At 44.1% G+C, this 288,358-nt stretch overlaps 16 protein-coding genes, 1 long non-coding RNA gene and 1 other non-coding gene across 24 annotated transcripts; 14 read left to right on the top strand and 4 right to left on the bottom strand.

Annotated features, from left to right (window-relative positions):
• Window positions 1-9,611: 9,611 nt before the first annotated feature.
• LOC142182858 (uncharacterized) lies at window positions 9,612-19,737 on the top strand. The gene is made up of 9 exons (XM_075257630.1): window positions 9,612-9,663; window positions 10,338-10,505; window positions 11,516-11,674; window positions 12,397-12,627; window positions 13,247-13,591; window positions 13,685-13,927; window positions 14,492-14,610; window positions 14,781-14,854; window positions 19,704-19,737. The coding sequence occupies exons 1-9, from the start codon at window positions 9,612-9,614 to the stop codon at window positions 19,735-19,737; spliced, it is 1,425 nt and encodes a 474-aa protein (XP_075113731.1).
• A 14,450-nt stretch (window positions 19,738-34,187) lies between these two features.
• LOC142219072 (uncharacterized) lies at window positions 34,188-35,094 on the bottom strand. Its single transcript, XR_012717540.1, has 3 exons — window positions 34,835-35,094; window positions 34,436-34,596; window positions 34,188-34,265 (listed from the first exon to the last, which is right to left on the bottom strand). It is a non-coding gene; the product is annotated as an uncharacterized LOC142219072 (long non-coding RNA).
• Window positions 35,095-38,211: 3,117 nt separating this feature from the next.
• GPR162 (G protein-coupled receptor 162) lies at window positions 38,212-56,504 on the top strand. The gene is made up of 4 exons (XM_075258396.1): window positions 38,212-39,639; window positions 53,141-53,327; window positions 53,916-54,100; window positions 55,720-56,504. Exons 1-4 carry the CDS (start codon window positions 38,800-38,802, stop codon window positions 56,242-56,244), a joined length of 1,737 nt encoding a protein of 578 aa, XP_075114497.1. The 5' UTR covers window positions 38,212-38,799; the 3' UTR covers window positions 56,245-56,504.
• A 5,304-nt stretch (window positions 56,505-61,808) lies between these two features.
• On the top strand, window positions 61,809-66,608 carry LOC142183503 (tumor protein p63-regulated gene 1-like protein). Its single transcript, XM_075258609.1, has 5 exons — window positions 61,809-62,236; window positions 63,268-63,359; window positions 63,782-63,958; window positions 64,319-64,475; window positions 64,775-66,608. The coding sequence occupies exons 1-5, from the start codon at window positions 62,066-62,068 to the stop codon at window positions 64,967-64,969; spliced, it is 792 nt and encodes a 263-aa protein (XP_075114710.1). The 5' UTR covers window positions 61,809-62,065; the 3' UTR covers window positions 64,970-66,608.
• Window positions 66,609-67,469: 861 nt separating this feature from the next.
• On the top strand, window positions 67,470-79,731 carry P3H3 (prolyl 3-hydroxylase 3). Its single transcript, XM_075258708.1, has 15 exons — window positions 67,470-67,859; window positions 69,396-69,548; window positions 70,103-70,280; window positions 70,493-70,624; window positions 70,759-70,892; window positions 71,115-71,204; window positions 72,703-72,755; window positions 72,856-72,887; window positions 73,138-73,262; window positions 73,949-74,044; window positions 74,253-74,400; window positions 74,492-74,609; window positions 76,039-76,114; window positions 76,863-77,003; window positions 77,533-79,731. The coding sequence occupies exons 1-15, from the start codon at window positions 67,494-67,496 to the stop codon at window positions 77,716-77,718; spliced, it is 2,028 nt and encodes a 675-aa protein (XP_075114809.1). The 5' UTR covers window positions 67,470-67,493; the 3' UTR covers window positions 77,719-79,731.
• A 15,429-nt stretch (window positions 79,732-95,160) lies between these two features.
• On the top strand, window positions 95,161-114,809 carry GNB3 (G protein subunit beta 3). The gene is made up of 10 exons (XM_075257610.1): window positions 95,161-95,216; window positions 106,246-106,312; window positions 107,034-107,072; window positions 107,152-107,258; window positions 107,428-107,491; window positions 107,704-107,866; window positions 107,958-108,024; window positions 111,362-111,563; window positions 111,648-111,864; window positions 114,113-114,809. The coding sequence occupies exons 2-10, from the start codon at window positions 106,256-106,258 to the stop codon at window positions 114,217-114,219; spliced, it is 1,023 nt and encodes a 340-aa protein (XP_075113711.1). The 5' UTR covers window positions 95,161-95,216; window positions 106,246-106,255; the 3' UTR covers window positions 114,220-114,809.
• A 2,511-nt stretch (window positions 114,810-117,320) lies between these two features.
• Window positions 117,321-119,587, bottom strand: CDCA3 (cell division cycle associated 3). The gene is made up of 5 exons (XM_075257611.1): window positions 119,468-119,587; window positions 119,257-119,386; window positions 118,788-119,054; window positions 118,565-118,683; window positions 117,321-117,478 (listed from the first exon to the last, which is right to left on the bottom strand). Exons 1-5 carry the CDS (start codon window positions 119,585-119,587, stop codon window positions 117,356-117,358), a joined length of 759 nt encoding a protein of 252 aa, XP_075113712.1. The 3' UTR covers window positions 117,321-117,355.
• Window positions 119,588-127,359: 7,772 nt separating this feature from the next.
• USP5 (ubiquitin specific peptidase 5) lies at window positions 127,360-138,132 on the top strand. 2 transcript variants are annotated; one of them, XM_075257609.1, is made up of 20 exons: window positions 127,360-127,563; window positions 128,294-128,419; window positions 129,297-129,363; window positions 129,566-129,699; window positions 129,850-129,995; window positions 130,143-130,327; window positions 130,444-130,538; window positions 130,618-130,811; window positions 130,938-131,009; window positions 131,201-131,276; window positions 132,185-132,310; window positions 132,398-132,551; window positions 132,632-132,806; window positions 133,107-133,195; window positions 133,815-133,937; window positions 134,604-134,747; window positions 134,918-135,063; window positions 135,144-135,300; window positions 136,674-136,758; window positions 137,645-138,132. In XM_075257609.1, exons 1-20 carry the CDS (start codon window positions 127,456-127,458, stop codon window positions 137,736-137,738), a joined length of 2,496 nt encoding a protein of 831 aa, XP_075113710.1. In that variant the 5' UTR covers window positions 127,360-127,455; the 3' UTR covers window positions 137,739-138,132. The 2 variants fall into 2 exon arrangements, with proteins under 2 accessions (XP_075113710.1, XP_075113708.1); XM_075257607.1 differs by having other exon boundaries at window positions 133,815-134,006.
• Window positions 138,133-140,850: 2,718 nt separating this feature from the next.
• Window positions 140,851-148,942, top strand: TPI1 (triosephosphate isomerase 1). The gene is made up of 7 exons (XM_075258325.1): window positions 140,851-141,026; window positions 144,377-144,500; window positions 144,580-144,664; window positions 144,934-145,066; window positions 145,820-145,905; window positions 146,623-146,710; window positions 148,665-148,942. The coding sequence occupies exons 1-7, from the start codon at window positions 140,915-140,917 to the stop codon at window positions 148,781-148,783; spliced, it is 747 nt and encodes a 248-aa protein (XP_075114426.1). The 5' UTR covers window positions 140,851-140,914; the 3' UTR covers window positions 148,784-148,942.
• A 3,107-nt stretch (window positions 148,943-152,049) lies between these two features.
• LOC142183261 (taste receptor type 2 member 119-like) lies at window positions 152,050-152,955 on the top strand. Its single transcript, XM_075258284.1, has one exon. It carries the CDS (start codon window positions 152,050-152,052, stop codon window positions 152,953-152,955), a length of 906 nt encoding a protein of 301 aa, XP_075114385.1.
• A 29,214-nt stretch (window positions 152,956-182,169) lies between these two features.
• LRRC23 (leucine rich repeat containing 23) lies at window positions 182,170-188,570 on the top strand. Of its 2 annotated transcripts, XM_075258705.1 has the most exons (8): window positions 182,170-182,247; window positions 184,574-184,723; window positions 184,977-185,089; window positions 185,181-185,437; window positions 185,833-185,963; window positions 186,757-186,893; window positions 187,193-187,412; window positions 187,572-188,570. In XM_075258705.1, the coding sequence occupies exons 2-8, from the start codon at window positions 184,577-184,579 to the stop codon at window positions 187,584-187,586; spliced, it is 1,020 nt and encodes a 339-aa protein (XP_075114806.1). In that variant the 5' UTR covers window positions 182,170-182,247; window positions 184,574-184,576; the 3' UTR covers window positions 187,587-188,570. The 2 variants fall into 2 exon arrangements, with proteins under 2 accessions (XP_075114806.1, XP_075114805.1); XM_075258704.1 differs by lacking the exon at window positions 187,572-188,570 and having other exon boundaries at window positions 187,193-187,439.
• Window positions 188,571-196,503: 7,933 nt separating this feature from the next.
• On the top strand, window positions 196,504-223,412 carry ATN1 (atrophin 1). Of its 4 annotated transcripts, none has more exons than XM_075257621.1 (10): window positions 196,504-196,773; window positions 212,213-212,360; window positions 212,519-212,656; window positions 213,157-213,267; window positions 214,447-216,191; window positions 216,365-216,557; window positions 216,744-217,560; window positions 217,651-217,794; window positions 217,978-218,158; window positions 218,660-223,412. In XM_075257621.1, exons 2-10 carry the CDS (start codon window positions 212,334-212,336, stop codon window positions 218,712-218,714), a joined length of 3,411 nt encoding a protein of 1,136 aa, XP_075113722.1. In that variant the 5' UTR covers window positions 196,504-196,773; window positions 212,213-212,333; the 3' UTR covers window positions 218,715-223,412. The 4 variants fall into 4 exon arrangements, with proteins under 4 accessions (XP_075113722.1, XP_075113723.1, XP_075113721.1 ...); XM_075257622.1 differs by having other exon boundaries at window positions 212,516-212,656; window positions 218,681-223,412; XM_075257620.1 differs by having other exon boundaries at window positions 212,516-212,656.
• Window positions 223,413-229,763: 6,351 nt separating this feature from the next.
• Window positions 229,764-229,819, top strand: LOC142183626 (U7 small nuclear RNA). Its single transcript, XR_012711787.1, has one exon. It is a non-coding gene; the product is annotated as a U7 small nuclear RNA (small nuclear RNA).
• A 159-nt stretch (window positions 229,820-229,978) lies between these two features.
• C10H12orf57 (chromosome 10 C12orf57 homolog) lies at window positions 229,979-232,804 on the top strand. The gene is made up of 3 exons (XM_075258605.1): window positions 229,979-230,137; window positions 232,200-232,376; window positions 232,582-232,804. Exons 1-3 carry the CDS (start codon window positions 230,071-230,073, stop codon window positions 232,716-232,718), a joined length of 381 nt encoding a protein of 126 aa, XP_075114706.1. The 5' UTR covers window positions 229,979-230,070; the 3' UTR covers window positions 232,719-232,804.
• A 5,369-nt stretch (window positions 232,805-238,173) lies between these two features.
• On the top strand, window positions 238,174-262,106 carry PTPN6 (protein tyrosine phosphatase non-receptor type 6). Of its 2 annotated transcripts, none has more exons than XM_075258598.1 (16): window positions 238,174-238,672; window positions 244,336-244,458; window positions 246,609-246,803; window positions 255,822-256,002; window positions 258,171-258,284; window positions 258,416-258,529; window positions 258,870-258,966; window positions 259,292-259,371; window positions 259,589-259,738; window positions 259,855-259,989; window positions 260,471-260,625; window positions 260,958-261,025; window positions 261,141-261,292; window positions 261,399-261,475; window positions 261,567-261,692; window positions 261,986-262,106. In XM_075258598.1, exons 1-15 carry the CDS (start codon window positions 238,665-238,667, stop codon window positions 261,685-261,687), a joined length of 1,770 nt encoding a protein of 589 aa, XP_075114699.1. In that variant the 5' UTR covers window positions 238,174-238,664; the 3' UTR covers window positions 261,688-261,692; window positions 261,986-262,106. The 2 variants fall into 2 exon arrangements, with proteins under 2 accessions (XP_075114699.1, XP_075114698.1); XM_075258597.1 differs by having other exon boundaries at window positions 261,567-261,705.
• Window positions 262,107-264,104: 1,998 nt separating this feature from the next.
• Window positions 264,105-269,664, bottom strand: PHB2 (prohibitin 2). Its single transcript, XM_075257633.1, has 9 exons — window positions 269,537-269,664; window positions 267,355-267,484; window positions 267,196-267,280; window positions 266,888-266,967; window positions 265,301-265,485; window positions 264,990-265,119; window positions 264,510-264,613; window positions 264,309-264,386; window positions 264,105-264,185 (listed from the first exon to the last, which is right to left on the bottom strand). The coding sequence occupies exons 2-9, from the start codon at window positions 267,479-267,481 to the stop codon at window positions 264,105-264,107; spliced, it is 870 nt and encodes a 289-aa protein (XP_075113734.1). The 5' UTR covers window positions 267,482-267,484; window positions 269,537-269,664.
• A 70-nt stretch (window positions 269,665-269,734) lies between these two features.
• EMG1 (EMG1 N1-specific pseudouridine methyltransferase) lies at window positions 269,735-273,031 on the top strand. The gene is made up of 6 exons (XM_075258614.1): window positions 269,735-269,869; window positions 270,293-270,394; window positions 271,673-271,814; window positions 271,890-271,948; window positions 272,126-272,275; window positions 272,848-273,031. Exons 1-6 carry the CDS (start codon window positions 269,747-269,749, stop codon window positions 272,959-272,961), a joined length of 690 nt encoding a protein of 229 aa, XP_075114715.1. The 5' UTR covers window positions 269,735-269,746; the 3' UTR covers window positions 272,962-273,031.
• Window positions 273,032-274,406: 1,375 nt separating this feature from the next.
• Window positions 274,407-283,065, bottom strand: RBP5 (retinol binding protein 5). Its single transcript, XM_075258125.1, has 4 exons — window positions 282,985-283,065; window positions 281,926-282,104; window positions 274,948-275,049; window positions 274,407-274,767 (listed from the first exon to the last, which is right to left on the bottom strand). Exons 1-4 carry the CDS (start codon window positions 283,055-283,057, stop codon window positions 274,717-274,719), a joined length of 405 nt encoding a protein of 134 aa, XP_075114226.1. The 5' UTR covers window positions 283,058-283,065; the 3' UTR covers window positions 274,407-274,716.
• Window positions 283,066-288,358: the final 5,293 nt, after the last annotated feature.

Genomic DNA, 288,358 nt, shown 5'->3' with positions numbered 1-288,358 from the left:
TTCTAGCAAAATCCATCCACACGCAGCGGCAAAATAAACGCAGGGGACATGCTGCGATTTACAAAACCTATGAAAGCGCTGGCTGTTCCCCTATAGGTATAACTGAAGCCTCTGCGAACTTTCTGTGAAAAGCGCTGTGGGAAAAACCGTGATGCGTTGCCTCCACGATTTTTCCCACAGCGCTCCTTTGCTGGGGCTTTGGGCTAAGGTCGGGGCCCCACAGGACGGGAAAAAGTGCGGCGTTTTACAGCAATGGCAAAGTGAATGGGACTGTAGCGAATCCTATACCCACTTTGCGGTAAAAACCGTAATGCAAACACGCCATGATCTCTAAAACCGGCGCAGTTTTGGAAATTGCAGCATGTCTACAGAAATGCTGGCGGTTTCCCCATAGGTGTAATTTTAAGAGAAAGTCTGCGGAGGAAAACTCCGCAAACTTTCTATCTAAAGCGCTGTGGGAAGAACCGCGATGCGTTGCCGCCAGAGTTTTTCCCACAGCGCTTTATTGCTGCGGGACGTCCCGTGGGGCCTTAGTCTCAAGGTGTGGATGGATTCATCAATAGACTCAAGACTTGAGGCTAAGGCCCCATGGGACATCCCACCGCCAAAAAGCGCTGTGGAAAAAACGTGGCGGCAACACATCGCGGTTCTTCCCGCAGACTTTCTGTTACTATTATATCTATGGGGAAACCAACGGCATTACCATAGATATAATTGACTTGCTACGCCGATTCTGGAAATCGCGGCTCCACCCATATACCCGTGTGGGGGCCAAGCCTTAAAACGCAGCACAGGTCCCATATCTATATGTTATACTGCTCGGTTTCACAGAACATGGATGCCATTTGTTGCCATTTTTCACAGGCCTTTACTTGCCAACAGTTTCAGATATTTGCCCTCATATTGGGGCAGATTTATTAAAAGGCCGAAAATCAGAAGGATCTTAGTTCCCCATAACAACCAATCACAGGCCATATCAACCAATCACGGAGCAGCTTTCATTTCTCAGGAGCAGAATACAAAATGAAAGCTGCGCTGTGATTGGCTGCTATGGGGAACTAAGACCTTTTTAGACAATTTTAATAAATTTACCCCATTAAGTTTATACAGAGGCTTTACGGTTACACATAGGCCTATAGACAGGACGTATAAGGTATATGGAGTCGTCCCGAAGGATAGACCATACAATCCAGTACCCTGGGGAAACCCCTTAAAGGGGCCCTAGCACTAGATTTTTGCGTATTTAGCTAAAGATATGCCTGAATAGAATTAAAAAAGGCCATTCAGGGGCTGCTAATCGTTTGTAGAAAGACCCCCCTCCCCCCCCCGTTTTTGTTAATTAGCGTGGAAATTGATATGCAAATCAGTTCCAGGGTGCACAGTGGGCGTTTCTTGCACCCCCTTGCGTCCTACCTTCTGGACGCCCACCGCTGCCTCTAAGCCCCTCTCCTCCTGCTTATTTACCGCCTCCATTGTCGGCGGTTTCTATTGAAGTCACGCGCATGTGCAGTAGCGCTCCCTGCGGCATGCTACTGCACACACTCCAGAGCCATTTTCCCGTAGAGAACATTGCGAGCTGGCGCTGGAGAATAATTTAAGGTGAGTATAAATATTTTTTTTATTTTTTTTACAACTCTCCTGAGCCTCTATTATATTCGGGGCCTGAAGTGACCCCAGAGTATAACAACTTACCATAATGCATATTGAAGCGACCACTGTATTTCATCCAACCCGTATCCCCAATTCCCCATCCAACCCGTATCCCCAATTCCCCATCCAACACATATCCCAAATTCCCCATCCAACCCATATCCCCAATTCCCCATCTAACCTGTATCCCCAATTCCCCATCCAACACGTATCCCCAATTCCCCATCCAACACGTATCCCCAATTCCCCATCCAACACGTATCCCCAATTCCCCATCCAACACGTATCCCCAATTCCCCATCCAACACGTACCCCCAATTCCCCATCCAACCCGTACCCCCAATTCCCCATCCAACACGTATCCCAAATTCCCCATCCAACCCATATCCCCAATTCCCCATCCAACACATACCCCCAATTCCCTATCCAACCCGTATCCCCAATTCCCGATCCAACACGTATCCCCAATTCCCCATCCAACACGTATCCCAAATTCCCCATCCAACCCGTATCCCCAATTCCCCATCCAACACGTATCCCCAATTCCCCATCTAACCTGTATCCCCAATTCCCCATCCAACACGTATCCCCAATTCCCCATCCAACCCGTATCCCCAATTCCCCAACCAACCCGTATCCCCAATTCCCCATCCAACACGTATCCCCAATTCCCCATCCAACACGTATCCCCAATTCCCCATCCAACCCGTATCCCCAATTCCCCATCCAACACGTATCCCCAATTCCCCATCCAACACGTATCCCCAATTCCCCATCCAACACGTATCCCCAATTCCCCATCCAACACGTACCCCCAATTCCTCATCCAACCCGTACCCCCAATTCCCGATCCAACACGTATCCCAAATTCCCCATCCAACCCGTATCCCCAATTCCCCATCCAACACGTATCCCCAATTCCCCATCCAACCCATATCCCCAATTCCCCATCCAACACGTATCCCAAATTCCCCATCCAACCCGTATCCCCAATTCCCCATCTAACCTGTATCCCCAATTCCCCATCCAACCCGTATCCCCAATTCCCCATCCAACCCATATCCCCAATTCCCCATCTAACCCGTATCCCCAATTCCCCATCCAACACGTATCCCCAATTCCCCATCCAACCCGTATCCCCAATTCCCCATCCAACACATACCCCCAATTCCCTATCCAACCCATATCCCCAATTCCCCATCTAACCTGTATCCCCAATTCCCCATCCAACACGTATCCCCAATTCCCCATCCAACTCGTATCCCCAATTCCCCATCCAACCCATATCCCCAATTCCCCATCTAACCTGTATCCCCAATTCCCTATCCAACACGTATCCCAAATTCCCCATCCAACCCGTATCCCCAATTCCCCATCTAACCTGTATCCCCAATTCCCCATCCAACACGTATCCCCAATTCCCCATCCAACACGTATCCCCAATTCCCTATCCAACACGTATCCCAAATTCCCCATCCAACCCGTATCCCCAATTCCCCATCTAACCTGTATCCCCAATTCCCCATCCAACCCATATCCCCAATTCCCCATCCAACCCATATCCCCAATTCCCCAATTGTTCGATTCAGTTAAACACCAAAAATTTAGAGATATTTGGGCTGAGCCTGGATCATGGTCAAGCGGTTCGCCCATCTCTAGAAGACCCCATTACATTATAGTCGGGGTCCCGTAACAGATTTTGCATTGGGGTCCAGGAGCTTCAAGCTGCTTCTCTGGACAGACCCTGTAATGGCGGCCATATTGCTTGTCTTGTCACCCAGCTTTTCCAGGAACACATAAGAATTGTATCAACTTGACAGAAGGGGATGATGATAGTGTGTAATACGTTGTGTCACTTCTTGTCACAGTGTGAACTCCCCTCCATCTGCCTATCAGGCCTGTACGTCAGCGCTGAGCGTAAATCTCAGATTTCTCAGTTATCTGGAAAGTGCTGATCTGCGATTCTGGGGAAGAGACGAGAAACATCGAGCGGTGCAGAGTCCGTCACCGTATAGGAAATAATAACCCGACATTCACAGAACAGGGCACAACCCCCCATGAGCATTTAAAGGTCCACACACCAGATTAGTCTCATGTTGCTTGATGACCCTCTTGGCTCGCCGTAGTTAACCCTTCTATGGATCCCTTTATTATCTCCAAAGTCTTTTTTTTTGGCATTTGCATCATCTTTTTAACCTTTTGGGCACTTTTATATAATAATACAAAGTAATAATCAGAGCGTATCAGATAATAGGTAGAGCGGGCACCTTGAGGTCCTAGTGCATCATGATGATTTGGGGGCTGCTACCTGTTAACCCCCGCAGTGCCACAAGCAATCCTGCAGACAGTCTGGGACCATCTATTGTTAATGCTGCTCTAGATGTCTCTGTATAGCCACAATATATGGAATAGGTTAAATACGATATGTCATATATATATTATATGATTCTCATAGGGTACATATAGAAATTTTTAAATAAAAACTGATATACTGTGCCAATGAAAAGATAAAAAAGGTTATAAAATCTAAAAACAAAAACATCAAATGCAAAAAATAGAATAAATATTAAAAAATTAAAAAATAAATAAAAACACTACATTTTGTGACATGTCCTATAGTCAGATCCCTGCTGTAATACAGAGGTTCACATTCATGCTCCTTATGTGGTTTTCATTCAACTTGTGTCTGGTGCCCTCTACTGCCAAGTCTCTGTATAGCAGCCCTGCCCTGTGAGGGCACCGACATCTGTATTTAATAAAGGGTAACTCTAAAAACACAGAATGTTATCAATATTTATAACTATAAAGGAAATGACAGGGTCAAATTGAAACTTATGACCTGATAGACTCCTCCCCTCGAACCAAAAGTAAATTTTAATGGGGTCAGTTGCTTTTCTATAGTCTAATTAGGGTACAGTACATTGATAGACTGTATTCTCATTTACGATCAAGCCAAATATATTCTGGAAGCCCCTAAAATCCATTGAAGTTTTTATCGGAAACAGTGCCACCTTTGTCTATAGGCTGCATCTGGTATTGCAGTTTAGCCTTATTGAATTAAATGGGTCAGGCTGCAATACCAGACATGACACGTGTCAAAAGAGGCGCTGTGTGTCCATTGAGTTTAATTTGGGCCTTACAATACTTTGGGAACCTACAAGGAGGTCAGCCAATGGTCTTCTAAAGGGGTTTGCTGGTCCCAAATTGAATGTTCATTGGACCCAGCCTTGTAGATAGATTGAGTCAGATGACGCTAAGCTAATAGTGTCTTCCCCTTGTAAGTTGCTGCTTCTATAGGTGACTGGAGATGAGTGAACCTCCCAAGATTTGTTTCTTTTCAGGTTCGGGTATCTCAGTTCCAAGACTTACTATGGGTCGCATTGCGGGGTTGATATTCTGCTTCTGCTGACAGACTCCCTTGGTGCTGAGCGCTGCGGTTGGATTGGATGTATAGAAGCCGTGTATATAGTGTCGCACGTAGGTGGATATATACCTCACCCTGCACTTCAGTCGGGGGGATGTGGTGGGCTCCTGGCAGGTTTGATCTTCACCATAGACGTGCTCTGATTTACCGGCGGCTTCCGAATGTCTTAGAAGACTCACAAAAATTTCCTTCCCCCCTTAAATCCTCTCCACGACCCTCAGCCGCATGTCGCAGCCGCAGCGCAGATTTACACCGTCTGTGCACACATCGGGCCGCGATATCTGAAACATTATCATTTTAAAAGTAAGAAAATTTGGTTTTATTTTTACGCCGCTGATGGCATTTTTCTCTGCCAGACACATTTTGGGATGGGGGCGTTTGGCAGATACGCGGTTGTTATAATGGTCGCCATGTTTGCCGTCACCCAGTCAATGTCTGATCTTGAGGGTCTTCTGCATTGGGGGGTGAGAATCTGTCTCGTACACTTCTCTCCCACTCCTTCCTGTTGACAGAAGATCTGAGAAGTCTTCTGCGTATCCAGGAATGAGAGAAGGATCCTTTGTACTGACGTCTTATCTTGTGAGGATCTGACCCACAGAAACCTCAAAAACACTGAGCTCAGGATGGCGGTGTTCAATGTCCTCCAGGTGTACGAACCGCAAGGGGAGGCTCTGTGCGGCTCACCTGCGACATAGTCCACAATCACAAAAAGTTTTGGGGTCAGGTTGGATTTGCCTTGAACATCAAATTTGCAGGTCCGAGTCATGTTATCTAGTCCATGTTATCTTGTTCACCTATGCGGGTAACCGATATGAGTGTGTTGGTGTTGTAGTAACAGTGTGCGGTGGTATTAGGTGAGCACTGTATGGCAATAGTATTTAGGCATGGCGTGGCAATATTACTGTGTACTATATTGTGGTATTATTTAGGCACTGTGTGGCAATATTGTTTAGTATGGTTATTGTGCACTGTATTGCAGTATTATGTGAGCACTGTATGGCAATATTGTTTAGTATAGTTATTGTGCACTGTATTGCAGTATTATGTGAGCACTGTATGGCAATATTGTTTAGTATGGTTATTGTGCACTGTATTGCAGTATTATGTGAGCACTGTATGGCAATATTGTTTAGTATGGTTATTGTGCACTGTATTGCAGTATTGTTTAGTATGGTTATTGTGCACTGTATTGCAGTATTATGTGAGCACTGTATGGCAATATTGTTTAGTATGGTTATTTTGCACTGTATTGCAGTATTATGTGAGCACTGTATGGCAATATTGTTTAGTATGGTTATTGTGCACTGTATGGATGTTATGGTGAAGAGATGATCCGCAATCACTCCAGGAGCCGATGATAAAATTCCAATGCTTTATTCCATTAAAGTTAAAATCGACAGCATACAAAAATAAGTAGGAAAACACACATAGTGGGTAAAAGAATCGCTTACGCGTTTCGGGGTTGCCCCCTTAATCATAGCATATATGTGTGGATGTATTATTTAGGCACTATGTGACAATATTGTTTAGTATAGTTATTTTGTACTATATTGTGGTATTATTTTGGCATTAGCTCATTTTTAGTGGTCTCCACAGACCCTTCCGCTCTTATGTATTATATCAGTCAGTATGTGTGAGGTTGTGGGTGTCACATGGAGGTTGTGTTATATTATTGGGCTTTGTATAGTGGTGCAGGGGTCTCAACAAAATGAAGAGCGTGAGATTCGGAGGTGAGAGGTAAATCAGAGCCTATAACTGGGGGAAGATCAAACCGACCAAGAGCCCACCACATCCCCCTGGAGAAACCTGCTCTGTAATACACAGACACCTACACACAAATAGGACTGCACTGATATATCCAAGGGAAGTGGTACTGTGCACTCATCTATACTTATAGAATACAAGTGATACTGAGAACTAAATCCATGAGAGGTGATACTGTGCACTCATCTATACTTATAGAATACAGAGATACAACAAACTATACCCAGGAGAAGTGGTACTGTGCACTCATCTATACTTATAGAATACAAGTGATACTGAGAACTAAATCCAGGAGAAGTGGTACTGTGCACTCATCTATGCCTAAAGAATATAGAGAGATACACTAAATACTATATCCATGAGAGGTGATACTGTGCACTCATCTATGCTTATAGAATATACAGAGAGTTACAACAAACTATACCCAGGAGAAGTGGTACTGTGCACTCATCTATGCCTACAGAAGACAAAGAGATACTAAATACTATACCCAGAAGAAGTAGTACTGTGCGCTCTGTGTTCTGTATACAGAGAGAAGTTGTACCTGCAGAATACAGAGCTATACTAAGGACTATATCCCGCAGAAGTTGTACTGTGCATTTATCTACTTGCAGAATTCAGCGCTATACTAAGGGCTATATCCCATAGAAGTTGTACTGTGCACTCACCTATACCTGTAGATTACAGAGCTATACTAAGGGCTACATCCCGTAGAAGTTGTACTGTGCATTTATCTATACCTGCAGAATACAGAGCTATACCAAGGACTATATCCCATAGAAGTTGTACTGTGCATTTATCTATATCTGCAGAATTCAGAGCTATATTAAGGACTATATCCTGTAGAAGTTGTACTGTGCATTTATCTATACCTGCAGAATACAGAGCTATATTAAGGACTATATCCTATAGAAGTTGTACTGTGCATTTATCTATATCTGCAGAATTCAGAGCTATATTAAGGACTATATCCTGTAGAAGTTGTACTGTGCATTTATCTATACCTGCAGAATACAGAGCTATATTAAGGACTATATCCTATAGAAGTTGTACTGTGCATTTATCTACTTGCAGAATTCAGAGCTATACTAAGGACTATATCCAGCAGAAGTTGTACTGTGCATTTATCTATACCTGCAGAATACAGAGCTATATTAAGGACTATATCCTGTAGAAGTTGTACTGTGCATTTATCTATACCTGCAGAATACAGAGCTATATTAAGGACTATATCCTATAGAAGTTGTACTGTGCATTTATCTATATCTGCAGAATACAGAGCTATATTAAGGACTATATCCTGTAGAAGTTGTACTGTGCATTTATCTATACTGCAGAATTCAGAGCTATACCAAGGACTATATCCCATAGAAGTTGTACTGTGCATTTATCTATATCTGCAGAATTCAGAGCTATATTAAGGACTATATCCTGTAGAAGTTGTACTGTGCATTTATCTATACCTGCAGAATACAGAGCTATATTAAGGACTATATCCTATAGAAGTTGTACTGTGCATTTATCTATATCTGCAGAATTCAGAGCTATATTAAGGACTATATCCTGTAGAAGTTGTACTGTGCATTTATCTATACCTGCAGAATACAGAGCTATATTAAGGACTATATCCTATAGAAGTTGTACTGTGCATTTATCTACTTGCAGAATTCAGAGCTATACTAAGGACTATATCCAGCAGAAGTTGTACTGTGCATTTATCTATACCTGCAGTATACAGAGTTATACTAAGGGCTACATCCCGTAGAAGTTGTACTGTGCATTTATCTACTTGCAGAATTCAGAGCTATACTAAGGACTATATCCAGCAGAAGTTGTAGTGTGCATTTATCTATACCTGCAGAATACAGAGTTATACTAAGGGCTACATCCCGTAGAAGTTGTACTGTGCATTATCTACCTGCTTCCAGTATATCTTTTCTCTTAGCTGATGTCACTTGTGTGTGTACTGCGCCTGTACCCCCTTCCCCCGTTTTCCTGTGGTCTCCCCGCAGCAGCAGGAAATATACAATGGTTTTCATCTCTGCATCCTGGGAAATAGGATAATACTAGGTACAGGTAGGGGCGTGTGGCGCCCACAAAACCACTTCAGACCCCTCATCTCCAGCTCAGACACATCAAATCACATCCTCTGTATGTGCTAGAACATAAATCATAGCGCCTGCGTCTTGCCACAGGTGACTGCGGGCAGTGCGCACGATACAGGCTCAGAATACACTTCATTTTTATATGATTTGCATGTCCTAGACATGCTCGTACCAGCATAGGTTTCATCATTTAACTTTTCATGGACCCTGAATGGCAGGATAGACAACTCCTGTGTTATCTTTTCTACTGCTCAGCATATGTGTCAGTCTTTACTGCAGCTCTGGGATTATATTCAATGACTTACAATAACAGCGCTAGTTTCCCACCCATACAGGGCTTATGTTTTAATGTAACTTCCATCCTAGCCTTCTTTAGAGAAACAAGAATACGATATAAACAGATCTGACACCAGCTTGCTGATGGCTTCCACATAGTCAGCTTTTTTCTTAATGTTGCAAGCAAATGGAAAAAAACAAAAAACAAATTGCAACATGTAATGAAGCAATATAAGATGCTGAGCTTGTGGTGTGTGCAGCCAGTTATAGGTGGGGTTACACTTTATATTGGAAGAATGTGATCCTTTTTAGGTTTGGACTGATCAGATTTCATGTTTACTTGCAGCAGTGAAAGCAACAAAAAATCTCAAGAAACAAGACTTCTCCTCGAAATGAAGGAGAAACTACGAAGATTCAGCCTTTGCCTCCTATTTTGTCAGGCCGGTAAGTCATCAATACACATTAAAGGAACACTCTGAGCAGAATGGACAAATGCTATGCTTGATGCAGGGCACTAGGGGGCGATGCATGACATAAAAAAATTAGCCTATGTGATGTTACAGAATTATTTATTGTACAGTTATGTGCTCTCCTCCTGAGCACTGGCCTCCTCTCTTGCGCTCAGTGTTACCTCTATGAACAAGACATCACCACACTCCAGTGAAAAAATTTAACCCTTGAAAATGAGCCTGTGTGCAGTGTAACGTGACCTAATACTTGACTAATAGCTTTATCGACAAGTTATGTGCTCCCCTCTAGAGCGCCGGCATCCTCTCTGATGCGCACAGGGCAAACCATGTTGTAGCAAACTCAAGATCCCATCAAATTGTAAATGGAAATTGGCAGCACACATACATAGGGGAGGTTGTCAATCAGTGATAGGACCGCCCACTGGACTCCTAAGCCCAGAATATGGTGGAAATGAATAAAACAGAAGTTCTACTCCTTCTTTTCCCACAAAGCTATACATCACTCTGCTCAGCTCCTGCTGCTCTATAACATGACGCCCACCAATGAGATGGTATTTTCGATACGTCAGGTCCCTTTAAGGCCTATCGTTGGATAAAGTCAATGCTCTATGTGTGTCATGTCAGTGACCCCTTCACTCTTATTTGCAGGTCTCGCCCTAGTACCCAGTGAAAAAATTTTCGGTGAGGTTGGGAAGAAAATCTCTCTGCCTTGCCGAGACTCGAGAAAGGAAGAACTTCAAAACATTCAGTGGAACAAAGATGGAGAAATGTTTGTGAAATACAACAAAATGGGAAAATCACATGGCAAGGCTGAAGGTAGGGGGCAGTGTGGGGAGGTTTTCAAAAACGCATGAAAATTTTCAGCATGTTCATTTTAATTGCGGCATTACAATTCGTTTTTGCTCCATTTTATTCCGCCGTAGTCGCGTTACGCTATGGGGGACTTAGGATAGATCGTTAATATCAGATTGATAGACAGCCCAGTGACATCACGTTCATCAGTCAGGTAGCACAGCTCAGTCCCAATCAAATGAATGCGACTGAGCTGCAATATCAAGCTCAGCCACTGTACCGTGTATGGCGCTGTGCTTGGGGACACAGTGGGGGAAGAAGCCTCAGTGCTTGGTAGTGTTGTTGGAGGTTAAACTCCTATCGATCTGATATTGATAACTTATTCTAAGGATAGCCCATCGATATTGGAGTCCTGGAAAATCCCTTTAAATTCAATAATGGAGCCCAACAAAGATGGCAGCAGGATGACACTGCAGCAATGACAGAAAGTGAATAACAGAATTATTAGAATTTATTGTCATTATTATATTAGTATTATAATTATTATATTATTGAGTCTGTGGGAATCCAAAGTGTGTAAATTAGTTGTGCAGATCCCATAACCCTGTGAGTTTAGTCATTATTATATTACTATTATTATGGCAAATTATCGTTATTTTCATTTTATTGTTATCAATATTATATTTTTTTTTATTCCATTTAATTTTATAATTTCATTAATTCCCATTATTATTTGCTGGAATATTTTGTTCTCATTTATTCTCTTTTTTTTTTTTACTCTGTTTTTCTATGATTTTTTTTTTTTACAATTTTATTTCCGTAACCCTCATCGCGATTAGAGATGAGCGAATACTGTTTGGATCAGCCGATCCGAACAGCACGCTCCATAGAAATGAATGGAAGCACCTGGCACTTCCGCTTTGATGGCGGCCGGCCGCTTAACCCCCCGCGTGCCGGCTACGTCCATTCATTTCTATGCGAGCGTGCTGTTTGGATCGGCTGATTCGAACAGTACTCGCTCATCTCTAATCGAGATCCCTCCTCTATAACATCTGCAGGCAAACGTTTCAATGTCCAACACCGCACCTCGTGTAACTTGGAAACAAATGAAGTAAAGCTCATAGATTCCGGAATCTTCACGTGTCTAATACAAGGGGTGCTAGAGAAAACTGTGGAGTTGATAGTCTTTGAAGGTAAGTAATGCTGCATGGATCTTCTTTCAATAGCTTTCCCTTCACTGACTCCAGCACAGTTGGAATTTTTTCTCTAGCCCCAACCATTCCTGAGCAATCAGTCCTGTTAGTGTTGGTGCGGGATAGGTTAACTAGACTCCCTAATCTCTAGTGGGTGCCACCACCCACTTGAGGTTAGGGAGTCTAGTTAACATATAAGACATCAAAACTGACTGTACTGCTTGCTCAAGAACGGTGAGGGCTAGAGAAAAAATTCTAACTCTGCCGGAATTAGCGGAAAGGAGCCTATATATTGGTGAAATGACCTTGAGTGGGTAGAACAGCTCTTTAAAGCTGAGGCCCCACGTTGCGGAAACGCAACTTTTTTTGTTGCAGATCTTGCTGCGGCTTTTTGAGCCAAATTCAGGAATATAATTAACAGAAGGAAAACGTCTAAGAGGTTCCTTTATATTTTCCATTCTGTTTCAAGCCACTCCTGACTTTGGCTCAAAAAAACTCTGCAAAAAAACCAAAAAACCTGCGTTTCTGCAATGTGGGGTTTTAGCCTAAAGGGGTTGTCCATGCAGGATAATCACTTCATGTTAGATGGGCCCCTGAAAAAAAATCGTCGGTGATTGGTTGGGGAACCTAAGAGCAAGTGTTCAGTTTCTCTGCAGCGCCTCCGCAGGCACAATGGTGCATTACAGTTTTGTTTTTTTTTTTTTACAATAGTTTTGTTTTAGTTTTGGCAGAACCTTCTGACACCCTCATCATGACCGAAAACCTGACGCTGAGCGTTAAATCTTCTATCAGGACTTTTGATGTATCGTGGCTGAAGGATGGAGTAAAGATCAGAGATGGCCCGAGCCTGGAGATGACGAACGTAATGATAGAGCAAAGCGGGATATACACCTGCCATATCAGGATGAAAGATGGAGCAGAAACTCGTTTATCAAAAACAATCAGTGTGAAAGGTCTCGCCATCTTATTATTCTCTAATGGGGTCAGAAGGGAAATGAATTTATAGGGAATCACATTTTGTCGTACCAGTGGGCGCCATGATATGAAGCAGGAGAAGACGAGCAGATTGATATATAGGTTCATGGGGGGGGGGGGGGGAACGAATCTGCAAAACTTTACATTAATAATTCAAATCTTTTCTGATTCCAGTGGGCGGTTCCACTCAGTGACAACTATCAGTCATCAGGTAGGACCGCCCCCAGGATCTCTAAGCCCAAAATAAGCACAGAGTTCTATGAATAATATACAAGTTATACTAAATCTTTTCCAATAAAGCTATATATCAAACTGCTCAGCTCCTCCTGCCCTATCACATGATGTGCACACATTTTCAATATGACAAGTCCCTTTAAGACTCCACCTCTGTATGATACTTACTTCCTACTTATTGTCAATTTTTTAAGGTCCGTTCTATTTGAAAATAAGTCAGTAAGTCAATGTAACGTCTGAAATCTTCCCACACAAGGATTCTGTTCTGTCCATCCTCCATGCTTTACACTGCAGTTGTGCTTGTTCTATGAAGTTGTTAAACTAGATCAAATTTGTGATTTTTTCCACTTCTTTCATCTACAGGATTTAAGCCAACCCCAACCATTGTGTACATGTCCGGGAAGCAGCCCATAACCCTCCCTTTTATCTTTAACTTCAAAGTTCGGGAATCTCCTCTGCTGGACGGGATCAGGGCGGTAGAAGGAGACATCAAGTATATATCAAGTACTAATAAAACTGAAGAAACCCTCAAAGTCACTTCAGGGGCCGCCTGCTGGCCCTCGAAATGTGAACCAAAGGCCGACCCAGAAGACTTAAGCTATCGCGTCCTCCGTCCCAAGAGTGGCCGTTATCACCTGGAAATTGTTCTACAGATCGCCAACAGAGACAGGAGGCTACAGAGGGACGTGTGCGTGACCAGTCTTACGGGTAAGGCCGTCAGGATCATTTTAGAGACCCCAGGGCAGAGGCCATGGATCTAGAGACTTTGATTCTCATGTCATGCTATATTTTTATCCCCAGTGTCCACATCCGACGACCACATTGTTAGTGAGTCCAATGTTACGCTGCTGTGTAATGTCAACTGCATTGGGAAAGATAGCAGGCTCTGCTGGCATCATGTGAACAAGAGCTACGAGATCTGTGGACTACCAGGAAAGGAGAAGCTGGCCAAAAACATCACTATTGTACCGGAGACGAGCGGAAACTGGACCTGTGGTGTATTTACGGGTGATAAAAGGCTCGCTAGCATCAACCTGACACTGGGTATGTGACCTTATAACTATTCTCTAAAGTAGTAGGTGATAAGAGTGCGTGGTTCTAAACAGGAGCATAACATGGAAACTCTGGGGCCCAAGGACAAACCTCATAACAGGGCCCCACCTACAATGTGCATTTGATAACACTAGAGTCTTCTTATTTGGCAAATGAGACTACAAGTAGCAACTTTCTCACCCTCCAGGTTTATGTAGTTCCCCTTCTACTGCTTGCAGTCTTAACATTTACATACGGTCAATAAGAGACAGGGAGGGGATGCAGCTGCAGTTTCTCACTCTCTCTCTCTTCCTGAGACTGTATGCTGTGAGAGGGGAGGGAGAGCTGAAGCAAAGGGATCATTGGCGGGATCAGATCACACAGCATATTTTTTTACGCCTATCCGACAGTCATAAGCATATTGCAAAGGAGAATCCCAACATTTTTGGCTAAACTACAATTAATGTAATTTCGCAATTTTCTTCCTAAAATACTCCTCATCCTTGTCCCCTCTCCAATCATTATCAGTCATGAATGTGGACAATAAATCCTGTGTCTGTTATCCTCTTCACTCAGAGATGCCACTAGGTTTCCTGTCCAGTCCCCTCTTCTGGGTGACCGTTGTGGTTGGAGTAATCGTGTTTCTCCTAATTGTGACCATCCTGACAATAATGATCGCCCGGCATCGTAGAGTGGTACGTAATCCGTAAACCCTCATATTAGAACATCCTTCCCATACAATACAAGAAGACAAACACTCATGATATGGTGAAGTCAACTGCACATATGGCCCACCGGGTAGTGCTGGAGGTATCCAAAGTTTGGTTCAGTCTCTTCATTGATTTTCTTCTTCCTCATCTTTCAGAGACGCGCACGGTACAGGGCATGGTTAATAGAAAACTTACATCACCACAGACGATGTGAATGTGACTATAAAGGGTAAGCGTCACGTATAATCATGTAAATAATAAAAAAAAAGGTTTTCTGGGCTGGGAGACATTTTGCTAGTGGGGCTGTGTATAATACTGTTCCTATGTACAAGAATATAACTACTATAATACTCCTCCTATGTACAAGAATATAACTACTATAATACTACTCCTATGTACAAGAATATAACTACTATAATACTACCTCCTATGTACAAGAATATAACTACTATAATACTGCCCCCTATGTACAAGAATATAACTACTATAATACTACTCCTATGTACAAGAATATAACTACTATAATACTGCTCCTATGTACAAGAATATAACTACTATAATACTGCTCCTATGTACAAGAATATAACTACTATAATACTGCTCCTATGTACAAGAATATAACAACTATAATACTGCTCCTATGTACAAGAATATAACTACTATAATACTGCTCCTATGTACAAGAATATAACAACTATAATACTACCTCCTATGTACAAGAATATAACTACTATAATACTACCTTTTATATATAAGAATATAACTATTATAATACTACTCCTATGTACAAGAATATAACTACTATAATACTGCTCCTATGTACAAGAATATAACTACTATAATACTACTCCTATGTACAAGAATATAACTGCTATAATACTACTCCTCCTATGTACAAGAATATAACTACTATAATACTGCTCCTATGTACAAGAATATAACTACTATAATACTACCTCCTATGTACAAGAATATAACTACTATAATTCTACTCCTATGTACAAGAATATAACTACTATAATACTACTCCTATGTACAAGAATATAACTACTATAATACTACTCCTATGTACAAGAATATAACTACTATAATACTACTCCTATGTACAAGAATATAACTACTATAATACTACTCCTATGTACAAGAATATAACTACTATAATACTACTCCTATGTACAAGAATATAACTACTATAATACTACCTCCTATGTACAAGAATATAACTACTATAATACTACTCCTCCTATGTACAAGAATATCCTACTAATATTATAAGTGTGAAAGTTTGTGTGTTTGGATGTTTGTGAGTTTGGATGTTTGTTCCTCAATCACGCTAAAACGCCTGGACGGATTTGTGTGCAATTTTCCACAAACATAGTTTTCCCTTAGGATTGAGTCACAGGCTACTTTTGGTGCCACTAAACAACATGGCTTCCTAGCAGGAGACTCACAAAAGCAGGACTCCTAGCCCCAGCTATAGACTCACACACACTGCCTGGCATTTCCTGCCTCAACCTGCCTGCACACTCCTTACTGTCACCTCAGGAGTAGCCCTCACTCTACTCACTCACATTTACATATAGCTTTCCACTATATAACACATCACATTGTCTGTATTACTACATACACAATATAACACATCACATTGTCTGTATCACTACATACACAATATAACACATCACATTGTCTGTATTACTACATACACAATATAACACATCACATTGTCTGTATCACGACATACACAATACAACACATCACATTGTCTGACACAATACAACACATCACATTGTCTGTATCACGACATACACAATTCAACACATCACATTGTCTGACACAATACAACACATCACATTGTATCACTACATACACAATATAACACATCACATTGTCTGTATCACTACATACACGATACAACACATCACATTGTCTGTATCACTACATACACGATACAACACATCACATTGTCTGTATCACTACATACACAGTATAACACATCACATTGTCTGTATCACTACATACACAATATAACACATCACATTGTCTGTATCACTACATACACGATACAACACATCACATTGTCTGTATCACTACATACACGATACAACACATCACATTGTCTGTATCACTACATACACGATACAACACATCACATTGTCTGTATCACTACATACACAATGGTAAAAGGAAAATGTTTGTTTTGGTACCGTGTTAGCCAGTGGTTATAAAATATAAAAAAAAACAAAAAAGACTTGCAAAGTTTTTTTGTTTTTTATATTACATCCTACTAATATTATAAGTGTGAAAGTTTGTGTGTTTGGATGTTTGGATGTTTGTGAGTTTGGATGTTTGTTCCTCAATCACGCTAAAACGCCTGGACGGATTTGCGTGCAATTTTCCACAAACATAGTTTTCCCTTAGGATTGAGTCACAGGCTACTTTTGGTGCCACTAAACAACATGGCTTCCTAGCAGGAGACTCACAAAAGCAGGACTCCTAGCCCCAGCTATAGACTCACACACACTGCCTGGCATTTCCTGCCTCAACCTGCCTGCACACTCCTTACTGTCACCTCAGGAGTAGCCCTCACTCTACTCACTCACATTTACATATAGATTTCCACTATATAACACATCACATTGTCTGTATCACTACATACACGATACAACGCATCACATTGTCTGTATCACTACATACACGATACAACGCATCACATTGTCTGTATCACTACATATACGATACAACGCATCACATTGTCTGTATCACTACATACACGATACAACGCATCACATTGTCTGTATCACTACATACACGATACAACGCATCACATTGTCTGTATCACTACATACACGATACAACGCATCACATTGTCTGTATCACTACATACACGATACAACGCATCACATTGTCTGTATCACTACATACACTATACAACGCATCACATTGTCTGTATCACTACATACACAATACAACGCATCACATTGTCTGTATCACTACATACACAATATAACGCATCACATTGTCTGTATCACTACATACACAATATAACGCATCACATTGTCTGTATCACTACATACACAATATAACGCATCACATTGTCTGTATCACTACATACACAATATAACGCATCACATTGTCTGTATCACTACATACACAATATAACGCATCACATTGTCTGTATTACTACATACACAATATAACACATCACATTGTCTGTATCACTACATACACAATATAACGCATCACATTGTCTGTATTAGCACATACACAATATAACACATCACATTGTCTGTATCACTACATACACAATATAACACATCACATTGTCTGTATCACTACATACACAATATAACACATCACATTTGCTATCCCACCAAACTTTTTAAAGCACTTTTACAGTTTCACACGTCTGTGTCCGCCCAATTCTCAAATCACCGCAGACGAAGTCGCGGGTAAAAGCTAGTACACAATATAACACATCACATTGTCTGTATCACTACATACACGATACAACACATCACATTGTCTGTATCACTACATACACAATATAACACATCACATTGTATCACTACATACACAATACAACACATCACATTGTCTGTATTACTACATACACAATATAACAGATCACATTTGCTAGCCCACCAAACTTTTTAAAGCACTTTTACAGTTTCACACGTCTGTGTCCGCCCAATTCTCAAATCACCGCAGACGAAGTCGCGGGTAAAAGCTAGTAACTTCTATAATACTACTCCTATGTACAAGAATATAACTGCTATAATACTACTCCTCCTATGTACAAGAATATAACTACTATAATACTGCCCCCTATGTACAAGAATATAACTACTATAATACTGCTCCTATGTACAAGAATATAACTACTATAATACTACTCCTCCTATGTACAAGAATATAACTACTATAATACTACTCCTATGTACAAGAATATAACTGCTATAATACTACTCCTCCTATGTACAAGAATATAACTACTATAATACTGCCCCCTATGTACAAGAATATAACTACTATAATACTACTCCTATGTACAAGAATATAACTACTATAATACTGCTCCTATGTACAAGAATATAACTACTATAATACTGCCCCTATGTACAAGAATATAACTACTATAATACTACTCCTATGTACAAGAATATAACTACTATAATACTACTCCTATGTACAAGAATATAACTACTATAATACTGCCCCTATGTACAAGAATATAACTACTATAATACTACTCCTATGTACAAGAGTATAACTACTATAATACTGCTCCTATGTACAAGAATATAACTACTATAATACTACTCCTATGTACAAGAATATAACTACTATAATACTACTCCTATGTACAAGAATATAACTACTATAATACTGCCCCCTAAGTACAAGAGTATAACTACTATAATACTGCTCCTACGTACAAGAATATAACTACTATAATACTGCTCCTATGTACAAGAATATAACTACTATAATACTACCTCCTATGTACAAGAATATAACTATTATAATACTGCTCCTATGTACAAGAATATAACTACTATAATACTGCTCCTATGTACAAGAATATAACTACTATAATACTACTCCTATGTATAAGAATATAACTACTATAATACTACCTCCTATGTACAAGAATATAACTACTATAATACTGCATCCTATGTACAAGAATATAACTACTATAATACTACTCCTATGTACAAGAATATAACTACTATAATACTACTCCTATGTATAAGAATATAACTACTATAATACTACTCCTATGTACAAGACTATAACTACTATAATACTACTCCTATGTACAAGAATATAACTACTATAATACTACTCCTATGAACAAGAATATAACTACTATAATACTACCTCCTATATACAAGAATATAACTACTATAATACTACTCCTATGTACAAGAATATAACTACTATAATACTGCTCATATGTACAAGAATATAACTACTATAATACCGTTTCCTAAGGACTAGTCTCTCTCTTTTCTTTATATTATCATGACTGACGGTTATATACATATTTACCGCTCACATCTTCTGTCTTACAGGTTTTCCCCTCAGCGGCTCAGACACAACGTATGATGAGATCTGCAGGATATTATCATGGACTCTTGCTGTACATTGCTGTATTTTTCTTGCTCTGCTGCACCATTTTGGCTGATAAACTGTATTACCACCACATTGTGAGAAGTATACCACCGCCATCCCTTTCGCTCTCACATTCATCGACCTTTGGATTTATTATTGTTTTTATTGTCTTATATGTAAATACAGAAATCTTACTTTATGGTGACTCCGCCTCCAGTTTCTATGACATCATTATACTATATGACTCAGTGAGGTAACTAGGACCGGTGGGGCCCCAAGGCGAACATTTGACATTGGAAATAACTGCTAGAAAATAAAGGTCTGTAATATTACAAACAATAATCACAGAACCTGGGCAGCCGGGCGTCATCGTCTCTAACCCTTGCCATATGGAGTAAGTGACTATTGTGCAGTGTAATACCTGCTGTCTCTGTGGAGGGTTCACTTACTTTATGCTCTGGGATAGAAGGTGTGATGACTCTTATTCTCACATCTCTTCATATTTTAACTTTTTATTTATATTGCGGTATATATTTTTATATTTTAGATTACTGTACATTTTCCTTTGTACACAGTGTTATAAGACGCAGGTTGAGGATTTATAAGTTGTATACAATCTAATCTCTTGAATATATTGTAAACAAAATTTCTATCTTTTATACCAATGCCCTGGAATGTAGTGTCAGGTTAAAGACCCAGGCTCAGGTAGAGTACCCCCATATCCAGAGTCAGGTAGAGTACTGTTATATCCAGTGTCAGATAGAATACCCCCATATCCAGAGTCAGGTAGAGTACCCCCATATCTGGTGTCCGGTAGAGTACCCCATATCTAGTGTCAGGTAGAGTACCCCTATATCCAGTGTCAGTTAGAGTACCCCCATATTCAATATCAGTTAGAGTACCTCTATTTACAGTGTCAGGTAGAGTACCCCCATATTTAGTGTCAGGTAGCGTATCCCCATATTCAGTGTCAAGTAGAGTACCCCCCTAAACAGTGACAGATAGAGTACCGCCATATACAGTGTCAGTTACAGTACCGCCATATCCAGTATCAGTTAAAGTACCCCCATATTCAGTGTCAGTTATAGTACCCCCATATTCAGTGTCAGGTAGAATACTCCTATATACAGTGTCAGTTAGAGTACCACCATATTAAGTGTCAGGTAGAGTACTCCTATATACAGTGTCAGTTAGAGTACCACCATATTCAGTGTCAGTTATAGTACCCCCATATTGAGTGCCAGGTAGAGCACCCCATATTCAGTGTTAGTTAGAATACCCCTATATACAGTGTAAGTTAGAGTACCACCATATTAAGTGTCAGGTAGAGTACCACCATATTCAGTGTCAGTTAGAGTACCACCATATTCAGTGTCAGTTAGAGTACCGCCATATTCAGTGTCAGGTAGAGTAACCCCATATACATTTCAGGTAGATTATGGGGGATATTCAGTGTCAGTTAGAGTACCCCTATATACTGTACAGTATCAGTTAGAGTAACCCTATATACAGTGTCAGTTAGAGTACCGGCATATTCAGTGTCAGTTAGAGTACCCCATATTCAGTGTCAGATAGAGTACCCCATATACAGTGTCACATACAGTTGTTGCATTGATGGCCCTGATGAGAAGTCCCAGAAAGCCCCTTAAATGCAATGAATCCTTTTTTTCAGTCATGGCCGATATTCCTCCATGTACCGAGCTGCCTGATCAGCAGATTTCATTGCAGGTCGGTATATTTCGGGCGCCCCTGTGGGTATTTAGACATCCTTATATTTGCTGCAGCTCAGCAATCTCTCAGAACCAATCTGAGCGACGCGTCTGTATGATATTAAACCGAAGTAACAGGGTAACGTCTGGAGAGAAGATCCGCTCATCTGGCCCCTTCCCGGGAGCGTCTCATGTTGGGTCGGCTCAGAGGAGCGTGCACTGATCTCATAGATTGCCTTCCAGCCGCCTCTCTCTTCACTGTTACAACACTTTGGGGGTTATTAATAGTTCGGGTTATTATCCCCATTAATTCATGATCAGGAGGACACAAACCTGGACCACAACTACACTCTTTGTATATACAGGAAAGCTCTTGTTCAGACCTTAAAAGGTGTCCCTTTAAGGCGCCATGTTACCTGTCTGCCTGTGCCAGTTGGGGGTAGGAAAGCTCTTTGATCCCAGTGCAGTCTTTCTGTAGCGCTTGCTTTATGTTTTATTAATTTTTATTCACGTCTTCCCTGTGAGGACGGCCTGACCTTGAGTTGATTTATGACGCTGTAAAGGGATCGGCTGTAACGTCCCCTGCATGAGACGGTGACAACCTCAAGGCACTGGGGGAGATTTACGCAGCCTTTATAGAGGAGCTATAGAATGGAGGAATAGACCAATCAGAACTCAGTGATCAATAATTAATATTAAAAACCGCCATACAATGCTGAATAATCCTCCTATACAATGCTCAACAAGTACAAATAATACCGCCATATAATGTCGAATAATACTCCTATACAATGGTCTGCAAGTCCAAATAGCACTGTCATACAATGCTGAATAATACTTCTATACAATGGTCAGCAAGTACAAATAATACCGCCATACAATGCCGAATAATACTCCTATACAACGGTCTGCAAGTACAAATAATACCGCCATATAATGTCGAATAATACTCCTATACAATGGTCTGCAAGTCCAAATAGCACTGTCATACAATGCTGAATAATACTTCTATAGTATGGTGTGCAAGTCTAAATAATACCACCATACAATGCAGAATAATCCTTCTATACAATGGTTAGTGAGTCCAAATAATACCGCCATACAATGCCAAATAATACTTCTATAGAATGGTCGGTGAGTCCAAATATTACCGACATACAGTGCTGAATAATACTTCTTATACAATGGTGAGCGAGTCTAAATAATAATACCGCCATACAGTGCCAAACCAAACTTCTGCTGTGTCTGATCTGTGTCCTAGTCTGTCTGCTATGTTTGGATGCAGCAGATGGTGGATCTGTGGTGTTACTAAAGCAGTTTGGCTTAGGGCCACCTCTAAGAGTGTCGTCTTATGAGCCCCCCTGGTCTTTCCCCACGTACAGGGATCAGGACTGTGTTGAGGTTGTCACAGCGAACCCTATAAATACAGCCCATCATATAGGAGAGGCTTTGGCTTCATTCACATTGTACAGCTCTGACATATGTAACCTACACGTGATGTACTTAGATACATGGTCTTAGGAGACACTATCACATGAGCTTAGATACACCCGGGGGCGGGCACTATCACACCACAGACTTGGTTACACTGGGGGGCAGATATGTTAAAACAGTCAAAATTACAACCAATCACAGCACAGCATTCATATTTCATAAGCACTATAAGAAAATGAAAGCTGCACTGTGATTGGTTGCTAACATACTGTTTTCATAGCCCACAGCAACCAATCACAGAGCAGCTTTCATTTCTTAAAGTGCTTATGAGAGATGCAAGCTGTGCTGTGATTGGTTGCTATGGGCAACTAAAACAGTTGGCATCAATCTACCCGAATGGCTCTACAGAAACTATCAGACATAATATACTCAGCAGACTGTATCATACACACCGGGCTTAGATACAGCACCGTCAGATATTATCACAGATGATAGGCTTTAATAAATTGAACAACCAGTATCAAACGTGATAAATTAGATACAGCAGCTCAGGAGAAAGTATCACATAATGGGCTTAGATACACCCGCTGAGCATCATACATAATGGCCTTTGATACACCAGATACAAGAGCTCAGCAGACAGTATCACATGGTCAAGGATTAGATACATCAATTCAACAGTCAGTATGACACATGATGCTCTTAGATACATCTGCCCTGCAGACAGTATCATACATAGCAGGCTTACGCCAGGTTCACTCTAGTGTTCGGATTTCTGTTCTTCGGGTTTGTCTGAGGACCTGAACAACAGAAACCCTATGCCCTTCAAAAGCAGTTATCCCCACATAGACTGTAATGGGGTCCACTGGGTTTCTGCCTTGTTTCTGCCTGAAATCAGCAGAGAGAGAAGAGTCCTGCTTGCAGAATTAAGAGGAATAGGGGACGGAGTCCCTGAACGGTAACGCAACGAAGGTGTGATCGCAGCCTTAGATGCATTTTCTCTGCTCAGTGTTACAGTGTATAGGCTTAGATACTACACAGTAGTTCAGAAGACTGTATCACATACCATAGACTTACATACTTTGATTTGTGGTGGCAAAATACCCAGAGGCATAGCTTGAAGCTCCAGGACCCCGATGTAAAACCTGTAATGGGGCCCCTAATCTGTGACTTTTAGAATAGTGGTATATTTTGTGTTATGGGGTCCCCTCATGATAGTATCAGGATGCAGCCCCCCTTTTTAGTTGCATCCTCTGCAGCTGTGTGACTCTGGGTTGTCCATGTAGATTTAGTTATCCTCAGCCTCTCCTCCAGCTTTCCTCTGTCTATCCCTTTGGCCTATCTTCCAGCCTTCCTCCATTTATCCCTTTGGCCACCCCTCCAGCCTTCCTGCATCTATCCCTTTGGCCTCCCCTCCAGCCTTCCTCTGTCCATCCCTTTGGCCTCCCCTCCAGCCTTCCTCCATCTATTCCTTTGGCCTTCCCTCCTGCCTTCCTCTGTCTATCCTTTTGACCTCCCCTCCTGCCTTCCTCCGTCTATCCTTTTGGCATCCCCTCCTGCCATCCTCCATCTATCCCTTTTGCCTCCCCTCCAGCCTTCCTTTGTCTATCACTTTGGCCTCCCCTCCAGCTTTCCTTTGTCTATCCTTTTGGCATCCCCTCCAGCCTTCCTTTGTCTATCACTTTGGCCTCCCCTCCAGCTTTCCTTTGTCTATCCCTTTGGCCTCCCCTCCAGCCTTCCTTTGTCTATCCCTTTGGCCTCCGCTCCAGCCTTCCTCTGTCCATCCCTTTGGCCTCCCCTCCAGCCTTCCTCCATCTATCCCTTGACTTTCCTTCCAGCCTTCCTCCATCTATCCCTTTGGCCTCCCCTCCAGCCTTCCTCCATCTATCCCTTTGGCCTCCCCTCCTGTCTTCCTCCATCTATCCCTTTGGCCTCCCCTCCTGCCATCCTCCATCTATCCCTTTGGCCTCCCCTCCAGCCTTCCTCTTTCTATCCCTTTGGCCTCCCCTCCAGCCTTCCCAAATCTATCCCTTTGGCCTCCCCTCCAGCCTTCCTCCGTCTATCCCTTTGGCCACCCCTCCAGCTTTCCTCCATCTATCCCTTTGGCCACCCCTCCAGCCTTCCTCCATCTATCCCTTTGGCCTCCCCTCCAGCCTTCCTCTTTCTATCCCTTTGGCCTCCCCTCCAGCCTTCCCAAATCTATCACTTTGGCCTCCCCTCCAGCCTTCCTTCATCTATCCCTTTGGCCTCCCCTCCAGCCTTCCTCCATCTATCCCTTTGGCCTCCCCTCCAGCATTCCTCCTTCTATCCCTTTGGCCTCCCCTTCATCTATCCCTTTGGCCTCCCTTCCAGCCTTCCTTTGTCTATCCCTCTGGCCTCCCTTCCCCTCTCCCTATCAGCTGATATTTCAGCTGATATTTCACTAGAACCCTCCACAATTCCCCATTATTTATATTTAAATATTGTTGGAATTACAACTCCCAGCATGCTCTGAGTCTCAGATATAGGCTGCTAACTCCTAACACTCTCTGCCATCCTTTCCTCAATAATAACAATGTATGGCTCTTGAAATGTTGCAGAGCTACAGGTTGCAGCAAATCTTGACATTCATTTGATGCTGTCCTGCAGAGCTGACAATCTATTGAGTAATAATATGAGACCAGGAGGTAATATTAACGGTACCCACAGCAGGATGATAGCAGGTGGGTGGTAGGGTATATGCCAGGGGGTGACATGAGAGCTATAGCAATAAACTGAATCATTGCCCAAGGTGAAGAACCTAGTTATGACCTACAAAACTCAGGTCTCCTTGCTGACATGGCAACTGTAGAACTACAACTCTCAGCAATCTCTGCAAGGCAAGCCTCTCTGTAGAACCACAGGTCCCAGCATCTTCTTAACAGGTTCTCATAACCTGCTTTGTGATTTCTTATACTTGGCAATCCATTACCTATTAAGGATATGAGAACCAGAGCTGTCATCTGCAATAAGCATCACCCACCACCCACCTCTAAAATAAGGTAACACCCCCAAATCCCTATCAATGGATAACTGGGCAGGAACATGAGTGTCATTGCATTGCATCACTGTGATTGTGACTGATGATGTCATCAGTGGTGTGTTCAGGAGAGCAGGGGTGGGCGGGATGAGCATTGGTGGTGGTGGTGGGGGGGGGACACGAGCATCCCTGCGTGCAATGGTTTTCAGCAGGGCTACCGCCACCGAAATCAGTCCAGAGCCAGATACGGCTTATGAAAAGCTCGTTCTCCTAAATCACAGAGTAATCCTGTGAGGGGAAATTAATTCACTGCACAATCCCCCCCCCCCCCCCAGCTTATCCCCCCACCACAATAACCTTCCCACCCCCCATATGGTCACCCCTCAGCCCTGGGCATCTGTATGTGATGAGATACTGGGGTACTAGGGTTAGGATTACGGTGACCCCCGGGTCATGTACAGTCCATATGTCCCCTGTGCTCTGTAATCTCATCTCTGTTCCCATCTGTCTCTTTCCATCATTGCTGTCGATTCCATAAATCTGTCATATCCTCTGAGTGATTGACAGCCCTCCCACCATCACTTCTCTGCCTCCCCCACAAAGGGAATGAAGGCAGCGGGTGGTAGGGGGCTGTCTCCTCTAGTACAGGTACGAACCCCCTCTGATACATTGTTGCAAATTCCAAATCTCTCAGAACTCTCAGATCTTCTGCTGCTACTTTGTATCCATATCATAATAATATTGTTCCTCCACCTGCTCCCCTCACTCTACAAGACCCCCAGTAAAACAGTAATCACTCCATGTAGGTAGAAGCCAGAATCCTGCTCACAAGAGCTGACACTCTAGGAGCTTTGGCGCGATACCTCATGCCTCACACCTCCTCTTTGCTTCCTTCCTCCCTCCATCCCCTTCATCTTTCCTTCTCCATCCTCTCTCCGCCCTGTTGCTGTCCCTCCTCCCTCTCTTCTCCTCTGTACCCTGTGTTCATATACAGCTGGCTGCTGCTTGCATCCCCCTCGGGGTGTGTATGTGTGTGCGTGTGTGTGTGTGTGTGCGTGTGTGTGTGCGAGCGTGCTATGTAATGACACACTCAGTGAGACACACAGAGATACTTCTGTCTCCATGGCAGCACTAACTAGAAGGTAAGCCTCTGTCGCTCTCCCCTTTAACCATTGCCTCCGTATCCCCTATCCTTCACCCCTCGTCCGCTCACCTCAGCACCCCTCCTCTTCTTCTCCATCCCCACGGGTCCCCCATAACCTTCACCCGCAGCCTCTCACCTCCATCTCATACATTAACATCTAAAAAGCGCCAATTTTTGGAGCCATATTATCCGGTAATACAGGAGTTATCCCTAATAATCTACACGATGTGACCCCCACTAATCCGCCTGTCATTCTGGCATCTGCCTGTCCATCCTGCCATCCCTCCTGTCGTCTCATTGTGTCTCCTCATTATTCCGTATCACTTGTCCTCGGCTCTCAGAGACTCCCAACATCTGCTTTCTTCCTCCGCGCTCCTTTCATCCCCGTTGTTTCATCTCTTTATTCAGCGCCGTGTTCCTGACTCTCCCTAATTTCAGGTTTCTCGGTTACTATATAATTCCACCTATAATGATATTCCGCCGTCATTCCCTCTCTTTTCTCCATCGCTCCCGCCTTTATCATTGCTTCTATTTCCATACACTCCCTACAATTGCACATTCCTCTTCAGCCCCCGACACCCCCTCCCCTTATATTCCTAAATCCTATAAAATCCTAATATATAATCCTAATCATCGCTCCCTACTTTACCTGCAATTTCATAGGATGACTATGGCAGCCATATACATTTTTTCCCTAAAATCCCTGCCTCCCCATCATCCCCTTCTCCTCCGATGTCTCTGCACTCCTTCCATAATCCTCACTTGCATCCATATTTCATGCCCTGTGTAATCCTGCATTTCCATATTTTTCCATCACTAGTCTTACATGCATGTCCATATACCTGTTGCATATGTGAATTTACCCTATACTGTCATATTACCATATATACCTGCTGTTACCTTCTATAGCCAGTTACCCTATATAACCTTAGGGCTAACCCAAGTATACGACCAGTGCTTATTCGTTTTTTAGACAATTCTTGTATTAAATATAACTTTCCTCTATTATTGCCCCATGACCATTACATTATGTAACCGCTATCCACTGCTTTCATCCTAAAGCATGCACCATCTATAACCCTACAGTATATCACATACAGTATACATCTGTAAGCCTTATACACCTATAGTACTTATAACCGTTAGCACATGTAACCTCTGCCATCCTATAATAACCCTATAACATATACCTGCTATATACGCCTCTGCCCTCCTATAATAACCTTATAAAATATACCTGCTATATACGCCTCTGCCATCCTATAATAGCCCTAGAATTCCCACCTGCTATATAAGCTCTGCTATCCTAAAATACCCTAAAATATACACCTGCTATATATAACATTATCCATCCTACAATACCCCTATAATATCCACCTGCTATATAATTTCTGCCACCCTACAATAGCCCTAGATTATCCACCTGGTATATAACCTCTGCTATCCTACAATAACCCTATAATATACGCCTATTATATAACCTCTGCCATCCTACAATACCCCTATAATATCTAACTGCTATATGACCTCTGCCATCTTACAATAACCCTATAATATCCAGCTGCTCTATAATCGCTGAGATCCTACAATAACCCTATAATATACGCCTACTATATAACCTCTGCTATCCTGGCTACAGTAACCCTATAATATACACCTGTCATATAACCTCTGCCATCCTACAATACCCCTATAATATCCAGCTGCTCTATAATCTCTGAGATCCTACAATAACCCTATAATATACACCTGCTATATAACCCATACTATAATCCTAAAGCATGTAGCCTTGGCTCATTTATTCTCACCCTACAGTATATAACCGCTATATACTCTCTGCCCCTTTTCTGTAACTCTAGTTTGTAACCACCTTCCCTCCCCCATTAATGCATTTAACCTCTGACCCCATACCATAATCCTACTATATATATCCGCCATATATCCTGGCTGTCATCTCACTGCAGCCCTAGAATGTGAAGCTGTCATTTCTCTACCGCAGGTCATGTGACCTCTGCCCTGCTACCATAACCCTATAAGCAGCATTATCCCATGTAATAAAGTTATGAGTCTAGAATTCTACGGTACAAAACTACTTACCGTCTATCATGTCATCGGGTAGATTCTAACCATGACTTTATTGTATGGAACCTACCTCACCCTATTATGACCACACAATACATAATTGTTGCAATCCTATATTACGAGATGACTATAATCTCCATCACCGAATAAACGCTTCCATACGGTGTAACCACCGTCGTCTATTACAACCCTGTACTGTATATATCCTGCCACCCTGCTATACCTATATACCGTTTTATACTTTACTGTATCCATGCCGCCATATAACCTACTGTAACCCTACTGTATGTAACCTCATCACCTGGTGAAAACCTGGAGAATATATAACTATAATCATCCTAAAGTATATAACTATCACCTATCATAAACCTACAGTATATAATTGCCAACACCCTAGTATACGCCTACAGTGTGTTACTACCAACTATCAGAGGATTACTCATCCTCTACTATAAACCTACAAACCTATAACCTCAGTCACCTAATATAACAGTATACCGTGTAACCTCCGTCACCTAATATAACAGTACACCGTGTAACCTCCGTCACCTAATATAACAGTACACCGTGTAACCTCCGTCACCTAATATAACAGTACACCGTGTAACCTCCGTCACCTAATATAACAGTACACCGTGTAACCTCAGTCACCTAATATAACAGTACACCGTGTAACCTCCGTCACCTAATATAACAGTACACCGTGTAACCTCAGTCACCTAATATAACAGTACACCGTGTAACCTCAGTCACCTAATATAACAGTACACCATGTAACCTCAGTCACCTAATATAACAGTACACCGTGTAACCTCAGTCACCTAATATAACAGTACACCGTGTAACCTCAGTCACCTAATATAACAGTACACCATGTAACCTCAGTCACCTAATATAACAGTACACCATGTAACCTCAGTCACCTAATATAACAGTACACCGTGTAACCTCAGTCACCTAATATAACAGTACACCGTGTAACCTCAGTCACCTAATATAACAGTATACCGTGCAACCTCAGTCACCTAATATAACAGTACACCGTGTAACCTCCGTCACGTAATATAACAGTACACCGTGTAACCTCCGTCACCTAATATAACAGTACACCGTGTAACCTCAGTCACCTAATATAACAGTACACCGTGTAACCTCAGTCACCTAATATAACATTACATCGTGTAACCTCCGTCACCTAATATAACAGTACACCGTGTTACCTCAGTCACCTAATATAACAGTACACCGTGTAACCTCAGTCACCTAATATAACATTACACCGTGTAACCTCAGTCACCTAATATAACAGTACACCGTGTAACCTCAGTCACCTAATATAACAGTACACCGTGTAACCTCAGTCACCTAATATAACAGTACACCATGTAACCTCAGTCACCTAATATAACAGTACACCGTGTAACCTCAGTCACCTAATATAACAGTACACCGTGTAACCTCAGTCACCTAATATAACAGTACACCGTGTAACCTCCGTCACCTAATATAACAGTACACCGTGTAACCTCAGTCACCTAATATAACATTACATCGTGTAACCTCCGTCACCTAATATAACAGTACACCGTGTTACCTCAGTCACCTAATATAACAGTACACCGTGTAACCTCAGTCACCTAATATAACATTACACCGTGTAACCTCAGTCACCTAATATAACAGTACACCGTGTAACCTCAGTCACCTAATATAACAGTACACCGTGTAACCTCAGTCACCTAATATAACAGTACACCGTGTAACCTCAGTCACCTAATATAACAGTACACCGTGTAACCTCAGTCACCTAATATAACAGTACACCGTGTAACCTCAGTCACCTAATATAACAGTACACCATGTAACCTCAGTCACCTAATATAACAGTACACCGTGTAACCTCAGTCACCTAATATAACAGTACACCATGTAACCTCAGTCACCTAATATAACAGTACACCGTGCAACCTCAGTCACCTAATATAACAGTACACCGTGTAACCTCCGTCACGTAATATAACAGTACACCGTGTAACCTCCGTCACCTAATATAACAGTACGCCATGTAACCTCAGTCATCTAATATAACAGTACACTGTGTAACCTCAGTCACCTAATATAACAGTACACCGTGTAACCTCAGTCACCTAATATAACAGTACACCGTGTAACCTCAGTCATCTAATATAACAGTACACCATGTAACCTCAGTCACCTAATATAACAGTACACCGTGTAACCTCAGTCACCTAATATAACAGTACACCGTGTAACCTCAGTCACCTAATATAACAGTACACCGTGTAACCTCAGTCACCTAATATAACAGTACACCGTGTAACCTCAGTCACCTAATATAACAGTACACTGTGTAACCTCAGTCATCTAATATAACAGTACACCGTGTAACCTCAGTCACCTAATATAACAGTACACCGTGTAACCTCAGTCACCTAATATAACAGTACACCGTGTAACCTCAGTCACCTAATATAACAGTACACCGTGTAACCTCAGTCACCTAATATAACAGTACATCGTGTAACCTCAGTCACCGTGTAACCTCAGTCACCGTGTAACCTCAGTCACCTAATATAACAGTACACTGTGTAACCTCAGTCACCTAATATAACAGTACACTGTGTAACCTCAGTCACCTAATATAACAGTACACCGTGTAACCTCCGTCACGTAATATAACAGTACACCGTGTAACCTCAGTCACCTAATATAACAGTACACCGTGTAACCTCAGTCACCTAATATAACAGTACACCGTGTAACCTCAGTCATCTAATATAACAGTACACCGTGTAACCTCAGTCACCTAATATAACAGTACACCGTGTAACCTCAGTCACCTAATATAACAGTACACCGTGTAACCTCAGTCATCTAATATAACAGTACACCGTGTAACCTCAGTCACCTAATATAACAGTACACCGTGTAACCTCAGTCATCTAATATAACAGTACACCGTGTAACCTCAGTCACCGTGTAACCTCAGTCACCGTGTAACCTCAGTCACCTAATATAACAGTACACTGTGTAACCTCAGTCACCTAATATAACAGTACACCGTGTAACCTCCGTCACATAATATAACAGTACACCGTGTAACCTCCGTCACGTAATATAACAGTACACCGTGTAACCTCAGTCACCTAATATAACAGTACACCGTGTAACCTCAGTCACCTAATATAACAGTACACCGTGTAACCTCAGTCATCTAATATAACAGTACACCGTGTAACCTCAGTCACCTAATATAACAGTACACCGTGTAACCTCAGTCATCTAATATAACAGTACACCGTGTAACCTCAGTCACCTAATATAACAGTACACCGTGTAACCTCAGTCACCTAATATAACAGTACACCGTGTAACCTCAGTCACCTAATATAACAGTACACGGTGTAACCTCAGTCACCTAATATAATAGTACACCGTGTAACCTCAGTCATCTAATATAACAGTACACCGTGTAACCTCAGTCACCTAATATAACAGTACACCGTGTAACCTCAGTCACCTAATATAACAGTACACCGTGTAACCTCAGTCACCTAATATAATAGTACACCGTGTAACCTCAGTCATCTAATATAACAGTACACCGTGTAACCTCAGTCACCTAATATAACAGTACACCGTGTAACCTCAGTCACCTAATATAACAGTACACCGTGTAACCTCAGTCACCTAATATAATAGTACACCGTGTAACCTCAGTCATCAAATATAACAGTACACCGTGTAACCTCAGTCACCGTGTAACCTCAGTCACCGTGTAACCTCAGTCACCTAATATAACAGTACACTGTGTAACCTCAGTCACCTAATATAACAGTACACCGTGTAACCTCAGTCACCTAATATAACAGTCACCTAATATAATAGTACACCGTGAAACCTCAGTAACCTAATATAACAGTACACTGTGTAATCTCACTCACCTAATATAACAGTACACTGTGTAACCTCAGTCACCTAATATAACAGTACACCGTGAAACCTCAGTCACCTAATATAACAGTACACCATGTAACCTCAGTCACCTAATATAACAGTACACCATGTAACCTCAGTCACCTAATATAACAGTACACCGTGTAACCTCAGTCACCTAATATAACAGTACACCGTGTAACCTCAGTCACCTAATATAACAGTACACTGTATAACCTCAGTCACCTAATATAACAGTACAACCTGTAACCTCAGTCACCTAATATAACAGTACACGGTGTAACCTCAGTCACCTAATATAACAGTACACCGTGTAACCTCAGTCACCTAATATAACAGTACAACCTGTAACCTCAGTCACCTAATATAACAGTACACGGTGTAACCTCAGTCACCTAATATAACAGTACACCGTGTAACCTCCGTCACCTAATATAACAGTACACCGTGTAACCTCAGTCACCTAATATAACAGTACACCGTGTAACCTCAGTCACCTAATATAACAGTACAACGTGTAACCTCAGTCACCTAATATAACAGTACACCGTGTAACCTCCGTCACCTAATATAACAGTACACAGTGTAACCTCCGTCACCTAATATAACAGTACACGGTGTAACCTCAGTCACCTAATATAACAGTATGCCATGTAACCTCAGTCACCTAATATAACAGTACGCCATGTAACCTCAGTCACCTAATATAACAGTACACCGTGTAACCTCAGTCACCTAATATAACAGTACACCGTGTAACCTCAGTCACCTAATATAACAGTACACCGTGTAACCTCAGTCACCTAATATAACAGTACACCGTGTAACCTCAGTCACCTAATATAACAGTACACCGTGTAACCTCAGTCATCTAATATAACAGTACACCGTGTAACCTCAGTCACCTAATATAACAGTACACCGTGTAACCTCAGTCACCTAATATAACAGTACACCGTGTAACCTCAGTCACCTAATATAACAGTACACCGTGTAACCTCAGTCACCTAATATAACAGTACACCGTGTAACCTCAGTCACCTAATATAACAGTACACCGTGTAACCTCAATCACCTAATATAACAGTACACCGTGTAACCTCAGTCACCTAATATAACAGTACACCGTGTAACCTCAGTCACCTAATATAACAGTACACCATGTAACCTCAGTCACCTAATATAACAGTACACCGTGTAACCTCAGTCACCTAATATAACAGTACACCGTGTAACCTCAGTCACCTAATATAACAGTACACCGTGTAACCTCAGTCACCTAATATAACAGTACGCCATGTAACCTCAGTCACCTAATATAACAGTACAACCTGTAACCTCAGTCACCTAATATAACAGTACAACCTGTAACCTCAGTCACCTAATATAACAGTACAACGTGTAACCTCAGTCACCTAATATAACAGTACACCGTGTAACCTCAGTCACCTAATATAACAGTACACCGTGTAACCTCAGTCACCTAATATAACAGTACACCATGTAACCTCCGTCACCTAATATAACAGTACACCGTGTAACCTCAGTCACCTAATATAACAGTACACCGTGTAACCTCAGTCACCTAATATAACATTACACCGTGTAACCTCAGTCACCTAATATAACAGTACACCGTGTAACCTCAGTCACCTAATATAACAGTACACGGTGTAACCTCAGTCACCTAATATAACAGTACGCCATGTAACCTCAGTCACCTAATATAACAGTACACCGTGTAACCTCAGTCACCTAATATAACAGTACAACCTGTAACCTCAGTCACCTAATATAACAGTACACCGTGTAACCTCAGTCACCTAATATAACAGTACAACGTGTAACCTCAGTCACCTAATATAACAGTACACGGTGTAACCTCAGTCACCTAATATAACAGTACACCGTGTAACCTCAGTCACCTAATATAACAGTACAACGTGTAACCTCAGTCACCTAATATAACAGTACACCATGTAACCTCAGTCACCTAATATAACAGTACACCGCGTTGCAGTCTCCCAGCCACCATCTTTCTCCGGTTGTCCTTCCTTCTGCCCTCTGATATTATGTCATCTCATTCCTATGAGCAATAATTCCCCATCTACAGGACTGAATGTGACCGGAATACTGAATTTGCTGAACTCTAAAATATAACATCACGTCATACTTTGTAGACGACTTAACTCATGAAACACCGTATATTGACTGTGCATATGACCACCAGGTTCAGGGTCTGGTCACACCGTGTTTTTTGCTTGCCGATTTCGCACCAACATTAGCCATCTCCTATTGTCTGCACCATAGTTATCCCAAGGTAGGAGCTACTGTTCCTACTATGGGGCAAATACCCCATCTCACACCCTCTATTGTAATTGTACACAAGGGTGGACATAGCGACCATCTGAACCCCAGAAGATGAGACAACCCATAAACTTCCAATCCTCCCCATACAAGATGAAGACTGACCCCATTAAGTGAGAACCCTAGTCCAAGCCTTGGGACACATGGAAGACCCTTAAAGCCTTCATTTTTATTGGGGGTTCATAGTCTATGGCATTCAGATTGAGGTCTCCATGTCTATACCAAAAAAGTTGTTTCTCGTGACCATAAAGTAAACTATGGGGAGCAGATATCAGATAAGTAGGGATTACATGAGACATAGACAGGGTATAGGCTGATCTGCATAGTATAGTTGATGGTAAAGGAATATTTTAGGCTGAAAGCAGCCTACTGGCATTGTGCACACAGATATCTGTATTATATATAGGATGATATATGAGCATTGCCTGGTAACATGCATTTGGCCACTTAAGCAGGCAGCCTGTCCTAACTTACAACCCCCATGGCTCGTCCCCTATTACGTTCCGGTTAGGTTAGGCTATTACATAAGTGGCGGCCGCCGGGACCATCAGCCGTTACCCTTATTACACAAGAACCCTTACAGATAATTTATAGTCATGGTTTGGGGATAAGTCAATATTTGCGATAGTAAATATCCAGGAAAGCCTTCGCTGGCATCTCTGGTCCTGCCAAGGAGAAGGAATGATTGACGTCGGAGCCCTGGATTCTCCTGCCAGACTCATTCACACAAATACAAAAACCACAAGGCCCCGATTTTTACCTTGTCAACAGGATTAAACGTCCGAGACGCAGGATTGGCTTTGACAGTCCATAAAAGAGGAATTATTTTATAGGCCGGAGAACTTATCAAATGTAATAGGAAGATCTCCGCACGTGCCAAAAGCCACTGAGTGATTTGTAGCCTTGGATAAGATGTAGATGAGCTCAGCACAGATGTGGAGGAGAACTAAAATTTTCTGCTTATTTTTACACTAATTTAATTTGTATTTTAATTTTTTCCCATCTCCATTTTGTAATAAACTTATTAACAGTAGTCAAATAGATAATTGATTATATAGGTGTCTGGTGGCCTCCACCTATAGGATCTCTTGGCGATAACAAACAGAACATCCTTGTAGAGACCCCATCTTTCCATGAGATCGGGGTCCCAGAGATGGACAGTATATACACTACGCATGCGCCCTGCGGGTATCGTGCAGGTCCTAGTAATTAGATTTGCCCTGTTTGCATAAGGTCAGTTCGTTTGCTCGGTCTCGGTGATGGATCACATTTCTTCCAGCTTTATTTCCTACTGTGCAAATTAGGTCAGACGTTTAAGGGGAAATTCAGCCGAAATTATCTTCTGTCATAGACACATAGGCAAAGGAGATCCGATTGGTGAAGTCTATACACGGGGACCACCTATAGTTCTATAAATGGATCATACCTGCCTAGGGATTCTTGTTACTAGAAGTCGGAGACAGAAGCCTCAGAGTATTGCCAGAGGGGTCTGATCTCTACGTAGAGACCTTGGAAACCAGAAATTACCTCCGTGCATGTATAGAGGACGGGAATTCTATAGAAATCCAGTCCCATAGACATCGAATGGATGCCCAGGGTACATGCTTGAGCACCGCTCTCTGCAAACTCATCCTCATTCTAGCAATTGTTGGGGATCCACATTACAGATCCTGTGAACAAGTGATAAATGTCCCACACTAGACAACCTCTCGTCTTGACAAAACAATCGTGCATCTTAAAGAGGTTTTATGGGACTAGAATATTGACCTACCCTTAGGATAAACCATCTGTTTCTGATCTCCGGGGACCGATTCTTAACACACCCAGCAAATTAGCTAAATTAAGAGGCCGTGTGGTCTTCATCGCTTACCAGAGTCATTGCTGTACAGATCATTACCTCTTTGGCAGGATCTAGTTGGTAGGGGCACGACTGGCTAACCTTCCATGGAACAAGTGCCAGGAGGGATACATTGTCTCATTGAAGAGACAGTCGTATCAGCATAGGGAGGCTTATTAGCTACATATACTCCCCTAGGAATTCTGGGAAAAGGTATGCATACCTTGGGTTAGTCGAAGAACCCAAGACATCCAATCTCTAGGATCAAGTGGTACAGTAACGTCTCTAGACATCAGTCCCTCCTAGAATTCATCTTATGGGTTCTTTATTCTCCTCTTTATGGTTTGTACTCTTAATCTTAAAGTACACCGTCTTTTGATTCCGTAGGAGATAGACAGACTGACGTGCACTGTCATGATATTTTTCTCTGTCTTCCCTCAGGAGACGTTCTTCGGGGATTCCACGTCAAGCATCAGAAGTGGTATGAGCTCTCTAACAGAGAGTGACTGCAATTATCACAAGACTGTGCGCAATTCCCAAGGCTCTGCCAGGGATCAGTGGAGAAAAAGGAGACGCTCAAATAGTGCAAGAGACAGCACATACGCCGCAAGAGATTGCAAGGGAAAGGAGTTGGCTTCTCAAAAGGAACGCATATCAAGAAGACTCCAAGCCAAGACTGACTGTTCTTACCAAACATGGAGAGTTCTTCCACCAAAGCATGGCAAATATAGGGTAGAGCATAGGGACATCCAGGTGCAAAGACAAAGCAGAAGTTAGAGGTGGATACATTGCTATATCGTGCACTTAAGTGGTGGACATGAGATACTATTAGAGTAGTAAAGGTATTTGGAGATCAAAGTGGGTGGCTGGGTGAATGGTGGAAGAGTGTTTCCAGGCCAGGGTAGAGACTAGCAGGGTTGAAGTGACAGTGTTAAGGAAGTAGAAACAAACAAGGAGTAGACTCTTGTTGGAAAAGTCTTGGAAGAACTGGCCAAGAAAAGTTTTCGAGAAGTTACAAGGGAGACGTCCACTTGGTCAAAGAGCAGTTTAGGAAGACCAACCACTGAATATGTTACTGCTATAAGGTGTGGGTAGAAGGAGAACTAAGCAAGAAGGTTGGCAGTGGGAGTGAAAAAGTGTCGGGGTATAGAGAAGGTCGTAAAGATTGGCCAAGTCATAGACGAGAGTAGATATCGAATAGTTCGGGGACATTAAGGGTTACCAGGTGTTTAAGGGAGAAATGTGGGTGACATTGTCAGAAGGTAGAAATAGAGTTGGCAGCTAAGAGTGTCATTTGGCCGGTCAACAATAGTTACGATTGCATTTGAGGCTGGTATTTTTGGAAAGTGGTAGAGGAGGTGCCAAGGAGAAGTAGGAGTAGATTTGGGTAATTGAGGAATTTACTCTAGAAAGAAGCAAAAAAGGGAAAAAAGAAAACCTCAAAGCAACAAAGAACAAAAACTCAAGAAGTAATTGACGACATAATATCAGATCCTTTGCTCAAAAAATGCCACGGACCCCCGATCAGGATGAGGCCGATGAGCTATATCAAAACAACTCTGTATCATGGCTGGCATGTGGTGCCCTCTCATTACTTGCAAACGCCTGGAGCATCCTGAGTTTAGCCAGCCGTGGCGGGAGCGGGCAGCGCCCTCGCCCCCTGGAACTGCTCCTCTGTTTGCTGGCAGGAACACATCTACTCATGGCTGCCGTGCCCCTCTCATTGTTTTCTGTGGTGCAGCTGAGAAGAAGACATTCTCCTGGTTATGAATGGAATGAGGGTCTGTGCAAGGTGTTTGTGTCCACGTATTACACACTCGCCCTGTCCACGTGCTTGACTGTGGCCTGCCTCTCATATCATCGAATGTGGATGGTGCGCTGGCCTGTTAGTTACAGATTGGGTGGTGCACGAAGACAGGCACTGCAGGGGGCTCTCGGAATTTGGGCAGCTTCTTTTGTGCTGTCCACGTTGCCATCCATTGGGTGGCATGACAATGCCCGCAGGTTCTACACACGCGGTTGCCACTTCTTGGCTAGTCGGATTGGATTGGGTTTTGGGCTGTGCTTCCAGCTTCTATTGTTAGGTGGGGTGGGCACTGGGCTTGGATGTCTAGGAGTGACTATATACCACGCTTGCTGCTGTCCAGCATCTGGGAACAGAGGAGGGACAGGGGAAAGTGGGGCAGAAGGGATGCTGGAAGTGCCAGCCATCGTAGTACAGGATGCTCAGGGAAAGAGACGCTCATCATTGGATGGGTCAGAGTCACCAAGGACGGCAGCGCAGGTCACCGGACTGGTTGGGGGCATTGTGCTGCTGTATGATGCACTGACTGGGCTACCCATATTGGTGAGATGGGGGAATGGGTTTCATGTTTTTACAGCCATGTATTTCTTCCATGCCATTGCATTGCTTTCCTAACCTTGTTTCCTAAGTGACTAGTTTAGGTCTTTAGGCCCTGTTCACATTACAGTTTAGCCTCTGTAGGCTTCTATTGCAACTTTTTGGCCCTTTTCAGTTGTGTGGAGCCTTATGGGTAGGTTTAGCAGGTAGTCTGGGGCGTTCCCTGGCATACATGCTAAACATAGACACATAACATGAGGTGAACAATGGCCAACACTGATACGTGCTAGGCTACAGCTTCTGTACATTACAGGGGGTTTCTGGAATTTTTTGTTCATGGCTTATACTTTGGATAGGCCATACATTTCTGATCAGTAGGGGGGCACAATTGATGTCAGTAACCATACAGGGAATGGAGCTATTTGCTGCCAGCTCTGTGCACTGTACAATACAGAGCCTGAACACAGCCCCAACATTGGATCTGTACAGTGGCCGACTGCCCCCCCCCCATCACATATTTATAGCCTATTCTAAGGACAGACCATTATCTGACAGCCGAATAATCCAATACCAGCTATGAGTGCTCAGAGTCAGCAGGCTGTAGGTCAGCCAAGTATTCACGTGTTGGTAACTACTGCTCAGAACTGGTTACGATTTGCAGAAATATTCTATACTAAGGACCGGCCATCAATATCTGTAACCTGGAAACCCGCGCTATGGACCATGCAGTATAAAAGGGCATTATGTAACGCTGGACCCTGCCATAGAGGGGACCTTTCCCACCTCCAAGTCTTTACATTCCCCAATAGACACCGCTCTACTCATTCTGGGGCAGTTGGAATTTTATCTCTAGCCCACACCGTTCCTGAGCAATCATTTCTATTAGTTTGAACATCCAATATGTTAATTACACACTCTACTGTCAAGTAGGCGGTGCCAGACTATTTGCTCCGGTCTAGTTACCACCCACCTGACGGAAAACCTGATCAGTATATAGGGTGCTGTAGCTAATAGCACCAATTACTCAGGAACGGTGGGGGCAAGAGAATGTATTCCAACTGTGTCAGCTTAGGTGAATAATGAAGACTTGGAGTTGGTGAAGGCCGCCTTTAAACGAGTTATCCATTATTCTAAACTTTCTTCAAAAGATAGCGCCACCTCTGTACGTGGATCGTGCCTGGTATTGCAGTTTTGTTCCTCTGAAGTCAGAATGATTTGCAATTCCACACACAACCTGTGGACAGAGTGGCGCTGTTCCCAGCCGCAGTGCAAAATCCGTAACAGCGCCCCCAGCTATCATGTGCTGTTTATAATGCTTCTAACGACGACCTGACTGCGACTACTCCCTCTGCCCCTTGCCCGGTGCGATCACCCCGCTACCATGTCACTTGTATTTTTCCTGGTAAACACCTCCTCACGTCTCCGGCATCTGCTTTTCTGTTCCTTATCTCTTATCTTCCCACTCACGGCTTCTCTCTCGGTTCCTCCGCTCGCTATTCCTCCACTAATAAGCTTCCAACTTGTACACGTTCCAAAAACTCACCCTCCAAATCTGTCCCTGGTAATTGACAACTCTTGTTTTCCTTCACTGGGATGTCAGTGCCAAGATTTGCGGTGAATTTACACCTAGAGAGTGGTGGGGGTGCTGGGCTTAAACAGGGGGTGCAGCAGTGGCAGTCGCTGCCAGACTTGGAGGGGGCCCCATAGGACATACAATATGCCACTATTCAGAAGGTAAGTGGGGGCTCATTACAGATTTTGGAGCTTCGAGCTGCGCCCCTGGGCTTAAACAAGGTACATGTGGCTGTCATGGGCATGAGTTAGCTGGCCATAAGGTGTCGGCTACAGGTTGCCTTGCAATTCCTTGACTCATGTCAGTGAATGGAGTCACATTGTGACCCTGAGGGTGCTGCGACGTTAAGGCGAGCATTGGTGACATATTTGGTGACTAGAAGTCGCGTCACACTAGGACCTGCAATGCAACTCCATTAACTAATATTAGCAAAGCAGTCGCTGGGCAGCTTGCCGATATTAAGTCACAGCCAAAATTGCTACGTAGCCTTAGGCTCATCCTTAAGTTAAGGACGTTTGCACATGACAGCACGTTTATCCCATCAACATTATAAGTCATAAGTCCTCCAGGCCGGCTGTCCCAATGTTGCTCCCAAAACAGCGCCACTCCTGTCTTCTGGTTGAGTCAAGTATTACAGCTCATAGAAAATCTGTCTGCAGTCATGTATGTTAGAAAGCTGTGTCAAAATGCAACATGCACCATTGTGATGAGAACAGGGACAACTTGCATGTATACTATGCCTTAGTACTAGATGGGTCAGAGGTGGCTTCTTTTTAGGGTGCAGCTTTAGGGAATGCAGTTGTGAACAAGCCCTGGGCCCCAAAGGTCCCTTACCAGGTAAATTATACCGCTATCCTAATGGAACAAACTATTTTACAGGTCATTTAATTTGTTAAAAATTGCACCAAACCCGAATCCAGGTTCCCCTGCAGTTTTATGAGCACTGTGTGAACGCATCCCAAGCCTTATGTTAGCAGCAGCCCCCTTGTCCCCCCATCTTCAGCCCTCGCACCTGACCCCCTGCGCCCTATCCTCCCTGGATACCTCCCTGGTTTAGGTCTCGGCTCTTCCTCGCAATCACGTTAATTATTTTAACAATGAGAGTAATAATCTGTTTCACTTAATTAGCAGTTTGGCGGCAGCTGCGGCTGCGAAGCGTTAACCCCCCGTGTGCCGCTCCCTTCTACCACTCCACTTATTAAGTGTCAGCGCTCAGATATTTGACCTGAAAGACCCTCCTGGGACTTGTAGTATAATTACAGCGGCATTGCTCTGGGACGCGCGGCCTTGAGCCTGACATGTGACAGCGCCAGATTATTATTTGCCGGATGGACAGCAGATTTACGTCTGGGGAAATGAAAGCCGCTGTATCATGTCCACAAAACTGCGCTACATCGTCCCCGCCATGATGAGAAGACTCAGAGGGATTTACGTCGGTAAAGCTTAATCGTGGTCTAATGAAACGTTCCGCAACTCTCTAATCTTCTTTCTGGATCTCGGCTTGCTGTCAGTGAATGGGAACATTTGCTCAGGCCCTAAAGACCCGCAGGATTTGTCTAGTTTGACAAATTTTACCTGCACTGACACATTGAAGCAAACCATACGCGAGATCTTGAACGTGTTCTCGAAATATCAAGAAATTTTTTTAATGTAGCGATTCAACTTTGTTTACAAAAATCCCTTTAAAGGAGCCCAATAGAAGGTCTCTTATGTATTATAGGTCTGGGGTACAGGGTGAGAACAGCAACCACAAAAAATACCCCCAAAGTGCTCCTCAGAGGTCTGAAATACAGCTCCTCCCCTCTGCCAGCCTCTCAGCCAATCAGAGAGGAGTCACATGACCTTCAAACCCGCCCACTAGGAAACAAGAAACATTGTCCTAGGTGGAAGTGACAACTTTTGATACCTATAGTGGCATTTTTTGGGGTCTATATTGGGCATACTTGTCAGCACAGGGGTCATGGGCAGGAAGGGGCGTGGTGAACCACAAAAAGGGCAGGTTTGGGTAAAATGAACCCCCAAAGTGGGCAGTTTGTGGACCTGGAAGTTTGTTGGCAGCTATGATGTGTGGGCACAAGTTTTCTATGAATATCCTAATACCCTGAAAATAATTGAGTTCTGCCTTTGTCAACCATGCCCCAAAAAATCCATAGTAACAGGGATTTAAAGGCGCTGTCCACTGTGGACTATCCCTTTAAGTAGGAGATTCCCACCCATTCCCAGCCATCTGCCTATCAGCAACGATAGAATTTCCCTACACTGCCTCCTCAGGCGAAATGAGGTATTACACAGCCCACATCAAACCCACTGAGCTGTCCATACAATGTACGGATGTGTCGGGTCCTCCAGATCATGAGATGATCTTTGTAGCCCCTCTGAGAGGGGATCGTCCTCTGTTATCCCCAAATTGCCTGGCAAGGTATTTGGAAATGCTTTTCCTAAACTAATTTAAACTAAATGTTCATTTTTCTTGCAGCAGAATTCTATTATTTTTCTTCTTTATATTTCGTGTTTTTTTGCGCCTCGTTGATTGTTTATCGATTTCTTGGTGTAATTGACTCTATAGTAATAGAATGAAGCGTTCCTAGAGGCGACGCCATCATTGATCTCCGATAAACAGGGCTACTCAGGATAGAGACCGAGCAGTGACAACATACAGCACATAGGATAGTGAGACCCCTAATATTGGGGGAGCCCCCTCATCAGGACAGCCCCATCTGATGTTATTCCTGGGGGAAGCTCTGCCCGGCCATTGAGTTATTATGTAGTATTAGTATACGGACGGAGCACAGTGGATTGACTAGGGGGCACCCTTTACGAAATCCGTACACCATACCTGATTATATGAATATATTGAGCCCTGGTGTCCTAGAGGAGGTGAGGGACGGTAGTCTAGATGGCTCCCTGGTGTCCATAGTAGATACGTATGGTGTTAGGGGGGCTACAAAACGATGGCCGCTACCTCATGTCAAAGAGTCACATGGCGGGTAAAGGCGACATAGGCAAGTCCTGGCTGTAATTCAGGGCACAAATATAGAAACTCTCCAGAAATATCTATTTTAGATTTTACCTGCGATACATTTCCCTCCATCATCCACCTGGCAAATGAGTTTATAATGTCAGTTACCATAGAAATCATTGATCACTATGGCAAACGCATCACGTGAACCCACTGATGTATCAGAAATAGACATCGATGTATCCAGGTGCAGCGGGCACTTAGCCGTACACATGATGGTAGTGCCAGTAATATAACCGCCATCCTGCTGTGTCCTCAGTGATGTGAAAGAGAGGAAACGCACTTCATGTAAATCCCCTGTGATCTACTGCCGCAACGTATCTGATCTACAGGGAACCTGACCACAAAATATAATAATAATCGAAACATTAACATCATGTACTGACACAAAGTAAGTGATCAGTACATAGGAGGTAGTATTACAGTAGTTATATTCTTCTACATAGGAGCAGTATTATAGTAGTTATATTCTTGTACATAGGAGCAGTATTATAGTAGTTATATTCTTGTACATAGGAGGTAGTATTATAGTAGTTATATTCTTGTACATAGGAGCAGTATTATAGTAGTTATATTCTTGTACATAGGAGTAGTATTATAGTAGTTACATTCTTCTACATAGGAGTAGTATTATAGTAGTTATATTCTTGTACGTAGGAGCAGTATTATAGTAGTTATATTCTTCTACATAGGAGCAGTATTATAGTAGTTATATTCTTGTACATAGGAGGTAGTATTATAGTAGTTATATTCTTGTACATAGGGGTAGTATTATAGTAGTTATATTCTTCTACATAGGAGTAGTATTATAGTAGTTATATTCTTGTACATAGGAGTAGTATTATAGTAGTTATATTCTTGTACATAGGAGGTAGTATTATAGTAGTTATATTCTTGTACATAGGAGGTAGTATTATAGTAGTTATATTCTTGTACATAGGAGGTAGTATTATAGTAGTTATATTCTTGTACATAGGAGGTAGTATTATAGTAGTTATATTCTTGTACATAGGAGGTAGTATTATAGTAGTTATATTCTTGTACATAGGAGCAGTATTATAGTAGTTATATTCTTGTACATAGGAGCAGTATTATAGTAGTTATATTCTTGTACATAGGAGCAGTATTATAGTAGTTATATTCTTGTACATAGGAGCAGTATTATAGTAGTTATATTCTTGTACATAGGAGGTAGTATTATAGTAGTTATATTCTTGTACATAGGAGCAGTATTATAGTAGTTACATTCTTCTACATAGGAGTAGTATTATAGTAGTTATATTCTTGTACGTAGGAGCAGTATTATAGTAGTTATATTCTTCTACATAGGAGCAGTATTATAGTAGTTATATTCTTGTACATAGGAGGTAGTATTATAGTAGTTATATTCTTGTACATAGGGGTAGTATTATAGTAGTTATATTCTTCTACATAGGAGTAGTATTATAGTAGTTATATTCTTGTACATAGGAGTAGTATTATAGTAGTTATATTCTTGTACATAGGAGGTAGTATTATAGTAGTTATATTCTTGTACATAGGAGGTAGTATTATAGTAGTTATATTCTTGTACATAGGAGGTAGTATTATAGTAGTTATATTCTTGTACATAGGAGGTAGTATTATAGTAGTTATATTCTTGTACATAGGAGGTAGTATTATAGTAGTTATATTCTTGTACATAGGAGCAGTATTATAGTAGTTATATTCTTGTACATAGGAGCAGTATTATAGTAGTTATATTCTTGTACATAGGAGCAGTATTATAGTAGTTATATTCTTGTACATAGGAGCAGTATTATAGTAGTTATATTCTTGTACATAGGAGTAGTATTATAGTAGTTATATTCTTGTACATAGGAGTAGTATTATAGTAGTTATATTCTTGTACATAGGAGCAGTATTATAGTAGTTATATTCTTGTACATAGGAGCAGTATTATAGTAGTTATATTCTTGTACATAGGAGAAGTATTATAGTAGTTATATTCTTGTACATAGGAGCAGTATTATAGTAGTTATATTCTTGTACATAGGAGCAGTATTATAGTAGTTATATTCTTGTACATAGGAGTAGTATTATAGTAGTTATATTCTTGTACATAGGAGTAGTATTATAGTAGTTATATTCTTGTACATAGGAGCAGTATTATAGTAGTTATATTCTTCTACATAGGAGCAGTATTATAGTAGTTATATTCTTCTACATAGGAGTAGTATTATAGTAGTTATATTGTTGTACATAGGAGTAGTATTATAGTAGTTATATTCTTCTACATAGGAGGTAGTATTATAGTAGTTATATTCTTGTACATAGGAGCAGTATTATAGTAGTTATATTCTTCTACATAGGAGCAGTATTATAGTAGTTATATTCTTCTACATAGGAGGTAGTATTATAGTAGTTATATTCTTCTACATAGGAGCAGTATTATAGTAGTTATATTCTTCTACATAGGAGCAGTATTATAGTAGTTATATTCTTGTACATAGGAGTAGTATTATAGTAGTTATATTCTTGTACATAGGAGTAGTATTATAGTAGTTATATTCTTCTACATAGGAGTAGTATTATAGTAGTTATATTCTTGTACATAGGAGCAGTATTATAGTAGTTATATTCTTCTACATAGGAGCAGTATTATAGTAGTTATATTCTTCTACATAGGAGTAGTATTATAGTAGTTATATTGTTGTACATAGGAGTAGTATTATAGTAGTTATATTCTTCTACATAGGAGGTAGTATTATAGTAGTTATATTCTTGTACATAGGAGTAGTATTATAGTAGTTATATTCTTGTACATAGGAGCAGTATTATAGTAGTTATATTCTTGTACATAGGAGCAGTATTATAGTAGTTATATTCTTGTACCTAAGAGCAGTATTATAGTAGTTATATTCTTGTACATAGGAGTAGTATTATAGTAGTTATATTCTTGTACATAGGAGCAGTATTATAGTAGTTATATTCTTCTACATAGGAGCAGTATTATAGTAGTTACATTCTTCTACATAGGAGTAGTATTATAGTAGTTATATTCTTGTACATAGGAGTAGTATTATAGTAGTTATATTCTTGTACATAGGAGGTAGTATTATAGTAGTTATATTCTTGTACATAGGAGGTAGTATTATAGTAGTTATATTCTTGTACATAGGAGGTAGTATTATAGTAGTTATATTCTTGTACATAGGAGGTAGTATTATAGTAGTTATATTCTTGTACATAGGAGGTAGTATTATAGTAGTTATATTCTTGTACATAGGAGTAGTATTATAGTAGTTATATTCTTGTACATAGGAGCAGTATTATAGTAGTTATATTCTTGTACATAGGAGCAGTATTATAGTAGTTATATTCTTGTACATAGGAGTAGTATTATAGTAGTTATATTCTTGTACATAGGAGTAGTATTATAGTAGTTATATTCTTGTACATAGGAGCAGTATTATAGTAGTTATATTCTTGTACATAGGAGCAGTATTATAGTAGTTATATTCTTGTACATAGGAGAAGTATTATAGTAGTTATATTCTTCTACATAGGAGCAGTATTATAGTAGTTATATTCTTGTACATAGGAGCAGTATTATAGTAGTTATATTCTTGTACATAGGAGTAGTATTATAGTAGTTATATTCTTGTACATAGGAGTAGTATTATAGTAGTTATATTCTTGTACATAGGAGCAGTATTATAGTAGTTATATTCTTCTACATAGGAGCAGTATTATAGTAGTTATATTCTTCTACATAGGAGTAGTATTATAGTAGTTATATTGTTGTACATAGGAGTAGTATTATAGTAGTTATATTCTTCTACATAGGAGGTAGTATTATAGTAGTTATATTCTTGTACATAGGAGCAGTATTATAGTAGTTATATTCTTCTACATAGGAGCAGTATTATAGTAGTTATATTCTTCTACATAGGAGGTAGTATTATAGTAGTTATATTCTTCTACATAGGAGCAGTATTATAGTAGTTATATTCTTCTACATAGGAGCAGTATTATAGTAGTTATATTCTTGTACATAGGAGTAGTATTATAGTAGTTATATTCTTGTACATAGGAGTAGTATTATAGTAGTTATATTCTTCTACATAGGAGTAGTATTATAGTAGTTATATTCTTGTACATAGGAGCAGTATTATAGTAGTTATATTCTTCTACATAGGAGCAGTATTATAGTAGTTATATTCTTCTACATAGGAGTAGTATTATAGTAGTTATATTGTTGTACATAGGAGTAGTATTATAGTAGTTATATTCTTCTACATAGGAGGTAGTATTATAGTAGTTATATTCTTGTACATAGGAGTAGTATTATAGTAGTTATATTCTTGTACATAGGAGCAGTATTATAGTAGTTATATTCTTGTACATAGGAGCAGTATTATAGTAGTTATATTCTTGTACCTAAGAGCAGTATTATAGTAGTTATATTCTTGTACATAGGAGTAGTATTATAGTAGTTATATTCTTGTACATAGGAGTAGTATTATATTAGTTATATTCTTGTACATAGGAGCAGTATTATAGTAGTTATATTCTTGTACATAGGAGTAGTATTATAGTAGTTATATTCTTGTACATAGGAGGTAGTATTATAGTAGTTATATTCTTGTACATAGGAGTAGTATTATAGTAGTTATATTCTTGTACATAGGAGGTAGTATTATAGTAGTTATATTCTTGTACATAGGAGTAGTATTATAGTAGTTATATTCTTGTACATAGGAGTAGTATTATAGTAGTTATATTCTTGTACATAGGAGTAGTATTATAGTAGTTATATTCTTGTACATAGGAGTAGTATTATAGTAGTTTTATTCTTGTACATAGGAGTAGTATTATAGTAGTTATATTCTTGTACATAGGAGGTAGTATTATAGTAGTTATATTCTTGTACATAGGAGGTAGTATTATAGTAGTTATATTCTTGTACATAGGAGTAGTATTATAGTAGTTATATTCTTGTACATAGGAGGTAGTATTATAGTAGTTATATTCTTGTACATAGGAGCAGTATTATAGTAGTTATATTCTTGTACATAGGAGTAGTATTATAGTAGTTATATTCTTGTACATAGGAGGTAGTATTATAGTAGTTATATTCTTGTACATAGGAGTAGTATTATACTAGTTATATTCTTGTACATAGGAGTAGTATTATAGTAGTTATATTCTTGTACATAGGAGTAGTATTATAGTAGTTATATTCTTGTACATAGGAGGTAGTATTATAGTAGTTATATTCTTGTACCTAGGAGCAGTATTATAGTAGTTATATTCTTGTACATAGGAGTAGTATTATAGTAGTTATATTCTTGTACATAGGAGGTAGTATTATAGTAGTTATATTCTTGTACATAGGAGTAGTATTATAGTAGTTATATTCTTGTACATAGGAGGTAGTATTATAGTAGTTATATTCTTGTACATAGGAGTAGTAGTATAGTAGTTATATTCTTGTACATAGGATTAGTATTATAGTAGTTATATTCTTGTACATAGGAGCAGTATTATAGTAGTTATATTCTTGTACATAGGAGGTAGTATTATAGTAGTTACATACCTCCCAACCGTCCCGATTTCCGCGGGACAGTCCCGATTTGGGTGACATGTCCCGCGGTCCCAGTTGGAGGGAGGTATGTCCCGATTTCAACTCAGATCTGCGTCCAGAGGACGCAGATCTGAGTTGAACACATATGCGGCTGAAGGAAGGAGCTGACACAGGTCAGCTCCTCGCTTCGCCGCTGCCCGCCTCTCTCCCTGACACACGCGGCTGAAGCTGCTCACGTGCTCGCTTCGCCGCTGCGTCTCTCTCTCTCGCTGACACATGCGGCTGAAGCGAGGAGCTGACCTGTGTCAGCTCCTCGCTTCGCTGCTGCCGCCGACTCCTGGCTTGTAGACGCGATGTACAAGCCAGGAGCCGGTGGCAGCAGCGAAGCGAGGAGCTGACACAGGTCAGCTCCTCGCTTCAGCCGCATGTGTCAGCGAGAGAGAGAGACGCAGCAGCGAAGCGAGCACGTGAGCAGCTTCAGCCGCGTGTGTCAGGGAGAGAGGCGGGCGGGGCAGAGAGCGGCGAGGGAGCGGAGGAGAAGGTAAGTTTAATGCGGAGGTGGAACGTGAATCTGGGGGCAGATGAAGGAGAGGACGGCATGGCACTGGGGGCAGAGATGGAGAGGACATGAATCTGGGGGCAGAGATGGGGGACATGAATCCGGGGGCAGAGATGGAGGGACAGGAATCTGGGGGCAGAGATGTGGGACATGAATCTGGGGGAAGAGATGGAGGGGACATGAATCTGGGGGCAGAGATGGAGGGACATGAATCTGTAGACAGAGATGGGGGGACATGAATCTGGGGGCAGAGATGGAGTGGACATGAAACTGGGGGCAGAGATGGAGGGACAGGAATCTGGGGGCAGAGATGGAGGGACAGGAATCTGGGGGCAGAGATGTGGGACATGAATCTGGGGGCAGAGATGTGGGACATGAATCTGGGGGCAGAGATGGAGGGGAAATGAATCTGGGGGCAGAGATGGAGGGGACATGAATCTGGGGGCAGAGATGGAGGGGACATGAATCTGGGGCAGATATGGAGGGACATGAATCTGTAGACAGAGATGTGGGGACATGAATCTGGGGGCAGAGATGTGGGGACATGAATCTGGGGGCAGCGATGGAGTGGACATGAAACTGGGGGCAGAGATGGGGGACATGAATCTGGGGGCAGAGATGGAGAGGACATGAATCTGAGGGCAGAGATGGGGGACATGAATCTGGGGGCAGAGATGGGAGACATGAATCTGGGGGCAGAGATGGAGAGGACATGAATCTGGGGGCAGAGATGGAGAGGACATGAATCTGGGGGCAGAGATGGAGGGACATAAATCTGGGGGCAGAGATGGAGGGACATGAATCTGGGGGCAGAGATGTGGGACATGAATCTGGGGGCAGAGATGGAGAGGACATGAATCTGGGGGCAGAGATGTGGGGACATGAATCTGGGGGCAGAGATGGAGAGGACATGAATCTGGGGGCAGAGATGTGGGGACATGAATCTGGGGGCAGAGATGTGGGGACATGAATCTGGGGGCAGAGATGGAGAGGACATGAATCTGGGGGCAGAGATGGAGGGACATGAATCTGGGGGCAGAGATGGAGTGGACATGAAACTGGGGGCAGAGATGGAGAGGACATGAATCTGAGGGCAGAGATGGAGGACATGAATCTTGGGGCAGAGATGGAGGGGACATGAATCTGGGGGCAAAGATGGAGGGGACATGAATCTGGGGGCAGAGATGGAGGGGACATGAATCTGGGGGCAGAGATGGAGGGACATGAATCTGGGGGCAGAGATGGAAGAGGGACATGAAACTGGGGGCAGATGAAGGGTGTATATGAAACTGGGGGAGAGATAGAGGGGGGACATATAATGTACGGATGACTGTAGGAGGATTATACTGTGTGCGGGCACATGAAAAATTATCGAGTGGGCGGGGTCAACACAAAAGTGGGCGGGACTAAATTTGCCGCGGCGCGCTATGCGCGCCGCACATTTTATCCCTCTTTCGGTTCTTCAAAAGTTGGGAGGTATGTAGTTATATTCTTGTACATAGGAGTAGTATTATAGTAGTTATATTCTTGTATATAGGAGTAGTATTATAGTAGTTATATTCTTGTACATAGGGGCAGTATTATAGTAGTTATATTCTTGTACATAGGAGGTAGTATTATAGTAGTTATATTCTTGTACATAGGAGTAGTATTATAGTAGTTATATTCTTGTACATAGGAGTAGTATTATAGTAGTTATATTCTTGTATATAGGAGTAGTATTATAGTAGTTATATTCTTGTACATAGGAGTAGTATTATAGTAGTTATATTCTTGTACATAGGGGCAGTATTATAGTAGTTATATTCTTGTACATAGGAGGTAGTATTATAGTAGTTATATTCTTGTACATAGGAGTAGTATTATAGTAGTTATATTCTTGTACATAGGAGTAGTATTATAGTAGTTATATTCTTGTATATAGGAGTAGTATTATAGTAGTTATATTCTTGTACATAGGAGCAGTATTATAGTAGTTATATTCTTGTACATAGGAGCAGTATTATAGTAGTTATATTCTTGTACATAGGAGTAGTATTATAGTAGTTATATTCTTCTACATAGGAGTAGTATTATAGTAGTTATATTCTTGTACATAGGAGTAGTATTATAGTAGTTATATTCTTGTATATAGGAGTAGTATTATAGTAGTTATATTCTTGTACATAGGAGTAGTATTATAGTAGTTATATTCTTGTACATAGGAGTAGTATTATAGTAGTTATATTCTTGTATATAGGAGTAGTATTATAGTAGTTATATTCTTCTACATAGGAGTAGTATTATAGTAGTTATATTCTTGTACACAGGTTACAGTATAGATTACGTACCGTGTCTATGACTATGTTACTACTGACAGTGGTTACAGTTGCATATAAAATATATAGTATAGATATCATTTGCTGATCTCTGCTATTAATTATACTGCCACATTACTATGATCACTTACTATGGTGCGTCTTTGTATATAGCTGATATCTGTTCTTGTGTTTTATTGTTTACTTATTTTCTTCAATAAATAATTTATGAGACTTTTTTCCATTACAACAAACATGAAGGTAAAGACTCCGGCAGTAATATGTAATTGTATTGAGTAATTTAGTTGCTGCCTCTTTTTTAGACTGTGTTACTGATATTATTGCCCCAGGGAATTCTCCCAATACAAACAATAGTGACACCTACAGGTCATAGGGTGGTATTGCTTATTACCAAGTAAAACGTTGTGTGCATATTATTTATTACTTATTAGAGATATTTTATCAGTTTTTTGCTCTCTCTGTGCTGTAGGTGGTGAGCTTTATCAGCCTTCGCTATGACAGCGCCCCACCATGGATGGTTCTGTGTGTTCTGTGGTGCTCAATGGCGCAGACTCTTCTCCTTCCATCATTTATCTGGTCCTGCGCCCGGTATCGGGCTGACCTGCGCACCGTCTGGGAGCACTGTGCCTCTATGTTGTCTGACAGCGGGGATGAAGGTGAGACTGACCACTTCTAGTTAGCTTTTGTCCTGAAATGTTATTTAATAAAAAAGTTTTGAGAGGTTTTTAAAATATTTCCATGTTACTGGTGACAAATTACCTTTAAGAAGTGGTTTCAGGGTTTAGAAAAAGGGTATTTCCCCCAAAACAGCGCCACTCTCTCCTACAGGTTGTGTCTGGTATTGCAGGTCATCTGCAATAAAGTCCCTGTGCGTGAGGTGCAATAGCAGATATATCTCATGAACAACAGTGGCGCTGTTTCTGGAAAGTGATTGCCTATATTCCTATATTATACTCCATATCATGTACTGGTTTACAGTCTGTATTATGCTCCAGAGCTGCATTCACAATGCTGCAGGCTTCAGAGCTAAAATCTCCCAGTATCCTCTTCCTATTCAGTGCCTACATAGAACTTATAGGAGCTCAGCTAAGATGTCAGGGACCTACCTGTCTGTTGACAAGCTTGCTATTTCCATTGGTAATCAGCAGAATTATGAATGCAGCTCTGGGGTATAATATAGACTGTATTTTAGGATTTCTCTCGAGTCAATTTTGATTAATTATTATTCATTATTTCGCTTACAGACAGCGGTCGGGACGACTTTGCAGATGGCCGTCTGTGTGAAGTTCGATTTGATTCCAATGGCGCCGCTATAAAGAGACCCCCACATTACCTGGGAGCGGACCTGCGAGATGGAAAATTCCTGCCAGTACGGCATGTACTTCTGCCCACAGACCGGAGCCAGTACCTACAGGTCCATCGACACCAGGTGACTTCTTCCTACCTAATGCCAATGGTTCCAACCTCTCACATACGCAGGGCTTTGCCTGTTTTTCAGACCCTAAATTCTAACTCCTGACGGTATTATTTATCTGTAATGTGACCCCAGTAGTAATCTATAGGCCCATACCGTACCTCCAAATGTATCCATTTGTATTCTGTAAGAAACCAATCGTAGAATGTTCCATCCTATGAGATATAGCAGTGCTTGCAGGGTAGACTACGGTGCCACACTGAACCACCATATGGCAGTATATACAGTGGATACGGCTCCATATTACACTTTTCTGTATACATAGCACTTAATAGGAACAGAAATGTTGCCTGGGGATGAATATAGATGACGTTAGTAAATCCAGATTTGGATAAGTCGTGAATTATTTATAGGAAGAATACATTTATAATACATAACATATATAGGGGCAGTTTTATAAGAAATGGGGCCCTAGGCTGTAAGTAAAATACCGCAGTACACATCATTTTTAGACAGTTTTCTTGTCTACATAATACCGCCATGTAGTGACAAGTATATACTGCATATATAGCCTACATCATAGTACATATTAGTGCTCAAGTGATGTGTTATATCCAGAACTCACATAATACCGCCATGTTGTGCCAAGAATATACTGTTGTATACGACCTACATAAAGCCACATAATAGTGCTCAAGAGATAGGCAATAGCTAAACTCCCTGAAACAGTTGACATAATGCCACCAATCTCCAAGTGATACCGTCATATAGTGCTGTGTGATGTTTGTTTTTGATGTTCCTATCATGGAGGGTTGCCTAATCTATGGGGGGTCTTGGAACCCTACAAATACATGGCAGTACATCAAGTGCTTGCAGCATTGTCCTGAACCATAGTGGTTTCATGCACACAATCGTGCGGTGAGGCCTAGGAGTACCCAGTGTTTTCATGGCTTTGCTCCAGAGCTGCTCTTCCTACTGAGACCCAAAAACAAAATTACAAGTTGCAACTAGTCAGCCATTTTGGAAGCTGTACGGTGTTACTTATAGTCACCCCATGGTCCATCTGCATCACAATATACCCTAATACCACTCGGCTCTCCCCTTAACTCTTCTTTACATGATGTTTTTTAAATATTTTTGTATGTTACCCCCATAGCCCTACTCCTGGGCTTTCCTAGAATGGTAGAAGTTCCAACACTGTCCACAAGAAATTCTGGCTTACTAACTACATCAGGGAAGACAGGCTTGCACATTCCAGTGAGCGCCCTCTATTGGTGTGCAACACTGAGGCAGCAGCTGACTTCCTAATTACATCATGGAAGACAGATTTGCATATTCTTCCCATGGTCCACAAGACATTATGGGAACCTTCATAAGAACCCCATTGATACCCAAACTAGGGTGTAGGACATTGACATATTGAGAAAGAAAAACAAAAACAAGGATCTTGGTGGCAAAACCCAGGACCATAAAGGGGACCAGAGTCTCCTCTACAGAGGAACAGTGAAAAGAAGGTGGAAGGGAATCGGCCTGAGGGTCGGTGAATTGTTTCCAGTGAACTCTTCACAAGTAGTAACTTGTCTGACATATTGGATGTGCTCAGAAGTTGACTACTTTTTCTCCACTCTCTTCAGGTCCCTCTCTCCCGAAGGATGTCCCATGATGAACTGGACCTGTTTCCTCCTCGTTCCTCACCACTTTTGCTCAGGTGGTCTTCCTCGGATGACATAAGAGGTGGGCCAGGATCTGTACGAGGAGGTAGCCCTTCTACCCCTCGACGAAGTCATGACATGCAACCTTGGAGTCGCCACCAGCTTCCGGCTCGAGAAGTAGATGATGGTCTCAGCAGCCTGCACCAGTTCTTGCAAGGAGGAATGGGAGGGCCTTCAGTCATGGGAGGCGGCATCCACAACTCCTTTTTTCGAGATGAAATCACAGCCTTCATTGACGATACTCCCTGTCCTTCTCCTCTTGGGACACCGCACAGAGTCCGCTCAACCCCAAGACCCTCTCCGTATCCAAGGAAGGGACTGGAGGGAGGAGTGTCTTTGGCAGGCTTGGGAGAGAGACGTTTATCCCTTTGTAGCCCCCCACTTGTTGTAACTGAAACCCGTAGGTCGTCTTTGTCTGAAAGGGGGTGCAAAGTTGGAGCTTCATAAAGAAGAGTATACAGGGTCTCTCACATTTACCTCCTTTGTATCGGTCACCCCTGAACTGAAGAAGGGGCTGCACATGGACCCTCCCTATGAATCTGTTGTTCTCAGGCAAATCTGCTGTTTGTGAGAGGGCAAAGGGCTTCAGGGGGGCACCAAGTTATCACTGCCTCTATCCCTCAGGCCTCCTATGATACCACTTTGCCCCCCCATAGACACACTACAAACACACTGGAAATATGAGCCAAAAGATGACAAACAATAAATTGTGATTTGATTATAAATTGTCTGTGTTAAAATACAACGGTATATACCGCCATATTGTCACATAGCAAATGGGTGACCTGGAAGTACTCAAAAAATAGGAAATGTCAATCATACAAAAAAAGTCAACTGACCTGTTTTTTCTTGTACATAGGAGGTAGTAATATAGTAGTTATAATCTTGTACATAGGAGGTAGTATTATAGTAGTTATATTCTTGTACATAGGAGTAGTATTATAGTAGTTATATTCTTGTACATAGGAGTAGTATTATAGTAGTTATATTCTTGTACATAGGAGGTAGTATTATAGTAGTTATATTCTTGTACATAGGAGTAGTATTATAGTAGTTATATTCTTGTACATAGCAGTATTATAGTAGTTATATTCTTGTACATAGGAGCAGTATTATAGTAGTTATATTCTTGTACATAGGAGTAGTATTATAGTAGTTATATTCTTGTACATAGGAGGTAGTATTATAGTAGTTATATTCTTGTACATAGGAGCAGAATTATAGTAGTTATATTCTTGTACACAGGAGTAGTATTATATGACTACTATAATACTGCTCCGTATGGACAAGAATATAACTACTATAATACTGCCCCCTAAGTACATGAATATAACTACTATAATACTACTCCTATGAACAAGAATATAACTACTATAATACTGCTCCTATGTACAAGAATATAACTACAATAATACTACCTCCTATGTACAAGACTATAACTACTATAATACTACCTCCTATGTACAAGAATATAACTACTATAATACTGCCTCCTATGTACAAGAATATAACTACTATAATACTACTCCTATGTACAAGAATATAACTACTATAATACTACTCTTATGTACAAGAATATAACTACAATAATACTACCTCCTATGTACAAGAATATAACTACTATAATACTGCCTCCTATGTACAAGAATATAACTACTATAATACTACTATGTACAAGAATATAACTACTATAATACTACCTCCTATGTACAAGAATATAACTACTATAATACTGCCTCCTATGTACAAGAATATAACTACTATAATACTACTCCTATGTACAAGAATATAACTACTATAATACTACCTCCTATGTACAAGAATATAACTACTATAGTACTACCTCTTATGTACAAGAATATAACTACTATAATACTGCTCCTATGTACAAGAATATGACTACTATAATTCTGCTCCCTATGTACAAGAATATAACTACTATAATACTACTCCTATGTACAAGAATTTAACTACTACAATACTGCTCCTATTTACAAGAATATAACTACTATAATACTGCTCCTATGTACAAGAATATAACTACTATAATACTGCTCCTACATACCAGAATATAACTACTATAATACTGCTCCTATTTACAAGAATATAACTACTATAATACTACTCCGATGTACAAAAATATAACTACCATAATACTGCTCCTATGTACAAGAATGTAACTACTATAATACTACTCCTATGTACAAGAATAGTAGTTATATTCTTGTACATAGGGGGCAGTATTATAGTAGTTATATTCTTGTACATAGGAGAAGTATTATAGTAGTTATATTCTTGTACATAGGAACAGTATTATAGTAGTTATATTCTTGTACATAGGAGCAGTATTATGGTAGTTATATTCTTGTACATACGAGTAGTATTATAGTAGTTATATTCTTGTACATAGAAGTATTATAGTAGTTATATTCTTGTACATAGGAGCAGTATTATAGTAGTTATATTCTTGTACATAGGAGGTAGTATTATAGTAGTTATATTCTTGTACATAGGAGTAGTATTATAGTAGTTATATTCTTGCACATAGGAGCAGTATTATAGTAGTTATATTCTTGTACATAGGAGTAGTATTATAGTAGTTATATTCTTGTACATAAGAGCAGTATTATAGTAGTTATATTCTTGTACATAGGAGTAGTATTATAGTAGTTATATTCTTGTACATAGGAGCAGTATTATAGTAGTTATATTCTTGTACATAGGAGTAGTATTATAGTAGTTATATTCTTGTACATAAGAGCAGTATTATAGTAGTTATATTCTTGTACATAGGAGTAGTATTATAGTAGTTATATTCTTGTACATAAGAGCAGTATTATAGTAGTTATATTCTTGTACATAGGAGTAGTATTATAGTAGTTATATTCTTGTACATAGGAGTAGTATTATAGTAGTTATATTCTTGTACATAGGAGCAGTATTATAGTAGTTATATTCTTGTACATAGGAGTAGTATTATAGTAGTTATATTCTTGTATATAGGAGTAGTATTATAGTAGTTATATTCTTGTACATAGGAGTAGTATTATAGTAGTTATATTCTTGTACATAGGAGGTAGTATTATAGTAGTTATATTCTTGTACATAGGAGCAGTATTATAGTAGTTATATTCTTGTACATAGGAGCAGTTTTATAGTAGTTATATTCTTGTACATAGGAGTAGTATTATAGTAGTTATATTCTTGTACATAGGAGTAGTATTATAGTAGTTATATTCTTGTACATAGGAGTAGTATTATAGTAGTTATATTCTTGTACATAGGAGTAGTATTATAGTAGTTATATTCTTGTACATAGGAGGTAGTATTATAGCAGTTATATTCTTGTACATAGGAGCAGTATTATAGTAGTTATATTCTTGTACATAGGAGCAGTATTATAGTAGTTATATTCTTGTACATAGGAGCAGTTTTATAGTAGTTATATTCTTGTACATAGGAGTAGTATTATAGTAGTTATATTCTTGTACATAGGAGCAGTATTATAGTAGTTATATTCTTGTACATAGGAGCAGTATTATAGTAGTTATATTCTTGTACATAGGAGGTAATATTATAGTAGTTATATTCTTGTACATAGGAGCAGTATTATAGTAGTTATATTCTTGTACATAGGAGGTAGTATTATAGTAGTTATATTCTTGTACATATGAGCAGTTTTATAGTAGTTATATTTTGTACATAGGAGCAGTATTATAGTAGTTATATTCTTGTACATAGTTGGTAGCATTATAGACACTTTTCCAATGGCTTCCTCTCTCTGCATAGTTTATAGTGCTTTTCACTCCAGCACCTTTCACAATCATGTTTTTGTAGTTTTTTTTTATCTGCTTTTGTGTTCTCATCTTTTCTTTGCCTCTTTTATCAGTGCAGTATAGAGATCAGTGTGTTGATGTAGCTTCATGTATATAGCAGTAGAATATCAGAAGGTATACAGTAGTGTACATATACAGTATATATATAGTTGCATGTGCTCACCTGGCGGTCACCTAGACATAGACACCTGACACTGCAGTAAAGCACTTGGGGTAATGCAGCAGCGAGGGCTCCGATTACTGTATTTGTAGTATTTCTGGTTGAGTTAGGCTTGCAGTTTTGATTTCGTTATGTAGGAGGATCATGTATAGGATATTATATAGAATTATGTCATATAGGGAGAGTTTCCATGTTCTATACGCTCGCCCTCGCACTGGCACACCTAGCCATCGCCATGATGCCGCAGTTGGACCGTTGTATCGCCATTGAACTTGCATTTCTTAAAATCTGCTGCACAAATATGTTGTGAATTGGCGTCCTCCACGTACCCATTGTCTGGATGCAGGTCCTGGCAGAAGTTTCCGGACATCAGACGGCGTCTGTCTGTTGAGTAATTGGGGCTCAATTAGCTAATTGGAAAATGAATAGTGTTTGGCGTCTTCTGCTCCTCTGTGCGTCCTCCGGGCCTCGATACCGCATCCAATATCATATATTTACAAAGAAAAAATGTTTCCATAAAGACGCATTGGATAGGTCGAGGGGGCGGCATTTGGAATAAGGTAACGTAGAGTTGGGCCTACTCCATTCACTTGTATTGGTTAAGGATTCCAGGGCGACACGCGAATTGGTCACATGACAAAATCATGGTGTATCCCAAGTCTTTAGACTCTTTTATTGGATAATTATTGTCATAGCCACTCCCACTTGTAAATTTGATGAATCTGTTGCCTATGAAGTATTACTCTCTTAAAGGGATTGTCTCATGCCTGTCCATGTGTATGTCATTGTTGGGAATCCACTCCATGGATGTTTTTTGGCCGATGACCCCCCAGGGTAGCAGGGCGCTCTAATGGACCCCTTTTGGGTGACTAGGAGCCTACGGATACTTTCTTGGTGTATATCCATTCATGTCAACTGTCCCAAATTTGCCAGAACAGTCCCTATTTTTTTAGGGACCCCCTTTTCAGACCCCCAAGTATAATGATCGGTGGCTGGGGTCATCTTACATCTGAAAAGACCCCAGAGTATAATAATTGTTTATGGGTGTCCACAGTGGGGCATAATACTGTGTGCAGGAGCCACTATAGGGGATAATACTGTGTGCAGGAGCCACTATGGGACATAATACTGTGCGCAGGGGCCACTATGGGGTATAATACTGTGTGCAGGGGCCACTATAGGGGATAATACTGTGTGCAGGGGACACTGAGGGACATAATACTGTGCGCAGGGGCCACTATGGGGTATAATACTGTGTGCAGGGGCCACTAAGGGACATAATACTGTGTGCAGGGGCCACTATGGGGTATAATACTGTGTGCAGGGGCCACTATGGGGGATAATACTGTATGCAAGGGCCACTATGGGACATAATACTGTGTGCAGGGGCCACTATGGGACATAATACTGTGTGCAGGGGCCACTATGGGACATAATACTGTGTGCAGGGGCCACTATGGGACATAATACTGTGTGCAGGGGCCACTATGGGGTATAATACTGTGTGCAGGGGCCACTATGGGGTATAATACTGTGTGCAGGGGCCACTATGGGGCATAGAGTGCACGGAAATGTGGAGGAGGGGGGTGGTCGAATTTTCGGTGTCGGTTGAGGGGGGGCATGTCAAAATTTCGCCACGGGGCCCCACCATTCCTAGTTACGCCACTGGGCTGAACAGAGACTTATTCTGGTGAACGGGTGTACATAGGATTATACACTGTAATATGGAGAGAGGAAGCAACAAATGCAAAGTGTGAACATACAGGAAGGAGGTAAATGGCACCAGAATACACCTCAATATTCTGTATCACCTTGTACTTTGTCATAGAGCAGGCTGAGGCTGTCTATCAGAGAGCAGCCACTGTATACAGCACCGTCCTCACTATATACAGTGCACTGAGGGACTGGGAAGGAAACCAGCAGCGAGCCCCACACACAGACCAGTACTGGGTGAACTGGTTTCGTTTCTTAGTGATATTTCCTGCTTCCACCGTCACAAACAAAGCAGCAGGCGAGGCCAAGAGACAGACAGACAGCAAGCAACGGACAGCCAGAGACTGACAGCAGAGAGTGCAACGGCAAAGAGACGGTCCGGTACACAAGAGACAGCAGTCAGTCAGTACAAACCGAGAACAAGTCAAAAAGAGAAGAAGAGATACAAAGTGACAGCAAAAAAAACCCCTAAGAAAGAGTGTAAGAAAAGAGAGCGCCTGTGAGCACGAAACCAAGAGAAGACCTCAGGGCGAATATTACATCACTGGATATTATAGGAATGAGCGCAGAGGTGCAGCCCAGCGAGACCTCATCACCTGCCGACAACATGGACCCCAAAATATCCAGTCACCCCATGTACACCCTGGAGCCCCGGGCGTCCTTCACCCCTGAGTACATTAATCCAGAAATGAGGGAGAAGCCCCCGACTGAGGACTACTTCATATTCAGGGTAACTGTGATGTCATCTGTATACCATTATATCACTATTACTACTCTTGTATTCGACGTCTGCCGATCTTATGACTGGTTTATCTCCAGAATCCTATCTTGGGTCTTCAGGCTTCTCTGTGACGTCTTCATGATCTTCTTGGCTGTCTCCATCCTGTCCTTCCACCATTACTGTCTATTCCGTTGGGCTGGGTCTTCTCTGTCCATCCATCACAGTGAGCCATGGGCAAGGAGCGGGGGTCCGTGAGGTCCACCAGTGGAGATAGGTCAGAGGTCCATCCTCCATCTATACAGAACATGGATATTTTGGGGTGTGCTAATACTTCCCCTTGCCAGGGTTAGCTAGGACCACTGGGGTAATGGGGTATACAGCAGGGGGCCTGTGTACTGACAAAGTTATGGGCCCCAGTGGTGCAGCAGACGATAACCCCATCTGGAGGCGGCTTCAGAGCAATCACTGCTTACCAGGAGCATCACATTTTTGAAAAATTTTGTGTTCAACTAAACATGGAATTTTTGAGGTATGCCCATTATTATACTCTGGGTTGTGTCTGTGTCTTTGGGCCCCATGTTGTAATAATCAGAGCCTACATGACATTGACTTCTCCCCATGTGACCACTGAGGCCCAATGGCAAACCTCATCAGCTTATCAGAACCGGAAAACACCGAGCAAGGCCTTGGGAAGACCAGACGTCTCTGCATAGCCGAGGAGAGATGGCTACAACTCCCTGGCCTTTAATTTTTTACCCTGGTGACCTGAAGAGACTCATCGGTGATGAACCCCAAAAATGCTGGGTTCAGCCAAGCCCAAAATTGTTGGGAAATTCATACAGAAGTTCTGAATGAACCAGTGTCCTCATTTCTAGTTATCTATGATCCTCCCATGATACAAGTGACAGTGATCGCATTCAAGTCGCCTCCAGGGCTGCCACCTCTTCTTTTACTTCTGGCTTTGGCTTATGTGTGTCTCCAGACTAATGACAATGTTTGTGGTCCAAGGACCAGTTGACCCTCTTTTTGTTATCCCGTAGCCTACAGTGGTGCAGCAAGCTGTGCAGGAAATTCAGTCCCGCTTATCTCCAGAAGAAGACGGGAACATGAGGAGCTCCTGGATCCTGGCACAGTAATGTCTCACTCCCATTCCTTTACTGTCATAATATCTACATTACATTGGCCATAGATACATACTGTCGGACTAAGGTTCCAGATATAACAAGGGGGTCCACCCTCTAACAACCCCAAGGAAATAGACTATTGTACCCTTTAAATGTGAGTGTCGTCTCGTGGACCATTGGAGGCTGAGCCCACTGGAGGATCCTCTGGTTCCCTAGTGGGCCAGTCCAACACGGTCTATAGATCCAAGATGCTACACCCATAATTAGGTCAAGTGTCTGCAACTAATGGACACCTCTTCCATAATCTTATATTGTAAAAGAAATTACTGTCATGGTGATCTCATAACGTCCCATAGTGGACAATATAGATCTTGTTCCTTCATCCTTGGCTCTTCTCGATCACATTTCTCATTGGCTTGGTCTCTCGCAGGATGAGTCACTGGGGCACCGAGCGGGAAGTCATCGCCTTCATCTGCGACAGATCCCTACTGGTCTGTTACTATGACTTTGTGGAGCTCGGTCGATCTCACGTGTTTCGTATCCCTCTGAATTACATTGACACGGTGACCTGGGGACCTCTGTCCTATCCCAAGATGGCTCTGAACAAGTAAGTGATCTGAAGAACCTAAGACATGGTGGAAACATTACAGGTGGAATTGGAGAGGAGGGTCTAAGTGCCTGGAAAGTCACTAACTACAAACCACATGGAATGTGGACACTAATTTTGTATATTTAGGTGACATTTTGCCTGAATCGGGGTTTCTTATGTAGGATATGTGGATCTCTGTATCATATAAAACAGCTCCGATACCCTACAACATCCCAAACCAACAGGAATATTAGAGGTTAGCCTAGGTTGCCCTTGATATCCATTTTTGCGCTCTCCCCTGGGCTGATAATATCTAATATGGCTTCAAGGTCTTCACAATTTCCTTTTTCCATTGTTCTGCTCCTTCACTTTCTCCAGACGAGAGGGAAATGCCATCCAGATAAAGTGGGACAAGCTCAGAGAACCTCCGTCTGTCCTCTCATGGTGGAATCCATGGACGGAAGATCTGTCCTACATGAACCTGATCCAACACCCAGGAAACCCAACAGAGAAAAACCTGAGAGACATGTGTCAGGTGAGAGAAGACAACAGGGAATGTGACCTATATCATGGCTTCTAATACCTCTCATATCTTCTCAATGCCCCCCACCAATATAGTGAAATAGGGGCAGGGGCCCGTCCGTTACATGGGGGACTCTGATGATATCAAGGTAGGAAGACAAACAAGTCGAGGTAAGAGCTGGATAATAGAAAGTCTCACAGCAGCACAGTCTTTAAAGTGATATAAGGAAGTCAATGGAGATATGGGGGAGGTGGTGAACATGGCCAGGACACAGAGTTGTCACTTATAACCATTAACCTCTTCTCTTCCAGCTGGAGAACTTCATGGAGCAGCTGGTGGAGATAGTGAAGGTGGCACATGAACAAAGCCCGCTGCCTGGGCGAGCCAATGGCCTGCTGTTCCTCGAGAGGCCAGTGACCTTAGATACGTCCCTCGGCCTTGTCTCTCTATTCAACCACAAGGTCCAGCTGGGTTACGCCAAGCCACGGTGGAGATTTGGATTCTGAGTCACGATCCTGGGGCAGTGACACTGAGGATAGACAAGGACTTGGACATCTGAACTACTCCGATCTTCTTTTTCCCACTTTGACCTGACAGATCCTACAGAATGTTCCTACTGATTGTATTTTGTATCTTGTATTTGTGTGTTACATAGAAGAGTTTAGAATAAATGTATCAGATGAGTGATACATTGTATCATGCAGAGGCACTCCACACCCCAGGGGTGACATCTAAGGGGGGGTTGTTGTTGTTTTTTTTTATCTTCCTTTGTTTCCGTTCCTCACCATTACCATGCCCAATGTTGGACTGGCCCACCAGAGGACCCTGCGGAGGGCCCAGGATCCAACACAATAATGGTCCAGCAGAGGACACACAACTTTAACGAGAATTATGGCTTATTTGCTGGGGTCTGTTGGATGGTGAGACCCCAAAATCATCAGCTGAAGGTTTGCTACACTAGATCAGATAGATTTTATATTACTTATCAGGAACTGTAAATTAAAGGGGTTTTCCGGGACTTGTATCTTTAGGATAGGTCATGAATATATGATTGATGAGGGTTTCACCTCCGGGACCCTCACAGATCAGCTGTTAAGGAAGTCACAGGGTTTAAGTGAGTGTAGCTTCCTCTTCCATGAATACCAAGCAAAGCGCCATACATAGTATTGTGGCCTTTCTTGGTATTGCAGATCAGCCCATTCACTTAAATGAGCTGCTGGTGTATCATGCAGCCAATGTTCGTGATGTCATCAACACAGGAAAGAGACCACGGCCCTTGTGAGCATCACCACCTCTTCAAACATCTACTTGGCAGGGGTCACATATTGATGATATTGATCACATATTGATGATAACCTGTCCTAAGTTCTTGAAAACTTCTTTAAGACAGTCAGAAAACGCTGTGGAAAAGACCATGGGGGACGAGGGGAGGTCGAGGTGGTCACATAGGACACTGTAGAGTGAGGGGGTCCATAGAACTCAGTATTGTAAATGCTATATGGTGAATACAGGAGAGCACGGTACAGATTTTGCACTGGGGCCAGGAGGCTTCAGGTGACCCCTCTACACCCAGCGCCCCCCACAGTCTTCAGTGGAGAATGACTGTAACCAATTATCTGCCAGGAGCCGGGGTCTAATTCATCATCTGTATGAAGAGCCTGAAATTAATCTGCACACAGAGCAGCGAGACTGTAAAGCCCAGGTTTTCTTACTGACCAACATGGAACATCTGGATTTTTTTCCAAAAAAAAAATTCCAGAAATTCTGTGAATCCTTCTGATGGTAGCGGGTGTCTGGGCAGTTTTGCTGTCATTAACCATCGCCCACCCGTCCTCTGTTTGCACTTATTTTATAATTTGCTACATTGTGTTTCTCTGGCTTGTTACATTGTATTCTGCATCCTCCATAGCTGTCCCTCTCATTTGTTACATTCAGGGGTGAAGCTATAGGGGGTGTAGTAATACTACTAGTTACCAGGCCCTGGAACCTGTGGGGGGCGCCAAAAGTCCTCCTGCCACATAAAACATAACACTATTCTAAATGGCTCAGGGTAGGCATACACCTTGTATTGTGGCCCAGCAGCCTCTGGTTACATTGTAGTCAGAACCTTCTGGTATTATCCTCTGATTTGTTACATCTATTAATTCTAAGCAAAATAAATAATTACTTTGTATTCTGCAGCCTCTGATTTGTCACATTGTACATTATTCTCTTTCCTCTGATTTTAGTCTTTATACTGCAGTATCTGATTATTACTATTATTATAGGCAGCCTCCTCTTAGTTATATTAATTTCTGCAGCCTCAGATTTGTTACTTTGTGTTTTGCTAGCTCTGATTATTAATAATTACTATTATTATTAATTATTATTATTATTATCTGCAGCCTTGTATTTGTTACTTTGTATTATTCTCTTTCCTCTCATTCATGACATTGATTTCTGCAGCCTCTGGTTTGTTACATTGTATTTGGCAGGCTCTGCTAGTAATAATAAAATAATAATAATAATAATAATAATAATAATAATCGTAAATTATGATGGTGGTGATTATTATTATTATTATTATTATTATTATTATTATCATCACTGTGGGGTTATAGGTTGGACTTGATGGACTTTTCTTCATCCGGCCTCATCTATTATATAACTATTATTACTATTATCATTATTCATACCTGCAGCCTCTTATTGCATTTAGTAGGCTTTGATTATTATTATTACTACTACTTTATTAAATATTATTATAATTTTCTGCCTCTTATTTGTTACATTGTATTATTCTTTCTCATGACATTGTTTTCTGCAGCCCCTGCTTTGTTACATTGTATATTATTGTCTTCCTCTGACTTGTTACTTTGTATCTTCCCTCTTATTTATTACACACAATTCTCTCTCTGTTTCCCAACCTTCGTCCACGTTGGCTGTGTTACCTGCCCCCTCCTCTCTCCTCCTCCTGCCCCCTCCCTTCTCCTCCCCTGCCCCCCTCCTCTGGTTGGGACTGTCAGATTTTGGCAGGGCCTCTCCTCCACCATGCAGGCCCCTGTGCTGCTCCTGAGCCTGAGTCTGGTCTGTTCTCTGACCCTGCAGCCCCCCGATGAGTTGCTCTGGCATGGGGTCTCTCTCTTCTCTAAGGGTGAGTGGTCGGAGGCTCGGGACAAACTCTGGGGGGCTCTGCGGACCCTACAGGAGGTGCGGGGGGCCCGGCTGAAATGTGGGGAGGAATGTGGGCTCCAAAGGGCCCCACTGGAGGAGGCAGTGATGGAGAGAGCTGAGTGCTTGCTGAGCTGTGAGCGCCTGAGGCTGGGGGAGCCCTCCATGTATCGCCTGACCCAGGACACAGAGAAGACCTTTCATAAAGGGGCGCTCTACAACTACCTACAAGTGGCCCATTACAGGGTAGGTCTGTGCAATCATCTGCAGCCCAGCCAGGGGCCTGCTGCCTTCTAGATGCCTATGATAGACCTGCTTGGTTTTAAGTGCAATGGTCTGCGGGCCATACTTGCATTCTACACGGTCTGGGTGCAATACTCTGTAGTGAATTCCAGATGTTCAAAGGTAGCATTGTTGGAGATGTCTGATAGTCTGCAGCGTAGGTTTGCTTGGGGTGAGTTATGAGGCTGTAGTTTGCTTACTTTTGGATGCAATAGTCTGCAGGTAGTACATCCCTTGGTTATGAGTAGATTGCTTTGGAGGTGATACTCTGCAGCTTGTTGTCACAGATGCAGCACTGATGCAATGCTCTGCAGACTATACTTGCACTCTACAGGGTACGGTTGTGTAGACTCGTGATCCAGGTGCAATACTCTGCAGAAAGAGGAGGGATATACAGAGGGGGAGGACGCAGTCACGTCTTGTTCTTTGATGGGGGTGATTTTTTGGAAAACTGTATAGGAAAATATCTAAGGGGTTAAGTGCCCAGAATGCATTGCTGTCATGTAGGGGCTTGCACACGTGGATGTGTGTACATGGAGTGCGGGGGATGGGCGCAGCGCTGTCACTTTATGACTTACCGTAAATATTTTGAATAAACAGGAAATAGAAAGTAACAGTAAAATGTAAAAGAAATGCAAAAGTGGGAAAATCGCCCTCATAGGCCGAAGAGTCTGAGAACTGTCCGAGTCTTCATTCATCCTCCTCTGTCCAGTCATTCCAAAGAGATATCTGTTTCCGGGAAAGCTGGGTTTATTAGCTCACTCCTGAATGTAGACAGGTTTGCTATTCAGGGGTGTGGGAGAGCAGGATGAAATCCTGTAGTTTGGTACCCAGCTTCACCAGATACAGATATTTTTCCAAAAATTAATTTTTGGAACCTCTTGACTGACCAGAACAACACGAGGAATCAAATTGACTTGTAAATTCTCAATTTTTAGGGGGGCAAAAGGGGCAGGAGTGTAATAGTTAATGCAATGGGCATTTTGGCTTCGGCTGGATTCAAATACACGTACCCCTTACCCCGGCATCAAGCTGCTTCCCATTACTCTAGGGTCTGGTGGGATGGAGGTATCATTGGCTCCAGGTTCTAGTGGGGTGGATGGGCTGGAGGTATCGGTGTCCTTATGTTCTGGTGAGATAGAGTTCTCATTAGCTCCAGGTTCTAGTGGGGTGGAGGTATCGTTGGTTTTAGGTTCTAGAGGTATGGTGGTATCATTGACTCCAGGTTATGGTGGTATGGAGGTTTCTTCGGTTTTAGGTTCTAGAGTTATGGAGATCTCATTAGCTCTGGGCTCTAGTGGGGTGGAAGTATAGTTGGTTTTAGGTTCTAGATGTATGGAGGTCTCATTAGCTTTGGGTTCTAGTGGTTTTAGGTTCTAGAGGTATGGAGGTCTCATTGGCTTCAGGTTCTGGTGGGCTGGCGGTATCACCAGCTATAGCCGCTCTATATAGGCGTTCTGGTATGATGGAGATAACTCAGTATTTTTCTCACTTTCCTAGCTGGAGGAGTTGGATGAAGCGGCCGCCGCTGCCTACACTTTCTATGTAAGGAACCCCCATCATGAGCAGATCCAGGGGGATGTGACCCGCTATCGCACCATGAAAGGGGTTCTAGAAGAGAGTTTCCGAGACCTGGAGGAGCCGCCCTACAAGGTATCTGTTATGTTTGTCTCCGAATAGAATAGTAACAAACTAACGTGTAAAATAATATAAGCAGAGAAAGTAAGACGACTAAGCCTGCCTAGGGCCTCCTCTGATAAGACGACACCTCACAGGAACCTAAATAGAGACCCTTGGAGTTCACCCTAACAGATACTCAGGATGGTACCCGCACACTGACTAAGACCACAACACGGACCCCCAACTGTAGGCCAGAGAGTAACAGACAAGGCTCAGATACAGAATCACACGGACAGTAGGACTACAGGTCACAGGAGTATAGCCAGCACTGGACTGGAGCAAGCCCCCAGCTAATACAGCACACTAGAGGAGGGGGGGGGGGCAGGACCCCTCCCAAACCACAGACTCCAGACATACAACGGTTAACCCTAACCACCCTGGATCAGCCTCCTAACAGCGACTCAGCTGAGACCCCCCCAATATTACAGCTTAGAGACCCTCATCCATAGTGACATGCATGGCTGATGGCTTTAACCCTTGCTGCTCCTACCTGACCACTATGGCGCCCTCTCTCTCCTCTTTCCCAGGTTCTGTTCGCCCAAGCGATGTCTCTGCTATCTCAGGAGAGAACGACGACCGCAGTCCTGAGGCTGGAGGAGTCGCTGAGCTCCTTTCTGTCTACGCTCCATGATTGCCGGACCCTCTGTGAGGGAACTCGAGAGCGCGAGAATGAAACGCACCGCGACTTCCCTGAGGTCATTGCAGGTACCTGCTGGTCCACAAACTCATTGCCTTATACTCCATGCACACCCAAAGCTCCACTCTGCTGGCATCTTGTGGCAGCTCTGGTGACAGTTACAAAGTTTCAGTCTATTCCCAAGGGCATTCTATAGAAGTTTGAAAGCTGCTTTGGATGTGAGTGGAGTAATCGCTACTTGCTGGATTATATTTTTGACCATTTCCCTCTCGTCCCCCAGAATATTACGCGCAGGTCCTGCAGTGTAAGCAGCGATGTATCCTGGACGTATCACTGACGCCAGGGCAGAAGCGATCTCAGCAGGATATCCTCGTATCTCATCTGCAGCTGCTTCAGCAGGGATACTCGCAACGTAAGTCATTGGCCCCTGTGCCAGATGCAGAAGGCCAAATGAATGGGACCACACTACCAAGTCCTAGTCATGTGATGCCGCAGCGGTGCAGGGTTCGGTACAGGACACTTATCTGAGCTCTCTTATCTTTACAGTCGGAGACTTGGAGTCGGCCGCGCAGATTGCGCGCTCATTACTGCTATTCCATCCGCATAATGAAACCGTGCAAGAGAGTCTACGCGGATATGAAGAGAAACTGGAAAGCACAAGTGAGATCAGACCCCGAGAGGTAAACCCCATGTACAAGCGATGTGCTGTAGAAATGTAGGCGCTATAGGTGGAGTCACCGACTCTAGTTCTGCCCATAACACCAGATCAGTAGATCCGTCCTCGCAGGGCTCGAGCCTGATGAAGCTGGAACGTTCCTTTAATTTTTCTAGTTTCTATTTATTGGACCTTCTATAGGAGCAGATTTGGGGATACAGATTAGGATTTATGTTTTATATTGCAGAATATCGCGTCGTACGTGCGGCAGGTGCTGTCAGAGAAGAAGTTGTTGTATTACGTCATGGAGAACCTGGGCATTGACTTTCAAGATCCGGTAAGCCAAAAATTCTTTGTTTCATCTACTCATGGGGTCAATGTCGGACTGGGGTGTCTAGGGACCACCATTGAAATTGTTTCTAGGGGCCCATCGCCAGGACCCCTGCTGTACCGAGACAGTGTGACGACAGGTAATAACAGGCCATGCTGCTCACCCACCGTACGATGAGCATTACCTAAACAAACCACTACACGTTACCTGGTCCGTGGGCTTTTATAAGCTCACCGCTTGTCAATGCGTTCAGTAGCCCATTCAGGGGGGTCCCCATCGGAACAAAATACCGAGCACAGATGTGAACCAAGCCCTACACATGTACCACATATGTACACACATACATTCATATATAAATAAATACAGGACTCACACAGTATATCAGACACTGATATAAATATACACATACCCAAAAATTCACTTACATTTGGCTGAATTGCTGGGTGCACAGGACATGGAGGAGGCTCATGTGCAGCTCTGTCTGGTAGTAGTGAAAGCAACTATATCGCAGCAGCAGCTGGCAGACGTCCCCCTGCACACTGCAATCTGTATGGAGGAGGGGGAGGGGCAGCACAGGCTCCTGCTAAATGCCAGGGATCAAAACACCCTGCATGTGCTAATGGTGATGATTGCTACAAACGGTAGGGAAAGTATGGGTCCCCTATTCATGTGGGGACACTGGACCCCATACTTTCCCTACTGCCTCCCCCCCAACGCTGGTCCTGCTCACAAGAAAGTAGGGACCATCTTCTGCCGCTGCACTACACCTGCAGCCAGTCATCACAGTGTTGACTGCAACCTGATCCGGCTTTGGTCAGGAGCCAGAACGGGATGCTCAGGGGCTTAGTCGGGCCCCTGACCAATGCATTGGTATTGGTAAAATGAGGATTAATAGTCAGGCCCCTGCCTGGGGTTGTTGTTTAATGAGTTTTCATATACAGAGATGAGAGCTGAGCTGCAGTACCCAGCATGACCACTACACAAGTATGGTGCTGTTTAATGTTCTATAGATGAGAGCTGAGCTGCAGTACCCAGCATGACCACTACATAAGTACGGCACTGTTTAATGTTCTATAGATGAGAGCTGAGCTGCAGTATACAGCATGACCACTACAGAAGTATGGCACTGTTTAATGTTATATAGATGTGAGCTGAGCTGCAGTACCCAGTATGACCACTATACAATGCATGGCGCTGTTTGCTTCCATCGTTCTGATGTGAGGCCATGGCAGCTGATTAGTCGGTGTTCTTGTTGTCGGATCCCCCATCGATCTGATATTGATGACCTAAATAATATAATGGAGTCCGGGCCGGTTATAGATATGACATACGTTTGTGGGCCACACGGTGGCTCAGTGGTTAGCACTGCAGCGCTGGAGTCCTTTTGTTCAAATCCCGCCAAGGGCAAAAAAAACATCTGCAAGGAGTTTACGTTGGCGCAATGTTCTTCTGCGGTCGGATTGTCTATGTCCGGTTTTATAAATGAGCCCCTCTGTGTTCTCAGGATCTATGGACCCCGGAGGAGATTATTCCGGAGAGTCTTAGAGAGAGAATCAGGTGAGTCCATCAGCAAATCAGATCACTGGAGTATACGGTATATACTTCTGTGCCTGTAAATAATGAGGTTTGGGTGTTTTTTTCACTTTTTCTGCACTAGGACGGAGCAAGCAGCTGCCGAGGAGTCTGGAGGTGAGTGAGGATTTGTTAGTGAGGTGCGAGGCTTTCTCGTGCCTCAGTCCAGACTTCTAGTGCTGGGACTATGTGATGTCTCTAAGCAATGGATTACATAGAAGTAGCTAAAAGGGGGCGATCAATGTCTGTAAGGACCTATATCATGTGACCATGGCTAAGTACCGATTCAGCACTAGTGACCAATACATATCACCGGATGACACATCAAGTCCTAATATGATGTTATCTCATCTGCCATATTCTGCAGGACAGCTTCCATACGAGGAGGTGAAGGTCACACTGACCCCAAGACAGATGAACGGGACGTCCCGAGTCACCCTGGATGGGGTCCTCACCGACGAGGAGTGTGAAGCTTTACTTGGTCTTGTGCAGGTAAGCCAAGGAGCAAAGAATTGGAAGAACAAAATATATTCTAAGTCTATTCTCTGAAGAAAGGAAGCTGCGCCTCTAGCACCACCCTCTGGAAAGTAGCAATCCTTTAGGTCAGTGTTTGACCCTTTAGCTAGGTCTTGGGTCAAACATTGACTTAGAGGACAACAACTTGGGTCTGGGGTAGTGAAATGTTATGGCTATAGCAAAGGGTTGTTGGGGGTTAATGTATCATGGGCTCTGGTGATGACTTTAGGCAGGATACAGACACCAGGGGAACTGGAAAGAGGCAGGGCAGGGATGGTGCAGGATTGGTAAGGTGAGTATTACATAGTTGTGGGGGGTCTATGGAAAAATCCTCTATGATTTAGAGCAGTGAAGAGGTCTGCATCCTTGGCTGTCTAAGACATTGAAAGGGTTATTGTGCTGGTCTAGGGCAATGATGGGGTAAATTTTTTTATGCCCATCTAGCTTCCTCTTCCTTTCCTGCAATCATCATGATGGAGCTATTGCACAGTTGTCTCTGTGATTGGGCAGAGCGCTTTGTGGGTTGCGCTCTGTCCAATCAGTTTGGGGATGGTTTTTATGTTGCTTGGACATCTGGTGGACATTACATTGTACTACAATGTGATTGACTGTATTTTTGGTTACACTGTGGTTATCTGCACATATACTTTTTCTGCACCCAGGAAGCTGAAGCCTCTGGTGAGGCGTTCAAGAGAAGACGATCGCCTCATACACCTCATGAGCGAACCCAAGGCCTGACCGTCCTGCAAGCGCTTCAGGTACCACCTAACGGACACACAAAGATCCACCAAAATGGGCTCTGGGGATGTAAAGCTAAGGCTGTGAGAAAGGAGACAATCCATCCCTCTTAACAATCAGGGCTACGCCAAAATGGCTGCCACATTGACCAGCTCAACCCATGATGGTCTCTGAGACTGTTTTTCACCCAGCTTTCCCGATTATAATGGTAGCTGTTTCTTTTCCCAGTTGTCCTTATCAGGATTGGTGGATCGCAACCGCGCACATTTTCTCTATCACGCCACGGAGCGCACTCGTCTCCTGACCCAGTCTTACTTCGAGAAGGAGAAGTTACATTTCTCATACTCTCAGCTAGTGTGCCGGTCGGCCATTGAAGGTACCCGGAGTATCCTAATAATAACTATGATATTGGGTGTCCCCCATGTTCCCCTATTAACTATGTCTCCTCTTTGCACCCTGGGTCTCAGGAGAACAGGAGGGGCGCTCCGATCTCAGTCACCCCGTACACGCAGACAATTGTATCCTGGACCCTGAGGAGAAGGCGTGCTGGCGAGAGCCCCCGGCATACATCCACAGAGACTATAGGTAAGTGAACATCACATAGTAACCGTACCCGCAGACTATGGGCGCGCCATATTGGCACATCGACCATTAAAAAAATGTGAAAAACTTTTTTCAATATCTTACTTCTATCCTGAGATATGAGAGATTGCATTTACAGGCCCCAAAGCCTGAGGCTGCACTACTGAGAGATTTGGCTGATAGCATTCCTATAAGCTGTAGGTCTTTATCGTCAAGCAGACGTAGCTCAGTATTGCTTTTACATGTTAATTGTATACCTAATGGCCAATTTCAAAGCCTGAGGCTGCACTACTGATACCTGTTCTGTTATCATGGAGATCTTGTGTGGGTTCATATCAATATATACCTATATTATACTGTATATATACCTACATCACTGCCACTATGAAGATGGTGATAGTCAGACAAGGCTACCATGACCACGTGGAGAGATATCAGAAGGGGATTTTACTGTTGATTTTTTTTTTCAATGGTGCAGCCTCAGGCCTTAAAGTGTCGTCCAGTATTAGAAAACATGGCTTCTCCCTTCTTCTCAGGAAGTGACATCATTTGTATGGGACTGAACTGTGCGGCCAGTGGACATGATGTCACTTTCTGAGACGAAGGAAGCAGCTATAATTTCTAATCATGGACAACCCCTTTAAGGTTTAAAGAGTTAGCACAGTCCTGGTGGTCAGGGACAGTAGAGTTTCTGCCCAATAAATTGGGCAACACGATGGGTTAAAGAGGTTTATTGATGACCCATCCTTAAGATAGGTGCGGTCCCAGGTGCCGATCGACCGTTTAAAGAGACCATAGTGTTCGGATGGCCGCTGTAGTCTCTTCACAGAAAACCAAGCACAGCGCCATGCATTGTACAGTGGCTGTGTTTGGTGTTGGGGTTCAGCCCTATTAACTTGGATGGGACTGAGCGTCCAAGCATGTCACCTTCCCTTTAAAGTGACTGCGCAGGATTAGAGTAACCTGTCTACCTTCTTTCAGAAACAGCGCCATGGGGGCCACACGGTGGCTCAGTGGTTAGCACTGCAGCTTTGCAGCGCTGGAGTCCTGGTGTTCAAATCCCGCCAAGGGCAAAAAACTATCTGCAAGGAGTTTGTATGTTCTCCCTGTGTTTGCATGGATTTCCATTCCATATTCCAAAAAGACATACTGATAGGGAAAAATGTACATTGTGAGCTCTATGTGGGGCTCACAATCTACATTAAAGAAAAAAAAGAAACAGCGCCACACCTGTCTAATGGCTGTGTCCGGTATTGCACCTCAGATCCACTAAAGTGATGAGGGCTGAGCTGTAACATCGCACGCCACCTGTGAACAAGACTGGTGTTGTTTTTGCAACAAAAAAGTCTTATACGACCCCCCTTAGTGATCATTTTTATATGGACTGGTCCTGTAAACATCACCTATAGATCTCTGCCTATGTATTCTATAGCGGGATGCTGTATCTGAATGACGACTTTCTGGGCGGTGATCTCTTCTTTACGGAGCTGGACGGGACAAGCGTGACGGTGAGTGTGAGATGTGCGGGTGCAGTACTGCTGATGGCCTGTACGTGATGCTGATGATTTGCTATAGTCAGACATGGGAGACAGCAATAGAACAAGGATCCAAAAATATCCAGATAAATAAATCCTTCATTTCTAATTCCGGAGATTTATTTCATTCATGTTTTATTTTATGGTGTAATACGCAATAACGCAACATGTTTGAGCCCAAATTCCCCAAATCCCCCTCCGAGAATGAATGGATCCGCTGCGCGAAGCCGATAATTATCATAAACCTCTGGTCAGCTGACTATGTGAAAGCATATGACATCAGCACAAGAGCAGTGACATCATCACCAGTCTAGAAGAGAGGCTGGGTCCTTCATGTATCCAAGAAGTGGGCAGAGCTCTGTTTCTCCAATAGGGGGCGCATCCTGTATACTGTTAGTATTAAAGTCAATGTATATAGTATAGGCACTGAGTCTCTCCTGTTATATTGGCCTATATAAAACAGCATAGACTGTAGACGTAGATGACGCCTCCTGCTTGTGATAGGTTTCTCCTTGCCAGCTTTTACAAGCAGGAGGCGGCAGAAAGCGCCTCTCATAGGATACACCGGAGGTTCTGCACTCAGCACTCAGATCACAGCGAAATCCAGGGGCAGTTTGGTAACATATCTTCACCAGCGCTCTCTGCATGAACAGGAGGGTCTTATATGTCATATTATTGTATACGAGAAATGTCACCTGACTCCTCTCCATCCTACGAGCAGGCGGAGGTCCGCCCCCAATGTGGCCGCTTGGTCCTGTTCGGCTCAGGGGGTGAGAATGCCCACGGGGTCCGTGCCGTGACAGAGGGCAGAAGATGCGAGATTGCGTTGTGGTTCACGGCGTCAGCGGAACACGCAGAACAGGTAACACCGGTACTATGTAAATATCAGCGCGGCGGTGTACCTGCAGTGTGTACACGCGCCTGTCTCTGTCTCCACGTATTCGAGGAAGTTATTTGTTCCCATCAGGACAGTCTAAACTTTTGCTTGTCTTGTTGTCTTTCTTAAATTTATGTAACACATACAAGTTTGCAATAGATTGTTTTGTTTATCTGTGCCGGGGAAAGCTGGATGTCTGCCAATAAGGCCGCCATTACAACGACTATCACCCAGCTTTTCTTACAGTCTGGTATATGACTATTTCACAAGTGTAGCCGCCATTGTGGATGGGGCAGAGTCTACACATCTCAGGGAGAAGGAATTGTAGCAAATTGGTGTTGTGTGACATCATAGTTTTTTGATGACATCACGACAATCTCTTTGTTCTGCTGCACCAGGACTTCAGATAGGACCTGTGCGGTCACAAAAGGGTTAATAGACTGCAGACTCTCCGCCGTATCGCACGTACGGCGTCTGGTACTGATGTTTGTTTTTTTTTTTCTGTCCTTTAAAGGAAAGAATTCAGGCAAAGACCATCGTGACGGGCGAGTCCGGTAAAACGGAGGAAACGGAAAGCAAACCCCCCAGAACCGGGAGAGAGGCTTCTAGGACGGGGACCTCCCAAAACGAAGACACCGAGAAACCATCCGGAAGACAACAGAGGCGGAGAGTCGCCAGGAAAATCAGAGATGAACTATAGAGACTGTGACGGGAGGGAAGGGGTTAACGGACAGAGCCCCCTCACCGCGGCGGATTACCCAGGTGTGGCCTAGAGGGCGTCTACAAGTCTCTGGAGCGGCAAGAGTTAACGGCGACCCGGTTGTTCATGGGTTGCTGAATGTGAACAGACGATATGTGGGGCGATATGGCGGCGCTGTGCAGGTCACATGACCCGGCTTAAAGGGGATTTTTAAGGTTTCTAACGAATTTTAACGAAAATTTCTGCAACTTTCTATTATACTTTGTGTTACAGATCTTCCCCGTTGTCATGATGTCTGCTTGCTGTCAGTGAATAAGAACATGCCAGTTTATAGACCTGATGCTTCTCACTAGGGTTGGGTGAAGCGGTTCGGAACGAGATGGGTCAGTTACAATTTTTTGGGGTTTGACCCTAAGGAATCATTATTATACCCAATGGTGTAACTAAAGTCTTGTGGGCCCCGGTGCAATCTTTTATCCAGGGGCCCCTACCTCAGCCCTACAGTGATGGTTACGGGTGCTAAGGAGTTCAATCCCCTTACTGTGGTTCGGGTAATCTGTGGGTGTCCTTGGTTTATGGGACAGGTGGAAGTTGCAATCTCAATACTGACGCCAGTGCTTATGGACCCCCTCAGGCTCCTGGGACCCGATGCAACTGCACCCCCTCAAGTTATACCCCAAGGAGAGGTGTAGAAGAATAATAGACCGTCATAGTCGTCTTGTGGCCTCCTGCATGACATCACAGGCTCCGGGGACCAATCACAGGCCTCAGATCACGTGACTCACCAATGTCATGATGTCACTGAGCCCCATGTGATCACAGGGGTCAGCAGTTTTCGGGGGCCTGTGACTTCACCCAGAATATTGCCAGGACTGTATAATAATAGGACATCAGGCCCAGACAGACCCTGTGAGCTTCATCCACTGATACAATTGTATCTACAGCCAGACAATGCTCTGTGAGCTCAGCAGTCCTGTCTGCAGACTGATACATGATCCCTGCACTGATACATTGTAACAAACTTTCAGGAGAGGGGAGCGATTGGTGCTGCCAATTAGAACAAACACCCAACATATCATATTATAGTTACTGGGGTGCATCAGGCACCGATTCTCTTACCCATAGCCATCCGTGTGTCCATTGTTCTGGTCCTCTGACAGATGAGAACAACGGACAGACAGATACAGATGTGAATGTAGCGTTAGATACAATTATAACAGTCTTACCTGTGAGAAGGATTCGGTCAGGGATGTTTCCTTTCACTGACAGCAAGCAGAGGTCTCGAACATGGGGAGCGATTGTAACACAGTGTATTAGAAAGCTGTGGGAGCTTCTTAAAGGGGTTTTCTGACGGGGTCCCACATCCGTGTCCTAGCCGTTCAGCTGTTTAAAGGGATCGCTGCGACCTCCTCTCCCTGTTGATGACATCACATTCATCAGTCACATGGTACAGCAGCAGTTCAGTCCCATTCAAGTGCATGGGGCTTAGCTGCACTACCAAGCACCACCATTATACAATGAATAGCGCTGTGCTTGGTATTCAGCGAAGAAACCATTTTCTGTGGCCTCTTCATAGAGCTGACCTGTGGGGGTCCTGGGTATTGACCCCTCTACGGTCACATAAATCCAAGTCATCAATAGTTAACGCTAAGGACCCCTTTAAGTTTTGCAGTTGTACTAAACCTACCGTCGGTTCATACTAGTGCCGGAGCGTTATAAGAGGAGCGGCGATGTCAGTAACACATAGGGTCGGAGTGTCGGCACTGGAATTGGGATTCCCTATTTAATATCCCAATGTTGCAGAATTTCCATCTAGACCTGGCTGATAACAGAGAGCAATCCGCTGCTGTATGGTGCACACAATGGAGAGCAGACGGCAGGTTCAGTGTCCCTGTAAGTGGGTTATGTGTGACCCCGGCATGTCCTGCCTAGACGGCCTGTATTGTCCTCGGTACGCGGGGGGTTAATGATGTGCGTTTTGTATTTTTCTAATAAAGCCTCCAGTTCGCTCCATGTCCTGGGGGATGAAGTGCATTACCGGCTCTGCCAAACTCGAAGATGTTTGCTACACAATAAGGTGTTTGTCAGCGCGGCCTGGGGGGAGACGGGAGATGACTTTATATGGGGACGAGCCGAGCGAGAGAGAGACGTGGACAGAGAGAGACTCTCCGAGAGAATAAGACCGCAGGATGACTTTATATGGGGAGGAGCGGCAGCAAAGAGATGGACAGAAAGAGAGAGAATAGACAGAGGCAGAAAGGATGAGACCTCCTAAGAGAACACGAGACTGACGGATAGAGAGACAAGTCACTGCTGTCACATGTCACAGTACAGGGATAATACACACAGTGATGTCACAGTACAGGGATAATACACACAGTGATGTCACAGTACAGAGATAATACACACAGTGATGTCACAGTACAGGGATAATACACACAGTGATGTCACAGTACAGGGATAATACACACAGTGATGTCACAGTACAGAGATAATACACACAGTGATGTCACAGTACAGAGATAATACACACAGTGATGTCACAGTACAGGGATAATACACACAGTGATGTCACAGTACAGAGATAATACACACAGTGATGTCACAGTACAGAGATAATACACACAGTGATGTCACAGTACAGGATAATACACACAGTGATGTCACAGTACAGGATAATACACACAGTGATGTCACAGTACAGGGATAATACACACAGTGATGTCACAGTACAGGATAATACACACAGTGATGTCACAGTACAGGATAATACACACAGTGATGTCACAGTACAGAGATAATACACACAGTGATGTCACAGTACAGAGATAATACACACAGTGATGTCACAGTACAGAGATAATACACACAGTGATGTCACAGTACAGAGATAATACACACAGTGATGTCACAGTACAGGATAATACACAGTGATGTCACAGTACAGAGATAATACACACAGTGATGTCACAGTACAGGATAATACACACAGTGATGTCACAGTACAGGATAATACACACAGTGATGTCACAGTACAGGATAATACACACAGTGATGTCACAGTACAGGGATAATACACACAGTGATGTCACAGTACAGAGATAATACACACAGTGATGTCACAGTACAGAGATAATACACACAGTGATGTCACAGTACAGGATAATACACACAGTGATGTCACAGTACAGAGATAATACACACAGTGATGTCACAGTACAGAGATAATACACACAGTGATGTCACAGTACAGAGATAATACACACAGTGATGTCACAGTACAGAGATAATACACACAGTGATGTCACAGTACAGGATAATACACAGTGATGTCACAGTACAGAGATAATACACACAGTGATGTCACAGTACAGGATAATACACACAGTGATGTCACAGTACAGGATAATACACACAGTGATGTCACAGTACAGGATAATACACACAGTGATGTCACAGTACAGGGATAATACACACAGTGATGTCACAGTACAGAGATAATACACACAGTGATGTCACAGTACAGAGATAATACACACAGTGATGTCACAGTACAGGATAATACACACAGTGATGTCACAGTACAGGGATAATACACACAGTGATGTCACAGTACAGGGATAATACACACAGTGATGTCACAGTACAGGATAATACACACAGTGATGTCACAGTACAGAGATAATACACACAGTGATGTCACAGTACAGGATAATACACACAGTGATGTCACAGTACAGGGATAATACACACAGTGATGTCACAGTACAGGGATAATACACACAGTGATGTCACAGTACAGAGATAATACACACAGTGATGTCACAGTACAGAGATAATACACACAGTGATGTCACAGTACAGGATAATACACACAGTGATGTCACAGTACAGGATAATACACACAGTGATGTCACAGTACAGGGATAATACACACAGTGATGTCACAGTACAGGATAATACACACAGTGATGTCACAGTACAGGATAATACACACAGTGATGTCACAGTACAGAGATAATACACACAGTGATGTCACAGTACAGAGATAATACACACAGTGATGTCACAGTACAGAGATAATACACACAGTGATGTCACAGTACAGAGATAATACACACAGTGATGTCACAGTACAGGATAATACACAGTGATGTCACAGTACAGAGATAATACACACAGTGATGTCACAGTACAGGATAATACACACAGTGATGTCACAGTACAGGATAATACACACAGTGATGTCACAGTACAGGATAATACACACAGTGATGTCACAGTACAGGGATAATACACACAGTGATGTCACAGTACAGAGATAATACACACAGTGATGTCACAGTACAGAGATAATACACACAGTGATGTCACAGTACAGAGATAATACACACAGTGATGTCACAGTACAGAGATAATACACACAGTGATGTCACAGTACAGGATAATACACACAGTGATGTCACAGTACAGAGATAATACACACAGTGATGTCACAGTACAGGATAATACACACAGTGATGTCACAGTACAGGGATAATACACACAGTGATGTCACAGTACAGGGATAATACACACAGTGATGTCACAGTACAGAGATAATACACACAGTGATGTCACAGTACAGAGATAATACACACAGTGATGTCACAGTACAGGATAATACACACAGTGATGTCACAGTACAGGGCTCATTCACATCTGCGCCCGGGGTCTCCGCTTTCAGGTTTCTGTTTCCTGCAGGCATGTTTCAAAGTGTCCAGCCACGAGTGCCGGTGAGTGTTTTACGCTCTCTGCGGCGACACTGTTTTTTTTGTTTTTTTTAACTGGACACAAAATCGGACATGCAGGACTCACGGCCGGACACAGAGACCGAGGCGCAGGTGTGAGCCCAGTGTCAGTGGTGTCAGTGACAAGTATGATGTATAGGATAGGTTATACAGATTTTTTGCAAGGAGGAAAATGGTGAGGAATTTCAGCGCCGAAAAAAAAGCCTCTCACTGACTTCAATGGGTTCCAGGATGGACATTGCTGTAGATCTGTCCTATATATGGAGTGCTGCACTACCTTCTATAGGTGATATCACGTATATGACCAGGAGACTGACCTGTGCTGCTGCTGCTATGTTTCTATGCTTCTATGTTTAGCTCTCAGGACTTTCTATACTGAATACAATCAGGGCCGCCATCAGGAATTTTGGGACCCCATACAGCCTGTGTCTCCCCCCCCCCCCCCGCCATTGTAAAACTACCTTATTTTGCGTCATACCAATTCTGTATTACATTTCCCTTTATTTAGCAGCATTACAAGGCTTCATCAGATTCTATTTGCAGGTATAATCTGCTACGTGTGACAGCACCTATAGAGAGCCAACACCATCTATAAGAGCCTCCTAATAAATCCTCAGGGCTTATTCACATTGCGTTTTTGGCCTCCCTGGCCGGGATACGTTGGTAACCAGTCAGAATCAGCTGTCAACTTATCCCTGCACGAAGAACTGGCCATTAAAAAAAAGGGGGGCCTGCAGTTCTCCGTGCAGGGATAAGTGGGGAGCTGATTGTGACTGGTTACCAACGTATCCCGGCAAGGGAGGCCAAAAACGCAATGTGAACACTCCTTTACAGTGAAAGTCCCACCCCAAACAGGCTGCTATGCTAGTAACATAGCCTACATCATTATTACTACACAGCACACATACCTTTGGAGGGATTGTGTGCTTTGTAGTTCTCCAGCTAAAAACTTATATATTATATATTAATGCCCCAGACGTTCCCTCTCCGCAGTGCCGCACACCCGATGTCCCAACAATCCCCCCGTCCACCTCCTAACATCTTTCCATTGCCCCCTGTACCCATACCTCCCAACTTTTGAAGAACCGAAAGAGGGACAAAATGTGCAGCGTGTAGCGCGCCGCAGCGAATTTAGCCCTGCCCACTTGTGTTGACTCCGCCCATTCTCATTAATTTTTCATGTGCCCACACACAGTATAATCCTCTGACAGTCACCCGTAAATTATATGTCCCCCCCTCTATCTCTCCCCCAGCTTCATATACACCCTTCATCTACCCCCCGTTTCATGTCTTCCATCTCTGTCCCCAGATTCATGTCCCCTCCATCTCTGCCCCCAGATTCATGTCCCTCCATCTCTGCCCCCAGATTCATGTCCTCTCCATCACTGCCCCCAGATTCATGTCTCCTCCATCTCTGCCCCCAGATTCATGTCCCCCCATCTCTGCCCCCAGATTCATGTCTCCTCCATCTCTGTCCCCAGATTCATGTCCCCTCCATCTCTGCCCCCAGATTCATGTCCTTCCATCTCTGTCCCCAGATTCATGTCTCCTCCATCTCTGCCCCCAGTGTCATGCCGTCCTCTCCTTCATCACATCGCGTCTACACAGCCAGTAGCAGCGGCGGCGGCGAAGCAAGGAGCTGACCTGTGTCAGCTCCGTGCTTCAGCTGCGTATGTGTTCAACTCAGATCTGCGTCCCTTCTCATTCAGACGCTGACACTGGATAGTACGGGGGTGACACTGTTGTACCCTCGGACTGCAGGGCAGCTTGGACTTGTTTGGATGTTAGTCGCGGTTCTTTATCTGCCATCTGCACAATCTTGCGCTGAAATCTCTCGTCAATGTTTCTTTTGCGTCCACATCTAGGGAGGTTAGCCACAGGGCCATGGGCTTTACACTTCTGGATGACACTGCGCACGGTAGACACAGGAACATTCAGGTCTTTGGAGATGGACTTGTAGCCTTGAGATTGCTCAGGCTTCCTCACAATTTTGCTTCTCCAGTCCTCAGACAGTTCTTTGGTCTTCTTTCTTTTCTCCATGCTCAATGTGGTCACACAAGGACACAGGACAGAGGTGGAGTCAACTTTAATCCATTTCAACTGGCTGCAAGTGTGATTTAGTTATTGCCACCACCTGTTAGGTGCCTCAGGTAAGTAACAGGTGCTGTTAATTACACAAATTAGAAAAGCATCACATGATTTTTCAAACAGTGTCAATACTTTTGTCCACCCCCTTTTTTATGTTTGTTGTGGAATTATATCCAATTTGGCTTTTTTAAAATTCTTTTTGTGGTTTTCCATTGAAGACAAATTAAATGAAGATAATAATACCAAAGAATTTGTGATTGCAATCATTTTCTGGAAGAAACTGAGTATTATCTGACAGAATTGCAGGGGTGCCAATACATTTGGCCAACACTGTATATATAGAGAGAGGGAAGAGATTTCTAAAATAGATAGAGAGAGAGAGACTGCTGACTATGAGAGTGCTAATCCTACTAATATTATTTGTGTGTTTGGATGTTTGTTAATCACGCAAAAATGGCAGAATGGATTTTGATTAAATTTGGCACATAGATAGATTGTAACCTGGAGTAACACATCGGCTACTTTTTATCCCGGTAAATGACATGGCTTCACGACTGTCATGAATTTATGGTCACATTCTATATTACACTGCTCTTACAGCCACTTCTCTCAGGTCCCAGGGCTGTTATCTCTCTGTGTAAACACTTGCTAACCCTCAACGGATTGTGTACATGCATCTGCATATTATATGATCTGCTTCAGGCAGTGCTGACACACTGACATGGGCAAACCCCTTTAATCCATATTGTCAGTTTGCTAATATTAAACATGCCTGGAAAAAGAAAATCGAATTTGTCGCAAAGAACGAGAGCTATGAAGGAGCCAGAAGTCACAGAGTTCTCCTCAAGCGGAGCTGAAGAGGATCACAGACGCCAACAACACGCTCATTATATGGTGTCCCAGCGAGCTGCTGAGATGCCAGAGCAATTACAGGCACGGTTCGAAGAACAACTTCAGTGCCAGGCCAACTTGAGAGCTGCCGAAACACCAGAGCAGGCGGATCATCAATGCCAACAACACGCTCATTATGTGGCTTCCCAGCGAGCTGCTGAGATGCCGGAACAATCACAGGCACGGTGCGAGGAACGAGTTCAGCAGCAGGACAGCTTAAGAGCTGCCAAAACGCTGCAGAAAGCAAATCAACGATGGCAGCAATTTGCTGATTATAGGCGGATCATCCACTCCAACAACCTGCAGACGAAGTCGCGGGAAGAGGCTAGTATATGTATATATAGAGAGAGAGAGAGAGAGAGAGAGCGCAAAGCTCACTGAGAGTATTGTTATAGAGCGCTGCTCACTGAGAATATTGATATAGAGCGATGTTCACACAGAGTATTGCTATAGAGCGCCGCTGACAATGAGAGTGCTGGTATTATATAGTGCTAATAGATGGAGACAGGATACAAGGAGTTAATTGGCCGCCACGGACTGATTTGCTAACTAAATGTTCCAGGTTTGAGTAACCAAATGAGCCGCCTCCCGTCTATCCTCGCGTCTCTCGCTGAAGTTTCACTTGTCCAGTCTCTCTCATCTTTTGTGGTCTCTTGGCCTCCATGGATTTACTCCATTGTTTTTCCTCAGGCCGGTTGTGACATCCCCTCTTCCCCCCCATACCATTACTGGATCTCCTCCGCTCCACCCCTGTTACATTTAAGCAGTGACTCCATCTTAACTGCGTTGTCTATTGGAATCTACGGTTGTCTGAAGTCTACCTCCTGTCTATACCAAGATGTGATATCCATTGGATAGTTCCAAGATGGAGGGTAGACCGTGTACAGATATTTATTAGGCTACAAGATGACGGATAGTCCCGACATAGGATTATGGGTACATCACGAAAAAAGTCCTGAGCATCAATCGTGGTGACAAGAACATACAGTGTATGATGTAGCTTTATATATCATAGATGTAATACTAATATACTTGGATCCCCCTAACACATCTGGCGTTAGTAGAGGCCTGAATATACCAATGACTGGACGGGGGTGCCTAAAACTCAACCCATATCCAAGTTTTTGAGTTTTCTTGTCCGTTTCGTTCCTTGTTCCACCTGCCCTCTGACTCTATGAGCCGTCCTTCTCCTTGAGCGTCTCTAGTTGATAATCTCTTTAGTGTAATCTGATGGCTTTTGCCGCTGTCACCCCCCCTGCCCCCCCGCCACACACTTATACATCCAGTATACACGCTAAGAGGCATGACACACATCACTCCACATGTAAAGATCTAAGTATCCAGCTAGTGAAAACGGATTAGTGACTGCAAACAAGCGCACCGAAAAGCAAACACGAAACCTCTGACATTTCCCTCTAAAAAAAATCTTCACTGAGGCCGCAGCTTTAGCTAGCGCTATCTGGTTTTTCTGGGGGACCTCGTAGGACCCCAAAACAGACCCCCGACCAGATCCACTCACGTCTCCATCCTGCCTCTCTGCCCTTGACTTTAGGAACTGCACACCTATGGCCATGTTACTTTATCTGTGCCTGGTTTTCAGGACCTGCACACTTATGGTCATGTGACCTTATATCTGCAGGTCCATCTTCTGGTGGAGGACAAAGATTGAAACATCTTATTTATCATAGAAAATGATTTTATTTTTTTTATTTTTTTTAAGAATTTGCACCACAATAGGGGAAAAGATAAGCCCCCGCCCCCATTGAGTAAACAGGTTTTGCTTCTTTTACCCCAGGTCTTGCTCCGTCTGAATAACCTGTTTGTAATTGACCTCCTCGGGCCTCGCAGACAAAAGACTTTGAGGAATTTTCTAATGGTAACTGAAGATGATTGTGTGTGGGAGTTGTGGTGCAGACGTGTGTATGATACCGAGCACCCTATAGGCGATCCTATAAGCGGCAGCACTGGGGTGTGAACAAGCAGCACGATGGGTTTGCACATTCTATGTTGTATAAGATGGGATTTAAAGAAAACAGCGCCACCCTTTGTACAGGATGTCTCAGCCCCGTTTATAGAGAACCTTTCACCAACTGGGCTCTTTTCATCCACTAATAGGCTCCTCTCCAATCACTTGGCTTCTCTAGCCCTCACCATTCCTGAGCAATCGGTACAGGTAGTTTTGTGGCCTGAGATACTATCTAGGCTAAAGTCAAGTGGGTGGTGTCTGGCAAGAACAGGCAAAGGGGCGTGGCTGTGAGCTCTGATACTGTCCGCCTCTGATTTTAAATTTAAGTCACACCCCCTTGCCTGCTCCTATATAAGAACTAGGTAGGGGAAAAGTAGGACAGGGCAGGGTTGGCATGGATATAGGGCAGTAGTTATAGGGGAGCGGTAGGACAGAGCAGGGTTGGCGTGGATATAGGGTAGTGGTTATAGGGGAGCGGTAGGACAGGGCAGGGTGGGCATGAATATAGGGTAGTAGTTATAAGGGAGCGGTAGGACAGGGCAGAGTTGGCATGGATATAGGGCAGAGGTAGGATGGGGCAGGGTTGGCATGGATATAGGGCAGTAGTTATAGGGGAGCGGTAGGACAGGGCAGGGTTGGCGTGGATATAGGGCAGTAGTTATAGGGGAGCGGTAGGGCAGGGTTGGCATGGATATAGGGCAGTAGTTATAGGGGAGCGATAGGACGGGGCAGGGTTGGCATGGATATAGGGCAGTAGTTATAGGGGAGAGGTAGGATGGAGCAGGGTTGGCATGGATATAGGACAGTGGTTATAGGGGAGCGGTAGGACGGGGTTGGCATGGATATAGGGCAGTAGTTATAGGGGAGCGGTAGGAAGGGGCAGGGTTGGCATGGATATAGGGTAGTAGTTATAGGGGAGCGGTAGGACGGGGCAGGGTTGGCATGGATATAGGGCAGTAGTTATAGGGGAGCGATAGGACGGGGCAGGGTTGGCATGGATATAGGGCAGTAGTTATAGGGGAGAGGTAGGACGGGGCAGGGTTGGCATGGATATAGGACAGTGGTTATAGGGGAGCGGTAGGACGGGGTTGGCATGGATATAGGGCAGTAGTTATAGGGGAGCGGTAGGAAGGGGCAGGGTTGGCATGGATATAGGGCAGTAGTTATAGGGGAGCGGTAGGAAGGGGCAGGGTTGGCATGGATATAGGGTAGTAGTTATAGGGGAGCGGTAGGACGGGGCAGGGTTGGCATGGATATAGGGCAGTGGTTATAGGGGAGCGGTAGGACGGGGCAGGGTTGGCATGGATATAGGGCAGTAGTTATAGGGGAGCGGTAGGGGCAGGGTTGGCATGGATATAGGGCAGTAGTTATAGGGGAGCGGTAGGGGCAGGGTTGGCATGGATATAGGGCAGTAGTTATAGGGGAGCGGTAGGGGCAGGGTTGGCATGGATATAGGGCAGTAGTTATAGGGGAGCGGTAGGAAGGGGCAGGGTTGGCATGGATATAGGGCAGTGGTTATAGGGGAGCGGTAGGACGGGGCAGGGTTGGCATGGATATAGGGCAGTAGTTATAGGGGAGCGGTAGGAAGGGGCAGGGTTGGCATGGATATAGGGCAGTGGTTATAGGGGAGCGGTAGGAAGGGGCAGGGTTGGCATGGATATAGGGCAGTGGTTATAGGGGAGCGGTAGGACGGGGCAGGGTTGGCATGGATATGGGGCAGTAGTTATAGGGGAGCGGTAGGACGGGGCAGGGTTGGCATGGATATAGGGCAGTGGTTATAGGGGAGCGGTAGGACGGGGCAGGGTTGGCATGGATATGGGGCAGTAGTTATAGGGGAGCGGTAGGACGGGGCAGGGTTGGCATGGATATGGGGCAGTAGTTATAGGGGAGCGGTAGGACGGGGCAGGGTTGGCATGGATATGGGGCAGTGGTTATAGGGGAGCGGTAGGACGGGGCAGGGTTGGCATGGATATAGGGCAGTGGTTATAGGGGAGCGGTAGGACGGGGCAGGGTTGGCATGGATATAGGGCAGTGGTTATAGGGGAGCGGTAGGACGGGGCAGGGTTGGCATGGATATAGGGCAGTGCTATTATTGGAGCTGTAGGGGCAGGCAGTGCTTGTAGAGGAGAGGTAGGACAGGGCAGGCAATCCTGGGGTTATGGAGTATTATCTGCTTTGCTCAGGATAACAGCAGGTTCAACAGATGCAGCTCAAGAGGATTTACCAGAAGCTAAAATCAGAAAGCAGAAATCGCCGCGGCGCAGACCTGGTCTACAACCCGTCCACTTGTAATAAGCGTATCCTCTATCACATCCTGGTTCAGACCCAGATCCCCGACCTCATCCCTATGACCTGATCATCAGATCGGGTCGATCCCTATCACTGGTCTTAGCGCCGGGATCTTTGCCTCCATTATCCCATCCCTGGTCTACCAGGCTGGCGGCCACTCCAGGGCACAGGGATATAATCCCGTGAAATTAATTTACTATTAATGGACATTTCATTGTCTGTTTCCTGCTGGGTTATTTCGGTATAAATCTGCTGACAGATTGCTGACCACCTACAGCCCCAGTGACGTCAGACATGGCCGAGTGTTTACAATCTATCTCAAGGCCCGCTGATGGGGTTTAGGAAGCTTTTGCTGCAGTTTTCCATTGTTCCTAGGGCAGGATACCTTGTAATGAGCTTTAGGGCCCAGGACCCCAGTGTATAATCTGTACCGGCCCGCCACGTGTCACTTATAACACTGCTGACTTCTTATGTGGCAGAGGGGACCGTCAGTAGCGGTGCTCGGCATTGTATCCTATAGGGGCATGAGGTTTATTGGGAGGCACCAAGACTGGGGACAGATGTGCCCATGATGAGTGGCTGCGACATGAGCGAGACTGTCAGAGGTGTCCAGCGACTACCAAGTGACGCCAGAGACCACAAGAGATTAAAGGGAGCCTATCACCCCATGATGGCCACCAAACCCCCAATACCATGTAAAAGATGCCTTACAAACATATCCGAATCATATGTAATATAGAGCCTGGACTGCCCCACACCTGAAAATGGCGTCACCAAACTTTTCCTCCGCTGTATGTGAATGACCCTAATGAAGTACATTGAGTGTTTTAGCAGCACTTAAGTCTGGCTCCCGGGGCGTCTTCCAGCAGAGGTCATTGCCGCATGTTGTGGCCGCTGAAAGGAAAGGACCCAAGATGTCACAAGGTAATGTATGTGAGTGATGTCCTGGTCACGGAGGAAGGTCACGTGAGGTGAGGACTTCCACCGAGAGAAGCCCCGGAAACAGCAGAACCGGACCATAGTGGGAGACACCAGAGCATTGGGGTAGCTATGTTTTTTTGGGGGTTTCGCCTTCCTGGCCTTCTTGTTGAAAATGTGGTCCATTCAGACCAAGGCCCACGTATTCTCAGATACCTGACCATGGCCGTCATCACCAGGAAAGACGTAAGGAAGAGGCCACAGGGCCTGAGAGATTTGGTGAAGGTGATCGGCAGCTCAGAGCCGTCCTCTAGGTCAGATTCTACTTTACTGCTATGGACGGCGATACATTAGACGCGCTCACTGTACAATGTGCTCCTTATAGTTACCAGGTTTTAGCCTTCCAGGAATCTTCCCCCTACAAGGACCCATCACCATCCTTGTGGAGGATTTTATGGTCATTGTGAATCAGTAAGCGGCGGCGCCACAAAGACTGGGGATACTGTGATGGCGCCGGCGTCCATGGCCTTAGATATCACACTGTGACATCACCAGGTCATATATATAGGAGTACTGTGTGATATATAGGGGTGAGGTCATATATATAGGAATACTGTGTGATATATAGGGGTGAGGTCATATATATAGGAATACTGTGTGATATATAGGGGTGAGGTCATATATATAGGAATACTGTGCGATATATAGGGGTGAGGTCATATATATAGGAATACTGTGCGATATATAGGGGTGAGGTCATATATATAGGAATACTGTGTGATATATAGGGGTGAGGTCATATATATAGGAATACTGTGCGATATATAGGGGTGAGGTCATATATATATATAGGAGTACTGTGTGATATATAGGGGTGAGGTCATAATATATAGGAATACTGTGTGATATATAGGGGTGAGGTCATAATATATAGGAATACTGTGTGATATATAGGGGTGAGGTCATACTATATAGGAATACTGTGTGATATATAGGGGTGAGGTCATATATATAGGAATACTGTGCGATATATAGGGGTGAGGTCATAATATATAGGAATACTGTGTGATATATAGGGGTGAGGTCATAATATATAGGAATACTGTGTGATATATAGGGGTGAGGTCATAATATATAGGAATACTGTGTGATATATAGGGGTGAGGTCATAATATATAGGAATACTGTGTGATATATAGGGGTGAGGTCATAATATATAGGAATACTGTGTGATATATAGGGGTGAGGTCATATATATAGGAATACTGGGTGATATATAGGGGTGAGGTCATAATATATAGGAATACTGTGTGATATATAGGGGTGAGGTCATATATATAGGAATACTGTGCGATATACAGGGGTGAGGTCATAATATATAGGAATACTGTGCGATATATAGGGGTGAGGTCATATATATAGGAATACTGTGTGATTTATAGGGGTGAGGTCATATATATAGGAATACTGTGTGATATATAGGGGTTAGGTCATACTACATAGGAATACTGTGTGATATATAGGGGTGAGGTCATATATATAGGAATACTGTGTGATATATAGGGGTGAGGTCATATATATAGGAATACTGTGCGATATATAGGGGTGAGGTCATATATATAGGAATACTGGGTGATATATAGGGGTGAGGTCATATATATAGGAATACTGTGCGATATATAGGGGTGACGTTATAATATATAGGAATACTGTGTGATATATAGGGGTGAGGTCATACTACATAGGAATACTGTGTGATATATAGGGGTGAGGTCATAATATATAGGAATACTGTGTGATATATAGGGGTGAGGTCATAATATATAGGAATACTGTGTGATATATAGGGGTGAGGTCATAATATATAGGAATACTGTGTGATATATAGGGGTGAGGTCATAATATATAGGAATACTGTGTGATATATAGGGGTGAGGTCATATATATAGGAATACTGTGTGATATATAGGGGTGAGGTCATATATATAGGAATACTGTGTGATATATAGGGGTGAGGTCATATATATAGGAATACTATGTGATATATAGGGGTGAGGTCATACTACATAGGAATACTGTGTGATATATAGGGGTGAGGTCATAATATATAGGAATACTGTGTGATATATAGGGGTGAGGTCATATATATAGGAATACTGTGTGATATATAGGGGTGAGGTCATATATATAGGAATACTGTGTGATATATAGGGGTGAGGTCATATATATAGGAATACTGTGTGATATATAGGGGTGAGGTCATATATATAGGAATACTGTGTGATATATAGGGGTGAGGTCATAATATATAGGAATACTGTGTGATATATAGGGGTGAGGTCATATATATAGGAATACTGTGTGATATATAGGGGTGAGGTCATACTACATAGGAATACTGTGTGATATATAGGGGTGAGGTCATATATATAGGAATACTGTGTGATATATAGGGGTGAGGTCATAATATATAGGAATACTGTGTGATATATAGGGGTGAGGTCATATATATAGGAATACTGTGTGATATATAGGGGTGAGGTCATATATATAGGAATACTGTGTGATATATAGGGGTGAGGTCATATATATATATAGGAATACTGTGTGATATATAGGGGTGAGGTCATATATATAGGTATACTGTGTGATATATAGGGGTGAGGTCATATATATAGGTATACTGTGTGATATATAGGGGTGAGGTCATATATATAGGAATACTGTGTGATATATAGGGGTGAGGTCATATATATAGGTATACTGTGTGATATATAGGGGTGAGGTCATATATATAGGAATACTGTGTGATATATAGGGGTGAGGTCATATATATAGGAATACTGTGTGATATATAGGGGTGAGGTCATATATATAGGTATACTGTGTGATATATAGGGGTGAGGTCATATATATAGGAATACTGTGTGATATATAGGGGTGAGGTCATATATATAGGAATACTGTGAGATATATAGGGGTGAGGTCATATATATAGGAATACTGTGTGATATATAGGGGTGAGGTCATATATATAGGAATACTGTGAGATATATAGGGGTGAGGTCATATATATATAGGAATACTGTGAGATATATAGGGGTGACATCATAATATATAGGTATACTGTGTGATATATAGGGGTAAGGTCATAATATATAGGAATACTGTGTGATATATGCCATAGGGGTGAACTTAGTGGATGTTATGTGCAGACCAGAAGACAACCCCTTATCCAGAACAGATTTCCACCATATCTTATACATCCTGGCCATTCCCTTTAAGACCACTTTTCAATGCAAGTTTGGATCGTTCTCTCTGAGAGGTTTCATTGTGTGTATTATCTCTTCCTGGAAACCAATATGGCATCTCGATCCACACAGATTCCTTGACTGGTTATTTGTACAGTCATGAACTCCATGTTCCCATATTGTCCCATTAGTAAGTAAATTTAGGAAAGGCGCAAAGCAAAATTGGGTCCCCTGTAATGATTTCTTGTTGCTCCAGTCTATTCTGTAGATCTGACATGTTAGCCGCTCTCTGGAGCAGGGTTTGCCAAGCAGGATTCCCAGGGGTTATCCCTGCTCCTGCCTACAGCCTTCCAGGGGACCCCTTGTGTCCTACATAATGGCGCACTTGACCTCCTGGAGGCTGAAGGGGAAGCAGAGGCCGCCGAGGGCAGGAGCAGGGAACGGTAAGTAAATAGCGGCCATTACCTGCTGGAATAAAAAAACAGCAAGAGTCTGTCCAGCCCCCATAGGATCGCAGGCCCTGTGGGGTGCACTTACTGCACGGGTGGCCTATAAAGGGAGCACATACGGCACGGGGCTAATAAAGGGATAGTAAAGGGGGTGCATTTACCGTGTAGAGGTCAATACCATGTGCGGGCCAGTAAAGGTTGTGTTATATAAATGTATACACACATACGGAAAAAAAAAAAAAAAATATATATATATATATATATATATATATATATATACACACACACACACATATATATATACACACATATATATATTTATACACGTACACACATATATATATATATATATATATATATATATATATATATATATATATATATATATATTTATACACACGTACATATATACACACAGCCTTTGATTTCCTGGCTCTTGTCCTCCCATTTGCAAACTGCTTTGCATTTAAGCATTTAACTCCAAATCGGCTTTTAGCCTCATTCCTTCTCCTCCTCCATCCCCCTCCCCTCCCTCCTTTCTCCCCCTCCCCGGAGTGCGCTCTCATACCTCTGCAGTGTACAGGCAGGACTCACAGGGCAGGTGGGAGCAAGTGACAGCAGTGACAGCCGAGGAGTAAGGAGGAGACAAGAGTCAGGGGCAAGACAGGGAACCAAAGAGGGGGTCAAGGCGAAATCACAAGAAGTGAGACAAGACCAGAAAGGACCTAGGAGAAGGTCCATAGGAGACACCTGAGGAGCAACCTGCGAGGAGGACCAGCCCAAAAGTTTCATGATAGAAGAGTAGTAGAGAGGAGCAGAGTCAGAGCCAGAGAGAAGAGGGATCCGTCAGCCTCAGGTAAGATGTCCGGCAGACATATGACGGGACACGACGGCTCTTCTATATGGACAGTCAATGGAGATATGATAGATATGGAGGACATCTACTAACCCGACCATAATACCGTCCTATAATACTCTATATATACAGCACAACGTCCAGCAATGGTCCTGACCCGAGAACAATTCTATTACATTCTATACATAAAACACTACAACTCCTATCATTGTCATATATGGTTCCATTATACTCTGTACACAGATCGCTGCCACGTCTAACATGAGCCCATCACTGGACACCATTATAATACAATTCTATAGGTTTTACATGCAATACCACAACCCCTACTAACCATTCAAAATCATTTAATTTTTTTAATTAATATTCTAATATTCTCTACTCACCATGACCCGACCACTGGAAATGACCGTAATACAGTTGTAGTATCCGCGATTCATAGAGCACTACAACCCCCACATGACCCAATTACTAGACATGACCACAATACTATTCTTCTATTGTCTGCCTATAGAGCACTACAACCCCCAACATCACCAGAATACAATTCTATTCAATTTTATACAGAACACTACACCTCCGTATATGAGCGGGACACTAGATAGGACTGTAATGCACTTCCAGTATCCTCTATACATAGAGCACTACAACCCCCAACATGACCTGATTATGAGACATGACTATATACACTTCTATAGTATTCTATACATAGAGCACTACAACCCCCAACATGACCATAATGCATTACTAGTATCCTATATATCTAGAACAACCTCAAACATCCCAATTATTACACGTGACCATAATACAATTTTTTTTACTCTATACATAGGAAACTACAACCCTCAACATAGTATAACTCTATTCTACACATAGATCACTACAACCCCCAACCTGTCCGACCACTGGGCGTGACCATAAAACAATTCTATTACACTCTATATAGAGAGAGAGTACTACAACTCCCAACATCACCCGACCCCCGGACAAGACAATAATATTATACCATGTACTACAACCTCCAACATGGCCAACCCCCGGACATGACAATAATATAATACTACTACACTCTGTACATAGATCACTACAACCCCCAACATGACCCTACCACTGAGCATGACCATAATACAATTATATTATACCCTGTACTACAACCCCCAACATGGACAACCCCCGGACATGACAATAATATAATACTACTATACTCTGTACATAGAGCTCTACAACCCCCAACATAGTACAATTCTATTCTATACATAGATCACTACAGCCCCCAACATGACCCGACCCTGGACATGACCATAATACAGTTATATTATACCCTGTACATAAGTCAATACAACCCCCAACATGGCCAACCCCTGGACATGACCATAATACAATACTACTATACTCTGTATATAGATCACTACAACCCCCAACATGGCCCAATTATTACACATGACCATAATACACTCATATGATATTCCATACATAGAGGACTACAACCCCCAACATGGCCTAACCACTGAAGATGACCATAATACAATTATATTATACACTACACATAGAACACTACAACTCCCAACGTGGCCAACCCCTGGACATGACCATAATACAATCCTACTATACTCCGTACATAGATCACTACAACCCCCAGCACGACCGGACCCCTGGACATGACAATAACCTTATGGTACTGCTGGATATGGCCTAATATAGCCATTTGGGCCGCAGCATTCTGTAACCTGATTGGCTGTTTCTTCTGACCCAGTATATACCTGTTGTACAGCGCTGTGGAGTATGTTAGCGCTATACGAGAACCTGTCTCTGTGTAGATGTATAACTGGTCTCATGCAAAGCCTCCATGTTGGGCTGAGCTCCTGTCATTTTCCTATGGCTCATGGCTAACGCCGGTGCCTGTGATTTGCATGTGCGCGGTGTCATGGCGGGCTGTTTACCTGCGCCATGTATTTGTATATTTTCTACTTGTCGTGTAGGTTATTAGCGCGCCTAGACAACGTCAGTGTACAGCATGTGTGACACAATGGCCGGACTTGTCCACCTGGACCGGTGATGTCAGCGACATATAGTCCAGGACAATATACGTAAATATTGCCAGCGCTTGTGTTGATCGAGCTCCATAGGCAAACACCAGCTGGAACGCAAATATTTGCCGGAGATCCCTGCCCTCCGGAGCTTACCGTCTAATGGAAAACAGCAACAGCCTTCAAGTGACTGCACTCACCTTTAAGAGTCACTTAACCCTTGTACATACACTATGGAAGCTCTTAAAGGATATCTCCACTCTTACCGAACCTTCACCGCCTCAGTCTATACTTTGTACCGAGTCACTTTGTAAATACTTTGCGTTACCGTTTTTGCACAGATTTTGTGTTATTTGGGGTCTTTTACCTGCTTTCAGTTTTCTGCTGGCAGCCATGACAGACGACTACCGGTGAAGCTCCACCCACTGGTCATGTGACCTAACTGTGTACCTGTCATTAGGACCCCCACAATGCACTACTCTATGGTAGCCGGGCAACAGGCAGACCTGAAAAACATATAATATATATAATATACGACTTGCAACGTATTCAGTGGACCTTCCCTTTAAATAAAAGTCTATAAGTTATATACATTTAACTCATGTTGTATGCCAATCAGTGGAATCCTGTCAGCTGATTGGCCAGTAGGGATCACCTGACTGGCTCCAGGTCACGCAAACAAAATTAAAGGGGTTGTCCATGATAAGAAAAAAATGGCTGCCTTCTTCCAAATCCAGCGCCACCCTCGTGCACAGATTGTGTCTGGTATTGCACCCTGGCCTCAGACACACCTTGTGCAAAGTAGCCGAGTTTTTCCAATCCTGGACAATCCCTTTAATTTTGTTTGCGTGACCTGGAGCCAGTCAGGTGATCCCTACTGGCCAATCAGCTGACAGGATTCCACTGATTTGCATACAACATGAGTTAAATGTATATCAATTCTGGAATAGGCAGGTACGTGGGTTGTTACCTAGCTTTCTCGGAGTCCTGAGTGGCATCCGTGGTATTGGCCGCCATTTTGGGACTTATTTACAATGGAAGACAAGGTTATGAAGGTGTCTAAAAGAGAAACCTCAGTGTTGCCTGTGGCAACCAATCACAGCGCAGCTTTCATTTCTTACAGGGCGTATAAAATATGAAAGCTGCGCTGTGATTGGTTGCTATGGGCTACAGGTTGTACTATCCTGATTCTAAGGGGCTTCATTATATAAACCCCGGCCTGATGTCACCGACCCTAAAAATCAATGAACCCCAGGGAGCTCCAAGAGCGCAGGAAGGCGAGATATGGGGCGCTGTATGCAAGGTCCGCACACTGTACTACATGTCATAGTCCGAATAGTGTGAAGGGAACGATGCAAACAGCGTCTCATAGCTCAGCTTCCGGCCATGACGGGGGTCTGACCGCTCAGATCACATAGAGAATAAGAAAAACATGGCTGTTTTCCAAAAACAGCGCCACACCTGTCCACAGGTTGTGTCTGGTATTGCAGTTCAGTCCCATTCAATTTATTGGAAATGCAGTACAAAAAAAAATTCGGCCATGTCCTATTTTTTTTTACCGTTTCCAATGGAGTCAAATCTATGAGTGACCATATAAACCCCTCACATGCAAAATGTCCATTTGTTGCTGCTGCTTTGTTCTCCGGTCATGTAAATGTAGGTTTAGGCTGGGTGGGGGTCCCAGTATTTGGTAGGAATAACTTCTAAACTTGGCACAACCCCTTTAAGTACCTGCACACCTGACGGGATGGCCGGTATTAGAACAACATGGCTGCTGCGGAGCTGTAATGCCAGACATAACCTGTGGACAGGTGGGGCGCTGTTTTAGTAATAACATGACCATGTTTTTCTAATCCCGGAAACCCGTTTAGGATCAAATGACAATTTTTTTTTTCCATTTCCAAACCAATGATTACCCCTCGAAATAGTCACGGACCTCTGAATTATGGCAATGAGGTGCCAATTCTGTCCAAAAACTACCCCGTTTCTACCCCCCTTGTATGGCAGTTACTACACTTTTGTGCCATCTTGCTCCATAACTCTAAAAGGTTTTCACAAAAAGTTAACTCTATACAGTCTCCTAAAGTGTTCCTATATTAAGAATGTATTACAGAGGCAGCAGAGCTGATATTGTGACGCATCAGAGCTGATATTGTGGCGCAGCAGGATAATATTGTGGCGCAGCAGAGCTGATATTGTGACGCAGCAGAGCTGATATTGTGACGCAGCAGAGCTGATATTGTGACGCAGCAGAGCTGATATTGTGACGCAGCAGAGCTGATATTGTGACGCAGCAGAGCTGATATTGTGACGCAGCAGAGCTGATATTGTGGCGCAGCAGAGGTGATATTGTGGCGCAGCAGAGGTGATATTGTGGCGCAGCAAAGGTGATATTGTAGCATAGTAGTGCCAATATTGTGATGCATCAGAGTTGATATTGTAGTGCAGCAGAGACGTTATTGTGACGTAGCAGAGCTGATATTGTGGCGCAGCAGAGGTGATATTGTGACGCAGAAGAGGTGATATTGTGACGTAGCAGAGGTGATATTGTAGCATAGTAGTGCCAATATTGTGATGCATCAGAGTTGATTTCTGACAGTGAGGGTAGTGAGAGAGTGGAATAGGCTGCCACGGGAGGTGGTGGGCGCTCCATCAATGGAAATCTTCAAGCGGAATCTGGATAAACATATAGCTGGGATGATTTAGGAAAACCTGCACTCGCAGGGGGTTGGACCCGATGGCCCTTGAGGTCCCTTCCAACTCTACCAAAAAAGAAAAAAAAAAAAAAAAAAAAAGAAAAAAAAAGATATTGTAGTGCAGCAGAGACGCTATTGTGACGCAGCAGAGCTGATATTGTAGCGCAGCAAAGTTTATATTGTGATGCAGCAAAGTTTACATTGTGATGCAGCAGAGCTTATATTGTGACGCAGCAGTGTTGATATTGTGGTGCAGCAGACTGATATTGTAGCGCAGCAAAGTTTATATTGTGATGCGGCAGAGGTGATATTGTAGTGCAGCGAATTTTATATTGTGACGGAGCAGAGATGATATTGTGACGTTTCTCACAGCGATCTCACAATGTTTTATCATTCGGCCGTGTTATATTTCCCCCAGCCATCCCCATACATATGTGACAAGTTGAGCTCTGCTACATCCCCTGCTGCCCCTGATCCTCCCGGTCCCCTCTTGCTGCGCTGCAGATTAGTCTTTGTCTCACTGTTACGTGACGTCTGGCATCGCATACACTTCTTCGTATCACACCAGTCCCTGCATTTGCAGCTTTAGGAAATTGCGAAATTCATTTATCTGCTTAAAGAGGCAGAGAGGCCGCCATCTGTCCGGTCTTGACAGCGTCATAGTGAAAGTTTAGCCGACATTGGAGAAAACTCAGATTTTTTTTTTTTCTTTAAATAAGCTGCAACCAAATGGCGAAAAGCGGCGTCAACAAGCGATGAAAGCAGCGGTGGCGGCGGCAACAGAAGCGATAGCTGAAAACACGGGTGATGGACAGGAGGGGGATTTGGTAATTAATGCTGGATTTATCCGGGAGCGACTGATGCCGTCCGGGCGCCACTTCCAGGAAAAATTGAGAAGAGAAAATTAAGAGGCTCAGAAACAAAAGACTAAAGAGGTCGCGTTTACTAGAGAGGCGGCGAGCGCAGCGCCGGGACCAGTGTCTGTACCGGGGGATGGAAGGCCAATGACCAACTGGAATGGAGAATAGATTTTTGTGGAATTTTTGGAATGAATTCTAAAGGGGGTGCAGACTTTTGCAAACAACTTTGTACGGCTGCAATGCATCTAATATAAAAGACAGAGCAATCATAACGCATTTCTTAAAGGGCGTGGAGAGTTTTGCAAACAGCAAAAAGTAAAACATCGAAAGTAAAACATAAAGTAACCAGGAGGTGTTTATTTATAAAAATAAAATAAAAAATTCCCTAGCATTTTGTGTATACAGGACAATCAAAATCCAGGATTTTGTAAAGGGTGTGTAGAAATTTTTTTTTTATTATTATTATGGCTGCAATGAAGCGAAAATAAAAGATGGAGATATTTTTGAATGAATCCTTTTAAAAAAGAAAAATAAAACTTTTGTATAGACCATGAGTTACATGGTAACAGACTACCAACGAGCCCTATGTGTAGTCAGATCCTGACCACGTGTTACTTGCTTGCACTACTTTTGAGCAGAATCCGCACGGACCTCATTATAGTCTATTTAGGGGGTCCCCAATCTGACTCCCCGAACACAAACCCCAATGCTGATGTGAACCGGGCCTTAGGCATGAAGACCCCCCCCCCCCCCGGACGGAATACAATCGCAACAGTTAAAGCACACTGACCCCATAGACTATTATGGGGGTCCGTGTGCTTGCTGCACACGAATTGCCGTGCGGGCACTGTGTGGCAAGCACATGGACCCCATTATAGCCTATGGGGTCAGTGTGCTTTAACTGTTGCGATTGTATTCCGTCCGGGAGGGGGGTCTTCATGCGGACTCCTTCCGGACGGAATACAAACGCTAGTGTGAACCGACCCTTATATTAGATGCAGTGCAGCAATAAAATATTTGGATGCAAAAGTATACACACCTTCTAGTTTTAGCCACAGCTCTGGTCAAATTTTATTTTTCTTACCCCCGTGTGGGCAGGAATTATTCTTACAGGAGACATTTTTGTCACTTTTTTAATTCTGCAGTTTCTGCACCGTCCTATACATGGGGGGAAAAAATTAGGAAATCGGCACCAAGTATAGAGGACATAGAAAGGGGTGTAAGTAGGAAGGACCGCCCCCAAAGCAAACTTTTGACTAGAACCCCACATAACACCCCCTTTGCTAGCCTCGACACTGTCAAATGCTTCATTCATTGGCCCCCACGCTGCACCCTTTATTGCCCCTACACACACACATCACAGGCACCCAAACCATATAGTGCCCCCGCAGATGCTGCCACGTCCTGGATTACTTGAAGAGTTAATGGACGATTTTCACAGACCCATCCCTGCTCCTGTCCGCGGCCACGTCTGCTTAGTCCTCCAGTCCTCCTGGCACCGGACAGCATCGCAACACGACGTTCCGACGGCCATTGACAGGGAAAATTGGTCATTACCTACTGGAGTAATCCAGCATGTAATGGCCTATTAAAAACTAAAAAGCATCGGGGAGCCAGGCCGGGCCCCCTAATGTCATGGGCCCCATAGCAGCTACCAGGGACTTACATTCAGAATCCATGCCTAGAAAGCGGAGTATAACACAATGTACGGAAATAATATCGCACCGCTCATCGCCCTCCGCCCCCCCCCCAGATAGAGCGGTCTCAGATCATTGTAACCAAAGGTGCCCAAATATTTTTACATTTCGGAGATTTTTCCTCGTTATATATAGTAATAGGGATATGGCGCCTGTACTAATGAGCTGGGGGAGGGTCCGTCAGGGGATTTCCAGGCCATATTAACAATCTTCCTTTCGCAAAACAGGGTAAACAGTTTACTAAAATAGCCCTCAATCGCGTCATTTATTACACCCAAGGGACACGACTGGGGTGTAAACACCCGGGGGAAATCAAAGTGTTCACGTAGGAAGGAGATTACGAGGAAACCTTAGGACAAGATCAAACACAGTGTAGATACGTGCCAACGAAACTGTTAGTAGAGGTGGTGGCTTCACCCCACATAGTCATAGCGGGGTATAGTATATACAATGGAGGAACCAGGACTGGGTGAGGAAGACTCTTGTGTCCACTAGAGTGACAAAAATGGAGGATTCAACCTCCCTCCAATCATGTCGGGGACCCAACCCCATCATATAGGCAGGGAATAGCAGAACTGAACTAGTTGTAGGATTGGGTTTGGGGAGATCCTCCAGTTTAGAGACGTTCAACTCTGGAACAAGACAAGCAATGGGGGGTAATGAAAGAAGGGACGCCATGCTCGGAGAATGGGGAAAGGGTCCGGATATCCATGGAGAGGAATTGGTTTAGTAATATCAGCCAGCCCTCATCCACAGCGCCTCCCAAAAGTGTGTCCATAAGGGGGTCCTCGGGAAGGTCAGGGTAACAGAATTCCCTTTTCATAGTAGCAAGAGCCCCCTGCCAAGATAGGGCAACAGTTATCGGAGCCAACTCCCTACATGGCGGTGTATATCTATATGAGAAGGTCATCTCGTATTGATGGGGTGCAGCTATAGGAGGTACAAAGACAGCAGTCGTTACTGGCCCTGGAGGCCGAGGGGGCGCAGTGACCTCTCTACAGCAGAAAATGGCCGCCCTGTTACCCATTTTGCACTGGGGCTGAGGAGCTTCATGTTACGTTTCTGCAGGACCTTGGAGGGCCCAACACAAGCGGTCAGGAATTGTACCCGGATTCGGATAAAGGATCCCACAGTTGCCCGGCTGTTGGTTCTCCAGTGTACGGCAACGGCTGCGTCGCAACTCACAAGAGCGCAGAACAGCAGCTGTAATATAAATGAGGACTCCATTCACTAAGCTGCCTGTGGGGCTATACTCCAAGGATCTGCACCCCAAAACCCATGGAACTCACTAACCCACCACTGCGGGTATATATGAATACATAGTGTACCCAAAATATACATTGCAGCACTGCTAAGCACCTGCACGGCAGAATGTATGTCTAACAGTGCAACATAAGAGAACGCACCAGGGAAGCCACTCCAGATATCTACGCTGGGAATGTCGCGGTCCATTACTGCCACTCTACACCTTGAAGGTCTTCAGGGGCATTTGACACCATTTGATTGTGGCCACTGCCCGACTCACCATCCCTCTCCCCTCATCCCCCAAGCTACACTTACTGCTTATCTTCTATTGTGCTTCAGAGCTGCACTTCACGTTCCACCTACTTATCTCTACAGAGTTTTCAGTCTAGTTTTGCACTTTCCAGAAAACGGCCTTAGGTGGGAGACTAATGGTGGGAGTCCAGAATTCGTCTGTGTCCCTGCTTTGTAAGTCTGCACTCCCAGTGTCGCGTCCATTGGCTGTGCAGTGGGGGGTCTCTTTGGTGCCACCTAATGGGGTCTTTGCATGCTACAACCTGACACCTGGTAGTCACACAGAGCAGGATGAGGTATTCCTGCACCTTAGAGCATTTCATCCATGAGTTGCAATCCCAGAGCGGAGCCAGGCTACTGCAACGTGCGCCTATGAAATGGTTCCTGTGAGTGTCGAGGGCGATGACTGTGTGCACCCTGGGACCGTCGCTCTCACGCTATAAGACGTCTTCTATTCCTGTCACGTCAACTACCGATGTTGCAGCCAAGAAATACAACATGACTACATGGATTAGGCCTCGTGCACCAGTTTTCTGGAATTTAAGGCATAAAATAAAGTTGAAAATTATATGCAAAATGGGCTGTTGAACAAAAATGTGTGATTTTTTTCACTTTGCCCCTTACATATTACTTTCACATAAGTATTGGGACATGTTGCAAAAATGGAGGTGGATTGTAGACAAATTAATAAAATATTAAAACATTCGCAGAAATATTGTCAAAGCAGCTCAACTATTTCCAGCCTTCCAGGGACTAGGGCACTAAACGTGCCGGTTTCTGATCACCCATGCAGAACAGCACAGGGACAAGCCATTCCTTGCGCCATCCGGCCCCAGTGCTCAAATTAAATGGTTAAACTAGGCAAATCCATGGAGTCTTAAAGTGCACAATTTGCATAGTATTAATGGAGCACCCTGCCGTTGCGTGCCGTCCACCTCGGCTTAGTTCACTTGTTTTGACTGAGATGAATGCAGGATAGACCTAGGCAGTCACTCCATTAGCATACGTGTCATAGACACAAACATGGTCCGGACCCCCACCCATCTCACATACACAACCTAGGATAGCTCATCGACATTATATTCCTGCCACATCTCTGTAGGACATGAGACGGAATCTATCCATCTTCTCAGCCAAACCGTCCAAAAATGTCCAATGTTAGGCATGGACCCCGCCAATGGTGGTCTGTCTTGTACTTCTAGGTACTGTTCTTTACATGGCATATTTTCCAACAAGATTGGTGACTCTCTAAGTCAAGAAAACATCCCCGCTCATCTGGGGAATATATTGGCACAGATCTAGATTTCCATGGACAGCTGTATTTGCCACCTTGTTTGGACATACCCGTAGTCCAATGGCATGACACTGGTTAGGCAAACAAATTACTGGTCACCAAGAATTAGGGCACTAACCCACTGAACAAAAGGGACTATTGTACCAAGCCAATAGCACAGGAACGAGCAGCAGAGACTACCACACTAAACCATTGGACGCCAGGGACTAGGGCTCTAAACCAATAAAGTAATAAGTAACTGGACATAGGGACTAATTCACTAAACCACTGGACACCAAAGACAAGGGCACTAAATCAATGGACACAAGGGTTGTAGACCATTGGACGCCGGGGATAAGGGCAATAAACCAAAAGAGTTAAACTATTGGACATCAGGGACTGAGAAACTAAGTTGGTGAGATAGTGAACATAAGAGGCACTAAACCAATCCACACCAGTAACAGGGCATTGGGGCAACAGAACCTTAGGAACATGGGACTAGGGCATAGAGATGAGAGAACACTGTTCGGATCAGCCGTTCCGAACAGCACGCTCCCATAGAAATGAATGGAAGCACCTGGCACGGCGACCAGCCGCCGACAAAGTGTACGTGCCAAGTGCTTCCATTCATTTCTATGGGAGTGTGCTGTTCGGAACGGCTGATCTGAACAGTGTTCGCTCATCTCTACTAGGGAACTAAACTACTGAACACCAGAGATAAGGGCTATAGACTAATGGACACCAAGGAAAAGAGCACTGAACCAGAATGAGCCGATTTCACAAACACTTAAAATGAGGGAATTAATTTTGCACAAATGATTCAGTCTTCTCTGCGGATAATGTAAATGTCTCTACCTGATCATAGATCGATATCTGTTCTTCAATCTCTTCCCCAATCTATGACTATCTTCACATTTTTCTTCCCTCTTTGTCTCCACAGAGTTGTCAAGATGGGGGAGCTTGAGGAGCTACGTCAAGAAGCAGAAGCTCTGAAGAAGCAGATTGCGGTAAATCTTGCCACCCTTGACTTTACATGAGGCTGTCCGTATACTTTATATAGCCATCAGCCAAATGCTCTCTTGGGCCAGCGGCTGTTCTTCCCGACAAACCCTTTGACTTGGCACTGCCAAGCTGAGGAAGAAGAGAGTAAGGGTTTTCCAGACTTCCCAGTGGACAAAGGATCAGACATGCTGATATCCAACATGTCTGATACTTTCTTCTCATTATACCTACTATTGTCGGAGGAGTCCAGATACCTCCAAACAAATTAGATAGTTGTCTGGAACCAAATTTATTTTACTTGTCTGCTGACACCTTACGCCCACTTTTCTCACAAGGGTGTTCCTTAGACTTCTTTTGGATCCACACAACCAAAAATAGGTTGTGCATGTCTGAAGATAAGGTTTGATTTTTTCCCCCCAAAGATACATCTGGTCCTGTGACAACCAAATTATTCTCCATCATGACTAGTCAATGACCCATCTCCAACAATCCCACGCCCTACATGGTCCCAGCCGAGTCTCCATGGCCATTTGTGGACAATTAAAATAGAACCTCCAGTAGATGGACATTTCCTCTCCAGATGGTCCTCCTCTACTAGTCTGCTGGAGAATATTGTTGATGGTCCTGGGCCTACTATGTTAGGCCATGGATCCTTGTCTATGGTATCACCCAGTAGATTGAATGCCGTCTCTGCGCTCCTCATAGATCTTAATTTTTCACTTTCAGGATGCCAGAAAACAATGCGCGGATGCGACCTTGGAACAGGTTGGTTGTCTTCTTATGAACATCCATATCCATAGTGTTCTAGTAGAAAGTAATGACCGCTGATAACGTCTATCCTCAGATCACATCTGGGATGGAGGTGGTTGGACGTATACAGTTACGTACTAGGAGAACACTGCGTGGTCACTTGGCTAAAATCTATGCAATGCACTGGTCAACTGACTCCAGGTAAGTAGAGAGTATAATAGGATTGTATTATGGTCATGAATGGATACATAGAGCTATACGTAAATTATGGTCTGGTCCGTTGGTCGATCATGTTGGGGGTTGTATTAGGATCTGATGTGTAGGGTGGGGTCATTACTAAAGTGACCACATGGTCTATTCTGTCACCCAGACTCCTGGTCAGCGCCTCTCAGGATGGAAAACTCATTGTTTGGGACACATACACAACAAACAAGGTGAGTCGGAGATAAGTCGCTTTCTACAATCCTCTAAAATAAATCTTGCTTTGTCTGAGATCCCACCGTACGTACACAGATCCCTTTGTAATCTCTATCAGCTTAGACAAAGTATCTAGAAGTGCCTTGTCCCATAAAACAGAGAGATGGCGCTGGTGGAGCTCACGGCCCTTGTGATAGAAGGTCATCATCATGGCTTCCTATTCTTCCAGGTTCACGCTATCCCCCTGCGATCTTCCTGGGTCATGACCTGCTCCTATGCACCCTCTGGTAACTTTGTCGCCTGTGGTGGATTAGACAACATGTGCTCGATCTACAACCTGAAGACACGCGAGGGAAACGTCCGGGTCAGCAGAGAGCTGGCGGCCCACACAGGTCGGTTACTTGAAGGATCTTCTTTCTTCACTCCATAATTGTAGATCTTTCGACTGCAGATCGCCTTCACTTCTTTCTCTATCATCCGCAGGTTATCTTTCCTGCTGTAGATTTCTCGATGATAACCAGATCGTAACCAGCTCAGGAGACACCACCTGGTAAGGGCGGCCATAACCGAGCCAAAAAAATGCCCCTATAAGAGGGAATGTCACGGTGCCTCTAATAAAAGAGGTAGATGACAGGGTCACGTCTGCATTGGTCTCCAGTCTTCTGATCTATCTATCGACGGACACTGGATCCCAAGGGCACCATTGGTTATAATGGGGTCTGTCAGGTGTCCTTTATTTTTAGCCATATGAAAGAGGTTGGGTTTGCCTTCTGAGGGACTCTGGACTGGTGCAGACTGTGTGTTTGGATGTTTGTTCCTCAATCACGCAAAAACGGCTGAACGGATGTGCATGAAATTTGTCACATACATAGATAGGAACCCTGATTAAAACATAGGCTACTTTTTATCCCGGTAAATGATGTCACTACACGACCGAAGTGAAGGAATTTAGGTTCACACAACACTAAAGGACCTGTGATGACGTCATCACAGGTCCTTGAGCCATTCTAGGATAGGATCATGCTAGGCAGTGGGCGGAGTTACACACTATTTGTGGGCGGAGCTATATAGGATGAAGCTGGACAGTGTGAAAACTGAAGAAAATGGAGTCTCATAGAAGATCAGGAGACTATAGAACATACAGGATGTGTGTGGGCAAGAGGAATATATCGGGTGTAGAGTTTCAGTGAGTACTACAGGGAATGTGTTGTTCTGCCTCTGATGGGGGAGGGGGAGAACTCTGGCACATTTCAGCAACATCCATTCAGCCCTTTGTAACACAGAAGCTGCTCAGACAGTCACATGACCAAACCTCTGTAATCACAATTGCCTGATGTAGCAGAGTTTAGGCAGCGCTGTAGCACCCCTCTATAGGCTCTCTATATGCAAACATGTACATACAGCTGGGTATCCTATACATATGCAGCGATGTAGCAGAGCTGAGACGCGGGAGCAGGCTGATCGAACTGTGGCAAATTTCTGCAACATCCCTTCAGCCGTTTCCAACACAGAAGCTGCTCAGACACTGAAATAAGAACACCCCTATAATCCAAATGGCCAGATGTAGCAGAGCTTAGGCAGCGCTGTAGCACAGCTGAGTACGCTTTCCATATGCAGAGATGTACATACAACTGCGCTGCGCATATGCTGCGATGTAGCAGAGCCAAGACGCGGGAGCAGGCTGATCATCCACAACAGAAATTGGCTAAATATACAGTCCTATGAAAAAGTTTGGGCACCCCTATTAATCTTAATCATTTTTAGTTCTAAATATTTTGGTGTTTGCAGCAGCCATTTCAGTTTGATATATCTAATAACTGATGGACACAGTAATATTTCAGGATTGAAATGAGGTTTATTGTACTAACAGAAAATGCGCAATATGCATTAAACCAAAATTTGACCGGTGCAAAAGTATGGGCACCCTTATCATTTTATTGATTTGAATTCCCCTAACTACTTTTTACTGACTTACTGAAGCACAAAATTGGTTTTGTAACCTCAGTGAGCTTTGAACTTCATAGCCAGATGTATCCAATCATAAGAAAAGGTATTTAAGGTGGCCAATTGCAAGTTGTTCTACTATTTGAATCTCCTCTGAAGAGTGGCATCATGGGCTACTCAAAACAACTCTCAAATGATCTGAAAACAAAGATTGTTCAACATAGTTGTTCAGGGGAAGGATACAAAACGTTGTCTCAGAGATTTAACCTGTCAGTTTCCACTGTGAGGAACATAGTAAGGAAATGGAAGACCACAGGGACAGTTCTTGGTATGAAAAAGCACATTTGGACAAGGCAGCTTCATTTTGGAAACAAAAATTGAGTTGTTTGGTTATAAAAAAAGGCGTTATGCATGGCGTCCAAAAAGAAACAGCATTCCAAGAAAAACACATGCTACCCACTGTAAAATTTGGTGGAGGTTCCATCATGCTTTGGGGCTGTGTGGCCAATGCCGGCATCGGGAATCTTGTTAAAGTTGAGGGTCGCATGGATTCCACTCAGTATCAGCAGATTCTTGAGAATAATGTTAAAGAATCAGTGACGAAGTTGAAGTTACGCCGGGGATGGATATTTCAGCAAGACAATGATCCAAAACACCGCTCCAAATCCTCAGGCATTCATGCAGAGGAACAATTACAATGTTCTGGAATGGCCATCCCAGTCCCCAGACCTGAATATCATTGAACATCTGTGGGATGATTTGAAGCGGGCTGTCCATGCTCGGCGACCATCTAACTTAACTGAACTTGAATTGTTTGTCCAAAATACCTTCATCCAGGATCTGATTAAAAGCTACAGGAAGCGACTAGAGGCTGTTATCTTTGCAAAAGGAGGATCTACTAAATATTAATGTCACTTTTCTGTTGAGGTGCCCATACTTTTGCACCAGTCAAATTTTGGTTTAATGCATATTGCACATTTTCTGTTAGTACAATAAACCTCATTTCAATCCTGAAATATTACTGTGTCCATCAGTTATTAGATATATCAAACTGAAATGGCTGCTGCAAACACCAAAATATTTAGAACTAAAAATGATTAAGATTAATAGGGGTGCCCAAACTTTTTCATAGGACTGTAAGCGGCTGAGCGCCAACACCAACCCGCAGACCAGCAACACTTACATAACAGTAACAACCACAACGTGTCCGACGACTGACAACCACAGCACCATCATGATGTGCCAACCCCAGGACCCTCATAACAAAAACTTCTACACAGGGCAGTCAGAATAGACATGGCCGCAGTGTTGCCATAACCATGACCACTACAAGGCGCGTACCTATAGGAGGTGCACAGATAACGTTCACTACCACGTCCCTATAGGTCCCCGCCACATAAAATATATCACTCTTCTAAACGGCACAAGGCAGGGGCCACATTATAGATTTTACAAGTACACCTCTATTCACATGGAAGAATTTGGAGCGGATTCTACCTCAAAATCAGCTCCAAAAACTCCTGAATCTGCCTCCTTTTGTTTTCAATGGGAGACAACGTTGGACTTATGACAGAATCGCTATGGAAACCGCGGCACGAGGCCTCACGCTCGATTAGCCCTTTGTATATGAGGCGAATCAATGAGCGAAACCGTGGCAGAAAGTCTAAGCTCGGGCTCCGTTTTCTTCTGCCGGGTGCACAAGGCCGTATTTGGAGATGGAAGACACAGCAAATGGCTCCCAATATTCTTTGGTGTGACGTTGCCTAATATCGTCTGTGCCAACTATAGTGGCCCCATAACAGTCAGTGGGCACCTCGTTGCCCCCATAACAGTAGCAGCCCGAGCCATAGGGACCCCATAACAGGAACCATCACAGTGCTTCTAGAACAAGCGCCAGTCAGACCTCCATGTTGTCGATCTCACCCATCTTGTTTCCCCTTCAGTGCTTTGTGGGACATTGAGACGGGCCAGCAGAAGACGGTGTTTGTGGGCCACACAGGAGACTGCATGAGCCTGGCCGTGTCTCCCGACTTTAACCTCTTCATTTCTGGCGCTTGCGACGCTTCCGCCAAACTGTGGGACATACGAGAGGGCGAATGCAGACAGACCTTTACCGGACACGAGTCAGACATCAACGCCATCTGTGTGAGTATGAAGGTTGATGGAAAAAAATAAAGAGGGGCGCGCAAATAAAACAAAACCGGGTGACTAACCTGATATCCCCCACAGTTCTTCCCCAGCGGCCAGGCCATATGCACGGGTTCGGATGACGCCACATGTCGCTTGTTTGACCTGCGGGCTGACCAGGAGCTCAGCGTCTACTCTCAGGATAGCATCATCTGCGGCATCACCTCGGTGGCGTTCTCACGCAGCGGCCGCCTCCTCCTGGCCGGTTACGACGACTTCAACTGCAACTTATGGGACTGTCTAAAGTGTGAAAGAGTCGGTAAGTCGGCCTTGATTTCGCCTTAGAATATGACTTTCATCCTCTGGGTTCCTAAGGGCCCGTTCACATCAAAAGTTGATCTTGAGACAGATTCTGCGCCAAATTTTGCCTGAAATTCGAATCCCATTGTTTCCAATGAAAAATAAAGCGGCCTGCTCAATCTTGCTGCAGTTTCGATGGCTGGATCACAATGGAAACCGCGGCACGGTCCTCAAACTCAATTAGACCCGTCAGATATGAGACTAATTAGCGAGACGGAAAGCCAAGGCACGGAACACATTATACAGGGACGGTTTTTGGAGAGGAATTTTAGGATCCTGGTCAGCCGTCCTCTCTGGAACAGCAGAGCTCCTCCATGTTAATCGACAGTCAGACATTTTTTTTTTTTTTAAATGTAGATTGTGAGCCCCACACAGAGCTCACAATGTACATTTTTCCCTATCAGTATGTCTTTTTTTTGGAATATGGGATGGAAATCCATGCAAACACGGGGAGAACATACAAACTCCTTGCAGATGTTTTTTTTTTGCCCTTGGCAGGATTTGAACACCAGGACTCCAGCGCTGCAAGGCTGCAGTGCTAACCACTGAGCCACCGTGTGGCCCCCGACAGTCAGACATCTTGTCAGTCACGTACGTTCCTGGCGACAGCTCTAAAGTTTCTGCTTATGGTAACACCATATCCTGCGGGATTTTTTTTTGCGTTCCACCAAGGATTATTATTTTAGCTTCTTGAATAATTTCGGATCCCTCATAACCACAAAAAAAAAAAAAAAAAATACCGGAACATTTTTTGGGTTGTCACATGCTCCGCTTGCGTTGCATTTATACCCGGCGTGGTCATCACAAGGAGAGTCAGTGAAACCTATCGATTTAGCGGACTCTACTTATTTCCTATTAAGTTATAATGTTGACAGTATCACAAATTTCGTGGCCTCGAATCACATGAACCAGCAACCGCTTCGCTGCACTGTCCCATGAGCACTAGTACAATGGGGGATGGGAATACTATGGCGTATCTGGCCAGCTTCCATAGGACTAACATGCCCAGCGGTGCCCCCAGTATATATGACATGATACGGGCTTCACACCACCACACGGGTCACCTCTGTTCACTCCCAGTCGGCGGCTAGTAAGTCTGATCTTGTGGTGGCCCGGGGGCTTTAGGCCTCATATCAAGACTAACAGAAGGAACGTCCTTGCTGCCCAAAGCAACCAGAGATTGCCATCCTGTCCGATATGATGAGCTTACATTTCCAAATCTGTACTAGGAGGTTGAACCCTGATTGTTTGCTATGGGTAACCAGGAGTCATTTTCGGTCAGACAGATTTGCTATGAAGTCCTTCCTATCAGCCCATTGTGGAGACCTGAGCCTCCAGCATCCTCATTGCATCACAATCCGGCTTCTGGACCATTTAATACCTCACGAGGCGGCCACTTTGTTCTTACACCACGTAGTCACAGTCGCTCTATTCAGCCATCATATGGACACCAGCGAATGTGGAAAAATTCTGTTCACTCCGCCATAATACGTTCCAATATAAAAGGCTTGCAGAGATATTGCCAGCCAAGAAGTCTACTAGATCTTTGGCAACGAGCGCAACCTGTAATTCTTTCTGATCTCTGGAAAAGCTGGGTGCTAATGACCAATATGGCAGCCTCATGCACACAACCAAGTATGGAGGCCAAGAACCTCCCAATAAGGTGGAGAGTCTGATGCTCCGTTCCGATCGTCATACAGCAGATCCTACTCCATTACTTCAGAATTAGGGGAGGGGGGGGGGACCCCCTCACTAAAATCAATGGGGGACGGGTGGCGTTTAGGAGTCATTCTGCTATAAAACCCTCCCCAGCCTGCACACTTGGTCATGGGCACGTAGCTTTAGGCCGGGTTCACACGATGTCTTTTGGCACGTAGACGCCGCGGAAGCTTTTGCGGGCCGTATACGCTCCCATTGTTTTCTGTCACTTTTGCGGCCGCCGCAAAATCACGACCGCAAAATAGCGCCACATATACGGTACCGGCTCCCATTGAAAACAATGGGAGCGTATACGGCCCGCAAAAGCTCCCGCGACGTCTACGTGCCAATAGACATCGTGTGAACCCGGCCTTTGGATGTATTACTGTGATGACTGATCCATTAACGGTGACCTTGATGTGCTCACCCAGCTTTCCCAGAACTAGATAAAACTTTTTAAACAAGTCCTGTCAATGTTCAGTATTTTATCAGTTTTTATTATTTTACAGGCGTCCTCTCCGGGCACGACAACCGTGTCAGCTGCCTCGGTGTCACCTCAGACGGGATGGCGGTCGCTACAGGATCGTGGGATAGTTTCCTCAAAATCTGGAACTGAATTTTTGCAAGATACTACATGCAGCAGATACAGGGGCCCCTAAACTCACCTCCCTAGACCCTCCAGTTCTCAGTGCCCCTGAATATACCCTCATTAGTGTCTTACCCCACCAGCACAGAGCTGCACCAGCATCCCCCCCCCACCATGCCAGGCACCTGTGTGGATTTGCTGTGTGGCACTTGCTAGCTTTGGCAGCGCTGCAGAGGAGTCTCCATTTACAGACAATACAAATGCAACACTGCCACCTAGTGGCTGCTGTACAACACCGCACCCAGACAGTATACAGTGAGCTGATTACTGGAATAGTCCTAGACCCCCCCAATACAGCAGCTGTTACCCCAAATAATTCCTACCTGATCCAACTCCTCTCCCCAACTTTTGTTCTCTACTCCTGCTGCAAGCAACGTTGACATCTGTGTGCAAGTCTACTTAATTTATTTTACTGAAGCCTCTTCCCCTTTTTTCTGTCACTTTTTCAAAGGTTTGTGTTTTATAGAAAGAGGAAAATAAAATCTATTTTAGGTCAAGGCAGCCAAAGATTACGGCATTATTCACACTGGCTGTATGTACATACTGATTCTATTAAATCTCAGGTTTGCAGTCACTTTGGATTGTGTTTATACAGATGTGTGTACGTATCCGATCATGTATATAGGGGGCGGTATTATAGTAGTTGTATTCTTGTACATAGGAGCAGTATTATAGTAGTTATATTCTTGTACATAGGAGTAGTATTATAGTAGGTATATTCTTGTACATAGGAGTAGTATTATAGTAGTTATATTCTTGTACATAGGAGCAGTATTATAGTAGTTATATTCTTGTACATAGGAGTAGTATTATAGTAGGTATATTCTTGTACATAGGAGTAGTATTATAGTAGTTATATTCTTGTACATAGGAGTAGTATTATAGTAGTTATATTCTTGTACATAGGAGTAGTATTATAGTAGTTATATTCTTGTACATAGGAGTAGTATTATAGTAGTTATATTCTTGTACATAGTAGTATTATAGTAGTTATATTCTTGTACATAGGAGCAGTATTATAGTAGTTATATTCTTGTACATAGGAGCAGTATTATAGTAGTTATATTCTTGTACATAGGAGCAGTATTATAGTAGTTATATTCTTGTACATAGGAGGTAGTATTATAGTAGTTATATTCTTGTACATAGGAGTAGTATTATAGTAGTTATATTCTTGTACATAGGAGTAGTATTATAGTAGTTATATTCTTGTACATAGGAGTATTATAGTAGTTATATTCTTGTACATAGTAGTATTATAGTAGTTATATTCTTGTACATAGGAGCAGTATTATAGTAGTTATATTCTTGTACATAGGAGCAGTATTATAGTAGTTATATTCTTGTACATAGGAGGTAGTATTATAGTAGTTATATTCTTGTACATAGGAGGTAGTATTATAGTAGTTATATTCTTGTACATAGGAGCAGTATTATAGTAGTTATATTCTTGTACATAGGAGGTAGTATTATAGTAGTTATATTCTTGTACATAGGAGTAGTATTATAGTAGTTATATTCTTGTACATAGGAGCAGTATTATAGTAGTTATATTCTTGTACATAGGAGGTAGTATTATAGTAGTTATATTCTTGTACATAGGAGGTAGTATTATAGTAGTTATATTCTTGTACATAGGAGGTAGTATTATAGTAGTTATATTCTTGTACATAGGAGCAGTATTATAGTAGTTATATTCTTGTACATAGGAGTAGTATTATAGTAGTTATATTCTTGTACATAGGAGGTAGTATTATAGTAGTTATATTCTTGTACATAGGAGGTAGTATTATAGTAGTTATATTCTTGTACATAGGAGCAGTATTATAGTAGTTATATTCTTGTACATAGGAGTAGTATTATAGTAGTTATATTCTTGTACATAGGAGGTAGTATTATAGTAGTTATATTCTTGTACATAGGAGCAGTATTATAGTAGTTATATTCTTGTATATAGGAGCAGTATTATAGTAGTTATATTCTTGTATATAGGAGTAGTATTATAGTAGTTATATTCTTGTACATAGGAGTAGTATTATAGTAGTTATATTCTTGTACATAGGAGTAGTATTATAGTAGTTATATTCTTGTACATAGGAGCAGTATTATAGTAGTTATATTCTTGTACATAGGGGCAGTATTATAGTAGTTATATTCTTGTACATAGGAGGTAGTATTATAGTAGTTATATTCTTGTACATAGGGAGCAGTATTATAGTAGTTATATTCTTGTACATAGGAGTAGTATTATAGTAGTTATATTCTTGGACATGGGAGGTAGTATTATAGTAGTTATATTCTTGTACATAGGAGTAGTATTATAGTAGTTATATTCTTGGACATGGGAGGTAGTATTATAGTAGTTATATTCTTGTACATAGGAGCAGTATTATAGTAGTTATATTCTTGTACATAGGAGCAGTATTATAGTAGTTATATTCTTGTACATAGGGGCAGTATTATAGTAGTTATATTCTTGTACATAGGAGGTAGTATTATAGTAGTTATATTCTTGTACATATGAGCAGTATTATAGTAGTTATATTCTTGTATATAGTAGGTAGTATTATAGTAGTTATATTCTTGTACATAGGGAGCAGTATTATAGTAGTTATATTCTTGTACATAGGAGTAGTATTATAGTAGTTATATTCTTGGACATGGGAGGTAGTATTATATACTTCTGTTTTAATAATACCAGGTCATCTTTCTCCCACATTTACAGAAAGTGGTAAGTGACGCGCAGAACGTGTGGTTCTTTGGCACAGGAAAGGTCCATGCTCCCCCATTAAACCCATCCAAGTCTGAAAACTATCACAGATGAATTAATAAATCCCATTGTTTCTGCCCAGACTAGTTTCAATAGAACGTTGGAATTTGCTTTGCACTTCTTGGCTCTCACATATGACATTACTGACCACCATATTAGTCCCCCCCAGACCCATGAACACCAGCTCCACCATTACAGAATCATTCATAAAATCACATTTATTTTGGTCCAATACTGAAAGTCACAGACATAGAATATGAAGTATTTACACAAGTAGAGTACATGTACAGCAGCAAGCAGATATATACACCCATCATCTACAGTGGGGGAGGGGGCTCAGCTTTCGCTCTGAATGTAATGTGCGTTCTCCTTGTCTTGGGACATTTCCCAGCCGCAGTGAGAGATCTTCAGAGGACTCAGAGCTGAGGGCTGTTCAGACTGGAGAAGGATCTTCTTGATCTATAAACATGGAAGAGGCATCAACAAAACCCCAAACAGGAGAAGCCCAACCACCCTAAACAATGTGCCCTTTAAAGAGGACTTTGCATATCGTCAGGTACATGCAGGTTTAGATACCGCGAGAAAGCCAACAGTGCGCCGAATTCAGCAGTAGCTAAAATCGCATGTGCCTGAGGACATGACAAGCCCTCTAAAATACCTTGTGCCCCTTCATTGAACTGAGGGTCACAAGTTCCACCCCACCAATGGCTCCTAGGTGCTCAGCACAATGTACACGAACGCTTCATCAGTATGCTGGCTAACATACTGACCCAATATTTTCTATGGCGCTATACACAAGCCTGCATAGAGGCACAAGACTCAGGACAGGTCCCATTCTTGTTCTCTCTGCAGCCCAATCCCACCATAGGAAGTTAATGGATCCGTGAAGGGCGACACATGGATATCACCCGTGTGCAGTTCTCACAGTCCCATCACTGAACACGTTAGTGTGCTTATAGCCCAAGGCCTAGGTAACCCATCGATCAGTGTGTTAGTGGTGAGACCCCAAAATGAGGGGTTGACATTTAGGAAATAGAAAAGAGGTGTTTAGGAAGCAGAAAGGGGATCCCTATAGTGCTGGGAGTTCCTGCTCTGCACGAGGCAGGAAGAGCTGCTTGATTCAGTATATGGACAAATCATTGCTGATGCAGCATAAAGGGTTCAATGCAGACCTCATTAGAGACTGTAGATGGCGATAAGGAACAGACCCCCACCCGCCACCCTGTCCTGCAAAATATGGGGGGAATTTAGCAAAATAATAGTATCCCAAGTACAGCAATGAAGTCTTTGTTACCCTTGAAGTTCTTGGAATATAATAAATTTAGATTTCCATGAACGTCCTCCAGACATTATCCCCCCCCCCCCCCTCCCCATAGTCCCCAATTCAAAATAGTCAAAAAGCTATGCTACACATTATGACTCTGTACTGGGACCGCAGCAGCAAAAACGTCTGGGGTGACAGGAGCAGCGCTCGGGGAGTCAGTAGTGAGACAGAATAGCTGTGTAAGAGTCAGATTTTTGGTAATGCGTGCAGAGACAGGTTACCTGTCGGTTTTGCACAGCCGTGCTGGGCGAGTTGTCTTCTTGTAAGATTTTCAGTGGAGATCGACCATGGGCAGAAGAGACCAATGCCTTCCTGGGTCGATGGCGAATATTCTTTGTACCTACAAAAAGTGAAGACACAGCTCAACCGCCCAATCAGGCCACAGAGAAGTCTACACAATGTTCATACAGTGGTTATAAATAAAGCTTTGTTCAGCGGCATCACCTGCAGCACGTGGCGATTTGCCCCTGGATCTCTGCTGGTTCTCCATGGGCAGAGTTGTCTCTGCAGCTACAAGAGGAGACATGGCAGGTCCTTGCACAGCCTCAGGTTCTTTGGTTTTCTCAGCAGGTGGAGGGAGGATATCAGTCATGGGATGGACGTCCGGGGTCTCTGCTGGAGCTTCTTTGTTGGCGGCAAGGCTGCCCTCAATCCCAGAATCCTCAGAGAGAAACACTTCACTGAGCTGCTTAGCCAGAAGGTTCAAGGAAGCTGAAAGACAATTAGAGGATCAATAGTGGCTTACCCTAAATATGCCGCAAATAGGCCGATAACAGCAGAAGAGGCAATATCAAGGACTTGTATGGGAAAGCTGGGTGACATGGCTGCCATTATAACCCAGCTTTCCTTGTCATACAGAAGTATAGGAACAAGGGATGGATCACTGCATAACAAGGATGATTGTGGTACTTACCATGTATTGAAGAGCGCAGGGGGGTGCGGACAATGCCCTGTGTGGGGGAGCGCGGGTCATTTACTAGCGGAGACTCAGTAACTTCTTCCTCCTGTACAGCTGTAAGAGAACGCGGTGGAGTCTCCAGGACCTGCACAGAGAATACAGAAGGAGTTACATAAGATTACAGTGAGGAGACTATTGTACACTGACGTGCACTAACAGTACCAACCTCAATCGGCGTTCTGGGGATCCCCACTGAAGGGGAGCGGGGGTCAAGCACATGGATCAGGTGCTGGTTTCGTAGACGAGATGGAGTCACTGGTTTCATCTTGGAATCTGAGGCTCCCATCTTGCAAAAGTAATGAGGCAGAATTGCCGATCTGAGAAGAGAGATCAACACTAAGAATACAAGTCCCAATCTCCAGTGATAGAGATACACAGCTACACAACCCCCATGGTCACGCCGGACACCTCGGCTTCTGGCGCCATCACCTGATTACAAGGGGTGCTTGGAAAGGTCAAATACAGGAAACCTCGAAACCCCTTCACTGCTGCAGTCACCCTCAGGACAAGGGTATAACGTTCTGTCGCACTCGCCCGTCCCCATGCGCCAGTGTCCCAAGCTGCTCTCTGGTCCCGCAGCACCCCACTTTCCTGGCAGAAGTTCCCATTGCACATGATTGACCTCAGAGGTCTAAGGGGCAGCCGCTATGTCCAGAGGTTTTACCAGTGCCAGGATTCTTTGCAGTAAGTGCGGTGAGACTATGGCGCTCAGGATGTGGTGACGGCACAAGATGGATCTGCAGGTCTTTACAGTCCAACCTGTAATATCGTCAGCTGATAATAGAGTCAGGGCCGGGATATTATAAGGAGCCGCTCCCAAGACTGACTGTACCTGCAACTGGTGACCTCCGAATATACAGAGAGAAGAACAAGCTTAGGATTATGGAAGAAGAGAATCTCATCCTCACACGGCAACACAATTTGTGTGGTAGGACTTGACCCTTCGCACCCCATACATACAAGTCTATAAGGCCGTGTTCACTTTAGGTCGTTTGCTCTTTCTATAATAAATAATTTTTTTTTTTTATATAGCACCAACATATTCCACAGCGCTGTACAATGTGTAGGGTTTATTGCTGTGTGCAGAGGGGAGAGGGAGAAACTTCACACACACCGCTAATCAATGAGGTCCCCTGTCCATCATAGAACGGAAATATACACAGGTGTGACCCTGAATTATACCGTACACAGCGACTAACAGAGTCAGGGAAGAAAGTAATGCAGGAGGGGGCGACGTGGAGTCACAAAGCAGATTACACAAAGTCACAAATATCTCCAAATGCAGTTACACAGTAAGGCCAAGGCCACACATTGCAGACAGATATTACACACTGCAGGTTTTTTTGTTTTTTTAAGCCAAACCGAGGAGACTCTTACACCCCTCCTGCTAAACAGGGTGTGGGGGGGGGGGAACCTTTAAGAAAAATGCACCTTCATGATCTGTGACGTCAGCCTTAAAGGAATATCGCAACATAGAACTCATCACTTACCCACAGGAGTGTCTGAGCACCTGTAATATTGAGGAGGGGTCCGCTGTCCTCCTCTAAGGCAGATTTTGCTGCGGTTTCTTTGAGTGCAGCAGTATAAGAGCTTCCTATACATCTAACAACCCTGCACAAACTGCTCATTGACACACTAAGCAACATAAAACGCAATGTGTGACCTTAGCCTTATACTAGGGGTTGCCTCCTCCCTTATTAGTGATATAACACAGTTCACACAGGACAGCGACATAAGAGCCGCTACATACAAGCCCCCGCCGCCCATGTCACCGCCTGCCCCCGTGCCCCTCGCACTTACCCCGCAGTCTCCTCCGCTTCTCCGGCCGCAGCCACCACACCAGGACACCACTGGCCCACCAACTGCACAACTCACATTCAAAACTGCGCGCCGCAGCCAATCACGAGCCCCGGCAGCGCCGATTGGCTACCAATAGCCCCGCCCCTTTCTTCCATTAAACGTAAACAAGCGGCTCACCTATACCAGCCTGTGATTGGCTACTTTAGATGCCATGGAAACAATACTGACACGTCATTGGTCAAAGTCCTGCACCGCCGCTTTCCTGCTCTCGTTTAAACTCGTGCACATAGAGCGCGCTGTGTGATTCCCTGTGGCCGCCATGTTGGAGAGGACCAATATCACAAGAGTTTATGGCGGTAGTCAACAAAATGGCTGCTACAATGCGGACACGTGTTTTTATTTATAATGGATTTAAAGGGAAACTCCATAGCATTGCTCTGATTCCAAATATTAATAACAGAGTGTAAAAATCATGTTTTTGGGAAGAGTGGAGATCTCAGCCATCTTTTATCGGTGGTCACCGACAATCCTATTGTCAATATAATTTACTGACTCAATTCTCCACGATTTATCAGATTTCTGCTTGCTGTCAGTGAAAGGAAACATTCGCTAATATTAGTAATGGAGTTGCAGAGTGACCTGGTGAACTTTGGTTGTGAGTGAGAGTTGTAACCATACTTGCCGTGTAGCCATAGCATCATTCACCCCAATTTTCTCAGGGCCCCCCCTCATTATGAGTGTGAAGAATGACGCTCACCCCATTGTTTACACCTAGAGGCTGAAGATTTGTGATAATGGATCCACATAGAGGACTTCTTGTTCACCAACTATCCCAAATTCTGTTGAAATTGTCCCAAATTTTCGGAAACAATTCAACAAATTTCCAGCATCCCCCCCCCCCAAAAAAAAAAAACCAAAAAAAAAACCACACAGGTCAGCTCAGGACAACAGAGCCCAAAAATCCTCCTGCATCCTCCTTGTAAAGAAAATGGCAGTGTACCTATATGAACGGCGCTCTATTCACTGCTATGGGGCTTCCAAGACTGCAATCTCCTGCGTTTCATTCACAAGGGGGATGTGGGCGACTTTCAACCCCCATTTTCCTGATCACTGAGGAACCTATCTATTCCATCCCCAGCAATTTGAACCAATATGGCCCGATTTACATCTGTATTCAGGAAGTCCACTTGGGGACCCCGAACGGAAACCTATATGCATTATGCAAAAAAGTGGTTACTTGGGAAGCCTACGGACGCCATAGATTATAATGGGGTCCGTGTGGTTTCTGCACAAAACATGCTAAGAGAAAAGTCCTGCAAGCTGCACTATTCTCTCCACATGTTTCGTGCGGAAACCACACGGACCCCATTATACTCTATGGGGTCCGCGGGTTTCCGAAGGTAACCACTTTTTTATGTGTATAGGCTTCCATTTGAGGGGTTCCCAAATGGAATACTGAACGCAGATGTAACCATATCCATTTTTCCTATTTGTTGCGTTTCCTCCCTTTCCGCCCCTGTTTTCATTTCCAGTTTGTTACACAATAAACTTTTCTCTGTAATATTTGGGTTTTCTGTGAACAAAACATTGATGAATTAACCTTAGGATAGGTGACGAGTTTCTGACCAGCGGGGGGCCGGCAGCGGGGACATTAGGATAGGAGACAATATGAAAGCCTATGGACTCCTTTCTGTATGAGGACTCAATAAACATGTCTTGTCCTCCGCTCTGCAGGTATACAGCCTGCCCTAAACTGTTCACTGCTTGGATCATCCCTTCCCCCCATCTCAAATTTGCATCTTCTTTTACATTCATAGGGGGAGGCGCCAGGCGGGTCACTGGGGGTCCCTGTGATGGCTGATGGTTTGGTTTTCACCTCCTCCTCTTTCACTGCTTCATTTCCATAACTATGTGCAGGCTCCACCCACAAAGGTGTATATTCACATTCATATATTCGGTGTAATAGATGGGGAGGGGGAGTTTACTAGTTTATTATAGCAGTATATATACATATATATTTATTATTAAAGGGAAAGTCTCACCAGGAAATGACCATTTGTATAAATCACATTTTCATATTAAACCTATTTTTTTTATTTTTTTTTTTTATTTTCCATATTATTAGTTATATAAAAAAATTTCAAAAGATCCTGCAATTCCAACTCTTGCCACCAAGCCTAAAATAGTCTTTAACTTCCTACTTCCTGGAGATGGTCTATAGACCATAGCCCCAATGGTCTGGAGCAGATTAATTTGACTTCCATGGGTGAGTTTTCTAGGCATGCTCTGTGACTGTAAGTATAAGATGTGACATCACCTATTATGACTGGTGGATTCTGCGTCTTATCTTCATATACATAATCTCTGTGATCATCAGTGTGCTGTAAGTGAGGTGACTGCTGAAAAGAAATCTACAGAAAACAGGACGTGGCGGCATATTATTTGGCTTAATAGCCAGAGTCAGAACTGCAGGATATTTAGGAATTTATAACAGTATAGATAATAACATGAACAATTAAAAAAAAAACCCCAGAAACCCTAAGAAATTAATAGGGCCCTGTTTTCTTATTTTATTATTATTGCAGATCTGCAATTGTGGATAGAGACTACGGTCGTGCACAGGAGGCCTTCGCCCCAAGTTGGGGAAACACAGACGTTTTGCCTGCTACACAAACACAACAAAAAAAACAAAGTGTTGAACAGCACCAGCAAACTAAATAAGATTGTGTTATTCCCATCCACACATTGTGGAAAAAAAGGCTGCGCAAAAGCTGTTTTAGGCTAAGGCCCCACGGGTCGATTCGCAGCACTAAAGCGCTGCAGGAAAAACTGTGGCGGGATTGTATCACGATTCTTCCTGCAGCGCTTTGAAAAGAAAGGTTTTGGAAATCGCAGCGTGTCGGCGCTGCAATTTTAAGCACAAAGTGGGCATGGGATTCACATGAATCCCATTCACTTTGCAAGTACTACAAAACGCTGCAAGTTTTCCCGCGGCATTTCCAGCTCGGGGGGGCCCTGGCCTTAGAAAAATTTATCTGCGGAATTGTAAACATTTTTCCTAAAAACTGAATGATAAAGGCTGCAACATAAAATGTGTTTTTACGCCATCTCCGAATACCCGCTTATTGGTGCGCTGCGCTCTGAGGGCCCTGGGGGTCTTATTTCAGTTCTTTACGACCATTTGATCCATGTGAAGGTGTCTCTAGCCGAGGCCCCGGCACTGAAGCGCTGGCGTACCAATATTCCAGAACTGACGGATGAGACGTTTCAGGAGGTTTTAGAATCTCCTCTTTACGTCTCCCTCTCGGCTAACAATACATTGATTCAGATTTTCATCCTACATCAATGTTACTTGACCCCGGTCCGTCTACACCAGATGGGTCGTTTGTCTTAGGTGTCCGTGCCCTCGTGCGGACTTCTGGCACATGCTGTGGGGTTGTCCGATTGTCCATGCCTTTTGGAAAGGGGTGGTGGACCTTCTGGCAGATGTCCTATGTCGTCCTGTCCCATTCTCTCCTGAAGTCTGCCTATCTGGCGTATTGGAGGAGGAGATGTGTTCGCATCACACCCGAATTTTTCTTCGGAAGTGTTTGTTCTATGCTAGGAAAGCCATCACCATGGTGGATGGCCCCTCGATCCCCAGCAATATCCCAGTGGTGGAAATTGATTAACTCGATTCTCACATTCAACCAGATTATATATAAAGGTAGGGGCTGTCCCCTGAAATTCTATAAAGTTCGGGGAGCGTGGGGTGATTCTCTTAACAGTATGTGGATTTACTGATATGACATGTGATGTTCTGTTTTGGAGTGGATACGTTTGGGCTACGATGGAACGGCAATGTGGCTTACCACTGTTTGTACTTTTCCTTTGTTTACTGTATGTTGTGATTGGATTTTCCTTTCCTTGATTGTATTATTCGCTCGGTTATATAATCTTCACTAAAATGAGTTAAAAAAAAATGTGTTCTTACACTGACTTGTAGTTGTCTAAAAACAAGATTAGGTTCAAGGATAAAGGGACTGTCCAGGACTTAGCAAAGTTGGATACTGACCTATTCACCAGTTAGTATACATGAAGCCTTAGGGTATGTTCCCCACTGTGGGACTATCTTATCTTATCTTCTGTTCACACCATGGATTCCTTTTCATTTTCTCTGGCTCCCCATGGTGGAATATGAATGGGTTTAAGCAGTGGATAGTCTCAAGCTGTGGAATTGGAGGTAAGATGGAGCTGGACACTTTTCCTGCTGCAATCTCCCAACAATGGGACGCAGATAAGGGTGGAATCTAAGGTATGAAGTGAATGGGCCATTGACCTCGTGTGTGCAGGTCAAAGCTCTTCTGATGGCTCCATTCCATTCCAATGATTAAACAGCAAGTGACATTGGAGTGGAACAGAACCCTCCATTGAAGTCAGTAAGGACAGAAAGTACTCGGATGATACTGGGATGTCAAGGTAGGTTCACACTTGAACCTGAACTCTGTTCACGGATCCGAACAATGGAAACCTGGAGGCTAGTGTGAACCTAGCGTTATCTGCGTCTCATCCAAGTGCATTCCCCTAGAACATCCTCGGCCTGTGTACTTGGCCATGTGCACGAGACCTTGGGGTGATTCTCCAGTTTAATTTCAATTTTCGTGTTTTTGTTTAATGAAACTAACTGTGAAGGAGGCGTTAGGAATATCTGATGCGGCTTCCTTCTCTTACCACCCACACTACTGACTACATTGGAGAAACTTGTGATCCTAGCTGATAGTATGGAAGACATCAAACTGCAGGCTGGGCTAAGATAAGATAAAATAAGATGAGATAATCCTTTAATAGTCCCACCATGGGGAAATTCAGTTTGTGTGTTCAGGTCTACTTCAGGATATCCCGAATGGAAACCTAATCCACATAAAAAAGCGGTTACCTAAGGAAACCCGAGCAAAGATTATAATGGCGTCCGAGTGGTTTCCACTCAGTTTCTGTGCAAAATAATGCAGAGAGAAAAGAAATGTGCTGAAGGCCTTAGTGGGGCAGATATATATATATATATATATATATATATATATATATATATATATAAACAACTTAACCACTTCCGGACCGCCCATAGACTTTATACGTCCGGATAGTGGTTGCCTTGTTCTGACAGGACGTACCGGTACGTCCAGTCGGAACACAGTAGCTGCACAAGATCGTGCAGCTACTGAAGCTGGGAGCCGGCTGTAACTTCAGCCAGAGCTCCCAGAGAGATGAGCGCTATATACACAGCTATGGGCGCCGCCATGATGCGGCCGCCCTCTGACCCGGCGGTCATGTGATCCACCGGGTGCAGTGTCTTGCAAGAGCTGCTGGGTCCTACAGGACCCAGATCAGCTATTTATACTGTGTATACAGTGTGCAGGAGGCTGTATTCCTCCTGCAACTGGGGCTAAATGTACCAGCCTCAGTTATAGGAGAAATCAGCCTCTGTAACAAAAAAAAAAGTGATCAGATGTCTCCAAAGGTCTCTTATCACCTTATGGAGACACCATCTGAAAAAAAAAAAAAAATTATAATAAAAAAGTAAAAAAATATTTAAATAAAATATAAAATAATAAAAAATAAATAATACGCTAATAAAACGCCATTATTAAAAATGATAGCCCCACCCCCGACCACACCATATAAAATAAAAATTACCGTAACGGAGAGGAAAAACTATTATATAACGTTTCTCAGTTGCACTTTGTAAAAAAATAATAAATTGAAAACCAGACACATTTTCCCTCCTATTATGTTTATATTTTCCCGGATATAAAAAAAAATTAAAACACATTCGAAAAATAAAAACAACATAAAAATAAAGCCCTATGTGTCCCCGAAAAAAGACGCAGAAATTAGTTGACTGAGACATATGGGAAAAATGTTACAGACCTCAAAAGCGCACATACAAAATAAACCGAAAATGTGTCTGGTCCTGGACCACAAATTGGCTGGTACTGAAATAGTAACAACCTGCTAGGCGCACTTTAAGACACAAGGGCCGTATTGTAAGTGGTTACTATGTCCAGTTATAAGTATGTGATCTGCTATTTCACCCCGTCTCTAGCAATGACTATTGGCTTTGTTGGGTTTTCTGCCTCCATCTTACAGTATCCCTTGCCCTCATCAATCATGGCCGCCTCACCACCACCATGTGACTCTGCCGCAGAACGGCAGCTATTACGCAGTGCCCAGGCGATGCGCTGCTCTGTCATTGTCCCCCGCGCATGCGTATTCTTCTTTCCCTGCCCGTCCCGTCACCAGTGAGACTGTGAAGGAAAGGACAGATCGTCCCCGGAAGCGGAAACGGAGCCTTGTCACTATCCTCCAGGAACCGGAGTCATGGTGGACGTTAAAGATGCGCTGTTGTCTGTGCTGCCGACAATCCGGGTCCCCAGGGCTGGAGACCGAGTCCACAAGGATGAGTGCGCCTTCTCCTTCCACACCCCGGTATTACCTGCTTGTCCCTGCCTGCTCCTCCATGCTAGTCAGCTGCTCTGTCATCCCTGCCGGTGTCTATGGTCCCTGCTGCAGTGACAGCTCTTCTAGGGCCCCATCAGCTCTGACCCTTCTCTATATACAATGCCCCACACCCACAAGCATGAGGGGGCCCCACTGTCTGCCAGGACCCGCCCAGACCAGGGCGTCACACTGGGCCCATGTGCCTGGCAGCGCTGCTTTCTTTTATCTGCAAGGGTTAATAATTCTGTATTTTTCCATTTCTCACTGGTTGACGTGACCCCATAAGTGACACCTCGGACACACCCGGATTAGACCCCGATATGTGTCAAATCGGTTTCTTGCAGTTGTCACAGTCACGGCAAAGATTGCAGCACCGGAATACGGAGATATAGCGGTATATTATGGCCGTGTCATAGGGCTGAACATCCGAAAGCCGCCTATCCTTGTACAATGCAATATTATTAAAGGGATATCCCAGCTCTGCTAGCTGTGACTGCTTTTTAAAGGGTTATTCCAGTCACAGCAAGTTACCCCCATCCTGTGTATAAGGGGTGACTTGCTGATGGGTTGGGGTCCCCACTACTCGTGACCGGGGTGCTTTACATGGAGTCGCTGGCCGGTACGCTGTGTTTCAGCCATCTCCAGTGGGCACATAGAAGTAAATGGAGCGCCGTGTGACCCCACCCCTACAGTGACCTTATTATGTCTTGTGTTGCAGGAGTCTGATGGCGGGTTATATATCTGTATGAATACCTTCCTGGGGTTTGGCAGACCGTATGTAGAAAAACACTTCAATAAAACCGGCCAGAGAGCCTTCCTGCACCTGAAGAGGATTCCCAAACCGGTACTGGAGCCGCATGTGTGTGGGATTAATGGGGACTTGTATATCAGTGATGTGTTATAGGATAGCGAATCATTGGGGGTCCGACACCCGGGAACCCCCACATATCAATATTACATTAATAAGTCACATGACACAGCAGCAGCTCAGTCCCATTCAAGTCAAAGGAGCTGAGCTACAATACCAAGCACAGCCCCTATGATAGATAGACAGACACACACACATACATATACACAGCACTGAGCCTGGTATTCAGTGAAGATGCCGTTGTGCTCCATAGAACGCTGCTGCCTTTTTACTAAGGTAGTTTGTGGCTTTAGTCACCTATAGAAAGGGTTGAACTCTTCACCAGCGAATCAGCAGTAGTAGGGGGATGGTCTATCGTTCTCATTCATTATGGCCTTATATAGCGATACAGTGACAGACACCTCCATTCTTCATCCATTCCTACTGACTGTAATGTAAACAACATGGCGGACTGCTCTGCTGTCGCCGCTCTGCTCACATTTGCCGTTTTACTTCCATCTTGTTTACTTTTGTTGCAGAAGGAAAGTCCCACATGTACAAGTTCTGCTTCTTTTGTCAGAAAAGTAAAAATAATATGATAGACGTGTCCGCCATGTGTTGTTTTTTTTTTTTGCTTTTTTCCCACACGTGGTGAATGCAGACGGACCGGTGGAGGGGGCTCTGTCTGTATCTGTTGTTCTGAACCCCCAGTAAGCCGAGCTTGCTCTCAGGGACTCCGCAGTCTCCACACAGAGCACTGCTCTATCCTCCGTCCCGGCCTTTCTCATAGTATAGGACCCATTTAATCTGATCGCTCTTGGCTATACCCTGCTGGATCTATCACCTGACCGTGTAATATGTTTATATCCCGCAGAAAACTGATGACTCTAGTTCTAATACAGGAGACCCCCCTCGCAAGAAGCCCACCCGTCTGGCCATAGGTAAGGAGTGCTAACCCGTGAACCAGCCTGTAGTGAATGGCTGCGCTGGATCGGTGCCTGGTACTTTGGTCTCCATCATACATGCTTTATCTTATGTGTCGTTGAATCCAACCTACTGCTGTATTATGGAACGGGTCAGACAGCTTTGCACCCCGCTATCGCCCGCTGTTCTCTGATCCTCCTGTCTCTCCCCTCTCTTTAGGAATGGAGGGCGGATTTGACATGACTGATGAGCAGTGTGAGTATGAGGAAGAGGTCAAGTTGGTCATCCTGCCCGAGTTCCTGGAGATTCAGCGGGACGGACTGTCGGGACTTCCAGAGATGGTCAGGGACCGGGTGGGTAATCTGAGGTGTGTGTGGGGTGGGGGGACATATTTGTGAACACTGTAGTACTAATATTGGGACATTGAGAGTTGTTGTGTTGCTTTCATCTTCGTTGCCCTCCTCCTTCTTGTTCATCTCACTCCATTTTCCTGCGTCCCTCAGGTGTCCTCTGCCATCGACGCCATATTAGCTGCTGACTCTGCTTCACGTAAGCAGGAGATTCAGGCGTGGGACGGCGAGGTGAGGCAAGTCTCTAAACATGCGTTCAATCTGCAGCAGCTTGAGGGGGCTCCTCGCATCCCCCCATGGTAAGTCACTCAGAACTGTGTCACCTCTCACTGCTGTGCTTAAGGGGTTAAAGTGAATCTTTTGGGCGATTTCTTCTTAGATTCTTATCTATTCTGACACATAAGATTTGACTTCTTTGCACTTTTCGGTCCCGTTTTTCCCTGCAGCGGCTGGAAGTGCAGCGTGTGCGACCTCCGGGAGAACTTGTGGCTGAATATGACAGACGGCGCCATCCTCTGTGGGAGACGATACTTTGATGGCAGCGGAGGCAATAACCACGCTGTGCAGCATTACAGGGAGACCGGGTACCCGCTGGCTGTCAAGCTGGGCACAATCACTCCAGATGGAGCTGGTGAGTTTTCCTTTGGCACAAGCTCGTCCAATCACGTGACAGCGTTTAGGCCAGGACTTGTGATACAGAATTGTCTGTCTTTTCCTGTTCCTTACCGTTCTGCTTCTCTCCATCAGACGTCTATTCCTACGATGAAGACGACATGGTCCTGGACCCCAACCTGGCTGAACATCTAGCGCACTTTGGAATTGACATGATGAAGATGCAGAAGGTGAGAGAGGCCGAGAGGCGACATTCCTGCCGCCATAATCCTCCCCATACACGTGTGTAACATCTCTTCCCATTGCTAGACCGACAAGACCATGACTGAGCTGGAGATTGATATGAACCAGAGGATTGGAGAGTGGGAGTTGATCCAGGAATCAGGGGTGCAGTTGCAGCCTTTGTATGGGCAGGGGTACACCGGGATCTGCAACCTGGGAAACAGCTGCTATCTCAACTCCACCATGCAGGTTGTGTTCAGTATACCTGCCTTCCAGCGCAAGTAAGTGTCCCAGGAGTCGGGGCTCACACCGGACCCCCAAAGTGGACAAACGTCCTACCAAACAATGCAGACTATCATATATAGGGGTTAAAAAGAAATGTAACTCTCACTCTTGATCACTTACAGGTATGTGGAACGAATGGAGCAAATATTCCATAAGGCCCCGGCCGATCCCACACAGGATTTCAACACCCAAGTGTAAGTGACATTTATATATACAAGATGGTAGGAGGGGGGCAATTTTTCCATCCGATGTTCAGGCTGTAGTATGAGGATGTGTCAGAGACTTTCTTGCTTTATTTGATTAATTAAAACTTGACATAATGCCGATGTCATGTGACGTGCACACTGAAATATATATATCCTTGTCTCCTTCTTGGTTTCCACAGAGCAAAGCTCGGCCATGGCTTGTTATCTGGTGAATACTCAAAGCCAGCAACTGACAAAGAGGGTGAGGAGCAGAAGGTGAGGCTTCAGCCTGCCCCCTAGTGGTAGGATCCTATATTTACAGTTGCTATGTTGTCTAGCGGCATCACCCAGAGCACTGAAAAGAACACCAAGAGTAAAAATAAAACTTATACCCCGACTCTATCCCCAAACATCAACTCATTTCTCTTGATCCCATTTTGTCTTGTATGACAGTAAACCACTGCCGCCTCCTCCTCACAGTGACTGCAGCAGGAGCCTCCCCCCTCAGGTCTATCTTGAGTCTGATGTACATGGTCTGCTTCCATTCACTTTTAATGGACTTCTGGAGATCAGCATCCTGGAAGTCTTAGAAGTGAATGTTCATCATGGTTCAGTTCAGATGGGGCATTTATCCCATTCTCTCAATCACTGGGGGTCCTGGCGCTCAGTCCCATATCATCACTTATCTTCATTTCTATAGATAGAGGATGTTTGGCTATAATAGGGAAAGAGACTTTAAGGCTACATGCCCTCAACTATAGTCAAAAATGGAACGTATAGCACATGGCTGACATCTTTGTACAGTCTGCAGTCACCGATGTTATCCATAAAATAGATCTAAATGGACCTGCTCCATATTTTGCAAGTTGATCCTACAGCCCCCACTTGGATCTGAGTAATACAGCTTTGTGCATGGGACCATAAAATGGAATCTATATGCTATCAATTATTAAAGATTATACACAGACCTATATGTGGGACATAAGCCCTAATATCCATAGACTATGCCATAAATGTCAGCTTCATGCGGATCTCTCAGGACCTGCACTTGTCCCTGCACTTGTCCCGACTCCCTTCTCATGGCTAGTTATACATTCACTGTTAGCCCAGCCTCCCTATTTGAGCTCCTCATGCCCTGTATCCTTGGCATTTGCCCCCTTATCCATGCACTATGTGTTTTGTAGGGTTTGCAGGATGGCATTGCACCGCGCATGTTTAAAGCACTTATTGGGAAAGGACACCCTGAGTTTTCCACCAACAGGCAGCAGGACGCCCAGGAGTTCTTCCTTCACTTCATAAACATGGTGGAGGTGAGTGGCGGTGCTATTCATAGGGCAGCCTTTATGATGACAGCTGTATACATAGTCCAGGGTTAACCCCGCTCTATGTCTCCGCAGAGGAATTGCCGCAGCTCTTCCAATCCCAATGAAGTTTTCCGGTTTTTGGTGGAGGAGAAGATCAAGTGTCTGGTGTCTCAGAAAGTGAAGTACACCCAGAGAGTGGAGTATATCCTGCAGCTGCCCGTCCCCATGGAGGCCGCCTTAAATAAAGGTTAGAATGAGTCCGCCACAAGGGGGCAGTATGGAGGCGGATCAGCCATTGAGCTCACCTGTACTGTCTGTATCCTGCAGAGGAGCTTGTCGCCTATGAACAGGCCAGACAGCAAGCAGAGCAAGATCACCGCCCCCCTCCCGAACTAGTCAGAGCACGAATTCCGTTCACATCCTGTCTAGAAGCCTTTGCAGCCCCTGAGCAATTGGACGAGTTCTGGAGCGCCGCCCTGCAGGCCAAATCCACTGCACTCAAGTAAGAAAGGAATCATTTGTTGCTTAGTCTTACGCGATGCAGGACAGATATTCTTTTATTTGTGTCTCCTATCTGCTTTGTGTCTGTGAATGTAAAGACAAAGTCTGGACAGTTTCTATTCACTGACAGCAAGTCCTGGTTTAAAATATTGGAGAAATAGAAAAGCAAAGTGCAATATAAAGATGCAGCTGCTTTAATGTGTGGCCACTTGTCTGGGGTTCTTGGAGTCCGAGTGGTTAGATTCCTATTGTGAAGACCTTTACTCATGTGTACACTCTTGTCCTGGTTTCGTTGTTTTAGGACATCCCGCTTTGCCTCATTCCCTGACTACTTGGTCATCCAGATTAAGAAATTCACCTTCGGTCTGGACTGGGTTCCAAAGAAACTGGGTAAGGACGTGAGGCTGAGGCCTCATCATGATTGTGGTCATTTATACGAGGTATAAACATCAGGCTCTGCCATGTTTCTGATGGCGGCACGGAGTACATGTGACATTTAGGAGGCGGCACAGACGTCTCTGGCCGAGGTCATGTTCTCTTCTATGTGCAGTCCAGGTTTGGCCGTTCTCCTTGTACATACATTGCATTACGCCTGTCTGTTCTCTAGCAGGACCTAAAATGGCTTTAGTACTTGGCCCCCCTGTTGGCACAGCATTGCCTTGTTACAGGTGCCCTGGAGTGTGCCATGGCTGCAGCATTTAAGGGGTTAAACACCAGAAATCTGTTATAATACAGTCACCACCACAAGGGATAGCGTGGACAAGGCTTCTGTGCTCCTACCATCAATGTGCAGCAGGTCATGGGGGGCAGCCTGCTCAAAATCACGGTGGGAGGGGCTTAAAGGGGTTCTCTAAAATTGGAAAATAGTTACTGTATCAGACTATTTGAGGTGGAATACACAAATGGAATAAGCCCCCTAACCCCTTCAGTGCTGGCCTGGACCTCCATTGTGCCGTGTCTTGCATCTAACTTATTGATATTATTCTTTCTCCATTTGTTTTATCATTAGACGTCTCAATCGATGTCCCAGAGGAACTGGACCTGTCTCAGTTTCGGGGTGGGGGTCTACAAGGGGATGAAGAAGAACTTCCAGACGTTGCCCCCCCATTGGTGACCCCAGACGAGCCCAAAGGTAGCCTTGGTTTCTATGGCATCGATGATGACGACTCGTACTGCTCCCCTCACTTCTCCTCTCCGACATGTTAGTGTTTCTGACTCTTGCGGGACCTGTGAATGCTGGGTGAATGGATTTTTGATGTGTGGACCCCCCCTATAGTCCATAATCCCCTTTACTAAGCATTGGCCCCCCAGTGATCACTTTCTTTGGTTTCTAGATGATTCTGCCATAAGTAACGTTTAATCCGTGTATAATAAAACCGTGTGAAACGTCCTAATACACCTTATCATGGACTTATCAGCCATTGCTGTGTATTTACAGGTGTATACATAGATATAGATTTTCTATATAACTCTATTGGTTGCTCTGGTTCTTTGCCCCCCCACACACACACCTCCTTTCCCTTATATTACCCCATAGCCGGGGTCTAGGACGTGACACTATTCCGTGTATGTGTTACACGAGACGTGGATGGCCATGCATGACCTGTGTGTATGTGTATAGGGGGAGGGGGGTCTGCCTGTGGGCTCCCTGCTCCCTTAGTCATGGGATCTATTAACCTGTCTCTTCATCTGCTCCCCCTCCTTTGGGGATATCTCTGATTTCCCCCCCCCCCCATTATATGGTTGATATATTACGTATCTTCTTAATTTCCTTCTGTCCCTGCTCATGTCCTCACAGCTCCCATGCTGGATGAGTCGGTGGTCACGCAATTGGTGGAGATGGGTTTTCCGGCAGAAGCTTGCCGCAAAGCGGTTTATTACACGGGCAACAGCGGTGCAGAGGCTGCCATGACGTGGGTGATGTCACACATGGACGACCCAGGTAATATATGAAAGCAAACATTGCTGCCACGAAAAATAATTGGATTTAGAAGATAAACTGAGACCCCAACCGTCCCGGAGAGCAGCGGTGTTGGACACCCGACTCCCCCCTGCTCCATTCATATTCATAGGAGTTTGTCATACATCTTATGATACTCTTTCTCTTCACAGACTTTGCTCATCCTTTAGTATTATCCGGGGTCAGCGCTCCACCTTCGGTCCCCACGGGAGGAGACCCTCCATCGGAGGAGCACATAGCCACCATTATATCTATGGGCTTCTCTCATGAGCAAGCAGTGAGGGCTCTGCGCTCTACGGTAAGTGCTCAGCAAGTGCTCTGCCCCCTAAGCCTTATCCTCCCTATCCTACTTACACTGAACCCCTTTAACCCCTACAGAACAACAGTCTGGAGCGGGCTGTGGACTGGATCTTCTCTCACATTGATGACCTGGATGCTGAAGCTGCCATGGACCTGTCAGAAGGACGTTCTGCTGCAGAGTCTGTGTCGGAGAGCCTCCCTGCTGCTGGACCACGTGTCAAAGACGGGAATGGCCGTGAGTGTCCAACAGTCGCTATAGGAAACTTTGGGCCGTATACTGCTTAGATTCATTCCTAAATGGCCCTTCAAGATCTCTGCTTGCTGTCACCCAGTACAAACCCTCCCTGGTCACCTAAGTGCAGGCCTTGTTACATGGCTGTGATTGCAAGTCTCATACAAGTCAATGGAGAGATCTGCACTCTCAGCCTTTCACAGAGACTGCTAATGGGACCGAGATCCTGTGATAGATGTAGAAGTGGATGGAGCCGTAAGTGCCAAGATGGAAATATCCCTGTAATATTGTAATCATTAGCGATACATTGAAGAAACAGTATAAGGTGACTAAGACAAGGGGCGAAGACATAGGGATTAATCTCTACTCTGTGACCGGGTCTGATAGATAGATAGATAGATAGATAGATAGATAGATAGATAGATAGATAGATGATAGATGGATAGGAGATAGATAGATAGATAGATAGATAGATAGATAGATAGATAGGAGATGATAGATAGATAGATAGATAGATAGGAGATAGATGGATAGATATGAGATAGATAGATAGATAGATAGATAGATAGGAGATAGATAGATAGGAGATGATAGATAGATAGATAGATAGATAGATAGATAGATAGATAGATAGATAGATAGATAGATAGATAGATAGATGATAGATGGATAGGAGATAGATAGATAGATAGATAGATAGATAGATAGATAGATAGGAGATGATAGATAGATAGATAGATAGATAGATAGATAGATAGATAGATAGGAGATAGATGGATAGATATGAGATAGATAGATAGATAGATGATTGATAGATAGATAGATAGATAGATAGATAGATAGATAGATAGATAGATAGATAGATAGATGATAGATAGATAGATGATAGATAGATAGGAGATGATAGATAGATAGATAGATAGATAGGAGATAGATGGATAGATATGAGATAGATAGATAGATAGATAGATAGGAGATAGATAGATAGGAGATAGATGGATAGATAGATAGATAGGAGATAGATAGATAGATAGATAGATAGATAGATAGATAGATAGATAGATAGATAGATAGGAGATGATAGATAGATAGATAGATAGATAGGAGATGATAGATAGATAGATAGATAGATAGATAGATAGATAGATGATAGATAGATAGATAGATAGATAGATAGATAGATAGATAGATAGGAGATGATAGATAGATAGATAGATAGATAGATAGATAGATAGATAGGAGATGATAGATAGATAGATAGATAGATAGATAGATAGATAGATAGATAGATAGATAGATAGGAGATGATAGATAGATAGATAGATAGATAGATAGATATAACAATGCATTCAGATTTTGCTCTTTTGTCCTGGCAGGATACGAGCTGTTCGCCTTCATCAGCCATATGGGAACGTCCACCATGTGCGGTCACTACGTGTGTCATATAAAGAAGGACGGACGGTGAGATCTGTGGTGTCCTTACATCGGACTGACAGTGTGACACCTTTTCTTTCTCTTCAGTACCAGACTTTTTCTTTGTTTTTCGTTTTCTAAATTCTGTCATCTGTTACTGTTTAGTAAATCCCATCTGACCAGGGATTCCTTCTGCTTTACTACATACTTGTGTATACTTTACTGCAACAACATCTGTAGAAACAGCGCCACTCTAGTTCAGGCTGTGTCTGGTATTGTAGGTCAGACTCCTGTAAGTGACTGGGGCTGGGTTGCTATGCCAGACACAAGCCATGGTCCGTTTTATGTGCTCCCCTAAAGGCTTCAACATCCCCTGACCTCTGTGTTGCTGACCACTGTCCTCTCCTCCAGCCTCTGCGTTGCTGACCACTGTCCTCTTCTCCAGCCTCTGTGTTGCTGACCACTGTCCTCTTCTCCAGCCTCTGTGTTGCTGACCACTGTCCTCTCCTCCAGCCTCTGTGTTGCTGACCACTGTCCTCTTCTCCATCCTCTGTGTTGCTGACCACTGTCCTCTTCTCCATCCTCTGTGTTGCTGACCACTGTCCTCTCCTCCAGCCTCTGTGTTGCTGACCACTGTCCTCTTCTCCATCCTCTGTGTTGCTGACCACTGTCCTCTCCTCCAGCCTCTGTGTTGCTGACCACTGTCCTCTTCTCCATCCTCTGTGTTGCTGACCACTGTCCTCTCCTCCAGCCTCTGTGTTGCTGACCACTGTCCTCTTCTCCAGCCTCTTTGTTGCTGACCACTGTCCTCTTCTCCATCCTCTGTGTTGCTGACCACTGTCCTCTTCTCCAGCCTCTGTGTTGCTGACCCCTGTCCTCTCCTCCAGCCTCTTTCCTCCCTGGTGCTGACATATTTGTCTTTTGTCTTCTTTAGGTGGGTGATTTACAATGACCAGAAGGTCTGCGCCTCCGAGAAGCCTCCAAAAGACCTTGGTTACATTTACTTCTACCAGCGTGTGCAGAGTTAATCTCCCCCTGTCCTCCGTACGTGTTCTGTGTCCCTCCTTGGCGAGGATTATGGGATAGAGGGTGTTCTGGCTCACATCTTCAAGGTTTGGGGCGGCTTTATTCCTTGGTTATTGCTACAAGACGTTCCTGTCCTTGGATCTTCCCAACCCTCCAATCCCATTGCTGCACTTCTCCCCCAGTATCTTCGGCAGAGAAGGGGTCTGACACAGGGGGACGGTCAGGCTGTGTCTGATTCTGCATCGGGGACAGGACTCAGCAAGGCTCCAGGGGTGGAGATCTGATTCCGGGACCTGTGTGCTCTGTCTTGTGGTACAGAGGTCCCTCTCGCAGTAGTTGGCTGGTTTATGTGTTCACAAAATCGTGTGAATAAAGGTTTTTTTTTTTCTCCCCATACTTCAGTTTCTGTGGTTTCATCTTGTGCCCAACACCTAAAGCCTATAACGGTAAATGTGGTAAGAAATCTTCCTCTGGGACCGCCTCACTCCTGTCCATGGCCATGTCTGGTATTGCAGTAGTCACTTAAATGGGTGATGAGCTGCCATACTGGATGCAGCCTATGGACAAGGGCGATATTTCTGGAAAAACTTAGAGGACCTTTCACCACCCCCAACTATCATTTAATAGTCCCTGCTCTACTGATTCTGGCACAATTGGAGTTTTTTCTCTTGCCCCCTCTGTTCCTTAGCAATTGGTGCTGTTAGTTTTGGTGTCCGATATACTATATAGTCTCTGTATAGTATATACATAGCGGTGTCAGACATGAACATACAAGCGGTATGATGTCACTGGATGCCTCTGATTGGAGCTCTGACTCACGCCCCTTTGCCTCACCCCGCCCACTTGACAGTACAGAGCCTAAACAGCACATCAGACTACAAAACAAAGAGTAGCGATTGCTAAGGAATGGTGGGGGCGAGAGAAAATTCTAACTGTGCTGAAATCAGTGGAGCGGTGAATATTAACAGATGCTATTTACACTCCTCCCTTTATGCTCAAAACCAGCTTTATATAAATATACAGTGAGCGCCTACTAGAGGTGGCTGCAGGCAATAGCAATTACATAAAGGAAATAGCCTCTGTCCGTGACTTCATCTGCGTGTTGTTGGCGTCGATAATCCGCCTATATTCAGCAAATTGCTGACGTCAATGGTTTGCCTGCTGCGGCATTTTGGCAGCTGTCCTGCTTCTGAACTTGTTCCTCACACCGTGCCTGTGATTGTTCCGGCATCTCAGCAGCTCGCAATAACAGTACCCCGTACCATGTATTGTCATTAGGAGCAGTGATCCGGTGGGTGGGTGAAGTGAACTGTACAAGGGCCCTATAAGTAAGGGGGCCCACAACTAATATCTTGCCAGGCTACATGTCACTGGTAGGGTTTGATAGACTAGAGACTGTCGCATCAGTGGAGATGCAGAATTGGTACAGGGGAGATCAGTGGTGAAAACTTTATAAAGGGGTTACATATTATTCCTAAATGGGCCCTATACACACACACACACACACGCACCTGCTGCGTACAGAGAGAAATCTGGAAAGAAAGAAGTAGGAACGTGCATATCGTATGGCAGTATTAATAAAGGGGGCTGGGGCTGAACAGTGCAATTATAGGATTGGTACAGCAGTAATGCACCAGGGCCCCAAACCCCTGCCCAATTGTGGGTGTAATGACCTGAACTGACAACTTGTCCTCATTATAATCATTGAAAAAAGTTCTGACGATTGCTTGTCATCCTAGTGAAGCTTTCCCAGTGTGATGTAATGATGACAATATTACCGCCAAAGGCTCTTTCTTGTGCCAAACTTGCACCTCTAGCCACAATCCGTGTCTGGCCTGCCACATTCTGCGAATGTGAGCATTGTGGGATGGGCTAAGCTGCAGATGCCAGTATAAATCCCTGGATTCCCTTAGGATCCTGGCGGTGTGGCTCGGATAGGGGCGCGCTCTACCACATTTTCTGGGACCCTGCGATTAGGGGCTTATGGATGGCAGTGAAGGAGATCACAGGTGGTCTCTTTATCTATGGAGGGCCTCTTGATCCCTTTATTGTACACCATAAACTGCTGGGCAAGAAATCTTCTAAACGCTTCCTATACTTATGTACAGCTGCTAAGACTCTTACAGCCTAATATTGGAAATGTGCTCACCCCCTTGTAGTACGGCCCTCCATCAGCCACTCTGAACAATAGAGACCTTTGACTCCATCGGGTCTCCTTGGGACACTTAGTGGTACGAGGTCTCTGATGGGTTCCCTCCTCTCTTTTTGTCTGTTCCCCCTTCTATGACAGTCCGAATGTTTTTGCACTTGCTACCTCTCTGCATTGGGCTTATTTTATTCCTCATTTTGTTTTATTGGTTTCTTCTTCCTATTTATTCCTTATCATGAAACTCAATAAAAAAATTATATAAAAAAACAAAAACAACGCATAACAGTTGTCATGAGTTACAATGGAAATCTGCACCAGTCCCTACCTAGTATAGGTTTCCATTCTGGGGCTGGATTCTCTTTCTGTTCCCTGCACCACACGATATGCCAGTCTTAATAATTTGCCCCTTCTGAGACATGCAGCATGCAACGTTTTGCAGCAATCTGACATTTCTGATTGTAATGAGGGTTTACATATATAGGGGCAAATTACTATATACCAGTCTTAGCAAATGATAGAGACTACTGGATGTCCTGTCGCCATAATGGAAAATCAGTTAATAAATTAGTTGGCCGAGGTGTTCCCACCCCACTTTGCACACATTTGCAGAGTGCGCGAGGTGAGGTGTGGTTTGGGCCTTGCGCCAAATGTAGAAGGCATGATGAATCCCCCCCCCCCCCCCAATATGTCTTTATTATGCTTGTATGAAAATACTATGGCAAGACTTAGCTGGACTGAATATATGAAACCCTCCATGTCTAGCCCTTTGCTAGTGGTCAGTAATAATATCTGCACTCGGCTCCCTCTCTCCACCATGGCAGCAGATACTGGTAAACAAGGACTTTGCCCACACTTAACATGGCGCCCAGAGCCTGGCACCTTTCAGAACGTCAGTGGGCGGGGCGATCGGAACCTTTGCCCAGGCGGTGGGCGTGTCGGGAGCGGCTATTTAAAGGCGCCGCTGTGAGACTCTTCTCTTGTCACCACCCGCCCGATCATCCTCAGGTCTCCGCTCCCGCCGCAGCCATCATGTCTCCAAGGAAGTTCTTCGTGGGGGGAAACTGGAAGATGAACGGTGACAAGAAGAGTCTGGAGGAGCTGATCAAGACCCTGAACAGCGCCAAGGTCAACAGCGAGACAGGTAAGGGCCATGGCATCCGCATGTGGGGGGGGGAAGGGGTTAATACCGGGCCCCCTGCACCTCAGCCTTACTATATAATGGGGCCCCCTGCAAACTGCAAACCTGGGCCTTCAGGGACGTCTCCTGACCCATAACCATCCTGTAGGTGCCCTATATACTGACCTGACCAGTATATAATGGGGACTAATCGATCGGATCGGACCAATGACATTGGATTCTGTCTGTCAGGACTATGCTGGGTCCAGAGATTGTATAAAGTATTGGGGCTACACTGGGGTCCCCCAGCCCCTAGGAATCAATGGTCCAACATGATGCTGCACTTGGTCCACTATGATGGTGCAGGTGCCAGAGGTTGGGTCATATATATATACACACACATACCATGACTATATAGAGCAGGAAGAGTAACCCTTTAATTGCTGCCTGTCCATTGATCCCTCAATGGCTCCCGTTCTGCATCATTCAAGGACAGATGTGGTTCTAAATGGGCTGTGGGTTCCTGATATTGATTCCCTAGGGGGCGCTGATGGATGATTGAGCCGATCTGTCTTTCCTGTAGCCTCACATAGATCAATAGCTATAAGGCGTGCAGAGGTAGTAATCCATACCGGGCCCTGGAGCCTCGCCACAACACCAGTATATATAGTGGGGGCCCCCTGCAGATCTTGTACTGGGACGTTGCATCCCTGTGTGGTGTGTGTACTACAACCCCCAGCATGCCCTGACTATTCCTACAATCCCTCCTCTGCCCAGCTGGCCCTATGGTCTAGTGGACTGGTGGGTGGGTGCCATGCAGTGAAGGGGTTAATGCCTCCTTGGGCACGGAGCCTGTAACGCAACTTCCTGTTGCTGTGGTGTAACTGCTAATTCTGTATTTGTGCCCAAGCGTATTATCTGTACCCATCCAGACGTGCAGGGGGTTTATATGGGGTAGGGGCGGCCGTGCCATCTTGTCTAGGCCTGGATTCCTCGCTCCATCCTGCCTGACCTTGAACAAAGTCCAAAATGTGCTGAAGTGTCGGACCTTTGTGCAGGGTAAAAGGGCAGTAAGCCGGCTATTATGCACTGGGCACACCAGAAAGATGCCAGGCGAGGGATACATTGTCCCCATGGCATCCTGTCACTTTATTCTAGGTCATCCCCTCCCCCCTGCATTCAGAGACTTGGAAATAGACCATTACCCATGATGCACTTGAACTAGCACAACAAGGCGCAGAAGGCCCTGAAGATGGGGATGGCCGGGGGTCTATAAAGGGCATAGCTGGGGTAGATGTCTGACTGTTGCGCTTGCTGCAGCCGCCTGTCTCTGTGCTTGCAGGCACGTACTCTCCCTCTGCAGGGTCAGCCCCTTAAAGAGACAGTCACCACAATGTAGCCGCTGCCGGCAGTGATCTGGTCATACTCGCTTTGCTGAACCTGCTCCTCTTTGCCCCGGGGTGAGGTGACAAGGCACAAGCATTAGTTTGGTCCTGTCTATCAAGTGACCTTTAACCCTTCTTGCCTGTGACAGCTGGGTAGGCGGCCTAAAAACAGCGCTGACCTTTCAGCCGCTCTGCACTTGGGCTGATGTGAAGGTCGTGACTTTTAACCTTTTCATGTGCTCAAAATAAACTGAAGGACTGTCCAAAAATAGCAGGGGGTGGGGGGACGCAATGGGCCAGACGGCTTATGATACAGGGTGGAGTAATGGAGCTTCAGTCCTGTCTGTATCCGCCGGCTGTCAGATCAGATTGCTGCAACGTTTACATGCAGTTTTGTATTGACTTGGTGTTCAGGTGTCAGACCAGGGCAGGTTGTCGGCCTCTGATCATGGTCTGTGGTTATTTTACAAATCTGACCATAAGGTTAGGAGGCCTCACAGATAAGATAAGTTGCCCCAATTCCGGGACTCTGGTCATGATAAGGGGAAGCTCCGTCATTTGCCCAACCAACCTAAACCCTGAGCTCCAGTTGGCTCTGGTCACTAAAGGTTTCCTTATCTCTCGGCTGGCCGACACTCGCACCGCTATTCTGCTACTCCATAAATGTGGTGCATCCGCTGTTTCACCGCAGCCATTTAAGGGGGGGGGGGTTCGGTTTTATTAGATCAATTGCATTTTATGACCTAATTGTATTCAGTGCTTGTGGCTCAGATCTCTGCTTGCTGTCATTGAATAGGAACCTTCATTGTGTACGGCAGTGTCTGGGGTGAATCTGCCCTGACCACGTGGTGGACACCTAGGACCACGGCTTGTTAGATATAGTGGGGCCCTTGACCGCGTTGAATATGGAGCGGGGTAAAGGGCAGATAGAGCCCCCTCCCATTCCCATCGACCTAAGGCAAACACGACAAGCACTGCTCAATCTGCATCTGTCATGGATGAGGACAATGGACATAAATAACAGTAGTGTTAACTCATCTTTACTCTTTGGTGAAGAAATAACAAGCTCTAGCACCATCTTTTGGAAAGTAGCTCCCTATAGGACAATACCTGGTTTGCAAGAAGCCTAGGGATATGATCTGGGGTTATCGCCCATCCCTGGCTGGCTAGGTCAGAGGTCATAGACATGGGTCCATACAACCCCCTTCTGGCCTGGTGCTCGGTACCTGTCCTCACTCCTGTTCCATCACATAGACTTGTATAGATCATCACTACCTGTCCCTGCCACTAGGTGGCTGTAATCTGCTTCTATTCAGATAACTGGTACTCCTATGAAGCTGGATATATATATACCCATAGTGGCAGCAATATACTCTTACAAGAGAAGCTTGCTTCTGGACACGCAGCAGAAGTCATTGGGTTGCGACTTGTCTGAAATTCCTAATAAAGGGGAACAGAACATTTCCCATTGTGAGTGTCCCTTTAATGTTCTGCTAAATCCTTCCCTGTGACCCATTCCCTGGCACCCAGAAGCAGAGATCTAGAAAGCGGTCAGCTCTATCAGACAGCACCCCGTATCTCAGCTTGCATGCAGTTGCATAAATTGCACAGATTCCTCTTTCTTAGGCTTTACATATTAGGAATCAGTAGAAATGGGTCTCTTGATACCTCAAACCTCCCAGTCCGTGACCTGCACTGACCATGCAAGGAGGACACGACCCCCTCAAGGACCAGTATAGAGCCAGCTGGCAGAGGAGCAGAGCTGGCACCTGTTACATCCCCACCTCATGTTACCCCCGTATAGGTCATTCTGGATAACCTACTCGCTTCACCGGGATATTTTTACAGTAAATTTTCCAAACTGTATTTGCAGAGGACACATAAGGGCCTAAGATTCCCTCTAAAGTCTGACATAATGTCTTGGATCTGAACCAATCTCGTCTTCTACTTTGTACTGCAAAGATGTAACCGGTCGCTCTTCCTTTACAGAGGTGGTCTGCGGCGCCCCCACCATTTACCTGGACTTCGCCCGACAGAAGCTTGACCCAAAATTTGCAGTAGCAGCACAGAACTGCTACAAGGTGGCAAAGGGAGCGTTTACTGGGGAGATCAGGTATGTCTATATACCCCTCTGTACAAGGCATATACAGTGCTGTACCGGAACTATAAGCTTGTACCCCCTTATCTTCCAGCCCTGCCATGATCAAGGACGTCGGAGTCACCTGGGTCATTCTGGGACATTCCGAGAGGCGACACGTGTTCGGGGAATCTGATGAGGTGAGATCAGTCTCTGGGGTCTGCCGGGCTCTCCAGTAATAGTAGGAGAGACAAAAGGGATAGTCGGGGTTTCCAAAAAGTCTTGCACTCTGAATTGCAGTAGCAGACCATGGACACTTGTGGCACTGTTTCTTGTCTATCCCTGGACACTCCCTTTAATATCCACCTAATGTCCCTGTCTATATTGGTACATACAAGTGACTCTGACCATTCCCAGTGACTTTGTGCCCCATGCTCAGTTTGCTTACCCTACATTTATTGCCCTACAGCTGATCGGCCAGAAGGTGGCGCATGCTCTGTCTGAGAACATCGGGGTGATCGCCTGTATCGGGGAGAAGCTGGACCAGCGTGAGGCCGGAATTACAGAGAAGGTTGTGTTTGAGCAGACAAAGGCCATTGCAGGTAGGTCTACAGACAAGACGCTCAGGGGCGGACACTGACTCCCGGGCTTACGTCTCATGTCCAGTTCTCAGGCAGAAGACTGAAACCCACAAAGCGGAGACCGGGCGCTGGTGTCAACCCACCCTAAAGAGTTAACCCCTTCCAGTACTGTGCCAGCTGTGAGCAGCGATCAGATCTGCCGTGACTTCATGCCCATTAATATTACAATGTTAGTGATTGTACAATATAACCATAATATACTGTCAAAATTCTGCTCCAGTCCTGCACCGTCCCTTGCTGTCAGTCTATAAACCTATGTATATTTTGGATGGTGCAGCCCTGAGAGTCTCTGTAACTGGGTCACTGCCCATCCAGAGTGGTATTACTTAATTGCCCCACCCCTATAGCCCTGGCACACTCCCCCACCATCCTAGCACCAGCGTGGAGGTCTCGCCATCCTCTCCTCTTGCTGCTGATTGATATGTCCAATGTTGGCATTAGCCTTAAAGGGCAGGGCTCATCCATCTTGAGGGATGAGCGACTAGCTCTTGGTGGGGTACCCACATATGGGTGCTGAGTTGGTACCACTCTGTCCTAGGTCCCAAACTGATACAGAGATTGATCTTTACACAAATTGACCCGCAAGTGCCCCATGGTTAGGGCCAAGCTCTCCTAATGGATGCAGAGTCCTGGTCGCCATCGCTGACTGGCACGATGGGCATGTATATGATTGCCAGTCACGTGATACTCAATGTAAACCCTTCACCCCTACAGATAATGTAAAGGACTGGAGAAAGGTGGTCTTGGCTTACGAACCAGTCTGGGCTATTGGTACTGGAAAGACTGCAACACCCCAACAAGTGAGTACTGAAGCCAACTGATCAGCCATAGGTATAACATGGGGTGAGCTGACTGCCAGATGTGGGGACTACAACTCCCAGCATGCTCTATTGGGGGGTCATAGGCCTGGGTGAGACTGACCCCTCTCATATACAGCACATTGTTGGTGGGGGGCCCAGGAGCCTCGATTCCACCTCTGGGCAAGGTTTTACAGTGATGTGTAAATCCCATCAATATTTGGTGTGACCTTTACCCTTTGGAGGACTGTGGAAGTGACTATATGGCCCCCACAGATATAGCCCCGATCTTAACATCCAGTCTGTCTGGGATGACTTGAAGACTCAGACGGATTGGACCAAGTCTCCATCCGCAGATGATCTGAGCTTTGTTCTCAAAGATGGCGGGAACAACCATCCTGTCGAGTTTTGCCAAAACTTGTCTAGAAGGCAAAGGTCACACCGAATACTGATGAGATCTAAATTTCCTTTTCTGCATTCCCTTAATTTTGTTGTTTGACAAAAATAAACTATTAACCCTTTTGTTACTGAAAGTATTCTTGCTGTTCGGCTTCTTTTTTTTTTTTTCTACCCCTGCCTAAAATTTTGTGATTATATCTTGTGGCTTCACATTTCTCCTTGGCTCACATTGTGGTCTCCTGACACTACGCTATTCCCCATCTATTACCTCTCCTCGCATCTTGTGTTGTCGACTAATCCCCCCTGTCTTATTGTGTCCAGGCTCAGGAGGTGCACATAAAGCTGCGTGAGTGGATAAAGACCAACATCTCTGCAGAAGTAGCCAGCACTGTCCGTATTATCTATGGAGGTAAAGTATAACAAAGCTTCTAAGCTCTGCTAGCATAGCGCCCCCTAGGAATAGTCATATCAGCAGAATAGTAAGCGCAGTTCTGGAGTATAATACAGGATAAGTAATGTAATGTATGTACACAGTGACTGTACCAGCAGAATAGTGAGCGCAGCTCTGGAGTATAATACAGGATAAGTAATGTAATGTATATACACAGTGACTGTACCAGCAGAATAGTGAGCGCAGCTCTGGAGTATAATACAGGATAAGTAATGTAATGTATGTACACAATGACCAGCAGAATAGTGAGCGCAGCTCTGGAGTATAATACAGGATAAGTAATGTAATGTATGTACACAGTGACTGTACCAGCAGAATAGTGAGCGCAGCTCTGGAGTATAATACAGGATAAGTAATGTAATGTATGTACACAGTGACTGTACCAGCAGAATAGTGAGCGCAGCTCTGGAGTATAATACAGGATAAGTAATGTAATGTATGTACACAGTGACTGCACCAGCAGAATAGTGAGCGCAGCTCTGGAGTATAATACAGGATAAGTAATGTAATGTATGTACACAGTGACTGTACCAGCAGAATAGTGAGCGCAGCTCTGGAGTATAATACAGGATAAGTAATGTAATGTATGTGCACAGTGACTGTACCAGCCGAATAGTGAGCGCAGCTCTGGAGTATAATACAGGATAAGTAATGTAATGTATGTACACAGTGATTGCACCAGCAGAATAGTGAGCGCAGCTCTGGAGTATAATACAGGATAAGTAATGTAATGTATGTACACAGTGACTGTACCAGCCGAATAGTGAGCGCAGCTCTGGAGTATAATACAGGATAAGTAATGTAATGTATGTACACAGTGACTGTACCAGCAGAATAGTGAGCGCAGCTCTGGAGTATAATACAGGATAAGTAATGTAATGTATGTACACAGTGACTGTACCAGCAGAATAGTGAGCGCAGCTCTGGAGTATAATACAGGATAAGTAATGTATGTACACAGTGACTGTACCAGCCGAATAGTGAGTGCAGCTCTGGAGTATAATACAGGATAAGTAATGTAATGTATGTACACAGTGACTGCACCAGCAGAATAGTGAGCGCAGCTCTGGAGTATAATACAGGATAAGTAATGTATGTACACAGTGACTGTACCAGCAGAATAGTGAGCGCAGCTCTGGAGTATAATACAGGATAAGTAATGTATGTACACAGTGACTGTACCAGCAGAATAGTGAGCGCAGCTCTGGAGTATAATACAGGATAAGTAATGTAATGTATGTACACAGTGACTGTACCAGCAGAATAGTGAGCTCAGCTCTGGAGTATAATACAGGATAAGTAATGTAATGTATGTACACAGTGACTGTACCAGCCGAATAGTGAGTGCAGCTCTGGAGTATAATACAGGATAAGTAATGTAATGTATGTACACAGTGACTGCACCAGCAGAATAGTGAGTGCAGCTCTGGAGTATAATACAGGATAAGTAATGTAATGTATGTACACAGTGACTGCACCAGCAGAATAGTGAGCGCAGCTCTGGAGTATAATACAGGATATGTAATGTAATGTATGTACACAGTGACTGTACCAGCAGAATAGTGAGCGCAGCTCTGGAGTATAATACAGGATAAGTAATGTAATGTATGTACACAGTGACTGCACCAGCAGAATAGTGAGCGCAGCTCTGGAGTATAATACAGGATAAGTAATGTAATGTATGTACACAGTGACTGCACCAGCAGAATAGTGAGCGCAGCTCTGGAGTATAATACAGGATATGTAATGTAATGTATGTACACAGTGACTGTACCAGCAGAATAGTGAGCGCAGCTCTGGAGTATAATACAGATGTAACTCAGGATAAGTAATGTATATACATAGTGACTGCCCCCCTTTGTCATAGCATCCCTCATTGGTTTATATGTACTTATACCCCTGTTATTTGTAGGTTCAGTCACCGGAGGTACCGCCAAGGATCTTGCATCCCAGCCTGATATCGATGGCTTCCTGGTTGGAGGCGCTTCACTGAAGCCAGAATTCATTGAAATCATCAATGCCAAGTGTTAATGTGTTGTATTCACCTCCTCGTCCCATCTCACTGACGGTTTAGTGTTGTGACTCTTGCGTCCCCCATTTCCATGTCCAGTAGGTCTCTGTGAGCCGCCTCTTCTGGTGACTCTATGTACAGGAGCTGTGTGGTTGATCTGTAATAAATTAAAATGAGAATTCTGAGTTTTGCTTATTTTCCCGGATTATACAGAAAGTGACAATGTTGTTGATGGCTATAAATATTACACGGGATTGCATCTTATGGATTTGCAAATCTGCATCAAAGGCATGAAGAGTTCTCCAGACTTGTCACTCTTATACTTATTTATATGGATTCTCCCACTTTCACTCTTGAGCTTTCTATATCTTTATAGTTGGATGTCATAAAAGTCCCTGTAGGTGTCCCAATATTTCTGACCATATAGCTGCTATATGGGTCATGCCTGTAACATCTCAGCACAATGGTACAAGCCTATCGGGTATGGACACATTGACACTCACACTCTCCTGAAGATGGCGCCCTTAGGTCTAAAATGGATAGGAAGTTCAAAGGTCACTTACTCCTGACATTCCTGAACTGGACCGTGATAAGGATTTGCTTGCACAGTAAGTGGGTCAGAAACCGCCCAAGGCCTTGTCATTGTATCAAATATTTCAGACTATAGGCCAATTCTGATGTTAGGGTGCATTCAGACTACGTAACGCCGGGCGTGTATGAGAGCCGTACACGCCGGCATTACGGCAGACTGCCGAACACTTCCCATTCACTTCAATGGGAGCGCTCGTAACAGCGGCGTTTACGAGCGCTCCCATTGAAGTGAATGGGAAGTGTTCGGCAATCTGCCGTAATGCCGGCGTGTACGGCTCTCATACACGCCCGGCGTTACGTAGTCTGAATGCACCCTTAAGGTGGCCATACCCCTTAAATACTGGACACAGCTCTATTTTGGTCAGGTATACATGCATTGGGGAGAAGAGACAGCTGCCATCAGAGACCTCTAGGAATGGCTTATTTCCTCTGGTAACAAAGTGATCAGGCATGTAAAATTCAACATGCCCAATGGTTGAGGACTTGTAGAGTATGGACAAATTAACACTAACACCCTGGAGTCTATGATATAATCCATGTTCAGATCTCAGTATGCAAAGACCAGCAAAATATCTGCAGACAGGGGCAGCTATGGTCAAAAGTCAAAGTTTGACTATTGCAGCAGAGCCATGGATATCATTGTTGTGTATTGCACACCTGACGTTTTTCACTGATATGTTTGCCCTTAAACTTACATTCACCTCTGCTGCGATGAGAGGGGCTGCAGTTTTGTGGCTGCAATTTGACAAAGTGCTCTTCCGTCTCTTAAGTCATGCTTTGACTTTGGACCTCAGCTGCTTCCGGTAAAATATCTCCTATGTGTTTCATACAGAGTATCCGTCCTTACATGAGTGAGGACAAGTATTATGTGTATTGTTGGTGATTTTATGCACATTTATTCAGAAAATCTGGAAGATTTTTTTTTACAGTGGACACCCTGTGTGACCCAATGCACTAAAATAGATCCATTGTCAGGTCTGGATTACTTTTTATCTAAATAAAATCAAATAGTACCAATAGAAACTATATCAACTACCCCCTCACACCAATTCATCCCCCCCCCCAACAAAAAAAACCCCCTGAATATTAATTGATGTCTTTATAAAGTACAACCTGCCCCACAAAACAATGACCCCCATAAGGGTCTGTGAGCGGAGAAATAAAAAAGTTATGGTTTTACAAAGTAGATAGGGTTGAGCCGATCTTGAAATTTCAAGATCGATTTTAAAATCCGATTTCTGATCATTTTCCAGCCGATCGCGAAATTTGCGCGATCGCCGATCGGTATCCGATCTTTCCCGATTACTCAACCCTAATTGTATATACAGTAGAGTTGAGCCGATGTTGAAATTTCAAAATCCGATTTCCAACCATTTTCCAGCCGATCGCGATCATGAAATTTGCACAATCGACGATTGGGATCCGATCTTTCCTGATCCCAATCGCTCAACCCTAAAAGTAGGGAAATGAAAATGCAAAAAAAATAAATAAATGACGTGGGAAAGAAATAATTTGAAGAAAAAAGGCAACCGGTCAAATTTATGACAGATTTTGCAACTGATTTATAGAAGACAATCAGGAAAATTCTGCTTTTCCAGTGAACACTGACTATGATCAGGCCGGAGCCGAGCGTCACCAAACCTCTGTGATATTCTTCTGCACACTTGGCTATCATTAAGACTCCTGACCTTGAGAAATTCCATAAATTCATCTGGGTCACAGATAATTTTAGGCTTCACATGTGAGATTGGTCTCCCTTGTTAACCCCTGGGCAATTTTATAATAAGATTCTGGAGTGATAAATGAAGAATACTACAGGGAAATCAAGGTGACGCGTGACTTTGCTCTCTGACGAAGGCGACTGTCTGGGATCATCAGACCTGAAAAGTCATCTGTACTAAAGCATCCAAATTTTAGAGCTGTATTGTCTCCCTGCTGGAACCCAGTACAAGAACTCATCTCACATACGACGTAGCACAGATATTACTTTATACCTCATATATCATACCCTGCCAAGGCCAGAGCCACACATAGAAGCCCCCAGTGGGATAAACTATAGTGAAACTGCCCAAGGTAGAAGGCGGGTTTAACCCTTCGTTCACATCTGTGTTCGGTATTTGGAATACTGCACGCAACTGCAAGCGTTGTACTGTACAGTGAAAGCACATGGACCCCATAGACTATAATGGGGTCCGTGTGCTGGCCACGCACTGCCTGCACGAATCATGCGGGCAGAAAAGTAGATTGTGAACTACTTTCCTGTCCGCATGATCCCTGCGGAGATCTGGCGGCAAGCTGCAAGCTGTGTGCCAGTAAAAGCACATGGACCCCATAGACTTTAATGAGGTCCATGTGCTTTTACTGGCACACCGCTTGCAGTTACGTTTGGTATTCCGTTCGCGGGGGGTCCTCATGCGCAGATGTGAACCTCTTTCTGCTAAAACTCCGCCTTTCCAGATGTCTTGGCACCATCAATCTATGTACCAGGATGTCACATGGCGCCTTACAGGATTCGTCCAAATTGTCAGACTAAGACCTGACCTTCAGCCATAGGATATGATATAGCAGACACGCCTCACTCGGGATAAGGGTAGTGTACAAACAACTATCTGTGGAGGTAAATGAGTCCTTTACACATTTGCATCCATCCCTTGCTAAGTAAATACATCTCACACCTTTCGCTCTCGGTATCACCATGTCTTCTGTCATTATATGGACTTTCAATTCAGTCCAAATCTTGGCTTGTCTCACCGGCTTCATCACTAATGGTTTTATCCTTGGTGTCAACATCTGGGACCAGAAGCATTCGGCCCCTCTGACTACATCAGACCTCTATATGTGCTACTTGGCAATGATCAATCTTACTCTCGAGATCTGGACCAACGCCCAGTGGGTATGTAACCTGACTGAAGATGAAGGCTTTGTCTGTAGCTTAATGAACGCCCTTAAGATGATCTCCACTACTTGCGGCCTATTGGTGACCTCGTCCTTGTGCATGTTCTACTGCAGTAGGATTGTCATCCTCAAGTGCTGTTTTTTTCGATGGGTTCAGAAACATATTACCCGCCATCACCATTACCTGATCATCGGCTGTGTCCTTTTATGTGTAATGTTGGGTCTACCGTTGGCATGGACTGGTGATGGGTACGAACAACCCTTATGCATGAATGGGTCGGCTCTCTGTAAAAAGATGATTAACCAATATTCCTACAAAAATATTTATCGCTCGATAATCCTCCTCTTTGGGTATGCAATACCACTTTTCTATGTTGTGATGTCTGCTGGTCTTATACTTCGGTCGCTTATACATCATGTTAAACGAATGCATAAGAGTTTGACGATGGGACATGAAATCCGCACGAAAGCCCACCTCCAAGCTGGTTGCACTGTACTGTCTTTGCTTGTTTTGTTTGTCGTGAATTTTGTGATATCCGTCATATTTTTAACAGACGTGGTTCCTCAACAAAACCCGTTTTTCTCTGTATGCTATTGTGCACCAATGCTGTACTCCGTCGTACATAGCCTCGTACTGATTAAAGGGAACGTCAAACTACGCAATGCTGTTGGAGGACTCAAGAAGAAGTTGGAAGTCTTGAAGTAGTACTTGTTTATATTTTTAGTATATATCTGGGTGGCTTTTTCTCGCAACAAGCATAACAAACATTGGCTCATTTTCTCTCCACCCTCGTCGAACTGTTGCAGACAAGGTAACTCAATGCTCTTGTATTTTGCATCTGTCGTTATTTTTTCATCGACGTCTCCATCATGCAGTCACCTGCTGAGTTATTCCTTACTACAGTCCAAACCATAATCGCTTTATTGGGGTTTATCCTCAACGGCTTTGTCGTGGTGGTCAATCTATGGGACTGGAAGTTTGGCAGCGCTCTATCCCCCTCTGACTACTTTATATGTACTGTCACTCTATCCAATGTCTTTCTCCAGTTGTGGACGGGATTCGACTGGTTTTGTGACTTTGTCGGAAACTATAATTCCTTCTGCCAAAGTGCCTTCTCCTTTAAGATAATCTCGACTAACTGTAGCTTTAAGGTAGGGGCACTTTTGTGCATGTTCTATTGTACTACAATTGTGATATCCAAAAACCGGCTATTTAGATACTACCGTAGGCGACTCCACGATTCATTCAAAATGGAGATCTTGCGTTCCATCATTGGCATCTTCGTGGTTGGATTACCTCTATTTGGGATAAAGAAGGAACAATTAGCTCCTAAGTCTGGGAGTCTATCACTTAGCATTGGCTCCATATTACTTGTTAATAATACTATCGTAGACACCTCCTTTGCTCTGTATCGGATTCTGCTTCTCTCCTTTGGTTACACCTATCCATTGTTGATAAGTTTGATCTCAGCTGCTTGTATAATCATATCACTGAAGAATCACATGAAGAGGATGCAAAACACCCTGGAGAAAACGGATGGCGTATTTATAGATGTCCACCGAAGAGCTGCCATTACCGTCTTCTCTATCATCACATTAATCCTTATGTACTTTGTGGCATCGGTTATTATTCTAATTTCCATATTTCCTGAAGAAGATCCACGTTTACTTCTGTGTAAATTTGTCTCTACATTATACGCACCGGCACTTGGGATTGTGCTTATAAGAGGTAATTCCAAACTCCGAAAGGCGTCGGCTAGAATCCGAATGAAGGTGGTTGACATTTTAAGAGTGAACGGATTCGTGAAAGAAAAAATTTCAGTACATATTATTTTAAAATAAAGACAACCATCTTAGTCCAGACCCATTTCCACAATTCTTATTTTGCTGATATACTATACGTTTCGGCATCTGATGAAAACAAAAAGTTTCTGTAAAGAACTTTGTCTATTGCATCATATTTTACATCAGATGATTTGGCCATTGACTATATTATTACGTAGGTTTTTGAATAATCTCCTCTTGTGTACCCTTAGATTGGCATCTACTAGTAATGGTGTATCAGAATTTTGGTGTCCAGCTGTAAGGGTTTTGTAACTGATTAATTGCATTCCTTGGTTTATTATGTTATAGGCTAGCCAGAGTTGCTTGTTCATCCCATATATGTGTTGTGGTAGACTTTGGGTATGATGCCCAAGCTAGAGATTTCACATTATTGTCTGTGAGCGTCCAATTCTTCCCCGCTTCTGGGGTAAAGGGGAAACAATGAAGACAAGACTTTGCAGCATGTATAAAGTCCTCTAAATGACTGTCCAGCAATGTGTTTTGTTATAGTCACAGCTCTTACAATTTAAGATTATTTTCCATCCGATGGGAATGATGCCTTTAGGGTATCGCTTCCAATCAGAATGTCCATAATATATGATGTATGTATACATTAAAAGGCATAATGTTGGGTGTAGACATCCTGCCCAACACAAAGGACCTTTGTACAAGAATGGGTGCAAACAGCCAAAACCATCTGAAGCCTATTACATTAACTGACATTTACCAAAAACACTGTTTAAGTGTTTAGTATAAATCTGTCTATAAGAGCATTGTGGGTGTCTTCATGCAACAAACATAACAGACATTGGATCACTTTCCCTCCACCCTCCCTCAACTAAAACTGTTGTGTCACTGCCACAGGTCCAGAAAACGTAACCCAACGCTCTTGTGTTTTGCATCTGTCTGTCTCCAAGCCATTTTGACATTTTGTTTTCATCAACATCTCGGTCAGGCATTCACCGGCTTAGTTATTTCTCACTACAGACCAAAGAAGTGAAACTATGTTTAATCCTATATACTCTCCAAACTATTCTTTCATATGTATACTAAGGATGATGATGACTGGTTATTACTGTATTTTGGTGGCTACCACAATAGTAACTATGCAGCGTATCACTACCACAATTGAGAGACTGAGCTACGTTACAAAGGACCTACTGCCAGCCGTCATCATTGTAACACTGTCATCATCATTTTGAGTCTGACCTTCATTTTGCTAAGTAACCACCAAGAGACTGCGCCTTATTGTAGTAACCACCAAGAATGTGAACCTTATTATAGTAACCACCAAGAGTTTGTGCCTCTTTGTAGGAACCACCAAGCATTTTGCCTATAAATTGTAACCATTAAGTTAGTATTTTAAGGTTTAAGTAACGTTACTGTGTGTGCTAAGCTATTCCTTTCCTGAAAACACAACCAACACCCCATTACCTTAGCAATGTACCCATTAGACAACCATTGTTAGTTTCTAGGTACTATACAGGCTTCTTTGCTGTTTTATCTCTCTCTTTAGCCATCTCCAGCATTAGAATATTAGGATATGTTTGTGGTGATTTTGAGTCTACTGTGATATTACTTGATGGCATCCTTTTTCAAAGAAATGCTGAACTTGTTAAACTACACAATGTCTACCAAATGCTTAACCATAGCAAGGCTTAAGGGTTTTGTACTAACCATACCATATGCAGATACCAAATGAGTCGTGGGAGACAACCCAGCCAATTACATTTATTGGCCTCTATAGGTAATAAAGAATCCATAATAGATTTCCCCAATGGTAGTCAAACTGTCAAGGGGGTTATTAAGTCTTTTTTTATCCACCATCGATGGACCATCCTTAATATAGGCATCAACTGAAGATCGACAGGGGTAGATGGCAGATTTGCTCTTTCCCAGAACTCCTGGCTCGTGGCATTGTATACATTGCCAGCGATGTGCTGCTCACTTGTTGTAGTTTAAAGGGATTCTACCACTAAACCAACATTTTTTCTATTTACCACATCGGAATAGCCTTAAGAAAGGCTATTCGTCTACTACCTTGCTCAGTCGCCTACATTCCGCCGTTCCGTAGAAATACCGTTTTTTAATCGGTATGCAAATGAGTTCTCTCGCAGCACTGGGGGTGGGCCCCAGCGCTCAAACGGCAATGGCGTCCCCATTGCTGCCAGAGAACTGTCTCCAGCGACGCCTCCATCTTCAGCTGCAACCACCAATTCTGTCTTCTCTCTGGATCAAACTGCGACGCCTGCGCAGTCGGCTCTACCAGTGAGACACCAGTAGAGCCGACTGCGCATGCCGGCCGGCGGCCATTTTTGAACTACAAGAGCAAGAGCGGCCTCCCAAAAATGGCCGCCGGCCAGCATGCGCAGTCCGCTCTACTGGTATCTAACTGGTAGAGCCGACTGCGCAGGTGTCGGAGTTGACCCAGACGAAAGATGATGAGAGAAGGGGAGGATGCAGCTGAAGATGGAGGCGTCGCTGGAGAGAGTCCTCTGGCAGCAATGGGGACGCCCCCATTGCCATTTGAGAGCTGGGGCCCGCCCCCATTGCTGTGAGAGAGCACATTTGCATACCGGTAAAAAACGGTATTTCTACGGAACGGCGGGCTGGAGGCGACTGAGCAACATAGGAGACGAATAGCCTTCCTTAAGGCTATTCCGACGTGGTCAATAGAAAAAATGTTGGTTTAGTGGTAGAATCCCTTTAAGTAACATCACATACGAGTATTGCAGCAGTGTCCTATTCAAGTCTATGGAGAGTGTATGAAAGTCTAAGGATTTCTTATGGAACCTTGTTCAACTTGAATCGCCACATTTCTCCATGTTAAAAATAAAAATAATACACATAATTTGTATCACCTTGTCTGAAAATGTGTGAAAAGCTAATAAAACGTAAAAGTATATATCCTGTATGGTAGACACTGTAATAATAAATAAATAAAAATGGCAGAACTGCAGTTTGTTTTTTTTTTTCCATTTTTAACTGAAAAGTCCCACATTCTGCAGACAGAAGTTACATATACAGTATATTCTACGTTTTGCAATATGTCAATACAAATATTTTTTTTTGCAACCTATTATGTTTTTATATAGTATTAAAGGAGAATAACCCTATAGAACCATATAACTTTATGCATACTGATTCACAACATATTAAAAACCTGACACAACTGTATTTTTTCTCAATTCCACCCCATCAACACACGCAGACAATACATGATATGGAATTTTTCCCCACATAGGGATCACAACGTATATTTCTTTTCCTTTCCTATCATTATGTCTTTGTAGAATGGGAGGAAACCCACGCAAACATGGGGAAAACATACAAACTCCTTGCAGATGTTTTTACTGGCAGGATTTGAACCCAGTACACCAGCGCTGCAAGGCTGCAGTGCTAACCACTGAGCCACCGTGTTGCCCCTCACATGATATGGAATATTGAACAGAGCCATTAGAAAGTACAACTTGTTCCACAAAAAATAAGCCCTCCTATGGTTATGTAAATGTATAAATAAGAAAAGTAGAACTTTGGAAGATGAGGAGTACAAAAATTGAAAAAAAGCAGGATGGAAGGAGTTAAACTCCAAGGCCTACACCAATGACGCCCTGGTGACATAGCGTGCTGTTTCAAAATTCAAAACACATAAAACTATGGAAAAGTTAACAAATTTTAGATCCTGTTCATGCTTCGAGTTACTAGGTGAGCAAAGTGAGTAAGCAACCCTAGACTGTTCAACCTTATCACTGAAAATCGAGAATTCTACTTCTTCTGCAGGCTCCTCCCAAGTCAGCAATGCTGCGGCTAAGTTAGCAAGAAATCCATCTTTTCCTTTAAAAAAAATTGGACAGATCCAACATAGTCTCACCTTCTACATGTAAGATGTCCACAGTTTCTTGTGCCATAACTTTGTCCAGAATGAAGGGAATGTAAAGAAATCTCACCTTGTACCCACCAACAATATCATGTTTCTGGGGTTTTATTATTAAGCAGATGCCACTCAAGCTGTTAGAAGAAAGGATGAAGAAACCATCTCTATCAGTATGCAGTATCATGAAGAAGACACCATATGAGCATATCATTGAATATACAGTATTATTGCACACACTTATTGGAATTGATGCCATAAGATACAACATTGCAGCCTGTCCTCACTTGCGATAGGGCTAGTTTGCAAACAGCTTTCTGTGAAGGTAAACCAATCCGTGTCACATTTGCATCTCTCCATTATTACCTAAGTTCGTGTCACACCTTTTCTCTCGATATCGCTATGTCTTCTGACCAGGTAAATGGATCTTTCATTTTGTGTGTAGGGATGGGCCTACCTTTGGCAATGACCATTGATAAGGTCAAAGCTGTGTTTATGACTAATTGACCAATAATCCTGGGTAACTGTCGTCGTCCTAATTAATTAGGCTGAGTGCCAGGAGGTGAAGAAGTCACACCACTCTATGTGTAGGTATTAGTTCCTCTCTCAGCTGGAGAATGTGTGATGATGCACTTTATTGCAGATGAAGTCGGAGGCGGCGCTGGAGAGCTCTCTGGCAGCATTGGGGATGCCCCCAGTGCTGCTTGAGTGCTTGGGCCCAGGCCCAGTGCTGCGAGAGAGCTCATTTACATAACGAGAAAAACCAGGATTGTAGGCGAACGGCGGCACGGAGAAGAAAACGAAAGGTAGGAGACGAATAGCCTTTCTAAAGGCTATTCTGATGTGGTACCTAGAAAAAATAGTGTGTGAATGATAGGATCCCTTTAAGCAGTTCCATATATAGCCAGCTACTCCCGGTCCTGCGTGGTAACCTTGGGGAGCTGTCTTCTGGCAGCAAGCCAAGCATTTGTTTTTCTTGCACCCAACCTGGATGCAGGCGCCATATTATCATATAACATTATACCCGTTTCAAGCATAAGCAACTATATTTAGCATTCAGCTTTTAAGGATAACAATGTTTTTCATACATTACATGATTATAAGCTTCACAACCATTAACAAGTAAGAAATTCCTCCATTAACCTTACATCTTAGTGTAACAAGAAAACTTACATATCATCCTAAGTAAGTATACATATGTCTCTGCAATAATCCACATTGGGTATGCAATATCACTTTTTAGAAAAGTTGAGTTACTAATACATATCTTTCTGTGCATCGCGGCTTCCCCTGACAACAAGCATAACAAAAGATGGATCTTATTTCTTCCACCCTCCCTTATCTAAAACTCGTGTGTCACTTCTACACAACCATTGGTGGTAGAGTAACCCAACGCTTCTGTATTTTGCATGCGTTTGTCTCCAAGCTATTTTGACATTATTTCCCATCTCCTTCTCCATCATGTGTTCCCCTACTGAATGGTTTCTCACTACGTTCCAATCTGTCATCGTTTTGTTGGGCTTTATCACTAATGGCTTTGTCGTGGTGGTCACGCTACGGGACTGGAAGTTCAGCAGTGCTCCGTCCAACTCTGACAACTTTATATGTATTGTTGGTTTATCCAATCTCTCTCTCCAGTTGTGGTCGGGATTCAGTTGGTTCTGTGACCTCATCCGAAGCGATGATATCTTCTGCCAAGGCGCCTTTAGTCTGAAGATGATCTCTACTCTCTCTAGCTTTAAAGTGGGGGGAATTTTGTGCTCCTTCTATTGTCTCAGGATCGTGATATGTAAAAATTGGTTATTTCGGTTCTGCGAAAGAAAAATGCGGACATCATCCAAAACAGTGATATTTCGTTCAATATTTGTTTCCGTTTTCCTAGGGTTACCTCTATTTGTGATTAAGAAGGAACAACTACTTCTTACGCCTGGCTCCACATCTTTTGTCAATGATACCATCTTTGAAACCTCCTTGATTATATATCGAATTATGCTTTTGTCCTTTGGTTACACCTATCCATTGGTGATAAGTTTGGTCTCGGCTGCTTTTATAATAGCTTCTCTGGCAAAGCACATGAAAAGGATGCAAGACAGCATGGAGAGAAAACATGGAGTCGTAATCGCTGCCCAGCGGCGTGCTGCCGTTACTGTCTTCTCTATAATCCTATTAATTCTTATGTATTTTGTGATGTCCGTTATTATTCTAATTCCATTGTTTCCTGAAGAAGATCTACGTCTGACCCTGTGCGAATTCATCACTACGTTATACGCACCGGCACTTGGGATGGTACTCATACGAGGTAATTCCAAACTCCGAAAGGCGTCGGCTAGAATCCGAATGAAGGTGGTTGAAATGTTACGAGTGAACGGATTCGTGAAAGAAAATATTTCAGTACATATTATATTAAATGAAAGACAATAAAATTCAATAGAGTCATCCAGGCCCCAATTTAGCCAAACCCTGATTTTATTACTCAGCTGTTGCTGTATTTTTTTTCTCTATGAAAAACTCTTTTATTGTTCATCTAGTACAATATAATAACATATACTTCTCTAATATTAATGTAAACATGATGTTGCATAGAATAAAAGTAAAGTGAATTTTAATTTTTTTGTTTCAGAATGTGATAAATTGAAAAAAAAATTACAAAAGGAAAAAAAAATAAAGTTATGTCCTTACATCTTAAATAGCTTTATGATCCCGAATATCATACTTACTTTATTAAATAGTCTATAAGTGAAGGAACATTCTTATTTTTGTCGTTTCTTTCCTGAATTTGTTCGTAGCGACCATTTATCTATAAATATAATGCAAGAAGAGACTATGTAAGTGTGTACGGTACACAGACGTGCTCAGTTATGCTTTATAACTATTTCTTATTGCTTCCATGGCTCTAAAATGAAAAAAAATAAATCGACTTTGCAAACAATCTTGATTAAAAATTTTCAACCAATTTGTGTACACAACTTTTTAGCTATGTGTATCCAGGGCAACAGACTACAAACAAACTTGCAGTCTATGTGGTCCGTCTGTAAATCACTGTACTCTCTCTTAGGCCGGGTTCACATGGGGTATTTTGGCCTGGAATTTGACGTGGAGGCTGCCTCAGATTCCGGTCCAAAAAAATGAGTATCTGCAACTGAATGCCGGTGCAGTGCACTCCACTCCAGATTAGGCCCAAATGAATGGGCTTAGTTGGGAGGAAGTGTCTTCAGGAAGACATCCGGCGGCGGCATCCGCCTGAAGAATGAGCATGTCGCTTTTTTTTTCCGGGAGACGGAACAAACCGCTCATGGAAGAAAAAAAAAACTGACCGGCTCCCATTGATTTCAATGGGAGCCATTTTTTTGGTCAGGATTTTGAGGCAGATTCCGCTTCAAAATCCTTACCAAAAAAACCCGTCTTGGAAGGAAAGCTTGAGAGACCATCCACGTAATACCACAATGTCGACTTATAAAACCTGTGACATACCGAGGCATAATATGAGCCCATAGCATATCGTAAACAAAATGTGGAAAACACAAATAAATTACAGTGTACATTCATTATATATTCATTCAGGCGTTAATAATACCTGATATAAACCCGCAGACCCCATAGACTATAACGGGGTCCATGTGGTTTCTGCACGAAAAATGCAGAGAGAAAAATGCTGCTTGCAGGACTTTTTTCTCTGCATATTTCATTCAGATTGGCATACGGAATGTACAGTATTGGCCAAAAGTATTGGCCCCCCTGCAATTCTGTCAGATAATACTCGTGTTCTTCCAGAAAATTATTACAAGCACAAACTCTTTGGTAATATCTTCATTTATTTTGCTTGCAATGAAAAAACACAAAAGAGAATGAAAAAAAAAAGTCAAATCATTGATCATTTTACACAAAACTCCAAAAATGGGCCGGACAGAAGTATTGGCGCCCTCAGCCTAATACTTGGTAGCACAACCTTTAGACACAATAACTGCGCACAACCGCTTCCGGGAACCAGCAATGAGTTTCTTACAAGGCTCTGCTGGAATCTTAGACCCTTCTTCTTTGGCAAACTGCTCCAGGTCCCCCCTGAGATGTGAAGGGGGCCTTCTCCAAACTGCCATCAAGAGATCTCTCCCCCTCCACAGGTGCTCTATGGGATTCAGGGCTGGACTCATTGCTGCCACTTTACAAGTCTCCAGGGCTTTCTCTCACCACCATTTTCTAGTGCTGACCTGAAGTGTGTTTTGGGTCCTTGTCCTGCTGGAAGAGCCCTGACCTCTGAGGGAGACCCAGCTTTCTCACACTGGGCCCTACATGATGCTGCACAATGTGTTGGTCGTCTTCAGACTTCATAATGCCATGCACACGGTCAAGCAGTCCAGTGCCAGAGGCAGCAAAGCAATCCCAAACCATCAGGGACCCTCCGCTATGTCTGACTGTAGGGGGCGTCTTCTTCTCTTTGAAGGCCTCTTTTTTTCCTGTAAACTCTATGTTGAGGCCTTTTCCTACTTTTGTCTCATCTGACCAGAGAACATTCTTCCAGAACGGTTTCGGCTTTCTCAGGTAAGTTTTGGCAAACTCCAGCCTGGCTTCTGTCTGTGGGTAAGAAGTGGGGTCTTCCTGGGTCTCCTACCATACAGTCCCTTCTCATTCAGACGCTGACGCTGGATAGTACAGGGTGACACTGTTGTACCCTCGGACTGCAGGGCAGCCTGAACTTGTTTGGATGTTAGTCGAGGTTCTTTATCCACCATCCGCACAATCTTGCGGTGAAATCTCTTGTCAATTTTTCTTTTCTGTCCACATCTAGGGAGGTTAGCCACAGTGCCATGGGTTTTACACTTCTTGATGACACTGCGCATGGTAGACACAGGAACATTCAGGTCTTTGAAGATGGACTTGTAGCCTTGAGATTGCTCATGCTTCCTCACAATTTTGCTTCTCAAGTCCTCAGACAGTTATTTGGTCTTCTTTCTTTTCTCCATGCTCAATGTGGTGCACACAAGGACACAGGACAGAATTGCAGGGGTGCCAATACTTTTGGCCAACACTGTATATTAAAGACTGTCTCATTTACCTGTTCTGATGTTGTTTGCAACTCTCCTAAGTCTAGAATTACCTCTAATAAGTATGAGTGCTTTGTTGTAGATACCCTTATATAGCCTGGAAGAGTTAACAAAACATTCATGTCAATTCTTTCACACCCTCCCCCTTCTAAAACCTAGTGAGGAGCTATTGGTGGTAGAGGTAACTCAATGCTCCAGTACTTTGCATCCATGTTTTATCTAGTTTTGATTCCATTTTAACACCTGACTCTCCATGATGCATGCAGCAATTCAATTTACTCTTACTGTGGCATTCTTTATCGGAATAACCACCAATGGTTTTGCATTGGCAGTCAATCTATGGATCTGGAAATCTGGAGGTGACCTGAATGCCTCCGACTTCTATATACGTTGCATTGCCTTATCCAACATCTCTCTCCAGTTATGGTTGGGATTCGCTTGGCTCTGTGATGACGGATGGATATACGGCACCTTCTGCCAAATTAACTATGTCCTGATGATCATCTCCACTCACTATAGCTTTGTAGTGGCTATGAGCATGTGCTTCTTTTATTGTTCCAAAATTGTGGCGTTCAAACACTGGTTCCTGCAGATGTTTAGCCGACAATATACGTTATTCTACAGAAGGGTCATCTTTTGCTTCGTCATTGGTTGCACAGTACTGGGGTCACCACTATTCTGGATTAAAGCTCAAGAACCATTTACTAGCTCAAACTCTTCTTTTACTAATATAAGTAACTTCTCCAATCCATATAATATGCAGCTGGAGGGACATTTTGAAATATACAAGTTGTGTATTTTTTCAATTAGGTATATAGTTCCAACGCTAGTAAGTTTGGTTGCAGCTGTTTGTATAACAGTATCTCTTGCAAAACACTCAAAGAAGATGCGAGGCACTATGGAGAAAAAACATGGCGTCCTTACACAAGCGCACCATCGTGCTGCCATTACGGTGTTGTCTATACTTGGTTTAATCCTCCTACAGTTTGTGACATCCATCATAATTCTAATGGAGGCATTTCCTAAACAAGATGTCCGCTCAATTCTCTGTAGAGTTTTCTCTAGCTTATACACCCCAATATTTTGGATTTTGCTTATTAGACGAAATTCCAAACTCAGGAGTGCGAAAGGAGCGATTGCGAGGAAAATATCCGGGGCTTTACAGCTTCGCACATCAAAAAAAGAAAATGCGTAAGAAAAACTTTACTCCAGTGGTTTCACAATGTTTCATTTTTGGTTTTATGTTGCATTTATATAGTTTACATTATTATTATTTATCCAAATTATTTTCAACACTTTTGTAGTCCTTCTAGTATTTCATAGTCTGGTTTATATGAGATTCTCTTAATACCACCAATTTATGTAAAAACATATAGTCTAGAACAGTGGTCCCCAACCTTTTTTCCACCACACTGACGTCAGAAATGTGACAGATTTGCTTTGCATATCTCTTCAGATTTGCCTATATTTGTTTTCACGTGGACAAAATAAAAAGGGAGTTTTATGGGGCCTAGAGCTGGACATCTGTGTCTTTGTTAATGCCAGTCTGAAGAGTTCACACACACGCACATATATATGTATATATATGTAAAATTTCACCTTTGATTTTTCTGGCAATATTTATTTAATTAATAAACTCTGAAATAAATTTTATTAACAGTTCTTTCCCTGTTTATCTCTTGTGAGCTGAATCTGTATACTGCTTTCACCAGGTGTATGGTTGAGCAGGCTCAAGCATAATGCAGGTAAGTGAAGGGTGGGAGGGGGTTACTTCAAACTATTATACACAGTCCAGTCACATTAATGCGACCACCTTTCAAAATCCAGAATAACCACCTTTGGCAGAGCGGACCGCTGCGAGACGCGTAGGAAGAGAGGGGATGTTGTGATGATGGTCACTGGGATGTTGAGCCATGCCAACTTCAGTGCTGTGACCAGCTGCGCTAGGTTACGCGGTTGAGCATCCACGGCGCGAACAACCCAATCGAGGTGGTCCCACAGATTCTCGACTGGGTTCAAGTCCGGGGAATTTGCTGGCCAAGGGAGTACGGTAAACTCATCCTGGTGCTCCTCGAACCACGCACATACACTGCGAGCTTTATGACACGTCGCATTGTCCTGCTGATAGATGCCATCATCCTGAGGAAAAACAATTGGCATGTAAGGGTGAACATGGTCCGCAAGGATAGATGCATACTTGTGTTGCTCCATCATGCCTTCCACAATGATGAGTACACCCAGATGGCTGATGACACGTGGACTTCTACGATAGGTTATTTAACATTGACGTCAAAAGTAGGCAGTGGCCACATTAATATGAATGGACTGCGTATCTCGGGCGCTAAAAAACATGGGATAAAAAGTTGAACATACCAGAAAATGGTACTGATAAAAACTATAGTTCATCCCACTAAAAAGAGGTCTACAGCAGAATCAACAAGAAAAAAAGTAAGAAGTATCAGAATATAGTTCCCTTCTGGCAAATTCTTTAAAAAACAAAACAAAACAAAAGTATTTTATTTAGTAAAAGTGGAAAAACAAAACCTAAATAAATATCGAAAGACACACATCTCATTTTTATTGTTGTAAGAGTACACCAAAAGCAAAACAAAAAAAATTGCTGAGATTTTTATACTTGTCCCCAAAACCATTAATAAAAGCTAAAAGCAATTTTTTCTCCTTCAACACCCCCAAGGAAAATTAATAACCAGTGTGTTATAAGCACCCAAGAATGGTGCAAATAAAAGATATAACATATTCTTAAAAAAAAAACAAAAAAACAACTGGTCCTCATACAGTACGTCAACGGAAAAATAAAAAAAAAATGTTATGGCTCTTCGAATGCAAAAATGAAGAAAACACTGCTCAAAAAAATAAAGGGAACACTTAAGCAACACAATCTAAGGCTCTGTTCCCACGGAGTAACGCGCCGCTCATTCTGACACGTAAACACATGTCAGAGTGAGCGCTGTAAAACAGAATCCCATTGACCAATGGGTGCAGTCTTTTGCGCGCTACACATTGATTTTAATGTATAGCACGCGTAAGACGGCACCCATTGAAGTCAATGGGATTCTGTTTTACAGCGCTCACTCTGATATGTGTTTATGTGTCAGAATGAGTGGCGTGTTACTCTGTGGGAACGGAGTCTTTAACTCCAAAGCAACACTGACTTACAATCAGATGAAAGCAGGTTCACACTGAACACACGTTACAGATGTGACAGAGTCTGGAGACGCCGTGGAGAGCGATCTGCTGCCTGCAACATCCTTCAGCATGACCAGTTTGGCAGCGGGTCAATAATGGTGTGGGATGGCATTTCTTTGGAGGGCCGCACACCCCTCCATGTGCTCACTAGAGGTAGCCTGACAGTTATTAGGTACCTAGATGAGATCCTCAGACCCTTTGTGAGACCATATGCTGGTACGGTTGGCCCTGGTAGGGTTATACCCGCTTACTGTGTAAGAGGCAACAAGAAAATGGCCGCTTAAACAGTTCACTGTGTAAGTGGCTATTTTGTTGTTGCCAGGGGCATGCGCAGTCGGCTCTGCCCGAGGCCCAACGGAGTGCTGTTTGAAGGGTTAAAACTAGGTAACCACTTGAATAACATCTAAGTAACATCATTTCAGTAGCACAGTAGGTGAACACGCACTGCATTAAAACAGGTGAGAATATTAAAAAAAACAATTATAAATGTTTTTTTTTCCTAAGTAACAACAAACATAACAAAACATAGATGTTATTCCCTTCACCCTTCCTTTTGTAAAGCGGTTATTCAGCTATTGGTGGTAGAAGTAACTCAATGCGCTTGTGCTTTGCATCTGTCTTTTACCTACTTTGACTCCATTTTCTCACCACAGTCTCTATGATGCACGCAATTAGCTTTTACTGCAACCTTTTGCTGCCATTATGGTGTTGTTTCTATTCATGACAATCTCACGCATATTTGACATCTGTGCAATAATGGATGTCCGCTCCAGTACTCTGATAATGCGGACTGTACTTATTAAAGATAATTCCAAACTCATGAGAGTTGCAAGTAAGATAAAGAGGATAGTGTTTGGGATGTTAAAGGCTCCATAGAGAAGTGAGGTTAGCTGTAATACTCAGCCCAAGCAGCAGTCTAAGGCCTCTTGCACCCTACCATATTTTTCACAGCTAGCACACTGACCCAGTCATTTCTATGGCCCTATACACATGAACGTGTATTTTCATGGTCCTATGTATGGGGCCGTGAGCTGAGAGGAAACCTAGGACAGGTCTTATTCCTATCTGTTTTGTCATCCTTTTGCTGCCTGTGTTGTGTAAGCGGCCATTATACTTGTGGCCGCAGGCATGCACAGGCGGCTCTGCCCGAGGCCTAGAAGATTGAAACCCAGGTCGGAAGAAGACGCAGGGAGAAGGCATTCCAGAAGAAGATGGAGACATCGCTGGAGAGTTCTCTCACAGCATTGGGGATGCCCCCAGTGCTGTGTGAGTGCTTGGGACCGCCCCTACTGCTGCAAGATAACTCATTTGCATACCAAAGAAAACCCCAGGTCTCTACCGAACGGTGGCGTGAAGAAGACATCTAAAGGTAGGAGAAGAATAGCTTTTCTTAGGGCTATTCCTACGTGTTAGTCAGAAAAAAGGGTATCCAATGATAGGATCCCTTTAAGGTTTCAAGCTTAACAATACATTCATGGTATTCCCTTCACCCTCCCTCTTCTAAAAACTGGTGAAGAGCTATTGGTGGTGGAGGTAACTCAATGCTCCTGTACTTTGCATCCATCTGTGTTCTACCAACTTTGACTCCATTTTAACACCTGACTCTCCATGATGCACGCAGCACTTCAATTTATTCTTATGATGGCATACTTCACAGGAATAACCACTAATGGTTTTGCATTAACAGTCAATCTATGGACCTGGATATTCAGAGCTGATCTGAATGTCTCTGATTTCTATATATGTTGCATTGCCTTATCCAACATCTCTCTCCAGTTGTGGTTAGGATTCGCTTGGCTCTGTGATGATGGATGGATATACGGTACCTTCTGCCAAGTTAACTATGCTCTGATGATCATCTCCACTCACTATAGCTTTGTAGTGGCTACGAGCATGTGCTTGTTTTTTTGCTCCAAAATTGTGGCACTCAAACACTGGTTACTGCAGATTTATAGCCGACAATATACTGAATCCTACAGAAGGGTCACCATTCATTTCTTCCTCGTCTGTGCAGTCCTGGGGTCACCACTATTCTGGATTAAACTTCAAGAACCATTTACTAGCTCCAACTCTTCATTTACTAACATAAGTATCTTCTCCAACCAATATAATATGCAACTAGAGAGGAATTTTGAAATATATAAAATGTGTATATTATCAATTGGGTATGTATTTCCTTCATTTGCAAGTTTGGTTGGAGCTATCTGTATAATGGTATCTCTCGCGAAGCACATGAAAAGGATGCGAGGCACTATGGAGAAAAAACATGGCGTCCTTTCAGAAGCGCACCGTCGTGCTGCTATTACTGTGTTGTCTCTACTTGGTTTAAACCTTATGCACTTTGTAATATCTGTTATTATTCTAATGGAGGTGTATCCAGAACAAGACGTCCGCTCAATTTTCTGTAAAGTTGTCGCTAACCTACATACCCCGATACAAGGGATTCTGCTTATTAGACGGAATTCCAAACTCAGCAGTGTGGCAAGTGAGATTACAAGGAAAATATCTGGGGCTTTAAACCTTCCTATATTGAAAAAAGAAAACATGTCAGCCCATACTATTTAGATAATATTCACTTTACTATGCTGCTGTAACATGCTGAAATTTCCCCACTGTCGGACCATTAAAGGATTATCTTACAGTCCTATGAAAAAGTTTGGGCACCCCTATTAATCTTAATCATTTTTAGTTCTAAATATTTTGGTGTTTGCAACAGCCATTTCAGTTTGATATATCTAATAACTGATGGACACAGTAATATTTCAGGATTGAAATGAGGTTTATTGTACTAACAGAAAATGCGCAATATGCATTAAACCAAAATTTGACCGGTGCAAAAATATGGGCACCTCAACAGAAAAGTGACATTAATATTTAGTACATCCTCCTTTTGCAAAGATAACAGCCTCTAGTCGCTTCCTGTAGCTTTTAATCAGATCCTGGATGAAGGTATTTTGGACCATTTCTTTCTACAAAACAATTCAAGTTCAGTTAAGTTTGATGGTCGCCGAGCATGGACAGCCCGCTCTCAAATGATCTGAAAACAAAGATTGTTCAACATAGTTGTTTAGGGGAAGGATACAAAACGTTGTCTCAGAGATTTAACCTGTCAGTTTCCACTGTGAGGAACATAGTAAGGAAATGGAAGACCACAGGGACAGTTCTTGTTAAGCCCAGAAGTGGCAGGCCAAGAAAAATATCAGAAAGGCAGAGAAGGAGAATGGTGAGAACAGTCAAGGACAATCCACAGACCACCTCCAAAGAGCTGCAGCATCATCTTGCTGCAGATGGTGTCACTGTGCATCGGTCAACTATACAGCGCACTTTGCACAAATAGAAGCTGTATGGGAGAGTGATGAGAAAGAAGCCGTTTCTGCACGTACGCCACAAATAGAGTTGCCTGAGGTATGAAAAAGCACATTTGGACAAGGCAGCTTCATTTTGGAAACAAAAATTGAGTTGTTTGGTTATAAAAAAAGGCGTTATGCATGGCGTCCAAAAAGAAACAGCATTCCAAGAAAAACACATGCTACCCACTGTAAAATTTGGTGGAGGTTCCATCATGCTTTGGGGCTGTGTGGCCAATGCCGGCACCGGGAATCTTGTTAAAGTTGAGGGTCGCATGGATTCCACTCAGTATCAGCAGATTCTTGAGAATAATGTTCAAGAATCAGTGACGAAGTTGAAGTTACTACATATACACAGAGGACCAATCCGGATAAATCCGGCAAAAACGGAACTGCGCTCTTCTTATTGGCAAATACAGATTTATTGGCATCAAACTCACACACAACGCGTTTCGGGCGTATACCACGCCCTTCTTCAGGTGTAATAGTTTCTGGTGTAGTCTGACCCTGTAGTCACGTGTCTGGTGTAGTCATTAACACGTGACTACAGGGTCAGACTACACCAGAAACTATTACACCTGAAGAAGGGCGTGGTATACGCCCGAAACGCGTTGTGTGTGAGTTTGATGCCAATAAATCTGTATTTGCCAATAAGAAGAGCGCAGTTCCGTTTTTGCCGGATTTATCCGGATTGGTCCTCTGTGTATACGCTTATACACCCATGTGGTGTTAGGAACATGCTGCCTCAACCCGAAGATTAACCCTTCGGTCTCCTTGTACTGCGATTTCAGAGTTGTGACTTGAGCTCACAACCCTACAAGGTGAGTGTCATTCCTCTGTTTAATGCCCTAAACGTTCTTTAAAAAATACTACACTACGGTCTGCTCGGTGTCTATATTCCCTTTTGTTTTTGAGAAGTTGAAGTTATGCCGGGGATGGATATTTCAGCAAGACAATGATCCAAAACACCGCTCCAAATCCTCAGGCATTCATGCAGAGGAACAATTACAATGTTCTGGAATGGCCATCCCAGTCCCCAGACCTGAATATCATTGAACATCTGTGGGATGATTTGAAGAGGGCTGTCCATGCTCGGCGACCATCTAACTTAACTGAACTTGAATTGTTTGTCCAAAATACCTTTATCCAGGATCCAGGAACTGATTAAAAGCTACAGGAAGCGACTAGAGGCTGTTATCTTTGCAAAAGGAGGATCTACTAAATATTGTCACTTTTCTGTTGAGGTGCCCATACTTTTGCACCGGTCAAATTTTGGTTTAATGCATATTGCACATTTTCTGTTAGTACAATAAACCTCATTTCAATCCTGAAATATTACTGTGTCCATCAGTTATTAGATATATCAAACTGAAATGGCTGTTGCAAATACCAAAATATTTAGAACTAAAAATGATTAAGATTAATAGGGGTGCCCAAACTTTTTCATAGGACTGTATCATCTTATCTTAAAACCTTTCATAATAAGTTTACATTTAATTTTCATGTTGTATTGATCACATATATGGCTGATAATATACACGGATAACTCAAACGTAAAGCCAATAATGAGGCTACTCTGATAAAATACAGAATAATAGCACATGGGGGGGGGGGGAATTTATTAGTAGTGCCATTCTGTGCGCCACTCTTAATGGAGTCCCCAATTAGCACAGAGTGCGCCTGAATTATTAACTCGCTCAGGATCTTAAAGGGGTATTCCCAACTCGCAGGCTGTTTGCTCTGTTCACTTCCTGGTTTTCTCTGTACATTGATGGGCGGGGTTTCACTTGCTGTCTCCCATGCAAAGCCAGTTCTGCTATCTCTCTTCATAGCAGCATATGTTTGCAGTCAATAATGAGGGATAATTGTAAATAAATTAGCACAGTATCACTGGAAGACGTACAATATGAAGCTGATGTAGCAGAGCTGGATTTGAACTGGAGGTGATGAGAATCCCAAATTTACATGCTACAGGAACAGGAGTCAGCTTGCAATAAACTCCATTTTAGGTCTGTGTTTACATACAGAGGTAACAGACTCCCTATCTCAGCCCTTATCAGCAAAATTTAATTAGCAGACTGATATCTGGAAGAGCAGGGGATAAACGGCTCAGAAATACAAGCTGCTCCGAGCACTCAGCTCCCCCTCACCTCCTGAAAGCAGGGAGCTACGTCATTTGTCCTGGGTGGAGAGATAAGATCATTCCCAGGTGTGTGGTTATGGAAACGCAGTGTAAACAATGAAGTGAAGTGAATCTCAGATAGTAGCCAAACAAAGCAATTTTGCTGAAGCTATGTATTTAGGAAAACTCTTAAATTCACATAAACTAGCAGTATAGATAGGATCCTTGAGATGGGACAATCCCTTAAAACCTGTTTTTTCATTGCTTCATGTATATAGGCGCTTTGTGTTTCTAGAACTGACTCCTAGTATTTCACTCTGCTTTTTGCTGATCTCCTCTCTCTCTTGCTGATTTGGCTTAATCTGACATATCCTGAACTCAACATGATCTTGACCGCTGGATTTTGTTATGGCTTTTTTGGGGTTTTCACTCCCGCTACTTTATTACTTTCTCCGCCTATCATAGCTTTTCTGGTTTGAATCTTTGACAGTTGTCAAAATTGTTACCAAGAACAGCCTGATACGCTTACAACATGTTTTTTCCTAATCTCCATTTTGCAAAGCTGTTATAGAGCTATTGGTGGTAGAGGTAATTCAATGCGCTTATGCTTTGCATCTGTCTTCTACCTACTTTGACTCCATTTCCACACCAAAGTCTCCATGATGCATGCAGCACTTCAAATAGTTCTTAATGCAGCCTTTTTCTTGGGAATAACCAACAATGGCTTTGTGCTGGCAGTCAATCTATGGGACTGGAAATTCAGAGGTGATCTGAAAGCCTCTGACTACTATATATGTAGTGTTGCCTTTTCCAATCTCTCTCTCCAGGTGTGCTTAGCTCTCTCTTGGTTCTGTGATAATGGCTGGATATACGCCCCCTTCTGCCAAGTTAATTCTTCAGTGACAATGATCTCCGCTCAATATAGCATTGTAGTTGCCGGAACTATGTGCTTGTTTTACAGTCTCAAAATTGTAACGTTCAACCACTGGCTCCTGCAGATGTTGAGACGACAATACATTGAATCATACAAATGTGTCATCCTCCGATGCATCCTTATCTGCACGGTCTTGGGGTTACCACTATTCTGGATTAAAAAGCATAAACTATCGGAATCTTCAGACTCTATCACCAACACAAGTTCCGTCTCCAACTTCTATGATATGCAGGTAGAAAAGTATTTTCTAGCATATAAAATGTTAATTTTGATCGCTGGGTATATAATTCCTTTATTGTTGAGTTTCACTTCAGCTGGTTGCGTGACAATATCTCTGAGGAAACACATGAAGAGGATGCGAAGCACCATGGAGATAAAGCACAGCGTTCTTATAGAAGCCCACCGTCGTGCTGCCATTACTGTGTTGTCTTTACTCATATTAATCCTCATGCACTTTGTGGAATCTGTTATTGTTCTGACAAACGCGTTTCCTGAACAAGATCTCCGCTCAACTCTCTGCAAAGTTAGCTCTAGATTATATGCACCCGTGATGGGGATTGTATTTATTAAAGGTAATTCCAAACTCCGGGGTGTTGCAAGAAAGATTATAAGGAAAGTAATTGGGGCAATAAAGATACATACCTCAAAGAAAGAAACAATGTCAGTCCATAATATTTAGGTAATTTCTCGCTCCTGTCATTTCACAGTAAACCTCATTTTTATGTCATATTGCATTCATATATTTCACATACATAACCAATAAACTGGATTCTCAGATGACTGAGACTATACGTATAGAATACAAAATGATCTCATTTAATAGATTCTACATAGATTTGGTCCATATAATTCTGGACCAAAGTGTAATGTATTTTATTTTAAAATGTTTGTGTTTTCTGCCTGAGAAAAACTCTCTAAAGTCCTTACCTACTTCCTTCTTCCTAATTTGCTGTTCAATCCTTGTTAATAGGGCAAATCCGTCTTTAGAAACCAACAAGTTCAAAACGTAAATACAGGAAGTGAAATGGGGAGGAGCAGGTGTCTCTTCACAGTCTCAGCATGTTTATACATAGCTTTGTTGGATTATAGAAATAATAGGCCTGCCTAAAAAGACATGCTTTTAGGGAGTGGTTACAATTGGATGCTGAGAATTAACCTGATTTCCCTGGGTAATGCAATCCAGAGAACTGGTGAAACACAAGGAAAACAAGTAAAGACTGAAAGATGGGAATGGGATGTCTGCATTATGGAGAAAATTAAACTTAGATCAATAGCACAAGATAGAGCATAATGGTAGATACATAATAACGGAGAAGATGAAACTTGTATAGCATTGTGTAAAATTGATTCACTTTTTTGAGAAACAGGAAAATTCTTTCTGGATCTTTGTGTATCTTTTTGGAATGTATTGCTTAAATACATAGTTATAATAATTAGAAAATAAAGTATACCTTACTTCACATGGATGTTGCCTACATTCATTCTAGTAAACTTTGTACATTATCATCATTTTACCATTTTATCATGTAACCGTAATAGCATGAAAATACAATCAGCAACATAAAATATTCATCCATAATGGCTATAGATATATGTCATCAAAAATGTGCACTGGGAGGAGCCTGACTGGAGCGTTTACAGATTGCCACCTGAAAACAGACCCCCTTATCCACCTATCTAATCTTTCATGCCCCAGACAGGGAACATGAATATAGCAGATACTTCTCTTCTTCACTTTTTTAAAGTTAAGTCCAACCAGACAGAAACGGTGCCGTCCGTAGCTGAGAAATTGATTTGGTTATAACTCCGCATTATGCAGTAAAGACTTCTGGGAAAGTCGGGCATGATGTTCAGGGTGCTTCCCATAGAGGGCAGCATAACAGAGGCACTGTCTCCCTGTTTACATCTTGGGAGACAGATTTGCATATTCTTCCAATGTTCCCTTGCAGTGGAGCAACTATGGCTGTATAAGTCTCCACACACCTGAAAAGGTGGTCTCTCCTTAAGGAGTGACATTATCCCCATAATTTTTTAAATCAGTCAATTTGACCGTAATGTGGCTGGGAAACGTACAGGTCGGTATGTTGTCGTGAACCTGTCAATATACCGACACGTTGAAATAAAAAATATATAATTGTTCACACAAATCCAAGAGGTATGTACAATATATAACTAAAAGTACACAGACAACTCTCCTAGTAGTTCAAGTGCTCCAACCACTAGTTGTAGTTGGGACCAGTTTTGGGTGTAATTGGAAAAACTTTATCCCTGAAGCGAGGATCAAGTAGGGTTACCACCCAGTATTCAGGATCTGCAAGCATGTTTTTGACATGCTTATCTTCCAGAACACAATTTAGCATGAAATGACACACGTGTGCCAATGTACCTTATGGCGATTCATGACTGTCCAACTCATCTAAGCTGACTATAGTCTCTTCTGCATCCCCCCATCCACGCACAATGCCTGTTGACTGGGACTGCTGGAATGACTCCTCCTCAGTGACATCAATCTCGTGATCAAAATCGTCCTCATCCTCCTCCAGTGAATAAGTACCCACAGAGGCTATTCGAGTCTGTGACCCAGTCTCCAACCATTGCCTTATCCATCCAGCCCTGGAGCCATGGTGGTCTTCCAAGTCCTGGCTGTCTTCAAAGAAAATCTCTTCCTTCTCTGTTGCACACGCCTCATCCCTCAAAGTTATGAGGCTGTCCTTCAATGTGCACAAGAGGCACAGTTATGCTGACGTTGGTGTTGTTTGCGCTGACCACTTTTGTGCAGTATTCCAGACACTGAAGAACCAAACAGACGTCATGCAGCTGTGCCCACTCCACAGCCATAAGATGGAGGTGTACTGGGGGAACATTCGTACGTCGGGCCCTTCTCATTTCAAAAGATTGATTACTGTTGGCCTCTCTTCGACAAACCTCAACATATGCAATGTCAAATTCCACCTGGTGGGGACATCACATATGAGCCTGTGAATGGGCAAGTAGTGTTTGCGTTGAAACTGAGCTATGAGAGATGAAGCTACCTTGGACCGCCGTATATGGGCACACAATCTTCGTACTTTGTCAATCAGGGGTGCAAGATTGGGATAGTGTTTTAAGAATGCTTGCACCAGCAAATTGAATACATGCACAAGGCAAGGTATATGCGTCAATGGGAACAAATTCAGGGCTGCCACCAAATTTCTACCATTGTCACAGACCACGTTGCCTATTTTGAGGTCTAGTGTACCAAACCATAACTGTTTCACAAATTATAGCATCTTTAATGTTTTCTGCAGTGTGACTCAGTTCCCCTAAACTAATTAATTTCAGTATTGCTTGCTGCCTTCGCCTGCTAGCGCACCGATACAAATGAGGTGCATTTCCAGCCCCATGATTTGGTGGAGGTTCTGGTGTGGAAGTCATTCTGTCCCCGGAACTTTCAGGAAATGAAGTTTCTGAATTTGTTGAAGGGGAAGTTGGAACCCCCAATGACTTATGAACGACCCTCCTTGGTGTTGGAAGAACAGACGACAAACTGCCGTCAACATTTTGACAAAGGTCAAAAATGTTGACCCAATGTGCGGTCAGAGATAGGTAGTGGCCCTGCCCATGCTGGCTAGTTCATGTGTGCATTGTCAAATGCACACATCCACTAACAGATTGCTTTAGGGCACGCTTGATCTGTTGCTTGACATGCTCCTGCAAGTCAGGGACCGCCTTTCGTAAAAAGTAATGGCGACTGGGTACAACATATTGGGGCACAGCATGGGCCATCAGGGAGCGAAAAGTCTTTGATTCAACAAAGCGGAAAGGGACCATTTCCGAGGCCAGTAGTTTTGAAATGCTGGAGGTTCTGTCTCAGGGGTAATTCTAACTAGGGCCAACTGAGGAATATTCACAGGAACCCATGCAGACACACACACATATATAAATATGTATATTATAAATAAATAAATATTTTGCAAATGAGATTTGAGGCTAGAGTCCTGGGCGAACCAAACCAGCCTCCTTAAATGGAGGGAAGGCAGGACTGATCAGCCAGCCCAGGTGCTCAAGCCAGATGCCGATAGGCTGACACCAGTGTCAGTCATCAGACCGACCACGCCTATCGGCTGCAAGGGGATTAGCGCCATACATGCTGGACTGAACAGCTACAGTGGAAGAGGCTGTGACCCTGATAACCCTAGCTTCACATCCCTCTCTTGACTTTCTTGCTGTTTAAATATTTTAAAAACTGCTGGGTGTACAGATTTCAGATGCCTAGGCATAACATTTGTACTGAGGTGCCTAGTGTCCTTGCCTCGGCTAAGTGACTGCTTGCAAGTCTTGCATATCATTTTTATCTTTTGTGAAATATAATCACACAGTTTGTTTGGAGCCTTTCTTTTTTGTATTTGCACTTTTAGGTGCTTTGGGTTGCACAATGACGGCGGGAATAGTGTTTACTGGTTTGTGTGTTATAACTGGGATGTGTGCATTAATTGGAGGATGTTTTGGTGGCACTGGCAAAGGAACATGAACCTCACCCTGCTCCTCTTCACGTGGAGACCAAGTTTTGTCAAGATAGCCATCATCCACCGGCTCTTCTGAAAAATCTTCCACACTATGGCATGGACTGGCCTGGATGCTGGTGAAGGCAGCCGCATCTGGAATTTGTGTTTCATCATCGTCAGATGGCAGCCGTATGTCTGTGAACTTGGACATTGAATGATCAAATAATGCAGCAGATCCCTCAGCTTCTGCCAAATTTGTGTGCCAGGATAATTTAGAAGGGGGTGAACTGGATCCCCATTGAACATTTTGCACAGTAGATGACCCAAAGCTTCGTTCAGTGGAATATGAGGAATTCCTTCCAGAAGAAGATGCTTCTAAATATGAAGTAATAAGTTCTCTGTGGACTAGCTTATCAGCATTCTGAATACCGAATTCGCCACACACCAGCAATGCTGACACCTGTTTTTTCCCTTTGCCGACAGGTGGTTGAGCACTGGCTGGAGCACCTCTGTTGACTCCTTTCCCTTTTTTATTTGTGGTATGTTTTTTTAATAAAATAGTGACTTTCAAGTGAAAAAATAAATTTTATTTAGTTGAGTGACTGGAGAGTTCCCCTTTTTGATGGGAACAGCCTCTGTTTTTCTAAAAAAAAAAAAAAAAGTAACAGGTTTTTCTCACATGTGTATAGTCTGAGGACAGAGCTCTCTTTTTGATGGGAACAGCCGCTCTGTTTTTCAGAAATAAACGTAGCTATGCGGTTTTCTCAAAGGCATATAGTCTGAGGACAGAGCTCCCTTATTGACTTCTTATATAGCTTCTTAGTTTTATATTGAAAATGAGACCTATATAGTTTTTACAAATGCTAACCTACCTAAGCACCTGCCTACACTGACCCTAGCTACTACTGAGCTCCTCTCCCTAGCTAGTACCGTATTTTTCGGACTATAAGACGCACCTAGGTTTTAGAGAAGGAAAATAGGGAAAAAAAATTTTGAAGCAAAAACTGGTAAAATATTTAATATATGGGAGTTGTAGTTTTGCAACAGCTGCAAGGCCACATTGACAGGTGACCCTGCAGCTGTACGGGGATGCATAGAGCGTTTTTTTTTGCGGGGCCAGATGTACTTTTTAGTTATACCATTTTGGGGAATGTCTATTTCTTAGATCACCTTGTATTGAAAAAAAAACAGGAGGTGATTTAGGACTTTTATTTATTTTATATTTTTATTATATATTTTAAAGCTTTTTTTTTTTTTTTACTATTTTATTCCCCCCCCCCCCCCGGGGGCTTGAGCCTGCGGTCACTTGATTGCAAGTCCCATAGACGGCAATACAACTGTATTGCCGTCTATGGGACATTCTGTCTATTAGTATTACGGCTGGTCATAGACCCAGCCGCAATACAAATATAGCAGTGACAGGCCTGGGAGCCTCATTAGGCTCCCGGCTGTCACCCGAACAGGTCGGCTCCTGCGATATCGCCGCGCAGGAGCCGGCCTGCAACGTCACAGGTACGGGGCCGGTGGGGACCTGCCCCGGGGGAGAAGAGGCCACCGTTACTGACCCGGCATCCGCTGTACTAGAGAGGCGGATGCCGGGGAGGGATAGAAGCCATCACAGGTGCCGGGGCCTGAGACATCGCTCCTCTGCCTGCCTGAAGCCAGCGGCGGGGGGGACGGAGGAGCGCAATAGCATCACTCCTCCCGCTGCTGGCTTCATGCAGGGCAGAGGAGCGCAGCGATGTCTCAGGCCCCGGCGTCTATCACTTGCCGGCTTCCGCCTCTCTATTACAGCGGATGCCAGGCGCCACATTCAGACTATAAGACGCACCCTTCTTTTCCCCCCAAATTTGGGGGGAAAAAAGTGCGTCTTATAGTCCGAAAAATACGGTATGTCATGAAAATGGTGCATCATCATAAAAAATCAGCATCATCATAGTCCTTATATAGAGGGCTGTGATGATGCTGCCGACAACCAATCACATTATTGCCCATAGCTAACACGGTGCCTGAATTTCAGGCATCATGTTAGCTTTTTCCACAATGATTGGCCAGTAGCCAAGCATTGTGGGAACTAATGTCAGACCTTGATCCCGCCTAAAAAGATCAGGATCGGAATTCCGATTGTGAAATTTGCTCAATTGGGATCTGATCTTTTCCGATCGCTCAACCCTAATCACTAACTTTTTAAAAAATTAAGAGTATCCAGGCTGCTTCTATATGGCCACGGTTGATAGCCATTTATAGAATTTACGAGTCCAAGTTAGGCTGTGGAAAAAGAGAGATGTTAGAATTTTGCCCTAAAAACTCCACAGACCTAATACTGTGAGGGGTAGAAAATGGTGTCACCGTGTTAGGGCTAAAAAAAAAAAAAAAAAAAAAAAAAAGGGGGGGGGGGGTTATATACCGTTTGATTGGCCAGAAAGAGGGGGTCATATACTTTGTGATGAGCCAGGAAAAGGGGGTAATATACCGTGTGATGGGCCAGGAATACATACAATATAAATAAATGTATAAAAAATATAACTCTTTTTTTTCACTAGAGCTACAAATATAACAAAATTCTGGATATTTCTAGATGTGACACACCACCTGAGTTCAGCTAGGTCTTTTACGAATTTTGCCATATTGAGCTTAAAAGGTTAGCCATCACTGACTTAGACTTCACGCTGTCATAGTAGGTTACCTAAGTTGCCACAAGTTAGTTTGATCTGCTAGATCTTCAATGTCATCCATATTCTTATTATTGAGTTTTCAATGAAATGGAAAGACGGCGCTCTCAGGTCACAACAGGATTTTATTCAAAAAGACAATGATGCACAACGCTAAAAAATCGCCGCGTTTCGGGCACACCTGCCCTTTCTCAAGTGCGTAACTTCACACAAAGCTCGGTCAGTCTGGAAGATGTATACAATTTGTATACATCTTCCAGACTGACCGAGCTTTGTGTGAAGTTACGCACTTGAGAAAGGGCAGGTGTGCCCGAAACGCGGCGATTTTTTAGCGTTGTGCATCATTGTCTTTTTGAATAAAATCCTGTTGTGACCTGAGAGCGCCGTCTTTCCATTTCATTGAAAACTCTATCTTCCCTGGCCTTGGCCGGTGTCCATCAGACGTGCTGCCTCCTCCACCTGACGGTAAACCCCAAACGTAGTTGTGAGCGATTGTCACAACCTCATCAGGTGAGAGGCCATTTGGTCCTTTTAAATCTTCTGGTTATTTCCACCAAAATTTATCAGACATTCTACACTATATAGTGTGCTCGGTGTCTCTTTTGTGTTTTATATTCTTATTATTGGCCTCGTGTGGTCACGTGACCACTGACACCAGTCAGTGAAGGTCAAGAGCTGTGACATCACGGGTCTCTTCCAGAGGCCTGCTGAAGCCGCTGATTGGCCTCAGCAGTCACATGTTTCTGGGAGAACAACAGAGCATCAGTGACAGGTGAGTAGGAATTTTTTTTAATTTTTTTTTACTGCCCTCAGCTGATTTAAAAGTTCAAGGGGTTGTCCATTTTTGCCTAGACAACCCCTTTAACCTCTTCTGGACTGCCCATAGACTATTTACGTCCGGAAAGTGGTTGCCTTGTTAAAGAACAGCATACCAGCCCCAGTTGCAGGGAAAATCAGCCTCCCTAACAAAGAAAAAAGTGATCAGATGTCCCCAAAGGTCTCTTATGACCTTATGGGGACACAATCTGAAAAAAATAAAAATAAATAAATAAAAAAAAGCTTTTTTAAAAAATAAAATAATTTAAAAAAATAAATAAAATAAAACGTTATTAAAGGTTATAGCCTCACCCCTAACGATACCATACAAAATAAAAATTTCCATAATGGAGAGGAAAAACTATTTTATAAAGTTTTTCAGTAACACTTTGTGTTATTACGGTAAATAAAAAAAAAAAAAAAGTGAAAACCAGACACAATTTCCCTCCTATTTTGTTTATATTTTCCCGGATACAAAAAAAAATTAAAACACATTCGAAAATAAACACAACATAAAAATAAAGCCCTATGTGTCCCCGAAAAAAGACGCAAAAATTAGTTGAATGAGACGTATGTGAAAAATGTTACAGCCCTGGGGGCAACACATTGGCTCAGTGGTTAGCACTGTAGCGCTGGAGTCCTGGGTTCAAATCCTGTCAGGAACAACATCTGTAAGGAGTTTGTATGTTCTCCCCGTGTTTGCATGGATTTCCTCCCATTCTATAAAGACATACTGATTTTTAAAAAAATGTACATTGTGATCCCCTTATGCAGCTCGCCATCTACGTTAAAAAAAAAAAAATGTTACAGCCCTCAAAACTGCACATACAAAAAAAAACCTGGGGAAAAAAAAAAGCTAGCAGAACCCCTTGAAATCAATGGGAGGCTTTTTTTTCAGTGATGAAAATTCAGCGCCAAATAAAGCGCCATTTTCCTCCGTGTGAATGGTCCCTAAACAAAGACCCTTGACCCAAAGATGCCTTGGAAGCCATTTTGTGTGTCCCTCCTGTCTTCCGCTGTCAGCCATTTTCTTGTGTTCTACATTATAACCTACCACATCTTCTTCTAATCTAAGTCCTCGATCACAGCTTATGTCACCTGTCAAATTTTTACAAGGGATGAGAAAAAATCACATTTTACAATTAATTAGCGATATTACGAGTAACAAACGCCATTGTGTTCGGGTCGCCCGCCATAGTTATTTCTTGGACTATGTCTGAGAACACGAGGGGCTTCCGAATTACAGAGCGTGAAAGATTTATTAACGTTTTCAGACTTTTTTTTTAATTTTTGACCAAGAAAATGGTGGCCATTAACAGAAGGTGACATTTGTGGTATGGATTTTTAGGTTTTAGATGAGGGCCATCCTAATAAATCCCCTCCACTATATACTGTATAGACCATGACTAGAGGACAGATATAAGTATATATTACACAGGTCATCTCAGGCCGCTCTATAATAATCTTACCTACGAGACAATTCTGAGGTAAGACCTGACAAAATGGCCGCCGCCGCCGTCACTGTCCCGCCAAACCTGAGAGCGAAGGCGGAGCTAAGGAGTCACCTGACCTGGAGCTCGGCATATATACTTCCGGCAGTTTCGCTAGCAACTAGTAACGCTCTTCAGGTTTCCGGTGCTGAGTGTTTCTATAGCAACCTGAGCCGGGAGCCGGGCGGAGAGGTGAGTACCGCGGTCAGTGTGTGCGGGCTCCGAGCCGGGCACTGACTGTATACACTCATGAGATCTATTCACTGCTGCCCCCCCATGGTGCAGATATGGGAACTCCTAGCTCAGTACACTTATCAGCTGTGGTCCTGGGGGGTTGTCCCTATAGAGCCCCCCTTTATTGAGGGACCCCAGATTATTTGTTCCCAGGGGTCAGGATTAGTAGGGGGGGGGTTACGGATTATGGTTCTGCTCATTTAATCCAAGTGACAGATGTTCAGTAAGACAGACAAATGGACCGCAAAAATAGGAGCCCAAGGGACCCCATGACTGACCCCTACAAGACTAGGGATAAGTGTCCAGTTGCTGGCGGTTCGGTCGCAGGGTCCCCAAGTGCTCAGGATGAAGGGACGACTGAAAGTCCCCCTGAGGTCTCCTTGTGAATGGAACGTCGGTGCACTTCTGCGACTGGTGCTCCATTGATTTCTTTAGAGCTGCTGGGACTATAGCCTGCCTGGAGTCCCAGAGAAGTGTATGGCGCACTAGTCAAGTGCATTGACAAGGAGGCTGCAGCTCTGACCACTGTATAGTGGCGGTGTCTGGGTACTGCAGCTCTGACCACTGTATAGTGGCGGTGTCCGGGTACTGCAGCTCTGACCACTGTATAGTGGCGGTGTCCAGGTACTGCAGCTTTGGCCACTGTATAGTGGCGGTGTCTGGGTACTGCAGCTCTGACCACTGTATAGTGGCGGTGTCCGGGTACTGCAGCTCTGACCACTGTATAGTGGCGGTGTCCGGGTACTGCAGCTCTGACCACTGTGTAGTGGCGGTGTCCGGGTACTGCAGCTCTGACCACTGTGTAGTGGCGGTGTCCGGGTACTGCAGCTCTGACCACTGTATAGTGGCGGTGTCTGGGTACTGCAGCTCTGACCACTGTATAGTGGCGGTGTCCGGGTACTGCAGCTCTGACCACTGTATAGTGGCGGTGTCCTGGTACTGCAGCTTTGGCCACTGTATAGTGGTGGTGTCTGGGTACTGCAGCTCTGACCACTGTATAGTGGCGGTGTCTGGGTACTGCAGCTCTGACCACTGTATAGTGGCGGTGTCAGGGTACTGCAGCTCTGACCACTGTATAGTGGCGGTGTCAGGGTACTGCAGCTCTGACCACTGTATAGTGGCGGTGTCAGGGTACTGCAGCTCTGACCACTGTATAGTGGCGGTGTCAGGGTACTGCAGCTCTGACCACTGTATAGTGGCGGTGTCCTGGTACTGCAGCTTTGGCCACTGTATAGTGGCTATGTCAGGATACTGCAGCTCTGACCACTGTATAGTGGCGGTGTCAGGGTACTGCAGCTCTGACCACTGTGTAGTGGCGGTGTCCGGGTACTGCAGCTTTGGCCACTGTATAGTGGCAGTGTCCAGGTACTGCAGCTCTGACCACTGTATAGTGGCGGTGTCAGGATACTGCAGCTCTGACCACTGTGTAGTGGCGGTGTCAGGGTACTGCAGCTCTGACCACTGTATAGTGGCGGTGTCCTGGTACTGCAGCTTTGGCCACTGTATAGTGGCGATGTCAGGGTACTGCAGCTCTGACCACTGTATAGTGGCGGTGTCACGGTACTGCAGCTCTGACCACTGTGTAGTGGCGGTGTCAGGGTACTGCAGCTTTGGCCACTGTATAGTGGCGGTGTCCGAGTACTGCAGCTCTGTCCACTGTATAGTGGCGGTGTCCGGGTACTGCAGCTCTGTCCACTGTATAGTGGCGGTGTAAATTTTGCTCTTCTGTCATCAGGGAGACCTGTCAGTCAGGTCTCAGGGTTTGAGCCCAGGGGCATGACATGGGTTCACACCTGGGCTTTCTGCCGCCTCAAGCGGGGGGTTGCAAGAAAGGGGTGGGGCCGATCGGAAGGGGGCGGGGTCGAGCGGAAGGCCGAGCGGCGTTCGCAGGCAGGGAGAGGACCTGCTCTCTGCCTGAGTGTGAGGAGCGGCTGCTGGAGCAGCGCTGCCTCCAGCAGGGCCGCCCCAATACACCGCTCGCTTCCCGTGTCGGGCTGCAGACACGGTGACGCTAAGCCAGTCCAGGACAGCTTGTCCTGGACTGGCTTAGGTCCGCAAAAATGCCACCCTCCCGAGGCCCTGGCATAGCGCCGCCTGAAGCGCTCGCTTCAGGTCGCCTCATGGGAGGTGCGGCACTGTTTGAGCCTCTGAAGATGATGTGGACCCTCTGCCAAGGTATTATAGACATCCAGTAGTTCCTAATTTCCAATTATCGGGTACCCCGAGGCCCCTGGCGATCAGGATTTCACTACACAATATGGCTGATTACATTTGGATTTTGCAGGAGATGTCTGACGCAGAAGATGAAGTTCTGGATGAGGAGCAGGAAGGCGAAGAACCTGTAGAAGAAGCAAATGAAGATGTAGAAGGTGGAGAAGAAGGAGAGGAGAAGGAGGATGAGGAGGGGGAAGAAGAGGAACCTGAAAAAGAGGAGGTAACATAAGAACCTACTACAGAGAGACTTGCCAGATACCTGAGGGCATCTCCTTGACGTTCAGTCCTCTTCTGTCTCCAGAGTCCAATCCTGTGACATCGCTTATCTGGATCTGGGAAAGCTGAAGCCTTTGCAATTTTTCTAAATTCCTGAACTGCAGATTACTAGACCACAGTTCAGCCTTGTTCTTCCTAATGTTTTTTTTTTTAGATTTAGGGGACGCACTTTACACTGACATTCTATTGTTTTTCAGCCCCCTCCTCATGTACCACTAACCGAAGAGATGATCAGGGAAGGATTGTCACTGCTGTGTAAGACCGGAAATGGCCTCGCTCACGCCTTCGTCAAATTAGAAGTGAAAGACAAGTAAGTCCAGTAATGTATACTATCTTTCTGTTCATCTCAGCCGTATTGTCCCCACCCAATTATATGTGACCATGTTCTTCTTCTCCTGCAGGGAGCTCACAGACATCTCAATCCTGGAGACCTTCATACATCTCCGTTATGTGGATTTGTCTCAGAATTCCCTACGAGAGTTGTCTCCTCTGGGGTCCCTCACCCATCTGCTGAGTTTATGTGTAGATCAGAACCAGTTGGTCAGTGTCAGCGGACTGGGGGAGCTGCCTTACCTGCAACGAGCCAGCCTGGCCCAGAACCATATTCAGAACCTTCAAGGAATCGCACACCCGAGACTTGAGTCGCTCATTCTTATAGGTTGGTATGGATTAGCAGATCACAGTCTTAAAGAAGATGGAAAAATTACTTTGGGTCATCCTTATCTGTACAGCTTTCATAGTTCTATATGATAAAGCTTGGCAGTCATTACTACTTAGTCACCCAGCTTTCCCAAATGACAGATTTGCTTAGTTATCCATCCTTTGCTTCACTAGCATCGTATAACCAGACTTACCAATCGGAGATCTGAGAATGCTGAGCGAGAACACCCATGGACAATCTAATTGCGTCCATATTGGTTGTCACCCATCTTCCCCAAAAACACAGGATGACTCAAGATGTAACTAGTAACTGTCCACAGTGACTGAAGAGAGACTTGGGTCTACAGATGTGTCCATGCCTCATGTTTTTGTGTATTCTCTGTTTGGTTGCAGGTAATGAGCTCCGCACCTTAGAGAGCCTGGACTGCTCCAAGATGAAAAGTCTGCAGACATTGGAGCTCCGAAGCAATAAACTGCAGAGCACGGCTGGCCTTTACCTGCCCAGCCTGCGAGAACTGTACCTGGTGAGTGCAGAGTAGTGTAGCCATTACCACTACGGTCCTCCTAGTACTAGGGTCCCTGGTGGACTCCTGTGGGGGCGCTCATGTGGCCTTCTCTATGCAGTCAGTATGTGGTATTCATCAGAAATCTCATGTCCATAGCAAATGTAGTAGAGCAGATGTTGCTGGTTTTAGCAGCAGGCCCTTGATGTAATGAGTATACGTTGGCATTCAGGCTGTGTTTTGCCACCTGAGCCATGTTAAAATAACCAAAGTGATGTCATCGGGAAGTGATGGTGTTACTCCAGCAACCTGAGACAGAGATGGAGCGTGTAGGAGGAGGGGATCGAATAGAAGGCAGCCATGGATCTGGCACTGACTCAGTGGATCCTGCCCAAAATGGTTAACTAGTAAGGTTAGGGTGCCGTCAGGGTAGCAAAGGGTTAATCCTCATTTTAGGGTAGGGAGTGAAGCCAAACAAATCATTCCCCTTCATTGTGAGCTTTCTATAGGAATGTCAATCTACCCTGCTGGGTCTAAGTCCTTACAATAGGCTGACATCACCTATCACTTTTCATCTAGTGTTGCGTACACTGGGGGCAGCAGTTGTCATATTATATTTACAGGCAGAATTGCAGTGACGGGTATCACCTATACATAACACAAGAGCCAACATTGACAAAAAGTGAGGGGCACAGCTCACCCCCCAGACAGTGACTTCTTTGAAAGGTCACAGAGCATGCTCACAACACTTAGCTGCATATTGGACAGATGTCTTATGTTCTCGCCTCTAGTCTCTTCTTGTATCTACCTCCAGGCCCAGAATAACATAAAGACACTAGAAGGCCTGGAGCACCTGGTAAACCTCACCAGCCTTCACCTGCGGGAGAACCAGCTGGAGTCTCTGGACGGCTTCTCAGCAAACATGCGGGCCCTGCAGTATCTCAATCTCAGGTTGGTATGACCTTTAGGGGGCATTCACACGGAGTAACGCCAGGCGTGTATCACAGCCGTACATGCCGGCATTACGGCAGACTGCCGAACACTTCCCATTCACTTCAATGGGAGCGCTCGTAAACGCCGCTGTTACGAGCGCTCCCATTGAAGTGAATGGGAAGTGTTCGGGAGCCTGCCGTAGCGCCGGCGTGTACGGCTGTGATACACGCCTGGCGTTACTCCGTGTGAATGCCTTCTTTGTTGCCGCTGATCTTGGTGAGCCTCCACTTACCTTCCCTTCATATACTCTTGTGTAGAGGTAACCTCATATCCAGGCTCCAGGAGGTGGAGAAGCTCAAGGTCCTGCCCATGCTGCGGGCGCTGGTTTTGCGGGAGAACCCATGTGAGGAGGAGGACGGTTACCGTCTGGAGACTCTGGTTGCTCTGCCCCACCTGGAGAGACTCGATAAAGATTTTTTTGAGGAGGAAGAAAGGACAGAGGCCGCAGAGACACAAAGGTCGAGAATGGAGGATGGGGTGAGTAAAAGGACGAAGGAGGGTTGATCACTGCAGGTCCGGCTCCCTAAGTCACCAGCGATACCCTTGTTAGTTCTGACCTAGAGTTTAGGCCGTGTATTACATTGAATTGAAGGGTTCGGAGTGATCATGTTCAAACAGTTTTCTTTTCTCTTTCAGGTCGCTGAGACGTAAAACAGTCCTGAGGTTTAGCTACTGACTTAACAAAGCAAAATGTCCTCCGCTGCTACAGCCGGAAGTGGGATGAAGTGTAAAAAATAATAGTACATTGAATAATACTATAGCAAGGAGCTGAGTATTCTGTAATAATATTGTATGGTAATAGTCTGTAGGTGCCATGTGCTGGAGCCTATCTTGTAATACTCCTCTGGTGCCATATGGGGGCAGCCTATCGTGTAATACATTGCTGGTGCCATAGGGACAGTCTATATTTAAAGGGAACTTATCACCAGGTTCGGGGCCACTAAGCGAGCAGTATGCCCTTAAATTGTTAGTGTTCAGATCCTTGTTTGGTCAGCTGCTCCATTCGCCCATTCTACTGGTTTAGGAGCCCCAAACTTAGTAGTACTCTGAAGTAGTACCGTAATATGTTACAGTATTCTCCACGTGCCAGAAGACGACCCTGCAGTACTGAAGAAGTGTCCTTATATACCCTGCTAGTGTCCGAAGATAAGCTGTGCTATCCTGAAATACTCTGCATGTGATAGAACCGGGTTGGGGTGGGCAATGCTGTAATACTCTGCTGGTGCAGGAATGAAGGAGATATATCCATTAATAGCAGGAAACAAATCTTGATCTAGGCAGGTACCAAAAGAGTGAAGTTTGCCTTACAGTACTATGCGGGTGCTGGGATAAGTGTATGTGCAACACTCTGCAGGTGTCAGGATGAGTGTGAAGTTTATATACAACACTCTGCAGATGCCAAGTTGAGTGTGAAGTGTACTAGTATGTGCAATGTTCTGCAGGTGCCAAGTTGAGTGTGAAGTGTACTAGTATGTGCAATGTTCTGCAGGTGCCAAGTTGAGTGTGAAGTGTACTAGTATGTGCAATACTTTGCAGATGCCATGATGAGTGTAAAATGTGTATGCGACACTCTGCATGTGCCCAGGAGACTTTACTGCTCAGTTTTTGATGATGACTGTAAATCCCCCCCAGTAAATGGAGATTTCCTTCTATCAGGTGTCAGCGTCTTATTTCTCACTACACCAGTCCCTACGTTCAGTCCCTTCTACATCTCGGACTCTCACATACGGCGCCTTACCAGTCTTCCAGTGTAAGTATATGCAGCTGACAGGGCCCCAATACAACTATGCAGGCAATCCTCCGGCAGTACGCAGTCCTAGCCCAAAGTGATTCTGACTTACTTTGGTTGTCCGACACGTGTAGATCTACAAATCCCAGCTGTCTTGGTTTCCTGGCATCATATTCTGAACAGGCAAAATTGGAGAGCACGTACATGAATATGAGACCTAGAGGTTGTGCCCGTTGTTGTTTAGTCATCACTACCCCCCATCATGCACCCCTCACCCACCCGCAGCCATTTTTTACATTTACTTGCCTTTGTCCCGTTTCAAACTTTTATAGCCTTATATCGCCACCTACTGTCTGACAAAGAATCCTGCAAGGGACCTAGAACAGGAATGACTCATTTATTACAATACGGGGGTCTCATGAGCTGCCCCCAGCTCTTACTAGAGGTCATACCAATTCCTAAACCGCAATGCATAGCACGTAAAACATCTGTCTTTTCTTTCTGCACACAAGTACAGGCCATACCCCATAGTGAAAGTCACCGATGTACCAATAGATGGCGTCAAAGTAATCCCATTAATAATACTCCTGATCGGTGATGCCAGCTGTCACCACAAGGGGGCACTCACTGAATACAGACTGATATGTCAGTGGGAATAATATATGCAGTCAGCGTCCTCTAGTGGCACCTACTGGAAGTCTCGGGTATAGCAGACTACTCTGCACAGAGTCTGGGAGACTAGAGAGTAGTGACGCAGTGATACGTAGGTATGTGGAGGTTGTGATATACTCCTAGAAATACATTATTCTACCCATTGCATGGTGCCCCAAAATCGTGTGCGGCCATAATGGTCATCAAGGAGGAGGGACAATTGCTTTACATATATCGTTGGCATTGTCTTGAACCTAGAAACAGTCCCAAAAATTTTTAGCACCAGAGAGATGATCTGCCTCACTGATGAGCCATCCTTAGGACAGATCTTCAGTATGTGATCAGTGGGGGTCTGACATCTGGGAACCCCGCAGATCAGCTACGTGAATAGGCTGCAGTATTTGGATGAGCACAGCGCCGCACATTGTACAGTGGTGGTGCCTGGTTTTGCAGTTCAGCCCCATTCACTTGAGTGGGACTGAGCTTCTGCTGTACCATGTGACCAATCAATGTGATGTCATCAGCGCAGAGAAGAAGCTGCGGCCTCTGCAACCATTTGGCATTGAACCCTCACCAATCACATTTTAATAACCTGCCGTAAGGATGTCTAAGTCCTGAAAATATCCCTTTAACAGGCTCCGTCCAGATTCACTTTTATATACATGACACCTTCTAAAGAAGTACATTTTACGCCGTGTCCTGGTTGGAGATTTCTCCGATGTTTCGTCACCCGCCATATAATAAATAAAGCCCCGAGGATAAGAAATCTTATATAAGTAACGAAGGAGATGGAGGGAAGTGGCTGAGGCAGGAGGAGAGGCGGCCGTCATAGACATTTCTATCAGTGCCTTACAGTAGCGGGGGAGGGGTGCAGCGGAGGGGGCACACGGGATACAGAATATGCCTGATCCATTTTCTATGGAGCGCTGTAGACTCCACGTGCCGCACTGTGAAGACGTCGGCAGCAGCGGGAGGAGGGGGGCAGGCGCACTGCCAGGGGCCTAGTCAGGGTGACACTACTTAAAGGCACTGACAGTGTGCACAAAAATATACACATCATAGGAATAGTGTGTGTATGCTGGGAGGGTGGGGGGTCGGTGCCCCCTACACAATCACATCTGTTTATATTTCATCATTGCACCATATAGATTCCATCACCAAGTGACTGTGACCGATACCCCATGGGATATACCCCCCCCCCCCCATGTGGTGCAAAAATCACTCACCCTGCTCCCCTGTGTGTATGGAGCCCAGAGGTGCACAAAGGGCTACTGGGGGAAGGGGATAATAAAAGGGTAGCGCCAAAGTACGTATTCCCATATACTTGTCAACCACAACCAGTGCCCCCATGACATTGGCAGCCACCGTCATTACCCCCGTGATGTTGCCAGTCACACCCAGTGCCCCATGACAATGGCAGCCATACTCAATGTCTTTACAATATTGCCACTAAGGGGGCGTTCACACTACCGTCGGTGTCCGACATGTAGTGTCCGCTCCTAGTGTCCGCTCAAAATCTGTCACGGACACTAGCTGTGTCCGTGACACCTGTCATTCACTTGAATGGGCATCGGGTGCGTTCTTTTGCACTCCGTGCCCGTCCTTAAGAGCACACCCGATGCCCATTCGAGTGAATGACAGGTGTCACGGACACATCTAGTGTCCGTGACAGATTTTGAGCGGACACTAGGAGCGGACACTACATGTCGGACACCGACGGTAGTGTGAACGCTCCCTTACAGTCAGCCTAGCACCAATGACAAGGCCTCGTTTCAAGTCACTCCAATCACTGGATTTTCCCATCTAAGGGCCCCTTCACACGGCGTAAGCGAGCCGCACATCCCATTCACTTCAATGGGAGCGCGTGTAAAGCCGGCTCCCATTGAAGTGAATGGGATGTGTTTTGAAGCGCTCGCGTGTACGGGTCAAAATGAGCGGCGCTTACGCCGTGTGAAGGGGCCCTACTGTGACATCACTGTGTGTATTATCCTGTACTGTGACATCACTGTGTGTATTATCCCTGTACTGTGACATCACTGTGTGTATTATCCCTGTACTGTGACATCACTGTGTGTATTATCCTGTACTGTGACATCACTGTGTGTATTATCTCTGTACTGTGACATCACTGTGTGTATTATCCTGTACTGTGACATCACTGTGTGTATTATCTCTGTACTGTGACATCACTGTGTGTATTATCCTGTACTGTGACATCACTGTGTGTATTATCTCTGTACTGTGACATCACTGTGTGTATTATCCTGTACTGTGACATCACTGTGTGTATTATCCCTGTACTGTGACATCACTGTGTGTATTATCTCTGTACTGTGACATCACTGTGTGTATTATCCCTGTACTGTGACATCACTGTGTGTATTATCCCTGTACTGTGACATCACTGTGTGTATTATCCTGTACTGTGACATCACTGTGTGTATTATCCCTGTACTGTGACATCAATGTGTGTATTATCCTGTACTGTGACATCACTGTGTGTATTATCCCTGTACTGTTACATCACTGTGTGTATTATCTATGTACTGTGACATCACTGTGTGTATTATCTCTGTACTGTGACATCACTGTGTGTATTATCCTGTACTGTGACATCACTGTGTGTATTATCCTGTACTGTGACATCACTGTGTGTATTATCCTGTACTGTGACATCACTGTGTGTATTATCCTGTACTGTGACATCACTGTGTGTATTATCTCTGTACTGTGACATCACTGTGTGTATTATCGTGTACTGTGACATCACTGTGTGTATTATCCTGTACTGTGACATCACTGTGTGTATTATCCCTGTACTGTGACATCACTGTGTGTATTATCCTGTACTGTGACATCACTGTGTGTATTATCCTGTACTGTGACATCACTGTGTGTATTATCCCTGTACTGTGACATCACTGTGTGTATTATCCCTGTACTGTGACATCACTGTGTGTATTATCCTGTACTGTGACATCACTGTGTGTATTATCTCTGTACTGTGACATCACTGTGTGTATTATCCTGTACTGTGACATCACTGTGTGTATTATCTCTGTACTGTGACATCACTGTGTGTATTATCCTGTACTGTGACATCACTGTGTGTATTATCCCTGTACTGTGACATCACTGTGTGTATTATCTCTGTACTGTGACATCACTGTGTGTATTATCCTGTACTGTGACATCACTGTGTGTATTATCCCTGTACTGTGACATCACTGTGTGTATTATCCTGTACTGTGACATCACTGTGTGTATTATCCCTGTACTGTGACATCAATGTGTGTATTATCCTGTACTGTGACATCACTGTGTGTATTATCCCTGTACTGTTACATCACTGTGTGTATTATCTATGTACTGTGACATCACTGTGTGTATTATCTCTGTACTGTGACATCACTGTGTGTATTATCCTGTACTGTGACATCACTGTGTGTATTATCCTGTACTGTGACATCACTGTGTGTATTATCCTGTACTGTGACATCACTGTGTGTATTATCCTGTACTGTGACATCACTGTGTGTATTATCTCTGTACTGTGACATCACTGTGTGTATTATCCTGTACTGTGACATCACTGTGTGTATTATCCTGTACTGTGACATCACTGTGTGTATTATCCCTGTACTGTGACATCACTGTGTGTATTATCCTGTACTGTGACATCACTGTGTGTATTATCCTGTACTGTGACATCACTGTGTGTATTATCCCTGTACTGTGACATCACTGTGTGTATTATCCTGTACTGTGACATCACTGTGTGTATTATCCTGTACTGTGACATCACTGTGTGTATTATCCCTGTACTGTGACATCACTGTGTGTATTATCTCTGTACTGTGACATCACTGTGTGTATTATCTCTGTACTGTGACATCACTGTGTGTATTATCCTGTACTGTGACATCACTGTGTGTATTATCCCTGTACTGTGACATCACTGTGTGTATTATCCTGTGCTGTGACATCACTGTGTGTATTATCCTGTACTGTGACATCACTGTGTGTATTATCCCTGTACTGTGACATCACTGTGGTATTATCCCTGTACTGTGACATCACTGTGTGTATTATCTCTGTACTGTGACATCACTGTGTGTATTATCCCTGTACTGTGACATCACTGTGTGTATTATCCTGTACTGTGACATCACTGTGTGAATTATCCTGTACTGTGACTTCACTGTGTGTATTATCCTGTACTGTGACATCACTGTGTGTATTATCTCTGTACTGTGACATCACTGTGTGTATTATCTCTGTACTGTGACATCACTGTGTGTATTATCCTGTACTGTGACATCACTGTGTGTATTATCTCTGTACTGTGACATCACTGTGTGTATTATCCTGTACTGTGACATCACTGTGTGTATTATCCCTGTACTGTGACATCACTGTGTGTATTATCCTGTACTGTGACATCACTGCGTGTATTATCCTGTACTGTGACATCACTGTGTGTATTATCCTGTACTGTGACATCACTGTGTGTATTATCTCTGTACTGTGACATCACTATGTGTATTATCTCTGTACTGTGACATCACTGTGTGAATTATCCCTGTACTGTGACATCACTGTGTGTATTATTTATGTATACAGTGATATTACACAGTCCAATTACATTAATGCGACCACCTGTCAAAATCCAGAATAGCCCCCTTTGGCAGAGCGGATCACTGCGAGACGTGCAGGAAGAGAGGGGACGTTGTGATGATGTCACTGGGATGTTGAGCCATGCCGACTCCAGTGCCGTGGCCAGCTGCGTTAGGTAATGCGGTTGAGCATCCATGGCGCGAACAATCCGATTGAGGTGGTCCCACAGATTCTTTATTGGGTTCAAGTCCGGGGAATTTGCTGGCCAAGGGAGTACGGTAAACTCATGCTGGTGCTCCTCGGACCACACGTGTACACGGTGAGCTTTATGACACGTCGCATTGTCCTGTGGTAGGAAAAACAATTCACATGTAGGGGTGAACATGGTCCGCAAGGATAGATGCATACTTGTGTTGATCCATCGTGCCTTCCACAATGATGAGTGCACCCAGATGGCTGATGACACCTGCCTTCTGCAATTGGTTATTTAATGTTGACGTCAAAAGTAGGCGGTGGTCACATTAATATGCCTGCACTGTGTATGTAGCCTGTATATAGCACTATTATATCCTGGTACTATATGGTGGTATGATGTTGGCTTAGATGATAACAGCTGTCTACAAATGTCACGAGGTGTGGGGAGGGGTCCTGCTGCGTCTCTTATCTAGTTTCTATTACGTCATCCCTGGGGACATTTAAAAAGCAAAATTGATTCAACCCAAAAGTAGGTTTTTGACTTTATAGTCAGGACAGAAGTACTGGGGTCATATAAAGGGTCATGCAGCCTTGTTGTCTCAGTGCAGTGTGCGGGGCATTTTTATATATCTGTTCTGATCTGTTTGCTTCAGAGCTGCACTCACAATTCTGCAGGCTTCAGAAATGAAATCTCCCAGCATCCCTTTCTATCTCAGTCCTCCTGGGGCAGTGTCCTGGGCGGAGTGCTGTGGTCCCAGGGCCTTTCATAGGTGCGTTGCATACGTGCCATCATAACTGGGCAGACAAAGCAAAGCATGCAGCTATAATTTTTGTATTGCCACGCTTCTGCCGGGCCCACTTTTCTGGGACATCGAGGGGTCACCCCTTTTTTGCAGAACTGTGGACATTTTTGGTATGGCATCTCGCTAGAGTATGGCATCACTTTACAATCGGTGCGGATCTGACCTCAGTATGTCGCCACCTGTGTTGTGTTCCTTTCTCTAAGTCGGCGCAGCACAGCCTCGTACATTTAGTGCTGGCTGCAGTTCCCTGCACAGGCAGGTGGTCAGGGTGTCACTATGCAGGGAAAAACAACACTAAACCATCTATTGCTGTGTATTTGTCGTTGGCACCGCCATGGATCTGCGTGCTGGTTACTAAAAACCCTCAACATATAAACCGTAACGCTGATTTGCACTGAAGACAGTAAGGCTGCCTGCGGATTTTGGCCCTAAAATGGGGAGGACCCTTTAAATTTCAATTAGGTAATGGGCTTGTCTGTATAGGGGGTGCAGATGGGTTCCACATTAGAGGAGTAATTCATAGCCCCCCCAGGTAAGGATTTTGCATGGGCCCCGAAAACTTGACCGCCCCTATTCCCTTGCACAGTCTGTGCTACAAATGTTGCAATTGTTGCATTTGTTACAGAATTCCGTCTTTGCTGGTGCAGAATGAGGCCTAACCCACGGCGGAGCGCGGCATGCACATACATCCAATGTAATACCTAGCACGCACACAGTTACTTTCTAGTCCTGCAGATAAAATCCCCCCCCCCCCCCTTTTGTGTTAGAAATTACAGGAAGAGCAGGGGGAGAGAAAAAGCGAGGAGGGGGCGAGAGACAGCTAGAGGGAGAATGAAAACATTGCTGTCGCTGTGACCTCTCTCTCCTCCCTCTTTTACATATGGAGGAGACATGAAACATCTTAGGCCCCAAAACCCCAACTTTGCAGGCCTCCCCCCCCCCCATCTCTATGCCTATCTCTGCATGACCACCCCCTCCTCCAGACTGCTCCTTGCTGCTGTTTTCTGAGACCTCAAGGAAGAGAGTAACAGAGGGAGAGAGGTGAGAGAGAGGGAGGGTTAGACAGACAGAGAGACGCAGAGAAAGAGAGGGAGGTAACAAGGCAGGGGGAGTAACCAGCAGGAGGGAGGGAGCAGTTTAGGAGGGGGGAGGAGGAGGTAAAAAAAAAAAAATTTTCGTCTTTTGTGGGATTTTCACTGCACAACGGATTAAAAAAAAAAAAAAAAGCAAAAAAAAAAAAAAAAGCTTTCTTTTTTTTTTTTTTTTTTTTTTTGATTCTTTCTGCCGTGTGGCTTCTTTTCTTGCGCACCCCCTTTTTCCTTTTCGGCCTGAGCCAGCATCGCAGGCACAGAGACCCTCGGCACGATGATTCGTCGGGGCTCACACGGCGATGTTCCGCTTGGCCCTGGATGATCGCGGACGTCTCCTCCGGAATATAAAGGAGAGCGACAGATACCGGAGGGATCGCCCCCAATCCTTTTGTTAGGTGGGTGCCGCTGAGCTTGTTCTGGATCCTTCCAGAGATTCGGGAGCCGAGATTGAGACGGAGGTGTAAAGAGATTTACACATGTATGGTACGATCCAGGCGAGGAGAAGGACGCAGGCGACACGCTACATGAGACACATATGAAGCCATTGATCATAGAGGTGAACACACACACATACAAAAATACATACACACCCCCTCCTGTGGGATCCCCTCCGTGCACACACCCCCGGCACCAACATACACAACTGCGCAGTACACATGGAGGGGTAACTCATGCACTCACTGTCTGCCCTGAGCTCAACAGCTTGCAATCTACATGGACAGAATACGGGAGAGGCCTACCAGGGGGAGCAGGTATTGCTAGATTTTTGGAATACTGCTGTAAGGTTCTTGCATACTGTACCTTTAAGTACTAACCTAGTCCACCATGTTACTATGTATACAGTTCTAGATATATGTTTGTGCAGGTACAAATGGATTCCTATGGAAGGGTCGGCGATGTTGTTCGGTGCTACGACGGGGATTATGTCATGCAATGTGTAATCGTCTATGTACCGTGCGCCCCCCCTGCCCCCAACCTTCCTTAAGATTAAATCTGTGGCTTGTCGTACAAGTAGCTGGAAGGGTTAATGTATATCGCTCCTTGCGCTGCGCGTAGACTGAGGTCAGATAAGGTTTGCGGAGTCGCGACTGATGCTGTAAGGGAACGCTATGTCACAATAGGATAATACGGGGGGAAAAAAATCTAAAATAATCCTTAGTCAATATAAGTCCTTGAGTCGTCCTCGTCTGACAAGATGCTGAGACTTATATCAGGTTCTGGGAAAGCTGAGTGACAGTCAGTATGGTGACAGTTTCCATAGAGATTGATACCCAGCTTTCCTGTGCTTCTGAATGATGAATCTGTCTCGCTATGCCCGCTGCTCGCAGTAAATGGGAAGATTTGTCATGCAGGGTTGTAGGAAAGCTGGTTGTCGCCCAGCCCTCCCGAAAGTTTAATGATAATGATGATGCATTTTGTATGTTATCGCAATAGTTTCATCCATGTTTTATGTGTGTTTTTACTGTGGTTATGTACAGGGGTGTACAGAGAGGAGGGGGCGCTAGAGGAAACCTGCAAGGTGGCCCCTCAGCGTTGGCTACCCACTACCACTTCATTGCTTTCCTTGTTACCTATGGACCCCGCTTTGTTAATGTCGCGATGACTGTAGATTTAGGGTTCACGTTATTTTTGGGGGTGGTTGTCATCTTGATTTGAAGCCCCACCTTTTCATCATTCCCATAGACACCGCCATCTTTGTACACTCTTGGATATGTGCGGTATGGAAGATGCCACCATAGGTTAACCAGACGTGTCGTAAGTATGTGCCAGGGAACCAGCCATATTGTGGTAGCCCTGTCCCCCATTCTTACCAAAGGGGTGGTAACACATGTATGAACAGTAGGCTATGGAAACCTCCAGCCACTGGGACCCCCATCAGTGGGCTATGGAAACCTCCAGCCACTGGGACCCCCATTAGTGGGCTATGGAAACCTCCAGCCACTGGGAACCCCATTAGTGGGCTATGGAAACCTCCAGCCACTGGGCCCCCCATCAGTGGGCTATGGAAACCTCCAGCCACTGGGACCCCCATCAGTGGGCTATGGAAACCTCCAGCCACTGGGACCCCTATCAGTGGGCTATGGAAACCTCCAGCCACTGGGACCCCCATCAGTGGGCTATGGAAACCTCCAGCCACTGGGACCCCCATCAGTGGGCTATGGAAACCTCCAGACACTGGGACCCCCCATCAGTGGGCTATGGAAACCTCCAGCCACTGGGACCCCCATCAGTGGGCTATGGAAACCTACAGCCACTGGGACCCCCATCAGTGGGTTATGGAAACCTCCAGCCACTGGGACCCCCATCAGTGGGCTATGGAAACCTCCAGCCACTGGGACCCCCATCAGTGGGCTATGGAAACCTCCAGCCACTGGGACCCCCATCAGTGGGCTATGGAAACCTCCAGCCACTGGGACCCCCATCAGTGGGCTATGGAAACCTCCAGCCACTGGGACCCCCATCAGTGGGCTATGGAAACCTCCAGCCACTGGGACCCCCCATCAGTGGGCTATGGAAACCTCCAGCCACTGGGACCCCCATCAGTGGGCTATGGAAACCTACAGCCACTGGGACCCCCATCAGTGGGCTATGGAAACCTACAGCCACTGGGACCCCCATCAGTGGGCTATGGAAACCTCCAGACACTGGGACCCCCCATCAGTGGGCTATGGAAACCTCCAGCCACTGGGACCCCCATCAGTGGGCTATGGAAACCTACAGCCACTGGGACCCCCATCAGTGGGTTATGGAAACCTCCAGCCACTGGGCCCCCCATCAGTGGGCTATGGAAACCTCCAGCCACTGGGACCCCCATCAGTGGGCTATGGAAACCTCCAGCCACTGGGCCCCCCATCAGTGGGCTATGGAAACCTCCAGCCACTGGGGCCCTCATCAGTGGGCTATGGAAACCTCCAGCCACTGAGACCCCCATCAATGGGCTATGGAAACCTCCAGCCACTGGGACCCCCATTATTTTTCAAATAGGGGGCCCCATATGTAGTTGTCATATGGAAAAGTAGCCACATCTTTGGCCATTCCCTTCCATGAGAGCACCCAACTTCCTAGCAAGAACGAGGAAGAGGACTCCCTTATATTCAGGATTGTAACAAGGCCCCCGGCTTAGGAGGATCTCCTAGGTCCTATCAGAGGCATATCTTTAAGCTCCTGGGCCCCAATGTAAAATCTGCTATCTGGCCCCTATGATCACTTTTCATTTATAGTCTACTGGAGGAACTTTTTGCACCTTCTTGGACTCTACGGGCAGGGTGGGACCACGGCCTTGGCGTCATCTGTAGTTCACTTCATTCATGGTCACCTGTACATAATGCATGTGGAAACCTCCAGCCACTAGGACCCCCATCAGTGGGCTATGGAAACCTCCAGCCACTGGGACCCCATCAGTGGGCGCTCAGGGCGCTCAGATCTGAGGGGCCCCAGTATCTGGTTCCCTGTCAGTCGCATTTTCCTAATATCAAGTTATTAGCTGAAAACTACATTGAAGTTTGGGATCCAATCCAATTTTTGCAAAGGCTTAAGTCATATCTGCTCCATGATACTAGTTGTGACCCAACCATATGATTTGAGGAAACTGTATAATGTATGTTATTATGGTAAATTGACAGCTTTCTCACCCCCTTCCCCAGCCCGTTGCCTTTCACTCATTACTTTCCCTAACAGTAGGATCTTTGAAATGTTCCCAACCCTCCTCAGTGACTGGAAAATTCATCTAGTAACTAGAAGACAGGAAAGAGGGGAGAGGAGGGAGATGCAGTTTCTTGCTGAGACTTCACGCTGTGAGAGGGGAAGCAGAAGAGGGAGATATGTGATAGGCTCAGGATGCTGATCATGGCTCTGACATCACACTAAGAAGTGCCCATTCACTCCTCAGGAGTGAAAACATATATGCATTCCCAAAAATGATGGAAAAAAGATCAGAAATAGACAAGCTGAACACATCTATAGCTTCGGAAGGAGAGATTGTGATTTTTTTGTAACAGGGCATATCCTGACAAAAATGTATGAGAAGTAGGTGCCTATTAGAGTTAGATTTACTATATTGAGTCGGGCCTCTTAAAGGGGTTGTCCATTTTCATACGCCTATATTAATAGAGGAGGGTCTTCTACACAGTATCCTCATATCCTGGCCAGGGAGGACCTGCCCTGTTTTACATTATACAGACGACCCACTAATATGAACAGTGACTGTGTAATACTTTATTTCCCCTGTGGTGGCGCTGTAGGAAAACTGAACACTTACTGCCAGGTTTCGCCATAGATTAAAGCTTCTTCAGCCCTTGTACTGCCTATGGCAATAATTGATATGACAATGCCCTACAAATTGGATGTGCTTAGAATATGTATATGTGCCAAGAAGCATTCTATTCCCTCTAAGGCTTCTGTGGCAGGGTCCGACCACACCCTCTGCAGCCCCACAAGTTACGACTTGATGAGAATACTTGTATCTACCCCTACTTCGGCCAATTGTAATTGTAAAATTAGGGCCCCCTTTTCAGTGCTGTCCTTAGTACTTACTTGTCTCCCCATTTCTGATCCCCTCCCATCCACTCTTTCTTCCCTGTGTGATACTTATTGTATTACACTAGCTGGATTTTGTGGTAAAAGAGAAAGAAAAACTGCAGCTGCATCCCCCTCCTCCTTGTCTGATACTTAATGTTTTACACTAGATGGACTTTTGTGGCAATAGAACAAGAAAAACTGCAGCTACATTTCCCTCCTCTCCCTTCTACCTATCTCATACCTATTATATTACACTAGATCGATTTTGTGGTAATAGAGAAAGAAAAACTGCAGCTGCATCCCCCTCCTCCTTGTCTAATACTTATTGTTTTACACTAGATGGACTTTTGTGGCAATAGAGCAAGAAAATCTGAAGCTGCTTTTCCCTCCTCTCCCTCCTACCTGTCTCATACTTATTATATTACACTAGCTGGATTTTGTGGTAAAAGAGAAAGAAAAACTGCAGCTGCATCCCCCTCCTCCTTGTCTGATACTTAATGTTTTACACTAGATGGACTTTTGTGGCAATAGAACAAGAAAAACTGCAGCTACATTTCCCTCCTCTCCCTTCTACCTATCTCATACTTATTATATCACACTAGATCGATTTTGTGGTAATAAAGAAAGAAAAACTGCAGCTGCATCCCCCTCCTCCTTGTCTGATTTGTACTGTTTTACACTAGATGGATTTTGTGGCAAGAGAGAGAAAAACTGCACCTGTATCCACCTGCTCTCCCTCCTACCTGTCTGATACTCATTGTATTACCTTAGGGAACCTTCACACGGAGTAAACGCTCCGTGTATTTTGCAAAATACACGTGTAAAAATACTCGTGTAAAAATAAGACTCCCATTGACTTCAATGACATTTTACAGGCGTGTTTTTACACGTGTAAAAAATATCATTGAAGTCAATGGGAGTCTTATTTTTATACATGTATTTTGCAAAAATACACGCGCGTTTACTCCGTGTGTAGGCTCCCCTGGATTGATTTTTTTGGCCAGAGAGAGAAAAGAAATTGCAGTTACACCCCTCCTCTTCCTTCTATCTTTTTGAAACTTATTTCACTACACTAGATGGATTTTGTGGTAAGAGAGAGAGAAAATCTGCAGCTGCATCACCCTCCTCTCCCTCCTTCCTGTCTAATACCTTTTGTATTACACTAGATGGATTTTATGGTAAGAAAGAGAGAAAATCTGCAGCTGCATCCCCCTCTTCAGTCTCCTACCTGTCCGATACTTATTGTTTTATGCTAGATGGATTTTGTGTCAGTTGTACCCCTCTCCTCTTTCTCCTCCCTGTGTGATACTTACTGCATTACATTAGATGTTTTTAGTGGTAAGAGAGAGAGAAACTGCAGCTGCATCCCCTCTCCTCCCTCCTCTTTGCCTGATACTTATATTTACAATAGATGGAATTTTTGGGAAGACAGAGAAACTGCAGCTGCATCCTCTTCCTCTCCCTCCTTCTTGTTTGATACCTATACCTACACATTTATACTTACTCTAGATGGATTTTTGAGAAGAGAGAGAGAAAAACTGCAGCTGCGTCTCCCTCCTCTCCCTCCTACCTGTCTGATACTTATTGTATTACACTGATGACGTTTCTGAATATTGAACAGGGGAACCACAGGCTGGTGGAAGGTGATGAAGACGTAACTTTCCTTGATAAAATATATGACGATGTTTCCTATATTCACACGCACTACTTACTTCCTAATTCGCATGATCGATGGGCGTTACATTGTCGCATAATTATTAGCTCGATGAGCCTCACATTGAACTATCCCCCAAAACGAGAAATTGTGCAAGAAGCCGTCAAAGTTGGAAAACAAGCATCATAAAATTGTAATTTACTACGGCGGATCGTTACGGGTTGTTTTAGTATCATAGAAGTAACAATTATTATTAATGGCCGCCATTTACGGTCGGATCATTAAAGGGCCGCTAAATCTAAATTCAGCAGCTTATAAAAATCCAGCGATGTTATTAGAGGAGCGACTGATAAGAGAACCGCGCAACGGAAAACGGAGAAATATGACATAACGTAGTCTTCGTGATTCACTTAGACTTACTTAGCTGGCTGATAACAGAGAACAATAGGTAGCAAATAACAGCATGCAAGCTTGTCTTCATTTTATTGCTACAAATGCTTGTTGTTTGTGAATGGTGATATTACAGTCCTATGAAAAAGTTTGGGCACCCCTATTAATCTTAATCATTTTTAGTTCTAAATATTTTGGTGTTTGCAGCAGCCATTTCAGTTTGATATATCTAATAACTGAAGGACATAGTAATATTTCAGGATTGAAATGAGGTTTATTGTACTAACAGAAAATGCGCAATATGCATTAAACCAAAATTTGACCGGTGCAAAAGTATGGGCACCTCAACAGAAAAGTGACATTAATATTTAGTACATCCTCCTTTTGCAGAGATAACAGCCTCTAGTCGCTTCCTGTAGCTTTTAATCAGTTCCTGGATCCTGGATAAAGGTATTTTGGACAAACAATTCAAGTTCAGTTAAGTTAGATGGTCGCCGAGCATGGACAGCCCGCTTCAAATCATCCCACAGATGTTCAATGATATTCAGGTCTGGGGACTGGGATGGCCATTCCAGAACATTGTAATTGTTCCTCTGCATGAATGCCTGAGGATTTGGAGCGGTGTTTTGGATCATTGTCTTGCTGAAATATCCATCCCCGGCGTAACTTCAACTTCGTCACTGATTCTTGAACATTATTCTCAAGAATCTGCTGATACTGAGTGGAATCCATGCGACCCTCAACTTTAACAAGATTCCCGATGCCGGCATTGGCCACACAGCCCCAAAGCATGATGGAACCTCCACCAAATTTTACAGTGGGTAGCAAGTGTTTTTCTTGGAATGCTGTTTCTTTTTGGACGCCATGCATAACGCCTTTTTTTATAACCAAACAACTCAATTTTTGTTTCCAAAATGAAGCTGCCTTGTCCAAATGTGCTTTTTCATACCTCAGGCAACTCTATTTGTGGCGTACGTGCAGAAACGGCTTCTTTCTCATCACTCTCCCATACAGCTTCTATTTGTGCAAAGTGCGCTGTATAGTTGACCGATGCACAGTGACACCATCTGCAGCAAGATGATGCTGCAGCTCTTTGGAGGTGGTCTGTGGATTGTCCTTGACTGTTCTCACCATTCTTCTTCTCTGCCTTTCTGATATTTTTCTTGGCCTGCCACTTCTGGGCTTAACAAGAACTGTCCCTGTGGTCTTCCATTTCCTTACTATGTTCCTCACAGTGGAAACTGACAGGTTAAATCTCTGAGACAACGTTTTGTATCCTTCCCCTGAACAATTATGTTGAACAATCTTTGTTTTCAGATCATTTGAGAGCGGGCTGTCCATGTTCGGCGACCATCAAACTTAACTGAACTTGAATTGTTTTGTAGAAAGAAATGGTCCAAAATACCTTCATCCAGGAACTGATTAAAAGCTACAGGAAGCGACTAGAGGCTGTTATCTTTGCAAAAGGAGGATCTACTAAATATTAATGTTACTTTTCTGTTGAGGTACCCATACTTTTGCACTGGTCAAATTTTGGTTTAATGCATATTGCACATTTTCTGTTAGTACAATAAACCTCATTTCAATCCTGAAATATTACTGTGTCCATCAGTTATTAGATATATCAAACTGAAATGGCTGCTGCAAACACCAAAATATTTAGAACTAAAAATGATTAAGATTAATAGGGGTGCCCAAACTTTTTCATAGGACTGTATATGTGTACTATTACTTGGGCACTGTATGGCAAGAACTTTTGGAAACTTGTACTTGTACTATGATGTAACCATTATGTTATGTATTACTTATAGCGGATTTATTTGTGCCCTGCAGAAGTGTATATTCTGGCAGCGTGCAGTGTGTTTTTTGGCAATGCCAAACCCCTACTTATACACTGAATGACCCTGTTGTTTAGTTGATTTATGGCAATGTTGTGCAGGGTGTGTATAGAGGTATTATATATGTTATGTGTTGTAGTATTATTTGTGTAGTATTTATGCTTTGTACAGTCGTGTTTGATGGAATGTTTTTTTATTGATTGGCTGTAATTGTTTAGTGTATTTATAGTTTAGGCAGAGTTCAGCATTGCAGCTGAAACTACAATTACCAGCATGCTTCATTCAATTCTATGGGGGGTTAGGGAAGGATGCTGTGCAGAGTAACAATAGTGGGGATGCTGCAGAGTAATGGTGGTAGAGAGGGATGCTGCAGAGTAATGGTGGTATGGAGGGATGCTGCAGAATAATGGTGGTATGGAGGGATGCTGCAGAGTAATGGTGGTAGGGAGGGATGCTGCAGAGTAATGGTGGTAGGGATGGATGCTGCAGAGTAATGGTGGTAGGGAGGGATGCTGCAGAGTAATGGTGGTAGGGAGGGATGCTGCAGAGTAATGGTGGTAGGGAGGGATGCTGCAGAGTAATGGTGGTAGGGAGGGATGCTGCAGAGTAATGGTGGTAGGGAGGGATGCTGCAGAGTAATGGTGGTAGGGAGGGATGCTGCAGAGTAACACTAGGGTAACACTAGCATCAGGTTGTTTGCTTTTCTGAACCATTGGAGGACCAGAACAATTGAATAAAGGAACGCTAAAACTGCATATAGAGACTGATGGACCCGATGGCTATAATGGGATCCATCAGGTGTGCATTGTTTTAAAGTTGTCTTTGCAGCACTTTTTGGTTCTGTAATTTTCAACACAAACTGCAATGGAGTCTCCAAAGACACCTTACACAGATGTGAACATAGCGTTACAGTGGTAGAGGTGCTGCAGAGTAACAGTAGTAGGTATGCCAAAGAGCAACTGTAGTATGGATGCCAATGCTGCGGAGTGACAGTAAGAGGGATGCTACAGTGTAACAGTAAGAGAGATGCTGCAGTGTAACAGTAAGAGAGATGCTGCAGTGTAACAGTAAGAGGGATGCTGCAGAGTAACAGTAAGAGGGATGCTGCAATGTAACAGTAAGAGGGATGCTGCAGTGTAACAGTAAGAGGGATGCTGCAGTGTAACAGTAAGAGAGATGCTGCAGTGTAACAGTAAGAGGGATGCTGCAGAGTAACAGTAAGAGGGATGCTGCAATGTAACAGTAAGAGGGATGCTGCAGTGTAACAGTAAGAGAGATGCTGCAGTGTAACAGTAAGAGGGATGCTGCAGAGTAACAGTAAGAGGGATGCTGCAGTGTAACAGTAAGAGGGATGCTGCAATGTAACAGTAAGAGGGATGCTGCAGTGTAACAGTAAGAGGGATGCTGCAGTGTAACAGTAAGAGGGATGCTGCAGTGTAACAGTAAGAGGGATGCTGCAGTGTAACAGTAAGAGGGATGCTGCAATGTAACAGTAAGAGGGATGCTGCAGTGTAACAGTAAGAGGGATGCTGCAGTGTAACAGTAAGAGGGATGCTGCAATGTAACAGTAAGAGGGATGCTGCAGTGTAACAGTAAGAGGGATGCTGCAGTGTAACAGTAAGAGGGATGCTGCAGTGTAACAGTAAGAGGGATGCTGCAGTGTAACAGTAAGAGGGATGCTGCAGTGTAACAGTAAGAGGGATGCTGCAGTGTAACAGTAAGAGGGATGCTGCAGTGTAACAGTAAGAGGGATGCTGCAGTGTAACAGTAAGAGGGATGCTGCAATGTAACAGTAAGAGGGATGCTGCAGTGTAACAGTAAGAGGGATGCTGCAGTGTAACAGTAAGAGGGATGCTGCAGTGTAACAGTAAGAGGGATGCTGCAGTGTAACAGTAAGAGGGATGCTGCAGTGTAACAGTAAGAGGGATGCTGCAGTGTAACAGTAAGAGGGATGCTGCAGTGTAACAGTAAGAGGGATGCTGCAGTGTAACAGTAAGAGGGATGCTGCAATGTAACAGTAAGAGGGATGCTGCAATGTAACAGTAAGAGGGATGCTGCAGTGTAACAGTAAGAGGGATGCTGCAGTGTAACAGTAAGAGGGATGCTGCAGTGTAACAGTAAGAGGGATGCTGCAGTGTAACAGTAAGAGGGATGCTGCAGTGTAACAGTAAGAGGGATGCTGCAGTGTAACAGTAAGAGGGATGCTGCAATGTAACAGTAAGAGGGATGCTGCAATGTAACAGTAAGAGGGATGCTGCAATGTAACAGTAAGAGGGATGCTGCAGTGTAACAGTAAGAGGGATGCTGCAGTGTAACAGTAGTAGTACTAGCAGTACAGAGCAAAGTTTGAGTAACTGTATGGGACAGGGACAGAAGACAACCCAAATGATGGCACCTTTGGAGCAGATGCCATGGGTGGGGCTAAAGGTGTAGAAAAATTCTGGTGCATACACAGAAGATGTTTGGCCAAAAGTATTTTAATGGGGGGGAATTTATTAGGTCTATCGATCCTTATGACAGTCTTAATTGATTCCCTGCCATAGACATGACTCGCCAGAATTATTCCGAGGCCTCCTAGTAATTGTAGTACCTATAGGGGCATCTGATCCTAGACAATGCTTCAACTTAGGCCAATGTGTATTGCACCATTACCTCATCCCTTTTTTTTGGCTCTTGGTGTGGGTGAGCCACAGGTGACCCCTTACCAGTATGCCATACAAATATAACCCACAATGACGCCCATCATGGAGGTGCACGAGGCCTTTACTGTACCTCTTTACCCCTCTTTCATACTGAGGGTTTTCCAGTTGGATTGGCGAGCTCCAGCAGACTCGGTATATATGGAAAGTGTTACCTCCAGGGGAGAATAACGACTATATAATACAGTGCCATACCGAGGCGCCATACAGCGGCATGCAGTGTGATAAGCCCTAAATAAAGCATTGCATCATTTACTCAGCAGGACTATCCCAGGCAGTCTTATCTACAACTTACAGTCCTATGAAAAAGTTTGGGCACCCCTATTAATCTTAATCATTTTTAGTTCTAAATATTTTGGTGTTTGCAGCAGCCATGTCAGTTTGATATATCTAATAACTGAAGGACATAGTAATATTTCAGGATTGAAATGAGGTTTATTGTACTAACAGAAAATGTGCAATATGCATTAAACCAAAATTTGACCGGTGCAAAAGTATGGGCACCTCAACAGAATAGTGACATTAATATTTAGTAGATCCTCCTTTTGCAAAGATAACAGCCTCTAGTCGCTTCCTGTAGCTTTTAATCAGTTCCTGGATCCTGGATAAAGGTATTTTGGACAAACAATTCAAGTTCAGTTAAGTTAGATGGTCGCCGAGCATGGACAGCCCGCTTCAAATCATCCCACAGATGTTCAATGATATTCAGGTCTGGGGACTGGGATGGCCATTCCAGAACATTGTAATTGTTCCTCTGCATGAATGCCTGAGGATTTGGAGCGGTGTTTTGGATCATTGTCTTGCTGAAATATCCATCCCCGGCGTAACTTCAACTTCGTCACTGATTCTTGAACATTATTCTCAAGAATCTGCTGATACTGAGTGGAATCCATGCGACCCTCAACTTTAACAAGATTCCCGGTGCCGGCATTGGTCACACAGCCCCAAAGCATGATGGAACCTCCACCAAATTTTACAGTGGGTAGCAAGTGTTTTTCTTGGAATGCTGTTTCTTTTTGGACGCCATGCATAACGCCTTTTTTTTTATAACCAAACAACTCAATTTTTGTTTCCAAAATGAAGCTGCCTTGTCCAAATGTGCTTTTTCATACCAAGAACTGTCCCTGTGGTCTTCCATTTCCTTACTATGTTCCTCACAGTGGAAACTGACAGGTTAAATCTCTGAGACAGCTTTTTGTATCCTTCCCCTGAACAACTATGTTGAACAATCTTTGTTTTCAGATCATTTGAGAGTTGTTTTGAGTAGCCCATGATGCCGCTCTTCAGAGGAGATTCAAATAGGAGATCAACTTGCAATTGGCCACCTTAAATACCTTTTCTTATGATTGGATAGATCTGGCTATGAAGTTCAAAGCTCACTGAGGTTACAAAACCAATTTTGTGCTTCAGTAGGTCAGTAAAAAGTAGTTAGGGGAATTCAAATCAATAAAATGATAAGGGTGCCCATACTTTTGCACCGGTCAAATTTTGGTTTAATGCATATTGCACATTTTCTGTTAGTACAATAAACCTCATTTCAATCCTGAAATATTACTGTGTGCATCAGTTATTAGATATATCAAACTGAAATGGCTGTTGCAAACACCAAAATATTTAGAACAAAAAATGATTAAGATTAATAGGGGTGCCCAAACTTTTTCATAGGACTGTATATTCCTTTAGAAGAGTGTCTGGGCACCATCACAATCCTGCAATTTCTACATCGGACAGGTAGGCCGTTTCCAAAGACTATTTTCAATATATAAAACACTGTTGACCATCATCTCCTCCTCAATAGGCTCCGCTCAGTTGGTCTCAATGACACGGCGCTCTCCTGGTTCTCCTCTTATCTCTCAGACCGCACTTTCAGTTTATCATTTGCGGGCTCTGTTTCTTCCCCTCTTTCCCTTGCTGTTGGGGTTCCTCAGGGCTCGGTCCTCGGCCCCCTGCTCTTTTCTCTCTACACAGCCCCCATTGGACAAACCATTGCCAGATTTGGCTTCAGGTATCATCTTTATGCTGATGACACCCAATTATACACATCTTCCCATGACATCACCCCTGCACTCATACAGAACACCAGTGACTGTCTCTCTGCTGTCTCAAATATCATGTCCTCTCTCTATCTGAAACTAAATCTCTCCAAGACTGAACTACTACTGTTTCCACCATCTAATAGATCTGTCCCTGATATATCCATTGCAGTCTCAGGCCTTACTATAACTCCTAGGCATCAGGCCCGCTGCCTCAGGGTTATGTTTGACGCAAACCTTTCCTTCACCCCTCATGTTGAATCACTTGCACGTTCATGTCACCTCCACCTCAAAAACATCTCCAGAATACGCCCTTTCCTTACCAGAGATACACTAAAGACACTTATTGTCTCTCTGATTCATTCTCGCCTTGACTACTGTAACTCCTTACTAATCGGTCTTCCCCTCACTAAACTCTCCCCTCTACAATCTATTCTGAATGCAGCAGCCAGGCTCATCTATTAGGCTAGATGCTACAGTGATGCCTCTGGTCTGTGCCAGTCGCTACATTGGCTGCCTATTCATTATAGAATAAAATATAAAGTTCTCCCCCTCCCCCACAAGGCTCTCCATAATGCCGCACCTCCATACATTTCCTCCCTCATCTCTGTCTACCGCCCAACCCGTGCTCTCCGCTCACTCAATGACCTAACACTTACATCCTCTATTATCAGAACCTCCCACGCTCGTATACAAGACTTCTCCCGAGCTGCACCACTTCTCTGGAATGCTCTACCCCGGACAATCAGATTAACTCCCAATTTCTACAGTTTCAAACGCAAACTAAAGACGCATCTTTTCAGACAAGCCTATCACAATGTCTAACATAAACCCTTAACCCTCCTCTGTCCCCGCTCCCACATTACCCCACATGATAGGATGTCATCTCAGGATAACTTTATAGGTCCAAGCTCCATCCACATGCTACAGGACACGACTGGTGACGGCTCATAAAGTTTTATGTTTGTGTAATGACAGTCACCTCTATTACAGAAGTGTCTGACCCCTGTATAAGTAATGCCGCCCCTGCTACCTCTTGTGTCACCCCCTCTACCTCATAGATTGTAAGCTCTTGCGAGCAGGGCCCTCAGTCCCATTGTGTGAAATGATTCTCTTTGTAATGTATCTGTCTGTATTTTAACCCTACAAATTGTACAGCGCTGCGGAATATGTTGGCGCTATATAAATAAAATGTATTATTATTATTATTATAAAAACCTGCACCGTGCAGATCTCCACCTGTACAGGACTCTCTTCCTGCACGGCTAAGCCCCGCCTCCTGGTCATCTTCCAACTAGTAGGGTGAGTAGCTAGAAATGCACCAAGTTGAGATGCATTTATAGCCCCTTTCTAGGTGCAGTCCAGTTAGTAAATTTGGGCCACTGGGGGGGGGGGGGGGTCGTCAAGACCAGCGTACATTACTTATTGTCCTGTGCCCCGGTATAGGGTGCTCTTAGTTCATGAAGAGGCGCTCATTTCGTCATCAATTAGGTAATGCAATGACCCCGTATGCCTTGGCTGAAATCTACTCTATCCACCAAAGTGGTATAAATGATGAACATGGGGCTCCCGTTGGGTCTGACCCTGCCCTCCTTGAGAAAGGTTGCAAGGCAGGTGCAAACATGGCGGTTTTGGGTATTCTAGTCACAAGGTGTCATAAAATAATAAGTGATGTCACACAGAGGTTTTGTGATGGTCCATTTTGACTGTCAAAGAATAAGACTTGCTTTTTTGGGTTGTTGTTCACAGATTGCATAGATTCAAGGTTCCTGAGGGATCTGTGCAAACAAATGCTCCATGGATGAAAAATGGGCATGAAACTCGGACCATTTCATCCATTTTCACTGATGTTTTTTTAAGCACGGTTGTGTCCGTATAGACCAAGAGTTGATAAAATTTAGTAAATTTGCAAATACTTTACTTTCATAGAACTGATTTTGTGTGATTTTACAGAATTCCATATACATACAGGTTTTCATCTGGTTGCACTTGGAAACAGACAGCAGCTTAGTTCCATCTCGTTGTCAGACATGTGATCTAACAGCTATACTTATAATGGTCAAGAATTGATTGTTGTCGTAGTCGTCGTAGTCACGTGGAGTATGTGTAAATCTGTAGTCCATGGCCAATATATTCCATAGCTTTTGTCTTACTGAAGCTCAATATATTTTTTGCCTAATTTTTGTTTAGTTACTTATAGTCTCGGATTATTCTGCTCTTCCATTGACTTCTCGGTGAGCTTCTGCTCATACACAGCAGCCAATCTGCAGAACCCGATCTTTGCATTCTGTGATGCATCATGGATAGCTCGTCCCAGTATTTTCACAGAGATAGGGGACTTGGTCTTGCAAATGTGTGTCTTCTAGACACAAGACTCTTTTTATGCCACGTCTCCATCTCTTGGCATGGGTAGTGACGTCCAGGGTCGGGGTCGGAAACCCCAACCAGTCAATGCTTTCTAATGACAAACATATAAACCATGTTTCCTTGGGAAATCCAGGCCGCACCTACTATTTACTCATGCTACGGATGCTTGGAACTAATTTATAAATGACCTGTTGCTACACTGACCATTGACTTTGCACCAGCTCTACCAACTCCAACTCTTTGCATGCTTCAATAGGTGCTGCCCCGCTGATTCTGACGCATTTGGAATTTTTTCTCTAGTCCCCACCGTTACTGAGCAATTGGTGTTGTTAGCTTCAGCACCCAATATGCTAATTAAGCTCCTTAGTGTCAGGTGGGTGGACCCGGTTCCTCTGTCCCATCCCAAGACCACTCATCTGACAGTAGGGAGCCTACTTAGCATGTTAAGTGCTGAAACTAATAACACTGATTGCTCAGGAATGGTGGGGACTAGAGAAATATTGCTAACAGTGCTGGAAACAGCACCTATTGAAGGGTGCAGAGAGTTGGAGTCGGTCATGAAAGGCTCTTTTTAAAGATGACAACTAGCTGAGGGATACCCTCCAGTCTCCTAATATAGTCACTGGGGTTGACATGGACTTCACCCGCTTTCCTATAATTCCTCCCAATAATTCATTTCTTTCTTTTTCCAGATAGGACTCCCGTTACTGGATATTTTTGCCCCCTCCCCTTAACCCTCCCCCCCTCCCTGTCAGAGGGGCAGTTCATGTTATCTGTTAACTGCAAGGAGATGGGGCCTGTGCACCCTGCAATATGAAAACGCGACAGAACAAAGACTCGGTGAGTATTAAATAATCTACGTGCGCGTAGGGAAATATGAGGTCCGTGATGACCCCGAGGTGTCACTGTCGCCTCATATCCAAAAGTAGCTCAGTAACTTTCCACGGGTATGCGTTTGTTAATATGACTTGTCTTCTCTTCTCGGTGTCTTTAAGAAGATGTCGATGAGGAGTGGAAGGAAAAAGGAGAGTGTGGGTCCACGGGAGGAGCGCAGAGCGAGGGGGAGAGCATCTCCTGGTGCCATCAGCACATCCAGTAGCGACAGCAAGAGCGAAAAGGGCCGGCCAAGTGCAAAGGTAAGGATCTTAGACCAGATCTGATGACCGTCTCCATCTGGTGATCTGGGAACATGGTGGACTTATCCACTTTTCTTTAAAGGAGGCGTCTTCCAAACCGGTAATAGTGCCGCGTAGGGGCCTCTAATAAGAACAGAAACATACCACTGTGGCCACAAAGCGAGGAACAAATGCAGAGATAATCATCATTGTATGGATATGCAAATCAACCTGAAAGTGCACTGGGGGCGGGACCTGTCAAGTTTAGCTACAGACAACTGCAAGTGCTTTACCTCTCCTCTGGAATTGCTGCCCTTATAGCTTCCAAATTCTTCCCGTCTGTGGACCAGTCTGATAAATTTGGCCTCGCCTCTGGCTGATTTGCATATTCATAAAAAGATAATTATCATAAAGGTAATGTTTCTCCTCTTATTAAGGGATGCTTCACACCACTATTACTGGGGGGGGAGGTATTTTGGATCCGACAGGCTCCCTTTAAACTTCTCGTCTCTGTCTTACAGAAGGGCCGCATGGATGACTCTGTCCCTAAGAACAGTAAACGGGAAAGAGTAAAGGATTCCTCCGAGAGCGAGGGAGAAGCAGGGAAAAGTCAGAAGAAAGCTAAAATGGAGGTGAGAGATTTGACTTCTCTTCTCACAAATCGATCTAATATTAATTGAAAGTGATTTTCTTCTTTAAAGGGGTTGTCCAGGTAAAACTGGACAACTCCTTTAAATCATTGGGGAAAAAAATCATATTCACTTGTCCCTGATGCTGCAGTATCCTCCTGGCGCGTTCCGGTCCTTCACGAGTTCCACTGAAGACAACCCCTTTAATTTACAAAAATCTGATTACTACAGCCTGCTGAGCGTCCTGGCCTGCTCTCCACTAAACGTTGTGCCCTAGTCCAGCCTTGAGTTGAAGACCTAATCTAGTTATTGCCTGAAATCCCCATATAAGAGGCAGAATCTTACCAGTTTTCCATTTCAGTCTGCATTATTATTTAGATTTTTTCGAAAAATGAGGTGTTATCTTCTATTGTAATCCCATATGTAACTAAGGATTATGAAGGTAATCTTGTTTCCCTTAGTCCAAACAGCGGCACAATACGGCGGCGGTGAACAGGGCCATTGAGCTTGAGCTGCTGTCTTGAAGCCTCTCTAAGGTAATCTGTAGCCAAATGAATATCGTTCATGGAGGCCAAGATATCGTCCCTATTCTCACACCCGCGTCAATAACCCGGTCAAGACGGGACGTAGGTTGTCAGCCACCTCAGTAGAGGCGATGGCAAGCAACTCAAGCTGGCATCCAAGTCAATGACCCTGTCCACTCCACCGCCGCCATATTGTGCTGCTGGTAGGGACGACAGGGAATGTAAATTAGGCGAGGGCTGCAAAAAGAAGACTGCTGCGGAATTGGCAAGTGCCGGGAAAGGAAAGGAAGAGTTGGATGGACTTATAACAAAAACAATATATATGGACCCCCCCTGTACTATTTTCCATTTTAATTTAGGTTATCAGTCCACAAACATGTCACACTAAGAACAAAATTGTAAAACAAAATAAGAAAAAATGTACCTCTCAAATTTGGCTTTTTTTGCCCACTGTTGGTCTTGCCCCATTTCATGACGTCATCAGAAATGTTTCTTCAGTGCCGCATGACGTGACCACAGAAACCAATTTTTGGCCAAGAATTTTTGAGGATCTAGGGGAAATTATTTTTAGGTGAAGCAGGTTTGCAGTCACACATCTTCTTATATTTCTGAGATCTGCATGAAATAATGTCTTCTACTCATCTGTTTTTATCCACAGTCTCCTGAAGTTCCCCGTCCACCTCCTGATGAAGAAAGCTTAGATGGGCAGAGTGGTAATGAAGATGGCGGGAGCGATCCTCGTGACATTGACCAGGATAACCGCAGCACTTCTCCAAGCTTGCACAGTGGGGACAGCGAGAGTGACGCGTCTTCTGTCCCGTCACCAAAATCATTTCCTTCTCTGTACAGAGGACCTGGTTCTCCCCCACCTCCTGCTTCACCAGTTGCTGAATCTCCTGTGTTGCCACCCCCTCCTCAGACTTCTCAGCCAACCCCACCAAGTGACCCTCAAACTGCTAGACCATACCTGGCTCCCCATCTTCCACAGTTATATCCCAGTAGTGGTGGGATGGTAAAAACTGTGCCTGCACAGACTTCTCAAGCCAAGCCTCCACCCACCACTCCTATAGCAGGGTTAGGATCTCCACGGCCGTTGGCTTCTCCTACAGCTCCTCCACCTTCGGTGCCCACCAATTCTTCATCCACAACATCATACCCCCATGTTTCTCACAATCTGCCCCCACCCCCGGCTTTGCGTCCTCTCAATGCATCTCCAGGACTGCCTTCCCAAGTTGGAGAAAAAACTGGTCAGCCTATACCTTCTGCTTCTTGTACACTTCGGTATCCTCCTTATCCAGGACAGTACCCACCTGGATATCCTCATCAATACCCTACACAAGGGAAATATGGACAGCCTCAGCCCGGTCCCCACCCGTCTTGGGGCCAGAGTGGACTTAATTATGGACGGAATGAAGGAGCCCCTCGATACCCCCAGCCTCCTCCTCAAAATGGACAAGTGGGTGGAGGCCAGAACCTTGGAGGTGGATTTGGTACCCCTCATCATAGTAGCACACGTGCTCAGTCCCCTCATAATAACCACCCCCCTCACCCAATGCCTACACCAAGCACCATTCAATCTCCAGCATCCCAAAGCAGTGTGCTCCACCCTCATGGAGGTGCAACTGGTGGACAGGGTCAGTCTCCGAACCATAATACAAATAATTCTCACCACCCTCACATTTTACCAAACAGAGGACGCTCTCCTACCCCGCAAAGTAGTCAACCACCAAGTGTTGCCCCTCAAGCCAGCCATCACCCTCCCCATGTTCTTCCTGGTGGCATTTTATCTCCAAGTTCACACCATCAGAACAACAATCAACTTCCTGCTCCTGGATCAGGGAATGGTGGTGGGCAATCACCCGCACCCCCAAATACATCTCATCTCTCATCACAACCTCCTTCTACAGGTGGGAATTTGGGTTACTCCTCCCAAGTGGAGCCCCAGAATCCTCAGTCAACACATGCCCTCTATCAACCCCATTCAACATCATCTGTTTGCCATTATCCTCCAAACACTCAGGCTTATGCTAACTACCCATTCCAAGGTTACAAAGGAGCTCCTCCAGCGGCACCACCTTATAAAAATGGCCCTCCTCCACCTTATAAGACGGGAACTTTTCCAGTTTCAACTCCACCACCAGTTCCTACCCAGAGTTTCAAAGAAGCTTCACCTACTACTCCTACTACTGCACCACCACCTGCCCCTCCGCCTGCGCCTGCACCTCCACCTGTACCTGCACCTGCACCTTCATTGCCAGCACCAGCTCCAGCCCCTGTGCAGATAAAACAGGAACCCATCGAGGAGTGTGATGCAGAGGGTGACAGTCCTGTTCCTCCTCCCAGCAGCCCATCTCCTCCACCCAAGCTCGTGGACACACCAAGTCATGCCAGTCAATCTGCAAGGTAAAATTAAATCAATCATGTTAATTCCAATACTAAATGTGACCATAATGTATATGCGTAAGACTGTCCAGGGTCAGACAAATATGGGCGGCCCTTGGTCTTGCCACTGTAGAATGCTTCATTTTTGGTCTACGTATCCATCTACATGGTAAACATGATTCATGCATCAACAGGTTTAACAAACACCTGGATCGAGGGTACAACTCGTGCTGCCGGACCGACTTGTATTTTGTGCCCTTGGATGGGTCAAAGCTTTCCAAGAAGAGGTCAGAGCAGATTGAGAGAGCTCGAAGAGAGAGTGAGCAGAGGGCTCGAGAAGAACGTGAACGAGAACGCGAGAGGGAACGGGAACTGGAGAGGAATGTGGTAAGAGAGCATAGATTGTTCCGAGATGTGTTTTTGTCATGCCCCAGTCATTGGCCACAGTATGACATGTTGCTCCCCAGTCTAGTAAACGTGCCAATGTCGTTAGTTCCCAAAATCTGGTGCCATCAACCACATATAATAAGTCCTTCTTATCTTCTTTTTCTCCTTATATCTGTTTATTTGTAGCAAAAATTGGAGTCTCGATCTCATGAGTGTCCTCAGCTGTGTCCTCAGCCCCCTCCTCACCATCCCTCTTTGGCCTTGCCTTCTCCGTCTTCAGCCCCATCTCGTCCACCTCATTTTGAACCCCCAGGAGCTGTGGCTGCTGTCCCTCCTTATTTGGGACCCGATACACCTGCTCTTCGTACCTTAAGCGAATACGCCCGTCCTCATGTACTTTCACCAGCTGGGAGAGCACCTCAGCCTGGTCACCCACCGCACCACCCATTTTATTTACCTCTCGGAGATCCGCTTCTTGCCTACAATTTACCAGCTGTGTTTGCAAGCGACCCTACCCGGGCAGAAAGGGAGCTGCGAGAAAGGCTGAAACCCGGGTATGAAGTAAAACCAGGAGAGCTAGACCCTCTTCACCCGTCTACTCTTCCCCTGCCGCCTCCACCGCCACCGCATCACCAACCCCCTCCACAACCACCGCCTGCGACTGCTGGTGTCCCTCCACAAATGGGATTGCACCCTGCCTTCCCCTACCACCATGGGCAGCACTCTCACCAACATGCTCTAGAGAGGGAACGGCTGGCACTAGGGGCTGCAGGGGCAGGGCCTGGAGCCGGACCAGGAGCAACTGGAGCTGCTGGAGCGGCCCGAGGGGAACTATCCTATGCTGAACGATTGGCTGCAGAACGACAGCACGCGGAAAGAGTGGCTGCTCTTAGTGGTGACCCTTTGACTAGACTCCAAATGTTGAACGTTACCCCACATCATCACCAGCATTCCCACATCCATTCACACCTACACCTACACCAGCAGGATGCAATCCATGCAGGTAGGTTTTTTGGGTACTAGCTTTGTATTTTTAACAAATAAGGAGCTACATTGCCCAGTCTTTCAAAACAACCACCATTTTTATTCCCAGCTTCAGCTGCTGTGCACCCACTAATGGACCCGCTCACATCAGGATCCCATCTGACAAGGATCCCGTACCCTGCAGCTGCCCTTCCAAATCCATTGATTCCACACCCTCTGCATGATAGCGATGTACTCCGACAGCAGATATTTGGTAAGTGTAAGAGCGGTGATTTCGTATTCTCTAATACAGTATGTCAAATTTTAGTGTAAAATTTAACCCATTCATTTACCTGATGGACCAAGTATACCATCATTACTGCCCTAGAACTATTACCGTATGGTCTGAAGGTCATTTTCATTGACCCTTTCATTGGTTTTATTTTCTCCCCAACAGCCTCTCCTTACAGAGACCTCCCTTCTTCTCTTTCCGCCCCCCTCTCGGCCGCCCACCAGTTACAGGCCATGCACGCTCAGTCTGCAGAATTGCAGCGCCTGGCCCTGGAGCAACAGCACTGGCTGCAGACCCATCATCCTTTGCAAGGCGTTCCCCTTCCCGGGCAAGAAGACTATTATAGGTGAGTCATTTGGATCTACGAGCTTAAACATTACTCCATATCACGTGGACGTCGTCTTGTCATGCATTTATTCGTTGTCCACCTTTGTTTGCAAAAATCTGATTAATAAGGCAATAAGAAGTTCAGAAATAGGTGGTCCAGGTGTATTTGGACCCTTACAGTTAAGGAGGCCTTTGTCTAAACCAAACTTGACTTGACAATGTTTATCCAGATCATCATGGGTCCCCCTAAGCCCAATGGGCTCTGATATCTACCCACAATTGCCTGGGTTGGGATGGGTTCCTAGGAGCATCCCGCCTTGATAACCAGTCGAGACATGTCTTCCGCTTTAAGTTTCTCAGCTCGCATCTAAATTACAACTAAACAAGACAGAGAAGGAAAAGCCGATCCCCATCTCAGTCCGCCTTATTAATCAGATTTTTCTACAAAAAAAATTTCTGAAACGATCCCATTCAATAAAAAAGATAACCAGACCATAGAAATGTTTTTTTTTCTTTAAAGATTTGTCCAATCCTTTTACAGTCACTTGAAGAAAGAAACCGATAAAACCCTGTAATGATGTCACAAGGTCGGAGGTCATCCCACTTGTTTGCAAGCCTCAGATTGGACAAGATAGGATGACATCACAGCTCCAGACATAAGACTGCTGCCCAAGGAGGGAGGAATATTTATCATGACCAAAAAAAAATTACAAAACGGACATTGGTAGCAAGTGAGACATGTCTTGACCGAGTATTGGAGACTGTATGAAAGATACTCCGGGATACAGAATCTGTGCCAAGAGACATGCTGTATCCGAGACTGTCTCAGAATCAGACACTTTGTGGAAAATAGTCCCCAATTTACCTAAGAGAGCGATTCTCTGGGATAGATAGACCCCATTCTCCAATGAGACAGCCCTTCTGTGACACATTGCACCTTGAACCCCAAAATATATCGAGCTCCTTATGAAGAAAGAGACGCCCTATAACACCGAAGACAGTCTGTGACCCTCACGCGGGAAGTACACTGTGAGAACTTCTATACACTACGATAGTGACAGCCCCACGACTGACAGGCCAAAGCCTTCTGCAAAAGAGACACTTCCTATGGGAAAGAGACATCATAGGGTAGTGTCGGTGAGACTCCGTATGCGATTCCTCTCTTCCGGCAGAGAGACATCCTGCAATAGAGAGACCGCGCAGTTCTAGAAAGAGACCGCTTGCTCCATTAACCCGACATCTAATGGAAACGACTTTTCTTTTTGTATGTAACGTGTCACTAATAGTCCGTCTGGGTGTGACTGCGCTCGGCTCTCCCCCCCGTATGTGTCTGTATGGTATTATAATCGGCACGTGGACGTGGATGGCGGCTGACATTATCCGACCTATCGCGTTTGAGGGATGTGACTATATCACGGATGGGGCAGATTTATCAAAACGGTCCCCGTTATTCGTAGCAACCCATTACTGTGTAGCTTTCATTTTACCAGCGCAGTAGAGAAGATGGACGTTGAGCTCTGACAACAAAGACCATTGTGGTAAATGAGGCCTATAGGTCTGTCCTTTGCGTAGAACCTTAGCAGTAACATGTTAGAATCCCTCACACCTCAGTGACGGCAGCCATTGAAGTGAATTTTACGGCCTAAGTCAAGACACTTTTTTCCCCACCCCTAATGTAACTGCTTGTCAAATATTTCTACCTAAAATGGCTGACTTCCTTAAATGAAGGCCAGTGACAAAATGGCTGCCTTAAAGGTGTGTAAAATGGCTGCTTTAACCATCTACAAAATGGCTGCTACTGCGGGGTTGGCGCAGCAGATTTTTTCCTTACGATCAGGCCGACAACTACTTGTGATGTCATTTCCAGCGCAGCCAATCCTACTTTGACTACATTCAGATCGTGATGATGTCACCAGTAAAGAGCACGTAACAAACCGGCGATGCGTTGGATGACCTGAAGAAGCCGTCCGTGTACCTATGCGCCTCGCAGTCTGTATATATCAGTGTATGGATGTACATATATATAGGTGTGTGTATGGCTCTAGTTTACCTTGTATATACCCGTACATGAGTGAGGATGCACGTTCTTGTCCCTTTGTATATATGTGAGTGTATGTATACAAGCGAATGTTGTCGACCTGTATATAAGCAGTGAGAGCGTCGGTTTTTTTTCCGGACCCCGTATGTCTGAGCGTGTACGTCTATCTCTTTATGTATATACCAGTGATGACTGAGTTTTTCATATTTGTATATACATATAATTGGACCATAAGTATAGAGTATATCCGTACATATGCACTCCACAGTATGTGCTAGAGATACATGCGTGTGCTTGGTATGCGATTGCCGTGTTTTCTTTATATCATCCACATATATGTTCTATGGATCTAATTTTTTTTTACTTTGCAGAGATAGAAGACTGTATCTAATGCAGTGTATCTCAGTTCCTTAATCCATCTGCATTGAGTCAGATTTTTCCAAAAAATTTTATATTTTTTACCAATTTACGTAGTGCAATGTATGCATAACAACCCGCCTGTATCTAATACTTATAGTCGTGACCATGGCACTTTCTAGAATACCCAAAACATTTGGGTACCCAAAAGAAACTGGAAATTTTTGAGCCAGCATTCGAGATAGGCCACCATTGACGTTGGTGGAATTCGAGTCCCGATTTGGGATGTGAGCCATTCATTGGGGGTGATGTCCTCCTCGGATATGTGTATATCACATATCAAGCACTTAAGGATACGGCCATACAGGCCATGTGGCAGATTCTGTATTTTAGGGCCACCATAAAAAAACTTTTTGATTTTCAGCAATGTCCTAGGGACAGTGTGAGGATCAGAATCTCAATCTATGGAAGCATCTATGTCCTAACACTTGACCCCAGACCACAAAGTATTGTCCTAGAGACACTAAAAAAAAAACACCCCACAGCACAAAATATTGTCCTAAGGACACTAAAGCCTGTAAATGAGAAATTTTGAAAATTTCGAAATTTTTGAAATCAAGAAATTTTTTACTGATCCCCATAAATAATCTTAATTTCCTTTGCCTAGATACAAATTTGTATGTGGTGGGGGTAACAATACCTTACCATAGGTCAGCTCATTTGCATAGTTTTGGCACCATTCCCGCCTTGCGAGCGTTTTTTCACTTCATGCAGTAGACAACACAGTATTTTAGTATGTTATATTTATTTTTTATGTATTTATTTTTTTTAACATTTGGGAGGTTTATTCCTCTTTATAGTCCCCTCCCCCGATAACTACGTGGTAGGCTAAAAATGTGGCAACTATCATGGGCGTAACTTCTTCTACAGAGGCCTGCAGGAAGTTTTTGGATTCTGTGGGCCTTCACATTGGCCCCATAGACCCCATAATATTGGGTGAAAGGAAAAACCATTGACCCACCTGTATTCCAGAAGGGGGTTGCCCTTGGAAATGGGCCCCGGATCTGCACCCCACCCCCCAATTGGGGTTATTGTCATTGTTGGCTGGACCCATATAGTTGACCCACGTCTGAGGGGTAATTTTTTCTCTTTGACTTGTGCAATTCTTTGGAGAAGGACCCCTTGTAGTCTGTAACTTGGGCCTTGGCACTTTTTGGCATTTCTTAGTTACGTGCCTTTTAATTGAGCACTCTTTATTTAGATATCATTGGGATAATTTAATATATGGTACCTTAAAGGGGTAAAAAAAAAAATATTAAAGGGATCCTATCATTTAGAAGGTATTTTTTCTCCCTAACATGTAGGAATAGCTTTAAGAAAGGCTATTCGTCTCCTACCTTTAGATGTCTTCTCCGGGCTGCCGTTCAGTAGAAATACCGGTTTTTACCAATATGCAAATGAGTTCTCTCGCAGCACTGGTGGCGGGCCCCAGTGCTCAAACAGCACTGGGGGTGTCCGCAATGCTGCGAGAGAACTCTCCAGTGATGTCTCCATCTTCTTCAGGAATATCCTCTACTTGTGTCTTCGGTGAAACTTGTAGGCCTCAGGCCTGGGCAGAGCCAACTGCTCATGCCCACAGCCACAAGAAAATGGCTGCTTACTGTATAAGCGGCCATTTTTCTTGTGGCCGCGGGCATGCGCAGTCACCTCTGCCCAGGCCCGAGGCCTATAAGTTTCGCCGCCTACACTGGAAGAAGAAACAAGAAGAGGATATTCCTGAAGAAGATGGAGACGCCGCTGGAGAGTTCTCTCACAGCATTGGGGACGCCCCCAGTGCTGCAAGAGAACCCATTTGCATACCAGTAAAAAACGGTATTTCTACTGAACGGCGGCGTGAAGAAGACATCTAAAGGTAGGAGATGAATAGCTTTTCTTAATGATAGGATCCCTTTAAAAAAGCCCACCTTACCGATCCCATTCCGACAACGCCAGTCTCATCTTCCTGGTTCCTCTTGAGGCAATGATCACCGAGCCAGTGGTGGCCACAGAGGGGACACGTTACCTGGAATCATGGGCTGCGTGGGCAATAATTGGTATTGGTGGGGACGTATCACTTTTTAATTTTTGATGCCAATTTTAATTTTTGACTGTTTCAACCTGAAGAAGGCCGTTGTGTAATGAAACTTGGTTGTAGCACTTATCCTTTAGTCATGGTGGGACTATCCTACTTGAGGATCCTCCAGTAGGCCCACAAAAATATGGGTCCAACCAAGTACGCATTGGTTGGACCCATATTCAAAAATATTCAAAAAATCTCCACTAAAATAGTCACTTTGTTTTTGATTCCTGCGTATTGTAATTTTACGCCACAGACAAATCTACAAAATTTGCAGGTCTTGCACCTGGATGAAAATTGGCGAATCCACGTATACGACGTACAGATTGTTTTTAGGGATTTTTTTTTTGTTATCGTATCTAATAAGTGATCCTGAGAACTAGGACATATAGATGTGAGCATTGCATCTATAGATCAACCTTCTCTACTCCTCATTTTATAAATGACGTGTGTAAGTAGAGAGTCTGGCTGTACACCCTGTATTTATATATGAGAAATCCCTGTGTATTTGTACATATAGGTGTGACCTTGTATATGTACATATGTGTGCGAGAGAGAGAGCGCGCGATGGGGGAGAGTGAGAGCCTACGAAAATATAACTGTATAAATATATATGGATATTACACTCCTTCATCCACCCAAGCCCCACCCCTTTTGTACTCTCCGCCTCCTCTTGCGCCTTTGCACGATGTCTTTGCACGGCCACCTGTGTAACGCGCGGAGGGGGGGGTTGGAATAAAGTGAAAAGGCACTTACACTAAACGTGTGGAGGATTTATTGTGTGGTATTTGTACAATAGACTGTTTGATTCTTCCTGAAAGGAGGACCCCGACCTCCGAGGACGTGTAATGGTGATGGTGCTCCGAAAACTGAGCCAAGGATAAAGCAACAGGTTCTAAACCCGACATCCATCTCCCAGAAGAAGAACCGCTGTATAGATACGGAAAAACATAGGGGATCCATGATATTACACATAGTTCCAGGTGCAGATCCTCCATCACAGTGTCATCTATAGAAACCCATAACAGTGTCCTCTAGAGATTCCCCCATAACAGTGTCATCTACAGATCCCCCATAACAGTGTCATCTACAGATCCCCCATAACAGTGTCACCTACAGATCCCCCATAACAGTGTCATCTACAGATCCCCCATAACAGTGTCACCTACAGATCCCCCATAACAGTATCATCTACAGATCCCCCATAACAGTGTCATGTACAGACCCCCCATAACAGTGTCATGTACAGACCCCCCATAACAGTGTCATCCACAGATCCCCCATAACAGTGTCATCTACAGATCCCCCATAACAGTGTCATCTACAGATCCCCCATAACAGTGTCATCTACAGATCCCCCATAACAGTGTCACCTACAGACCCCCATAACAGTGTCATCTACAGACCCCCATAACAGTGTCATCTACAGATCCCCCATAACAGTGTCATCTACAGATCCCCCATAACAGTGTCATCTACAGACCCCCCATAACAGTGTCATCTACAGACCCCCATAACAGTGTCATCTACAGATCCCCCATAACAGTGTCACCTACAGACCCCCATAACAGTGTCATCTACAGATCCCCCATAACAGTGTCATCTACAGACCCCCCCATAACAGTGTCATCTACAGATCCCCCATAACAGTGTCATCTACAGATCCCCCATAACAGTGTCACCTACAGATCCCCCATAACAGTGTCATCTACAGATCCCCCATAACAGTGTCATCTACAGACCCCCATAACAGTGTCATCTACAGATCCCCCATAACAGTGTCATCTACAGACCCCCCATAAGTGTCATCTACAGATCCCCCATAACAGTGTCATCTACAGATCCCCCATAACAGTGTCATCTACAGATCCCCCATAACAGTGTCACCTACAGATCCTCCATAACAGTGTCATCTACAGATCCCCCATAACAGTGTCATCTACAGATCCCCCATAACAGTGTCATCTACAGACCCCCATAACAGTGTCATCTACAGATCCCCCATAACAGTGTCATGTACAGACCCCCCATAACAGTGTCATCCACAGATCCCCCATAACAGTGTCATCTACAGATCCCCCATAACAGTGTCATCTACAGATCCCCCATAACAGTGTCATCTACAGATCCCCCATAACAGTGTCATCTACAGATCCCCCATAACAGTGTCATCTACAGATCCCCCATAACAGTGTCACCTACAGACCCCCATAACAGTGTCATCTACAGACCCCCATAACAGTGTCATCTACAGATCCCCCATAACAGTGTCATCTACAGATCCCCCATAACAGTGTCATCTACAGACCCCCCATAACAGTGTCATCTACAGACCCCCATAACAGTGTCATCTACAGATCCCCCATAACAGTGTCACCTACAGACCCCCATAACAGTGTCATCTACAGATCCCCCATAACAGTGTCATCTACAGACCCCCCATAACAGTGTCATCTACAGATCCCCCATAACAGTGTCATCTACAGATCCCCCATAACAGTGTCACCTACAGATCCCCCATAACAGTGTCATCTACAGATCCCCCATAACAGTGTCATCTACAGACCCCCATAACAGTGTCATCTACAGATCCCCCATAACAGTGTCATGTACAGACCCCCCATAACAGTGTCATCCACAGATCCCCCATAACAGTGTCATCTACAGATCCCCCATAACAGTGTCATCTACAGATCCCCCATAACAGTGTCATCTACAGATCCCCCATAACAGTGTCATCTACAGATCCCCCATAACAGTGTCATCTACAGATCCCCCATAACAGTGTCACCTACAGACCCCCATAACAGTGTCATCTACATACCCCCATAACAGTGTCATCTACAGATCCCCCATAACAGTGTCATCTACAGATCCCCCATAACAGTGTCATCTACAGACCCCCCATAACAGTGTCATCTACAGACCCCCATAACAGTGTCATCTACAGATCCCCCATAACAGTGTCACCTACAGACCCCCATAACAGTGTCATCTACAGATCCCCCATAACAGTGTCATCTACAGACCCCCCCATAACAGTGTCATCTACAGATCCCCCATAACAGTGTCATCTACAGATCCCCCATAACAGTGTCACCTACAGATCCCCCATAACAGTGTCATCTACAGATCCCCCATAACAGTGTCATCTACAGACCCCCATAACAGTGTCATCTACAGATCCCCCATAACAGTGTCATCTACAGACCCCCCATAAGTGTCATCTACAGATCCCCCATAACAGTGTCATCTACAGATCCCCCATAACAGTGTCATCTACAGATCCCCCATAACAGTGTCACCTACAGATCCTCCATAACAGTGTCATCTACAGATCCCCCATAACAGTGTCATCTACAGATCCCCCATAACAGTGTCATCTACAGACCCCCATAACAGTGTCATCTACAGATCCCCCATAAGTGTCATCTACAGATCCCCCATAACAGTGTCATCTACAGATCCCCCATAACAGTGTCATCTACAGATCCCCCATAACAGTGTCATCTACAGACCCCCATAACAGTGTCATCTACAGATCCCCCATAACAGTGTCACCTACAGATCCTCCATAACAGTGTCATCTACAGATCCCCCATAACAGTGTCATCTACAGATCCCCCATAACAGTGTCATCTACAGACCCCCATAACAGTGTCATCTACAGATCCCCCATAACAGTGTCATGTACAGACCCCCCATAACAGTGTCATCCACAGATCCCCCATAACAGTGTCATCTACAGATCCCCCATAACAGTGTCATCTACAGATCCCCCATAACAGTGTCATCTACAGATCCCCCATAACAGTGTCATCTACAGATCCCCCATAACAGTGTCATCTACAGATCCCCCATAACAGTGTCACCTACAGACCCCCATAACAGTGTCATCTACAGACCCCCATAACAGTGTCATCTACAGATCCCCCATAACAGTGTCATCTACAGATCCCCCATAACAGTGTCATCTACAGACCCCCCATAACAGTGTCATCTACAGACCCCCATAACAGTGTCATCTACAGATCCCCCATAACAGTGTCACCTACAGACCCCCATAACAGTGTCATCTACAGATCCCCCATAACAGTGTCATCTACAGACCCCCCCATAACAGTGTCATCTACAGATCCCCCATAACAGTGTCATCTACAGATCCCCCATAACAGTGTCATCTACAGATCCCCCATAACAGTGTCATCTACAGACCCCCATAACAGTGTCATCTACAGATCCCCCATAACAGTGTCACCTACAGATCCCCCATAACAGTGTCATCTACAGATCCCCCATAACAGTGTCATCTACAGACCCCCATAACAGTGTCATCTACAGATCCCCCATAACAGTGTCATGTACAGACCCCCCATAACAGTGTCATCCACAGATCCCCCATAACAGTGTCATCTACAGATCCCCCATAACAGTGTCATCTACAGATCCCCCATAACAGTGTCATCTACAGATCCCCCATAACAGTGTCATCTACAGATCCCCCATAACAGTGTCACCTACAGACCCCCATAACAGTGTCATCTACAGACCCCCATAACAGTGTCATCTACAGATCCCTCATAACAGTGTCATCTACAGATCCCCCATAACAGTGTCATCTACAGACCCCCCATAACAGTGTCATCTACAGACCCCCATAACAGTGTCATCTACAGATCCCCCATAACAGTGTCACCTACAGACCCCCATAACAGTGTCATCTACAGATCCCCCATAACAGTGTCATCTACAGACCCCCCCATAACAGTGTCATCTACAGATCCCCCATAACAGTGTCATCTACAGATCCCCCATAACAGTGTCACCTACAGATCCCCCATAACAGTGTCATCTACAGATCCCCCATAACAGTGTCATCTACAGACCCCCATAACAGTGTCATCTACAGACCCCCCATAAGTGTCATCTACAGATCCCCCATAACAGTGTCATCTACAGATCCCCCATAACAGTGTCACCTACAGATCCTCCATAACAGTGTCATCTACAGATCCCCCATAAGTGTCATCTACAGATCCCCCATAACAGTGTCATCTACAGATCCCCATAACAGTGTCATCTACAGATCCCCCATAACAGTGTCATCTACAGATCCTCCATAACAGTGTCATCTACAGATCCCCCATAACAGTGTCATCTACAGATCCCCCATAACAGTGTCATCTACAGATCCCCCATAACAGTGTCATCTACAGATCCCCCATAACAGTGTCATCTACAGATCCCCCATAACAGTGTCATCTACAGATCCCCCATAACAGTGTCACCTACAGATCCTCCATAACAGTGTCATCTACAGATCCCCCATAAGTGTCATCTACAGATCCCCCATAACAGTGTCATCTACAGATCCCCATAACAGTGTCATCTACAGATCCCCCATAACAGTGTCATCTACAGATCCTCCATAACAGTGTCATCTACAGATCCCCCATAACAGTGTCATCTACAGATCCCCCATAACAGTGTCATCTACAGATCCCCCATAACAGTGTCATCTACAGATCCCCCATAACAGTGTCATCTACAGATCCCCCATAACAGTGTCACCTACAGATCCCCCATAACAGTGTCACCTACAGATCCCCCATAACAGTGTCATCTACAGATCCCCCATAACAGTGTCATCTACAGACCCCCATAACAGTGTCATCTACAGACCCCCCATAAGTGTCATCTACAGATCCCCCATAACAGTGTCATCTACAGATCCCCCATAACAGTGTCATCTACAGATCCCCCATAACAGTGTCATCTACAGATCCCCCATAAGTGTCATCTACAGATCCCCCATAACAGTGTCATCTACAGATCCCCATAACAGTGTCATCTACAGATCCCCCATAACAGTGTCATCTACAGATCCCCCATAACAGTGTCATCTACAGATCCCCCATAACAGTGTCATCTACAGATCCCCCATAACAGTGTCATCTACAGATCCCCCATAACAGTGTCACCTACAGATCCCCCATAACAGTGTCACCTACAGATCCCCCATAACAGTGTCATCTACAGATCCCCCATAACAGTGTCATCTACAGACCCCCATAACAGTGTCATCTACAGACCCCCCATAAGTGTCATCTACAGATCCCCCATAACAGTGTCATCTACAGATCCCCCATAACAGTGTCATCTACAGATCCCCCATAACAGTGTCATCTACAGATCCCCCATAAGTGTCATCTACAGATCCCCCATAACAGTGTCATCTACAGATCCCCATAACAGTGTCATCTACAGATCCCCCCATAACAGTGTCATATACAGACCCCCACATAACAGTGTCATCTACAGATCCCCATAACAGTGTCATCTACAGATCCCCATAACAGTGTCATCTACAGATCCCCCCATAACAGTGTCATCTACAGATCCCCCATAACAGTGTCATCTACAGATCCCCCATAACAGTGTCATCTACAGCCCCCCATAACAGTGTCACCTACAGACCCCCATAACAGTGTCATCTACAGCCCCCCATAACAGTGTCACCTACAGCCCCCCATAACAGTGTCATCTACAGACCCCCCATAACAGTGTCATCTACAGACCCCCCTCCCCCCTCCATAGGACTTGTAGTTCTGTAACCCGCCACGTTATGTGCTCTGGCTCAGCCACACAGCAGCCATGTATGTTATATTCACATCAGTCATCCTCCTGTCCCTCCGTATTCTGTACAAGTCACTCCAGGACACCCCCCCCGCTCCTTGTCCCCCCTCCCCCTCCCCCATCCCCCCGCCCTCCTGTCTCGCCTCACTCACAGCACACAAGTTCACAGCCCCGTCTCCTAGCAACAGAGCGGGAAGTCACGCCCCCTCCCTCTGCCTCCACAGGGTAACGCCCATCATTCCGTCCAGCCAATCAGCGCACACTAATCTGCATATCACTCTGGGATTTATCCGTTAGAATGTTCTGGGTAATATTTGATATTTCTGATAGATTGATCACTGACAACATGGCGGCCGGTGTCTGCACATAGACCAGTGTTATGTGATGGTGACATTATTATGGTTACGGCTGACGAGTCGCCATGAGTGTAGTAATATGCGGCGGGCGGCGGGCTCTTACACCAGGCGCCACACTGGCAGGTTCTATAGCTCTTTTGCTATTTGTCTAGAAGGTTCTTGGTAACAGGAGCCGCTCCCTCTAATGGTTAAAAACAGAATTACAATGTTGTGTACTATATACGTTACTACTCACACAGATGTCCGCCATGTTGTCGGTGTCTTTCATTGAGTTGCAGTGGTGTCCTCCCGCCGTTAGAGGTCTCTCACTTCTAATGTCTCCTCCGGCTCGCGCACCATAGAGCTGACGGCCGCTCCCCCTGACACACAGGACATAGAGCTGGGGATGTGACAAGGCCTCGGAGGAGCCTCAGAAATACCGGTCAGCCATGTCCAGTCTACAGAGGCCGCCACCCCCAGCACAGAATGTCACCCTCAACCTGGAGCAGGTGAAAGGTAAGAGGTCACACTGTGAGGTAACTCTGTCCTGTCAGTCACTAGTGGTGCCATATACTACATGTCAGGCACTAGACACCCAGTGTTCCCATTTAGTCAGCTTTGGTACCCCAAAAGTGTCACAGTATCAAAAGTGAGCGCCCCCTTAGCAGCCCCCCAACTTCTTAACAGGGGCAGAATGTGCAAATTTAGCCCCGCCCACTTTACATGGACTCTGCCCAGTCTCTATAATCTTTCCATGTGCGCCCGCACAGTATAATCCTCCTGCAGTCACCCGTACATTATATGTCCCCACAATATAATGCAACAACAACTGCCCCACAGTATTAGGTCCCTCTCCTGGGAGAAACTAGAGCGGACATGAAACTGGAGCATCTGGAGGGGGACATCAGCAAAATAATGCTGATAGAGCCCCACATATGCGTATTCAGGGCCGCCGATAGGCCAGTACTACCGCTACTGGCGTCAGGGGCCCAGCCAAATTGAAAAATGGGGGGGGGGGGGTTTGGCCCGCCATCGTGTGCCGGCCCCCTGGCGCCCGTAGCATTCATTGTATGACGCAGAGGACGCAGATCTGAGTTGAAGACATACACGGCTGAAGCAAGGAGCTGACCTGTGTCAGCTCCTCGCTTCGCCGCCGCCGCCGCTGCTGCTACTGGCTTTGTAGACGCGATGTGATGACGTCACATCGCGTCTACAACTGTGCGCCAGTGAGAGAGAGGCGCGCAGAGAGCGGCGGGGGAACGAGGAGAAGGTAAGTGTAATGTGGAGGTGGAACGTGAAACTGGGGGCAGATGAAGGGTGTATATGAAGCTGGGGGGGACATATAATTTACGGGTGACTGTAGGAGGATTATACTGTGTGCGGGCACATGAAAAATTAATGAGTGGGCGGAGTCAACATAACAGTGGGTGGGGCTAAATTTGTCCCTCTTTTAGTTCTTCAAAAGTTGGGAGGTATGGGTACAGGGGGCAGTGGAAAGATGTTAGAAGGTGGACGGGGGGATTGTTGGGGCATCGGGTGTGCGGCACTGCGGAAAGGGAACTGGGGCAATAATATGTAATATATAAGTTTTTTGCTGGAGAACTACAAAGCACACAATCCCTCCAAAGGTATGTGTGCTGTGTAGTAATAATGATGTAGGCTATGTTACTAGCATAGCAGCCTGTTTGGGGTGGGACTTTCACTGTAAAGGAGTGTTCACATTGCGTTTTTGGCCTCCCTTGCCGGGATACGTTGGTAACCAGTCACAATCAGCTCCCCACTTATCCCTGCACGGAGAACTGCAGGCCCCCCTTTTTCTTTAATGGCCAGTTCTTCGTGCAGGGATAAGTTGACAGCTGATTCTGACTGGTTACCAACGTATCCCGGCCAGGGAGGCCAAAAACGCAATGTGAATAAGCCCTGAGGATTTATTAGGAGGCTCTTATAGATGGTGTTGGCTCTCTATAGGTGCTGTCACACGGAGCAGATTATACCTGCAAATAGAATCTGATGAAGCCTTGTAATGCTGCTAAATAAAGGGAAATGTAATACAGAATGGGTATGACGCAAAATAAGGTCGTTTTAAAATGGCGGGGGGGGGGGGGAGGACATCATTTTGCTGATAGAGCCCCTGCACTTGTATGAGCGCTGCTCCATTCACTTCTATGGGGCTGCTGTGGGTTATAGTCCTGGCAGAAGTGAATGGAGCAGCGGTCACACAAATGCACTGACTTCTCATTCACAAGGAGGATTTAGGGGGATTATCAGGCCCCTGTTCTCCTGATCACTGGGGGACCCTGCAATTCTATCCCCCAGCAATCGGGCACTTGTTCCCTGACTTTTTGGTTGTTCCTAAGAATCCATAACAGGATAACCTTTTTAAGGGCATGTTCACATTGCAGAGGTGTTTGAGGCAATCTTCAGGGTCCACATAAACCACTGGCCCTCCCATAGTTATACTGCCCTCATGGTTGTGCCCCTCGGGTGCTAGCCACCTTATAAGCAGGATCCATCTCCACCTGATGACACCTAGGATTGGCCAGTGGGTGACTTTGTCTTTTTTTTTCTCCCCCCGCAGAGGCTTTGGGGGAGGTGCTGGAGGCCCTGCAGTCGCCCACCGGAAGCGCTCGCCTGGAGGAGGCCAGAGAGAATTCTGGGAATGACCTGGGCAAAGTGCTGCAGCTCCTGCTCCCCGCCGCCGTACAGATCCAGCAGGAGGTGCTGCAGAACTATGGATTCAGCCCTGACGGGGAGGGTAAGTGTTTGCCTGGGAATCAGAGGGTTAAAGTGATGATGTAATGTCCATACGATGTCACATGACTGCAGTGATGTCACCGGGATGTCATGTGATCTCATTTTGAATGGGTTCTAGATAACGGAGCTTGGTCTGGAGGGCTGCAGATATTAATTTGTGGCAGAGCTGACCCCTTCACGTCCACTCTGGGTTTTCCTCTTTTCAGGTGTCCTCCGATTTGCTCGTCTGGTGAAATCCTTTGAGTCCCAGGACCCGGAGATCGCAGCCATGTCCAACAAGCTGAAATCCTTCTTCCTTCCACCCCTGCCCCCCCATGCCGGGCTGCCCATCCCCTCCTCCTAGGATTGCTGCCCCTCACTACACACAGGACTGTCAGGTCTCACACTACTACTATATCATATATGTGCAATAAACGTGTTTCTTTTCTACCAAGGTGTCTGTGCGTCGTGGGTCGTATGACTTCTATTATATATCCTGACTCATCTACCGCCATCTTGGCCATGAGAAGACTCCTGCGCAGCTGCTTGTCAATGTCTGCCGTCACAGAAACACTGCAGACAATATGGCCACCAGATGGTCACCTCTGCTATGGAGCGCTTGTCTTGTAGCTTCAATATGAGCTACAGGGAAGTGTATTTTAGGGTATGGGATCCATGTCTGACCAGTGTGGGGGTCTTTTAGTGGCCCCCACTGATCATGAGAACAGGGCCCTGACTGTAGCAGTAGTGTGCGCGCATAACCAACACTCCATTCCTTTCTATGGGACTGACAGACGTCTGAGCGCAGCGCCCCATCAGTCCCATAGCAGGAGCGGTGGTCACGCGGTCACTACTGTTACATTTACACTAGGGTCCCTTTTCTTGTGATCGTTCCTGGGATCTTTGTGATCCAAGTGATCAAACACATCCCTGATCCATTGGATATGTTTGATACTAGGACCACCCCTTCAAGATGACTTTTTTGGTCTTAAAGGGGTTTCCAGAATCATGATACTGATAATCACCTTCTCAATAGGTCACAATATCAAATAGGAGTGCTCTGACAACCAGCATGGCCGCCAACCAGCTGCAGACAAGTGCTTCAGCTTCATCACTGAATACCAAGCACAGCGCCATAAATTATACAGTGGCTGATCTTGGTATTGCAGCACAGCAGTGTGACCAATGAATGTCTCCGAGTTCAGAAGGATCCATCAAGGAACCAGATTTTATATCCCCGATTCCTCCATGTCCATGGGACCTGTATTAAGAAATATGACAGATCAGGCTAAAAAGAGGCTCCTTCTTAAAACCAACTCCACCCAGTGCACATGTAATACCACGACTGTCCTCTAGAGGACACTGCTTTCTATTAGGAAAACCCATTATAAATATTAAGAAAAGGGCAGCAGCGCGGTGCGTTCCATTACACAATCGTGTCACGGCGGTCCGGGCAGCTTTGTCGTGGACCTGTCATTCCTCATTAGACTGGATAGATTGGTATTCTGGTCATGTTATGGCTTCCTATTCCTGTTCCCCTCATGACCTAATATCATTTACAGCTACCGGTAAGCAGTAGACTATGTTTAATCAAGGTTGCCATTTGGTTGGTCACCCAACTTTCCCAGGAACAGATATATCGGTATAGAGGGCACTCAAGAACTTGCCTTTCCTGTTGCCTGAACTTGTTCCCAGCTGGTCATGGAGTCACTTCTGGGTCTCCTTTACTATTCTGTGTCGGCAGTCAGAACACACATGACACATGCGTAAACACGAGCGGCCGAGGTCAAGAGCCTGGAGGATACAGCTATAGGGTCTGGGCTGTGATAGTGAAAGCCACCAAATGGGAAACCAGCAGGTTGTGATAATAGTGCTCTGTAGTGTTATAAATGTGTGGCTGATAACAGAGAACAGTAGCTGGTATTAAAGGGATCCTATCATTCACACACTATTTTTTCTAGGTACCACGTCGGAATAACCTTAAGAAAGGCTATTCATCTCCTACCTTTCATTGTCTTCTCCGCGCCGCCGTTCTCTTACAATCCCGGTTCTTGTCGGTATTCAAATTAGATTTCTCACAGCACTGGGGGCGGGCCCCAGAGCTCAAACAGCACTGGGGGCTTCCCCAATGCTGCGAGAGAACTCTCTGCAGCGCCGCCTCCATCTTCATCAGCAGCGTCATCTTCAGCCTCTTCTTCCGGCGGTGGCTTGTAACTTATTACAGTATTGTAAGCGGCCATTTTCTTGTGGGCATGTGCAGTCTGCTCTGCCCGAGGCCTAGAAATTACAAGTCACCGCCGGAAGAAGAGGCTGAAGAGGACGCTGCTGACGGAGGCGGCGCTGCAGAGAGTTCTCTCGCAGCATTGGGGACGCCCCCAGTGCTGTCTGAGTGCTGGAGCCCGCCCCCAGTTCTGCGAAAGAGCTAATTTGCTTTCCGACAAGAACCGGGATTGTAGGCAAACGGTGGCGCGGAGAAGACAACGAAATGTAGGAGATGAATAGCTTTTCTTAAGGCTATTCTGAGGTGGTACCTAGAAACAATAGTGCGTGAATGATAGGATCCCTAGGAAATGGAGGTAAGATAAGTATTGCTGTAACATCACGCCGCAGCTCCAAGATGTCAAAGTGGGGGTTACTCTTCTACATCTGGGGGTCAGCAAGCTTCGACACGACACTCCCATCAGGCTCTATTCACTCCTATGAGTTCTCCAACAATAGCAGAGCAAGTATGCATGCTGGGAGTTGTAGTCTCGCAACAGCTGGAGTGTTGGAGGTTGTCTAGTGCTTACCCTTGATCTAGATTAAATCTGACAGTAGAGCATGGCCAGTCCCTACCGGCTGTATAGTATTTCCATAAGAGGGGAGATAAGCTGCTGCCAGATAACGCTTATCTCTGGAGGAAATAAAAGGTTGTGCCAGTGAAAATCCAACTTGTGCATATCCTTGTTTCCCTCCATAGCAGTGATATTGGAGGAATCTGACCTTCCATAGGCTAAGGCCACACTATGTAAATTGCAGAAGGAAAAATGGTGCGGAAATGCCGCAAAAAATAAAAAAAGTTCTTGTTTTTCACTTCTTTTCCGTTGCATTTCATTCACTTTTCTGCAACCTTAGCCTTTTTTTTCAGTTTTATTTATTTAATTAAAGAGGTTCATCCATAAGAGATCAGTGGGGGTCCAACACTCGGGACCCTGCTGATCAGCTATTTGAAGAGGTGTTTGGACAGGGGCTGCAAAGTTAATAAAATTGAACTGCAATACCAAATGTAGCCACTAGCCAACGTGTGGCGCTGTGTCTGGTAGTCAGTGCAGATGGCAGCTCATTTCTACTTGAATATCTGCGTGCTGCAGCCCCTTCGAATAGATAATCGGCACGGTTCCAGAGGTCAGACCCCCACCCATCTATTGAGAACGTGTATTAGACACTGTGGTCAAGGATTGACTATCCCAGAGGGTGTGCTGCTTAGGCCTGAGGTGCAGGAGGGCCACCGTATAAGAATTGAATAGAGCCATTCATGTGTTGGCCCCAGTCGGGGTTATTTGAATAGACGTCTATGTGGAATGATTTCTATTCTGTATCAATTTTCATACACTGACAATATAATCCTGACACAAGCGATTGTCCTGACCGGAGATTACAATATCTTCATACCGCCACACGTCATAGCTGGACGCCTCCTTTGCATATCAGTTAACTGCTAAGGTGCTGGATCTGAACCATTTCCATTTATTTGATGTCGGTCAGTAAATTGCTGATGTAGAAGAAAAGAAATAAAATTAAAAACGCGACAAAAGCCTGAACTGTGCATTCATTTTCCTTGTAATTTTAAATGGAAAGAAGTCGGTATATTTCCACGAATAAACCTACACCTATTACTGTAAAGGAAAAAAATACTGTGCGGAGAGGATGAAGCATGACGGAGCCAAAGAACACTAAAGAGCGAATGTCTGTCTCATACTTCATACTAGCCTAGCGTTAAACTACCGCAATACTGACACATATACAAAATCCGAAATACTATCCTAGGGATTTTAGTGTAAAATAATATAACTGCTATAATACTGCAGAAGACGGAAACCTGTCAGACCCGGTCCGGCCGTGAGTGGCGGTGAGCGTTTTATGCTCTCCGCCGCGAAAACGGAATTTTTTAAATCGGACACAGAGTACTGCATGTCCGACTCTGTCTCCGATTTAAAAAAATGGTTTCACGGCGGAGAGCATAAAACGCTCACCGCCACTCACGGCCGGACATCTTTCTCACCCATTCAAATGAAAGAGTCCTGCAGGTTTCTGTCTCCTGCCTCTGTTTTGTGCAGGAAACGGAAACCTGCAGAACAGAGACCGGGCGCAGATGTGAACGAGCCCTAAGAAGTGGGGTCTTCCTGGGTCTCCTACCATACAGTCCCTTCTCATACAGACGCTGACGCTAGATAGTACGGGGTGACACTGTTGTACCCTCGGACTGCAGGGCAGCTTGGACTTGTTTGGATGTTAGTCGAGGTTCTTTATCCGCCATCCGCACAATCTTGCGGTGAAATCTCTCGTCCATGTTTCTTTTGCGTCCACATCTAGGGAGGTTAGCCACAGGGCCATGGGCTTTACACTTCTTGATGACACTGCGCACGGTAGACACAGGAACATTCAGGTCTTTGGAGATGGACTTGTAGCCTTGAGATTGCTCATGCTTCCTCACAATTTTGCTACTCAAGTCCTCAGACAGTTCTTTGGTCTTCTTTCTTTTCTCCATGCTCAATGTGGTCACACAAGGACACAGGACAGAGGTGGAGCCAACTTTAATCCATTTCAACTGGCTGCAAGTGTGATTTAGTTATTGCCACCACCTGTTAGGTGCCTCAGGTAAGTAACAGGTGCTGTTAATTACACAAATTACAGAAGCATCACATGATTTTTCAAACAGTGCCAATACTTTTGTCCACCCCCTTTTTTTATGTTTGCTGTGGAATTATATCCAATTTAGCTTTATGATAATTCTTTTTGTGGTTTTCCATTGAAGACAAAATAAATGAAGAAAATACCAAAGAGTTTGTGCTTGCAATCATTTTCTAGAAGAAACAAGTATTATCTGACAGAATTGCAGGGGGGCCAATACTTTTGGCCAACACTGTAACTACTATAATACTGCCCCCTATGTACAAGAATATAACTACAGCTGAAGATCACATTTATGATGTACAGATTTGCTCGGGGGTTTCGGTCCAGGACAAGTGAATGATATTTCCCCGATATCTGTGATGCGCCCACCTGCGACCTGCACTGCAGATTGTAAGATCTTTTTCATCAGTTTGTATTTTCTTGGCGTATACTTCCTGATCAGATCCAGGTGATTGGGGCAGATCAGCCGCAGAATTCATGGTAAGATCAGGGACTTATTTTTTCCTTGTCCTGCTCCCTTCCTTGCCTCCAGATTCAGGGCAGGATTTTGATCTGTCCTAATATCAGCACCAATTTCCTGGACTTTTAGGCTTTTGCAGACCCTGAATGTAAAGTTGAATTTTCCTTCACTGACAACAAGCAGAAACCTTGAACTTTTTGAGAGACTGAAACACAAAGTTTATTAGAAAGTTGCAGAATTGTTCTCTCTTCTAGATCTTGCATTGCAGTCTTTCGCCCCCTGTTCTAGAGCCACAGTTTCCCTGTATTCTTGCTGTCCTGTCCTCTGTCTTGCCCCGCTCTCCCTCCCTTACATTGCAGTCTTTGTGTGGGAGGAGGCTTTGCCTGGTTACCTGTGGGTTGTATCAGACAAGCCTCTCACCTGATAGACCAGGTATTATTCTCCGATTGCACCCGAATCTCCCGTCTGACTGCACCTTAGACTTTGAGCCACGTCTCTGTGCACCATTTACCCGTCCCCACCTGTACGTTTGGGGCCTCTGGGCCTTACACTTTGCAAGTTTACGTAGCTGTGAGTATTGTGCAGCTGAGCTTACACAATGAGTCTGAGGTGCACAGATAAAAATGAGAAGTAGAAGCTTTAGAGAAGCGAGCTTCCTGTTTGAGAGAGCGAGAGAGGGATTAACTGAGGCAGAAAAGAAAACTCCTTTTTTTTTTTTGCAAAGTGAGAACATATCGCAAGGGGCAATGAAGTCTAGAGGAGTGATAGAGTGACAGATCTGCCCCGTGACACTGATAGGAGAAAAGCCTCGAGATAAGTACGCTGTGGGAAAGAGGTGAATGTGAGTGAAAGTTGGCTGGGTGGGGGGGGGGATCAAGAGACGGCAAGAAAAAGAGGAAGAACCCTGACAACAAGCCACCACACCACACGTGAAGACCCCAGGACAAGGCTTCGGAGATGGTTAGGTGAGGAGAACGTTGATCAAATCTTGTCTTTCCTGCCTTTTTCTTTCTGTCTCTCCTGTATATCCCCAAGTTCTTGAGATTGTCCAGTTTCTTGTCTACATTAGAAGATACCTTCAGACCTCAATTCCTCATCTGGTCCTACAAAACCTTCTTAGCATGTCAAGAATTTCCGAGACATCTCTGTTGAACCTTGGTATTTTTGATAACAATTGCTTGGAACCGACTCTGACGTTCCTACTTACCCTTGATTCTTGGCTGTAGATGCCACACACAAGACATTATTCTAAGGTTTCACAGTCTTGGCATCCAGGATTATCAGTTGTGGTCAGAGTTTCTGAGAACCATGGGCCGGACTTGAGTCTCTGTTTGAGAAAGGTCAACTATCGCTTGTCTTACTGCTTGCAAGATGATACCCTGAATCTTTGTCGTCCGTTACTTGGTCCTGGAGACGTCATCAACTTTGGGTTCAGGTTCTCCTGTTCCTCACTTGGCACCTCTCCCTTATAAACCTTGCTCTATATGTCTCGGATAGTCTTGGGTATCGTTTCTTATGGCTTATCATAAATAGTCCTTGTTATTTGACTTGCTTGGTCCATAATTCTATAATGCCTAGTTTATGATCTACTCAATTTATCATATACCTGCATGAGATGTTCTTCTTGTCTATCACAGTGGACTGTGCCATGCAACACCCTTGTAGGAGATATGGGGGCTCCCATGATCCCATTCCAACCCTACCCCTTACCCATTGCTTCTTATACCTTGCCTGGACTCTTGGATCTACAATGCAATTTTTTGAGCCCTATAAATTAGATAAGATGCAAAAGTCTATATGCAAGGTTCTCAAAAACTAATCACAACCCAACAACCACATAGACACCCACAAACCACACCGAGACATACATGCCCACTGTCTCATGTTCCCTTACGACAAAGAAGAATTTACCCGGGTTGAAAGTGTAATAGTTTTATAGCTTTAGGCCATGTCTTTAATGTTTCCGTATACTCCCTGATACACAGGATACAAAATCATCGTGCTCGTAGATACCATACCGGAGGGTAGCTTAAATCTTACATAGAACCTTCTACAGACAGACAACTTTGTTTCTCCCAATCAGAAGACATTACTTTTCCCAAAGGATGAGTTGTGCCAACCGGTTGACGTTGGGCTTATGGCTCAGTGATACCGATGAAGTATTAAGGTGTCAATGACCATCTTAGGGTTCTACCTTATTCAAAAAGCCCATTAAAAAACATATGTAAGACTTTTATACAGGAAGTCACTAGTCAATGTTTGCGTGACGTAGTTAATTGGTGGAATTCAACTTTTACCTGCAAACCCCAGTGTTCGAGAAGAAGGCAAAATCCACCCTTGAAGGTATAAGACCTTTCTGATCTCTTCGACATTATTATCATGACCACCAGTGCGTCTGACCAGATGACCATTGATCCTTCAGATGGTCCTACCTTCTATTTGGATCTCCAAGCTTCTCAGGAACTTTTTGAGGACTCTTTTGATTATCTAGGTTCGTCGTGGCACTGGTCATCTTTCTCCTTTCAACTATTTTTTTCCCAAAACTTTTTCATTCTTAGTTCAGTTTCTTTCGGGACAACTCCCTCCTTCCTCCTCCAAGAAAAATCAGCAGTGAGTTCCTGAATGGGGTTATTCCACCACCACCATCTCTGACCCAGTGATCACTAAAATGGAGGTCAACATCCTTCGTTCTGAAGACATCTGAATGGAGACATGGTCATGTTGCTCTATGGGGGGACTCTGAATTTTCGATTAAAAACTTGTTCTTAAATGCAAAGCTAATTTCCCTTTGATATGAAAGATGGCAACAGGTCAAAGCGATAACGTGCGCGGGTATTAACCCCTTTCGGCTGCAGCAATTTATTTTTTTTTTTTACATTTTTCATTTTTATTCCCAAACTTCCAAAGCAATACATTTTTTGCCGCAATTTTCTGTTCTCAGAGCTTTCAGAGGGCTAATTTTTTGCAGGAAAATTAGTTCTTCCTATTGGTACCATTTAATATACCGTACTGGGAAGCTGCAAAAAAAAATCACAATGGGGTGAAATTAGAGAAAAACTGCATTTGCACCATTTTTGTATGGGATTTGTTTTTACGGTATTCATGTCATGTCATGGTATTCTGCGGGTCAACATGATTACAGCAATGCCAAATTTATATAGGTTTTTTTTTTTATAATTTAACACGATAACAAAAATCCAAAACTTTTTGAAAAATTAAAAAAATCTTACATGAGAAACTTTTGTCTATTTCTGTGTATGGAGCTGCCTAAGGCGTCTCTTTTGGGGCAAGTTTCACTTTTCATCTCTACCTTTTTGGGGGTTTGTATTGCAAAATCCGTTCAATTTCATTGCACAGTATGGAAGCAAAGTAATACCAGGCCGGGGAGAGTTTAAGCATTTTTTCGATTTTGACTTCTGCTTTCCAAAAGCCATACATTTTTCCATATAAGGCCTTTACTTTTGCAGGACAAATTGCACTTTTTAATGGTACCATTTAATATTCTATAAAATAGGTTGCCATACTCAGACATCTGAAACTTTGTTATTTCTGTGTATGGGGGATCACAAGGCATCTTTTTTTTTTTTTGTACTTTTTATTTACACCATTGTGGCAATGTAACGTCGGTTCGACTCTTTTTATTTTTTATTTTTTTTTCCTGCTACATATTTTACCGTATGGGAAAAATAAGTATGTAGACTGAGCACGTTCAGACACAGAGATACCTAATGTGTACGTATTTCACATTATTTATGTGACATAGGGGGTGACTTGGATTTTTAATGCTTTTGAAAAAATTTTTAACTTTTTTTTTTACAGTTACTTTTCTACCCCCTAGGGTATAGGGTCTGATCATTAATGCAAAGCTTTATAAAATACTGGCAGCCTGTAATAGAAACTAATGTCATACAATCCTGGGAGCCTACAATAGTTTCATGACAATGGAACGCCAGACCTGGATCTCATTCCATGGGCTGGTGACCCACCCCAAAATGTGCCGCTGGAAAAATGGCACCCTTGTGAGGATGATAATGCCCAAGATCAGTACGGGCACTGATTGCAGGCATTGTCACCAATTCTCCGCTGTATAATATAATGCTGTCACAATTAAATACACGCCATCCACCGTACTATTATGGCAGATGTTGGGAAAGGGTTAATAGACTCCTGGCTATCACGGAGATAGATTGTCACCACGAGAGCTCACACCATGGGACAACGATCCGGATGAACATGCAAACACCCACAAACTGCTAGTGATCAGATTCCTTGGTCACATTTGATCGATTAATGTCCATGATCAGAGAGGACTCCAATCGAGGGCATTGTCGTCGGGTCTCTGCTGTGTAAAACAGAGGAGACCAGATGGCCATGGTGCCCGCTCATCTCCAGACCAGGCACCATATTTAAGGTGCTGTTATCCACCTTACTATTATGGCGGATGTGGTCGGGGAGTTCACCGAACAATCCAATCTTGACTATTTTCTTCATTCTTTGAGGCCTTATTTATTCCGTTGCAAGGTGTATCATTGTGGCATCATTTTGGGCCCCTATTACATGATACAGCCTTCAGGGCACAGCAGCGATTGTAGTTTTTCATTTCTTTTTTTATTTTCCCAGTAATGTAGAAGTTCGAGGATTTCTTTTTCATAAAATATATTTTATTTCTTTATTGCCACCATTTTGGAGTACAGACAATGGATCATAGGTATTATTTAGGGGTGGGGTAGAATAATACGGCTAAGGAGTTTGTGTGGATTTCCTCCCATACTCCAAAGACATACTGATAGGGAAAAAATGTACATTGTGAGCTCTATATGGGGCCATACAGTGTTGGCCAAAAGTATTGGCACCCCTGCAATTCTGTCAGATAATACTCATGTTCTTCCAGAAAATGATTGCAATCACAAATTCGTTGGTATTATTATCTTCATTTAATTTGTCTTCAATGGAAAACCACAAAAAGAATTGTCAAAAAGCCAAATTGGATATAATTCTACACCACACATAAAAAGGGGGTGGACAAAAATATTGGCACTGTTTGAAAATCATGTGATGCTTCTCTAATTTGTGTAATTAACAGCACCTGTTACTTACCTGAGGCACCTAACAGGTGGTGGCAATAACTAAATCACACTTGCAGCCAGTTGAAATGGATTAAGATTATGGATTAGAACACCTGTGGAGAGATCTCTTGGTGGCAGTTTGGAGAAGGCCCCCTTCACATCTCAGGGGGGACCTGGAGCAGTTTGCCAAAGAAGAATGGTCTAAGATTCCAGGAGAGCCTTGTAAGAATCTCATTGCTGGTTAGCGGAAGCGGTTGTGCGCAGTTATTGTGTCTAAAGGTTGTGCTACCAAGTATTAGGCTGAGGGCGCCAATACTTCTGCCCGCACCAGTTTTGGAGTTTTGTGTAAAATGATCAATGATGTGACTTTTTTTTCATTCTCTTTTGTGTATTTTCATTGCAAGCAAAATAAATGAAGATATTACCAAAGAGTTTGTGCTTGTAATCATTATCTGGAAGAACACGATTAATATCTGACAGAATTGCAGGGGGGGCCAATACTTTTGGCCAACACTGTATATGGAGCAAACAATCTACATTTAAAAAAAAAATCTACAGTTTTGTGTAAAAATGAAAAAAGGAAGAACATTTGTATCTGGAATTTTGTCTGTAGGAACTGACTTAAATGGTTTTATTAGAAAGACGTTAGTAAGAAAAAAAAATACCACTTCATTTTTTGGCTATAAAAACTTCTGCAAAGTAAAGTGAAGTATCTAGAAATAGTATCTAAGCCATGTTGAAATCGTCTCATGGCCAAGTCCTCTAGTGAAGCTATAAAAGATGTATGTCAGAAAAAAAAAATTAACATCTAAAGAAAAAAATTATGTCATAAACCAAAATAGAAAAATTGATGCATCTATAATGTCATTGCTTTAGTTACATGCACACCAGGGCTCTGCCATTGAAAAATGCAACTCTTTCTGTAAAAAAACAAAAAACAAGCCCTCGTATGGCCAGGTCAATGGAAAAACTAGAAGTACTTTCTTATATATTTCATGATTTCGGGGTCAGCCATTATCTTGCGCTATTATCGTCCAAGTGAATTCAGAAATTTGCTTATTATCGGGCCCTTACATCGGAGAGTGTTGTGAGCATGCCCAGTAACGTGCAGTGAGAGAGGGGAGGAGCTTATCTGTGTCTACCGTTCTCAATGGTGCCATTATAATCCCGCCCCCCGATGGCCGACCCTCCCTATTCCAGTGTACACAGTGCAAGATGAAAAGTGACAGGAAGTGTTAGCCTATGGACCACTTCTTCTTTCAGACTTCATCTTATTTCCTGTTATGACAGCAGAGGACATGTCATACAGTGCGAGCGCAGCCGTCCGGTCACGTGCACAGTAACCACCGACGCTTCCAAGTAGTCACCATCACAAATTTTACTTGGAATCGAGAAAAACGTAGGATGTTCCTCAGATCAATAAACCGATATCTTATTGAGAACACCTGACACATTGATCCAAATCCTCTACACACACTTTTTTATGTGACTTTATTCCCGTCTTTCTTCTCCTTCAATAGAATTATCTATAAATTTTGGGATAATTTCTGTTATATTTCCAGGTGGTTTCATCGAGACATAACTGGCTTGGAGGCCGAGGCCCGGCTGAAAGCGCGAGGAGTCCATGGCAGTTTTCTTGTGCGTCCTAGCCGGAAGAGGCCAGAAGACTTTTCATTATCTGTCAGGTCAGTCCACCATCGGTTGTGATACTGATGGAGGATGCCCAGGAGGTTGATAGATAGATAGATAGGAGATAGATAGATAGATAGATAGATAGATAGATAGATAGATAGATAGATAGGAGATAGATAGATAGGAGATAGATAGATAGATAGATAGATAGATAGATAGGAGATAGATAGATAGATAGATAGATAGATAGGAGATAGATAGATAGATAGATAGATAGATAGATAGATAGGAGATAGATAGATAGATAGATAGATAGATAGATAGATAGGAGATAGATAGATAGATAGATAGATAGGAGATAGATAGATAGGAGATAGATAGATAGGAGATAGATAGATAGATAGATAGATAGATAGATAATAGATAGGTGATAGATAGATAGATAGATAGATAGGAGATAGATAGATAGATAGATAGATAGATAGATAGATAGATAGATAGATAGGAGATAGATAGATAGATAGATAGATAGATAGAAGATAGATAGATAGATGATAGATAGATAGATAGATAGATAGATAGATAGATAGATAGATAGATAGGAGATAGATAGATAGATAGATAGGAGATAGATAGATAGATAGATAGATAGATAGATAGGAGATAGATAGATAGATAGATAGATAGATAGATAGATAGATAGGAGATAGATAGATAGGAGATAGATAGATAGATAGATAGATGATAGATAGATAGATAGATAGATAGATAGATAGATAGGAGATAGATAGATAGATAGGAGATAGATAGATAGATAGATAGATAGGAGATAGATAGATAGATAGATAGATAGATAGATAGATAGGAGATAGATAGATAGATAGATAGATAGATAGATAGATAGATAGGAGATAGATAGATAGATAGATAGATAGATAGATAGATAGGAGATAGATAGATAGATAGATAGATAGATAAGAGATAGATAGATAGATAGATAGATAGATAGATAGATGATAGATAGATAGATAGGAGATAGATAGATAGATAGATAGATAATAGATAGGTGATAGATAGATAGATAGATAGGAGATAGATAGATAGATAGATAGATAGATAGATAGATAGATAGATAGGAGATAGATAGATAGGAGATAGATAGATAGATAGATAGGTAGATAGATAGATAGGAGATAGATAGATAGATGGATAGATAGATAGATAGATAGATAGATAGATAGATAGGAGATAGATAGATAGATAGATAGATAGATAGATAAGAGATAGATAGATAGATAGATAGATAGATAGGAGATAGATAGATAGGAGATAGATAGATAGATAGATAGATAGATAGATAGGAGATAGATAGATAGATAGATAGATAGATAGATAGATAGGAGATAGATAGATAGGAGATAGATAGATAGATAGATAGATAGGAGATAGATAGATAGATAGATAGATAGATAGATAGATAGATAGATAGATAGATCATGGAGGGGATTACTACATAAATGGACGCGCCCAGTATCAGATGGGCTGTATGACATTGCAAGCAACAGAAGAGGAGGCGCAGACGTTGTATTCGGGCCCTGGTATACACCACCGCTGGGGGCCCAGGGGCAGATTTCTAGCTGTTGCTCTCTGTTATCAGTTATTACTGCTGGTTGTCCCATATCGCCAGTGCTGAGATCTTGGGATGGATTTACGTATTTCGCCATCCTCTTATTACACTACAGTACTATTATAGTCTGCCAAGCTTAGATGACGGTAAATCCTCCCCGTATTAGGCAGATACATAGCCATACTTTGCTGTTTTGTCTTCCCACTTTTTCCTCTTTTGCAATTTTTTTCATTCTGCGTTTCCCATCGAGATGGCGGCGACACTTCCTGCACATAATGGGGAAGTGCGTCTATATATGTTCCAGGCGTCCTGTGCGAGCGGCGCTCTCTGAGAGGTTGGTGGTCACAATCTGAAGATTTTGCAACAGCCAAGTCTGTGTGATGATGTTATCGCCAGGAATAAGATTATTCTTTGCATCAAAGTAGCACAGAGTATTTCAGGAGAGATGTGAGCTTACCTTGCCCTAATATAACGAGGGGAAGGGAGATAGTCGCAGGAGGCCAGTCACAGTGTCCTCCAGCAGCACAGAGTGTTTAAGAACAGGATTGGCTAATCTAATGGACTTGCCCCCTTTAGGTTGGAGGACTCCGTGACCCACATCCGGATACAGAACACGGGCGATTACTATGACCTGTATGGGGGAGAACAGTTTGCAACGTTGACGGAACTGGTGGAGTATTACACAGAGCAACACGACTGTCTACAGGACACCGATGGAACGATCATCCCACTGAAATACCCCCTGAACTGCTCCGACCCCACCAGCGAGCGGTGAGCCTCTGCCATGTTGTATATCCTGTGACCACAGGGACTGTCACCCAGCTTTCCTAGACTCCGGAATAAAAAGCTTCTATAACAGATTAGTTACTCAGGGCTCTGGAAAAGCTGAGTGATAATGTGCCCATATTAGTTATCACCAGGGTGGATATTTTAGGGACAATCTAGTAAGAAATAATAGGTCTCAGATCATCTAACCCCGGTGCCCACAGTAACCAATCACAGAACAGCTTTCTTATTTCTACAGCACTTTAAGAGATTGGGCAACAAGGTCATGTTTCTGGTAGCCATCTTTGATAAAGAGCATCTCTCACTCTCTGGAGGACCTGTCCTGTCCTGTGTTACACACAACTTATTCATGTCAATGGACACTGTGTAATACTTAATTCCCCCTGTGGTGGCGCTGCAGGAAAATTAAACACTTAATGTCAGGTCGCCCCACAGGTCACGGCTGATTTTGGGGACTCATTTTACATGTATCAATCATTCACAGCCATGAATAACATCTATTAAATCAGTATAAACCGTAATTATAGTAAAAAAGAATTAATTTGTGTCATTAATTTATAGATTAATTTACTACAAAATTAATTAAATTCATTCATTTTGTAGTAAATGAATCGATAAATTATTCAGACTAATTCTTTATATTTAATCCAGAATTATCGCTATATTTTTTGCCTTAATTTTTATTTTTTTATTAATTTCTTTGAAGTTTTTTTTTGTATGTTTAACCCTTTCAGTAAACCCAGTGAGAGCAGATTTATGTAAGCACATGCTGCGCCTATAGGGGGAGCTATATCAGGGGGTCAGTTGGTGTAATCATTATTGATCCGTGATCTCACTATACAGATACTATCTATGAGTTGTCTATGGCAACCAATCACAATGTTTGCTTTTTTTTCTTGTATGTCCTTATAGACCCCCAGTATCTGATTGGCTGCTGCAGTCAGCCCCTCCCCTTTGTACATGGTGCTGTGGCTCATGGCACGGGGATTTGTGACAATGCAAATCTTATGTAACCACAAGAGCCGCCGCACCTTGGACAGGGAAATATTACTGTCCTAGTAAATCTTTAACTCTCTATACATTACAGCCTTACATGGTGCTGTGTGGAAGTATCACACATCATAGGCTTAGATACCCTGCTCAGCAGACAGTATCACACATCATAGGCTTAGATACCCTGCTCAGCAGACAGTATCACACATCATAGGCTTAGATATCCTGCTCAGTAGACAGTATCACGCAGACCTATATACAGCTCTCAGCAGACAGTATCACACATCATAGGCTTAGATACCCTGCTCAGCAGACAGTATCACGCAGACCTATATACAGCTCTCAGCAGACAGTATCACACATCATAGGCTTAGATACCCTGCTCAGCAGACACTATCACACATCATATTCTTAGATATCCTGCTCAGCAGACAGTATCACGCAGACCTATATACAGCTCTCAGCAGACAGTATCACACATCATATTCTTAGATACCCTGCTCAGCAGACAGTATCACACATCATATGCTTAGATACCCTGCTCAGCAGACAGTATCACACATCATAGGCTTAGATACCCTGCTCAGCAGACAGTATCACGCAGACCTGTATACAGCTTTCAGCAGACAGTATCACACATCATAGGCTTAGATACCCTGCTCAGCAGACAGTATCACACAGACCTATATACAGCTCTCAGCAGACAGTATCACACATCATAGGCTTAGATACCCTGCTCAGCAGACAGTATCACGCAGACCTATATACAGCTCTCAGCAGACAGTATCACACATCATAGGCTTAGATACCCTGCTCAGCAGACAGTATCACGCAGACCTATATACAGCTCTCAGCAGAAAGTATCACACATCATAGGCTTAGATACCCTGCTCAGCAGACAGTATCACAGAGACCTATATACTGCTCTCAGCAGACAGTATCACACATCATAGGCTTAGATATCCTGCTCAGCAGACAGTATCACGCAGACCTATATACAGCTCTCAGCAGACAGTATCACACATCATAGGTTTAGATACCCTGCTCAGCAGACACTATCACACATTATATTCTTAGATACCCTGCTCAGCAGACAGTATCACACATCATATGCTTAGATACCCTGCTCAGCAGACAGTATCACACATCATAGGCTTAGATACCCTGCTCAGCAGACAGTATCACGCAGACCTGTATACAGCTTTCAGCAGACAGTATCACACATCATAGGCTTAGATACCCTGCTCAGCAGACAGTATCACACAGACCTATATACAGCTCTCAGCAGACAGTATCACACATCATAGGCTTAGATACCCTGCTCAGCAGACAGTATCACGCAGACCTATATACAGCTCTCAGCAGACAGTATCACACATCATAGGCTTAGATACCCTGCTCAGCAGACAGTATCACGCAGACCTATATACAGCTCTCAGCAGAAAGTATCACACATCATAGGCTTAGATACCCTGCTCAGCAGACAGTATCACAGAGACCTATATACTGCTCTCAGCAGACAGTATCACACATCATAGGCTTAGATATCCTGCTCAGCAGACAGTATCATGCAGACCGATATACAGCTCTCAGCAGACAGTATCACACATCATAGGCTTAGATATCCTGCTCAGCAGACAGTATCACGCAGACCGATATACAGCTCTCAGCAGACAGTATCACACATCATAGGCTTAGTTACCCTGCTCAGCAGACAGTATCACACATCATAGGCTTAGTTACCCTGCTCAGAAGACAGTATCACACATCACAGGCTTAGATACTCTGCTCAGCAGACAGTATCACACATCATAGGCTTAGATATCCTGCTCAGCAGACAGTATCACGCAGACCTATATACAGCTCTCAGCAGACAGTATCACACATCATACGCTTAGATACCTTGCTCAGCAGACAGTATCACACAGACCTATATACAGCTCTCAGCAGACAGTATCACACATCATAGGCTTAGATACCCTGCTCATCAGACAGTATCACACATCATAGGCTTAGATACCCTGCTCAGAAGACAGTATCACACATCATAGGCTTAGATATCCTGCTCAGCAGACAGTATCACGCGGACCTATATACAGCTCTCAGCAGACAGTATGACACATCATAGGCTAGTGTTAGGATGGGTTCCCGCAGGTTTGCCTTCAGGCGTACAGCGCCACCTGCGAGACAACCCAACTGTCGCCCTCGACGTCGGACAGTGAGGCGACTGGAGTATAAGTCCAGGTTTTTTCCCACTGAGCATGCTCAGACATTTCAGAGTCACTCAGAGGTTAAGTCCCATTGTGGCCCTACTGAGCATGACCGATGAGGTCATGGCCACCGCCCCTGATGGGCGGGGACTTCCCTTTATAAGGTGTGAGTCGATGCCCCGCCCGGTGCTCACACTTTCTCTAAAAACACTTGAGACAGGAGGTTAGGACAGTAGCTCCAGGCTGCTACCAGTAGTTAGGCAGGGTGCTAGGCTGGGCCTCTGTTTGAGGTTACCTTAGCTTCTCCTGGCACTGTGAGTTTAGACCTGTAAGTCCCAAACTGGCAGCCCTACACTACGGCTCGGTGCAGTGGACTCTGTACCAGCCGGTGGGGCTTCCAGCTGGTTTAGTCTCTTAGCTAGCCTATCTGTCACTGTCTACTTGTGTTGTAGCCCCAAGCTGTGCGGAGCCATTTGTGTTGCTGACAGGAGTGACTATTCACACGGTAGTTGCACAAACCATTTACCCAGTGAGGTCAACTGGTGTAAATCTCTATTGCAGCCTATTCACACGGTAGCTGCACAAACCTTTTAACCAGTGAGGTTAACTGGAGTAATTTCCATTGCAGCCTGTTCACAAGGAAGCTGCACAAACACAGTTACCCAGTAAAGTCAACTGGTGTAAAACTTTATTGCAGCCTGTTCACACTGAAGCTGCACAAAGCTATTGTCCCAGTGAAGTCAACTAGTACAAACTCGTCGCAGCCTGTTCACATTGTAGCTGCTCTAACGCGTTCACCCAGTGAAGTCAACTGGTGCATGTGTATTACTCCCTGTTCGACATACTGCTGCTTGGTACTGGCACGCGGCCGCCCATCTGGGCCTGTGGACCTCACTGCAGTGTCCTGCAGTCTGGCGGTTCTGTAGTTGCAAAAAACATTATTTTTATATATACGCACAGAACCGTAACACTTAGATACCCTGCTCAGCAGAAAGTATCACACATCATAGGCTTAGATATCCTGCTCAGCAGACAGTATCACGCAGACCTATATACAGCTCTTAGCAGACAGTATCACACATCATAGGCTTACATACCCTGCTCAGCAGTCAATATCACACATCATAGGCTTAGATACCCTGCTCAGCAGACAGTATCACACATCTTAGGCTTAGATATCCTGCTCAGCAGACAGTATCACGCAGACCTATATACAGCTCTCAGCAGACAGTATCACACATCATAGGCTTACATACCCTGCTCAGCAGTCAATATCACACATCATAGGCTTAGATACCCTGCTCAGCAGACAGTATCACACATCTTAGGCTTAGATATCCTGCTCAGCAGACAGTATCACGCAGACCTATATACAGCTCTCAGCAGACAGTATCACACATCATAGGCTTACATACCCTGCTCAGCAGTCAATATCACACATCATAGGCTTAGATACCCTGCTCAGCAGACAGTATCACACATCTTAGGCTTAGATATCCTGCTCAGCAGACAGTATAACACATCATAGGCTTAGATACCCCGCTCAGCAGTCAATATCACACATCATAGGCTTAGATACCCTGCTCAGCAGACAGTATCACACATCATAGGCTTAGATATCCTGCTCAGCAGACAGTATCACATAGATCTATACACAGCTCTCAAGTCAACATGACATGTCTCCAGGAGTGTTATATGTAGTAGGAGTGCCCCTTAAACTTTCGCAGACTCTGTAGTATGGAGTCTCTTATCAGAGAGGTGATGTGGTGCTATTTTGGGTACAGGATGAGGTCTGCTGTCACGTTACCATTCTCATCTCATGAAATAAGGATGTGGTATCACAGTTATATACACAGTATACGGCTTATTATAGTAACCTGCTGGGAGGGTCAGAACTGGCCACGGCTGGTAGATTATATCACAAGAAATGACTGGTAATTGGAAGTTTACGTTATATCTTTCTCTAGAAAAGCTAGGTCACCATCAATCGGCTAACATTGCACCCAGTCACCCAGCTTTCCCAGAATCAGAAATGACTCATGTGGCGAGGTATGCCAGGCCGATAAATCAAAGATGGACGGAGAGTATTATAAAGGACAAGATGATGAAACCGTCCGGAAAATAGAATAGTGGAAGTTGTAGTGAGCGCGGCAGATGGGAGAGCGGGAAGCGGGAAAAGTCCAATATAGAAACCATCAGTAAGCTGCTGCTGATGGATCTGCTATGTCTATTTCAAGGGGATAGTCATACGTATCCACAGGTTAGGCCATAAATGTCTCCAAAACCGGGGTCCCAACTCAGATTTCTCCATGGATCTACAAAATGGGGGTGATCATTTAAAGGGCCTGTGACACCAGAACCTCACAGATCTATCTATCTATCTATCTATCTATCTATCTATCTATCTCCTATCTATCTATCTATCTATCTATCTATCTATCTACTATCTATCTATCTATCTATCTATCTATCTATCTCCTATCTATCTATCTATCTATCTATCTATCTATCTATCTATCTATCATCTATCTATCTATCTATCTATCTATCTATCTATCTATCTCCTATCTATCTATCTATCTATCTATCTATCTATCTATCTATCATCTATCTATCTATCTATCTATCTATCTATCTATCTATCTCCTATCTATCTATCTATCTATTATCTATCTATCTATCTATCTATCTATCTATCTACTATCTATCTATCTATCTATCTATTATCTATCTATCTATCTATCTATCTATCTATCTATCTCCTATCTATCTATCTATCTATCTACTATCTTTCTATCTATTATCTATCTATCTATCTATCTATCTATCTATCTATCTCCTATCTATCTATCTATCTATCTATCTATCTATCTATCTCCTATCTATCTATCTATCTATCTATCTATCTATCTATCTATTATCTATCTATCTATCTATCTATCTATCTATCTCCTATCTATCTATCTATCTATCTATCTATCTATCTATCTATCTATCTATCTCCTATCTATCTATCTATCTATCTATCTCCTATCTATCTATCTATCTATCTATCTATCTATCTATCTATCTATCTCCTATCTATCTATCTATCTATCTATCTATCTATCTATCTATCTCATATTTCTATCATACCCATCAGTCTATGTTATATACATAAGTACTGTTACATATTGCCATCTTCTGCACTGACAGTTCTCACTTTGGGCCCCGGCTGCCACCAGTCTTTGTTCTCAGTTTCCCCCTTCCTCTTCCCTCCTCGTCTCTCCACCCATACCATGTACCGCTATGTCCCTCTGAGCTTCCTTCTTGCGGTTGGAAAATTCTCTGCTCTGTTTTGAAATAATTTGTCACTGAAGTTTCCATCATGTGACTTCTGACATCTCAACCACACAATCCTCTTGTGCAAAATGCAAACCATGCTGTGTGGTACTACAACAGGTGCAAGCATGCAGAATATTAATATGGCCTCTGATAAGCAGGTGCATTGTGGATAGAATGTCCAGCATCCAATAACCTGTGTCTCCCCACTACACCCAACATTACATAAATCCAGAAAATATTGAGTAACATTGAAAATACTTAGCATTACTGTACTGTATATCTTCTGAGTTACATCCTGTATTATACTCCAGAGCTGCGCTCACTATTTTGCTGGTACAGTCACCATGTACATACATTACATTGCTTACCCTGTATTATACTCCAGAGCTGCGCTCACTATTCTGCTGGTGCAGTCACTGTGTACATACATTACATTACTTATCCTGTATTATACCTCAGAGCTGCGCTCACTATTCTGCTGCTGCAGTCACTGTGTACATACATTACATTACTTATCCTGTATTATACTCCAGAGCTGCGCTCACTATTCTGCTGGTACAGTCACTGTGTACATACATTACATTACTTATCCTGTATTATACTCCAGAGCTGCGCTCACTATTCTGCCGGTACAGTCACTGTGTACATACATTACATTACTTATCCTGTATTATACTCCAGAGCTGCGCTCACTATTCTGCCGGTGCAGTCACTGTGTACATACATTACATTACTTATCCTGTATTATACTCCAGAGCTGCGCTCACTATTCTGCTGGTGCAGTCACTGTGTACATACATTACATTACTTATCCTGTATTATACTCCAGAGCTGCGCTCACTATTCTGCCGGTGCAGTCACTGTGTACATACATTACATTACTTATCCTGTATTATACTCCAGAGCTGCGCTCACTATTCTGCTGGTGCAGTCACTGTGTACATACATTACATTACTTATCCTGTATTATACTCCAGAGCTGCGCTCACTATTCTGCTGGTACAGTCACTGTGTACATACATTACATTACTTATCCTGTATTATACTCCAGAGCTGCGCTCACTATTCTGCTGGTGCAGTCACTGTGTACATACATTACATTACTTATCCTGTATTATACTGCAGAGCTGCGCTCACTATTCTGCTGGTACAGTCACTGTGTACATACATTACATTACTTATCCTGTATTATACTGCAGAGCTGCGCTCACTATTCTGCTGGTGCAGTCACTGTGTACATACATTACATTACTTATCCTGTATTATACTCCAGAGCTGCGCTCACTATTCTGCTGGTACAGTCACTGTGTACATACATTACATTACTTATCCTGTATTATACTCCAGAGCTGCGCTCACTATTCTGCTGGTGCAGTCACTGTGTACATACATTACATTACTTATCCTGTATTATACTGCAGAGCTGCGCTCACTATTCTGCTGGTACAGTCACTGTGTACATACATTACATTACTTATCCTGTATTATACTCCAGAGCTGCGCTCACTATTCTGCTGGTGCAGTCACTGTGTACATACATTACATTACTTATCCTGTATTATACTCCAGAGCTGCGCTCACTATTCTGCTGGTACAGTCACTGTGTACATACATGACATTACTTATCCTGTATTATACTCCAGAGCTGCGCTCACTATTCTGCTTAAGAAGCCCAATGATTAGCGATGTTCCCCTGTAGTTTTGGGGTCCTGGGCTCTAATCCTGCCACCCTGGATGTTCTCCCCATTCTGGGGCAAGTTATGCAGGGTCTCTGGTTTCTTTCCAATCTCCAAAAACATTCTGATATATTAAACGTTATCCTGTGAGATTGTCCTTAGTCTTTCTATGATGAGGAATTAGATTGTCAGCTCCTGGGGCAGGGACTGGTCCTGACTGGGACAGTGCGGCTTGTTGTAGCCCCCTGTCACCCAGCACTGGGGGTCCATGTCCCATCAGTTTTCCCCCTGGTCTCAAACCCTTCTGTGTTACTATTAGTCACCGGACAGGCGTCCTCTCATGGGGCCATGTACTGTAATATTTTGGTTACATTTCCATCGCTTGTTACTCATTTATCAAGTGGTTTCACAGTGAAAATGTAGCACGATGACATTCTGGTTTATCGCCCGTACTAGGGTGTGATGACCTTATTGCCGCTTTTGCTGATGTTGGATCTCGGCTATATTTGGTTGTATTGTTATCGGCTTTGGGTATTTTTACTCTGCTTTGCATTCTACTTATTAAGAACTATTGACTATCCCTGCTGGTTTCCACTGGCATCTATTTCTGCTTCTATAGAGCGCCAACTAGTGGACATCAGGAGTAATAGTGCACTGTGAGTGATGCTGGATAGGTGGAAGAGTCTTAGACTGTCACATTACAGACCCTGCTGTCAAACCAAATGTAAAGGGCTGAATTATGTCTATAGAGAAGTGTATATAGAATGAGATGTTTATATGTATGTTCTGTCCTCCCATAGCTGGTACCATGGCTATCTCTCTGGTACAGATGCAGAGAAGTTACTACAAGAGAAGGGGGAGCCGTGGACCTTCCTTGTCAGAGAGAGTCGTAGTAAACCTGGAGATTTTGTGATCTCTGTCCTGACAGCTGATGCAAAAGATGGCAAACCCCGAGTGACCCATATCAAGATCATGTGTGAGGTAAAAAAAAACATTAAACTGGTGCAGGAATCACTACTATGTACAAGAATATAACTACTATAATACTACTCCTATGTACAAGAATATAACTACTATAATACTACTCCTATGTACAAGAATATAACTACTATAATACTACTCCTATGTACAAGAATATAACTACTATAATACTACTCCTATGTACAAGAATATAACTACTATAATACTACTCCTATGTACAAGAATATAACTACTATAATACTACTCCTATGTACAAGAATATAACTACTATAATACTACTCCTATGTACAAGAATATAACTACTATAATACTACTCCTATGTACAAGAATATAACTACTATAATACTACTCCTATGTACAAGAATATAACTACTATAATACTACTCCTATGTACAAGAATATAACTACTATAATACTACCTCCTATGTACAAGAATATAACTACTATAATACTGCTCCTATGTACAAGAATATAACTACTATAATACTGCTCCTATGTACAAGAATATAACTACTATAATACTACTCCTATGTACAAGAATATAACTACTATAATACTACTCCTATGTACAAGAATATAACCACTATAATACTACCTCCTATGTACAAGAATATAACTACTATAATACTACCTCCTATGTACAAGAATATAACTACTATAATACTACTCCTATGTACAAGAATATAACTACTATAATACTACTCCTATGTACAAGAATATAACTACTATAATACTGCTCCTATGTACAAGAATATAACTACTATAATACTACTCCTATGTACAAGAATATAACTACTATAATACTGCTCCTATGTACAAGAATATAACTACTATAATACTGCTCCTATGTACAAGAATATAACTACTATAATACTGCTCCTATGTACAAGAATATAACTACTATAATACTGCTCCTATGTACAAGAATATAACTACTATAATACTACTCCTATGTACAAGAATATAACTACTATAATACTACTCCTATGTACAAGAATATAACTACTATAATACTGCCTCCTATGTACAAGAATATAACTACTATAATACTACTCCTATGTACAAGAATATAACTACTATAATACTGCTCCTATGTACAAGAATATAACTACTATAATACTACCTCCTATGTACAAGAATATAACTACTATAATACTGCTCCTATGTACAAGAATATAACTACTATAATACTACCTCCTATGTACAAGAATATAACTACTATAATACTACCTCCTATGTACAAGAATATAACTACTATAATACTGCTCCTATGTACAAGAATATAACTACTATAATACTGCTCCTATGTACAAGAATATAACTACTATAATACTACTCCTATGTACAAGAATATAACTACTATAATACTACCTCCTATGTACAAGAATATAACTACTATAATACTACTCCTATGTACAAGAATATAACTACTATAATACTGCTCCTATGTACAAGAATATAACTACTATAATACTGCTCCTATGTACAAGAATATAACTACTATAATACTACTCCTATGTACAAGAATATAACTACTATAATACTACTCCTATGTACAAGAATATAACTACTATAATACTGCCTCCTATGTACAAGAATATAACTACTATAATACTACTCCTATGTACAAGAATATAACTACTATAATACTGCTCCTATGTACAAGAATATAACTACTATAATACTACCTCCTATGTACAAGAATATAACTACTATAATACTGATCCTATGTACAAGAATATAACTACTATAATACTACCTCCTATGTACAAGAATATAACTACTATAATACTACCTCCTATGTACAAGAATATAACTACTATAATACTGCTCCTATGTACAAGAATATAACTACTATAATACTGCTCCTATGTACAAGAATATAACTACTATAATACTACTCCTATGTACAAGAATATAACTACTATAATACTACCTCCTATGTACAAGAATATAACTACTATAATACTACCTCCTATGTACAAGAATATAACTACTATAATACTACTCCTACGTACAAGTATATAACTACTATAATACTACTCCTATGTACAAGAATATAACTACTATAATACTGCTCCTATGTACAAGAATATAACTACTATAATACTGCTCCTATGTACAAGTATATAACTGTTATCTTTGTCCCTCATGTATCGTCTCTATAGGGTGAGCGGTATACATTGGGTGATAAAATGTTTGATTCCCTCACGGATCTTATAGAATCTTACAAGAAGACTCATATAGAAGAAGTTTCCGGTGCTTGTGTGTACTTGAGGAAGGTGAGATCAGAACCTCTATTTGTCATGTATGGAGATCCGCAGTGTTATTGTTGCACCGTCTCCTCCATAGTGTGGACCTTGGTTGTCCTTGGTCTTCTGTATCTAGTTGACCCTCTCTGTACTTTCTCCAGCCATACCACTCCACCAGGGTCAATGCAGCTGACATCGAGAGTCGTATGAAGGAACTAGACAAAAAGACAGAAAGAGAAGAGTCTTCGAAGGCGGGATTCTGGGAAGAGTTTGATGTAAGTCGTTGATGGATTACTAACCTATAAAACAAATTCAAAAATTTGTCTTAAAGGGGTTGTCCAAGACCGGCCTATTCTTAGGATGTCTGAGGTCCTCCACCCGACACCCTTAGGATAGGCCATCAGTATCTAGTCATGGACAGTCCCTTAAGACTCAATTCTTGCAAATGTTTGGATGGTAGAAGTTTTGTATTATTATGTTGACCCCTCCCCTTTGTCATATTGTCACATTTCGGCTCCAGTCTTTGCAGCTCCTATAGGTGTCAGTCATACACTCATTCATCCGCCCCCTCATACTATGGCTTCTTCTTAGTCGTCGTGTCTCTCTCCTCTACAGGCTCTTCAGAAACAGGAAGCCACGTTATTGTACGAGAGGACAGAAGGTCAAAGGGTAGAAAATAAAAGCAAAAATCGATACAAAAACATCCTTCCTTGTGAGTATATCCCGAAATCCCAGGCCACCACCTCTTATGTATATATCAATTTTAGGGGCATGACCCCATATACGTCTTGGAATAGTCATGTTATCCCAGTAACCTCTGGTGGGCCACCCAAATTTAGAGTATGGTCAACTCCCTAGGGGTTGTTGGACGGTTGGCCCAAGGAACCCTCAGTCCGACACCGACTGGGGCACTCAATGAATTGACATGTACCAAGTAGTATTTTGGGTGTTGTAAGGACTTGTCCCACCTCTTATTTGGTGCTGATACCTCCTTAAGCTCTCAGTTCTTACCCACTTTTACCTTCTTCTCTTTCCAGTTGACCACACAAGAGTTATACTAAAGAGTGGAGACCAAAACGTCATAGGCTCAGATTATATCAATGCCAATTACGTGACGGTAAGTTCCTTGGGTAGACGGGGGTAAGAAACCAACTCGGAGTGTCTGAAGAACATCAGAAGGTCTTTAGATATTGGTGGGACTTTGATAGATTGGACATCGAGGATTCCTCAACCGTCTTCTGTGTTGACCTTTTTTCCTCTGTGATCCTGAAAATTCAAAAATTTTGGCCAATTTCAGATTTTAACCAAATTCCCGATGTTTCTCTCTTTCTCAGAACCAACTTATTGGGGACGATCAGCCTTCCAAACGTTTCATTGCCTGTCAGGGGTGTCTGGCGTCCACCACTGGAGACTTCTGGCAGATGGTCTGGCAGGAGAACAGCCGAGTCATAGTGATGACCACCAAGGAGATCGAGAAGGGGCGGGTGAGTCTTCTCGTTGTCCTGAGCTGGCCCTGGCAGATGTCGTCGCTCCGCTGCACTTGGCTTTGACTCGTCTTCTGTATTTTGACTTTCCTTCATGCCCTTGTTATCATTCCTAGACCAAATGTGTCACCTACTGGCCGGACCCCGGGATGGACGGGAAGGAATTTGGATCTTTCTGGGTCGAAATTCTTTCAGAACATGAAGCCATGGAGTACAAGATCCGGACTCTACGGGTGTCCTGTCTGAAGGATGTGAGTATACGGCTTCATCACTGTGTACAGGTATCACCCAGCTTTCCCAGACACCAACAAATTGACCCCTAAAATGTATAAAATAATGTAATATTTGCAATTTGTGTGTTGCTCAGATTATATGTATGCAACTTTTTGCAAATTGTTTTGTAAATTTAGGATGCACAACTTCCCAACCATTCAGATTCTACACAGACCTATGTGTCTCCATGGTCTGGTCTGCAGTCCCTTGTCAGTCCCCTGCCATTTACCCTTCTTCTTGCTGCAACAGGACTGTAGGATCAGACTACACTGAGGGTTTCTTTGTAGTCTGTAGCCATGGAAGCATAGAGCTCTGCATAGGAGCTGCATACACAAAACGGCAGATTTTTTTTTTTTTTTTCCTGAAAGTATTCACAATTGCTTAATTTTTCCATTTTAGCTGTTCAGTGTCTGGCGATAGTTTGTGCCCCCATCATGACTGGGTCTTGTGTATTTCCAGCCTAACAATACCCGGGACATCTTTCACTACCAATACTTAAGCTGGCCGGATCATGGCGTGCCCGCTGACCCTGGCGGGGTCCTGAGCTTTCTAGGGGAGGTGAACCGCGTACAAGAGAGCATTCCTGGAGCCGGACCCATCATTGTGCATTGCAGGTAATGTCACAAGCGTCACGTTTCTGAACACCCCTGTGCTCCAGTCACATCCAGAGCTGCGTAGACGTCTGAACTTCCCCACTTGCCTCCTTATGGTCTTTGCACGGACTAGGCACTAATGTGATGTTATTAGGGATTTTCTGACAGATTCCTCCTGGAAGGCGGAAGAATTTTGAATGCAGCTTTGGATGTGATTGGAGTATTAAACACGATCTGCCACTAAATCCATAGAAGATGTGTAAATGTAATAAGAGCTGTAGATAAACTGTAAGAAGCCGGAAATAGGCCATGGTAGCCGGAACTACGTCATTCCCCCTCTGCTTCATTCACAGTGCCGGGATTGGCCGCACCGGGACCATCATTGTTATTGACATGCTGGTTGACACCATCCAAACAAAAGGTAAGAGGGAAAACTGGTCCGAGAACAAGCAGTGCTGCAGTGTAAAGCATTAGACAACGCTTATAGCTAGTAGTAGTGGCTACAGGTAGATGAAGTCCTGCTCTGCCCCCTACAGGTCTGGACTGCGACATCGATGTGCAGAAATCCATCCAGATGGTGCGGTCTCAGCGCTCGGGGATGGTGCAGACGGAGGCGCAGTACAGGTTCATCTACGCCGCCATCGCCCAGTACATCGACTCGGCCAAACACAAGCTGCAGGCGCTAGAGGTACGCGAGAGGCGGATGAATTCCACAGAATATTAAACTTTCGCCATTATGGATTTAGAAAAATTTGCCTCTTCTAAAAATTCTAATGACTTTTTCTCCCAAACAGAAAAAGCCAGCCGAATCGGAATATGGAAACCTGGGGCTGTCTCTGGCCAAGATGAAGGTGACACGGAGCTCCTCCAAGTAAGATGGCCGTCTCCTCGCGTAGGTAACGCCGCCCCCTGCCCCGTACACGCGTGCGCTCACGACCCGCCCCACCTCTGCTATGTTTTAGGCCTAAAGATGAAGGAACAGTTTACGAAAATCTGAACGCCAAGAAAGATAAAAAAGAAAAAGTTAACAAAAAAGTGTCATCGGAACGGGAGAAGCCCCGGACCTCGCTGAGGAAGAAGTGACGGAGGCAGGAGGAAATGGTAGGCGGAGTTTAACCACTGAAAACAGTGACCGCTGCCATTATATTTAAAGGGGAGGTTCATTTTAGTGTCTTACGGGATTAGATACAATGTCTCAGCAGAGTATCACACATCAGATTGGATACATATCTCTATAGACTGTATTGGCTTCATTGTATATGGGTATACACTCTGCACGTGGATAATGGCGCCCTCTAATGGCCAAATCATTAAGTACAAGCATTACTCATTACGTTGCAGACCACGGCACCTCTTCACATTTTCTCTTCTTTTCTGACAGGTCGGATCTCCTCAGTATTCCATCAGCATCCAAACGCACCGGCACCCAATCCAGTACCGCCCTGCCCCCGCCCAGTCTCAGCGTACAGCCCCGTCAGTTTTGTTAGGAAATAATGTGAAATTACTGATAATTTAATAAAGTGTTCTGCACGCAGCAGCTGCCGGCCCTCTATACACCTGATGTATTAGGGAAGTGAGCCACGCACCTGACACCCTGTGTGAGGGCGCCCCCTGGCTCTGGAAGCAGGCAGTAGGGTGATTTTTGTAGCAGTGGGAATCCATCATCATCATCATGCTTATGCCAGTCTCATTGTTTTTTCCAATAGTCTTCCCCATATGCACAGTTGTTGTATAAATCTGTGCCAGAAAAGACCTGGTGTGAATTTGTGCCTAAACGTGAGGGCGCACCGAATTAATAACAAGGCGCAGCCTCATCCTGTATTAAGAGCGCCCTCCGCTGGTGCAGGGGACAGTAATAGGTTTATCAAATGCACTAAATCTGTGATATGCATGGACGTAACTAAAACTAAACCGCCAACTCTGATGGAACAAAACACGGCTACATATAATACTATGGCGGGCTAAGGAGGAATTTTTTTAATTAACCCCCAAAAACCATGAGTGCCTGGACCTGATTCACACCTCTTCTCATGAAGAGTAAGTTCCCATTCGGAAGATTTGTTGCGACAGTTTCAGTAACTCCGCTCCCTCCGGTTGGGGTTGTATCACACGACCGTCTGCAAATCCAATGGACCTAAATGGGAGAGTCGGAGGTTTCTGCTACAAATCTGCAGGTGTGAAGTCTCTCTAAAGGGCGATATTGTTGTTTTCCCTGGTAGGTTCAGGGACTTGTCCATGACACTTACTCCACTTGTCCTGGCTACTAGCCATCCTTCACCCCTTGCTAGCCATACTGTACAGAACAATTTACTTTCCCTCCAGTAGTAATGTAGTGTCCGCTCCTGGACCCGCTCGGCCTATATCCCGCTACTCCCACCCAAATAACCTATTCGTAAGATCTTGTGTCTAAGGCCTGAATGGCCAGATTGGCAAGGAAAACACCTAAAATTCCACCAGGGGGAGGAGCCATCCCTACTGCGCTCCTTTCTCCTCCAATCCGCTGCATGGATCATTGCCATCCCTGTCCCAGGAAATCCCTTTAATCTGCAGCCTGGCCTTTAACTATAGACACACGAGGTCACCCCCAGATCTCGGGGGCGCTGAAACCGTTTTGGAGAACAAAAACAACCAGGAAACTTTTTCATTTTAAGTATCTGAATTTTTTTTTTTTATAAAGTTCACACATCTTTGCGCCCTCCATTCCAGGGACAAAGTCCAACTAAGTGTCATCCATCTATGGTTAATGTCATGGCGGCGTGTCCAGCGTCACACGGTCAGTGTACGGCCGGCTCGGAACATTCTGAGGGTGGGGGAGGGGAGAGGGGGTTGTAGAATTACAGAAGATTCGGGGTAGTTTTGGTCGTTCATCATTTCTTGCCTTTCTGTAGAATGAGGTTGTCACTGAAAAGAGAAGCAAAATCAGAGAGTGAGGCATGTGACAAGAGACAGTGAAGTCATGTTAGACAGGGGATTGCAGAAGTATTCACCCCCCCCCCCCCCCCCCCATATCTGGCTTCTAAATCCCTCTATATACATGTTGTACGGTGCTGGTCACACTCCCCAGCAGAAGCCAAATGTAGTCCTAGTAGCATGCTGAAGGGGTTGAATACTTATGCAAGTGGCTTTTGATTATCTGGCTGATAACAGGGAACAAATAAACAAAATAGAAGCAACCTATCCATGAAGCAGGGACTCACCTTGCTCTGTGGGATTCACATCGTGCCGAAGAAGAAAAGAAAAGAAAAAAAAAAAGTTAGTAAATGCAATAAAAACTACAAACCCCAAATGTCCAATATGTGGATGGCCGGGGGTGCACATACTATCAGACATGTAGTGTATATAACTAAGCAAGGACCTGCAGGTGGGGCGCCGTGTATATCCGGTGAGATGGTTGGACACAAAGTATAGGACAACTATTTTCTATAGTCACCCCCCCCCCTCTACATCTTACAGACCCCAAGACAATGGTGGCGTCTTATGCCGGTAAGTCAGAATCGTCCTCACCTGGTGAAGGAGACGTCCTGGAGATTGAGGACCAGGTTGTCAGCGTTCAGATAGACACGGTTCTGGGATGCTGCGATCTGAAAGGAATTAATAATAGGAATGTCAGCAGAGAGAACGAGCCCCCTAGTGGTGGGGTATATGAGTATATTCTACAACAGGGGGTCTCCTTCTATACACACACACACACACACATTACTCACCGTCTTTGCTATGCTCTGCGCCGCCCGGATCCGCCTCAGTTTCAAGTATCCGGGATTTTTGCCGAGAGCATCACCGATGTAAGAGACAGTCAAGGAAAAGAAGAAGACGATGGCGGCCATTATAAGAATCCCACGTCCCCCCCCCCCTCCTCAATAGAAGCTCCCCCTCCCCCAATCAGAGTCAGGTCTGACTAAGGATATCATCTTGGCAGCGGCGGCTTCTCCCTCAGCCTGGACAATCTTCTGTTTCTGGTCCTGCTTGGCCTTCTCCACCAAGAACTGAGCTCGCTGCGCCTCCTGCTGGGCTGTGAGGACAGACACAAGTTGTCAGAAACCCACAATGGAAAGATTCCGCGCCTATTAACGTCCCAATTTATTTTCACCACAGTCAGAGCCCAGTTTTCTGATACAGAGCTCCAAACCTGCTGCATAAAGTAACAAAGTCTATAATTGAGTCTGCATGCAGTCACCACTAGAGGGAGCCTATGACAATGGATCAAGGGAGCTGTATAAATCCAAATACAGAGCACTCCCCCTGGTGGTGGATACAGGCAGCCATAATTTTAGAATTTGGAGCTTTGTATCAGAAATATGCTGCAACTTCTCACCATAACAGATTACGTAGTGACTGTGGTCGGTGGGTTGTGCAGACCCTGTGGGTGAAGGTGCGAGCTCACTCACCCACTTGCTTGGACTCGACGGCCGCTGTGTATTCTCTGCTGAAGCTCAGCTCGGTGATGGCCACGTCGTCCAGGATCAGACTGAAATCCTTTGCTCGTTCCGTCAACTCCCGACGGATCAAGAGAGAGACCTGCAAGGACATAAAACATGTGAGCGGAAGCAGGAAGTGCAATGTGTGCACCCATCAAATACTTCCCCATAACACAACTCAGATTCCTCAGGACAACCTGTCCCCAAATGACTTCACTTATAAAGGGTAACCTCTATAATACACCCCATTATAAACCCCTCCACCCCAGGGGGGGCATTACCTGGGCTCTCTGTGTGATGAGCTGTGAGGCATTGAATTTGGCCACCACACTCTTCAGGACCTCGTTCACAATGGAGGGCAGGACTCGCTCATCATAATCCAGGCCGAGCCGCTGGTACAACTGGGGGAGCTCAGAGGCCAGAGGGCGAGAGAGGACACGCAGGGTGATGTTCACCATCTGCAGATCTGGAGAAGAAGAAGAATTCCATCAGGTCCATAGAGAGAGGAGAACGGCACATACATGACAGTCACATGTCATTCTACATCATGGATACATTCTGTATTCTACTCCAGAGCTGCGCTCACTAGGATTCTACACTCACCGGCCACTTTATTAGGTACACCATGCTAGTAACGGGTTGGACCCCCTTTTGCCTTCAGAACTGCCTCAATTCTTCGTGGCATAGATACAACAAGGTGCTGGAAGCATTCCTCAGAGATTTTGGTCCATATTGACATGATGGCATCACACAGTTGCAGTCGCAGATTTGTCGGCTGCACATCCATGATGCGAATCTCCCGTTCCACCACATCCCAAAGATGCTCCTCTATTGGATTGAGATCTGGTGACTGTGGAGGCCATTGGAGTACAGTGAACTCATTGTCATGTTCAAGAAACCAGTCTGAGATGATTCCAGCTTTATGACATGGCATTGCATTATCCTGCTGAAAGTAGCCATCAGATGTTGGGTACATTGTGGTCATAAAGGGATGGACATGGTCAGCAACAATACTCAGGTAGGCTTTGGCGTTGCAACGATGCTCAATTGGTACCAAGGGGCCCAAAGAGTGCCAAGAAAATATTCCCCACACCATGACACCACCACCACCAGCCTGAGCCGTTACCGATACAAGGCAGGATGGATCCATGCTTTCATGTTGTTGACGCCAAATTCTGACCCTACCATCTGAATGTCGCAGCAGAAATCGAGACTCATCAGACCAGGCAACGTTTTTCCAATCTTCAATTGTCCAATTTCGATGAGTTTGTGCAAATTGTAGCCTCAGTTTCCTGTTCTTAGCTGAAAGGAGTGGCACCCGGTGTGGTCTTCTGCTGCTGTAGCCCATCTGCCTCAAAGTTGGACGTACTGTGCGGCATTCAGAGATGCTCTTCTGGCTACCTTGGTTGTAACGGGTGGCTATTTGAGTCACTGTTGCCTTTCTATCAGCTGGAACCAGTCTGGCCATTCTCCTCTGACCTCTGGCATCAACAACGCATTTCCGCCCACAGAACTGCCGCTCACTGGATGTTTTTTCTTTTTCGGAACATTCTCTGTAAACCCTAGAGATGGTTGTGCGTGAAAATCCCAGTAGATCAGCAGTTTCTGAAATACTCAGACCAGCCCTTCTGGCACCAACAACCATGCCACGTTCAAAGGCACTCAAATCACCTTTCTTCCCCATACTGATGCTCGGTTTGAACTGCAGGAGATTGTCTTGACCATGTCTACATGCCTAAATGCACTGAGTTGCCGCCATGTGATTGGCTGATTAGAAATTAAGTGTTAACGAGCAGTTGGACAGGTGTACCTAATAAAGTGGCCGGTGAGTGTATATAGGATAGGGTGACACTGTCTCAGGTTCTCACCTTTGGACCCAGTTGGGGAGGAGATTTTTCGGGGTTTTGCTCTGATATCATAGATAATTGGATACTGGAACCAGGGGAATCTGTTAAATACAAGACATGATAAGTCAGCAACACTGAACATGGAGGAAACCGTCAGCAATAACCCACAGACCTACACACGAGCTGTAACACCTCACTCTGAGTATAATCAGATCATCTGAGGTCACTTTTATATTCACACCCTGAGGATTTCTGGGTGACATCACTAGGCCGGTAAGTCATTCTGGGCTCTAGGAAAGCTGAGTGACTCTATGATGGACAAGCCGTACCTGAAGTGAAGCCCCTCAGCGAGGATTGTGTCGTGCTGCACACCCCCGATCCGGTTGAAGAAGATGGCTCTGTGACCGCCCTCCACTGCGGAGAGAGACAGGGGTGAGATACGGCACAGGGTCAGGGGGTCGGAGGTTTCGGGGAATGGGGGCACTTACCTGTAAAGACAGATTCCTTGATGGCATAGCCCACAGCACCGGCACCCAGCAGCAGCTTCAGCCCCGTCCCCAGACCCCGGGGCCCGGCGGGCAGACGACCTGCAAAGTCTTTTAAGTTCTGAGCCATGATCTGCGGAGGAAGAAGATGAAGGAGGTCACGGAAGAGATTTAAACGGGTGGTCCAGGTAAGATGTCAGTGATAACTGCTCCTTGCATGCTGATACACGAACAATCCGGCCCCTGTATCTGCAGCGCCTGGTCAGGGCAGGTACGTGATGGAGACAAGGAGGGGCTGAAACCAAATCTGTATAGAGGTGCAGTAAATATTCTACATACATTAAGGGGGGGGTCATCAACCTAAATCTGACACCCCAATCCCCTGCGATCAGGCGTTTGTGTGCTGATGATGTCGTGTGCATTGGTCACATGCAGCTCAGTCCCATTCAAGTGAAGGAGACTGAACTGTAATACTAAACACCACCACTATACAAGGTATGGCGCTGTGCTTGGTGTTCAGTGAAGAAGCTTCAGCCCTCATCTGCTGTCTCTTTAATCTGTGGGGGTCCCAGGGGTCAGACCTCCCCACCCCCCTACCAATCACATATGGATGACCTATAATAGCCACAGTAATGTGTGACCAGAGGGGGCTCTGACCACTGAGCTCAGAGCCCCCCAATCAACACTGATGACTGAGAAATCTGCAAATCCCTAATTTGGGACACTGGCACATCAAGGTTTACACGTCAGACCAGTGCAGCCCCTCCCCCTTTATACTGGTAATGATGGGAGTCAGAGAATTACCACTCCTTACATCAGACAGAGGTCACATGACCGGAGGACCACAGAGGGAACACCTACTCCATGGGGGCAACTACAACTCCCAGCAGGGTATGATAAGAGATATAGTATCACAGCAGCTGGGGAATTAGAGGTTACAGGAGATTGGAGAAGGGGCGTCTGACCCAAACCTTCACCCCCCCCCCCCCCCCACCTCCTACCCTAACCTTGACCTCCTGACCCTCCTCCATCCGACCTAGTCTCCTATTCGTTTCTGACCCCTCCCTCGTTTGTTTTAAAGGGGTACTCCAGGCAAATTGGAAAGGTCAGAGGTAAATTAATAAATATGCGATGGTCACCCCTCCCCCCTGCTCCTCTGTTTCGGTGTTGGGTCCCCGCTCCATCTCACACCCGCACTGGACAAAGTTGCTGAGAAAAGCGCTGCGGCCAGTCAGTGGTATCAGCGGTCACATATTGGATACCAGTGACATCATCGGTACCCAACATCATGTGGCTACTAAGCCCAGGGATTGGCTGTAGCCTTTCGCAGCCAAAATCCCCATGTCACCCTGACCTAAGGGGAACCTGTCAGCAGGTTTAGGGCCAGCACAGGAAGAGCCGCTCTATACCGGACACAGCGCCACCTCTGTCCATGAGTTAAGTCTGGCTGTAATACCATACACCACCTGTAGACAGGAGTGGCGCTGTTCTATAAGGAATAAGCCATATTTAAGCAAACCTGAACAACCCCTTTAAGGTGGGGTTCGAATGACCTGGTTTGTGGACAGCCTAGGGGCCCCAAACTTGGCAGCAGGCTCCGTTAACCCCCTCTATGCCACCTGGACCAAAGCGTCGGCCACAAACAAATCACAGAAAACGATACAAAAATGTAACAAAGTTAAAAAGATGTAAATTACGTGACCGAAGGGCAAGCAGGATACTGAGCAAGCAGGACACCTCAAACTGGACTGGCCACCTCTTATACAAGTAACAATAGCACAGACCTGGGGTGACTTTAGTCATGTGACCAAACTATTTCGCACATTGGCGGTTCCGTGCTGCGGCACGGCTTTATTTTAGATCACATCATAGACCGATCGCAGTCCTAACTAGACATGACAGTGCAGTTTTTGATGACAAAGCCGTGTGTGACTTGCAACCAAAATTGCACCAGTTACGGTTTTTGGCGCCAGTTGCGTTGCGCTCACATTACATCACCAGGACCAGAACAATAACCAGAAAACACAAAATGATAATTCACTAAGGCGACCAATGTCACTGAAACGCAACAATAACGCTTCAAGTGACACGTGTGAATGAGTCCTATACCAGCCCGCCGCATGGCGCCCCCTACATACATGACACATACATGTAACCGGCCCCCCATAGTCTCCCCGCTGCTCACCCTTCTTCTGCAGCTCTCACGTGTCCCCTCCTGTATGTCAGCCCCGGCAGTAGAAGGACACCGGAAGTGTGCCCCCACCTGTCAGCTCCGGCCTGCCGCTTCTCTCCCCCGCGCTATAGTTCCGCTGCTACGCGTCACGTGACTCGCCAACCCCAACATGGCGCCGGCACCGGAAGTTGCTCTCTCATACCATCTGCATCCATAGCAAACATGGCGACGCGCAGGGGACCCACGAGTGGAAACCGTGCAGATGAAGAGGAGCCCCAAATAAAGCGGCGGAAAGACAAGAGGCTGATCGTGTTACTGGAGGGGGCCAGCCTGGAGACCGTGCGGGTAAAATAAGGCGTGACTGGGGTACTACAAGTATCAGCATGCCCCTGATCTCTGGGTGGGTGCTCACTGGCTGTACTGGTGCACATAAGGATTGATATCCATGTGAGGTTGGGGGTGACACATCCATAGGATCCTTCACCCCCACAATCAGTAAAATGGTTTGGCCCGTGTAACCTCACAGCTGGTGCCTGGCATGTACCATTACAGTCAATAGGGGGGTACTTGTTCTTTATGCCATAAATGTCTATAATTCAGGCCTTACATGTGGTGACTACAGGGCCTAGACGGGGCTTCTTACTCGGCACCAGGCTGGTAGACTTCCCCTTGAAGACCTAGATCGTCACCCACTGTATTGAAATCCCTATGACAACTCCTACTGGTTACTTTGCTTTTCTAATATTAGAATATAATTTCTTGTTCCAGGTGGGAAAATCCTACGAATTATTAAACTGCGACCAACATAAGAACATCTTGGTAAAGAACGGACGAGACCCCGGCGAGGTGCGGCCGGATATCACACACCAGGTTGGTGGTCTCCACTTACAGAGATATGGGGGTCCCCTCCATTATAGAGAGCGGTCCTGACATGCCCTATATTAGAATTGGGGGGCTCCGTGTTACTGCAGGAAACTATATCTATAGACGTCAGCTGATCGGCACAGGGTCCGGGCTCAGATTCAGGATTGTGCATATCGGACACCCTTTTAAAGACATTTTCCAGGCTTGGGGTCCCCAGGGATCGGTTGTTTTCCCCCTCAGTGTAGCCTCGCAGGTCATGTGACGTATCAATAATTAACTTAAAGGGGTCCTCCGAAACTTACACATAAGGGATCTAGATGGTCTGTCTATCGGATATGTCCTCCGTATCATATCTGTGGGTTCCAACTCTCAGACCCTGCGCTGATCAGCGGATGTGGCTGCTGGAATCTGTATACAAGGTATATACCCCTGCTCCTATTCCTTATAAGGTATATACCCCTGCTCCTATTCCTTATAAGGTATATACCCCTGCTCCTATTCCTTATAAGGTATATACCCCTGCTCCTATTCCTTATAAGGTATATACCCCTGCTCCTATTTCTTATAAGGTATATACCCCCTGCTCCTATTTCTTATAAGGTATATACCCCCTGCTCCTATTTCTTATAAGGTATATACCCCCTGCTCCTATTCCTTATAAGGTATATACCCCCTGCTCCTATTCCTTATAAGGTATATACCCCTGCTCCTATTTCTTATAAGGTATATACCCCCTGCTCCTATTCCTTATAAGGTATATACCCCTGCTCCTATTCCTTATAAGGTATATACCCCCTGCTCCTATTACTTATAAGGTATATACCCCCTGCTCCTATTTCTTATAAGGTATATACCCCCTGCTCCTATTCCTTATAAGGTATATACCCCTGCTCCTATTTCTTATAAGGTATATACCCCCTGCTCCTATTCCTTATAAGGTATATACCCCTGCTCCTATTCCTTATAAGGTATATACCCCTGCTCCTATTCCTTATAAGGTATATACCCCTGCTCCTATTCCTTATAAGGTATATACCCCTGCTCCTATTCCTTATAAGGTATATACCCCTGCTCCTATTCCTTATAAGGTATATACCCCTGCTCCTAGTCTTGTGTCTGGAGCGTTGCTGTCCCGTGCCTGTTCCTGTTCAATGAGCCTACGGGGCCCCCACTAATGTGATATTGGATCGAACATCCCTATTCATGTCCCGGGGACCCCCTTAGAGCGGCGCGGTGCCGCCATGTAATATAATGTCACTGATGGCGACGTATTGATCTCTCCAGAGCCTGCTGATGTTATTGGACAGTCCCCTGAACCGGGCCGGATTATTACAAGTTTATATCCACACACAGAAGAACGTTCTCATTGAGGTGAACCCGCAGACCCGCATCCCCCGAACCTTCCCCCGATTCTGCGGCCTGATGGGTAGGTAGCCGTTCACACGTGCCCTTCGTGTCTCTACCGCGCACAATTCACTGACTTTATTCGTGTCTCTTCTAGTACAACTGCTGCATAAGCTGAGTGTCAGAGCGGCCGACGGACCCCAGAAACTCTTAAAGGTGAGAGCACCCCAAAAACCTGAAGGTCTGCAGGAGGGGATGACCTCCCCCCACCACCATGACTCCTAACCCTGCATCTCCTATTGTTTGCAGAGACACAGCGCCACATGCATGGTTGTGGCTGTGTCCGGTATTGCAATCCAGGCTTTAATTTACTTGATTATATTTTTTCTCTAGGTTATTAAGAACCCGATCACAGATCACCTCCCCGCGGGCTGTCTGAAGGTCGCCACCTCATTTCAGGGCCAGTGCGTACCCTGTGTGCGAGATCTTGTCCCATCCGTAGAACCAATGATGATCGTAATTGGAGCGTTCGCACACGGATCGGTGAGTCTCCCTTGTGTGGCAGCAGAACAGTCGGTCAAAAGTTGGAAAGTCTATTGGATGTGCTTAGGATTATTTCAGAAATGGCGCCACATCTTTCTACAAGTTATGTGCACATCCGCTCCATTGAAATGAATGGATCTGGGCTGCAATACCGGGCACAGCCTGTGGATAGCAGTGGCGCTCTTTGTGAAATAAATCCATCCTGAGTAACACTTTTAATCCATGGTAGAGGTTCCCTTTAAACATGGGGTCAGCTGAGGAAATGGGAGTCTCCCGGGGTAAGCGGAGGACCCCTATATGACAGTTGTATAAACAGGTATTATCCTGTGCAATGCAGTAAAACTAAAGCCCACTAGGTGGTGCTGCCTATGGACATTCCTGGATACAACTGTAACAACCCCTCAGCTTTGATAGGTAATAGAGAAGAAGAGGTTTTCGATATTAACAAGAATATTTCTACTCACTGTCAGCAAGCAGAGAATACAGGACAGGAATGAAGATCGATGTAAGGCTGGGAGTTGTTGTCCTCCAGGCTTTTAACCCTTTCCCGTTCATCCACCCCTTTCTTGCAGGTCGATGTAGATTTCACAGAACGTTGCGTCTCCATCAGTCAGTATCCTCTGTCCGCCGCCCTGACCTGCGCCAAGATCTGCTCCGCCTTCGAAGAAGTCTGGGGGGTGGTATGAAGTCGGCGACCATCTTGTGGCATCTTTTACTTCCAAAGAAGTTTTTTTGTTTTTTTTGTGTCTGTTATTAACCCTGTAATTGCTGTAAATTCTTCTTATAAAAAACAAAAAAAAACCCTATCCTCTGGATGTGACTATATTATATTTCCAAACCTCTGTAAGTCTCTGTTCACACACGGTAGAATTTATTGCAAGTCGTAGAAAAATCTGCAGCACAATCTGCCGTGTCTGAATGCGCCTTGAAAGATAACCCTTTTACACCATCTATGGGCATCCTCTGCCGCTGCTACAAGACTACAGCACAGGTGCACTGATTGCGGGCACGATACGTATAGATGTATATGGCGTATACTGTACGGAATATTGTGTCGTCTTATGTGTACAGTATAGATAGGAGGGGCTCAGTGAGCCTATGGAGAGAGGGGGAGGCGGATGTGTACATATAGCTACACCATAGGTCACCATGTATCCGTTCTATCACAGTATACAATATAACAATAGTATAATACATTGCAGTGCATGAGCATTGCCATGTATTGTACTAGTGATCAGACACCATGGGCTGCAAGACCACCAAGTCGGGCATGAAAGCCCCTCCCACAGTCGGGCACCTTCTGCTTTTGTCTGGAGGGATGATGGGAGGCAGAACATACGACCATGTCATCATAACTTTTATTTAATACATTTTACGAGGCGCCGCCGCAATGATTTTCACTTCATGCATTTTATTTCAGATCTTATATAAATCTATATTAATCATGTATAATGAAGAATTCTGCAGATTTCTATTTCAATTTGTTTCAATTCCTCAACATATTCGAGATTTCTATATAGAACATCCATGTTTGAAGCTTAGACTCTGTTCAGACCTAATACTTGTCACAGCTGAGAGTAAAAGGAGACGTTTCATCACCCCCATCTGTCTGCATTATTTAATAGCTGCTGCTCCACTGACTCCAGCGCAGTTGGAATTTTTTCTCTAGCCCCCACCGTTCCTGAGTAATCACTGCTGTTAGATTCAGCATCATTAAGCGCTCTACTCTTAAGTGGGCGGTCCTGGACTAGAGCAGGTAGTCTGGCACCGCCCACCTCATAGTAAAATGCATAATAAACATTCTGGGTATTGAAACTAACAGTAATGATAGCTCAGGAACGGTGGGGGCTAGAGAAAAAATTCCAACTGCGCTGGAATCAGTAGATTGGAGACTATTGAAAGGTGCAGAGATAGGGAGGTGGTGAAAAGTCCCTTTAAAAAGCACAAGAGTGTCTGTTACAATGTATCAGTGCAGCGAAAACAGCCAAAGCCAGGCAGAGGATTGTCTTGATAGAACAGTTTGTAATAAGCCCTCAGCGAAGACAAGCATCAGGTTTGTAATGGGTTTTGGCCAAGAATGTTCCCATTCACTGACAGCAAGCCAAGATTTTGAAAATGTTGAGAAATTGTAACAAAGTATGTTAGAAATTTTCAGAAAAAAATGGAACACCCCGTTTCTTGTCAATGGGGTTTGTACAATCTAAGAAAGTGTTGTGGATATGCAGAGATGGGTTATTAAGGCAGCGTGTTCACCCACAATGGACGGCGACCAGATCATCCTTGGTGTGGTGGTCACTCGTCGTCCGCCGGTCACTGACGTCCATTGGACAGATTGACAACGATATGAAAGCAATAACATGAAAACAGCCGATAATAATCAAGTAAAGCCGTAACCCCGGACACGTTGTCAGGAACATTCAGTAGGTTCACAGTCATCCTCTTTATACTTTGCGGAAGGTTTGTAGGCAGACGGCGTCCCCTGCTGTCAATTCCTTGAAAAAAAAATAAAAAAAAAAATTAAAAGGTAACGACAGCCCAAAAATTCAGCATCGGAATCCCCCTTAAATTACTGACTCCTTTGTGTGCATGAGGCCGAAAGGCTATGTACAAAGGAAACTTAAGCAGGTAAAGCAACAATCTTGGCTTTGGCTTTGAGTAAAGTGATATCTTACCGTATACAAGAAATCTCCCTCCAGCCATTGTTTCCAGCCACGGTTTGGCACCTCCCCCTTCTGGACACAAATCAGTTTCTTACCGTCCCAGGTCACAGTTGTCTGTGGGAACAAAATCTGTTATTGCTACATGTAAATTGTATATGGAAGAAACCGGACAGGTCCTCTATATACTACACTGTACAGGACAGGTCCTCTATATACTACACCACACAGGACAGGTCCTCTATATACTACACTGTACAGGACAGGTCCTCTATATACTACACCACACAGGACAGATCCTCTATATACTACACCACACAGGACAGGTCCTCTATATACTACACCACACAGGACAGGTCCTCTATATACTACACTGTACAGGACAGGTCCTCTATATACTAAACTGTACAGGACAGGTCCTCTATATACTACACCACACAGCACAGGTCCTCTATATACTACACCACACAGGACAGGTCCTCTATATACTACACTGTACAGGACAGGTCCTCTATATACTACACTGTACAGGACAGGTCCTCTATATACTACACCACACAGGACAGATCCTCTATATACTACACCACACAGGAGAGACCCTCTATATACTACACCACACAGGACAGGTCCTCTATATACTACACCACACAGGACAGGTCCTCTATATACTACACTGTACAGGACAGGTCCTCTATATACTACACCACACAGGACAGATCCTCTATATACTACACCACACAGGACAGGTCTTCTATATACTACACCACACAGGACAGGTCTTCTATATACTACACCACACAGGACAGATCCTCTATATACTACACCACACAGGAGAGGTCCTCTATATACTACACCACACAGGAGAGATCCTCTATATACTACACCGCACAGGACAGATCCTCTATATACTACACCACACAGGACAGGTCTTCTATATACTACACAACACAGGACATGTCCTCTATATACTACACTACACAGGACAGATCCTCTATATACTACACCACACAGGACAGATCCTCTATATACTACACCACACAGGACAGGTCTTCTATATACTACACCACACAGGACAGATCCTCTATATACTACACCACACAGGACAGGTCCTCTATATACTACACCACACAGGACAGGTCCTCTATATACTACACCACACAACACAGGTCCTCTATATACTACACCACACAGGACAGGTCCTCTATATACTACACCACACAGGACAGATCCTCTATATACTACACCACACAGGACAGATCCTCTATATACTACACCACACAGGACAGGTCCTCTATATACTACACCACACAGGACAGGTCCTCTATATACTACACCACACAGGACAGGTCCTCTATATACTACACCACACAGGACAGATCCTCTATATACTACACCACACAGGACAGATCCTCTATATACTACACCACACAGGACAGATCCTCTATATACTACACCACACAGGAGAGATCCTCTATATACTACACCACACAGGACAGATCCTCTATATATTACACCACACAGGACAGGTCCTCTATATACTACACCACACAGGAGAGATCCTCTATATACTACACCACACAGGACAGATCCTCTATATACTACACCGCACAGGACAGATCCTCTATATACTACACCACACAGGACAGGTCCTCTATATACTACACTGTACAGGACAGGTCATCTATATACTACACCACACAGTACAGGTCCTCTATATACTACACCACACAGGACAGATCCTCTATATACTACACCACACAGGACAGATCCTCTATATACTACACCACACAGGACAGATCCTCTATATACTACACCACACAGGACAGGTCCTCTATATACTACACTGTACAGGACAGGTCCTCTATATACTACACCACACAGTACAGGTCCTCTATATACTACACCACACAGGACAGATCCTCTATATACTACACCACACAGGACAGATCCTCTATATACTACACTGTACAGGACAGGTCCTCTATATACTACACCACACAGTACAGGTCCTCTATATACTACACCACACAGGACAGATCCTCTATATACTACACCACACAGGACAGATCCTCTATATACTACACCACACAGGACAGATCCTCTATATACTACACCACACAGGACAGGTCCTCTATATACTACACTGTACAGGACATGTCCTCTATATACTACACCACACAGTACAGGTCCTCTATATACTACACCACACAGGACAGATCCTCTATATACTACACCACACAGGACAGATCCTCTATATACTACACCACACAGGAGAGATCCTCTATATACTACACCACACAGGAAAGATCCTCTATATACTACACCACACAGGACAGGTCCTCTATATACTACACCACACAGGACAGGTCCTCTATATACTACACCACACAGGACAGGTCCTCTATATACTACACTGTACAGGACAGGTCCTCTATATACTACACCACACAGGACAGGTCCTCTATATACTACACCACACAGGACAGGTCCTCTATATACTACACCACACAGGACAGATCCTCTATATACTACACCACACAGGACAGATCCTCTATATACTACACCACACAGGACAGATCCTCTATATACTACACCACACAGGACAGATCCTCTATATACTACACTGTACAGGACAGGTCCTCTATATACTACACCACACAGTACAGGTCCTCTATATACTACACCACACAGGACAGATCCTCTATATACTACACCACACAGGACAGATCCTCTATATACTACACCGTACAGGACAGGTCCTCTATATACTACACCACACAGGACAGGTCCTCTATATACTACACCACACAGGACAGGTCCTCTATATGCTACACCACACAGGACAGGTCCTCTATATACTACACCACACAGGACAGATCCTCTATATACTACACCACACAGGACAGGTCCTCTATATACTACACCACACAGGACAGGTCCTCTATATACTACACCACACAGGACAGGTCCTCTATATACTACACCACACAGGACAGGTCCTCTATATACTACACCACACAGGACAGATCCTCTATATACTACACCACACAGGACAGATCCTCTATATACTACACCACACAGGACAGATCCTCTATATACTACACCACACAGGACAGATCCTCTATATACTACACCACACAGGACAGGTCCTCTATATAGTACACCACACAGGACAGGTCCTCTATATACTACACCACACAGGACAGGTCCTCTATATACTACACCACACAGGACAGATCCTCTATATACTACACCACACAGGACAGGTCCTCTATATACTACACCACACAGGACAGGTCCTCTATATACTACACCACACAACACAGGTCCTCTATATACTACACCACACAGGACAAATCCTCTATATACTACACCACACAGGACAGATCCTCTATATACTACACCACACAGGACAGATCCTCTATATACTACACCACACAGGACAGGTCCTCTATATACTACACCACACAGGACAGGTCCTCTATATACTACACCACACAGGACAGGTCCTCTATATACTACACCACACAGGAAAGGCTCTCTCTCTGTATATGTACATCTTCAGTGTATACTGTATAGAGTATCTACATGGTGAATGCTCAGCTTTTTGGTTTGCAATGTCATTTTGCAGCCGTGTTATGATTCTGTATATTTCTGGCCTTCCGCAGAGCTCCTTGTGTCCTGCTGCTGGCGTTCCTGAGCTATCAGGTTCTTTGTCCGTTCTTTCTATTACTGATTAGTGAGATGTTTTTGATATTTCATGCACTAGATGTGTTGTATTTCTCACCACCACTAGGTGGCAGTCTATCGCACTATTATCCGCAGGTTATATATAATAACTGTGAATATTTTGTGTCTATTATTTTTAGCCATTAACTCAAGGTTGAGATGAATAATAAGGTTGCGTTGCTGCTGCAGGCAAAGATAAGTCATTGTGGGAGGATTGTGAGCGCTGATCATACAGAAGCAGGAACATGTAGATGTCAGTAGGACAAAAGCCGTATTATGTCATACACAGATGAGTCTATGTGATGGGTGTTCTTCTATTTTATCTTTGTGTGTGGGATATAGGCAAAGCCGAGTCTATCAGTCCATAAAAAATAGTCCTCAACATTGTCACCCCCATCATAGTACAAGCATATCTAGGGTGTAATAGTAATAACAATAGTAATAAAGTTACAGAGTAACAGTCCTGGTTGTCTAGGGTGTCATAGAGTTAATGGTAATGGTCCTGGTTATCTGGGGTGTCATTGGGTATTGGTTCTGATTCTCTAGGGTGTCAGAGGTTTCATAGTAATGGTTTTGGGTGCCATAGAGTTAATAATGTTGGTTCTGGTTGTCTAGAGTGTCAGAGGATTAATAGTAACAGCTCTGGTCATCTAGGGTATCATAGGGTTAATAGTAACAGCCCTGGTCGTCTAGGGTATCATAGGGTTAATAGTAACAGCCCTGGTCGTCTAGGGTATCATAGGGTTAATAGTAACAGCCCTGGTCGTCTAGGGTATCATAGGGTTAATAGTAACGGCCCTGGTCGTCTAGGGTATCATAGGGTTAATAGTAACGGCCCTGGTCGTCTAGGGTATCATAGGGTTAATAGTAACAGCTCTGGTCATCTAGGGTATCATAGGGTTAATAGTAACAGCCCTGGTCGTCTAGGGTATCATAGGGTTAATAGTAACGGCCCTGGTCGTCTAGGGTATCATAGGGTTAATAGTAACAGCTCTGGTCATCTAGGGTATCATAGGGTTAATAGTAACGGCCCTGGTCGTCTAGGGTATCATAGGGTTAATAGTAACGGCCCTGGTCGTCTAGGGTATCATAGGGTTAATAGTAACGGCCCTGGTCGTCTAGGGTATCATAGGGTTAATAGTAACGGCCCTGGTCGTCTAGGGTATCATAGGGTTAATAGTAACGGCCCTGGTCGTCTAGGGTATCATAGGGTTAATAGTAACGGCCCTGGTCGTCTAGGGTATCATAGGGTTAATAGTAACGGCCCTGGTCGTCTAGGGTATCATAGGGTTAATAGTAACGGCCCTGGTCGTCTAGGGTATCATAGGGTTAATAGTAACGGCCCTGGTCGTCTAGGGTATCATAGGGTTAATAGTAACGGCCCTGGTCGTCTAGGGTATCATAGGGTTAATAGTAACGGCCCTGGTCGTCTAGGGTATCATAGGGTTAATAGTAACGGCCCTGGTCGTCTAGGGTATCATAGGGTTAATAGTAACGGCCCTGGTCGTCTAGGGTATCATAGGGTTAATAGTAACGGCCCTGGTCGTCTAGGGTATCATAGGGTTAATAGTAACGGCCCTGGTCGTCTAGGGTATCATAGGGTTAATAGTAACGGCCCTGGTCGTCTAGGGTATCATAGGGTTAATAGTAACGGCCCTGGTCGTCTAGGGTATCATAGGGTTAATAGTAACGGCCCTGGTCGTCTAGGGTATCATAGGGTTAATAGTAACGGCCCTGGTCGTCTAGGGTATCATAGGGTTAATAGTAACGGCCCTGGTCGTCTAGGGTATCATAGGGTTAATAGTAACGGCCCTGGTCGTCTAGGGTATCATAGGGTTAATAGTAACGGCCCTGGTCGTCTAGGGTATCATAGGGTTAATAGTAACGGCCCTGGTCGTCTAGGGTATCATAGGGTTAATAGTAACGGCCCTGGTCGTCTAGGGTATCATAGGGTTAATAGTAACGGCCCTGGTCGTCTAGGGTATCATAGGGTTAATAGTAACGGCCCTGGTCGTCTAGGGTATCATAGGGTTAATAGTAACGGCCCTGGTCGTCTAGGGTATCATAGGGTTAATAGTAACAGCCCTGGTCGTCTAGGGTATCATAGGGTTAATAGTAACAGCCCTGGTCGTCTAGGGTATCATAGGGTTAATAGTAACAGCCCTGGTCGTCTAGGGTATCATAGGGTTAATAGTAACAGCCCTGGTCGTCTAGGGTATCATAGGGTTAATAGTAACAGCCCTGGTCGTCTAGGGTATCATAGGGTTAATAGTAACAGCCCTGGTCGTCTAGGGTATCAGAGGTTTATAGTAAGGGTTCTGGTTGTCTATGTTGATATAGAGTTAACAGTAATGGTCCTTGTTGTCTAGGGTATCATAGGGTTAATAGTAAGATTCCTCATTTGTTTAGGGTGTCATAGGGTTAATAGAAAGAGTCCTGGTTGTCTAGGGTGTCATAGAGTTAATGGTAGTGGCCCTGAATATCTAGGGTATCATAGGGTTAATAGTAATAGTCCAGATGGTTTGGGTTGCCATAGGGTTAATAGTAATGACCAAGGTTGTCTGGGATATTATAGGGTTAATAGTAATGGTCCTGGTTGCCTAAGGTGTCATAGAGTTAGTAGTAGAGGTCCTGGCTGTCTAGGGCCATGGTAGGGAACCTTCGGCTCTTCAGCTGCTGTGAAACTACAACTCCCAGCATGCTCCATTCACTTCCATGGGAGTTCCAAGAACAGCAGAGCCAGTATGCATGCTGGGAGTTGTAGTTTTGCAACAGCTGGAGAGCCGTACGTTCCCTACCCCTGGTCTAGGGTGTTATAGGGTTAATTGTATGGTCCTGGTTGTCTACGGTGCTATAGGGATAATAGTGATGGTCCTGGTCCTTGCTGGTTCAGTTGTAAACGTATGTAAGAGTTAATGATGATATCCCTGGTGGTCTAGAGTATCTTGTGAGTGATAGTTCGTGGGATTCTTCCTGATAGTATAGCATTGTAGGGGAATAGAGACATTTCATCGGTGGTCTAAGGTAACAGTAGTGACAGGAATACCCTTAGAGGTCTAAGTTAGTGGGTTTTATAGTAACATCCTTGATGGTCTACAGGAGTAAGATGTCAGTGGTAACATCCTTGGTGGTCTGGGAAGCAGTAGACCTAATGGTGGTCACTAGTGTAGTGTAACGCCTGTATACGGTGGATTTAACCTACATGTGATCACAAATATTTCCCACACTCCAGCAGGGGCGCCCTCACGTTCCGCAGATCTCTACCTTGCAGATTCGTCCGTCTATAATGGCAAGGTCTTCTTCAAATTCTTCCCCCAAATTGAAATCCATGTGGTAGTTCTTGAAGGTGCTGAAGGTTCGGATGATGACGTGGTTACCGTCCACTACGAATTCTTTCTCTGGGCGCAGAAGTAGCACGATCTTACGCAGGGCGATATTTAGTTCTAGAGTGATGAGAAAAAGTACAGGGCGGGGTTATAGGAATATTAATACAACGGCAATAGGCATTGTGAGGGCCCCGTCATAAAAATATACAATATCACTAGAAGAGTGAAGAGGCACCCCGGCATCTACCCAAAAACATTGTCACCCCATCATATACCCAAAACATTGTCACCCCATCATCTACCCAAAAACATTGACACCCCATCATATACCCAAAAACATTGTCACCCAATCATATACCCAAAAACATTGACACCCCACCATATACCCAAAAACATTGTCACCCCATCATATAGGTTTCTCTATGTAATGAATGCATGAATAATATGATATAGCAATTCTGTTTGGAAGCAACACCCTAAAGGCATCATATCCATTGGACGGAGCCTAGTAAGAACTGAGAAATCATATGATCGCTGTGAGGTCGGTTCCGGAGACTTCACGCCCACGGGGTCAGTTTTGGGTCTTTTCCTAAGGGGTCAATTGATATTGATTTCTCCTTCACCCAGACAGTAACTTAGGAGATGAAAGCTAACAGACAAGTTCCTAGTTTGGGGAAGCATTATACCCCAAAACATTGTCACCCCATCACATAACATCCAAAGCCATTGTTACCCTTTCTCATTATATCCAGTGACATCACAGCCAAAAACATTGCAACCCCACAACATTGTACCTGGAGACATTGTCACCTGACAAAATGATACCCTGTAATATTGTCATCCCATTAGATTGAACCCAAAATCTTTAAGACCCCATTATATTCGGAAGCACCCCGTGTCCCCTCCATACTGTGTCACACTATAATCTGGGGATGCTGTCCTGACCTTTGCACCCTCGCGCCTCTTTTACGTCTTAGACTAAGTGTTTGTTTCCTACCTAAAGCTTTGAGATATTCCTCCAGGTTGTCTTGAGACACCATCGCGTACCTTCCATTGAGCACTTCGGCCATGATGGCGCCCTGTTATATCACTATCTCCTGCCTGGGTTACTTCTACCTCATGTTCTGGGTCAGTCCTTGTCCCCGTCTGCCCCGTATCCGCCACGTTCCTCTCAGTAAATCACTTCCCTCACTCTCCGTCTGCGCGGCTTCTGCCTGATCTGTCTCCCTTTAATGTTCAGCCTAATCCCCATTATATCTCAGCCAGGCCCACACAGAAATATAATCCCAGATTATACCAACAGAAAACACAACATTAACCTGCAGTCTGCCAGGAGCGGCGCTCAGAATAGGGCCGATCCTGAGGATTATAGCACCTGCACGGCCAATTACATGGTGTCATCTATTTGGGAGGGGGGGGGGGGGGGTGCACCAGATATAGGAGACCCACCTGGGCCTGCATGGCCACCTAGAAGTCACTGCTATTATACATCTCACCGTACCTAGGCTGATGATAGAGATTACACAGAACTGCTGGGTTTATTTGTCGTCAGGAAACCCACTGCTTTGCCTAGGAGCTGTGTACACAAAACGGGAGTCGATTTTTTTCTTAAAAGTTCTTTCATTTCCCTTCTTTAGATGAATTAATTTGCAAAAGCGTCCCCGTCCTCTCCGAATACTGTATCTGATGTCTCCTCCGTCCCACCCGTCATGATCAATCATCGACACCCTCCCAGAAGCCTCCTACATGCACCTGCTGCACCGAATCATTTTCACTTCACGTTCCTTCACTTCTTGTCACTTATTTCAGTATTTTGAATAGTATTTGGGATCGTCTCCAGGTCGGAGGAGGCAGCGGTGCGCTCTCCATACACTGCACAGGAATCACAGGGGATCTGGGTTACATCATTATCTGTCGGGTGACCAGGATCCGATTATCTGCATTATCCTGGTGATCACTTCAGCTCCACACACATGTTACTTAACGGTTCACAGAGGTCACCGGGGAAAGTCCACGACTATAAAATGGAGAGTCCTATAGGCATTAAAAAGCAGGAAACCTGCGGACCCCATAGACTATAATGGGGTCCATGTGGTTTCCGCTTGGATTCTGCATGAAACTTGCGTGGAGAAAAGCGCTGCTTGCAGGATTACAGTCTATGGCGTCCACTGGTTTCCTGACCGATTATTAATGCGTATAGGTTTCCGATAGGGGGGTCTCCAAACCAAAATCCGAACACAGGTGTCAATAGGGCCTGAGCTTGCTACAATGTATCAGCCTGCAGTCTGCTCTGCATAGATAACACAGAAGATTACAGCCGGATACAACTGTAACAAGTCCTCAGCTGTGAAGTATCTGGTCTGTACAAGTTTCCAGCCTCTAGCTGTATACAGGCAGGATCTCAGTTGCATCATTTTATGTTAGTAATGACATCTGCTCCGGAGTAATGACCGCAACGCAGCCCTGGACACAGCCGTGGATTTATCTCAGACAATGCGATTAGTGCAGGAAGAGCAAGGAACTGGAGACTGCACAACCCTGTATATATGGTGCCGTATACTCCTCAGGAGAGCGGACACACAAGGTCACAGGCTGGACTGTCAAAAATAATGGAAGGCAACAGATATGGGGCACACAACCGAAAATCCATTTGTAAGAACAGCAGAATAGTGAGCGCAGCTCTGGAGTATAATACAGGATAAGTAACGTGATGTATGTACACAGTGACTGCACCAGCAGAATAGTGAGCGCAGCTCTGGAGTATAATACAGGATAAGTAATGTAATGTATGTACACAGTGACTGTACCAGCAGAATAGTGAGCGCAGCTCTGGAGTATAATACAGGATAAGTAATGTAATGTATGTACACAGTGACTGCACCAGCAGAATAGTGAGCGCAGCTCTGGAGTATAATACAGGATAAGTAATGTAATGTATGTACACAGTGACTGTACCAGCAGAATAGTGAGCGCAGCTCTGGAGTATAATACAGGATAAGTAATGTAATGTATGTACACAGTGACTGCACCAGCAGAATAGTGAGCGCAGCTCTGGAGTATAATACAGGATAAGTAATGTAATGTATGTACACAGTGACTGTACCAGCAGAATAGTGAGCGCAGCTCTGGAGTATAATACAGGATAAGTAACGTGATGTATGTACACAGTGACTGCACCAGCAGAATAGTGAGCGCAGCTCTAGGGTATAATACAGGATAAGTAATGTAATGTATGTACACAGTGACTGCACCAGCAGAATAGTGAGCGCAGCTCTGGAGTATAATACAGGATAAGTAATGTAATGTATGTACACAGTGACTGTACCAGCAGAATAGTGAGCGCAGCTCTGGAGTATAATACAGGATAAGTAATGTAATGTATGTACACAGTGACTGCACCAGCAGAATAGTGAGCGCAGCTCTGGAGTATAATACAGGATAAGTAATGTAATGTATGTACACAGTGACTGTACCAGCAGAATAGTGAGCGCAGCTCTGGAGTATAATACAGGATAAGTAATGTAATGTATGTACACAGTGACTGTACCAGCAGAATAGTGAGCGCAGCTCTGGAGTATAATACAGGATAAGTAATGTAATGTATGTACACAGTGACTGTACCAGCAGAATAGTGAGTGCAGCTCTGGAGTATAATACAGGATAAGTAATGTAATGTATGTACACAGTGACTGCACCAGCAGAATAGTGAGCGCAGCTCTGGGGTATAATACAGGATAAGTAATGTAATGTATGTACACAGTGACTGCACCAGCAGAATAGTGAGCGCAGCTCTGGAGTATAATACAGGATAAGTAATGTAATGTATGTACACAGTGACTGTACTAGCAGAATAGTGAGCACAGCTCTGGAGTGTAATACAGGATAAGTAATGTAATGTATGTACACAGTGACTGTACCAGCAGAATAGTGAGCGCAGCTCTGGAGTATAATACAGGATAAGTAATGTAATGTATGTACACAGTGACTGCACCAGCAGAATAGTGAGCGCAGCTCTGGAGTATAATACAGGATAAGTAATGTAATGTATGTACACAGTGACTGTACCAGCAGAATAGTGAGCGCAGCTCTGGAGTATAATACAGGATAAGTAATGTAATGTATGTTCACAGTGACTGCACCAGCAGAATAGTGAGCACAGCTCTGGAGTATAATACAGGATAAGTAATGTAATGTATGTACACAGTGACTGTACCAGCAGAATAGTGAGCGCAGCTCTGGAGTATAATACAGGATAAGTAATGTAATGTATGTAGGGCGACATGATAGAAGACTGTGGAGATTCCCTTTAAGGATGAGCAGTTTGCTCGGACTTATTATCCTACGACATGATTCGACTCCAGGCCTCAGTAATAACCTCTTAACCAGTGGTTGACCCTGTAGCGGCTGCGGGCTGGTGCGGGGACGCCAGCTACATATGTATTTGTTTATATCAATCTCGCCGTGTATAATCCTGTCTGTATAATAAGTGAGCGCGCTGGGCGTCTCTGCGGTGACAAAGAGTTTGGGATTAGAAATTTATCCCTATTCTCTGTCTTATCCTAATCCCCTCACTACTGGCAGGATCGCGTTACTGAGAACACACACAAATTACATAAATCCTTACGTAACCTGCCCTACCTGCGAGCGGAGTGGTGGGGTGCCCAGCGGGCAGGAGACGCCGCGCCACGGGCCTGCCAGGCTAGACTTCCCATATAAATGCCATTTTTTACCCATCATCCCCTGCAGTTTATTGCCGCTTATAAGGAATGGATCACCAGATAATTGCCAAGCTTTTCTATTATACATATTTATAAATTTCCATGTCGCTATTTAAAAAAGTACAGTATCCTGCAATTTTCACTCTGGCCACTAAGCCTATTAATAGCCAGGCACTTGCCAATTCTGTAGGGAGGGTTTTCTTTGCAGCAATCACTTCACTTACATCACAGACAATATTACAATATAAGATAACACCTCTGTAGATAACACCACTAAGCCATCATTGCATCACTACTGCCAATCGATGATGTCACAGTTTATCTCCTCCCCCTCCCTGCACAGAGCATGTCTACAAAACTCTCCATACACTTCAATGAGTGTCTTTTGCTGCCTATGGACATGACTGTGCTGTAAAGTAGATCACTAAATGCTGTTAGCAGAGAAGAGGAGAAGCTCAGGTAAGATGGCCGCCCCTACGATCATGGACAGGATATAGAATAAAAAAAAATCTAAAAATAGAAAATAGATTAGAAAAAAGTCTGTAATAGAAAAATTGTCAATTCATTCCTACTGAAAGGGGGCGCTGCAAATGACCTAGTACATGGGTATCCGCCACGCATCTCAATGTATAGCAGTATTATTTAGGTATGATAGTGCTGGTATTTGATATACATTATATATGTATTATTTGTACACTGTATGGCGGTATTACTATAATATATCGAGTATACGATGGTGGCAGCGCTGTATAGCATTTTATAAAAGCGGTACATAAATTATATTTAGGCAACATGTTGTAGGGCGCTTATAACTATACACTGTACGGTATGTTTATATGTGCACCCTGTGTTCAGTAACATGTTGTAGGGCGCTTATAACTATAGACTGTACAGTAAGTTTATATGTGCACCCTATGTTCAGTAACATGTTGTAGGGCCCTTATAACTATACACTGTACGGTATGTTTATATGTGCACCCTATGTTTGGTAAGATGTTGTAGGGCCCTTATAACTATACACTGTACGGTAGGTTTATATTTGCACCCTATGTTTGGTAAGATGTTGTAGGGCCCTTATAACTATACACTGTACAGTAAGTTTATATGTGCACCCTATGTTTGGTAAGATGTTGTAGGGCGCTTATAACTATACACTGTACGGTAGGTTTATATGTGCACCTTATGTTTGGTAAGATGTTGTAGGGCCCTTATAACTATACACTGTACAGTAAGTTTATATGTGCACCCTATGTTCGGTAACATGTTGTAGGGCCCTTATAACTATACACTGTACGGTAGGTTTATATGTGCACCCTATGTTTGGTAAGATGTTGTAGGGCCCTTATAACTATGCACTGTACAGTAAGTTTATATGTGCACCCTATGTTAGGTAACATATTGTAGGGCGCTTATAACTATACACTGTACGGTAGTTTATATGTGCACCCTATGTTCGGTAACATGTTGTAGGGCGCTTATAACTATACACTGTACGGTAAGTTTATATGTGCACCCTATGTTAGGTAACATATTGTAGGGCGCTTATAACTATACACTGTACGGTAGGTTTATATGTGCACCCTATGTTCGGTAACATGTTGTAGGGTGCTTATAGCTATACACTGTACGGTAAGTTTATATGTGCATCCTATG

The sequence above is a fragment of the Leptodactylus fuscus genome, chromosome 10, assembly GCF_031893055.1.
Source record: "Leptodactylus fuscus isolate aLepFus1 chromosome 10, aLepFus1.hap2, whole genome shotgun sequence".
In the NCBI taxonomy this organism is placed as follows: domain Eukaryota; kingdom Metazoa; phylum Chordata; class Amphibia; order Anura; family Leptodactylidae; genus Leptodactylus; species Leptodactylus fuscus.
Note: the sequence above shows the minus strand (reverse complement) of the source record. Positions and strands in the feature narration are given on the sequence as shown.

Excerpts from the sequence above, each read along its gene's own strand:
- LOC142182858 (XM_075257630.1), top strand. The coding sequence starts at position 9,612 with ATGAAGGAGAAACTACGAAGATTCAGCCTTTGCCTCCTATTTTGTCAG. Across the intron at positions 9,664-10,337 it reads CCTCCTATTTTGTCAGGCCG|GTCTCGCCCTAGTACCCAGT; the intron begins GTAAGTCATCAA and ends TCTTATTTGCAG. Across the intron at positions 12,628-13,246 it reads AAAAACAATCAGTGTGAAAG|GATTTAAGCCAACCCCAACC; the intron begins GTCTCGCCATCT and ends TTTCATCTACAG.
- GPR162 (XM_075258396.1), top strand. The coding sequence starts at position 38,800 with ATGCCACGGACCCCCGATCAGGATGAGGCCGATGAGCTATATCAAAAC. Across the intron at positions 39,640-53,140 it reads TGACTGGGCTACCCATATTG|GTGGTGAGCTTTATCAGCCT; the intron begins GTGAGATGGGGG and ends TCTGTGCTGTAG. Across the intron at positions 53,328-53,915 it reads GTCTGACAGCGGGGATGAAG|ACAGCGGTCGGGACGACTTT; the intron begins GTGAGACTGACC and ends TTTCGCTTACAG.
- LOC142183503 (XM_075258609.1), top strand. The coding sequence starts at position 62,066 with ATGAGCGCAGAGGTGCAGCCCAGCGAGACCTCATCACCTGCCGACAAC. Across the intron at positions 63,360-63,781 it reads AGCTCCTGGATCCTGGCACA|GATGAGTCACTGGGGCACCG; the intron begins GTAATGTCTCAC and ends GGTCTCTCGCAG. Across the intron at positions 63,959-64,318 it reads CCCAAGATGGCTCTGAACAA|ACGAGAGGGAAATGCCATCC; the intron begins GTAAGTGATCTG and ends CACTTTCTCCAG.
- P3H3 (XM_075258708.1), top strand. The coding sequence starts at position 67,494 with ATGCAGGCCCCTGTGCTGCTCCTGAGCCTGAGTCTGGTCTGTTCTCTG. Across the intron at positions 70,281-70,492 it reads CTTCCCTGAGGTCATTGCAG|AATATTACGCGCAGGTCCTG; the intron begins GTACCTGCTGGT and ends CTCGTCCCCCAG. Across the intron at positions 70,625-70,758 it reads TCAGCAGGGATACTCGCAAC|TCGGAGACTTGGAGTCGGCC; the intron begins GTAAGTCATTGG and ends TTATCTTTACAG.
- GNB3 (XM_075257610.1), top strand. The coding sequence starts at position 106,256 with ATGGGGGAGCTTGAGGAGCTACGTCAAGAAGCAGAAGCTCTGAAGAAG. Across the intron at positions 107,259-107,427 it reads CACTGGTCAACTGACTCCAG|ACTCCTGGTCAGCGCCTCTC; the intron begins GTAAGTAGAGAG and ends TCTGTCACCCAG. Across the intron at positions 108,025-111,361 it reads AGCTCAGGAGACACCACCTG|TGCTTTGTGGGACATTGAGA; the intron begins GTAAGGGCGGCC and ends TTTCCCCTTCAG.
- CDCA3 (XM_075257611.1), bottom strand. The coding sequence starts at position 119,587 with ATGGGAGCCTCAGATTCCAAGATGAAACCAGTGACTCCATCTCGTCTA. Across the intron at positions 119,387-119,467 it reads TCCCCAGAACGCCGATTGAG|GTCCTGGAGACTCCACCGCG; the intron begins GTTGGTACTGTT and ends TTCTCTGTGCAG. Across the intron at positions 117,479-118,564 it reads CGGCTGTGCAAAACCGACAG|ATCAAGAAGATCCTTCTCCA; the intron begins GTAACCTGTCTC and ends CCATGTTTATAG.
- USP5 (XM_075257607.1), top strand. The coding sequence starts at position 127,456 with ATGGTGGACGTTAAAGATGCGCTGTTGTCTGTGCTGCCGACAATCCGG. Across the intron at positions 128,420-129,296 it reads TGAAGAGGATTCCCAAACCG|AAAACTGATGACTCTAGTTC; the intron begins GTACTGGAGCCG and ends TATATCCCGCAG. Across the intron at positions 129,700-129,849 it reads CAGAGATGGTCAGGGACCGG|GTGTCCTCTGCCATCGACGC; the intron begins GTGGGTAATCTG and ends TGCGTCCCTCAG.
- TPI1 (XM_075258325.1), top strand. The coding sequence starts at position 140,915 with ATGTCTCCAAGGAAGTTCTTCGTGGGGGGAAACTGGAAGATGAACGGT. Across the intron at positions 145,067-145,819 it reads GCAGACAAAGGCCATTGCAG|ATAATGTAAAGGACTGGAGA; the intron begins GTAGGTCTACAG and ends TCACCCCTACAG. Across the intron at positions 146,711-148,664 it reads TGTCCGTATTATCTATGGAG|GTTCAGTCACCGGAGGTACC; the intron begins GTAAAGTATAAC and ends TGTTATTTGTAG.
- LOC142183261 (XM_075258284.1), top strand. The coding sequence starts at position 152,050 with ATGTCTTCTGTCATTATATGGACTTTCAATTCAGTCCAAATCTTGGCT.
- LRRC23 (XM_075258704.1), top strand. The coding sequence starts at position 184,577 with ATGTCTGACGCAGAAGATGAAGTTCTGGATGAGGAGCAGGAAGGCGAA. Across the intron at positions 185,964-186,756 it reads GCCTGCGAGAACTGTACCTG|GCCCAGAATAACATAAAGAC; the intron begins GTGAGTGCAGAG and ends ATCTACCTCCAG. Across the intron at positions 186,894-187,192 it reads CTGCAGTATCTCAATCTCAG|AGGTAACCTCATATCCAGGC; the intron begins GTTGGTATGACC and ends ACTCTTGTGTAG.
- ATN1 (XM_075257620.1), top strand. The coding sequence starts at position 212,334 with ATGAAAACGCGACAGAACAAAGACTCG. Across the intron at positions 212,361-212,515 it reads CGCGACAGAACAAAGACTCG|AAGATGTCGATGAGGAGTGG; the intron begins GTGAGTATTAAA and ends GGTGTCTTTAAG. Across the intron at positions 213,268-214,446 it reads AGAAGAAAGCTAAAATGGAG|TCTCCTGAAGTTCCCCGTCC; the intron begins GTGAGAGATTTG and ends TTTTATCCACAG.
- C10H12orf57 (XM_075258605.1), top strand. The coding sequence starts at position 230,071 with ATGTCCAGTCTACAGAGGCCGCCACCCCCAGCACAGAATGTCACCCTC. Across the intron at positions 230,138-232,199 it reads CAACCTGGAGCAGGTGAAAG|AGGCTTTGGGGGAGGTGCTG; the intron begins GTAAGAGGTCAC and ends CTCCCCCCGCAG. Across the intron at positions 232,377-232,581 it reads ATTCAGCCCTGACGGGGAGG|GTGTCCTCCGATTTGCTCGT; the intron begins GTAAGTGTTTGC and ends TCCTCTTTTCAG.
- PTPN6 (XM_075258598.1), top strand. Across the intron at positions 259,372-259,588 it reads TCAATGCCAATTACGTGACG|AACCAACTTATTGGGGACGA; the intron begins GTAAGTTCCTTG and ends TCTCTTTCTCAG. Across the intron at positions 261,293-261,398 it reads ACAAGCTGCAGGCGCTAGAG|AAAAAGCCAGCCGAATCGGA; the intron begins GTACGCGAGAGG and ends TCTCCCAAACAG.
- PHB2 (XM_075257633.1), bottom strand. The coding sequence starts at position 267,481 with ATGGCTCAGAACTTAAAAGACTTTGCAGGTCGTCTGCCCGCCGGGCCC. Across the intron at positions 265,120-265,300 it reads TCATCACACAGAGAGCCCAG|GTCTCTCTCTTGATCCGTCG; the intron begins GTAATGCCCCCC and ends ATGTCCTTGCAG. Across the intron at positions 264,186-264,308 it reads CGCAGAGCATAGCAAAGACG|ATCGCAGCATCCCAGAACCG; the intron begins GTGAGTAATGTG and ends AATTCCTTTCAG.
- EMG1 (XM_075258614.1), top strand. The coding sequence starts at position 269,747 with ATGGCGACGCGCAGGGGACCCACGAGTGGAAACCGTGCAGATGAAGAG. Across the intron at positions 270,395-271,672 it reads GGCCGGATATCACACACCAG|AGCCTGCTGATGTTATTGGA; the intron begins GTTGGTGGTCTC and ends TGATCTCTCCAG. Across the intron at positions 271,815-271,889 it reads CCGATTCTGCGGCCTGATGG|TACAACTGCTGCATAAGCTG; the intron begins GTAGGTAGCCGT and ends TGTCTCTTCTAG.
- RBP5 (XM_075258125.1), bottom strand. The coding sequence starts at position 283,057 with ATGGCCGAAGTGCTCAATGGAAGGTACGCGATGGTGTCTCAAGACAAC. Across the intron at positions 275,050-281,925 it reads TAGACGGACGAATCTGCAAG|ACAACTGTGACCTGGGACGG; the intron begins GTAGAGATCTGC and ends TTGTTCCCACAG. Across the intron at positions 274,768-274,947 it reads AGGGAGATTTCTTGTATACG|GAATTGACAGCAGGGGACGC; the intron begins GTAAGATATCAC and ends TTTTTTTTCAAG.